Raw genomic sequence first — 247,873 nt, 5'->3', positions numbered from 1 at the left:
GTCGGTTAAGCGACTGCCTTCGGCTCAGGTCATGATCCTGGAGTCCCGGGATGGAGTCCCGCAATCGGGCTCCCTGCTCAGCGGGGAGTCTGCTTCTCCCTCTGACCCTCCTCCCTCTCATGCTCTCTGTCTCTCATTCTCTCTCTCTCAAATAAATAAATAAAATCTTAAAAAAAAATAAAATAAAAAACGTGCAGTCTAGCTCTGGGGGGACGTGACGCGCGTCCCCTCCTGCCCGGCAAGGGGCTGCCCCGCGCATCTGCGCGCCGGGCACTCGGGCCTCACCCTTGCTCATGTACTCCGTGACGATGTAGATGGGTTCCTCAGACACCACCGCGTACAGCTGCACCAGCTTCTCGTGCCGCAGCTTCTTCATGACCTGGGCCTCCTGCAGGAAGGCCTCCGGAGACATTGTGCCTGGCCTCAGGGTTTTGACGGCCACCCTGGTGGTTCCGTTCCAGGTCCCTGTGGGGGCAAGGGGTGCGGGCCGCCTCAGTGAAGGCCCTCCCCATCCCACAGGGACTCAGACCCGCCGGCCTGGAAGCCAGCTTCGTTTCTGGCCCGCCTAGCCAGAACGTGACAAGTCCAACCACGGCCCACGGGAGCCTCCACAGGAAGCTACGACAAGGGCTAAACGGGTCTCTGGCACACGCTCCAGAAACTGCAGCTGCTGAGCCGTTGTTCGTGCTGTCGTTAGCAGGAAGGTCCCCCAAAGCGGCACATTGACCTAAGAGATGGAGGATCATGGCTCCAACTCAACCGCTCTCTCCTGAGGGACCACGTTCCTTCCGAGCAGCACACGGAGGGTGAGTCAGCAGTTAGCAAACTAACGGGGCTGGGGAGGGGAGGCAGAGCGGGCCTCAGAACAAAGCCACCGCAACGAGAGGCCGTCCCGAGCCATGCTCTCTAAAAAGTAAGGCCCAGACCAGGCACACGAGGGCGTGGAGGTCAGACTGGCCAGGGTCAGACTCCCAGCTCTGCCTCCTGACAGCAGTGAGACCGTGGGGCGGTCAGTTCCCTCCTCCGGGCCTGTTTTCTCACCTGGAAAATGCAGATGCTGTCGTGTCTCCCTGTGGGGCTGTTTGAGAATTAAGTGAGATTTTAAGCACTGGGCCCAGCCCACTGTGAGGGCTCCGTAAATAATAGCTACACTTGTCATTTGATTATTATCTGAGGCCTTGGGGGAAGCCGTAGGCTAGGCCAGCGTGTTGAATCCAAGTTGTTGTGCCAGGTCCTTTGATGAGTGGCCTGGGACCCATTCCTCCCAGTCTCTGGGCCTCCACCTGAGGGCCAGGGCCCAGGCCTATGTCTAGGGCCCTCGCAGCACAGGACGTCTGGGGATGTGTATCTGGCACTTCCTGAGAGCAGGAATGAGCCCCTGGAACATCCCTCTCCCCTCTCCCCAGCTCAAAGCCAGCACCGCCCCTTTCCTGACTTGGTCTGACCTCCAGCCTGCAGGCCTTTGTCCCTGCACGGCCTTCCACCCAGCAGCCCTCTCTGTTCTCCCCCGAAGGGAGGAACATGGGGACAGTGATGCCGAGTGCACGCCATGTCCTACGTGACGGCACATGGTGACTCCCGGCGGAAGCCACGGGCTTCCACCCGTCATGCCTACCTCACACCAGCCTCCCCGATCCCTCCGCATCAGCAGGAACCAGGCAGCAGAAGGGGGCCTGGGTTTTGTCAGGGCCGCATGGTGTTTGTTTTCAAAGACAGTCTGCCGTTTCTCCAGGGTTAGACAGGAGATCGTTAACAGGCCCAGAACTTGCCAGACCCTGTGCTTCCAAGCACTCCCTCTGTGAGCTAAGGCTTCTCTTCCCAGGACTGAGCGCTAACGTGTGGATGCACGCTGGGCCAGCATTCTCTCACACCCCACGGCGGGGGGGTCCTCTTATCCCCACCCCCATTTTACACTGAGGAAGACAGACTCAGAGTGGAGCCACCTGGCCCAGACCACACAGCATCTTCAGGGAATCGTGATGCCCAGCCCCGAGCAGTTCTTGGCAAACAAATGCCATGGTCTGCAGAGGTGTGGGGGAGCTCCACATTTAAAATAGAGCCCACTGTTCAGCAGAGGCGATTGAGGCTCATGGTGGTGAAGCGGCGGGGGCGGGGGGGGGGGGCAGGCCACGAGGGCCCCGAGCTGTCCCATGGGATGGACATCTGTCTGGTTTTCAGATAGGGACACCAAAATCCCCCCAAGGGGACCATGGTTTCCTCTGGGGGGCAGGGGCAGGGGCAAGGCCTTACCCATCCACACCTCTCCGAAACAGCCCTGGCCCAGCTTGACCTCCAGCCGCAGGGACTCCCGAGGGATCTCCCAGGCATCCTTGGCCAGGCCCTGAGTCTGGGGCTTGGACGTGGGGCACACAGTAGTGAGGCGGTGGCACAAGCCGTCGGCATGTTCTGAAGACAGAGGCGGGGAGGCAGAGTTCAGGCAGGGCGTCTGCCCTGGGGCCTCCCTGTGCCACGGTATGACATACGCATGGTATGCACGCAGGCTCCGGGGACACAGGGGATGCCCTCGAGGCCAGGTATCCACACCTGAGTGTCACACACCCTCATCCCACACAGGCCACGCTGCCTCACGCATCTGCTCACGGAGTTATTCACTCATTCATTCATCAGACTTTAAAGGGCGGTCACCTCGGTGAGTTCAGTGGAATCCTGCCCTCAGGGAGCTCCCAGGGCAGGGGGAGCCCAGCCTCCCTTCATCACCTCCCAGGGCCATGAGTGTGACGGAGGAGAGCAGTGTGTGCAACAGCAGATGGGCTGGATGGAGTCTTGGAAGGCTTCCCGGAGGAAGTGGTACCTGAGCTTGGCCCTACAGGAGAGGAAGTGGTTGACTAGGGACCACCACTCCAAGCAGAGGGCACACTGCCTCATGCACGTGCAAAGGCAGAGAGAACAAGCCTCTGGGTTGCACGAACGGAAAGGAGGCCAGAGGGGCTGCAGGAGAGTGAATGGGGGGCAAGGGGCCCCTGGTAAGGCAGGGAAGCCAGCCAGGCTTAGACCAGCCAAGGCCTCAGAGGCCACGTGGGGGTCTTTATCTTGTGATTCCCAGGTAATCTCTGGAGGGTTTTGCTGTCGGGGAACAGTGTTCAGCATGAACCGCGCAATGACAGCCAAGGGGGCAGAGGGGTGGCAGGGGGTAGAGGGATGGGGAAGCCCAGCTGACAAAGAAGGAGGTGGCACAGGATGGGGAGTAACTGGCGCTCTCAAGCTAGGCCACACCTGCACACAGAGGCCACAGCCACAGCCACGCGGGCACCCACAGAGACCCACGCACATGAAGACACACAGACCCTTGACCCTCGGGTGCCCCCAGGGAAGCCCTGAAGGGTCCATATACTGCACGCATGCCCGCCCCCAGGACCTGCGCCCCTGTGTGTCCTGGGAGCCCTCGCCCTGGCTCCCAGCACCCCCCACACACTCCCTCCCTCTGCTGCAGCCGGGTCTAGCCGCCCCCTCCTCTCCCAGTAACCGGTTCAGACCGGTCCTAGGGCTGCAGAGACAAACCGGCCTAAGCCCCCTCCCTTCCCTGCTCCCCAACCAGCTGCAGAGGAGCAAAGAGGAGGGTGGGCATGGTGGGGGGAGGGGACAGGAGGAGGGAAAAGACGGGGAGGGAGGAGCGGAGCGGGGAGGGAGAAAGAAAAAGGAGGGGCGGTGGGGGGAGAAGGAGCCCCACACTCTCAGGATCACAGAAGCCCCAGCCCGTGTTGGCCCCAATGCTCCCCCCGACCAAGGGCCCTGGGAGGAGGGCAGAGCCCCTGCCCCGCGCGTGCCCGGCCCTCACTGGAGTAGTAGGCCACCAGCTGCTGCAGGCTGTTGAACTGGGTGCGGGAGGTGATGTAGAAGCCGCCGCTGTCCAGCTTGCGGATCTTGTAGTGCTTCACGTTGAGGCCCTTGGCGTTGTCGAAATCGGACACGGAGAGGCAGTAGGCACCTGCAAGGCGGGCCCAGAGAGGAGCAGTGACCCCCATGCCCGTCACCCCCCCCCCACCCCTCCAGGCCCCAGTGCTGAGTGCCCTTCTGTGCCTGCCCAATGAAGGAGGACAGGGAGCCCCAGCCCAGGGCAGAACCAGGTCCGGTCAGCCCGGTCTCTGAGCACCCAGCCCTGGGGTGGCCATCAAGGTGGGGCCCAGTGAGCCAAGGGGTCCCTCATCAGAGACCCTCCGCATGCACTCTCGGCCCTGGCAAGACCTCCGAGGCTGAGTGTATATCCCAACTGGGTGACCCGGACAAGTCGCCTGCCCACTCTGGGCCTCAGTTTCCTCTTCTGCACAACAGGCCGACTCCCAGGGATGCCAGGAAGGTCTGAGACCACATGTAAGAGGGCCTGGCACATAGTAGGTGCTCAACAAATGTTTGCCAGGAGCCGGGAATGGCCCTAGTGGGTTGTGTGTCCCTGGCTTACCTGCTTCCACTCTCATGGGAGCACTCTCTGTGCCCCACACCTTCCTGCACACCCCGGGCTCATGCAGGAGCGGGTGGTCAGCTGAGGCTGCGGCATGGGCAGAAGGCCACGCGCTGGGCGTGGCCTACAGGCCGCCAAGCGTAAGAGGAGCCAGCCCTGGTGGCCTCCTCCCTCCCTCTCTTGAGCCTACAAAAGCTTTTGGCTGGAAAAGTTTCCTCCTGCCTAGCAGGCCTGGCTAGGAGCCCCTGTTAACCTGAGCCCAAGAGATCGGAGCCTGGGATCGAGGCTTCAACAGCCAGAGAAAGCCCATTTCAGAAGGTAGGGTACAGCGCCCACAGCCCATGGCCCTCCGGGCAGGGCTCAGGTACGGGTTACCATCTCCAGTGTAAAGAAGGGGAAAATGAGACCCAGAGAGGGAAAGCGGCTAGCCTCAGGTCACCCAGCAAGTCAGGCACACAGGACTGTAACCAGGTCTCTAGAGCCTGCATCGAGCAACCACGACTAACAGGTGGCCCAGGCCACGTACACGCAGACATCTGCGGCCTGAGCCGAAAGCCAGGCCCAGCCCACATGTGTCCGTGCACATGTGTCCCATGCTCACACAGGGACACACTCCCCAGGCCCCCAGGCACGATCCACTCGCACACAGCAACACCCAGACAACTCCCACTCCACGTGCACACACACGCCTGGACTCACACATGGCCTGCATGGCCACACACCTGCTCACCAATGCAGACACCCACGACACGGACGCTCTGCTTCCCATCTCCCGCTGAACCCCAGGCCCACAGGACATAGCCCAGCTTCATTTCCACTTGCAGAGGGGCTAGAGAGAACGGGGGTGACCCGTGTTCTCCAGCTGGGGGAGGAATAGAAGGAGAACAGGGACCAGGACTGCTGGGAAAGGGCAAAGCCAGCTCCTCGCACCTAGCCCCGCTCTAGAAGCCCCCGGAGAGGGAGACGGAGAGGGGCCTACTTCATCAGCACCCACCCTGGGAACAAGGCATTTGCCGTGTGACCCTCAGGCCTCCTGACAGCCTGTGCCCACACGTCATCTGAGGAAACTGAGGCCAGAGAGGCTAAGTGTCATTGCTTGCTGCGTCTCTGGCCACCCCAGCTAGCTCAGTGTTCCTCAGATGTAGCTCCCTGCCTCCGATCCTGCCATTGTCTCTACCTGGAGGGCTCTTCCTATCCCACTCCAGGTACCAAACTCCTATTTATTCCACAATACCCAACTCAAACAACCCACAAAAGACTCTGTTCCCACTGGCCAGCAGGAGTGCTCCTACCTTTCGTGGTCTCGCTTTCTCGCACTAGAAAGGTCCCTCTCGGGTTCTCTGCATTGAGCAGTAACCGCTCTGACTCCCGTCTGGTGATCTTGCCAAAGTACCACCTGGGGCAGGAGGAAGGAGAGTGGTGTTGGTGATCTAGGCTTCTGTCCACCCGCTGTGCCTCTCTCTCTAGGATGTGGCTGGGGCCCTAGGCAGCCAGACCACCCACTCCAGCCCAGGAGACAAGCTCCCAACCAGCAGGGTGGGGGACAGGCAGGAGACCAGGTTGCGTACTCACTCCTCGGCCTGGATAGAATCGGAGGGCGCCACATAGTTGCTCGGGATGTAACCCGTCTGTCCCGTGCTGAGCGAGTGGGCCAGCCACCAGTCACCCTCTCTAAGGAGGAGGAGAGGGAAGGAGCAAAGGAGAAGGAGCCATCAGCGGTGGGCCCCGATGCTGCCATCTTCACAGGTGCTGTGCTGGGGGTCCCCAAGGCCAAGTGAGGCGCTGGGAGCTGTGGGGCCAGCTTGCGTCTCGTGCTGCCAGGCCACGCTGGCCTGGGATTCTTTCTCACCCCAGCCCAGATGCGTCTTGGCCCAAGCTGACTCAGACGGACTTTGTCCAGGACTGTGGCAGGACTGAACTTGGTCAGCCTTGAGGCCTAAATTCACAGGGGCAGAGTCCTGGGATGGGAAGTAATCTGCTTCCCTTCAGATAGACCAAGCCATCTCCAGATGCCAAGAGCTGTCTCGGGAATGAGGGAGGGAGCTCCCTGTCTCTGGGAAGCAAGCAAGTTGTAACAGGAGAGATGATTCCTGCCTAGGATAGATGTCAAGTCAGATCTTCAAAGCTTCCCCAAGCCCTGAGATTTGGAAGCAGGTGAGACCTGGGTGGAGGTAGGGGGTGGTCCTTTGGGGGCTTGGTGACAATCCAGGCACTAGCCCTGCCAACCAGAGCAATGCTTCCCTTGGTCACAAACCACTGGCCAGCCCTGAGGGAGTCCTCGGCTGAAAACTACAGGCCTCCTCCTGCAGCCTACCCATCTACAGGGGAAACTGAGGCCAAAGGGGCTGGGACTTGCCCAGAGTCACACAGAGTCATGTCAGAGGGGCTGAGGTGGCAGAGCCCCAATGCCCAGGGCACTTCTACACTAATTGCCCCATGAGGAGATGGGGACAGGGGCAGAGGAGCTCCCCGCATGGTCGGGTCCCCTGGGCCTGGGTGGGAACGGGGAGGGGGCGAAGTACCTTTGCAGCCATCTGAATGTGAACCAGGTCTGGCTGGAGCGGGGGTCCAGAGACACAGAGGAGAGAGGAGAAAGCGAGAGCCCAACAGGAAAGAAGAGGCAGAGATGGGGGTGGTGAGAGAGAGAGGCAGAAAGAGCAAGGAAGAGAGCAGGAGAGCAGGCGGTGCTGGGGACCGGGGACAAGCCACAGAGGCCTCACATCCAAAGCAACCAAAGGGGACAGGGACGGGTCCAGGGGGAGTGAGGGGAGGCCAATGGGAAAGGCTGCCTGGGAAATAGGGCTCAGCCCCCTTCCATTCCCACCGTGCAGATGGGAAGATGGGCCAGAGAAGAAAAGGCCTCTGCTCAAGGTCACACAGCCAGGCCCAGGATCCTGACTCCCAGATCAGAAGGAATCTTCCCCTACAGGGTACGGTGGGGCCTGAGAGCTCGCGGAGCTTCTCGCTCCAAGGCTGCCTTTGGACCTCACCACGACCACGACCCTGAGAAGACACATAGCAAGCAGGATGTGCTCCCCCTTCCTCACTGCCAGGGCCCGGAGAAAGAGGCCCTTGCCCACAGTTGCACAGTCTGGACTTGAACCTGGATTCCTGGCTCCTGGTTCTTCTGAGCTGCCTCTGACATATTCTTCAGCCCATTTGGAAGACAGAGAAGTTGAGGCAAGGGGAAAGCAGGCTGGGAGAACTCTCCAAAGACTGGTGAGAGTACAGGTGAGCACCCAGACCTGGGGGCTCAGTGGGGTGGCTCGAGGCTGAAGCAGAGGGTAGAGAGTGCCTTCCGGAGAGCAAAGGGAGCGTGCGTGGGGCTGTGAGGAATACCCGGCCGTGCAATTGCTGCACGCCCGCTCAGGCAGGGCCACGAGCTCACATGGTGGTCTCTGCTGGAGAGGGAAGGCTCTGGAGTAAGGCAGCAAGGCCAACCTCAGGGAAGGCCCTTGGAAGCCCAGGACCACCATCCATCTCCCTGTCGTGCAAACACCCGGGGGTGTCCACATCTGTCTGTCCCATGTGATCCTCAAGGCCACCCTGTGAGGAAGGCAGGCCTCAGCCCCCAGATGAGGAAACTGTGGGCTCAGAGATGTTGAGGGACCAGCCCAAAGCCACACAGCACCCAGGCTGGAATAACCTAGTACTTTCTTTGTAGGGAAACTGGGGCAGAGAGTTGGGCAAAGACTTGCCCAAAGCTACAAAGCAAGAACTCAAGTCACAGGGAACAGCTGAGATCTTCCAGTCAAAGCCTTCATTTCACCAGTAGGAAAATAAGGCACAGAGAGGGGCAGTGATTTGCCAAAAGCCACACAGCAAATCAATGGCAGGGTAAGGGTGAGAACCAGGGCCCGAGTGCCCACAGCCAGACACAGCAGGTCCCCCCGGGACCCCTGCAGCTTCCCCAGGCCACTCAGAGGCTCAGAGACCCTCAGGAGAGCCAGGGGAACCTAGAGGAGGCAGCAGGGCTGGGGGCAGGAGACTGGGCCAAGATCTAGGTCAGAGGCTACAAAACTAGACAGACTGACAAAGCCACAGTCTGCAAACTGGCCGGCCTCTGGGGAGCCTCCATCCATGCACTCAGGGGGGAAGGCCAGCAAGGAGCAATGTGCCCAGAGGCCAGCCAAGCAGGGCCCCAGAATCAAGGTGGGGGGGTGCGGTTCAGCCCTGCTGACATTACCCAGACTTCAGCCAGCAGATCCTCCGGCTCCCTGACATGTGAGTTTGGGGTTTCAAGTCCAGGTTTGGGGTTTTATTTAGTTCACAAGGCAGGGATGAGGTGTACCACAATCTCACAATGGACCCAAAGTCCAACTCTGACCTGGCCCCAGCGTGAGAGGTGTCTAAGAGCTTGAGCTCCAAGAGTCAGACGACCTGGACACCATCCCGCTCACCACCTGCAGGCTACGTGACCTTGGCCCTGCCTCCGTTTCCCCACCTGTAGGATGGGGATATTCACGCCTCCCTCCAAGGATATAAAATACCAGCACAGGGCCTGGCACAGAGTCGGGGCTCAATGTGCATGAGCTGTTAGTACCTTGATTTGGCTTAAAAAAGAAAAACAATGAAATCTGTGTCTCTATGGTGCCCCTCCCCACTCTCCAAATGTTTTTAAAAACCAAAGCAACAAAATTAAATAAATAAATAATTAAATAAAAACCAAAGCAGCTCAGTCCCAGTCTCCAATAAGGATTTGCTGTGTGACTTTGGGCAAGTACCCTACCTTCTCTGGGGCTTAATTTCCTCGTCTATAAAAAGGAAATAATAGTCGCAGACTCTCCCTTGCAGGCAAAGTGTATAAATCAGTCAGCAGCAAGGCTTAGGGTCAATGAAGATAATCAGTGTGGCCATCATCTAGGCCCACCTGTGGAATGGGGCTGTCAAGCCACATCATCCTAGGTCATTGGCCTGGGAGGCTCAAACCCACCTTGGGTAGCTGCCAAGGGTGGGGGCTGGTCCCCCATGAGGGGCCCCATAGCTTCCATGATGGGTCCAGTCCAGCAGGGACACCAATCTAAGCCCAGACTTGGAAGTAATCTATCCGGCTGAGCCGATTTACTACATCTAGCACCTGCCGGGGCGGGGGTGGGGCGGGGTGCAGCTGGTCCTTATCAGATGGACAGGAAGAAGAGAAGGACGGAAGGGAATGACACACATTCCCTGCCCCATCCCTTGCCCTCCCACGTGTGGCCAGCGGAAAAGCACTGGACGGGGAGTCCTCCAGCTACAATTTTATAGCCCAACTGCTGTTCACTAACTATGTGACCTCATCCTCTTTGGGGACCTTAATCCTCGAGCTGGCCAGGCTGGCCTGTGGATCAGGGTATGGCAGCTTCAGAACCCGGGAAGTTATTCTGGTTTGGTCACTTGGGTTGTTGGGACTGGTCACATAAGCACTTTGGGGACCGCAGGCAAGCCCTGAGGCCTAGGGACATGGTCAGTGGGGAGGCGGCAGACTGAGGCCTGCCAGGGGAGGTTGTGTGAGGAAGGTAAAAAGGTATCCCTTGCGCCGTGGTGGGAAGTGGAACTGGAGTACCCAGAACGAGGGGGGAGACATCAGTGCCTGCTGGATGGCTCCCCCAAAGAAGTTGCTGGAATCCGGGTAGGAGGAAAGGGCAGTTTGGGGAACAACCCAGAGTCAGACCCAGAAGGGCCCTGACTCCTAGAGACTCAGACACCAGGGCTGGGGGCTCAGGACAGTCAGACGTCAGACCCCAGTGGGCTTCCTCAGACCCAGGCCACATAGCACCTGGGATGCTGGGACCCAGGGCCAGTTGGCATGAAGATCCAGGGAGCAGGGTCTCCAGGCCGGCTCCAGGCCCAGTAAGCCCTGGCCAAACCCTAACGACAGACAGGCTAGTCCTTAAGCTCTCCCCCTCCCCAATGCCCAGCCCAGCCACCGGCTAGCCTCAGGACGTCCCTCACTCCGGCCGGGCTGGGCCGGGGCTGGTGGCAGGGGTGGGAGTAAATCATTGGCCCTAAGCAATAATGGGGGTAGGACATGCACGGTAGTCCCTGGGTGGCTATGAGGAACACCTCAAATATGGGTGACTCATCTGTTACTAAGTGCCCCCAGCCCCTCTATCCCTCCCCTTGCTCTGGTGCCCCACCTCCACCACCACCGGACTTCTCAGGCAAAGGGGTGGCTGAGCATTGTGATGGGGACAGGGCTCCCGGTGCCCCTCTCAGTCATGGCGCCTCACTGCTACCCAAGGGCTTCCCATGGACAGGACTCGACCACTTGCGGCCCCAGGCCTGGCCCAACACCCTCAGCCCTACTTGGAAAGCAGGAAGAAGGGAGGGGAGGGGCCAGACAAAGGACAGGGCAGGACAGCCCTCCAGCTCTAGGTGGAAGAGGCAGAACCAAAGCTTCCAGAGCCTTCCCTCCCACCACACCCTGTTTGCTCAAGCTGTGGCCCCAGCCTGAGGTGCCCTTCCCATCACCTCCGGTAGAGATTCCCCTGAAACTGGGGCCCTTCCCTCTCCCTGGCTCCTCTGGCCGTGGGTAGGAGGGCCTGCCCGCCCCTCCCAGCTCTGCCACCACCAGCTGTGTGACCTCGAACAAGTCACCTCACCTCCCGGGGCCTCAGTTTCCTCCTGTGCAAAGTAAAGCAAATCAGAGTTTCCACCTGCCGGGGCTGTGGTGCACCCACACGACACCAGGCGTGCTCGGCAACACCAGGGACGCGGCCCGCGCTGTGATATGGGGATCCACGAAGGTGGCAGACCCGAGAGCAGCCCCCCGGGAGCTCCCAGTCTGGGGGAGGCAGATGCAAACCGCTGGGACCGCCCGGGCGCTGAGCAGCACTAGCCCTCTGACACGCAAGGGGCGGAAAGATGGGGAGAGATCTGCTGCCCGAGTTCCCATCCCGGCTTTGCCACCTGCTAGCTGTGTGACCTTGGTCAAGGGCCTTCACATCTCTGAGCCTCAGTTTCCTCACCTGCAAAAGGGAGACAGCCCCTCCCCCGTCACCCTGGCAGGATTGCATCGAGGAGTAAATACAAGGACATGGGTAGAAACGCCTGGCACAGCACCTGGCACCTCTTTTCCCTTTTGCCTCACAGAGAAGGCCGTCCTGAGCTGGATCTTGAGGGATGAATAGGAGTTTGCCAGGCAGAGACGGGAGAAAGGTGTTTCAGGCAGAGGGAACAGCATGCACAAGGGTAGGGAGGCATGAACGAGCAAGACACACTTGGAGTTGCTGATGTCCAACCTCCTTAGCCAGGCCTTTGAGGACGCTCAAGGACCAATTCTACTCTATCCTCAGCACCTTCTGGCCTTTCCACAGCCCTGAGGCCATCCCGCCCCCTCCAGCCCTGCACCCTCCCGCAAGCTGCCCCTCTCAGGGGACTGCCTTCCGCCACTTCCACCGGCCACAGACCATCACTGTCCTTCCTTCCAGGACTTGCTTGAAACTTCCGGTCCCTGCAGTCCCCACCAGCGGGGGGCACACAGCAGGGACCACACACCCGAGCCGACCCTGGCCCTGCCCTCTGCCTGTCACTGGGTCTGGACTGGAGCCGGGCCCCCGGCCACGCTGGCTCCGGGAAGGCCCGTCCTCCACCCAGGCCTCACCGGGCCAGCACTGGACCCTGCATACAGCTGGCACTCAGCGGAGGCCGACCGGTCAGGACGGAGAGCGGCCGGGTTAGCAGGAAGGTGCGTGGGGAGGAGGCATGATATGGCGAGTGAGAGGGGGATGACGAGACCCTCCCCAACCACAGCCCAGGGTTAAAGTCAGGACCTGGTCACACTGGTTGGGGGCAGGGCCTCAGCTGGGGAAGCTGGAGGGGGGCAGCCAGGGGAGCCAGGATCCACAGGCAGGGACATGCAGTGGAGGCACATGCAGACAGCAGCCCCACCCCCCCTTTAACCAGCGAAGCCCCCCGACCCCGGCCCGCCACCTACGGAGTGTATACACACCTGACATCCACCTTCCTCCTAAGGGCCAGCGAGAGAGAAGCAGAGAGAGGGAGAAGCTGAGAGGGGGCTGGAGGGAGCAAGCAGGAGCCAGGAATTGGGGGGGGTCCGACTGAGGATGAGGGGGTACAGCAGGCCCCGCCAAGGGCAGCAATGCAGCAGGTGCTGAGCTCTGCCCCGCCCTCTGTTGGCAGTGCCTGCAGGAACAACCCCCTGCCCCACTGTGACGCTCCCCACCCTTCACCCCTGGGCCTACGGCCCAAAGCCTGCACCCACCACCCCCACGACAGGCATTGCACCCCACCCCCGGTACACTCCTGACAGGGAAAGGAGAGGAGGAAAGAGGAGAGGAAGGACCCCCACCCCATGGCTAGAGCCCTCCCCACCCCTCACTAGTTCATTCCCGCCAGTCCCTGCTCCCCTGCCCACAGGGGCCCCAGAGCCAGCTTGGCCCTAGGATGCCCCACCCCAAGGCTGGAGTCTCTGGAGGTGAACCAGACGTCCACACCCCATCCCTGTTATAACCCCCTCACACTGAACGCCCAGTATGGGTCCTCTGTCCCCTCCCAATTTGGGCCCCACCCCCTGCAGCTAGAGACTCTGGCTCAACCAGCTGCCCCAGGCCCTCCAACCCCAGGTCCCTAAAGAGGGCACCTCCGCGGGCAGAGCCTTCAGCTTTAGGCCCTGTTTTCTGCAGTCCTGCGTCCCAGGCCCAGTCCTACCCTGACCATATGCCCCTCTGTGAGGTCTAGGATGCTGTGTTCTATTGAGTTACTGAGCCAGGATCCCTGCCCTGGGAGCCCTGACCACCACCACCAGTCTCATCTCCCACAGGCCCAGGACGGTTCCCTGGACCCCGGCCAGCCTTAACACTAGCCATGTCAGCTACCCATCGCGCTGTCCCTGGCTCTGGGATGCTCAGAAGTGGCTCTGGCCCAAGGCCAGGTCCAGGGGATAGGGTCCCAAGGGAAGATGGGGAAGGGATTCACTCACGTGTTGTTGACAATCTGGAGGCGCTCCCCTTTCTTGAAGGACAGGTCGGTCTCTGTCCGAGACTCATAGTCATAGAGGGCCACAAAGGTGGTCACTCCACCTGCAGAGAGGGGTGGGATGTGTCAGAATGGCCAGGGCCACAGCCCCAAAGAGGGGTGGACAGGAGGGTTTCCCACAACCGTCACAGCCCAGCCCAGAGGCGAGGTCACCTTTCCAGGGGTGGGCCTGCAGCGTGTCCACCTGCGTGCGCGTGTCTGGGCAGCCCCGTGAGGGTGTATGGGAGGCGTATGCATCTCTTCACATGTGAATGTGCCCACTGGGCTCTAGGCGATCCTGACTGTCGGCTTCGGTTGAGTGCCCATCTTCCCCACGGACCCAGAAGCCCCCAGTAACAGGCATCTTTGTGTCGTTCCCAGAGTCTGGCACATAGTAGGTGCTCAAGAAGCAACCGTGGGTGAATGAACCAGTGAATGAAGGACTCTGCGCCTGACTCGGTTGTCCTGGTTCTCTCTGTGTGACTAGGTGCCTCGATGTATCTGGGGAGATCTTGGCTCCTGGTACTGTCCCCTCAAAGAGGCCCTCTCTGTCCCACAACCTTCACCCCACACACACCCCAGGGCCCCTCCCTGCCCTTTTGTTCCTTCCCGGCAGCCCCACCTTCGAACACCCTACACATTTTATAAGCCTTGCTCTGTTTTTCTCCCCCATGCTCTGCATACTGCCATGTCCCCAGCACACAGAAGGGGCACCACGAATGAATGGGTGTGGGTCTGTTCCTCTCACCTGGGGATATTATGTCTGTGTCTGAGGCATCCACGAGTGTCCCCGTGTCTCTGTGTGTCTGTGTGTTCTCACTGCACGTGTGTGCATCTGTGGGCCTCTGGGTATCGGTGATGGTGTTGCTAGCTGAGCCTGTGTCTGTACCCCGTGTGTCTCTTTGAGGGGCTTCTGACTGCCCGCCTGTCTTAATCTGGGAGTATGAGGTTATTTGTGCAGGTATGTTTGTATTTGCGTCCATCTGCGTAGTTGTGTGTCTGTGCCCATCCATGTGTCCCTAAGTGGGTCTCTATGTACATGGTGTGTCTGTGAGTATCTGATGGTGTCTCCAGCTCAGCTTGTTTAAGTGCCTGCATAGGTATCTCAGGAGCTGCTGACTGTGTGTGGCTCTTTGTTCGGCTCTGGGACCACACCGGCATCTTTCTCTAAGCATCCCTTGCCTGGGGCCGCCATACCCCCGGACGCCAGCAGAGGGCGCAAGGGCGCATCGCGGCGCTGGGCCGGCCCCGAGGAGCAGAGAACTCCCTCCTCACCTCCCTTGCCCCCTCTGCCACCCAAGGCCGCCTGACCTGACCCATCTCTGGGCTGACGAGAGCCCCCACGCTGCCCTGAGCAAACAGCCCCCTGACCCTCTGGGCCTCAGCTCCCCACTACAGTCCCTTATCTCTAGACCCCTTTATACTCCAGATTCACCCTCAAAGACAATGGATGTGCACCACACTTTCCAGTTTATAAAGCCCTTCCCCACCCACCGCCTCCAGGAAACTCCCACAGTCCCCAAACCAAAGAAACCCACAGACCCTTCCCCTTCAGCGAGAGAAGCAGCGGCAGAGAGAGGCCCGGCCCACAGGCACCCACACTCCCAAGGCGCACTGACCAGCCAGCGGCCCCGCCCTCTGCGGGGAGGTGACTGTGTCCGAGGAGTTGAAGCCCCCGAACAGCTTGGGCTCAGCAGCTGCGGAGGGGAAGGCCGTACTGGGGCCTCGGTGGCCATCGGCGGAGGCTGGCTTGCTGGGCGTCTGTGAGGTGGGAAAGGCACCCCCGCCGCCTCCGTGGGTATTCTCGGCGGGCTCCAGGCTGCGGCGCCGTTGGCTGGCATCCTTGGGCTTGCTCTTGTTGCTGCCCATGGTCCTGGCTGGAGAGGAGAAAGCACCCTGGGGTGAAGGACTGCTGGGCCTGGGCCCTTTAGACAGTCTCCACTCCCCCACCCATTCTACAGATGAGGACACTGAGGCCCAAAGAAGGGTACTAGCCTCTTTGGGTAAGTTCGACTTTCAGAGCCTCAGTTTCTTAATCTGTAAAGTGGGGATAATGATGGAATCCATAAATGGTTTCCTTGGTATGGGGCCAAGCACAGAAAAAAAATGACTCATAATCAGTAGGCCTAACCTCCCCCACCTTCCCCTGAGTCACTTTCTGTCTCTCATGGGCAGGGACAGTATCTGAGTCATGTCTATATCCCAGGCACACAACACATGGGAGAGGGCTCGCTGAGGATTCACTGAGCAAATACATGACTAACTGAAATGGTCTCACACCAGGGTGAAAGGTGCTAAAAACTGCAACCAAGGCAGGGATACAGCAGGAGGATGGAAGAAGGAGAGATGTCTGGGAGCTCACCCCAGCCACAGGGCCTTCGCACATGCTGTTCCCTCTGCCTGAATGCTGTTCCCCGACCACTTCACCAGAATAACTCATGCCTCTGGTTCTCAGCTCAAAAGTCACCTCCTTGGGAAGTGTTCCCCAAATCCTTTCTGGTCTAAGCCCCCCTGACTTTTGTACCTCTCCTTGATAACACGTGGCTCAGAAAAAAAAGCAAATTGAAAGCTCTCCAGTGATGCCCACCACCCTGCCACCCCCTTTTGCCTCCTACCTCCCAATCCACAGATCCTGGTTGGCCCCAACTCCCAGTGAGCCTGGCTAGGGTCGTCCCACCCATCATGGCCACCCTTCCCCACTCCCTCATCTTGGCAGCCCTGATGGGTCGTCACCTCACCTGGTGGAAGGCAGGGGCTGTCCCAGAGGATCTGGGAAGCAGCCTGAGGTCTCAGCACGAACACCAGGTGTGGAGTCAGGGGTCTTGGACTAGAGGCCCTATTCCACTTCTCCCGGCTATGTGACCCTAAGCAACTCACTTCCCCTCTTTGGGCCTCAATGTCTTCATCTGCAAAACAAGGATAAAGCAGACTTCTCAGGGCTGTTGTATGGATATGATTAGAAAGAGACATCGCCATGGCTCTGACTCTTGGGTCACAATTTATCAGGCTCTGCCTCTGAAAGTTCCAATGCTAAGAGCTTCTCAGACCGTCCCTTCCTTCAACCCTCCCAAAGCATGCTATGAGCATGAGCAAGGCAAGGTACGACACGGTGGTTAAGGGTGGGCTCTGGAGCCAGACTCCCCAAACTCAGATCCCACCTTTACCCCTAATCAGCTGTGTGACCTCAGGCAAATGACTTAACCTCTCTGTGCCTTATTTCTTAATCTGGAAATGATGGGGTCACCGGGGTCCCTTGTAAGTGAACAAGGCAAGTACCCTACCACATCAGCTATGATTACTACTGTGTGGTTCTGGACATATCGGCAAGATGGGTTTGGAATATTCTCCAGGGAATGCTGGAGGCTCTGGAATCAGTCCAGAATTTCCTCTGGGAACCCATGGATGGGGAAAAGTGCTCTTGACTGGTTGAGGCCTTAGGCAAGACTATCGGCCCTGAGCAACAAGCCCAGCTCTGCAAGCTCTCCTCCCTACGGGAACCTCATCCAGTTCCTGTACCCCCTGGGCCTCAGGCTGACAGGCTGCACAATGTGGGCACGGCCTGCATGCTCCCTGGGGACCATCCAGCTCAGAGAATGTGGGGCTGGGAAGGCCCTGAGGGGACCTGCTCAACAGCCCAAGGGATCACCAGGGCCTCCTGAGGGACAGGCCAGGAGGCCTGGGGACAAAGAGGACCAATTTCTATGCAATCCCATCTACTGGGGTCATATCAGCACTCATATAGTCAGTGTCCCGTGGGTCCCACTGACCCAGTTACCCGCAGCCCCAGGCTTGATGGAGGCTGGGCCCCAGCCACTGTATTCCCTACACAATGGCTCCCTGGTACAGCTTTCACAGCACTGACTGTGCAGCAGGTGATATGCTAGTCCACAGAGGGATACAGAGAGGAACTGGCCAGGCCTTGTGTCCGAGGACACACGTGCTAGCAGGATACCTGTTTGTGGGACTTTCAGAGGAAATAAAATATATGATATTTTTTAAGTATAATTTTTTAAAATTTTTAAATGGAGAACTCCCTAGGAGCCTGAACTTTCTTTAGAATAAACTAAATGATGGAGGGTGAGCCCCCTGTCACTGGAGGTAATCAAGGAGAGGAGAAAGAGTCACTGGTTGGTGTGCTGTGGAGAAAGAGGGAGAGCCAGGCCTGGACCTTAAGCACCGCCCCCCCCCACCCCCAGCATCTAGAAAATGCTCGTGCCCTCTTGGGAGGGGGCGAGGGAAAAAAGATAGCTCCTGGCCCCAAACTCTTACACTGACCAAGACCACTCTTAGTAGGGCACTCAGAAAAAATACGAGAGCCTTCAAGACCCAAGTAAGATGGCCTGGTCTCCGGTTGCAAAGCTTGTCGGTTTGTGGGGTTTCTGTTCTGTTTGTTTTGTTGGTCTTTGTGGTTAAATCTGATTATATACAAGTAACACGTGTTTGTGGTGAGGCAGGTGTGTGGAGGTTAAGAGCTAAAGTACTAGAGTGTTTGAATCCCAGCCCTGCCACCCCAGCATGGGACCCTGTGCCTCAGTTTCCTCCTCTGTCAGTCGGGGAGAACAGCAGTGCGCATGTCACGGGCCTGTTGGGAGAATCAACGAGGAAGGCACACGGAACATGCTCGGGACAGAGCGGCACATTGCTGGCCCTGCCCCGGGAAGACAAGCAGCTGGGCATCATGGGAAGGTATGACCATAAACAAAACGGGGATCCATCTAGTGCCCTTGACCAAGCTCCCTGCAGGCAGGCCTGGGTCACATCCACCTCCGCCTCCCCAGTGGCCAGGACAGGCCTGGCATCTACTAATTGCTCTGGAAATATCTGCAGAATAGACAAAAGACTAAATGAACACAGACATGATTTGCATCCTTTGTTCCTACAACGCCATGCTGTGGAGACCAAGCGTCATTCCTGGATATTCGAAAACTCCCAGGGCCTGGACCTTGTCGAGGCCCTGCTCCAGGCAGTGTGCAAATACTCACTTGTCAAATTCTCACGATAATCTAGAAGGTAGATACCAGTAGTGTTCCGGTTTTACCGATGAGGAAACTAAGGCACAGGGAGGTTGAGGAACTTGTGTGAGGTCACACAGCGAGGGTGAGCGGGGACAGGGAACCACAGTGGGCAGGCAGGAATCAGGGGCTGCTCATGGGGTCTGCTGGGGGAACTTGTGGCCCCACCCCCTGCCCTCAGGACAGCTCCCACGTGGAACAGCCAGATGCCCTTGGCGGATGGGGCATGGGCAGATAAGGCAGCCCAGGCCCCTCTCCTAGAGAAAGCCAGAGGTTTCCGGCTTCGACCAAGCAGAGTGTGCTCAAGGCACATTTAGGGTGGGGTCTGGTGTGCTGTGTGACCTCGGGAGCGACCACCCTGCCAGACCCCAGGCTCCTTTCCTGAGGCAGGACCCTGTCTCCCGGCCTTTTGGTTCTGGGGCCCAAACGCCAAGTCACCATGAGTTGCCCACTTGAGAGGAACCAATCCCACATCTCTTCCGCCACTTGCACACTCTGAGGCACAGATAGACCCTTGGGGGGCCCAGGGGAAGTGGTGAGGCCTCCGCACTGGGGGTGCCTGAGGTTCCCAGAGGAAGGAGGCCCCTTTCCTCTGGGGAGCCGCTCCTAACCTCAGGCTCCCGACTGAGGGCTTGTGCACGAGAGGCACCAGGAAGGATGCTCACCGCCCCAGCCCTTCATGCTCGGGGGGTCCCCGACTGACTTGGCATCTCGCCCCCAGGCTGTAGCCCCGGCCCCGCGTCATGTGTCACCGTCTCGGCACTGGTTCTCCCGCGTCCCCAAATCCTCCTCAACTGGAGCACTCTCCCACCCCTGGGGCCGTTCCCTCGGGGGGTGCCTGCCTTCCGGGGCCCGGACGCCGGGGTCTGGGGTGCACCCTCCTCCCTGCAGCCAGAGGCGTCTCTGTAAACCACGCGGGCAATGGGGGCCTCGGCTGCTTCGCGCTCCCCACGCAAGACTGGAAACGACCTCCGTGTTCGTGGGGGGGGGGGGGCGGATGAATAAATGACGGTCGGTGCCCCGCAGGACGGCCACGCAGCTAAGCAGCCCAAGCAGACGCACCGGTAGGCCCAGGGAGGGCACGGCCAGGGCAGACTGTCCTCTGGGCCTCTCGGGACCTCAGTTTCCTCAACTGGAGAAGGGGGGCAATGACGCTCCCTAAGTCCCGGGGTTGGTGAGCGGGGTAAATGAGCCAGCGCTCGCCAGGGGCCTGGTGCGGCATCGGCGGGAGTGCGCGTGAGCTACGGTGGTTCCCTAAAGGAAGCTGGCGTGTGCGTGTGCATGTGCGTCTACGAGAGCACGCACGTGGGCTGTCGAGGTGCAGAGAAAGTTCTGGAAGGATTCCAAGTTCTTCATGATGTTTCATCCAAAAGGTGTGAGAGGAAAATCCCTTTTTTACTTTATGTGCTATATCACTTGACATTTAGAAATTACTTTGTCAAGAATTGTTTTTTAATGAGACTTAAAAGAACACACACACACACACACACACTGAAGAGCTTCCCATGACTCCCCTCTGGATGAGGCCTAAACCCCTCTCCCGGGTCCACCGGGCCCTGCACAGTTGGTGCTGTTGCCCTCTCCCATGGCCCCTCTGCTGGAGGGCACCAGGCTCTCCCGCACCTCCTGACCTGGCCATGCCCCCTCCCCAGGCCCACAATCGCTCACAACACCCAGAAGAGTCTGGGGAATAAACTGCTGTTCAGTCACAGCACACGCCCCTTCCTTCCCTACTCTGAAGAGTGTCCCCTCCACTCCTTCTAAGGGCAGAGGGAGGCCAGGGGATTAGGATCTGAGAGTGAGGAATCCAGTCAGGCCTGTGTTCAAATCCTGCCTCCACGACTTACGAGCTAAATCTTCTTGGGCAAGTCACTTTGTGTCTCAGCTTCCTTATCTCTAAAATGGGGATAATAATAAACCTAACATCTGAGGATCAAACGAGAGAGGCCATGTGTCAGGCACAGAACAAGTACTCGAGAAACAGCACACAATGGTGTTTGCTGGCATTATTAACTGCTGGGGATAAGAGGAACAATGCAAGAGGAGGCGGGCATTAGGTGTCAAGGCCTTGAATGCCGAGCACAGAGCTGAGAATTTTACATGCAGTTGATACTCAACTGTCCGGACAGCACAAGGAAGTAGGGACTATAACTGCCCATTAACAGATGGGACCACGGTTCAGAGAAGCCAAACCTTGCCTGAGGCCACACAGCAAGTGAGTGCACCAGGGCTGGGATGCTCGCGGTCTAGGAGAGTGGCATGAGAAAGCACCTCTGGTGTACCGCCCACTTGTGCAGACAGCCCCCACTGCTCCAGGTGCATCCACACTCCACCACCTCCGCCTGCCTGACACAGAGGCAACACCGGGGTCAGAGGCCAACCTCTGACATCACCGACCATAACTCTGGACCTTCCAGGGAAACAGAAGCATCATAAAAATACAGGCCTAGAGCTAGAACGCCAGGTTCAGAGGCCAGCTTGCCACTTCCTAGTCATGCAGCCCCAAGGGGGCCTCAGTCTACCCCTTATCAAAAATGGGAATCAGCATAATCATTCCCACATAACTAGTCTTGTTGTAAGAAAACATGAAGTAATACTTAGAGAGAGCCTAGCAGCTAGGAAGTGCTCAATAAATATTAGCTATCATCATCATTACTGTGAAAGACCTTTTTTAGATCCTTGTTCTTTCTTTTTTAAGGTTTTATTTATGTATGTATTTGAGAGAGAGAGAGTGTGTGCGAGCAAGGGGAGGAGAGAGGGAGAGGGACAAGCAGACTCCACGCTGAGCACGAAGTCCCAGATGGGGCTCAGTCTCACAACCTTGAGATCATGCCCTGAGCCAAAATTAAGAGTCGGATGCTTAACCAACTCAGCCCCCAGGTGCCCCAGATCCTTGCTCTTTTGTAATCACTCTTACAATGAGGGAAAGGCTTCCCAGATTACTACCATGTGCCAACCTCTGTGCATGGCCGTGGAGGGACTGTCTGGTGGAGTTCATTAGGAGCCCAGGCCTAGAAAAGCTAATTCACAGGGAAAGAGTGCAGAAAAGACAAGCATGTCCACTAGTTAACCTTGCTCTGAGATCCTTGCCAATCCAGTGAGCTAAGAATAAGAAATGGAAGTAATAAAATGAAATTAGAAAAGAGAAGACAAGTGTCATCTGCAGATGCATTCAGCACATACCTGGGAAATCCAAGAGAATCTGCCACAAAACCTTTAATCAAAAAGAAAATTAACTAAAGTGGAAGGAAATTAAAAGTTACTACCCCCAAATCAATTATGTATCTATATACCAACAGCAATCAGAAAATAAAATCAGGAGCTCCTGGGGGCCTCAGTCGGTTAAGCAACTGATTCTTGATTTCAGCTCAGGTCATGATCTCAGGGTTGTGAGATCAAGCCTCGCATCAGGCTCTGTGCAGAATCTGCTTGAGGATTCTCTCTCTCCCTCTCCCACTGCCCTTCCCCCTGCTCACGCTCATGCTCTCTCTCTCAAATAAATAAATAAATAAAATCTCTTTAAAAAAGAAAATCAAAGAAAGCATTATGAAAATATCAATTCTTCCTAAATTAATCTGAAAATTGAATGTGACCCCAATAAAACCCCAACAGGATTTTTTTTAAATCTAGGTATATCAATTTTAAAGTTACAAGTAAACGTAAATGTATGTGAGTAGCCAGAAAAACCCTAAAAAGAGTAATGAGGGGGAAATAGCCCGACCAGATAGTGAAAATTACTATAATTAAAACTGTGTCATATCAGCACAAAAACAGGCAAATCAGTGCAGAGGGAGAAGCAGGCTTCCCACCGAGCAGGGAGCCCAGTGCAGGGCTCGAAACCAGGACCCTGGGATCATGACCTGAGCCGAAGGCAGACGCTTAATGACTGAGCCACCCAAGCGCCCCAAAGGTAGATTATTTTTAAGATAGAGCTGAGATCAATGACCTGCCATCAGGAAACAAAGTTGGGTTTCAAACCTACTCCATATGCCTATAGATTCCAGATCCATCAGATTTAAAACACATAAAAATAAAACCAAAAAGCTTAAAAGGGGGAGCAGAGAATAAATTCTCTAATCTCGAAATGGGAAAAACATTTCTTAACACAGGACAAAACCTAAAAGTCATTCTTAAAATGATAAATCTGTCAACATAAAAATCTAAAATGTCTGCATGGCTCAATAAATATCATAAACAAATTCAAAAGGCAAACAACAAACTAAGAAAAATATTTGTAACTCATATGAGAGACAAGGGTTTTACCCTTCATATAGAATGAACTCCCACAAAATAAGAAAAATAATCACAGATAGTTTACAGCAAACCAAATGGCTCTTCAACATATGACAAGATGCTCACCTCACTTATAAGATTATGCAAATTAAACGTACACAATTTCTCCAACCACAGCAGAATACACATTCTTCTCAAGGGCACATGGCACATGGAACATTCTCTGGGATAGACCATATTCTAAGCCATAAAACAAGCCTCAATAAATTTAAAAGGAGTGAAATCATAAAAAGCATATTTCCAACCACAATTTAATGATTTAAGAAATCAATAAGAGAAATTACAAATATGTAAAAATTAATACACTCCTCAATAACCAATGAGTCAAAGAAATCATCAAAACAATAGAAAATACTTTGAGGTGAATGAAGATGAAGACACAACATATCAAAATGTATGGGATGCAGTAAAAGTAGAACTTAAAGGTTAATTTATAGCTGTAAATGCCTATATTAAAGAAGAAGAAAGAAAAAAGAAATAAAAAAGAGGAAAGATCGCAAACCAATAACGTAACCTTCCACCTTAACACATTAGCAAAAGAGAAGCAAATTAACCCTAAAGCAAGTAAAGGAAGGGAAATAAAGATTAGGGCAGAAATTAATGGCATAGAAAATAAAAAAACAACAGAGAAAATCAATAAAACCAAAAGTTGCTTCTTTAAAAAAGATCGACAAAATTGACAAAACTTTAGCTTCACTGAACACATCAGAGAAGACTCAAATTACTAAAATCAGGAATGAAAGACAGAACAATACTACAAACCTTACAGAAATAAAGAAGGTTATAAGGAATGCTATAAACAATCCTACTCCAACAAATAAGATACTCTGATGAAATGGACAAACTCCTAAAAAAATACAAACTACCAAAAGTGAGAAGAAATAGGAAATCTGAATAAAGCTAAAACAAGTAAAGATATTGAATGAGTAATTTTAAAACATCTTACAAATAAAGACCCAGGCCCAGATGGCTTCACTAGTGAATTCTACCAAACATTTAAAGAATTAATACCAAGTCTTCACTAGGAACACCATCCAACTTGTTCAAAGAAGCCAGCATTACCCTAATACCAAGACCAGAGAAAGACATCATTTAAAAAAATAATAATAAATAAGGAGAAAACTACAGACTGCTATCTCTTATGAATATAAGATATAAAAATCTTCAACAAAATACTAGCAAACTGGATTCAACAACATATAAAAAAAATTATACATCATGACCAGGTGAATACAAGGTTGGCTTAACTTCCTGAAAACTGATTAATGTAATATACCATACCAAATAGAATAAAGGACAAAAAACACACAGTAATCTCAATAGATGCAGAAAAGGTATTTAACAAAATCCAACACTCTTTCATGGTAAAAACATTCAACAAATTCCCTGGAAGTGAATTTCCTCAATCTGATAAAGGGCACCTGTGAAAAACTCTATCTAACATCATACTTAAAGGTGACTAGCTGAATGCCTTCCCCCTAAGATCAGGAATAACACAAGGATGTCCACTCTTACAACTTCTATTTAACATTGTACTGAAGGTTCCAAGCAGGGCAACAGAGAAGAAGATGAAATAAAAGGCAATCAGATTAGAAAGGAAGAAGTAAAGCTATCTCTGTTTGCAGATGACATGATCTTATATACAGAAATTCCTAAGGATTCCACTAAAAAATTATCAGAACTAATAAACAAGTTCAGCAAGACTGCAAGGTATAAGATCAATATATAAAAATTAAATTATATTTCTAAACACTAGCAATGAATAATCCAAAAATAAAGAAATAATTTACAATATCAAAGGAATACTTAGGAATAAGAGTAACCAAAAAAGTGCAAAATTTACACTCTAAAAAACTTCAAAAATTGTTAAAAGAAATTAAAGAAAATCTAAATAAATGGGAAGACACCCCACGTTCATGGATTGGAAGACTAAACATGGCTAGGATGGCAATATTCCCCAAATTCATCTACAGACTCAATATAATCCCTATCAAAATCCCAGCTATCTCCTTGGCAAAAATTGACAAACTGATCCTAAAATTCACATGGAAGGTCAAGGGACCCAGAATAGCCAAAACAATCTTGAAAAAGAGAAACAAAGCTTGAGGGCTCACTCCTCTCAATTTCAAAACTTGGGGAAAAGCTCCGGTAATCAAGTCACCATGGGGGCACCTGGCTGGCTCAGATTTGGTAGAGCACACAACTCTTGACATTGGGATGGTGAGTTAGAGCCCCAGTTGGGAGTAGAGATTACTTTAAATGAATGAATGAATAAATGAATGAATGAATGACACCATGGTACTAGCATGAAGACAGAGGTATAAATCAATGGGACAGAATTGAGGGACAGAAATAAACCCTCACATTTACATACAGTCAATTGAGTTTTGACAAGACTGCCAACACCACACAATGGAGAAAATACAGTCTTTTCAACAAATGGTGCATACACTGGATATACACACGCAAAAGAAGGAAGCTAGATACCTTCCTCAAGCCCTACACCAAAAATTAACTCAAAATGGATCATGAACCTAAGTATGCAGAGTAAAGCTGAAAAAATTCTTATAAGAAAATATACATATAAATTTCACCACCTTGGTTTCTTAGACATGACACTCAGGGCATTAGCAACAAAAGAAAAAAAAATGGATAAATTGGATGCCATCAAAATTAAAAACCTTTCTGTCCAAAGGACACCATCAAGGAGTAAAAAGTATTCACAGAATGGGAGAAAATATTTGCAAATCATATAGATGATAAAGGGCTCTATACCTAGGATATATAAAGAACTCTTACAACTCAACAACAAAAAGACAAACAGCCCAATTGAAAAATGGGCAAAGTATTTGAATAGACATTTCTCCAGAGAAGAACTACAAATGGCCAATAACTTCATAAAAAGATGCTCAACCTCATTAGTCATTAAGGAGATGCAAATCAAAACCACAATGAGCCACCCCTTCACGCCCACTAGGAAGGCTATAATTAAAAAGACAGATAACAGCAAGTTGTTGGAAACCTCATACATTGCTGGTGGGAACGTACAGTGGTGTTGCTGCTTTGGAAAACAGCCTGGCATTTCTTCAAAAGATTAAACATAGAGTTTCCATATCATCCAGAAGGTCTGCTCTAGGTATGTACCCAAGAAAAAAGAAAACATTCACATAAAAACTTGTATGTGAATAGTCATAACAGCGTCATTCATAATAGCCAAAAAATGGAAACCACCATATGTCCAGCAATTGATGAATGGACAAATAGAATATAGTTACTATATCCAGACAATGGAATATTATTTGGCAAGAAAAAGGAATGATGTACTGATGACATGCTATAACATGGATGAACCCTGAAAACATGAGGCTGAGTGAAAGAAGCCAGACACAAAAGACCGCATTCTGTATGATTCCTTTATATAAAAGGTCCAGAATAGGCAAATCTATAGAAACAAAGATTGGTTGTTGCCTAGAGCTAGAGGAAGAACATCTGAGGGGGAGTGGAGTGACTAATGGGTACACAGCTTCTTTCTGGGGGTGATAAAAATGTTCTAAAATTGATTGTGGTGACAGTTACACAGCTCTGTGAATATACTAAAAACCATTAAATAGTACATTTTAAATGGCTGAATTGTTTGGTATGTGAACTATATCTCAGTAAAGCTGTGATATTTTAAAAAAACAAAACACTACAGCAGAGGGCCACTGTTCAACTATTAGATTGGCAAAGACCCCGAAATTCTATAGCAACCCGCACTGGGGAGAGCGAGGGGAGCCAGGGGCTATGGCGCGAGGTCGCATCCACACAACCTGCAGGGAGGACAATCGGACAGTCGCCATCGAAATTACAACCGCATACACCCTCTGACCCCGGAGTTTGGGATTAATCCTAGAGGAATCCTCCCATGTGAATACTAAGTGTATGACTGAGGATCTCCATCACAGAACTGCCTGCGAGAAGCAACAGACAGGAAACAACCAAAGTATTCTTCACTAATGAAATAAGGCATGGTCTCCATCCACACAATGAATACTATGCAACCATGAAAAAGAAAGCAGTGACAGCAACTGATCCCCAACGTATCCTGTCAAGAAAACACAGTCAGGTGTAGAACAGGGTACGCCACATGCTATCGTGTGTGTGTGTGTGTGTGTGTGTGTTACATGTCCCTCCATCTCCCTGGAAGGACACACCAGAACCCGCCCCCCCAAGGGTTGCCTCTGGCAAGGAGACCTGGGTCCAAGAAAGGCTTTTCCCTGTCTTCCTTTGTACTTTGAATTTTTTTTTTTACTGTGGTGTGTGTTAATGCTTTTTCTTTTCCTTTTAAGAAAAAATACAGGCTTACCTGGTCTCAAATCCTGGTGCTCTCTCTCTCATACCTGGGAAAGTCACTTCACTTCTCTGAGCTTCTGGGTTCTGCAAAGAGAGGGATAATAATCATATCTACCTTCAAGGTTGTTGTGGAGGGGTAAATAAAGACAGCCTGTGCACAGGGCTCCCCGCTGTGCCTGGTGCCCACTCAGGGCACGGTCCTTGTTGTTTATCAGTAGGTCACCCTGTACACCAAGTTGGATCGTAACAGGTGGCAGCAGAGAGCCTCAGACCAAGTGTGCAGAGAACCAGCAATCCTCTCTGACCGGGAGAAGCTGGGAAAGGCTTGCTGGGAGAGGCGGCATTTGAGAAGGACTTCAAGGATGCGAAGGAGTTCCACAAGCAGAGATGACTGGGGACGGTGCTCCTGGCAAAGGGAGCCATGCACGCAAAGACCTGGAAATAGGAAAGCCCTGGGTATGCTCTCAGTTGCTGTGCATTCGTTGGATCCTTCCACTAAGCTTAGCTGAGCACCTGCTATACGCCAGGCACTGTGGTGGGAAAGAGGCAAAAGCCAGGTGGCTACACCAGCCAAGGGAGGACTTACAGACAGTACAGTGATGGGGACAAGGAGGGACTGGGCAGAACCTCACATCCAACTGCTCAGAGAGCAGACCAGGAAAAGGAGGCTCAGAGAAGGACAGGGGTGGCCTAAGGTCACACAGCAGGTTCTCGACTTCTGAAAAGAGCTCCACTCTCTCCCTCACCCCACAGGCCCGGAGAAGAAAAAGCCCACGGGGGCCCTCCTGATGTGTACCCCTCAGAAGGTGGACACACACCATCTAAACTGGGGGCCCCACAGAAAGGAGGGACAATTGGTTCTCAGATGATAACGGCTGGTTGATGGGTTGATGCACTCCATGCATGAATCCCAATGAACCCACTGCAGCCCTATGTGGTCAGCCTGTTTTGCAGATGAGAAAACTGAGGCATACGGAGGTCATAGTGCTTGCCTAAGGTCACAGAGCTCATAAGAGGCAGCAACCGCAAGGGGACTTGAACTGTCTGGGCTCTGTGGCCTCGTGTGCCAGGGCCCCACCCCCAAGGGAGCCACCAACAGGACCTACATCAGCAGTCACAACCCCCCTCAGAAGGACCCAAGGTGGGAGCTCTTCAGCCAGTCCAGGATTGTCTCCTGATAACAGAGACCCAACCAGGGTTGGGGAAGAATGGGCGGCAGGTGAAGGTTGTATCAGGAATGTGTTGGGGTGGAGGAGGGAGGAGGTGGTGGGGAGGGAAACAGCCCATCGGTAGCCATCAGTCCTGCCTCTGGAGAGAGGGACTGGAAAGGTCCCATCAGGCACCTGCCTGAGCCAGGTGGGCTACAGCATGGTGGTTAGGGGGTCCCCCGCCGCGGCCCATGGGAGGACCCTGGGTAAATGGACCAAAGCCTCCTCCAGTACCATGGAGGAGTACCAGCCCATGGTCACCCCCAGTACCAGCCCATGGTCACCCCCAGGCAGCAAAAGGCAAATGAGCTAACCGATGCAGAGCCCTGAATGCAAGGGCCACGCTTCATAAATGGGGTCCTTACTACTGTGAACGTGATTGTTCCCATTATTGCTTAGCTCTCTGGTTCTCACCAGGACCCAGCTATGCGGGGACGATCAGCCCCGTCTTGCAGAGGAGGGGACAGAGGGAGGCTCAGAGAAGCCAAGTCAGCTGCCCCGGCCACCATCCAAGACAGAAGCAGGCCCGCTGGGGCTCCGGGGGCTCCGGGCCTGGGCCACCGTCAGCCCTTCTCTCCAAGGCCACTGGTCCCAGCTGGTCTCTGTCAGGTAGTCCGCACATCAGGGACTAAGCAGGGCTCCGTGGCCAGTCCGCTGGCCATATGGGGAAATAGAGGCCAGGACAGGCAGCGTGGCCGACCTAAGGCCACATAGGGAGTGAACATGGGACCCTTCCGAACCTCCAAGGCTGGGGCCCCAACTGCCGCCCCCTCCCTCCTCACAACAGCCCTGTGGGGCAGGACCACCAGCGCCGCCCTGTCCACGGAGGAGGCCGGAGGAGCGTGGCGAGGGTGTCAGTCCAACGCTCCCATTTCACAGACGGGGGCTGCATCCCTTTCCTGCTTCCCCTACAGCCTCCCACACTCGAATGGAAGCAGGGGTCTTCACCTGAGTCCTTCTTTCCTTTCACACTCTCAGAAGAATTACCTGTCAAAGTGGGGTGTTTTCCTACAAGTGGTTCGGAATATGGAAAAGACTCTGGCTCCAGAGTAGGGGAATATGAACAATGACAGTAGGATTAGCTAGTATGTATTTAGGATCTACTACGTGCCGTTCTCAGTACCCCATTTACAGATGAGGAAACTGACACACACTGATTAAATGATGGGACTAAAATCTCACCTCTTAGCAGCTAATTGGCAAGTCCCTCCCTCTCGGAGCTTCCGCCTACAGGGAAGGGCCCAAGGAAGGAGCCCTGGCTGGGCTCTTCTTGGTAGGGTCTAAGGCCACCTCAGCTCCCTCTGTAGGACTCAGTTCTATCGGCAGCTCCAAAGCAAGCTGGTGGCATGGACTGGGGCATGCTGATGGCCACACTTTCCCCCCTCACTTCCTCCCACCTCGGGTTCACACTACCCCTTCAAATGCTCCCAACAGCCCTGAAGTGAGCCACGGCCACAGTCGGGTCACACATGAGGACATAAAGTCTCCAGGAAGCTGCCCAGCCAGGAAGTGAAGACCCAGATGCCAACACAGATCCGAGTGATACCAAAGCCCATCCTGTCTCCCCTGGACCTATTAGGAGGCATGGGAAGGGCAGTCTAGGAGGTTGGCACAGCATGTACAAAGGTCCTGAGGCAGGAAGGTCAGATGGGCAGGGGGGTATCGAGTGAGAGGTCTGGACTGTGTGGGTCCCAGCTTAACTAGGTCACTGCTGGTCTTTGGCCCAGGCCTGAAGAGGTCTGAAGGAGGCCCTAGAGGGATGTCTGGCAATTTAGATCAGAAAGCCTTGAAAAACTGAGAGGGGAGGCCATGAAGGTTTTCTCAGGCCCCTGAGGGTGTGGGGTGGGGCAGGGTAAAGTTACTGAGCCTTCACCCACAGCGATCCTGTCAGAGCACAGTAACCTCCAGCTCTCATGGGCTGGAGGGGCAACAAGGGTCCTAAGCCATGGTGGACTTCCCAGAGGAGGGGGCATCGCAGCTGAGGTCCAAAGACTGGGCAGTGTGTGAAACGAGGGAGGGGAAGTATGATCCAGGCAGAAGCGATGGCTTGGGCAAAGGCCTAAAGGTAGGATCATTAAGAGAAAGGAAGGGAGCTGGTCAGTGTTAAGTCCTGCAGCCTCAGTCTCCCCAGCAGAAAATTGGGGAAAAAGACAGGCACACAGTGGGTGGCTCCAGCTTCCCCACACCTACTTCCCACCATCCCCCACCCCAAGGCCCAAGAGGTCAGTCACTGGAAGGGAGTTGCCAGGTCCTCTCGCCCATGGGAGCATCCTGGGGCCAGTGAGGTCAGCGGGCCTGGGAGGTTTCACCCACCCTACTCTGGCCTCTACCCCAGAGCCTAGACCAGGCAGCCCGGCCAGTGGGTGAGCAGGACGGCTCACAGGCCAGGAGGTCACAGGCCAGGAGGTCACAGCCCCAGGGTCAGGGAGCCTTCGTGAGACATCATCCCCCTTCACAGACCAAGAGCTGAGGCTCAGAGGTGGGGGCGCCCAGGCCCGGGGTCACACAGCGAGGCAAGTCTGGCCCCTGAATGAGGGTGTGGGCATCGAGACTGAAGAGAAGATTCTCAAAAGGCACTAGGCCCAGGACAGGCAGGTTTCAGGGACCCAACCAGGTCCCACCTGGCTGAATGGAAGGCCTCCATCAGAATCGCTGTGTGATCTCAGGCAAGTCACGCCGCATCTCGGGGCTCAGAGGCCCTGGCTTGCCAAGGGTTCCTCAGCAGACACCACTCCCGATCCCACCCCCCACCCCTGGGGCCACTGAGGTGACAGTTTTGCTTTCTCCAGGCCTCTCCAAGGTCGTGTCTCTCGGGGCTCCCAGCTGCCCCACCCCCACTGGCTGATGGCTGATGGGCCTTGGGGGGACAACTGCCAGCCAGAGGCCTCTGCCCACCGCACTCAGGGGCTCACAGTGTTCGCTGCTCCCTGCCAGCAGGTCTGCCCCTCAGCTCTGGGAACACAGAGTGCCCCCTCCTCCCCACCCACACCCAGGCAGGGACTCCCTCTAGAGACCCTGGTGGGCAGGCGCACCTGGTGGCCCAGGGCCCTCCACACAGTCAGCCCTGAGCTCCACCCCCTCCCCCAACCGCGAAGCCCACGCACAGGTGGCCCACCCTGGATGTGTGGCCTCGGGCATGCAGCCCTCCCTTCACTTAACCCATGAAAGGATGCCTCTGCCAGACCCGAGAGAGGGGGCATCTGAGCCTGAGGTTGGGGACAGCGGGTCGGTTGGCAAGATGGCCTGAAATCTCCTGCTGCTCACAGGATGGAGGCCCGCTGCTTTCTCCTTCCTCCCTCCCCCTCGGCCCTCCCTTCAACTTGTAATCACCCTCTAGCCTTCAGACTTGGCACATACTGTCCCCGCCCCCAAAGCTTCCCCACCTGCCCCCCTTGACCCTTCATAAACTCCAGGGCAAGGAGGGAGGGATGGAGGGAAGGAGGGAGGAAGAGATAGGGGGAGGGAGCGAAGGAGGGACGAAGAGATGGGGGAGGGAGCGAAGGAGGGCAGAAGAGATGGGGGAATGGAGGGAAGGAGGGAGGAAGAGATGCGGGAGGGAGGGAAGGAGGGAGGAAGAGATGGGGGGAGGGGGGAAGGATGACGGGATCCCACCAGGGCCCAGACAATGAAGAGGTACAGGCCTGGTGCTGGGTCTATCCACCCCCAGAGGCTACACCCCGACCACCCCTGTCCCCGGCCACTGCCTGACGCATCCCCGGGGCAGAGCTTCTGACCTCCCTGACATACACAGGGCAGTGTGCAAGTTGGACACAACTCCAGGCCCCAAGCCCCACCCGGCACGGGCCCGGGCACAGAACGGGGACCGGGGGATGTTTGCTGAGTGAGCAAGGAGGGAAGAGTGAGCCAGGGGCCATCCACAGGCCAGGGCCGCCGCAACATGTCTGGGCCCGAGTTCCTGGAGCAAACACACTCAGGGCGGACAGGCCTCAAACCGGCTCTGCCAGTGTGGCAGGGGCGGGGCAGGGCACTGCGGCTCGGGGGCTCGGGCTGCGGGGATGCCGCGGGGGACAGGACCCACAGCCCGGGGGACAGGACCCGCAGCCCGGGGAAGGCAGAGGCCAAGTGGACCCCGGAGCTCCCACTAATCCCCGCCCCATAGAGACAGAACCATTCCAGCCCCTCTCAGGTTTCTTCCTGGGCAGGAAAGGGACACCCCTTCCAGACTCCAGGCCCTGCCCTGCCCTGTAGAGTGCAGGCTCCCTTCCCGCTAGGACCTGTCTCCGCCTGTCCCCAGCCTAGAAGCCCTAGAGGGAAGGAGAAGGGCCTAGCCCGGAAGTGAGTGGCGCAGGCCTCAGGCCACCCGGTGTAAAACCCCGCTCTGTCCCTATGGCTGCTTCGTGGCCAGCTTCCCCACGTGGAAAGTGGACTAGGCATGGATTCCAGGGACCTTCAGGCCCCTGGTGTGGAATTATCTAGAAGAGACCACTTGGCACCTGCAGCCCTGCCCCAAAGCCCAGCGCTGTGAGTGGACATAGCCAGAGGCCAGACTTACACACAGGTCCTTACTCCCCACAGAAACAGCAATCCTAAAACTACCTGCTGATCACTTAATGTTCACTGTATGCCTGGCATCAGGCATGACACTTTACATGCATCACTTTACCTGTCCTCCCAACGTGCTGTGAGCTAGGGACCCCCCGCAGAGGAAACTGAGGTCCAGGTCACATGGCAAGTGAGAGTCCAGGCTCCTGACCCCACCCCTGAGGTCACACTGAGCAGCCTCCATCTCCCCAGGATAGCTCAGGGCAGGACAGAAATCTCAGGTACACCCAGAAATCTTTAGCTGGAACTGGGGAGGCAGGGTCCATATTCCTCAAATCCACAGATCCTCTGAGTCCTGAGAAGCCAAGCCCCAATCCTGTCCCACTGTGTAACCCAGGCTGTGGGTGTAGCACTCTTAGCCTCGGTTTTCTCATCTGTAAAATGGGCAGGGTCCTGCCACTTTCACCTCATGTGTGCAGCTGGAAGGCTCAGTCCAGCCCTCAGGACAAGGTGAAGAAGGCACTGGGAATTTGTGCCTCCAGATGGACTGGGGGGAGGAAACGAACATAAACCAGAAGCCACGGTGGTCTGTGGCGGGGACTCAGCCCCTCATCACCAGCAGCGCAAGAAGGAAAGATGATTCCTCCTCCTGCCAGTTCCAAGTCCTGTCAGTCCCACCTCCAAACACATCCTGAAGCCACTTCCCCTCACCACGGCCACCCCCTAATCCAGGCCCAGCCTCCTCCTCCAAGCTGGCCAACTGGGGGCAGAGAGCCTTTCTGGAATGTCAGTCTTAACCATCGCTCCAGCTTCAAGGCCCCTACAACACAAAGGACAAAGTCCTCACGGGGGCCTCCCAAGCCCTACAGAGGACTCTCCCAGCCCCACCCCTCCACTTCTGATCTGCTCGCACTGTCCACTGTTTCCCCTTTCCCTGAGAACCCAGTGCACACACTCGCCCAGGCCTTTGTCCCTGCTGCTCCCTCTGCCCAGAGCACATTGTCCCCAGACTGTCCCTCCTTCACTTCCTTCGTCATGGGCTCAGAGGGCCTTTCCTGGCCACCTGTTCAAATGGCAACACACCCAGCCAGCTCTGTCCTCTCTCTGAGTCTCCTTTCAAAAGCTACCTCCTCGCAGAAGGCCTCTCTTACCTCCCCCAGCCCAAGCGGGGACCTCCAACTTCTCCTTCCTAGCACGGCCCACAGCTCTGCAGACACATGCGTCTGAGGCGGACAGGGACCACTCCTGTCTCACTCACAGCTGAATGCCCTGCGGTGGTGTGATATTCAAAACAGTTAACAGCTGGGATGCTCGGCTACTATCCGGTCAGAGTGGACACTGGCCGAAAGCACAAGACCTAGCATGGAGCGGATACCTGGTAATTACTGAACGGATGGACGGACAAACGGATGGGAGGATGGCTGGACGGATGGATAAGTGAACAGTGGGCTTGGGACTTGGGACTTGCCAGGGATGCCCAGGGCCCTGAGAAGGTGGCCCAGAGAAGGGACAGATCCGCCCAAGCTCACAGCCAGGCTCTGGCCTCCACGGCTGCAGCCAGCCCAGCTCTCCCCCTGCACAACCCGACTTTCATTTCCCATCTCCTCTGTCTGAGGAAGCTCCTTCCCCCGCCCGGGGAAGTGGGTGAGGAGGAGGGGCAGGCGGCCCTCTGCTCCCCCAAGAGGGGGGCACCCAGGCTCCATCTGTCCCGCCACAAAGGGGCTTTGTCCTCGGTGTCTGTGCTGAGCCTGGGGCAGACCGGAAGCCACCCCTCAGCTGCCCAGCAGGTCCCACCACCCCGGTCAGCCGGGCCAACAGCTCCAAAGCCAGACCCCAGGGGCTGGCATGGTGTTGGGCACAGCCCTCTGAAATCTCATTAAGCCCTAGAAGACTCTAGGGTGACCCTCATTTTGCAGATGGGGAAACTGAGGCTCAGAATGACAAAGGTACTTGGCCGAGGTCTCCCGGCCCACAGAGAACAAAGCTGGGTTTCAAACCCCTGTCCATCTGGCACCAGAGTCTTTAGCCATGGTTCTCAACCAACCTTGCCTGGAGTACAGACCGTCTGGGTTCAAGAGGGTCGAGTGGCCTTTCTGGAGACACAAATGGACAACGATGTCTAGCCCTGCACCCAAGCAGGGAGACCTTTGCCCTGGCAAGGTTTACCCAACAAGGCAGGGAGGCCAGGCCCTGAACCCAGAGCACTTGCCCCATGCCCAGCCCATGTCCCAGGCGCCTTCGGAATCGGCCAGCCAGGCCCCAACACGTCTCCACCACTTCCTTCCAGGCGGGCTTCCACAGGGTAAGGATGTCCAGGCAGGCAGAACGGGGCCGAGGCCCCCACCCCTCACCTTGCCGCTCCCACATCAATCCCAGACCTGCCATTTGTCTGCCATTTGCCGGCGCCCACCTTCTCTCCAGGGCCACCTCACCAAAGCCACAATGCTGAATGAGTCAGTCCTGCCCAGCAGTCTCTCCTCAGCCCCGGGGACAGCATGTAGACTCCCTGAGCAGGTGCTCAGGGCTCTCCACGGATGGGCACCAGCACCTCTCAAGTCAAAACTCTACCACTCCTTGGGGCTCCATCAAGAGGAGCTGGTCATACCACACCTTCAGGCTCTGGTTCAAGCTCCACCTCCCTACAGAGAACTATGCCATCCTTTCAGGAATGTCATGTACCGCTTCCTCCAGGAAGTCCTCCCTGGTCTGCTCCCTCCAAGGCCCCAGACCAGGCCCTACCTTCTGCCCCAGATAGGGGTTCTTGATCCCCATCTGGAACCCCAGCCTCCCTGGGCTACCTTCACTTGACAATACTAATTGAGCACTGGAGAGCCAGGTCTGACCCTTCTCTATGTCTTCCCTTCACACCTTTAGCAGAAGGCCTCAGCAAAGCCTGGCAAGGTACTGAGGCCTTGCCTGGTCAACCTAGTCACCTTCTAACTACCTTGTACCTGAGCTGACACTCCCCACCTCCCCAGGCTATGCCTGCACCCACCAGGTGAGTTCCCACCTCCAGATCTTCACCCAGGCTCTCCCTTCTTCCTGGCATGCCCTCACCATTCTTTTTTCCTTGTGAGCTCCTGCTCATCCTTTAAGACCCAAGCCAGGTGTCACCTCCTCTAGGAAGCCCTTCTGGCCTTGTAATGGGCTGCCACAGTTCCTACAGTGCCTACCCTGTGGTAGGGCAACAATCAGGCTCTGTGTCCGCCTCCACCGGAGTGCAGGCTGGTCCCAGGGTGCATCCCTTGGGGTCCAGCAGCAGGTAATCAAGAGTCCAGCTGCCAACTCTCTACCCAGAGAATCCAGGGACAGAGGCCAGGAACAACTCCCAGAGGCAATAATGAGTCCTATTTTGCCCATGCTGCCCACAGATCTAAGGTATGGGCGGAATGGTGGTTGGGGGGGTGCTTTCTGCAAATGGCCAACTGGTAACCAAACCCACGTCGTTTCTAAAACTAGGGCACAGGAGAGAAATGGGAACAGCAGAATTGTCCCCAAATAGAACTGTGGCTCATCTGGTTCCAGGGCCTTCGGGAACACCTGGCAGGGAGGGGGGTGGGGAGCACAGGTGGCTGCTCGTAAGGCTCTGAAAGGAAATCTGAAGTTCGGAGGGCAGGAAGGTCAACATCACCGCAGCCACGCTGACCCCTGCCCCCTCCCCTCAGGGTCAGTCTAAATCCTAGAAGGTGGCAGTCCACACCCACTTACCCCCACCTAACTACAGGGTGCTCCCTAAACTGTCCTACCTCTGAGCCTTTGCTCACGTGGGTCCTCTGCCTGGAATGCTGTTCCCCCTTCTTGCCAGGCAGAATCCTGCCCATCTTCATCACCGTAACCACCAGCTGGGGCCTTTCTCTAAGCCTGGCGTGGGCAGGCATCTGGGGGGAAATGAGCTTATCCAGTCCTCCCAACAGCCCAGTGAAGAGAAACGCTTGCCCCCATCTCATAGATGAGAAACTGAGGCTCAATAAGAGAAGCGGACTGTCCAGGGCACACAGCAGAGGCGGCGGGTGAACCAGGTGATGTGGTGGGACCTGCGCGCCGGTAGCTGCAGGGCACCCAGAAGGCCTGGCCAGGCCTGGTTCAGCCTCCTAGACAGGCCCAGGCTTGAGAACTTGGCATAATTCAGGGACAAAGTGCACAGGGCACAGCCCCTGCCAGCCTAGACAGGAGCCCCTACCTCCCCCAACCCCCACCCTAAGGTGGCTGCTGACTGAGGAACCACATTGGTTTGATGTGATAGAACTATTTCCCCACAATATGCACAAACCCACTGCACAGATGAGAAAACTGAGTCCTGGGAGGGGACAGTTTCCCCATCTGGAAAGTGGGATGAGCCCCCAGGAACCTGTGACATCCCTCTGTGGCCTGGTGGATGCTATTTCCTTTCTCTGAGTCTCAGTTTTCCTATCTGGAGCATGGGATTGTCAATCCTTTCCTCTTCAAGTTGATACAAATTATAACAAAATGGCGGCTAACATTTACTGAGTGCCCACGACATGCTGGCTTTGCTGAAAGCATGGTGCACCTCACTTGATCCTTAGAACAAGCCCATGACGTGGATACTGTCATTAGGCCCATTTTTCAGGTAGAAAAGCAGACGTACAGAGAGGTGAACTGACTCACCAAAGTCACACAGCTTTGTGGGTGACAGCAGTCAGAGGTGGAGGAGAAGCCCTGGGGCTGGGGCTGGGGGCTGGGGGCTGGGGGGCTTCCCAGAGCAGTCTCCTGGCCTCACCGCCCTGAGAGGAATGCCGCGGAGGGGCTGGAGGAGGGCCAGGGGTCAGACAGGAGGCAAAGAAGGGCTCGGCCTGGACGAGACAGGACAGGCCTGTAGAGTTCACGGGGCCCTGGGTCCAAATTTATGCACTGGGTGACCTTGGGCAAGTCTCTTTGCTTGTCTGAGGTGAAATGGGGCCGGAACCGCTGCCCTGCAGGATGCTGGGAGGACCCGACCCAGGGCCCAACGATGTGCTGAGGGAGCCAGGGGACTTCTGAAGGAACCCCAGGGGCTGGTCACCACCGTTCCCTCAGGATCACGGTTGCATCTGGGTCTCCACTCAGAAGGGGTGGGAACATGGGCACAACCTGCCCCTTCTCTGAGTCCTAGAAGGAACCCTCCCAGCTCTGCCCGCTTTGCAGGCCACGTGGCCTCAGACAAGTCACTTCACCTCTCTGAACCTCCAAATCCTTTCATGGGGCTCTGAGAGAGGGGTTCCTGTCTCAGGAGACTGGGGGCTCGTGGGGGTGGGGTTTGGTCCCATCCGCGCAAGCAGAGAGAGCAGCTGGGGTGACCCTGACTTGGGGCCTTGTTTCCTCATCTGCCAAATGAAGATGATTATGACGGTTCTGCCTCCCTCCTGGCCCTGCCGGGGATGCCCAGAGGGGGCTGTGGAAAGCGCTTTGTAAACTGTCAAGTGTGGCACCCGTGGAGTGACGGTCACCGCCGTACTGCCTACGAGGCGAAAAGAATCCTATGACTTGCCATCTGGGGCAGAACGTGCCAGCGCCATGAGGGAAGGCAGAGAAGGGGCAGCGGGGTGCAGAGGAGGGAAAAATGGACTCAGGCTGGGGCACAGAGGGTGGTCCCTATGAGCCTTCTGGAGGCAGAGGCTTCTTAGCCACTGAGACAAGTACTGAGAGCGAGGGCCCACGGAGGCTGGACAACCCAGGCTCACAGGGAGACAGGTGGCTAAAGCGCCGCCTGGGTACAGGAGAAACGGGGGTGCGGCCAGGGTGCGGCAGAGGAAGAGCTCACCTCCAGGAGTCCTTGCTGCGGAGCCCCGGGCCCACCTGGCCCCTCTCTGAGCCTCAGCGACCTCCCCAAAAGCGCCAGGCAGGCCAAGATGCAAAGCCCCCATGGCTCCATCAGTGGTCACCTTCGGACAGATGGACCCATTCGGTGAGGAGGCCACGAGTGCCGGGGATTAGGGCACCGGGAGGCCTTGACAAGTCGCAGGTGGGCAAGTCACAGGTGGGCGGAGGCGGGAGCTGGGCTCAGGGAGGCTGGAGAGCATTGGTGGTCTCCAGTCCACCCAGTCACGAGCACTGTCTCTGGTTAACCTTCCCCTCGGCCACGTCCCGTAGGACAAGGCTGCCCCAGGCACAGGCATCCAGTCTCAGCCCCGGGGAGTCCCCAGTCAATTGGCCCGCAATTCCGGTCCCGAATCCCCGCCTTGTCAGGGAACTGCCTTCATAATCACAGGCCCCAGAACCAGGAAGCACCTGCTGTGGGCGGACTCTGCCAAAGCAGCCCTACAGTAGCCCCTCTGGCCCTCACATCACCTTGGCAACGCTGGTCCTGGCACTGTCCTCCCCGTATCAAGGACAGGGATACTAGGGCCCCAGGCGACTGTTCTCCCACAATCCTACACAGCAGATGGCAGAGTCAAGATTTGAACCCAGAACCAATGGGCCCCAAAAGCCTTGCTACGTCCACTCCCTTAATGCCATGAGTATCCACTGAGCACCCGTGAGATGCCAATCCGTGGAGCTGGGGGCTCCCTGCAAGATCCAATACTCCAGATCCGAATGGAGATCCAGCCAGAAGCAGAAGCCCGGAAAGTCGGGACCACTTGCCCCCAGCAACACACCAACCCTATTCCTTGGGAAAGATTTCAGGCAAGCTGGGTGCACACTCAGTGGGAATCGGATGCTACAAATCAGCCAGAAGCCAGAAGTCTGGGCTCACACTTTACTGTGCTGGGAGACGGTGGCCCCAGCCCTTGTCCCCTCTGAGCCTCAGTTTCCTTTCCTGTGTAGTGGGAACAAAAGTTCTGCCCACCCCATGCCGGGGCAAAGGATGGAATGGGCCACCTTGCAGTGACCTGGCTGGAGAGGGCATGACGTGAGGACATCCACATCAGACAGAGTCAAAGGCAAGGTAGCAAATCTGGGTGGGCCGAGAGAAGGTAATCAGGCCTGGACAGGGGAGCTGAGTTTCCTGACACCATCCCAACCCCAACTTCCGCCCCCCGGCACCAGGAGTCGGCCTGTGCTGGCCTCGCAGCCCAGCAGGTCTGGGGACTCAGAGGACTCGTTCCCACAGTCTCTAACAGCCCCACATGGGCTGTTTCCATCTTCACAAGGGAGGTGTGCAGAGGCCGAGGCTCCTTTGGACCTACAGTGGGAACGGGGCCTTGAACACAGGGGAAGCAGGCAGTGGGCCTACCTTTCCCAAAACTGTGATGCAGAGCCAGCCACCAGGTAAAGGCAGGTACAACCTCCTCCCACTCTCCCTTTGGCCCTACTAAGGGTAAGCCCCAGGCCCATTTTACAGCTTCAGAAACTGATTCCGCTGCCAGAGGAGGAAGGACTTGAGTCGGGTCTGGGTCTTCCCCACCCCGATTTATCGGGTTAATGTGTGCTAAATGCTTTATTTCAGTCCTCTTGGGCATCCTAGGAGCATGACTCCTATTATCCCACTTCACAGATGAGAAAACTGAGGTGCCCCCAGAGGAAGTACCCCCCCCGCCCCGCCCAGTGGCTTTAGTGGAAACCAGAGTGGTTTACCGTGGAGATAAGGGGGTAAGAGCAGTTGGGGGGGGAAGTAAAGGGCTGTAGGGACCCAAGGGGAGAGAGGGTGTAGGAGCCACACGACCCAGGCAGGAAGTGGCTTCTCCTCTCTGGGTCTTAGTATTTACATCTGGAAAATGGATCAATCTCACATAAGGCAGGCTTTCGAGAAGCTGGGCTGAGCTAGTCCAGTAGTGCTCTCCCCAGTTGAGCCTCCTTGTACAGCAAGGGCAGAGCAGGACTCAAATCACCCAGCACACGGGAGGCCTTTCCCAGGCCATTCCTGCCCAGACCAGCACCTTCGGGCTCCGTGAGTTCATCCACTTAAAGCCTTCGCGACACAGCCGACAAAGTCACCCAGTGGAACACGGCTCAAGGCAGGTCCCCTTCCCTAAGCAGCTGCCTGATAGGGAGATATTTATTGTCTCCATTTTCTTTTTTTTTTTTTTTTTAAGATTTTATTTATTTATTTGACAGAGAGAGACACGGCTAGAGAGGGAACACAAGCAAGGGGAGTGGGAGAGGGAGAAGCAGGCTCCCCGTAGAGCAGGGAGCCCGATGTGGGGCTCGATCCCAGGACCCTGGGATCTCGACCTGAGCCGAAAGCAGACGCCTAACGACTGAGCCACCCAGGTGCCCCTATTGTTTCCATTTTCAAGACAAAGAAAAAAAGTCTCAGAAAGATACAGTGAATGACCCAAAGCTACATAACAAGTGCAGACGGTCAGAACTCAAACACAGACCTCTCTGACTCCTGAGCCCTTATCATACCTCTGGTCTCCAGCTGACCCCTGCCTGCTCCCCACCCCACTTCCAGACTCCAGCCGCCCTGCATGCACTTCCCCAACTGCTGGCTCCCCCCTTTTCCTGCCTTCCTGCCAGTGAACTCCTACTCCACTTTCAAAGCCCAGACTCAAATGCCTCCTCCTCTTGACTCCTGATCTAGGCCCTCACAGAATACTTGGGAGTCCAGCCCACAGATCTATTTCTACCAGGTGCCTTGAACAGCTCTGTACCCCTGGCCTCCAGCATGAGGCTGTTCACACAGGGGACACCGATTAGCCCTTTGTGTGAAGATGAAGGTCGAACTCCTCCCCAAGGCCTACATACGGTCCAGCCCTGCTGATAACAACCCCCAAAACACCACCCATTTCACCTCTCACCCACTTTCCTTAATTCTCCACACTCTAGACTCAGAGGCTTTCCCATTGTTTCGCCATAACAACACACACTCCCCCACCTCAGGGCCTTTGCACATGCAGTTCCCTCTGGCTGGCAAGCCCTTCCCCTAGCTCCATGCCTGGCCAACTCCTACATACTTCCTTCAAGATTCCTCTGCAACCCACGCCTCTCTCTCTGAGCCCTTATCGCATCTGTGATTATATATTAATTTATTTGGCAACTTGTTTGCTACTTGGCTCACCATCTAGATTCAAATATCTGGGAGGCCAGGGACCTGTTCACAATTCCGCAGCAAGGACCTACCCAGGCTGACCACGCTCCACAACCCCAGGGGCCCTGGGAAGTGTCTGAATAGAAGGGAAGAAAGAGCACCCTCCCTCCTTCTTTGTTGAGCAAACTTCTTGCTCTCCCTCAGCACCACCTCCTAGAAGCCTCCTGATTGATGCCCCCTATAACTCCCACTACTAACCCCATCACCACACTGCTCAGCCTGAGTCTGAAGCTCCTAGTATAGAGCAGATGCTCATACAGGTTCATGGATGTTTGCATCTAGGCAGGTTTGGGAAAATGGGGTCAACTGAGGACCAGGGGGTTGGCGGGAGGTAGCTGTCACCAGGTCACTGAACCATCTCCTCCCTGGCTCCTGGGGCTTAGGGAAGCCAGACACCCCACCCACAGGTCATAATCAGGGAAGAAGCCAAAGCAGGCACGGTGCTGTGAGCTGGAGAGAGTTCGTGCTTCAGGAAGAGGCTGGGGAGAGGAGGCAGAGCCGGGCAGCCTTCCTGGAAGAGGTGGGCCTGAAGCTAAGCCTTCAAGAACAAGAACAGATAAGCAGCTCACAGAGGACAGGGCAATGCTGGCAGGCACCTTCAGGATAAAAGCCCGGGGGCCGCCCAGGAGGGCCGAGGCAGGCAGTCAGCTGAGAGAGGTGACACATTGTAAATCACTTCCCTGGGTGGAAAGACCACATCACCAAGGCACACCACATAAGCACACCACCAAAAGGGCCTCGTGGCTTCCATGCAATCACTCATCAATCAGTATAGTCTTTTCCGACACTGTTGTGTGCCTGGTCCCAGACTGGGAAACCCCTGCTCTCCCCCAACACTGGAGAGGGGTGCAAGGCAGCCAGACTGGGGTCTCTGAAGTGTAGGTTCTAATTCCAGCTTCAAACTGCGCGGGCTTAGTCAACTCACTCCCCTCCCTGAGCCTCAGTTTCTCCATGCGGCCTATTTTATACTTAAGACTGACTAAGGCCCAAGGAAGCAGTGCGTGGCTTAAGGCCACACAGCTGCTGGATGGCAGGACTATGCTCGAGCTGTCTCCTTCTCAAGGGGTGATGAGGTGGCTTTTCGGACACCAATCCATCCTCCTCTGGACACAGGCCCACTAGGACCAGCACCCTCAGCCCCCACCCATTTTAGGCAATTCATCCAGTGAAGCGCCCATTTATTGAACACCTACTACACACCAAGCTCCTTCATGGAGATTCCCCCATTCCACACGTGGGGGCTCGGAGGGGCCGTCCCTTGGCCCAGGTCACCCAGTGAGACAAGAAATCTTGGTGTCTTGTCTGCCCAGCCAGGAGGTTGAGAAGGGGGTCAGTAACAGGACCAGCCTGGCCTCTTGAAACAAGTCTGATATCAGGGGCACTGTGGCTGGGCCTGGACTTCCCCCAGGTAACCCAGGGACCACTGCCCCCCTGGTGGAGGTCCTGAAGCTCTGGGACCCCACCTGGACAAGGCTCACTTGTTCTGCCCACTGTCCAGTCAGAAGGCCCCAGAGGCGGACCTGATACCCCATAGGTGAGCCTCTTCTGTTCACCCCCAGCCTTCCACCAGCCCAGGAGTCCCAGCCAGACCCACTTGCCGCTGATCAGAACCCCCAGATCAGAGAGGGTAGGCAGTCATCTGACCACACAGCGCAAGGCAAGTAGTTGGCCCCGCTGGCACTCAAACTCACCCCCAGCTGAAGCCCAGGCAGGGAGATTGACCCGGTCTGGTGGAGAAAACCCAAAACTTTTGCCAACTTCTGAGCAGGCAGGCGGCTGGGCCTGCCAGGGGCGAGGCTGGGGGCTGGGGGCAGTGGGGACCAACAGTGTGGCCCAGTCCCTTCCAGACCGGCGGCACCAGGCCCTACCCGAAGCCCCAGGAGGAGAGGGAGGTCCTGGTGCCCGGGCCCAGCGCCCCTGGCTCGGCGCCCCCAGGCCCACCCTGCCCGCCCCCTCTCCACCTCCCATCCCCGGCTGGGGGGCGCCAGGCCCGGCAGCCGCGGCCAGAGGCGGCGCCGACAGGCTCAGATTTCAGATTTGGCCTAGACCTGGCCCGGGGGCTCGGCCCGGCTCCTGCTCCCAGGGGGCTCGTAGGGGAAGGGTGAGCCGGAGGGGGTCCCCGCGCCGACAGGACCCCCCGGAGCCCCCCGCCCAGCCCCCTCCCCCCGCGGCATCACAACAAAAGGCCGCGCCGGGCAGGTCCCCGTGCGCCCGCCCGGCGCTCGGGGATCGCGGCCCCGACCCGGCGGTGGAGGTTGGAGGGGTGGACAGGAGCCCCCCGCGGCCCGGCGATCCGACGTCACGGTGGTCCCGGGCGGGGGCTCCCCCATGCCGGCCGGGACCGGGGGCCCGCGGAGGGGCGGGGGGCGCTCACCTGGGCCGGTCGGCAGGCGGGCGCACCGGCAGACAGACGCACGGGAGGACAGATCGCCGCACGGCCAGGGGGTCGGGCAGACGGCGGCCTGGCCGCTCCGGCTCCCAGGCCGGAATGGATTCCGGGCCGGGAGAGACAGATCGAGAGAGAAAGGGAGGAGGAGGAGGAGGAGGAGGCGGCCCGGGGAGGGGAAGAGGAGGGAGGGAGGGAGCGCGCGAGCAGGGAGGAGGGGCCCGGCAGGCCGCCGGGAGGAGGAGGAACGAGGAAGCGTGCGGGGACGGATTCCCCGCCGGTGACCTAGGAGAGACCCACACGCGGGCCCCCCACCCCACTGGAGCCGGGGGTCCGGGCGGGGCAGGGCAGGGGGCGGAGGCACAGAAACCCTGCCCCCACCCCGCCCCGTGAGAGCGCCCCACCCTGTGGGACCCCAAAATACTCTCAAGCCAAAATGCCCTCCCTAACCGCCCGCAGCCCACCCACCCTATTTACCCCCAATTCACCTCTTTCTCAATGACCGATGATGATGATGATGATGATGATAATAATAATAATAATAATAATAATAATAATAATAATAATGTCAGCACTCATGAAGCCCTCACTCTTTGCCAGGCACCATACTAATGACTCAGGTAGACTTTAGGATCTACAACACCTAGGCTGGGCAGACTGATGATTATCCCCATTTTACAGATGAAGAAACTGAGGCACAGAGAAGGAAGGTCCAAGGCCCTGGACCCTGGCCTTGACCTGAGTTTCCCAAAGTAAGGACTGGGGCAGGGGGAACAGTGTGGAGAGGAGCAACATTTATTTTAATAGATATGTGTTCATTTTATTTTGTTATTTTTTTAGATTTTATTTATTTGAAAGAGAGAGAGCATGAGCAGGGAGAGGGGGAGGAGCAGAGGGAGAGGGACAAGCAGACTCACTGCTGAGCGGGGAGCCAGATTCGGGGCTCAATCCCAGGACCCTGAGATCATGACTGGAGCTGATGTCAGATGCTTAGCCAACTGAGCCACCCGGGCACCCCGATATGTGTTCATTTTAATGTGCATTTAAAAAACAAAACAGTAACTAAGGCAGCTCATCAGAAGTCATTGAGTTCTAGATATTCCTGCTTATGAGGGGGCTGAAGTCAGTATTTAGTGGCAATCACACTTCCAAGTAAATAAAGAGGCAAATTACATCTGGATGCAGGGGGCAAGGAGTTTAGCAGAGAAAGGGGACAATAAGGAAGCGCTGCTTTATGCCACAAAGACTCCCTCAAACACTAGGCCAACAATGTTACCGCCACCACCTCCCAGCCCATGCTCCAGAACTGCACCCCAACTGTGGCTCTTGTCCTCCGGGAATCATGGCATAGGGAAGGGTGGGTCTGAAACCAGCTTTAAATACCACCACCTGCTTCCTCTCTCCTTCTCTGAAAGTTCTGCCATTTCACAGATGGGAAACTAAGGCCCAGCCAGGTCCAACAGTACTAGGCCTAGGCTTCTCCTCCTGAGAGGAGCTGGGAGGCGAACCCTAGAGTATAGGAGGCAAAGGCCTCAGAGCACAAGAGAGCCTCCAAGGGACCAGGAATGAGCAAGGCCTAGGGGCAGCCCGATCTGGGTTCAAATCTAGACTAGTTGCCCTCCTGGCGAACGTTGTACAAGCCCACCGACTTCCCCAGCCCCCTCGCGTCGCCTGTAAAACAGAAGTGAACGTGGCCACAGAGGACTCCTGAGAAGGTCAGAACGGACAAGGGTGAGGGTGGCTACACTCAGCTAATGGTATCAGTTAATGGTAGCTCTTATGGTCGGTAAACTGAGGCCTGAGGAGGCAGAAGCTGCTTGAAGTCCCAGAGCAAGTCAGCTGCAGAGTCGGCACCAGAAGCCAGCCTGGGCTGGTTGAATAGCTGTGCTTGTTTGGGAGGCTGACTTAAAGATTAACTGCAGCTTCCTGGGATTCTGGGCGGGCCCCTGGCTGGAGGAGCAAGTTTCTCAGTTTCTCTTACTTGCTCCTGAAGGCCTTCACTGGCCACACTTAGCCGGAATAGGATAGTCACCCAGTGAGTGCTGGAACTGACTCTTACCATTTATAGGAGCTAATTGTGCTCATCTCTTTCCAACTCCAAGGTCAATGATGTCACACTGGTAGCTTGATATTAGCCATAGTTGGTGGGAATAGTTACACCTTGGTAATAAGGGGGGGAAAAGGGTTTTTTTTCCTTCCAGTGTGCTAAATATTTACAAGCTCAGCACACTCATCCCTAGGACTTCACTGGAAAATTCTGGGCTTCTTCTGGACCTGGGAGGACAGAGGAATTTAAAAGAACCGACTTTGGATCCATGGACCTGGGTTCAAGTCCCAACTCTGCCACTTCTTGTACATGTGACGGTTAGCATGCTGTTTCTCTAAGCCTCAGTGTGCCAATCTGCAATATGGGCTAAAGATCGTGCTCTCGGAAGGCTCTCCTGAAGATGAAACACATACTACACTTAGTATGTGTGAACCCCCAGGATTCATACCCCTACACGCTCTCTTGAAGGAGGTGGGGGCGACTGGGACAAGTCTTGGCTCTGTAAGCACAGATGAGGCCTTCCACCTGGAGCCACCACGGGTTCTGAGGGTTGGCTCCGAGGCTGAGGTTCTCAGGAGGCCCGCCCTTCAGGAGGATGTGGCCGATACGATGGTTTCATTATTGAGTGGTGGAAGTGTTTGTTATTTTCAAACCAACCCCCCTGGGCCTTTGCTCAGGCTGTAAGCCAGCCAGGAATGCTTGCCCCATATTTCTAGCTTCCCAACCCCCCCCCCCCCCCCCCCCCCCCCCCCCGCTCATCAAGGTCCTGAATAAATGCCACCCCTTCCAGGACATGCTTCCTGACAGACCCCTAATGGAGGCACACTGCAAGTCTGTCCCCACCCTGAGGGCAGGGACTATGGTCTGACCCATACCCAACACAGAGCAGAAACCACCCAGTTGGCTGGAGAGATCACACAGACTAGGGACGTCCACATACAAAAGTTCAAATTCCAACTCTTCCAGTCATTGACTATATGACCCTGCCCTCTCTGAGCCTCCATTTACTCATCAATAAAGTGGGGGCAACAACTGTACCAGCTTCCGTGATTATACAGATACAAGAGTCCCTGGTCTGGTGGATAAGCAACCGTTTGTGCTTTATTCTGTTTAAAGCCTTGTTAGTAAAACCGCCACTCATTGCTTAATACCCGCAAATTATTCATCATCGTTAATGGACAGCAAACATCTATGGACCACCAATGGGATACAAAGCCCTGGGCCAGGCCTGGAATACTACAAGGACAATCTCCCAACCCAAAGCACCCAGCAAATGACAGTACTGATGTCAACTTGTTATATCTCTGGAAACTTCCTCCTCCCTCTGACACCCAACCTGGGTCAAAGCTACACGGAGGACAGGATGTCAGGGAGGCCTGGACCCACACAACGGGCAGCAGTCCCCTGGGTGAGCGCTTTCCCATCACATGGATCTGAGGCCCCATCTGTACTTCACCCAAGGCACTGGTGGCTCTGGTTCAATGGTGGCCTAGTGGCCACGCCCATCCGGAGCCCAGCTCACCCTTGAAGCAGGGACTAGGAAGCTGACCCATCACAGACTCTCAGCGGGAAATTCCAGACCAGCCCTGTCATTCCCCAGAAGGGGGACTGCAAGTTGTCTGTTCGAAGCCACGGGGCTCAGGGTGGAAGAGAGGGCAGGCTCTGGCTTGAGGCTGTGGAAGGGGCGTGGCCCGTTCCTTGGGACTGCTCTTTACAGTGACACAGAGATGCCCAGTTCTTCAGTGCATCAGCCTGATCTGGCCCTTGCCAACCACTCAGGCCTCCCACACGGGCCCTGATCGCCCTCCCTCCTTGTCAAGCCAGCCTCTCTGCAGTCATTCCATCATAGCAGATCATTCCACCTGGAGGCCTTACACCTGCTGGGCCCTCTGCCTGCAAGGCTAAGCCTTACTCTTCCCTCCTCTGGCCAGTCAGTATTTACTGAGCATCTACTAGGTACTAGGGTCTGTGCCAGGGGCTAGGGATGCAGCAGTGAAGAAAGCAAGTCTGGTCTCTGCCTTGGAGTTGCTCATAGCCTCGAGGAGAGGGAAGTTTCAACCAGTGCACCAGGCACAGTGGTGGGGGCAAGCACGGGGGGCCGGAGGGGCCCAGAGGGGCCCCCAACTCCCACCCAGTGTGTGTGATGGAGTAGGAGGCTGGTGAAAAAAGAAGGTCCTCTCTGGAGAGGGTAGAAGCCTGAGGAGAGCGCTGCAGGTGAAAACAGGACAGAGATGATGTTCCAGGCAAAGGGAACAGCGTGAGCAAAGACACAGAGACCCAAACCACCGCTGTGTTTGCAACTATGACCGTGGTAGTGCCGATGGAGCACATGATGGGCAGGCTGGAGTGGGGGAGGTGAAGTGGGAGGGTGGCTGGGGTGAGCCCTGAGGATCCCTGAATGCCAGGCTTGGCTTCTGTCCCGGCGGCCTTGGGGAGCCATGAAGGGTCGTAAGCAGAGGAGGGCCTGGGGAGATATGCTATTACTGAGTGGGAGACAGACTGAAGGGCAGGGAGGAGCAGTCTGGAGGCCTCTGTGCTGATGGCAGCCAAGCTGAGGACCAGCTGAAGCCAAGCCCCCGGCCTACATGGTGTGTATGCACACGGGAGTTTCAGGGAGTGAGGCCAAACTAGCCCAAGGACACTAGAGAAGCATCCTGAGCCTCATGAGAGTCAGAAGGAGCCCGGAGCAGATGAGCATGTTCTCCCTCAGAGGCCAGCTACCAGGAGGGTGGCCAGCCTCCAGCAGGTTCCTCCAGTATGCACCCACCTTCCAGGGAAGGGATGGTGACAGTGGGCACCTGAAGCAGGCAGAGCTCAAGCCAATCACGACATTAACCATCAAAATCCTCACAGTCCCTCCTTCTGGGTATGCATGGCCAATTCACAGATGGGAAGACTGAGGTTCAAATGCTTCTCTGTCCAGCTCAGGCTCTAGTGACAAAACAGGGGATGTCACAGGCAGAAAAGACCTGCCCAGGTGAAGGGAAGGGAGACACCTTCCACCACCCCACCCCCCGCCCGTGGTTCGTGTGAAGGCCGAGAGCCAAGAAACTCAGCCATTCATCATCCCACCACTCCCCTCAGGCCACAGTAGAGCCCAGAGAAGGACAGACACTCTCCCAAGGTCACGGGGGAGAGGGGTCCTCTGGCAGGCAGAGCCAGCCCCCCTCCAGCCCAGGCCTCCTTCCACCATGTCTCTGACTGTGCGGAAAGATGAAAGGAGCCAGGGCCCTTGATCCGCCTGGCCTGGCGGGAGGGCAGAGGGCAGGGCGGAAATCTGCAGCCAGAGCGGTGACCCCCCAGATCAGAGGGGGTTAGGAACCTGCTGAGCAGACAGGAGACAGCCAGCAAAAGGAGGACTTCAAAGAACACTTGTAAAAATAATCATCACAGCCCCAGCTCCCGGTCACTGTGCCCGCCGCTTCCTGGGCAGTGCCCCGTTGTGGGGCTCTGTGTGTGTAATAGCTCGTGCTCTTCACGGCACTGTGAGGTAGGGGCTATTTCATCCCCATGGTACGGATGAGGAAACTGAGGCTCAGGGAGGCGACACGCCACAGTAAGGGAGTGCAGGACCTCACATTCAAACCCAGGCCGAATTCAAGTCCCCCTGAGAGTGATACCCTGGCGGTTCTATCCTGCCCAGGCCTTCTGTGAGCCGAGCTCGGCCTTCCCGGCCTTCACCTCTTTCACGTCCAAGAGGGAGAGGCAGGACCCACAGAGCCTGACCCAACCGCTGACCCCCACCCCACGCCCCTCCCTGAGCCTCCGCTTCCCCCTCATGAAATGTCTCCATCTCCACCGGTTCCCAGGCTTGTTGGAAAGACAGACTGTAGCAGTGTTTTGTGGGAGGGCTTTGAAAAGTAGATACTCAAGAAGAAAAAATGCTAGTACTCTACTCTGCCCTCGAGGAGGGGAGCGTAACTCCTTAGTGACTTCTTTCCTTCCAAGGAGAACAGCGTGGAAGCAGGGGCAGGGAGGTAACTTTGCAGTGGAGAAACCTGACAAACACCACCTCGGCCAGGTGGTCAAGGTCGACATCAACAGGGGTTAAGTCATGGTAATAATATGTACCCTTGATATGATGTGATGAGAGCAGCATTTCATCTCTATGGTCTTCCTCCCCAGAACCCGTAATCCCAATGTAATCATGAGAAAAACATCAGACAAATTCCAGTAGAGCGATATTCTACAAATATTAGCTGACCGGTTCTCCTTAAAACTGTCAAGGTCGGGGCAGCTGGGTGGCTCCGTCAGTTAAGCATCTGCCTTCAGCTCGGGTCATGATCCCAGGGTCCTGGGATCGAGCCCCACAGCGGGCTCCCTGCCCAGTAGGGAGTCTGCTTCTGCCTCTCCCTCTGCCCCTCCCCACCTCTCGTGCTCGCTTTCTCTGCCAAATAAATAAATAAAATCTAAAAAAAAAAACCAAAAACCTGTCAAGGTCATCAAAAACAAGGGAAGTCTGAGAAATTGTCACAGCCAAGAGGAGCCTAAGGAGACACGATGATGAAACGTAGTGTGGCATCCTGGATGGCATCCTGGAACAGAAAAGGGACATTGGAGGGGAAAACTAAGGAACTCTGAGTAAAGCGTGGACGTTAGTTAATAATCATACACCAATACTGTTTCATTAGTTGTCATGAATGTACCATATACTAATGCAAGATGTTACTAATAGGGGAAACTGGTTGCGGTATAGGGCCATGTTAGGTTCTAGAGCAAAGGAGAGGTATTAGGACAGGCAGGAAGCCAAGAGAGCTGTCTCTAAACATTTCCTTCTAACGCTGGGGAAACTGAGGACAGAAGAACGGAAGTGACTTGCCCAAGGTCATACCACAAGTTGAGGACAGCCTGGACTAGGATCAAAGCTTCTTGATATCACGAGAACATATTAAATGCCTATCGTATACAAGGCACCAGCCTATGTCCTCGTCATGGTGAAGGCAGGTTAAGAAGTTCAAAGATTTGTCCATGGCTAAGCACCTCCTTTGGGCCAGGTGTCCAAGGACGCAGACCCTGCCCCTTGGGGCTCTCAGGCCAGAAGGGGAAGACAGATGCTGACGCATCCCAAGCTGGAGGGCCAGGAGCCATGAACTTCCCCGTCAGAAGACGCAGCCCCACCGTGTGCAGCCCGTGTGACCTCGCCCAGCCTCCCTCTGCTGCCAGTGACATCAAGCACCTGGTGACTATGCCAACTCCCAGCACTGCTGAGCGAGGAGCCAGTAAGGTGTCAAGGCCAAGAGCCAGCTAGCATGGTGCCTTGTGCGCCGCACATACTCCATGAACAGGGATTCTTTCCATCGACTTTTTTTTTTTTTTAAGATTTTATTTATTTATTTGACAGAGACACAGTGAGAGAGGGAACACAAGCAGGGGGAGTAGGAGAGGGAGAAGCAGGCTTCCCGCCGAGCAGGGAGCCCGATGCGGGGCTCGATCCCAGGACCCTGGGACCATGACCTGAGCCGAAGGCAGACGCTTAACGACTGAGCCACCCAGGCGCCCCCTTTCCATCGACTTGTAAGGGCAGTCTGAGGGCTGGAGAGTCGGAGGAGGTGGCACTTCTCAGCATGCCTAGGTTTCTCCAGCAGCCGCCCAGATGAGGGCCATCCAGGTTGGGTCTTGAAGGACAGGAAAGGGTTTGCCAGGCAGGGAGGAAGTGGAAACGGCAGCCCAGGCCTCCAGAGTTCACTGTCCGCTCTGGCAGAGAAAGAGGCATCAGGCCTCTCTCTCGGGGCATTTCCACGTGACAGGACTTCCCCATTTCCTGGCCTTGATGCCTCCTTCGTGGCCTCCCTGGGCTATGGGGTTCACCACGGCCTGAGCCAAGGGCAGAGGCAGCAGGGGATGGGCCAGGGTGGGGATGGGCTCTAGAGCCACGCAAGTCCAGGCCTCAGTCTGGAAATGAAACCAAGCCGCGCCTCCCAGTCACCAGCTGAGTGTCGCTTATACAACTTCCTCCTTCGGTTCCCGGCCAGGAATTACCCGGGCGGGCTCTGCGGTGGTTAGGGGATTGCCCCAAAGGCTGGGCCAGGGGCCTCTGGGTCTTCTCTGGCCCCTGAAAGACCCCCAGACCCTTCGTCGGGTCATTCTCCTTGTCCCGTTCCTGCCTCCACACATCTGGCCGCGTGGTGTGGTCCGCCGTCTCCTCTCTCTCGGCTTGTCCGAACCCTACCGAGCCCCCCACCCCGGGCCCCTCCTGGAAGCCTTCCACAGACACTCCTCGTGGTCCTGGCCTCGGTAACCGTTCACAGGTCGCCTATGGTGGCTCTTGTGTCAGGGTTGGGGGCTGATGCCACAGGGATGGTCCTTTGGAGCTTGGGCCTCTGACCTCGATGTCCCCGTGCATCCCACATGCTTTGTCCACCCTCAGGGGAGAGAATCGGAAAGCAGGACCCCAGTCCAGTGCAGTCTCTGCACAGTGTGGCCTTAGGCAAGTCCCTTCCCCTCTCGGGTCAGCGTTGTTTCCACAGCTGCTGAGGGAAGAGGTTCAGCGACACGTCCAGGGAACCTTAAGAGAACGGGCAGGAGGGACAGTGAGGACTACCCTGACCCCACCCTGCCAACCCCAATATAAGGCTTCCCTCCAAGGGGAACTGGTGAAATGCATACAACAGGGCTCCAATTCATCCAAATTTCTGGGTGGAAACAAATATAGGGGCCCAAGGAGGGGGACCCACCAGGCGGCCGAACATCATTATCAAGAGCAGCTATGGAGGGGCGCCTGGGTGGCTCAGCCAGTTGAGCCTCCGACTCTTGGTTTTGGTTCAGGCCATGATCTCATGGGCTATGGGATGGAGCCCCGCATGGGGCTCCTCGCTCAGTGGGGAGTCTGCTTGAAGGTTCTCTTCCTCTTCCCCTCCCCCCCACACTCTCTCTCTAAAATAAATCTTAAAAAAAAAAAAAAGAGCAGCTACAGAGACCTGGCTTTGAATCCTGCCTCAATAGCCAGGTGGCCTTAAACCAGTCACTTGACTCCTCGCACCCTCACTTCTCTCATCTATAAATTGGAGATAACAGGACATACGGCTATTCAGTGACTAGCATGACACACGCAGGCTAAGTGCTCCGACAACGGATATATTGTTGTTGTTACTATTATTTCTAGTGCAGCCAGCTTAAGAGTCCACGAATAAAGTGGACATCAATGGCAGCCTTAAAATTAACAATGTAGATCTATATATTTTGCCATGGAGAGAGTTCATGCTATATTAGTAAATTAAAATGTTGTAACATTTTATTTATATTATATTATATTAATATATTATATTAATAATATAATCCCAGGGTGCCTGGGTGGCTCAGTCAGTGAAGAATCCAACTCCTGATTTCAGCTCAGGTCATGATCTCAGGGTCATGAGATCAAGCCCCATGTCAAGCTCCATGCCCAGTGGGGAGTCTGCTTGAGATCCTCTCTCTCCCTCTTCCTCTGCCCCTCCCCCTGCTCGCGCTCTCTCTAAATAAGTAAATAAATAAAACCTTTAAAAAAATAAGAAGAAATAATATAATCCCATCTCTGTTTAAAAAAAAGTGGGCATAGGAGAAAGAGATAAACACTAGCATGTTTTTAGCGGTTGTCCTAAGAGTGGGGGAGAATAAATGAGCTGAATTACTTTTTTCCTTTGTGCTTGTCTTTTCTTTTGCAGTTTTCTACCATAAGCTCATGTTACTGGGGCAATAAGAAGTAATATAGGTTATTTGTGACTCTGATCACCATCTTTGCTCCCTGACTGATCTGAACACCCAATACAAGGCCTGGTCCCAGAGCTCCACAGCTCAGGGCTCCTGGGAGCCAAAGTCCTCAAGGGTGAGCTGGTCATGCACTTGACCTCTCTCTACCTGATCTGGGCTGGCCCCTGGACGTACATCTGCCTGGGATCCTGGTGCTCATTTCGCTCCTGGCCCCATCTGATGAGGAAGACCGAAACTCCCAGGGGAAGTGCCCAGTTCTCTCCCTGATGTCCCAGGACCCTGCTCTTCTCCTTCCCCTCAGCCTTGGCTCACCCTGTTTACTTCCACAAACCCTCTACAGAGGCGGAAATGGCAGAGCGGGGGTGTGCTCTTGGGCCCTGGGCCTGGGTTTAAGGCCAAGGACACAGCCCCCGCTAGCCCAAGAGGAGCCCACAGTCCCATGGCTTCAACCAGACTTTATCTTAGGCCCTCCCGAAGCCAACCCTGAGACAAGTGTTCACTTGGGAAGGGATCCGAGAAGCTGCAGAGCCAGGGAAGGAGGAAAGCCAATAGAAGAAATGTTATCCAGGTCACTGCTATAGGCAACGGGAGCCCCAGTCCTCTGAGACCTCCAATAGGTTTCCACATGCCTTCCAGAAACGTTTCCCCCCAACACTTCCTAACCAAGCCTGCTCCCTGCCTCCAAGAAGCCGGAGGGAGATCTGAGAAGGAAGGGACTACCACCCAGCTTTAACAACACCCCCACTTGCCTGCCTCCCCACAGAGCTCTGCATGCATCCATCCATCATCCCGCAGACCCTTCCCCAGGACAGTCCCCCAGTGCCCATCCTGGGCTCCAGGATATCCCTCTTTTCCTAAGCAGAACACATCCTCCGTTCCCTGAAACTGGCCCCCTCCTGGTCTCCCACTTAGGGGCAGCTGCTCCATCCTCTCAGGCCCTTCGGCCAGAAACCAGGCATTCCAGCCTCCCACCCCCACCCCCACCCCCAAGACCTACTGCCTCTACCACCCTAACCACCCCTCCTCTGGTCCCTTGCACCCAGGTGGGGCCTGGCTCATCCAGACACCATCCTGCCGTCTGATCTCCTGTCCCCGATTCATTCTGTGACGGCCCTCGTGTTCCTCTTTCCAAACCACAGCTCTGGACCTTCACTGACTCCCTGTGGCCTCCAGCCAGAGTCCATACTTAGGAGGCCACACGGGGCCCTGAAAGCCCCTCTAGTCCCATCTTCATCTTGGTCACCCCCCTACCCCATGCCACTGTCTCCCCTCCGGGCTTTTGCTCTTGCTTTCCCTCCACTTGGGATGTCCTTCTCCCTGCCTCTCTTCCCTGGTTAATCCTGTGCATTCTTGGTGCCTCCAGCCTAGGCCAAAGCTTAACAGACCCCATCGGCACTTCTCACAAGGAAGGCTCATTTTAACCCTTGCACTCCGCACCCCCACCCCCACCCATAGACCAAGAGCTCCAGGGATTAGAGGTTGGGTCTGGGTCATGCCCAGACCAGGGCTTGACCCTGAATGGGCCCCATGCTTGTTGGGACAGGAACCTCAGGCCTGGGTCGCCCAGGTCCCCTGGAGCAGTGCCAGGCCTATTCCAGCCCCTGCCTGAGGCTAGCACATTAGCTCAGGCTTCCAGCCCAGGAACTGAGCCAGCCACCCTGCCCCAAGTCACGCCCTGAGTCTGGCCTCACCTTCTTCCCGTACCCATTCCAGCTCAGTGGGGTTGGGATCTCCTGAGGAGCCAGGAAGGATCCCAGCCCCCGTCTTGGCCCAGGCCTCAGCTCCCTGGGGCCACAGTCCCTGGCTGAGACCTCTCCCACCCAGATGGTTGGATGGGGGAGGCCCAGAGTTGGCAGGGAGGCTTCTCCCCACAACACGAATTTGAACCAGGCCTCTTGCCACTTGTGGTCTATGTTCAACTTCCCACCACAGTTACCTCCCAATAATTAAACATATTTAATCATCCAATAGTTAAATTAGCTCCCTGGGCCTTGAACTAGCTCCCCTTTCCCATTCCTAGAGATGCGGGTATAGGTGTTTCCAGGGCCTTGGGGCAGGGCTATTTGATTTGATTCAGCTCCGCAAACACAGAGTACTCTCTGTGTCAACAGGAGGCAATGTGCCCCGGGAAATATACAGCAGGTGAAAGGGCCAAGCTCGGAGGCATCCCCTCCCTGCTGCACCTTGCGCCATCACCAGCCGGACCCCTCTACCTGCCAGGCATTAGAAACTCAAGGCCCAGAGAGGGTGAGTAACTTCCCCAAGGTCCCAGAGCCCAGGTCTGGAGATCTGGCTGAGGCCTTAAGAGTTGATGAAATATTTCCTGTCTGGTGGTCACCCTGGTTCATAAAATCCACAGAGCACCTGCCTTCAAATCACAGGGTGAGATCTTGAGAGAAATGAGAAGTGGTCAATAAGCCAGAGAACAAACCTATTGATGCAGAAATCCAGGCTGTGCTACATGCTAGAGTGGGAGTCAGTGGGGGACAGGGTGGGGAGGGGGTGGAGAGCAAGAGGACGGGAGGACAGGGAGGGCTTCTCAAAGGAGATGAATTTCAGCTAAAGCTTGAAGGATGAAAAGAATGGCCATATAAAGATTTGGGGGGTGAGCGTTCAGGCAAAGGCCCTGGGGTGGGTCTGGGTGGAGCAGTGCGGGGGAGGAGGGCAATGAGAGATGAAGCTGGAGCCCAGAGCCTCATGGGCTGTGGGGAGGGACAAGGAGGGGATCAGCACATCAGCATATGTTTTTGGAAGATCCCGCTAGCAGCTGCATGGAGGGGGATTGAGGGGGGCAGAGAGAGGCGGGCAGCCCTTTGGGAGGGGGTGAGGTGGCTCAGCCCTGGCAGGGAGGTAGCCAGAAGCTCCTGACTTGAGTGCATGGGGGAAGCAGCCACAGTCCTCGCTTGGATCGGGAGTGTGGGCGCACAGAGAGACGGAATCGAGACCGATCCCCAGGCTTCTAGTTTGGGTGGATGGAGTTGCCATTTACTGAGATGGGGAAGCCTGGGTAGGAGCCCGCTGAGGGGAAAAAGTCAAGAGTTCAGTTTTGGCCAAATTATGTTGGAGAAGCCCTTTAGGTATCCATGGAGATTTTGAAAAATCAGTAATACTTCAGCCAACACTTACTGAACACACTGCATCAGGCACTAACTGCCTTATTCGTGTTAACTCATTTAATCCCTTCACCAGCCCCTTGGAAAAGGTGCTTTGCTTATGCCCATTTCTCTGACAAGGAAACTGAGGCTCGGGGTAGGACGTTGCGTATAGGATAAGAAAGCAGGCAGCGTCCCAAGGAGCCCTCGTGTCTAAAAGCCTGCAGCAAGAGGCCTCCGAAGGGGCTCTGGGCTTCCCGGAAGGGGCTTCGCCTGGGTCAGACATTGCCCGGAGGCCACATGAGTGAAGACAGGAACACAGGGTGCCCAGGGGACAGAGCCATAGGGCAACTGTAGCTGCCCCCAGGCCTGCAGGGTCAGGGGAGTGGGGGGCCCAGAGGGAGAGGGAGGAAGGGTGGAGAGAGCAAGTGGGCCTCACACTTTCCAGGGGCTCAGCCTGGCAGGGGTGAGACAGAGCAGCTGACAGGACTGAGGACCCCGGGACACTGCCCTGCCCACCTGGGGTCAGGGACTCCAGCGATGTGCCAGAGGGATGGACACTTCTGAATAATAATTTCCCTTTTGATATCATCCAGCCGCTGTGCGCCTAAGCCCTTTGTCAGCCCAGAGAGCGCTCCCCCGCCTGCCCTGTGGCAGTTCTCCAGGGGCCTGAGGACGGGGCGCGGGGTCAGGGGAGGGAAGGATGACTCACTCTCACCTCTCTCAGCCCGGGCTATTCCCACACCAACTGGGACTTACTTGGTCAGAGCTGAGAGGGTGGTAGGCGCCCCTGTGCTCTCTGAGGACTATGGGCCTAGGAGTCAAGGAGGGCCAGGCCTTGAATGCCAGGATAAGCAAGCGTCTCCTGGCTGCTGAACCAGGCACCCTCCAAGCTCAACAAAAATCATCGACACTTTCCCCACCTGAGCAGTCCAGAGTGGGGAGACCGCGGCCATCCGCTGAGTCGGCTATCTTCCATGAGTGTATTCTAGGGAGGCTTAGGCCCCGAGTGGGGAAGGGGCTTGCCCAAGGTCTCATTCCATCCCGTCCTTTCATCAGTGCCACCCGATGCTAATCCTCTGTCACCTCCCCCTGGAAACTTTCCCGAACTCTCCTCCCAACTGAGTCAGGGCCTTCTTCTGCATCCCCAAAACTCCTCAGGAATGATATCAGCAGGCTTGCCACAGTCTATTGTAATCGTCTGTGTGTCCACCTGGTCCCACAAATTTTAGGCAGGAGCCACGGCTAATCCACTTTGGTGTCCCCGGGGCCCAGCTCAGGGTCTGGAGAGAGCTGGGCCTTGGGTGTGTTCGTTGAACCATCCTCCACTGAACTAAACCACTTGGTGCCTTGTGAGGGGCCACAGGCCTTGATCCTTCTCTGGCTTAGGAGGCAGGTGCCGTATTTCAGGTTCAGCGCTTCCGCGAAGCGGCCATGGAGTTGTGGAGGGCCCCTGGATGATAGAAAACTAAAAGGGCTATCAGCTTTCTGCCCTCATTTTCCAGAGGAGGAAGCTGAACCTCAAAGCAATGAAGTCCATGGGCCCACCAGCAGTGGGGATGAATCATATACTCAGACGGCCGGGGCCCTGCTCTGCCGCTCCCCTTCCGTAAATGTGAAAACCCAGGGTTCCTCAACTCCAAAAGCTCAGCTTCCTTCAGTCCTGTGAGCTCACAGGCCTCAGGCCCTGCAGTGAGGGGAGGAGAGATCATTCAAGAGGCTGTTTATCATCTTGTTGTACACCCCCCCGCCCCCCGAGCTCTTGCAGCAAAACATTCCCAAGAAACAGGGTGATTCATTCACAGCACCACTTGCCAGTTCCAGAGAAAAGGCAGACCATAAATACATTCTGCAACTTTTGAAGAGGAGACAAAGAAATCTCCAGACGAAGTTTCTCTTTAGTGGACACAGGCTGCGGGAACATATATATTTTACATATTTAAGTATTATAAACATTTATGTATTTCTATTATATGTTTTTCCTCTCCGAGAGCCAAGCTCTGGGGAAAAGAAGCTGCCATGGTTTAAGCCAAATTCCCCCAAAATACAAGGTAGTGCCTTCTAAAAACACCAAAGACTGCATTGCTTTTAGAACAACTTGATGGGGGACGCCTGGGTGGCTCAGTCGGTTAAGTGTGTGCCTTCGCTTCAGGTCATAATCCCAGAGTCCTGGGATCAAGCCCCACATTGGGCTCCTTGCTCAGTGGGGAGCCTGCCTCTCCCTCTGCTTGACCCTCCCCCTGCTTGTGCTCTCTCTCTCTCCCCCTCTGACAAATAAATAAAGTATTTTTTTTAACGTGAAGGTTTTTTTTATTATGTTAATCACCATACATTACATCATTAGTTTTAGATGAGGTGTTCCATGATTCATTGTTTGCGTATAACACCCAGTGCTCCATGCAGAACGTGCCCTCTTTAATACCCATCACCAGGCTAACCCATCCTCCCACCCCCCTCCCCTCTAGAACCCTCAGTTTGTTTTTCAGAGTCCATCATCTCTCATGGTTCGTCTCCCCCTCCAATTCCCCTGCTTCATTCTTCCCCTCCTGCTATCTTCTTCTTCTTTTTTTTTTCTTAACATATATTGCATTATTTGTTTCAGAGGTATAGATCTGTGATTCAACAGTCTTGCACAATTCACAGTGCTCACCATAGCACATACCCTCCCCAACGTCTATCTCCCAGTCACCCCATCCCTCCCACCCCAACCACTCCAGCAACCCTCAGTTTGTTTCCTGAGATTAAGAATTCCTCATATCAGTGAGGTCATATGATACATGTCTTTCTCTGATTGACCAAATAAATAAAATCTTAAAAACAACAACAACAACTTGACGGGCTCAACCCGACAACAACCACTCCTAATGTTGACTGATTGGATGTGAGTTAAAACCAAATTAGATGGGCTGTTTTTGTTGTTCTTGATGTTAATCCCTCTAGAACTCTTGATTGTCAACGAGAGGGTGAGAAACTCATGCATGTTCCTCTTTTTTTTTTTTTTTTAAGATTTTATTTATTTATTTGACAGACAGAGACACAGCAAGAGAGGGAATACAAGCAGGGGGAGTGGGAGAGGGAGAAGCAGGCTTCCCGCAGAGCAGGGAGCCCGATGCGGGGCTCGATCCCAGGACCTGGAATCATGACCTGAGCTGAAGGCAGACGCTTAACGACTGAGCCACCCAGGCGCCCCTCATGCATGTTCCTCTTAAGTAGAGGGAAGCTTGCTTAATGTGCTGGAGGCTTTGGACATCTTGCAACTAGAAAGACATGGAGGGAAGTAACAGGTGAGTGTGGTGTGTGTGGGGGGGAGGGACAGTGCTTGGGGGTAGCATGGCTTAATTTCGGGGAGAGTGAATGGTGAACCTCCACAACTCACGGAAAACCTTTGGAACTACTCTAGCAGTACAAAGACAGATGGAAGATTCAGTCTCTCATTTTGAAGTCTCATTATCTATGCTCTAGGTTTGGGTCTCTTATAATATGAATGTTAGACTCAACTCTTTAAAAATTGTACTTTTAGCTCCCAACCCTGAGCTGGGTAGAAGTAGGAGTGAGCTTGACTTCTTTGCCCAAGTGAAGATGTGTGATACAGAAGGAAAGGCTCCAGAGATCTGGGTTCTAGTTCAATTCTGACTCCAAAGAGCATAGGTGGCATTGAACATGTCTCTGGTGCTATTTGAGACACAATTTCCCCATCTGTAAAATCTTAGAAAAGAAAATGGGTTGAGGGAGAAGAGAGAACCTTTGAGGCATGGGCTTTGGAGTCATACTGCCTGAGTTCTAATCTAATTTTTCTAGCTGTGTGTCCCGAGGTAAGTTGCTTAACCTTTCTGAGCCTTGTTTTTTTTATTTGTAAAGCACAGACAATAATATCTACCTCATGGGATTTGCTGACAAGTTAAGCAACGTAATGTTTACAAAGCACATAGCTTAGTGCCTGGCCCACAGGAAGGTTTTGTTTTGTTTTGTTTTTTTAAAGATTTTATTTATTTGACAGAGAGAGAGACAGTGAGAGAGGGAACACAAGCAGGGGGAGTGGGAGAGGGAGAAGCAGGCTTCCCGTGGAGCAGGGAGCCCGATGCGGGGCTCGATCCCAGGATCCTGGGACCATGACCTGAGCCAAAGGCAGACGCTTAACGACTGAGCCACCCAGGCGCCCTAGGAAGATGTTTTATTAAGGTGTAATTGATACATAATGAAATGCTCTGATCTTAAGCATTCAATTTTGGCAACTGCATATCAATCAAGATACAGAACATTTCCATCAACCCAGAAAATTTTTCTCGTGCGCCTTCCTAGTCAATCCTTCTGGGAACGACCACTGATCTGATTTCTATCACCACAGTTTAGTCTATTTTAGAATTCCATATGAATACAGCCAGTGTTTATTGTATTTGTGTGTTTGTGAGTATATTGGCTTCTTTCATTCTACATTATAGTTTTGAGAGTCATTCATATTATTGCATGTATAGTAGATCATTTATTTATGGTGTGTAGTATTTTGCTGTATAATATGCTACAGTTTATCCAGTCTACGGAAGATGAGCATCTGGGTTATTTCCAGTCTTTGCCTTTTAGGAATAATGCAGCTATGAATATTCTAGCTAGAATTTAGTGCAAGACTTTCATGGACAAATATTTTCTTTTCTCTTGGGTAAACACCTAGGAGTGGAGTGCTGGATCATAGAGTAGACGTATGTTGAACTTTTTAAGACACTCTCCGGTGGTCTTCTAAAGTGGTTGTACTATTTGACATGTCCATCAGTGAGGTATGAGAGTTCCAGTCCCTCCGTGTCCCCCCCCAACATTCGGTGTGGTCAGTCTTTTCTGTTTTAGTCATTCTGGCATCACACTGTGGTCTTAATTTGCATTCCCCTGATGACTAATGAACTCCTTCTGTGTGCTTATTTAGAATTTCCTTAAAGGTAGCTCCTCCCCCCCCTTCAGAGCCCGGTGGCTTTCCACCTCCATTATTTGAAAAACTGTTGAATAAATGTGCAAGGGAAACACTGATAACAAAACCTACTAGAAATATAAAGAGCTCTGTAAGTACAAAAGCAAGCATGAGCTCAGCCTCAGAACCCCTCCCTTAACTTTCATTTCCCAGGACTCAGCAGCTAAGGACATGCTTGTCTTCCGAAGAAGCTAAGATCACGGCTGACCTGAGATCAGAATGTTTGCCAGGGGGAGCGTCTGGGTGGCTCAGTCGTTAAGCGTCTGCCTTCAGCTCAGGTCATGATCCCAGGGTCCTGGGATCGAGCCCCACATCGGGCTCCCTGCTCCGCGGAAAGCCTGCTTCTCCCTCTCCCACTCCCCCTGCTGTGTTCCCTCTCTCGCTGTGTCGCTCTCTGTCAAATAAATAAAATATTAAAAAAAAAAAAAGAATGTTTGCCAGGGAAGGGGGAAAGGGGGAGTATGTTATTTATCTATTTATTTAAAGTAGGCTCCATGCGTGATGTGGGACTCAAACTCACAACCCTGAGATCAAGAGTCTGAGTCAGCCAGGCACTCCGAGGTCAGAATGTTTTAATGATAAATTTATCTGGTTGAATAATCGTTTTCACTGCTACCATTTATAAACTACCCACTATGCTCCAAGCACCTCATATACACAAAACATGTCTAATTTTTTTTTTTAAGATTTTTATTTTTAGGGGCGCCTGGGTGGCTCAGTCGTTAAGCGTCTGCCTTCGGCTCAGGTCATGATTCCAGGGTCCTGGGATCGAGCCCCACATCGGGCTCCCTGCTCAGCGGGAAGCCGGCTTCTCCCTCTCCCCCTCCCCCTGCTTGTGTTCCCTCTCTCGCTGTGTCTCTGTCAAATAAATAAAATCTTAAAAAAAAAAAAAATTTTTAAGTAATCTCTACATCCAGTGTGGAGCTCGAACTCACAACCCCGAGATCAAGAGTTGTATGCTCCACTGACTGAGCTAGCCAGGTTCCCCCAGTATGTCTAATTTTTTTTAAGGTTTTTTGGGGGTTTTTTTTGAGAGAGAGCGTGCCCGCGCCGTGCGTGCATGAGTAGGGACAGGGGCAGAGGGAGATGCAGACTCCCCACTGAGCAGGCAGCCCGATGTGGGGCTCAATGCCAGGACCCTGAGATCATGACCTGAGTCGAAGACAGACGTTTAACCGACTGAGCCACCCAGGTGCCCGGCATGCCTAATTTTTACAATTGCCCTACAAGGTTATTGTATGAGCTCCATTTGGTGGACTCTGAAAATCAGAGATGTAAATTCCTTTGATAACACCACACAGCTACATCTCCACACGCATGCGCACAATGGGATAGCATTTAGCCCTAAAGAGGATGAATGCTACACTTTGCTACAACATGGAAGAACCTCAGAAACTCATACTAAGAGAAAGAAACCAGACATACAAAGGTCACAAACTGTGTGGTTCCATTTGTTTAATTTTTTTTTTTTTTTTTTAAGATTATTTGACAGAGAGAGACACGGGAGAGAGGGAACACAAGCAGGGGGAGTGGGAGAGGGAGAAGCAGGCTTCCCATGGAGCAGGGAGCCCGATGTGGGGCTCGATCCCAGGACCCTGGGATCATGACCTGAGCTGAAGGCAGACGCTTAACGACTGAGTCACCCAGGCGCCCCTGTGTGGTTCCGTTTGTATGAAATATCCAGAATGGGTACCTCACACCTACAGAGAGCCGACTGGTGGTTGCCAGGGGCTGGCGGAAAGGTGAATGGGGAGAAACTGTTAAACGGGTATGAGGTTTTCTTTTGGGGTGACAAAAATGATTTGGAACTAGATGGAGGTGGGCGTTGCACATCATAAACTTATTCTTTTTCATTAATTTTTTTTTAAGATTTTATTTATTCATTTATTTGAGAGAGAGCATGTGCGCACAAGCTTGAGCTGGGGAGGGGCAGAGGGAGATGGACTGGAGCCTGACACTGGGCTCAATCTCAGGACCCAGAGATCATGACCTGAGCTGAAACCAAGAGTCAGATGCTTAACCGACTGAGCCACCCAGGTGCCATGGTAAATGTAATCAATGCCACTGAGTTGTACATTTTAAAATGGCTAATTTTATGTTATGTGAATTTTACCTCAGTAAGATTAAAACAGCAACAACTCTTCACCCTAGAGTCTCTTCCTCATTGATGAGCATAATTTTGCCATTAGTGATTTAGTCCTTTGGATAGTGAAGCCTCCAGCACCTGGGCCCAATCTTTTCTCCCCCAGAGAAACCCCCATGAGAATTCCAGGGCAGAAAGGGAGGAAACAGCATCATGGCTCAGAGGGCAGGCACTGGAGTCAGGCTGCCTGAGTACAATCCCAGGCACCTCCATACCCTCATCTGTAAAATGGGGATGATAATGTTACCAACCTCATGGGGTTGCTCTGAGGATAGGACAAATTCATTCATGTAAACTATCTGGGCAGGTGTCATGTTTATTCACTAAGTTGTATTGTCAGGGCAGGCCACCTTCCCCTACTATACTACACACCCAATAAATAAATATTTATTGAGTACCTACTATGCGCCCAGCACTCTTCTAGGCCCTGGGGATTCAACTAGGAGCAAGGAAAACAATAAAGTTCCTTTCTTCTTGGTGCTCACATTCCAATTGGGGTATAAGACAACAGACGAAGTGTAATACCTAGTATGTTAGCTGGTAATATGTAAGCTAAGGAGAGAAAAATAAGTGATGAGGGACAGGAAGCTTGGGGGAGATTTGAAACTGGTTGGCTGGAGAAGGCTTCCCTCTGTGATGACCCGAGGGAAGTGAGGTGTATCCATTTCCTACAGCCGTTCTAACAAACCTCGTGGCTTACACAACACAAACGTCATTCTTTACAGTTCTTGAGGTCAGGAGTCCAAAATGGGGCTCACAGGGCTGAAACCTAGGTGTTAGCAGAGCTGTGTTCCTTCTGGGGGCTCCAGGGGAGAATCCATCCTCTTGCCTTTTCTGGCTTCTAGAGGCCCCACCTTCCTTGGTTTGTGATCCCACATTATTCTACCTTCTTCTGTCATCACATAGCCTTCTCTTTGACTTTCCTCCCTCCCTCTTCTCCTTATAAGGCTGTTTGTGATGACATAGGGCCCACCTCAACCATCCAGAATAATCTTCCCATCTCAAGATCCTTAATCACATCTACAAAGTCACTTTGCCGTGAAAGGTAACAGGGTTACAGGTTCTGGGGATTAGGATATGGACATCTTTGGGCAGCCCATTATTGCCTACCATATGAGACATGGTACCTAGAAGAAGTGGGAATAGCAAGTTCAAAGGCCCTGAGGCAGGGCTCTTCTGGCATGCCTGAAGAAGCTGGAGACCAGTGAGGATGCAGTGGAGTGGGCAAGGGCAGCATGACCTCTCACAAGGGCAGAAAGGTGAAAGAGGTGGAGTGGTTCTTGCAGGCCCTTGTGGGTCCCAGTGGGGACTCTGACTTTTCCATGAGTGAAGTGGGAGAATGTGAGGGACATGATCCTACAGGTTTTACCAGGACCCCTTGGGCAGCTATGTGGACAAAGGACTACCCATGAAGAGGCTGCAGCAGCATCCATGTGAGAGGCTGGGGGCTGGGCTGAGGCAACAGAGGGAAGTGGATTTTGAAGGTCGAGTCAAGGAATCACTTAAGGGTCAGAAGTGGAAAAGCGCTGCAAAAGGGGAATCAGGGATGAGTCCAAGGTTTTTGGCGGGAGCAACTGTAAGAATCAAGATGCTCTTTAAGATGGGGACCACCACAAAAAGCTGACTTGGGACTGCTGACGAGAAATCAGGAATTTGCTCTGACATGTGTGTTGGGAACCCAGACAGAGAGAGGAGCAGGAAGTCGGATATGGGAGTCTGGAATTCAGGACGGGGGTCTGGAGGGATTTGTTTGGGACACTTCAGCAGGTTATGTAGGTGGAATTTAAAGCCAAGAGCCTGGATGACATAAATCTCTGAGGGATGTGTGCAGAGATGAGAGGACGGAGGACGGAGACCTGGGGCCCCTCTGGTGAGGAGGAGCCAGTGATGCGGAGGAAAAGCACGTGAAGGTGGGGTCCTGGCAGTCAAGAGAGCCAAAGGCTGCAAACTTTGCCCACAGTAAGCATGGCATGAGAGGTTGGTGGAGCAGAGGATGACCCTCTTGCTTCTGAGGGCTGTTCTCTGGCAAACAGCCTCCAAGGGAGACAATTTAAGGGAGTTGGACCTACTGAGGCAGCCTTGTTCCTGGGAGCCAGAGGTTGTCTCCCCTGCAGGAGGCTGGAGTACGTCCGCTCCAGAGGTTGCCCCCCCGCCACTCTCCCAGCATGATTTCCCTCTGGTCTCACCTCCAGCCAGGCCTTAAGACTCCGTTCAGTCACCTCCCCTCTGCCAGGTGGCTGTGCTGACCACCTAGATGGAGCTGGGTATCCCTCTGCTCAGCTCCCACAGGATCTGCTGCTCCCCTATTGGACAACTCCCCACCCCAAGTCTCCTTCCATGTCTGAGTCTCCCACTGGGCTAGGCAAGCTTCCTCCTTTCTGCATCCTGGGCGCCTAGCAGGTGCGAGGCATCTAATGGGCTCTCAGTAAACATCTGGCCACGCCTGGTCCTGCTCCACCGAAGCTCCAGCCCCTAGACGTCCCAGACCTTAGTGGGGCCCCTTACACACTGCGCCTACAGACACTCCCTGAGTATTTGTTAAATACCAAGGAAAGGGCCATGGACTTGGACCCAAGCCCGACTTCTGGCACTTTCAAGTACTTTGGACTTCAGTCTCCCATCTCTAAAATGGAAGTGATACACCTCCTCACTGGTTGTGACGACATTTGGGAAAGTGTCTGGCAAACTGGAAAGCAGCCCGGCAAATCAGAGTTACCAGAGCTCGAGGCTTTTCCTTGGCAGCTGATGCAGGGCATGTGACTGGACCTGCGTGACCCACCCCACGCCACGTGAGGCCTTCTAGTTGGTTTTTGTCAAGCTGCTTGGAGGACAAGCAGCATCTTCCTCTGGCAATGGGAACTGGGGAATGAGTGGGACGCAGCCCCTGTGGAAACTCTCACACACGCATGGACGTTCACGAGTGTCTCCAATGACTAAGGGCCACATGAAGCAGTTGGCTGGACCCTTCCTGAAACCTGTCCCGGAATGGCTCAGCCTGCAGCGCTGCTCTGACCATCCTCAGCCCTACTCTCCCACTTCTCTGGGGCTGAGCCCCTTCCCCACACCCAAGGCAGGGCCCCAGACTCCCCTTCTCCCTCAGCAGCAGGTAGTGCACAGAAGGTTCAGCATGTGAGGCAGTTTATTGACGTTTACTTGCCCAGATGAACTTTTCCTCGCTGTTCTGGGGCTAAAGGAACTGGTGGGGAGAGGGGAGGTGTACGGATGGAAGCCAAAAGGCTGAATGTGTCATGGTGGGCTGAAAAGTGGTTGGTCTGAGACGGACAAGCCCCCCATTTCAGAGGCTAAGAAAGTCTGGGCCCAAGAACATGCAGTCATACAGCCAAATCCCTTCCATCTGCCAGAGGAGAACCAGGCATGACCCTGGCCGGCTCTCCCACAGACTCTCCCACCAGCATCGGGCCTGGCCGTTGTGCCTGAGGGACCACCTACAGCACAGTGGCCATGGCGTCTTGACCTAAACACACAGGGCAGGCCTGGCCTGGCTCCATCCGTACAGCAGGGACAAAGGTGGCTGATGAGCAGGTCTGCGGTGCTCGCGGAACGGGAGGGGCGGTGCTCGTCAGCCTGAGATCACGACTCTAAAATGTAGTGTGAATCCACAAGTGGGGGCCTGAAGGCTGGACACAATGATGAAGTATGGAAATGTCACTCTGAGCTGACCCAACTTCTGAACAAACAGACTTCTTACCCAGCCTCTGCATACAGGGTGTTTTAGTCCCCTTGGCTCTGCACGGTCACGGGAGCAGAAGGAAGAGGAAGTGGTGGGCTGCCCAGCTGGGGCCTGGGGACTGTCATGATTGTCCAGATCTCTGTGGTCAGAGAGCGGCCCAGCCACTTCAGCCCTGACCCTGGGACGACTGAGGGAACAGGACGTTGAGTCCCAGGAGGGCTGCCCCGGAAGGCTGCTGTCCCGGCCGCCTAGCTCTGCAGGCCTCTTCTACCGCTTCTTCTTGGACTCCTTCTTGGGCCTCTTGCTGGCGGAAAGAGCAACAGCCTTGGGTTTCCTCGTCACCTCCGCGCTTCTGGGCTCAGAGGGCTCTGCCTCCTGCATGGCAATAGAAAGGAGAGTCCTGTTTAGACGAGTCCAGCCTGACACCAGCAAAAACGAGATCGTTATCTGAAGGGGGCTTTGCAAACTAAAGCACAGGGAACCACTACTGCTGGGACCCGGGAGCCTCAGGTGGGCGGGGCTGCCGGGGGGGTGGGGGAAGGCCAGTTCTCAGTGAAGAAAGAAAGAGGCCCCAAGGGACCCAAGGGAGGCGGCAACCTTTGGCGGGGGGGGGGGGGGGGGGGAGTGGATGGATGGATGAATGGATGGATGGATGGATGGATTTAGGCCCCTCCACATGCCAGCCAAGTGACCGGTGGGCAACTCACTTCCCCCTCCTGCGTCTTGGTTTACCCACCTGTGAAATGGAAACAGTGATGCGCGCTGGGGCAAGTGTGGCATGGAAAGTGCCCAGAGGCTGTGGCCGCACCGTGGCGGGCTGCTCGCCCTGCGCAGGTACCGGGCAGAGCGCAGGCAAGGAGCCGGCTGTGGGGCAGACCCACCATGGCTTGCTCCCCCTCCGGCCCTGCTGTCCTCCTTCTCCCATTCAACCCACAGCATGCCAGGGCTGGGAGTGGTGGAGAGCGCTGGCCCGCAGCTGGGCAACCACTGCCCTGTGTTCTGTGGGGCCCGGCGGAGGCGCCCCGTGGGGGAGGGCAGAGGGCAGCCTTGAGGCAGAACTCCAGACTCTCCCTACAAGCTGGGCAGCCCTGGTTTTTCTATGTGTCCTATTCCCTGTAAGATTTGGTTTATGCAAAGGCTCTGCTGTTTTAAAAACAGGTTTAAAACCACAGACCCAGGCTCACATCAGAGAAGAATCTGGAGGGGACTCAGTCTGGTCAAGTGTTCCCTGACCCCAGGGAGTAAGTCCCACCATGCCTTGGTCAGGCAGGATGTTAGTGAGGCATGTCCGGCCTGGAGAACACTGACTACGGTCCCCGGGCCTCCTCCAGCCCTCAGGTGGACTTCACTTGGCCTGAAGTGTTTATTTTTAAAAATCTGAGCTCACTGGTAGATTTCCCATTCAATCGAGACTCCCAGCTTTTCTTGAAAACGTGAAACGCCTGGCAACAGCAGCCCTTTTATTCAGGTGCCCACACTCCCACGGCCCCAGCACTAGGGTCAGGAAATGTGTCTCGGTACCTGTGTTCTTTTATTAAACGTGGGAAAATAAAAAGCAGACGAAGAATACTAAGAAGGAGCATACTTCCGGAAGAGAAAAATACTTCCTCGGTTGAACTGGCCAACTCCCAGCTTCCCGCTTGCTTTGCTCTCTCTCCTTCCCTGGCCCTGCACCTCAAGCCCTCGGGCTGACAGGAGGTGCGACCGTGGCTGGGGAGGGGCAGTCCACACCTATGTGGGGCCTACTCCAGACGTCTGTCAGCTCCCTCTTATCAGCCATCCTTCCCTCCACCGCCCCCCCCTCCGCCAGCCCGCCTGCTGAGACCTCAGGAAAGGCCCAGCCCAGTCCCAGGTACCCACGTGTGAGCTTCCCAAGATAACAAGGGGGCCGGCCCCTCCCCTAGCCCGGTCTCCATGGCAGCACTGGACTCCCCCAGCCTGTCAACTTGGGCCGACACTTTAATGTAACTTAGCCAAAAAAAAAAAAAAAAGAAAAAGAAAGTTAGCCCATTAGAAAGACAAACAAACAAAACAGAACCTCAGAGGAGCCAGCGTGTCAAGCGCACAGGCTGAGCCCCGCCCCCACCCCGGGGCACAGCGGGCGGCGGCGGGGGGGGGGGGGGGGCGGGCAGGGAACGGCTACTGTTTAAGGAAAACCCCACAGGGCACAGTCTCTGGAGACCTTGGGAGCTGGAAACTGTCCCCAGTCGGTGACTATGAGGCCGGTGCAAACCGCTCGGTCCCTGAGTGCCCGAGACAAACAGGCACTGACGAGATGAATGGTTTCCGCACAGGGAACACGCCAAGCCTGCCAGGATCTCCGGAGCTCCCGACCCTCTAAACTCAAAGCTGGGTGCCCCCTCTGGTTTCAGTGGGGCCCAGGTCAGAATCCACAGGGACGGTGACACCCGCCGGCCAGCCCCAGAGCCTCCCTCATCCCACAGACCCCCTCTCTTAGGGGCCTCATCCACTCTGGTGCCTCCCCGACCTCTCTCCTGAGCAAACGTTTTCCTGACCCAGCTATCTGTGTGATGGTTGGGACTGGCGCCCCCCCGGGGGACGTCCAACTGCACTGTCCCAGACCCAGCACAGCCCCTTCTCCAGCAGGCCAGGTCCTCCTCCCCGCCTGAAGGCAGAGCCACCACAGCCCCAGTGACCCCACCCGTCTCTCCTCCTAACGGGCCAATCAGTCACCCGTCCTGGGGATTCAACCCCCTCTAACTCTTCACTTGGTCACTCTCTCCAGCACCGAAGTCCCTACACCAGTTCCTCCACTGCTAACTGACCTCCCTGCACTACGCCACGCCTCGTGCAGACCCCCCACCTTAAACCTTTCCATCTCCCACAGCCTCATGCCCCACATTCAGGAAGGCATCGAAGGAGGCCACATCTCCAGCTTCTTCTGGGCTCTTCTCCAGACCCCACGCTGGTCAGCTGCCAGGGCTTCTGCTGGTCACCCCTAACAAGAGGAGCACCCTTCCTGGCCGTGCGGCAAACCCCTCCCTGTGGTCTGGCCCAGCTAAGAATGCACTCCTACTCACTGTCTAGCCTTCCTCTTCTGCTCCTCTACCTCCAGCAAGGCACATCCCTTCCTCCACCCCTACCCCCTGGTACTGAGGAACCACATGGTGCCACATCACACGTTACCACAGGTACACGTTCTCCTGTTGGTTTCCCCTACTAGCTTGTGAACTCCTTGAGACAGCTTCAATTGTGAATGAATGAATGAATGAACGAATATGGAAGATCAGGCAAGATCTCCCATAACCATGGAAACTTCACTCTTATCATCATGAAAATAGAACACTTAAGGGCGCCTGGCTGGCACAGTTGGTGGATCATGTATTCTGATCTTGGGGTCATGAGTTCGAGCCCCACGGTGGGTGTACAGATGACTTAAATAAATATTTACAGTATATACATAACACTTAGGACCAGGTCTCCCCTTTCCCATGGGCACAGAGGACACAAGCAGGTGTCAAACCCAATACACATTCCCTAAAGTCAGGCTAGGCATAACCACCAGTAAGGAGCCACGACGGCTGCACTTACAGTGTGCCGGGCCCTGGGCTATGCGGTGTGGACACATCTTATTTTAGCCTCGCAGAGTGCCACGCTGAGTCCCACCGGAAAGACAAAAGAAGAAACACTCGGAGAGATTATGTGACTTGCCTAAGGTGTCCACAGTCGGTGAGCAGCCGCGCCAGGACGGGAACGGCGGCTCTTACAGTCTGTCCCAGGTGTCCTGGGGACCTCAGGGCTGCAGACCGAGAACCCGAGTTCACTGCGAAACCCACCCTCTAGCAGCACCTGGAACCACAGGCTGCACGGGTGACGGGGGAACGACAAGAAGGGTCCGTTCCAGATTCTGCCGATGGGTCATTCGGACCGCTTGTTTGTAACTGCAGTTCCGGCGGGAGTCAGGGCAGCGGGCTGGTGCTCCCCGTGCCGGGCTTTGTTTTTCACAGCTGAAGGCAGCTCTCCGTGGGTGCGTGTTCATATTACAGTCATCGAGTCCTCTGAGCGTGCTGTCTCCTCCTCACCGCAGACCTCCTCCTCCCTTCCCCACCTCAGTTTCTGGCATCGTCACTCGCTCAGTTACCCAAGCTCGAAACCTCCAAGTCATTTTTGAGTTCTCGCCATTCCCTCGTGCCCCCACATCCCATGTGCCCCAGGTCCTGCGCATTCTCCTCTCCAAGGGGCTCTCGACTCCGCCCGGCCCCTCTGGACACCCACTGCTGCACCAGGCCAGACGCCATGGCCCCCTGCCTGCCCCCTCGCTGGGTCAGCCTCCCCCACGTTCTCCTCGCCGCCCGCCCCACTGCTTTCGGTCTATTCTAGAACAATAGTCCGGACCATGTCTGTCTGCTGCTTTAAATGTGTTTCTGGTCCCCCCTTTGTAGGAGACAAATTTCTAAGAGCTTCCCTGTGGCCTCCAGGGCCACTCCACTCCGGCGCTGGCCCTGCCTCCCGGCTTGCCCCCCACCCCGCCCCATGCAGCCCACTGCCCTGCCAGGCTACCGGCCCCCCAGTACTACCCACACGCTCTGTTCCCTTTCCTGTTCTGCCGAGGTTCCCAGCCCTCCCACCTATCTGCGTGTGCCCAGGGGATGCAGTTCTGTGCCAGATGCCACGGGGTAATGAAGAGAAGACACGCTTAGCGATGTGCACCAAACATCCACTCACCGAGCCTGCATCACCCTAACGAGCCAGCCACTGTGAGCCCAATTTAGAAGCAAGGAAACTGAGTCTCAGTGACGGGTCCAATGGGGCACAGCCGAGCTTCCAAGCTACAGGGAAGCAAAAGCAGCTCTCATGCACATGATTCAGATGCTGGGGTCCTAGCCACGAAGAGCTATAGCTCCAAATTCTTAGCCAGCAAGAACGACTCCGAACGAATGGCTGACTTTTAATTTCTCCTCAAATGCGCGCTGCGGGGACAAGCTAGGCAGACTCCAAGCACGACAGCCCCACCTTCGAATCTGGGAACTCCGAGCCTCCTCTGAAGCAAGTTTTAAGTTTCCTCGGCAATCACGCCGTCGGGAGTAAAAGAAAACCTCCCCCGCCAGGTGGCTGCTGGCTCTGCGGAGGCACCAGTCCTCGGTGGACACAGGCCTCATCAATAATGAAGCAGTTCCACAGCTGCTTACGAGGCCAGAAAATTGCTGCTATTCATCAGATTCAAATAATCGAATCTGTGCCACAATGCAGCGAGTCCCTTCACGCAGGGAAAGCACTCAGAATTTTATGATTTCCACTATACAGTTCAGTGTGGATTCAGTCCGATAAATCAGAATAAAGTATCATTCCACACAGACCGAAAACCATTCTTTCCTCTCAAGCGGTCCAGGGAAAGAAAACCACTGTGCTACATGCGTGCATCCTCACGTACCCGCTGCTCTCACTTGATCCCCAGGAACTCTGGGCTGGGAATGCATGCCGTCCCTCTACAGCTCAGGACACAGGCTTAGGGACATGAAGGGTGGGCCACACTCAGACCAGGTGTGCCCAATACGGATGCTCCCGCTCGTCCTACTGCGCACTCTTGGCCCGGGCCCTGAGCAGGGTGGGGGCTGAGAAGACCTTGCAGGGGTAGAGCCAGCAGTGCCCTTGAGAGGTGGCTAGGACTAACTGGAACAGGGAGTTGGGGAGGCCGCCCATGGGGGCTCAGTGAGGCGAACGAAGACACAGTGTCCAGGATGCGCCTGGCAGGCCAGGAGAACGGTGATTACAGAGAACAGCCTGGGAGCTTATTCCAGACAATTCAGCACGACTGCAGGCCCTTCCCACTGGCTGGTCTGTGGCTCTTTGTGTGTCCAGCTGTCCCTCCCATGAGACGGTACACATCTCAAAACCATGTTTATGCCGTCACCCTGCCCACCACACAGCAATCTCTCCAGAAGGGCTCGTTAAGTAAAAAACACCCTGTCGCCCAATTCAGCTGCAAACTGCTCCCAAGCTTAAAAAAATACAGGGCAGAAACTGCAAAGTTAGTTCTCCGAGCCTGTCTCCTAAGGTGTTGAGAATTGGTATAATATACACTTGCCTGAGTAATTACTTACTCTGGCAGCCTCAGACAGAATTTTGCAACAGGGTCCTGAACTTCTAGGCCACTGCCGGGAAGGCTCCATCCTTTTCAGGGTTCCCAAACTGCAGAGCTTTCTAGCGGACAGTGAAGCCTACGTGGGCATCACACTGAAAGCCACCATTCTTGCTGTCAATTCTGGTGAGTTCTCCACTGGACCACAATGCTGCACGTCAGTTGTCTCTGTCTGCCCAACCCCCCTTTCCATGGGGGCTCTGCCCTTTCTCGATCCATGTGGTTCTAGGGGGGACTCTCAGTCCCTGTGGCCACAGGCATGGCCAATTAAATGTGGCCTGGCCAGAAATGGTACCCACTGCCCCTGCCCACCTATGAGGCAAGGTGCAAGCAAGTGGCCAAGCCAGAGCCAAGGACAGACTTTCCATGAGACCTGGAAAGTGAGCCCAGGCAGAGAGATGGCTTCTCGCTTGTAAATCATGAGTGGTAAGGCAGCAGATGGGGGCGGCTGCGGCCATCTCCCAGCCACGTGGCGAGGGCCTACAAATGGGGCCCATACTCGCAGGAAAGCCAGGAGACAGAGACAGAGCCCTGAAGACCTTTGGAGCCTCTGAGCCCAGCTGCACCTTGAAATTCCCAGTTCTAAGAACCAACGCAGTTTCTTTCCAGAGAAACTGCTGGAGGTGAGTTTCTCGGAACTTTCAACAGAAAGAGTCCCCATTACTGCAAGAAGAGACTGTGGCGGCCCACACAGAGACAGCAGAGTGCAAGCAAAGGTACCGGCCTAGGGGCTGGCAGCAGCCGCGGAGATGTGACATATACATGTGAAGAGATGGGGACAGTTAGCACCCGAGCTCTAGGACAGTCTGTGAGTCACTGCCAGATGAACCACTACTATCTGCTTCGTGAGTCGCCGAACTAAAAGTCAACACCCATTTGCTTAGCGTTAACTGGATCAACGTTCTGTGTAGAAACATCCAAAAGAGGCTGGGAGTCAGCTCCAGCGAGCTTTTGGGAGACGGGGAGAGGGGCTCCCTACCTGTATTTCCTCATTACCCACTCCTTAAACTCCTGGAATTTGGCTCCCACCTCATTAAAGCACCACACCCCACTCTCAGAACAGCTATAGCCTATCTTCCCAGAAAATATGCCTGAGCATAAAAACCACATTTTGTTCACAGTTTCGGGGAGCTTGCAGACTTCTGGAGCCTATCCAGGGACCCCCTAGGGATCCAGGAACTCTATGGAAGCCAAACTCTGGAGGGGAGCAGTCTTTCCTCGGTTGCTCTGTAGCTCTTGTTGCCCCATCTCTGGGGGGACCGTGATGGACAGGTGCTCTCCTCGAACGACGGCGGTTTTCTGGGAGACCGCAGGCCCCTCTGCCCGCTGCTCTGCCCTGTCTTCTGCGAGAGCCACCGGAATGGAGACCCCAGCTCTGTCTGCATAGCACTCCCGCTCCTTTGGGACGTGGCCTGCCCCTCCCGCCACACGGGCCCTAGCTGTCCCAAGCTGGGTCAGCTACAGTTCCTTCCCTGGGGATTCTGGAATTGGACCAAGCAAGACGGCAGCCTCCAGACGCTGCAGCTGAAAGACATAAACTCCAGAAGCTGTCAGTGGCCATGTTTCATCTCACCACAGGGACAGCGAGCAGAGGAAGCAGGGCCCTGGTGACAGAAGTGAAAGACAGGAGACAGACAGGGAGGGGAGACCGAGGGGATGCAGATGGTGAATGACAGGGTCCTGGTTCCCCCCCCTTCCAGAGGCCCAGCTGCAACCCTGCTCTGGGATGGCACCTGCGCCTTTTCAGTATATCCACACTGCACAGAAACTGCTTCAAGCAGGTCGGGGGAGCCCCAAGGTCAGGCCTTTCCTGAATCTTAATTTCCCTTAAAAAGCTCAGCAACTCACTCTTGAAACTCTAGGGTTTCGAGTAGTAATGCCATGTGGATAAAATACCCCCCAGGTCTCTATCCCCAGCTTCTCACTGGCTCTTTCTTTCCCACTTGGATGTCTTGCTAGGATTTCAAACTTAACATGTAGAACTGAACACCTCCTACCCTCCCAAAATTGGTCTGTACCTCAGGGAACGAGTCTAAGACTAGACCAGTGGCTGCATAACAGAATCACCTGGGCACTTCGAGTAAATACCGATGTGGGCTACAGTGAACAACAGAATCAGAATCCCTGTGGGTGCAGCCCAGGCCTTTGAAAACCGCCCCCAGGCAGGTGCAGACAGATGGAGAATGGTGGACCAGCCCAAGGACTCCCCAGGCCCTTGCTCACAGCAGACATCAATGATCACTCACTTTACCTGGAGCCTAGAAGCAGGCCCAGAATCCATCCATGATGGCCACCCCACAATCCATCAGACTTGACATGAGAGATGACATGTATGTGCCCTCTTGGACTAGAGAGAAATGGTGTAGGATCTACTCTCTTATTTTAGAATCCAGCCTATGAGAAAATGCTTGGAGTAAGTGCGGCCCAGGCCTCAATCAGGCTCACACAAATGTTTGTTTTCTCAGGTCTTGGTTTAATGAGGTGTTGACGAGAACACGTTCTCATTTGGCTTAAGACTGGAAGGACTTTAGTTTTGATTTTGCAAACTGGCTCTTGCTCCCACTATGAAAAGAAGGGGGTGGGGTGGGAAGCATTTGTATGTGTTCCTTTTTTCTTCCCTGATTACCCCCAAAAGAGCTTTCAAATAATCTGCTAAGTATTGAAGTACTGAAGTCATAAACTAGTTGCAAAAAATCGGCTTACTGGAACAACAGGAAAGACATTCTTTTGCTTTTCAAAGGCTTTCCCATCATCTAGAGCCAAAAATATTATCTTCTGACCCAAAAAGCCACTAATAAACCTTGTTTCTATAGGCCAAGCAAGAGGGATGATTTTGCCCTAAGCAAAACGGCAAAGAGAGCAAGACTGTTCTCTGGGTCCTCCCACCCCCAATTCTACCCTCTCCCACCTCCTGGCACCCTCCACTTCCAGTGGCACCTTCCACTTCCCTCCTGCCCTCGGGCTTCCCCAGGGTCCCCACCAGCTATCCCCACAGGCACCCTTCCTCCCTAAGAGCTCCCTGGCCCCAAGTAAAATCCCCTTCTTTTCTCCATCCCCATCCAAATTCCAAATCCCAGCTAGCTGCAGGCTCAACCTCTGAGCACAGTCTCAGCACTCACCCTCCCTTTGTGAGACGGTTTGTGCACAGAGTACTGTGCTCCCTTCCATCTATTTAGGAGTGTGAGGGGCAAGAGAAGGCTGCCTTCTGGGGGCACACTGAGGAAAGCCTGCAGTAGAACCCCTCCATAATTGGGGGCCATTTGTTGGCCTGATGCACCAATAAAGTTTAATTACCGGTACTATATTTTTTGTTACTGATCCACTGAAAAACTTAAAAAAAAAAAAAAGGCTAGGGGCACCTGGGTGGCTCAGTCGTTAAGCGTCTGCCTTCGGCTCAGGTCATGATCCCAGGGTCCTGGGATCGAGTCCCGCATCGGGCTTCCTGCTCAGCAGGGAGCCTCCTTCTCCTTCTCCCCTGCTCGTGCTCTTTCTCTCCCACAAAAATAAATAAAATCTTAAAAAAAAAAAAGAACCTCAAAGAGATGAGTAAAAGGCACCCCCTTTTCCTTGTTTGCTAAACTGACCCAGGCCTCTGGGACCAGCTAGAAGGGTTAAGAACACTAGAGGAGGTGAGGAGCAGCTCTCCAAAAGGCCACATACCTCTGACTATACATCTCTGCCTATAAAATAAAAACATTCATCACCTCCCTCCCTCCCTCCCTGACTCCTAGCAGGCTTCATCAGTGGCCAATGGCAGTAAAAATGTTTGTTATTTATAATACCCAATAGCATGCCGTGTCTGCGAGGACAGAGCCCCAGAGCACAGGGATTACGTTTTTAGAGTGTGATACAATTGTGGGTGGAAAAACTCCAATCGTGACCTCCTTCTCAAAACACCAGAATAAGAAACGGAGATGGACAGGACCCTCAGAGGCCATGAGTCCGTCCATGTTCACCAAGGCTTCCCATGCCCTCAGTGGCTGTGCCTTCCCCCCGCCCTGACCCCTAAATGCTGGAGCTCCTCGGGGCTGCAGCCCAGGTCCTCTGCTTATCTCAGCCCATGTTCTCGCCCCGAAGACCTAGTCCCAATTGCCTGGCTTCAATTACATCTCAGCTCCCTCATGTTGATCAGCATTCAGCCCAGACCCTCGTCCTGCTAGAGACCTGTGGATCCAACTGCTTACTTGGCAGAACCACCTGCATATCTCAAAGGCACCTGTTAAAAACTGAACTCAGCACACTTCTTCCCCAGCCCCACCCCAAGCTGGTCCTTCGGCAGGGCTCTCCATTGCATCAGTAAATGGCCATGATCCTCCCAGCTACATGAGCAGGATTTCTGGGACACAGTCATCTCCAAGGAAAATGGATCTCCAGAATATACTATATGCTGTTAAGTGAAAAAAGAAACAATGTGAAACTGTATTTAATAGTGTGCCATCTTTTATGTATCAAAGGGGAGAATATTTATATATATACATATGTATGTGTATCCACACCACACACATATGCATTTGCTTATGTTTTTTTTTTTAATTTTTAAAAAAATTTATTTATTTGACACAGAGAGAGAGAGAGCACAATCAGGGAGAGCAGCAGAGAGGGACAGGGAGAGGCAAAGCGGGGCTCGATCCCAGGACCGTGGGATCATACCTGAGCTGAAGGCAGACGCTTAACCAACGAGCCACGCAGGTGCCCCTGCTTACGTTTTCAAAAAGAAACAAAAGAAGAATAAATCAAAATAATAAAAATTATTACCTGTGGAGGAAGGAAGGGAATAGACTGGAGAATATTGAGGTTAAAGGAGACTTTCTTTCTTTTTTTTTTTTTTATTATTTTTAAAGATTTTTATTTATTTATTTGAGAGAGAGAATGAGAGACAGACAGCACGAGAGGGAAGAGGGTCAGAGGGAGAAGCAGACCCCACGCTGAGCAGGGAGCCCGACATGGGACTCGATCCCGGGACTCCAGGATCAGGACCTGAGCCGAAGGCAGTCGCTTAACCGACTGAGCCACCCAGGCGCCCCTAAAGGAGACTTTCAATTGTATCTTGTATCATTTTGACTTTGGGAGAAATATTGTACATAAACATTTAATGTAATTTTTTAATTAAATTAAAATGGAAAAAAAAATCCCTAAAATTTCAAAACAAGTTGAAACAAATTAGCCTAACTGTATATCACAACGGGAGTATAACTATATGAAGAGAAGAATTACTAAACCCAGTACTCTGACCATACATCCCTACTGGGATATATTCTAAAGCCAGAAAGAACCACAAAGAAATCTTATATTTCATTCTGAGTCTTAATGTTAGTAGTAAAAAACAATGTAGTTATTTTTAAATTATAATAAATATATTGTAAGTGTGTGCAAGAGTCAACATAAAAAAAAAACTGCTATCTTTAGAAAGCCTGGCTGGCACCTGGGAAATTGGATTTTGGGTGGTTCCCACAATTCCCAGAACTGATAAGAGTGACTCACTGTACCTAAACCAAACAATATGGTTTATGCCGAATACCTATGTTCCTTCCGGAAGTCTGGAATTCTGGTCCTTAAGCAGAGGGTGTTTATGTAACCCGTCTCCAAGAGAAGTCCTAGGCAATGAGTCTTAAATGAACTTCCCCGGTAACAATATTTCACACAATGTGATGAGGCTCCCCTTGAAACCATCTGAGCATAAAAAAAACTAAAAACTTACAAATATATACAAATGTATGTTCAAGGGGTGCCTGGGTGGCGCAGTCGGTTAAGCATCGCACTCTTGGTTTCAGCTCAGGTCATGATCTCAGGGTGGTGAGATCGAGCCCTGTGTCACGCTCTGTGTTCACGGTGGATTCTGCTTAAGACTCTCTCTCCCTCTGCCCCTCCCTCCCATCTCTCTCAAATAAATAAATCTTAAAAAAAATATATATATAGGGGCGCCTGGGTGGCTCAGTCGTTAAGCGTCTGCCTTCGGCTCAGGTCATGATCCCAGGGTCCTGGGATTGAGTCCCACATCGGGCTCCCTGCTCGGCAAGAAGCCTGCTTCTCCCTCTCCCATTCCCCCTGCTTGTGTTCCTGCTCTCGCTATCTCTCTCTCTGTCAAATAAATAAATAAAATCTTTTAAAAATATATATTATAAATAAAAATACAAATATAATGTTCAAAATGATGTGAAAATCAAAGCTTCATTGGCCGAGATTGGAGGTTGCTAGAGTCCAAACTCACTGCTCTGAAAATTAATAAAGGGAAAGAACCAAGCATTCATCCAGCCTTTACTATGAACAGCATTTCAGAATAACCATACAGGTAATGAGGAAAAGGTCTTCTTCATCGAAGAATTCCAGCTAATAAATGCACAAGGAAATAATGGAGCTCAGCAATGGATTCTGAAAACACTTAGGTGAAAGACTGGTGGGGATTTTTCAATAGAAGGATCAGCTACCACCACCTGAACCCACTGATCAATCGGAATCTCTAAATGTGTGACAAGCAGACACCACATGCTCATTGATGACATGTAACAGGAAGTCCACAGCACCAGCTAGGAGGTGTTCTCACCAAATAACCTGATCTGAGTTCACTCAAGCATCTAGATTGAACTTCCTATTCATAGGAAATACAGGAAACAGAGAAACAGGTTAAATGACGCCGCACAGAGGCAATCAGCTAAATCCTGGAGGTGGATACTGTAGATGACAATGACCTGCTTTCTCCAACAAATCAGTGTCATGAGAAAAGGGAGGGTGGGGGAGAGAGGGAGTACGCTACAGAATAAAAAGACCTACAGAATAAAGTCAATACAACAAAAAGCCAATCTGATCCTGTCAGTGTCTTACATAAAACCCTCCGGGCCCCACCCACTCCTCTGGTTGTGCCTCTCATCATGTCCCTCTGTGCTCTGGCCACAGTCATCGTCATTCAGTGACTTAAACTAGACTAGAGTCCTTGCAAATGCAATTCCCCTGCCCCAGGGAAGACCAGGTCCTCCCCCTGGATATGCACCCTCACAGTGCTCTGGGCTTCTCATGGAAACATCCCTAAGTTTCATGTCTGCCCCCCTCTCAAGGACTACTGACAGGTAGTAGGCAGTAAATAAAAATCTGCTTGACACGTGTGAACAAATAAAGTACTGGTCACGTGGTTCAAAGCCACTAGGCGGGAATCTGGCATAGTCCTAACTGATCTTCTCTGCCATGGTATCTGTTTTTAGTACCTAGAACCCAGTCTGAGGAGCAGAGGCTCGCAGGGAAGGACTCACCACCTCGTGGGACTTGGGAACAGGTACGATGATAGCCAGCACACAGATGAGCTGGAAGATGGCCCCCAGGAAGAGTCCGTACCGTAGCAGGTTCTCCAGGAAAGTAGGCTCAGGCACCTCGGGAGGTGAGAAGTCCAGGTCAGAGGCCATGGCCTCGGCCACCTGCTGCCTGTGGTCTCCTCTGATTCACCACTCTCCAGAGCCAACTTCTAAACACAAAGGTTAAGCGTCATGTTTCTACAACTGACTTTTATCCACTTGCACAAACACATATATACTTGCGAGAATATATAAAGTGATCGTGGTGAGGTATTAGCAGTACTTGAACCTAAGTGGAAGATATATGGACAGTCATTGAACTATTCTTTCAACTTTTTTGAATATTTGTTATTTTTTCCAAATACAAAGCTAGGGAAAATAGGTAAAGGCAAAGACTTCGACAAAAATCTCTAATCAACATACATTTGAAGGCCTGATACGTTTCAGGTTTTGTTCATTTATTCATCCAGTTATTCATTCAACAAATGCCTGCTGAACACCAAGCACTGTAGAGAGAGCAAAAGAGACAAATCCCTGCTCTCTTGGGGCCTACATCTCGGGGCAGAGGCCGACAACACAGCCAGACGTGCTGTACCAGCTGGTGACAACTGTTTTGAACAAAACTTACGAAGGGCACTGTTTTATTTTGTACAGGGTGACAGACAGGAGGGGCTCGCTGAAGAGAGGGGAATTGAGTGGCAGAGATATGAAGTGTGAGAGTGAGCCATTGGAACATCTGAGAGAGGCATATCCAGGCAGAGAGAAAAGCAAGCGTAGAGGCCCTGGGGCAGGGAAATGAGGCCAAAATGGCCAGAGAAGAGTGCTCAAGAAGGAGGGATGACCAGGGAGAAGTGCAGGTTGACCCCACTAGGACCCTGACATTTCTGGATTGACTGAAGCCACTGAGGATTTTGAGCAGAGAAGTGACATTACCTGACTTACATTCTGATTGGTGGGGAGAGGGGCTGCAGGGTAGACAAAGGGAGGCCGGTGAGGAGGCCACTGCCAGTAACCCAAATAAGAGATGCTGGGGAATCCAAATAAGAGATGCTGGGGGCAGTGGTAGCCAGTGGTGGCAGGTCCAGCTTCAGCCAGCCTGTCCTTTCACCAGGGCCCCCACTCCTAATACCCTGGTCAAGCTGAAAGGACTGCCTGCAGTTCTCCAAGAGCATGGGCTCTCTCAAAATCCTGGGCCTCTGCCCAGGCTGCACACTCTGCCAAGAATGCCCTTTTCCATTCTGACCACTTGGTGAAGCCCCCACTCTACCTCCGAGGCTGAGCTCAAGTGTCACCTCCCCAGCATGCCTTCCTCATTGCTGTCTCCTACCCTGGTATGACTGAACCGCTTCCCCTCTACCACAGCACCCACAAGGGGCTTCCTTCTGCCCACCGCAACAAGAAAGGGGCAAACTGACTTTGGAACCAGGCCCACCTGACTTCAAAGCCCTCTGTGTTTTCAGAGATCTGTGCCACAATGCAATTTCCTGCTAAATCTGAGCTGTCCAATATGGTGGCCATGAGCCACATGCGGTTCTCGAGAGTTGAAATACAGCTGGTCCAAACTGAGGTGGATGTTAAGTCAAATACACACTCAAGTTAGGACACAGCAGGAACATAAACACGTAAAGTATCTCATTAATGATGTTTTTATATCGATTACATGTTGAAATGATATGCTGGATTAAATTGTGTTATTAATTTCACCTGATCTTAAAAAAGAACAAAACTGGAGGATTTACTTTTTTTTTTTTTTAAAGATTTTATTTATTTATTTGAGACAGAGAGAATGAGAGAGACAGAGAGCACATGAGAGGGGGGGTAGGGTCAGAGGGAGAAGCAGACTCCCTGCCGAGCAGGGAGCCCGATGCGGGACTCGATCCTGGAACTCCAGGATCATGACCCAAGCCGAAGGCAGTCGCTTAACCAACTGAGCCACCCAGGTGCCCAGGATTTACTTTCTGATTTCAAAATTTACTAGAAAGCTACAGTAAGCAAAACAGTGTGGTACTGGGATAAGGATACAGACGAGTGGAATAGAGAGCTCAGAAATAAATCCTCACATAGGTAGTCAACTGATTTTCAAACAAGGGTGCCAGCATCATTCAATGGGGAAGAACAGTCTTTTCAACATACGGTGCTGGGAAAACCTGCAGATCTACATGCAAAATAATGAGGCTGGAACCTAACACCACATGCAAAAATGAACTCAAAAATGAGTCAAAGCTCTAAACTGAAGACCAAACTATAAAACTCCTAGAAGAAAACATAGGAGAAAATCTTCATGAAATTGGATTTGGCAATGATTTCTTAGATGTGACACCAAAAGCAAAAGCAACCAAATAAAAAATAAATTGGACATCAGGACGAATTTAAAAACTGGTACATCAAAAGACACTATCAAGAGAATAAAAATAGGGTGCCTGGGTGGTTCAGTCGGTTAAGCGACTGCCTTCGGCTCAGGTCATGATCCCAGGGTCCTGGGATCGAGCCCCGCATCGGGCTCCCTGCTCCGCGGGAAGCCTGCTTCTCCCTCTCCCACTCCCCCTGCTTGTGTTCCCTCTCTCACTGTGTCTCTGTCAAATAAATAAATAAAATCTTTAAAAAAAAAGAGAATAAAAATACAAAAGTTAAACACAAAATTACCATATGATCCAGCAAGTGCACTCCTAGGATATACCCCAAATAACTAAAAGCAGAGGCTCAGACAGATACCGGTATACCAGTGTTCACAGGTGCATTCACAGCAGCCAAAAGATGGCAACAACCAAGAGCCCATCAACAGATGAACGGATCAACAAAATGTGGTACATACGTTCAAAGGAATACTATTCAGCTATCAAAAGGAGTGAAATTCTGACACCTGCTACAACATGGACGAACCTTGAAGACATGATGCTAAGTGAAATAAGCCAGACACAAAAGGGCAAATGTTGTATGCTCCCACTTGCAAGACGCACCTATACTAGGCAAATTCACAGAGCCAGAAACTTGATATAGGTTAGCAGGGGCTGCGGGAGGGGACTGGGGACTTAGTGTTTAATGGGGGAGTTTCAGTTTGGGATGCTGAGAGACTTCTAGAAATAGACAGTAATGGTGGTTAGACACCACTGTGAATGCCACTGAACTATACACTTAAAACATGGTTAAAATGAAAGAAAAAAAATGGTTAAAATGGTAAATTTTATGTTATGTATATTTTACAATTTAAAAAATTTACCTTTTTCTTTTGACTTTTTAAATGTGGCTACTAGAGAATGTAAAATTACACACTTTATTTTTATTTATTTTTTATTCTTATGTTAATCCCCATACATTACATCATTAGTTTTAGGTGTAGTGTTCCATGATTCATTGTTTGTGCATAACACCCAGTGCTCCATGCAGAATGTGCCCTCCTCAATACCCATTACCAGGCTAACCCATCCTCCCACCCTCTTTTTACTTTTTAAATGTGGCTACTAGAGAATGTAAAATTACACACTTGGCCTGCATCGTATTCCTACAGCATAGCCTTGGGCCAAAGAGAAGGTTCGAAGCCTTTCCTCCATGGCAGCACTGCAGTTTCATTGCTTTGCACCATTGTCAGAAGAGGGACTAAAGGGTAGCAAAACCACCTTCTCAGTAAACAGAGTGGGACTTATGCAAAGGTGTACTGTGTCCCTTCTGACCTGGACACTTGGGAAGGTCACACGCCCGTGCTGGCAGGCTGTCCACTTTCACGTAGCTTCTGCTTTCTCTGGGAGCCACCTTCAAAGCCTGGGGCCCCTTTTGGGGAAAAAAAAAAAAAAACAACTCAGAGCTGGCAGATCTTCATCCTCCCAGGAAGGATTTGACTTCTGGAAAGAACCCAACATCCTCTGAATCCAAGTGTGGTGAATCAGGTGGGGCCACGAGCTCAGGAATACCATTTTTGGTCAAATACAAGGTATGACGATGCTCAGACACAGGCAGATTGTTTGGGGTGGCTCATGAACTGGCCCCGAAGTGAATTCCAGGGCGGCCATGGGAACAGCTTCTCTGGAGGAAACGTGCCGCCCTGCCAGGGCACCAGCATGTGAACACCAAGGTGGAAGCAAGCGTTCTCGGTTCTTCACAGTGGCAGCTCACAATGTATACATTTTTATTTAATTCTTTTTAAGATTTTATTTATTTGAGAGAGAGCATGAGCAGGGGAAGGAGCAGAGGGAGAGGGACAGGCAGACTCTGCACTGAGTGCGGAGCCCAACGCGGGGCTAGATCCCACGGCCCCAAGATCACTACCTGAGCTAAAATCAAGAGTAACCGACTGAGCCACGCTGGCGCCCCTAAGTCTACATTTTTAAAAATGCCCTTGGTCCCAAGCTTTATGCTTAAGACTGTAACAAGCCTACTGAACTTACCAATACTTAGATTAACTAGTGTTACCAATAGCAACACTGTTATGAATACTTGGAATACAATAAAAAGACGGGGCCTGAGGGTGGGGGCAAAAAGCCTGATTCTATCAGCAATTAGCTACACTTTGGGCCCATCTCTTGACCTCCTGGAGACTTGATGTTCTCATGAACCAAACAACAATAATATTTATTCGAAGCTATAATGCATTTAGGCTTTTTTTTTTTTAATGGCCATAAGGCCATATATAACAAGAGCCATAAAAGTGATTATATCCTTTGACCAAATAACTCACTTCCTAGAATTTACAGTAAGGAAACAATTCAAAACAAGAAAAAAGGCTTCAGGTACAAAAAAGTTCACGGTGGTGCTATTCATGATACTGAAAAACAGGAAGCAACTAAAGTATCCAACAATAAAGAAGCAGTTAACCCAATTATGGCACATCATGGCATATTCCCCCTTCCCTAAAATGGCAAATATAAACAATGCATATCAGGTCAGTGGAAAGTCTTCGCAAAGTAACGTTCGCTGAAAAGAGACAACAATTATATGAACACTGTGACTGCAACCATGTATAAACTTGATGTCATTGGCCAAAGAGCCAAACAGGCTAGGAAGACGTGAATCGTCACCATAATCATCACCGTTCAAGCGAGGACTTCCGTATTAGACAGCACGGGTGTAACAGGAGAGTGGTTGTGCAAAGGTTCTGGAAAATGCCCTACAGATTGTGTATGCTTTACAACTCTTATCTAGTTTTCTCTGCACCCCTGCGCTTGACTTCCCAGCCTTCCTGCCAGTGTTTCTGGGTCTTCCATTCCTGAGTACAGAAGTCACATGAGTCCTACTCATCCTCCAGATCTCAAGTAGGAGGCAGTTGCCCTCAGACTCCCTGTGCGAGGCTGTGCCTCCCCACCCCTCACCGTGGCTGCAGCAGCAGCAGCAAGGAATGTATCATTTGCCAGATGTGCACCACACTTCACAGTGAGCATCTCATTCACTTCGCAACTACCTGGGGAGACAGGTATTACCAATGAGGAGGAAGAAACTGAGGCCTGGAGAGGTTACGTGGCCTGCCCAGGGACTACGTGGCTGATGAGAGGAAAAGACAGGCTTCAAACCGGCTGGCTCCTCCACAGCCTGAGCTCTTTCCCACTAGGTCAATGGTTTTCAAAGTGCAGGCTGTGACCCATCAGTGAGCCATGGAAACCACTTAGGGGGCTGCAAGCAGCAGTTTTTCCTTTTAACTTCATTAGCCAACACTTGATTTAATTAAATAAATGACAATAGAAAATATTACATTAGTGGGGCACCTGGATGGCTCAGTCGGTTAAGCATCTGACTTCTGATTTCAGTTCAGGTCATGAGCTCAGGGAAGTGAGATGGAGCCCCGCATCGGGCTCCGAGCTCTGAGCGCAGAGCCTGCTTAAGGATTCTCTCTCCCCCTCTCTCTGCCCCTGCCCTCCCCCCCACCCACTTGCTCACAAAGCTCACTCTCTCTCTTAAAAAAGAGAGGGAGGGAGGGAGGGAGAAAGGGAGGAAGGAAGGAAGGAAGGAAAAATAACACATTAGTAAGGGTCAGTATTGTATCCTGAAGCTTTTTTTCAGTTACATCCATTTACATCCAACTATGTGTGTTCTGGGCCAAAATTCAAAACGAATTTCTTATTATTTTGAGAAATAAGGAGTCTGGAGTCTAATGTTTTTTACTTGCTCCGCTATAAGGCCCTGGACAGCAGGGGCCCTGGGCCCACCCTGAGTCTGTTCCAGGGCCTGACTCAGACATGTGGTGAATGATGAAGCCTATGCCTGTTTCCCACCCGGAAAGCAAGAGCAGATGCCTCAACCAACTGGCTCATTTAACAATGAGGGGTAGGAGTGGAGAAGCACGGGGCTTGCTTAGGCTTCCCAGTGAGTCAGGGCAGAGCTGACTCTCCTGCGGTGTCTCTAGCCCTGCGGTGGGCCTGACTCGCTTTAAGAGCAGGAGCAGAGGTTTTTATATGTTGGGGAAATCTCATACCCCTACCAGAATTTAGTAAAAACCACTTACTCATCTATTACCAAACATGACAAATAATTTCATAAGGTTACTAAAACCCCTGAGGCTCATCCCTGAATGCCAGACACTAGTGGTCTGAGACATTCATTCATGGGACACATATTGAGCACCTACTGTGTGTCAAGTATTATTCTAACTCCCACCATTGGAGTTTTCATTCAAATGGAGGCACTCACACACATACAAATGGAATATAATGTCAGAGCTGAGTATTATGAGAAAATATAAAGAGGGAGTATGATTTTATATGAGGTGGTGAGAGGAGGGCCTCTCTGAGAAGGTGACATTTCAGCAGAGGCAAAACGAAAGCACAGGAACATCATTTAAATATAGGCTGGAGTACCCCAGAAACGTCGGGGATAAGGTCCTGAGGCAGGAATGAGCTTTATGATCAAGGAGAACAGGAGAGTGAGCAAGCTGTGTAGGGCCAGTAGGCCATTATAAGGCCTTTGGCTTCTCCCCTAAGTAAAAGGGGAGCCACTTGAAGGTACTTAGCAAAGATGGCAGGGTCTGACTCATTTTAAAATGGTCCCTCTGGGGTGCCTGGGTGGCTCAGTCGTTAAGCATCTGCCTTCCGCTCAGGTCATGGTCCCAGGGTCCTGGGATCGAGTCCCGCATCAGGCTCCCTGCTCTGCGGGCCTGCTTCTCCCTCTGCCTGCCACTCCCCTTGCTTGTGCTCCCGCTTTCTCTCAAATAAATGAATAAAATCTTTAAAAAGTAAAAAAATAGTCCCTCTGGCTGCCACTGTGTTGAGAACAGACTGCCGGGGGACAGGAGTGGGAACGCTGATACCAGTCGGGAGGCTGCTGTGAAACAGGCCAAAAGCCATGCCTCCACTGCCGCAGTGGGGGTGATAAGCTCCGGGGTTACGGATATAGTTTGCAGAAGAGCCAATGGCATTGCTGACGTAAAATCTGAAAGAAGTAAGTTAAAAATAATCCCTGAAGGTGAAACTACTCTGTATGATACTGGAATGGTGAAAAACAAGACATTAAGGATTTGTTAAAACCCACAGAACTTCCCAGCACAAAGAGCAAACTTTAATGCATGCAAATGTTTAAAAAAAATCATTTAAGAGGTCAGGATATCCCAGAATGGAACACAGAATGTGATATTCTGAATCTGAATGTATTACAAATGTATTAAACAACTTTACAGCAAGGGCAGGGGGAATCAGGTGCAGACCTCAGTAACTTTGGAAATGAGTGGAGTCTGTAGGACTTAAGGTAAAAGGAACTGCATGTGTACAGTATTCTCTAGTTGATAGTTACTTCCCACAGGCGGCAGACGTCAACAATTCTGAAACCACTATATATGTATCCTGAAATTGAACAGCTGAGTACATTGATGGTAGATGGTGGGAGCTAGATTAGTCACAGAAGGAGTGGAAGGTTACAGATAAGCCAGAGGAGACTAGAAAGATCCATGTGGAACTGATGAGAGTTGCAGATACGAACTCAGATTTAGCTTAATATAGATACACGTAGCTACACAAAGAAATATTTACAGATGTGTGTATATATACACATTAGTATACACACATCTGTCTCTTACACTGAGGGTCTAGAAACATGGGCATCCCCGTAGCAATGATCACACCTACCAACCAAGTCTTGGCATTTAGTACATTCTCCAATAAAAGGAAGCAAGTCTCCATGGAGAAATGTTTAATTCTAGGACTGAGGCATGAAATATACAGGATGAGCCTGGAACAGAAAGTGTTAAAACACACACACACACACACACACACACACTCTCTCTCTCTCTCTCGCTCTCTCGCTCGCTCTCTCTCTCTCGCTGGTGCATGTCAGAGGGATAGAGGAGTGCCCAATGGCCAAAGCTGGAGCACTCTGAGCAATAAAACATAGAATTACTGGATTAAAACCCAAAGTATGAAAATAAATATCTGAGCCCATACTGATATAAATAATTGAATAGGTAAATAAATAAATGGGCGAGAGTTAACAAATTTCCCATGGAGAATTCCACATAATTTATGCAGATACTCAACCTTTAAATGTGAAGCATGATTCCACACTCTTAAGTGTGGGCTGTATGTAATGACTTTATTCCAAGACTACAATATGGAAAAGGGGAGGAAGGGAAGTAATTTTACAGTGGAAAAGCTGGACTATTTCAAGCTAGTGATCCAAGTTAACATCAAGGGACAACTTATATTGACAGTATGTGCCCTTGATGTGATGTGATGAGAATGGCACTTTACCTCTGTGGTTTTCCTCCCCAAAACCCCTAACTCCCATCTAATCATGCGAAAAAAACATCAGACAAATCTCAATTGAGGATCATTTTACAAAATATTGTACCAGTAATACTCAAAACTGTCAAGTTGATGTAACAAGTCTGGGAAACTAGCAGACCCAAGAGGAACCTAAGGAGACATGACGACTAAAGGTAATACAGTATCCTGGACAGGATCCTGGAACAGAAAAAGGACACTGGGAGAAACTGAGCCAAATGCGAATAAAGCGTGGACTTTGGCTAATATTATCAATATTGGTTCATTACGACAAACACGCCCTGTGCACTTAACTAAGCGCTTTGCACACACCATCTCATTTAATCCTTAGATCAAGCCTATGTGCCCATTTTACAGAGGAGGAAACTGAGAACCAGGGAGGTAACCAGAGAAGGCCCACCTACGATTACACAGTACTATGGGGCCCACTCAGGAGTCGAACTCCGGCCGGAATGACCCCGGAGCCCGGGCTCCTCCTAACGCTCCGCCGGTGGGAGGAAAGGCCAGATCCCGCCAGCGAGCGCAGGGTGCAGGCCCGGGCTCCGAGCGAACACACTGGACGGCACCGGGCGAGGCCCTCCACCTCCCAGGGACTCGAATTCCCCTCTGCAAGTAACTTCCTGACGAGCGCCCCGGGAAGTTATTCTCGTCCCGCGCAGGGCGTCCCGGGGCCGGCCGCGCAGCGCCGCCCGGAGCACCCGGGCCGCGGCGCCCGAGCCCAACCCCTCTCCGTTCCCACCGCCCGGGCCACTCCGCCCCGCCCCGCCCCGAAGCCCGAGCCCGGCCGCCCCGCCGCCGCACTCACCTCCCGCGCCGCCCGGCCGCTCCCCCGGAAGTGGTTCCGCGTGGCGGATCCCGGAAGTGACGCCCTCAGCGACCAGCGGGCTCCGCCCCGCGCACGCTGCTAGGGTTCCGGCCTTTGTCCCAACTTTGTGGGTTTGAGGCGGAGGGGGCGCCGTGGGCAAGCGGGATCCAGACCTCCCCGGCTCCTCTAAGCCCCTTTGTCTCTCAGCTCCTTTCAGCAGACGTCTATAGACGTCTATAGGCGCTTTAATTCTATGCTAGACCCTGAACTGGGAACCTACAAAGAGGGGAGAGGAACAAGAATTCTTAGCAAACAGAAGCACGTTATTAGAATTCTTTAAAAACTTTGACCGAGGGCCACCTGGCTGGCTCAGTCGGTAGAGCATGCGGCTCTTGATCTCGGAGTCCTGAGTTGGGGAGCCCCACCTTGGGCATAGAATCTACTTGGAAAAAAAGAAAAAATTCACTGAGTACATCTTCTATTTCCTGTGCTGGTTACTGGAGATACAGTGAAATTGTGAAATAATAAATGTTACTGCTTTCAGCCCCTACTTTCAGTGTCATTTGTTATATAGCATAGATAACTAATACATAGACGATCAGGACCTAATCTTACCCTCAAAGAGCTCACTCTTAGAGGACACTAAAATAATTACAACTGAGGGGCACCTGCGTGGCTCAGTGGGTTCAACATTGGCCTTTGGCTCGGGTGGTGGTCTTGGGGTCCTAGGTTCCCGGCTCAGTGGGGAGTCTGTTTCTCCCTCTCCCTCTGCTCCTCCTGCTTGTGATCTATCTCTCTCAAATAAAGTATTTTTTAAAAATTAATTAAATTTAATAATAGAGGGGGTGGGAGGATGGGTTAGCCTGGTGGTGGGTATTTAGGAGGGCACATTCTGCATGGAGCACTGGGTGTTGTGCACAAACAATGAATCATGGAACACTTCATCTAAAACTAATGTTGTAATGTAAGGGGATTAACATAAGAATAAAAAAATTAAAAAAAAAAAATTTAATAATAGAATTCAGACAACAACGTCCACTAACTCCATACTACGTGAGGTGGAATGGAAGATACAAGAATGTAGCATTCCTGCATTCATTCAACAGATACTTATGGAGTTTCTGCTCTGGGTTTCCATGTACTATGGAACTGGGAGGACAATGGCAGGTAGATGGGTCTCCACCCTCACTGTGCTCACAGAGTAGGGGTTAATGTCTGGGCCTCCATTAATCAATCACACAGAGAAATGTATATGAATCCGGAGATGTCTTGGGAAGAAGGGGAAACCATGAGAGAATAAGTAACATGGGAGATACAATCAAGACAGGGTGATCAGGGAAGGCCTCTCTGTGGAGGTAACACTTAAGCTAAGAAATGAAGAATGAGTAGGATTTTGCCAGGCAAAGAGAGGGAGGAAAGAGCATGGTGGGAGGTGGAAAGGCTGTGGGAAAGGTTTGGAGCATAAGAAGGGGGCAGAAGCTGAAGCCTGAAGGGTACACATATGTAGGACAAGAGTCTGTACTTGCCCTTAAAGGGGCTCACTGTGGGGTGTGGATGAGGAGGGTCATAGGAAACAGAGATGTTTTATGTGTTGAATTGTGTCCCCTCCCAAAAAAGCTATGTTGGAGGCCCAACCCCCTGTACCTCAGAATGTAATCATATGTGGAAGTAGGGTCTTTACAGAGGTAATCACGTTAAAATGAGCTGACTAAGACAGGCACTAATCTAATAAGACTGGTGTTCTTATTTAAGGGGGAAATTTGGACACAGATCTACACCCAGGGAGCATGCCATGTGAAGATAAAGGGAGAGATCAGGATGATGCTTCTACAAGCCAAGGAATGACAAAGATTGCCAGCAAACCACTGGAAGTTAGGGGAAAGCCACGACACTGATTCTTCCTCCCAGCCCTCAGCTTTGATTCCAGATTCCTAGCCTCCAGAGCTGTGAGAAAATAAATATCTGTTGTTTAAGCCACCCAGTTTGTGGTACTTTTTTTATGGCAGCCTTAGCAAACTAATACAGATGTGTAGGTGCCTTGAAACCTGTTACTCGGTATCCAAAGGTAAAAGATCCCCAGTGTGGCTGCTGCAGGCATATTACTTGCTCACTCTCTGGAAGCTCCCGGAAGGCTCCAGCTGAGTCTTGCTCATCTCTGTGCCCTGCATGGTTCCATTAGCACCACAGCAAGGGGAAGAGCTCTGTGCCATGCTTGCTCCGATCCATAATATCTCTGCAAGGCGCACTGCTTGCACCATGAAAGAAAACGTTGAAAACGATATGGTTTCTGCTCTGAAAAAAAAATTTCTAAACCAGATGAACACATGACAGTATAAACTGGTTTGTAATTATTAATTATAGCTGCCATTTATTGCATATTCACTAAGTGCCAAGCACTTGACATGTATCAGTATTCTCCTGCCAGCCACCCTATAAGGCAGCTGTAATTATTCTCATTTACAAGGGAAGACACCTAGGGCTGGAGAAGTTAAGCAACTTCCCAAAGGCTCACAGAGACTACATGCATAACCAGTGCACAGACTACATGCATAACATTCCTGGCCCACAAAATCATGAGCTAAATAAATGAGTACTTTAAGCCACTAATTTTGGAGGTATAGATAACAGAAACTCTCCAAGCAGACCTCTCTTACTTTCTATCACAGCTGCCTGCCCGTTTCTATCGCATTACCACAGTCTGCGATTGCCTTGTTTGCTTGCTTTTTCATCATCAGTCTCTCCCCCAGTAGAGTGTAGCTTCTGTTTCCTTTGCCCTCTCCTCCAAGGACCTAGTACACTGCCTGGTCCATGGAGGTATAAGTCAATGTTTGTTGAGTGACTAACTGAGCCCAAGAGATGGAGCCCTTCTGAAGAGTAACAGGAGAGAATACAGAATTCGTGGAGTCGGGGGGAAGCTGGCATTTGTCAGTTGGGCTACCCAACCTCCATTTGTCAGAATCTCAAGAAACGGGAAGAGGTAGCCCCCTCTCCCACTATGGCAGTTGGAAGAGGTAAACACACCCTCACCTCAGTTCTTGTTAAAGCATAGAGGCTGGATGTACTCATGACCTGTCAGAATCCACCCCCCACCCCCCGCCCCGCCCAGACTGAATCTGGAGGCAGAAATTCCAGCTGTAAAGGTCAGTCAGAGGCAGTAGTGAGTCCAGAGTTGGGGGCCTTGTTCAGAGCAGGCAGTTCTAGGGGCAGGATGTTAGCCACCTGGCTTTGGGGGGTTCTTGCCTGAGCCCAGTTCTGCAGTGTTCCATCACCTCCTTCTGCCTTAGGTTCAGCTCAGGTGTGAAACCAAGAAGCTAAATAAATGAATGCTGAGTGTGGCAGATCCTGATAAATCCAGGACATGGGACTGAAACAAGGGTCCTCTTTCCTCCAGGTGATCTAGGTATCTTCTATGTGCCAGAAAGGCCTGGGACATGTTTCCCTCAGAGGCAGCAGGGCCCAAACAGCCGTGGAGACTCATCACATCCTCGACTCTTTCTCTGGGCCTCCAGGGGCCTCATAACAGTAACCAACTTTGATTGCCAAGACCTGTTCTTCTCTTGCTTTTTACAAAGTATGACCTCAGGACTAGATTCCACTCTCAGGTGCCCGAGTCCTATTCCTATGCTCTAGGATCTTCCAAGAGCAGGTCTGCTACAAGGAGGAGAGGATCATATTCCAATGCTGGGCTCATTAGAGAGGTCAGCAAAGAGAATTTCCATCAGGAGATAGATTACATGTCAATACCAACCTGCCCTTTCCAGGAAGATCCAAACACTCTCACCTGTTCTTGAGACCCAAGATCTCCCACAGTCTTGAAACCTGAAAAGCTTTATTCAGCAGACGTTCATTGAGTGCCAGCTGTATGTCAGGTAGACACTGGGGACAAGATCTTAGGCTCCAGTGGGGGAGAGACATAGAAACAAACTAATACAATAGGATATTTTGAGTTCTACAAAAGAAGAACGAACCCAGAAGCATCGGACTCCGCCTTTGGCAATCATGGAAGGCTTCCCAGAGTAGGTGACATTCACTTTCCAGAAGGAGATTACAGCAGAAGCAAAGGTCCAGGCACTTCCAGCTCCCCCCCCCCCCCCAGGAGGGAGTCCAGAACTTCCCATCTCTCTGAAATGCCTCAGTCATACAAGCAGCACGAACTTCACAGGCATCTAGCATCTGGATGATATTAATTGCCTCCATGTTTATTAAGAGCCCCATTAAACTTGACTCTAACCAACAGCACAGTTGGCTCCCTGGGTTAAATCCACACTCAATATTCAATTACACACAGCACAAGCAGAATCATGTTTGGCAGGGATTAGTTCACTTGTCCTGTGAAGGCACTTTTTCCAGCTGAATAATAATGGTGGTTTTTAATTGTGTGGTATCTTCCTCTTGAGAGACTTTAAGCCAGAACATCTCCTCAGAGGGAGACAGAAACTGGGTGTCATCATCTCCATTTTGTAGCTGGATGAACTCAGTAAAGAGATCTGGCGCTCGCCACAGAAGCTGGAATCCTACTTCTATTTCAGAGCCCAGCTCAAATGCCCCCCTCTTTGAAGATTTTTCAGTTCCCTCCTCACAATTTCCCTGCAGGACGTGACACTGAAAGAAGCTGAGAGAAACGGCGGAGCGCTCTCTGTGTACAGAGAACCCTGTGAGGGATGCTTGGCCTGTATTCACTCGATCTCCCCCAGCACACCCGAGGGAGTGTTTCCATTTCACAGCCGAGAAAACTGAGACAGAGAGAAGTTGAGGGATGGGTCTTGGATTGCACAACTAATAAGTATCAGGGTGAGGATTCAAACCCAGACCTCTGAGCCCATTGTCATAACCACACACAATCCTGGCCCATTTGATCTTTCGTTCAACAAGTATTTATTGAGCACCTACTATATACCCACGGCTTGCTAGGAGTATAGTACTTGCTAGGGATGCAGTAGTGAGGAAAACATCGTCTGCCCCTGTCTAGCAGGGAAGACAATTTTAAAATCCTTCCACAAACAATTAATTAATTACACATCGGTCGGGTGCCTGGGTGGCTCAGTTGGTTAAGCGACTGCCTTCGGCTCAGGTCATGATCCTGGAGTCCCAGGATCGAGTCCCACATCGGGCTCCCTGCTCGGCAGGGAGTCTGCTTCTCCCTCTGACCCTCCTCCCTCTCATGCTCTCTGTCTCTCATTCTCTCTCTCAAATAAATAAATAAAATCTTTAAAAAAATAAAATAAATAAAAATAATTACACATCAGTCATCAGGCAATGTTAGCAGAACGTAACTCAACCAGATAAGACGCTTTGCAGGGTGAGAAAAGGAATCCGGTGCCTGCATGGCTCCTTCTTTTCTATAATTCAGGGATCGATCAACTCTTCCTTTTTTTTTTTTTTTTCAGATTCTGTAGCTGAGCAATGCCTACAGACGCCCACAACTACTTTGGGAATATCCACAAATCACTTCCCTCTCTGAATCACAGCTTTCCCAGCTGTAAAATGGGAATGAAAAATAACAAACGACTGGAAGCAACCCAAATACCCATCAACAGGGGACTGTTTACATAAATGATGGGACATTTATACCATGGAATATACAGCTATTAAGAAGCATGAGACAACTGGAAATGCTAGAGATGGATCGCTAAGACATCATTGAGTGAAAGAACAAGGTACAGGATGGTGGGTTTGGAATGCTGCCAATTGTGTAAATAAAAAAGGAGATAAAGGAACATGCTTATTTGTGCATGGGCTATCCCAGCAAAGATGCACAAGAAACAGGTAATGGGACGCGCTCCCCCCTCTACCCGCCAGGCAGGGGACCCGGACACCAGGGGTCATGGGGAGACTTCCTCTTAATGTGAGCTATTTTTATCTTTTGAATTCTGCACTCTGCATGTAACTTCTTGAAAGCTAAATGAATCAATTAGAAAAAATCAATACAACATTTTGATGGGAACACAAACGCAGTCAAATAGCCCTGCTCACATCCACCCACCTTGCAGTGCTCTTGGTGTCAAAGCCAAGGTCAGATTTGGCAGCCCTTGAAAGATCTAAAACAATTAGAACACATGTTGCTCCTAATGAGACCAGGTAGGAATAAGGGCCAAACAGAGAAGCAAAGAGGAGAATGAAGGAGGAAAAGAGGAGAGAAACAAAGAGGCCATGCTTGAAGAGAATGACCCCAGCAGAGAGAAACTCACAATTACTCTAGTGCCACTGAGACCCCAAGGCAGTCGTGCTACCTGCTTCTTTCTAGCCAGCTGCCAGGTTGCCATGGTAATGTCATAGTCTGTGAAAAGCTTATTTATGATTCTGAAAACATTAAAAAAAAACACACACACACAGCAGGCTGCAGATAGGCAGCAAGGAGCAGCGAAGGGTCCTGTGTGAAAGGAGGCATGGGGTGACCCTCCCCGGGCTTGAGGCCCCCCCTTGAAAACTGGTGAGGTTGGCCCAGAGCCGAGGGTTGCAAACTGGACCATGCATCCAAATCACCTGGAGGGCTAGTTAAAACACAGATTGCTGTGCCCATCCCCAGAGATTCTAATTCAATAGGTCTGGGGTGGGGCATTTCTAACAAGTTCCCAGGACGTGTGAATACTGTGGTTTGGGGACCATACTTACAGAACCACTGTCCTAAAAGATCTCTGAAGACCTTTCCAGGGGCGCCTGGGTGGCTCAGTTGGTTAAGTATCTGCCTTCGGCTCAGGTCATGCTCCCAGGATTCTGGGATCGAGTCCCACGTCGGGCTCCCTGCTCAGTGGGGAGTCTGCTTCTCCCTCTGCTCCTACCCCTGCTTGTGCTTTCTCTCTATATATGTCAAATAATTAAAATAAAATCTTAAAGAAAAAAAAAAAGACCTCTCCACCTCAGGATTCCAGGAGCTATGGGCTCCAGCTCCCACTTGCCCTGAGCACATCCGTCCCCTCCATCGGCTCCTCGGTTAACGAAGCAGCTACAACATCCCAAAGGATGGCCCAACACAGGTTGCAAGGTAGTTCAAAGCACCTAGTGGGCCAAGAGCTTACAGGGCAGTTTCCAGGGCAGAGGCCAACACCTCATACAAGCAATTGCATGGAAAGATTGGCTGGCATTCCAGCTGTCTTTGCCAGAACTCTCTCGTGGGGCTAATTAACTGGGTGCGATAGCCAACAGGTGCTGCTGGGCCAGAGGAAAGGCGGCTGCCACTCAAGACAGAGGCTGAGCAAGGGCCAGGGCTGGTTGGAGAGGATTTGAAAATGACAGAAGCCAAATCTCCAGGCACAATAATTTACCACAGTGGGATTCTGATTCCCCACAGAAATGGGGACAGGCAGACAAATCCAAACACCCAACCCCATCCAACACCCAGAGCATGCTGAGCGAGAATGCTCACGGCTAGGGTAGAAGGCAGCATTGACGACAAGTCCTTCCTGCTTCAGGATTTCTTATACATTCAACAAGTATTTGTAGAGCGCCAACGATGCGCCAGACATCATGCTGGATGACCCACACACGGGCGGTGAGCCAGAGTAGCCCCTGACCTCATGGAGTCTACATTTAAGTGAAAAGAGACAGACATTACTCAAAGAATCATCTGATCTAATTGTGCTGTGGTTGTGTAAGTGAATGATCTTGTTCTTAGGAAATAATCCTTAAATATTTAGGGATAAAGGGCAAGATGTCTCAACTTTTTCTCAAGTGGTTAAAAAATAACGATCATATATATAATAGATTAGCTATACACATAGTTTGTATATATAACCTATATAATCTATCATACACACAGAGAAAGAGAAAATAATAAAGCAAATGTGACAAAATGTTAACAATTGTTGACTCTGGACCAAGAGTATATGGGAGTTCTTTGTATTACTCCTGCAACTTTTCTGAAAGCATGAAGTTATTTCAAGAAATTTTTAAAAGGATCACAAAACTATTTGGAAATTGTAACAGTGATGAGTGCTATTGTTGTTTTTTTTTTAAGTACATAATGGTGGGGGTGCCTGAGTGGCTCAGTCGTTTGGGCATCTAGATGCCTTTGGCTCCGGTCATGATCTCGGGGTCCTGGGATCGAGCCCTGTATCGGGCTCCCTGCTCAGCAGGGAGTCTGCTTCTTCCTCTCCCTCTGTGATCTTTCTCGCTCTCACTCTCTCTCAAATAAATAAATCTTAAAAAAAACAAATCTCTCAAAAATCTTTAAAAATATATATTAAGTACATAATCATGTAAGGACCTAAAAATGGAATGATTTGTCTTAGGTAGGGAGGTCAGGGAGGGCTTCATGAAAGCGTCAGGTTTGAGCTGCAGTCTGAGCAGAAGTTGACCAGGAGAAGAGCCGCCTTCCAGGCAGAGGACAGGGCTCCAGCAGGAAGCCTGTTAGGGAAAGAGAGAGCACCCTGGAGGAACTGAGAAAATGGGACCCAGCCCGCTGGAGCGGAGCGCTGCCACACCCTCTCCTTCCCAGCCCGGCTCACCCTGGAGAGGAGCTGGGGCAGGAGGAAGGGGGCAGGCTTTCAGAAAAGGGGCTGCTCTTCTGGCCCAGGGAGGACCCCTCCCCCACCCATTTTGGTTTATGTTCCCGGGTGTCTTCCTCTGCCTCCCCTCCAACCTCGGTTCTTACAACTCTGCTCCAACATTTCCCCAGGCCAAGGCCCAGAATGCCAGTAACAGGTGGCTCCATGATCTGACAGCTTCTCACCACCGCTTGCCTTTAGCGCCATCTCAGCCCCCAATCCCTGGTTGCCATTCATCAGCCCCTTTACCTGCCATAGAAAGAACCCTGGGCTGTCCCTTAAACTTATTTCTACCATTTGCTTCTTGGGCCTCAGGCAGCGGGCTCCACCTGCAGATGGCTCTGTACGGTTTCCATCTGTGCTTCACCCACCACTGGTTTCTGGAGAGCGCCCACGGAACCACCTCTCGGATATCCTTCCGGGGGGGTGGGTCAACCAAGTGCAACCCTGGGTGATTGGGAAGCACGGACCTGCATAATAAACACGGGGTGTCTCCATGGCATCGTTCAACTAAGTCATCCAAGCGTTTTGCTGGTACCGGGTAACATCACCCCAAATCCAAAACCCCAGGAGATGAGGGACATTTCATTAGGTGTTCGTGGGGTCAGAGAATTCAGAACTTGAAGGGAATGTTGAGATCTTGTGGTCTCACACCCTCATGTTCGGTGCAGAGCAGCTCAGAGAAGTGAAATAACTTGTCCAAGTTCATAGAGCGACTTTGTGGAGGAGCTGGACCCAGAATCCAGGTTTCCTGATGCCAAGCAGAAGGGCAGAGTCCAGTTAGTAAGCCAGTAAATAAACAATCTACAGGACCTCCCAGGAGGCTAGCATTCTGAACGCAGCCGAGGAGTGGTCCTTAGCTCTGAAGTGAGCAGTCGGGAGAGCCTTGGTGGGAAGCGAGCCCCAGAACTCTGTCTTGTTGCATTTAGCAACTACTCATTGTGTTATTTTTAATCTATTTGGTTTCACTTTAGACCCGGTTCCTATTTCACATTTATGACTAAAGGCCTTTGGGCGAGGAAAAGGGAAGTCAGAAAGAAGATTCTTTTCTTTTGTACTCTGCAAATCTTTCCAGACTTTTTTCCTCCCCCTTTATAACATTTCCTTCCCAGGGCCCTGACAAGCTTCTCAAATCTGCATTTCCAATCCCCTGTTCGCCTTCTCTGTAATTATCTTGGGAAAATTTAAATTCCTTATCATGGCTCTGTGACAATACCAGCTAAAGATAAGCAAGCCAGGCTTCTGTTCTGAGGTCTTGTCAAATTGCCCTCAGTAGGTTCACTTAATAGGAATGATTGTTAGATTTTTTTTTAGTGTGATAATGCTATTGTGACTATGTTCAAGAAAGAGCCCTTATCTTTTTGAGATTACATACTTAAATATTTATGGGTGCAATGATAAGAGGTCTAGGATTTGCTTCAAAATATGCTAGTGGGGAAAGGTAAAGAAAAATACAGCTCCCTTAATATACTGTTTCCTACCACCTTTCTCTTGCAAGTTCTTTTTGCTGCATCTTTCCCACCCTCCCATCCCCAATCTATGAATCCATTTATTTTGTCTCCAGGGATGTGCTTTTCTTCCTGGAGTCTCAGCAGAGAAGACAGTATGGATGCTGGAGCCAAAGAGGCTCAGGTTCAGGGCGCCTGGGTGGCTCAGTAGGTTAAGCATCTGCCTTCGGCTCAGGTCATGGTCCTGGGATCGAGCCCCACGTTGGGCTCCTTGCTCAGCGGGGAGCCTGCTTCTCCCTCTGCCCCCCCCCCCAATTCGTGGTCTCTCTCTTTCTCGCTCTGAAAAATAAATAAAACCTTAAAAAAAAAAAACAAAAAAACCCAAAGAGGTTCAGGTTCAAAGTCCTGAGGCTCCACCCTGATGAGCACAGTGACCAAAGACAAGACATTTATGTGTCTCAGTCCTGGTTTTCCCATCCGCGACACGGAAGTCGTAAATTGACAACAGTGTCCTTTTCTAATTATTTTCTTGACCCCTGTTTCTGCTTCTGCTGCCACCTGCCCTGAAGTGTGCATTCTTGATCCCACCCATGCTCCACAGCTTTAGCTACCTTCTCCTCGCTGGCCCCTGGCCCAGCTCCAAGCTCCAGACCAGATCAAACCGCCTGTTACCGGCTTCCTTCTGGAGGTCCCTTGAGTCCTAAAAACTCACCGCATATAAATCAGAGCTCATTGCTCCTCCCCACAACCAGCTCCCCCAGAGTACCCAACCACCCCTCAGGCCTGCAGCTGGAAACCTCAGCTCATTCTCAACATCTCCCCCTCCTTCACCTCCTTTGTCCTTTCTACCCCAGGCCCAGTGGTTCCATCTTCCAGAGCCCTCTCAAATCCAGCCCCATGTGCTCCCCACCACCTCCTTGGTGGGTCTTGGCTCAGGCCCTCAGAACCACAGGCCTGGACAGCTGTAAAAGCTTCCTAGCCAGGCTCCCTCCCTGTGGCCACTCAGCTTTTCAGTACCCCCTCCAGGCTGCTGGCTTGAAAGCCTCCCATGGGGCTCTCTCCACTGAGAAGAGAAAAGGCCCACATTCCTAAGCATGGCATTTGACACCCTGCACAGCTGGGCCTTCACACATTGTTCCAGAATCCCTTTCTGTATTTCCTGCCAGTGAAGCTGTAGGCCTGGGTTTCTCAGACTGTGGTCTCTCACACCTGCATCAGAATCACCTGGGGCCTTGGTTAAACATGCAGAATCCGTGGGGCCCCTGGGTGGCTCAGTCAGTTAAGTGTCCTACTCTTGATCTCGGCTCAGGTCTTGAGCTCAAGGTCATGAATTCGAGCCCCGCGTTGGGCTCCGTGCTCAGTGTGCGTGGAGCCTACTTAAAAAAAAAAAAAAAAAAAGCAGAACCCTGAGCCCTACCCCCAGACAACTGAATGTGGGGGTCCAAGTGCAATGCACGCAAAGGCCCGAGGACCCTCCCTCTAACCACACCAGACAAATCGTCACGCACTGATCATGCCTCCCGGCCTCTGCTCATGCTGTAGTAAGGTTTCCTTCCCTTCACTTCAAGGCCCAGCTTCAATGTCATCTCCGCTGCAGCCTTTGCTGTGCCCCTAGCAGAGCCGATCCCCCACCCACTCTGCTCCTTTAGCACGTGGCACACACACTGTTACAGACCATGGGTACCTCGCCGTAACTAATCATCTGTTTGCCCGCCTGCCTTCCCAGCTAGAATGAAATCTCCACCAGAGTGAGTCCACAGAACGCCGGGAGCCCCCAACGTGGTGAATGGCCCACAGCAAGCACGGGAGAAAATATCTATTGATCTGAATTGTATCTTACCTTTTCTTGGTTCCTGGCTACCAAACGTAATGCTTAGCACCCAGCGAACATAATTACATTGATGTCTGATGGATGAATTATTATCAAAGGATGGATGAAAGCCTGAATGAATGATGAAATATGCAAATAAGTTAATGATGGATTTTCATCACTGATTAATATTCTGAAACGTTCGTGGCGTGCCTGAGTCTATTTCTAACCTGAAGGATGTGTGAATTGGGTCAGATGTGAGTGAGCCTGGGACTTTTGGTTCCAAGCTCACTGGTGAAACCACCAAAGCTCTGATGTTAGTAAGAAATGTCACTATCGGGGCGCCTGGGTGGCTCAGTTGGTTAAGCGACTGCCTTCGGCTCAGGTCATGATCCTGGAGTCCCAGGATCGAGTCCCACATCGGGCTCCCTGCTCGGCAGGGGGTCTGCTTCTCCCTCTGACCCTCCCCCCTCTCATGTGTTCTCTCTCTCTCTCTCTTATTCTCTCTGTCTCAAATAAATAAATAAAATCTTTTAAAAAAAGAAAAAAAAAAAGAAGAAATGTCACTATCCCCATGACAAGTGCATGTGAAAAGTGCAATGCTACCTTTGTCGTTGCCATGGGAAATCCTCACTTATTACACTTATCACTCCCTCACAGGGTCCACAAAGACCCTACTGATACTGCTCAAAGGGAAATCTGATACCTGTTGTGAGGGGCTGGAAGAGCTCAGTCTTAAGATGCTGAGGCTGAGGTGGGGGTAGCACTGCTCCAGGGCATGAGGGCCCCCGGCTCCCCCTGTTTACTAGCTGAGTGAGATCAGAGAGTTACCCAATGTCTCCAACACTCAGCTTCTTCCACCGTGAAATGCAGCCACTTCGTGCTCCTAACCCTTAAGGTTATCAAATGAGATCATGTATGTTACATGACTAGCACATAGGAAGCCTCGAGAGATATTATGGCCATACTGTCACAATCCAGGACAGCTGGATTCCTATAACGGATCCGGTGCGGGTGAATGGGGCTGACCCAGGGGCTGGAGTGACAGGAGTTAGGCAGGAAGGCAGGCGTTGGCCATGGATTAGGGGTCGATTCTGGGGTTTAGAGGAGAGTTCCACCTCCAAGGGTGGGGCCGGGTGTGGAAGCTGATCCACATTCTGCCCTGTGGCCTCAGCGTTCAGGGACCAGAGGACACGGGGTGGGGAAAGGTCAGGCAGACGTGGCCAGACTGGAAACTTCAACCCTGGAGAGAAACCAATGGCTCTGCTCCCGATCTTTGGCCCTGCCTCTGGAGCCCAGGTTTGCTGCGTCCGCAGCTCATGGAGCTCCGTTAGCTGCGCTATAACCACGGAGGGGCAGTGACGCCATAACCTGGCCCTGACACCGGGCACCCAGTTCAGATGGGAAACTGGAAACCGGAGTGCCAGACAGGCTGTGGGTTTTTTCCTGTAGACAGTCAAATAATGGGAACTTCCTCTGCTGTGTCTGCAGGCCCTACTGTCACTAAGATCCTCCAACTCTGATTCCAAAGGAGAAGGGCCCTCCCACCAGAGAGATGCCCCCTCCTCTGCCAGGCCATGTCGTTGCCTGATGAGCCAGGCTGGAAGAAGCCTCCATATGGTGGGTTTTCTCCTCTGGGCTTTCTCCCGGGGATCCTGGGCAGGGGCTGAGCTTGGCGGAACATATAGCCTCCCCTAACTGGAAACATAGCTGAGAACCCAGGGCAGGAACTGGGCAGAGAAAGACTGGCGGCCCGGGTGGCTGAGGAGGGGATGGCCTGACAGACATAATTGACCCGGACCCCTCGGTGCTCCGGGATTTCACAGCAAACAAAACCGGGCACGTGGTGGAGGGGGGGGCCTCTGGCTTTTGTAGGGAAATGTGACATCCCCAAAGACTGGGGAACAGCGACACCTCCCGGCTGCCTGCGATCATGGCCCTCCTCCCTGTTTAGAGAACCACGGGGACTTCAGGGACCATCTTAGGAGCCTGACGCCTTTAGAAGCCTGGAACAAAGAGGATTTGGCTTCTGATTCAGTCAGTCTGGGGTGGAGCCCGAGTTTCTGCATTTCTAACAAGCTCCTGGGAGAGACTGATCCTGCTGGTCTTAGGAACTGCACATTGATTGGAAAGCTTTATATACTTCAGTTATATCTCAATAAAGCTGGGAAAAGAAAGCTTTAGGGGGCTCAAAAACTCATCAGGTCTGGTTGCAGACATCCAAGTGTCTCAGGAAAGGAGACACTTCCACGTATGAAATCCGTCGACCTCAAGGCAAGGCCAGAAGGGAGGAGCAGGATGTGGGAATGCTTCTTGGAGAACTGGGATCCATCGAGGTCTTTAAAGGCTGGTCAGGAGCACCTGGGTGGCTCAGTTGATTAATCATCTGCCATCGGCTCAGGTCATGATTCCCGGGTCCTGGGATGGAGCTCCCCTCCATACCCTCCGATCGGGCTCCCTGCTCAGCGGGGAATCTGCTTCTCCCTCTCCCACTGCCCCTCCCCCTGCTTGTGCTCTCTCAAATGAATAAATAAGATCTTTAAAAAATAAAATAAAATAAAGGCTGGTCAGATCTCCACCAGGGAGAGCTTGCCTCCAGGATCAGCTGGGGCCAGCCTTCCTGTGCCATGGTGCCTGACACCCACATGGCATCCAGCAACCCAGAAAACCAACCTGGTTAACATTCATAACTGCCTCGGGGCAGTCCCAAAGATTCCAAGCAAGGTGAACATTGAAAATACTTAAGGGAGTGACATTTCCAAGCAGCCCAGAATGGCTTAATTGATTTGCTAAATACAATCCACTTCACCTCTCTAAAAAAGCTCTCCTAATGACCTTCCCAAATGCAGACTTTTCCAGAAAGAGATGCATTTCTGATGGTTATTGGATCACCAACCAATCACAGGCACTTCTGCTTGGGTAAGCTACGAAGCGGGAGAAAGGACCCCACTAGCCCCATTTTACAGAAGAGGAAACTGAGGCTCAGGGAAGTGAGATGACTTTGTCTGAGGCCACCCAACAAGGCCAGCCACTTGAACCCTGGTCCTTCACCCTGACACAGCACTCATAAACCCTCCTGTGACATCTGCTGCTGATGATTCCATAAAAACAGGCCTAGAAGGCACACTGGGTGGGGAGTGTCAAGGGAATCTGGGAGTCTGGGGTCCAGACTGGCCTCCCCTTCCCTTCACACTGGCCTCAGGCTGGGAACACTGCCATCATCCAGGGAGGGCGATGAAAGCAGCTTTTACAAAGCAGGGTCTGAGGCCCTCAGACAGGCCCCCTTTGTCAACTTCCTCTGCCCTTCCCCCCCCCACCCCCCCCCCCCCCCCCCCCCCCCCCCCCCGGGGCCCACTGCCTTTAGCATCACCCTCCTTGAATGGCTGGCTCCAACACACTGGAAATTTGCAACACAAATGCACGGCTTGTCTCTCTCCCGGTGGAGCCCCTCTGCCCCAGCCTTTTGGGGCCTTTTAGAGCCTGCCTTTCTCTGGGGCACTTTCTTTCCACAGCTCAAGTCCCCAGCCCCTAGCGCAGGCACGATCACTAATTAGCTCTGGGTTAAAGCCCATCCTGGGAAGAAAGCCGGGCTGCAAGCGAGGCGTTCCCACCGCCTCTCAGAGGATAAGGACGAGGTGGCTGGCTGCGGGAGTTGGGGGAGGGGGCTGGGCGCTCACTCTCAAGGCTCTTTCTGGTTTCCTCCCTCATCCTCTGCCTCAAGGGGCTTGAGAATACACTGCAAATGAAGCCCACCCTCCCAGATGGCTCCCAGCTCTCCTTGCCACCACCCTGCGTAGCTTTCGGAGCTCTGATCATTAAGAACTCCCGTAACAGCTTCCTCTTGCCACGTGCATCCAACACTTTACAAGCATATTTCTGGATCCTCACAACAAGCTGCCCAGGTAGATAATATCACCCCCATTGTACAGATGCGATAACCGAGGCCCAGAGAGATTAAACCCCTCACCCAGAATCACACAGTTTGCAAGTGGCAGAGCTGAGTTTCCAAGCCAAATCCATTTGCCTCCCAAGCTCATGCTTCTCTCTGCTTTAGGCTTTAGGCTTCTCTCTGCTCCTGTGTGATGCTCAGCCAGCTTTGCCATGACTTTTCCCTTCTCTCCATTCTGGGAACATTTAACGGTGTGTCTGTCTCCGGATCTCCCTGCCCGACGTAATTACTCAGCCCCTCACGCGCCTGCCCCCTGCAGCTCTCAGAAGACAAGCGCATGCCACTTTGCTCTGAGCATCCAAGAACAGGTCGTGCAGGGGGAAAGGCCCATCCTACTCCCCTGAGGTTGGAAATAGGACCAGACCTCCGGAGACGGATGAACACCAAGCCCAGTGAGCTCTGTGGGGGCCTAATTCCAGTGCCTCAGAGGTGTTTGTGGGACAAAGAAATGCTCCTTTCAGAACCGCCTCGGGAGCCCTCCATCGAAGGGCGCAGGAATGTAAATGGCACGGCCACTTTGGGAAAGAGTTTGGCAGTTTCTTAAGCTAACCATTCACTTACCACATGACCCAGCAGTTCCACTCCTGGATAACCACCCAAGAGCAACAAAAGCACACGTTCGTACAAAGTCTTGCACCCGAGTGTTCATAGCGGCATTTTTTCATAATAGCCCCTGAATAAACGGAAATCGACCTGAATGTCCATCACGGTGGATGCGTAAACAAGCTGTCAGACGTCCATACAACGGAATGCTACTCAGCCATAAAGTGGAACGGGCCGTGGACACTTGGATCAACACCAACAAATCTCAAAAACAAGAGGGTGAGTGGAAGAAGCCTGACACCAAAGAGTACATATTATGTGACGCCACAGTTCAGATGAACTTTCTAGCAAACGAAAAACCTATAGAAGCAAAAAGCAGATCAGTGGTTGTCTGAGGCTGGGGTTGGAGTCGGAATTGATAGCAAACAGGCTGAAGGAAACTTGTGGGGTGACAGAGGTATTCTAAACGGGGTTGTGTGATAGTGACATCATTTTACAAACTTACGAAAATTTGTCGAACCATAGATGTCAAACAAGTGCCTTTCATGGTGTGTGAATTATACTTCAATAAAACTGTTAAAGTCCTTTTTTATTAAAAAAAAAGATTTTATTTATTTATTTGACAGAGAGAGACAGCGAGAGAGAGAACACAAGCAGGGGGAGTGGGAGAGGGAGAAGCAGGCTTCCTGCTGAGCAGGGAGCCCGATGTGGGACTCGATCCCAGGACCCTGGGATCCTGACCTGAGCCGAAGGCAGACGCTTAATGACTGAGCCACCCAAGCACCCCAAAACTGTTAAAGTTCTTTAAAAAAGAGTAGAAGAAGTGGTAGGCCAAGGAAGGACCTTAGGAGAACATTCGCCTGGTGCAGGGCACTGAATTTGGAAGTGACAAACCTCTTTTCACATCCTGGCTCTCCCCCGTCCAGCTGTGTGACCGTGGATAAGTGGGTCACCTCTCTGTGTCTCTGTTTTCTCACTTTGTTACAATTACAATAATAACAATGGTCAGAGCTCATTCTTGAGGCTTACTCTAGAGCAGGCCCCGTAGCTGATGCACTGGCACATTTAATCCTCACCCAAAAGCCTTATCAGTTGAGCCCTATCATTCTCCTGTTACAGATGAGAAAACTGAGAACAGGCCTGGATCCCTTAGCACAAAGCCTGGCAAGCAGAAGAGCTCCAGCTAAGGTTGAATTCTGATCCCCATGGCTTCTCCAGCCTACTCCCTGTGCCCGACATCTGCTCTCTGGCCTGGTGTCTATTCTAGGTACGTGCCACTCAGTCCCTGCTTCTGTGGGAAACATCCTATGTGTGCTCTGTGCCAAGAACACGGCTCAGTGCAGGCTAAGAAGAAGGATCACAAAAATACTGCTAGGAGACTCCTTCAGAAACTACAGATTTCCCCCCAAGGGGCAGCTGAAAGGAGTCTTCACTTCCCCTTCAACCAGAGCAGTCTCATGTTTTAAATCTGCTTTATATACTGCACTTCCATAGAGGATTTCCAAAAAGGGGCACCTGGGTGGCTCAGTGGGTCAAGCATCCGACTCTGGATTTCCGGTCAGGTCATGATCTCAGGGTCCTGCTTGTCTCTGTCCCTCCCCCCACTCGCAAGCTGGAGAGCACACACTCACACACTCTCTCTCTCAAATAAATAAATAAATCTTTTTAAAAAAAAGAAGAAGAGGGGCGCCTGGGTAGCTCAGATGGTTAAGCGTCTGCCTTCAGCTCAGGTCATGATCCCAGGGTCCTGGGATCGAGTCCCGCATCGGGCTCCTTGCTCAGCGGGGAGCCTGCTTCTCCCTCTGCCTCTCTCTCTCTCTGTCTCTTATGAATAAATAAATAAAATCTTAAAAAAAAAAAAAAAAAAAGAAGAAGAAGAAGATTTCCGAAGAAAGGTTTATGCCACCTTTTTTTTTTTTTTAAGTTTGAAAGCTGCTCTTCTCTAGCAGTCCTCGTGGTTCGGAGGCCTGGGTGCGGAAGTAACTTGCTGAGGGTCAGAGAGGTCATGACTGACAGACCCAGGAGGAGCAGTGGGTGAAGCTGAGAGCTCCTTCCACTCCTCAACAGCCACGTGGGAGACCCGTGCCTCTGCCTCACGCTTTTCTGCCATTCTTGAGGATTCTTTAGCTCCGGGCTCACAAAAATCTGGAAACACAAGAACCCTCCCAAGGTTTGCCAACTCTTTCCTCTCACTTCACACATTCTGAGGCAACTACCCATGATCGGCTGCCTTGACACATGACAACGGGTACTCCCCAGGCTAGCTGCCTCTGCTGGGCGGTGGCTGCAGCAGGTGTAAATCAAATAGGGGGAAATCGTGCTCACTGGAGGAGAGAGAGAGCAAACAGTGCTCCTCGCTGAGAGGCTAAGGAGAGAAAAACACTTCTCTGTAACGTTGACCACCCTAAAGTGAACTAAAGTTGCACGCAGACAAAACAAAATTATATCAACTTTTTAAAAAGGCACATTTAACTCGGAGAGTAAATGAACCCTTGGTGTTTCCCTGTTATGATTACTCCAATTACCAGAGAAGCAGTATTAAACTCTCCATTCACGTTAGAATAATATCATAACTTGGTGCTCTGTCCATTCCCTCCATGATAAAGGGAAAGTTCCATACGAGCCTTCATTTGCAATGGGGAAAACCTCTTTCCCCTATTAGGGTTTGTCAGTGTGATGCTAAAAACGGTCCTTTGGTTGACTTGTGGGTAATTGATTCTCTGACGCTGACGACGCTTAGGAAAATGAAGGTATAAATGACGAGAGCGCCACTCAGCCACCGAGCAAACACCGATCCCGAGGTCCGGGGAGCTGGAGCAGCGCCTCATAGCAGAGGGACACCTGCCACATCGGAGGTGAGAGAGGGTGGCCCTGGGGGCTGGGCTGGATGGGGCGAGAAGGTTGACCTTCTCACCAACTCAGAGACACCAAGTCAAAGAGGGCCACCACCATCCTCTTTGCCTGTGGACTAGTGAGCACATTCAGCCCCCTCTGGTTAGGGGATCTGGAACATGCTTTTGATGAGAGGAGCCATGTTGAGGTTGTCTCGGATCCGTGGCATCTCAGCCATGGAGAAGTGGCTGGCAGGCATACAGACAAGTTCCAGGTGTTTGTCAGGGGCGGATGAGGTCTTGGTTCCCCTTCACGGGTGTGCAGGCAGGCGTCTGGGGCAAGACATGAGCTGGCTAGAGTCGCCCGTCAACGATGGGGTTCTGCCATGGATCGGAAAGGAGCCAAGTGGCTGTGCAAATCAATACCGCCCATCTATCGCTCAGAACCCATTCAACATAATTGCCTGGAAATTGATAACATTTTGCTTTCTTGCTCAACTGCAGCTGCGCTCCTTACTCAAGGTTTCAGATGCAGTTACCTGCCCTTGGAGCGCTTCGTTACCCCCACGCTTGTCTCTTGATCCATGCTTTGACGGTCCGATGTATTTGTGTCTTTCACCATAAGCCACTTCAAACCCTTTCTGGAAGGAGGTGGGGGGGGGTCCCTCTTTTAAGTGATGATTCAAGATGCTTCCTCATTAAAAACTTACATCTCCTTCCATTTGGAACTCTATTGCTGAAACACTTTATAAACTGGATCAGGAGGTCAGTGCTTCAGCGTTCTTAAATTACAAAGCAGAATGTTTAGGAAAGGGAAAAGATTTTCTTCCTCAGTGTTCAAAAGTGGGCACTTGAGACCTGACCTCTGTCGTTAGCTGAAGATACACCTGCAGGATTCTCGTGGCATTCTTGGCATAGAGGCTGGCAAGAGGTGCCAGCAAATGTAGATCAAGTGCCCGTTTTTCCTGAATCCAGATGACCTCAAATAGATCTAACCACAGAATTCATTTGTAAACACTGCGGAAAGCTCATACTCATAATGATAGATGATAAACCTTAAAATGCCTTTGGAGCTATCAAGGAGTCATTGATTCTCTTGGATTTGTGCTACACTTAATTCCCTGGAATTCTATCTCTGTGGACTGCTTGTGTGGAATATGTCTGCCAATGGCTATTTTATCCTTGGGGATACAAGCACCATTCTTACGGACCTATAAGAGAGGTAATTCTTGTTTCCCAACTCTGTCCAGTGGAATTTTGCAACGCCGTGGATTAGGTTCTCCTAGCCCGAGGTTGCAGTGGTGTCCTGACCCATCCCTTAACCAACTGAGCCACCCAGGCGCCCCTGACCCATCCCTGGGGCTCACGGTTTGTGGCAAATGTTGGGCCTCTTGATTGTCCAGACTGTACGGTTGCTCAGCCGCATTCCGAATAAGCTGGGGGTTACAGAATTTACTATGACTTGCCCCAAAAAGTCTGCCCTCCTATCAGGTTATTTTCAACTCACTGAAACCCCTGGATGTGCATAGGAAAGGCATCGACCAAGCAGGTGTTCCTGTTTGTCTCCCTCTTTTCTTCCCTAGAGATCCAATGACAAAGAGCAAAAGCTTTCAGTTTTTTTTTTTTTTCAGAACCGCTTCCCATGTGCAGGTGATGAATTCTGAAGCGCCCATGAATAGGGAGCGCTGTGAATAGGGTATTGTATCTGGAGCGGGAGGAAGTCTGCTGGCCTGGGAACTGTGAGGCCCATTCTGAAGTGCCCACTCCGAAACTAATTTGATGGAGGACCATGGAAAAAGGCCCTTTTCCTCTCTTGGGCTCGTTTCCTCAGCAGTAAAATGAAGACCGTGATACCTGCTGCAGAGGGCAAGTGTGAGGGTGGACCGTGCGGGCCAGGGGGGCCCCAGGGGCTGGGGAGCACAGGAGACGGTGCAGGAGGTGGGGAGGCCAAGCGAGAGCTTAGGCCAAGAGCAGAGGTTTGGTCTTTGCTCTGGAGGGAGTGGACAACCAAGGGCTTCTGAGCAGGAGAATGAAGTGATTAGGGGCCTGGATATGCCCAGGTCTTTAAAAGATCAGCAGCAAAGAAGGCAAGAAAGTCCAGGCTACAGCCGGGAGACAGAAAAAGTAGAGCTCTTGTCAAGGGGCCCTCCTCACCTCCAAAGATCTCCGTGCTTAGGAAGAAAGTTCATTGCTAGAGAGGCAACCTGGACAAGGCCAGGAGAAGGGGGCCAGATGTGATATGAAATGATGAGGAGGACTGAAGACTGAGATCCTCCGTCTGGGGAGCAAAGGCCTAAGTCAGATGCAAAACTCATCTAAAGGGCTCTGTCATGTGGATGAAGGTGCAGAAGCTGTGGGTGGCCCAGCAGGTGGATGTGCGCAAGGGGTGGGGGGCAGATGCCATGTTCTCATCCTTTCTCTAGCCCCAGTCCTTACCAGAAGAGTAGAAGCTTAACACATCTTTGCAGGACAAGGGGGTTTGCACTTGACACGATGAGAAAAACTTCCTAACAAGAGTTGGCTGGGAATAGCACACCTTGGTTTGGAGGTAGTGAGCTCCCTGTCACTCACTGGCAGAGAGCATTTGAGCAGGAACTGGAGGATTGCCGGTGGCAGGAGGGAGTGGAGGGGGTGCCCACCAAGGAGGTGCTGCTCCCTCCAGTTCTGGGTCTCAAGGCATGCCTGGGTTAGTCAAGACCCTGGTGTCTGGTAGAAGGGAGGTGATGCCCCAGGAGGGCAGGCGAGCCCAGAAAAGAAAAGGTAATCCCGCCAGTGCTGGCCCTGCCTGCTAGAAATCACTCTTCAACAGGACAGGAGAGAAGATGAAAGGCATGGGGTGATGTTGGGAAAGGAGGGATTCCTGCCCCTCTCTGGGCTGGCAGGGCCCCTCCATGGGCCTGTGGATATCCTGCTGAGGAGGGGGCATGGGGAGTGGGGAGACCCAATTCCTAGGTAGCTGAGTCACCCCAGCTTCCCTGCGGGCAGGTCTGAGTTGCCAGGGGAGACTCGGCCCCCCGCTGAGGCAGGCGCTTCCTGTTCTGCCCCCCGATTGCAGAGCACGGTGTCAGCAGGCCCCAGTTAAGGGTAATTACATGATCTCTTAGATGACTCGGCCGCACTGGTCCCCAGGCTCCCTGGTCTCTTCCAAGACCCTTCTAAATCCCTTTGGTGGAATCGAAACGTCTGGAGCAAGATGTATTGCTTTGCCTTCCCTCTGACTTCCCACATAACAAAACGGGACGGGAGCCTGCCCCCTGAGTGGGTCTGATATGAGGTCATAGCTTCAAGTGTTTCAGAGAATTCCTTATGTGCCAGGCCACTCTCATCTCATCAAACCCTGACAAGGACGCCATGTATGTAGTCAGTATTACAGACTCCATTTTATGGATGGGGAAACTGAGGCCCAGAGAGGAGAAGCCACTTGTCCTGGGACACACAGCTAGTGATGGTGGAACCCAGATATGAACTGATTTGTCGGACGCAGAGCCTGAGCTGTGGGCCCTGCTCACTGCTGTCAGTGCCACCGTGGGTGGGGATGACTTAGGCGACCAGGGGAAGGTACCCCCTATCCCTTGCTGAGGCCTGAATTCCACATATAATGCCTTACAGCAAGGGGCAGTTTCCCTAATATCATTACTTTTCCATTCAACCCTGTGGGGTCAGCAGGGTAACTTAACATGCCCATTTTACAGATGCAGAAAATGAGGTCAGAGCTTGTGACTGGCAAAAACAGGACTTGAACCCAGACCTGTCTGACTTCCAGAGTCTGGGTTCTTTTTCCTACCTCACAGCCTCTAAAGGACAAGGACTAAGGTTTGCATAGAGCCAAGCCCGGGGCTGGGCCCCACCAGCAAAGGGCATCCCTGTGGCTATGGCTACACTTGATCTTCTCCTTCTGTCATTTTCCAGGAGCCGCCACAGGGGTGAAGGATGCTGCTTTGGGTGTTCTTCCTGGTGATCCTCACCCTCAGCAGTGGCTCTCACTCTTTCCCACCATCCCTGCCCCTCAGGTAAGTAGTCCTGCCACCAGGGCCTAGTTTCCCAATGTTCCCAAACCATCCCTGCAACCCAGTGGGGGATGACTTAGGGGCTGCAGAATAGAGCCCTAAGCTGGCCCCCAGCCATCTCCTCAGCAACCCCCACGGCTCATCTCGGGGAGAGGGGTGGACTCTGAGCTCCAGAGAAGCCTCCCGGCCTGGGTCCTACCCTCTCTGGGGATGAACAGGGCAACGGGCAGAAGGACCTTACAGGGACATGAGGACAGCTCCCCGTTTCCTTGCCTGACCCTGCCACCCCGCCCTTTGACCTCTGACTCCTTCCATATAGAATCCCTCGGTATGCAGACGCCATCTTCACCAACAGCTACCGGAAGGTGCTGGCCCAGCTGTCTGCCCGCAAGCTACTTCAGGACATTATGAGCCGCCAGCAAGGGTAAGCTGAAGTCCTAGTGCTTTTTTCCCACATTTCAACGCATCAGAGTGTGGAGGGACTTTTGGTCCCTCCCCTTGGACAGCATCTGTCACTTCCCGATTTGCCATAGCAGAAGGGCCCTAATGTGAAGACCCAGCTTACCTCTAACTACGAAATGATCGTTGAACACCAACTCTGTGCTTCTCCCCATGCGAGGCTCCCAATAGTCATAATACCGATGGTAGTTACCATCAGATCATAATTCTGTACTGGAAACAAAGGCTCTGCGCTGGGATATTTCCGTGCACACAGGACAGTGCTGGGCTCACAAGTATTAGCCATTTACTCTTAGTTTCCTACCTGTAACAACCCTACGAAGTAGGTGCTGTTTACTCTCATCTCGTAGCGAAGTTAATAGCTTCTGAAGGACACACACCAAAGAGTGGCAGGGCTAGGATCCAAAGAGCCCGACATCACAGCCTGTACATTTTTTTATTTTGAAGAAGTTCCACACTTACAGAAGAGTTGCAGCAATAATACTACAATGGACTTCCACATCCCCTCCCCCATCTTCAACAATTACTACTGTTTTACCATATTTGCTGCCACATACACACACAAACACGTGTGCACGCTGTTATTATTTTGCTGAACCATTTGAGAGTAAACTGCAGTCATCACAACCCTTTACTCTAAAATCCTCCTGCATGGTGCCTCCTAACAGCTAACAAAAGGACATTCTCAGACATAATCACAGAATAATTAGCACTTAAGTGTGCGTCTACACATGTCACCAGTTTTCCCAGAATGTACTTTGTAGTAATTTTTAATGTTCCTGATCCAGGATCCTATCCAGGATCATGGGTTGCCCGTAATTGTCAGGTCTCTTTAGTTTCTTTTACTCTGGACAGTTCTTCAGTCTTTCGTGGACATTGACCTTTTTTTTATTAGTAAAGGCCAATTATTCTTTATAGAATAGAAGGTCCCTCGTGTTGGATTTGCCTGATGTTTCGTCATGATTAGATTCAGGTTATGTGTTCACAGCAGTGATATTGTGTCCTTCCTGGTGCCCCATATCAGGAGGCACATGATGTCCATTTGTCCCATTATTGGTGAGGGTAACTTTAGTGGCTTAGTTAACATGACGTCTGCCAGATTTCTCCTCTGTAAAGTTAATATTTCCCCTTTATAATTAGTAAGAAATCTGTGGGGAGATATTTTGCAAATATGTATTTCACAGGCTGTACTCTTCAGTACTAAGTGCCTTCCTCAATGTTGCTGAATCTAATTCCCTGGGTGGAAGAGTCCACACCGGATTTTGGAATAGGCATAGGGACCCACCGTGTTGCTTACTTTGCCCTGGCCTTTCCCAGGCTTCTCCACATCCTACCCAAATAGCAAGCTCAACTGTTGCTCTTTTTCTAATGTACTAGAATGAGAAGCCAGGAGCAAGGAGCAGAGGTACGGCTTGGCCGTCAGGTGGACGGTGTGTGGGCAGGCCCAAAGCAGACGGCACTGGAGAGCGTCCTGGCAGCCCTGTTGCAGAAGCACAGGTAGGAGTATGCGTGGGCTCACACGTGTGTGTGGTTAGGGACCTCAGAGGCTTCCTTCCCCGTGGGTTGCCAGGAAAAGGAAAGAATCTCCACCTCTCTAAAGGCCTGGAGCTCTGCCAAGCAAACTGGGAATGAGGTCCCTCCTTACGCACGTCAAGTACTGGAGGAAGGGAAGAAAATGCGTGCTGGAGACAGGATCTTATCTACTGCTCTATCTCCAGCATGAAGCAAGAGGCCAGGCTCACCGTCTGTGTAGGTTACTTACTCAGTAGTCCTGGGCTAGGACCCAGGAACCTGAATTTTAACAAATGTCCCAGGGGATTCTGATGCGGATGATCTGACAGGCATACCCTGGATCCCTCGGCAAGTTCCAAAAACTATAAAGCCAAGGAAAGGCCAGCCCCTCCCAAAACTCTCAGGCAGACTAGCATGGGCAGCACGCAGGAGAGGGAAAGATGAGGATGGCGGATGACGGTCATTCCTCCTGTCAGTGACCCTCATGTTCCCACTGGGTGTCAGGGAAGATCAGGAATGAGTGCTCTTGTTTTACAGAGGAGGGAAACTGAGGCAAAGAAAGGGCAGCAGCTGGCCCCAAGTCACAAGACCCGTTTGCTTCCCTTCTTCACACGGAGCTCTACTTCACAAAGTTTCCCAGGGACGACATGACCGTTTGTGGGGAAACTCTGGTATATTTTTGAGCCTGATTTTAAACTGTGAGCACAAACAAGTCCCAGCATGGCTCTGCCAGTCACTTCTGCACCAGCCTATTAAGCAAATCCCGTTCCCAGCAGAGCTCTCCACGTGCTCCCTCACCTTCCTCCCAACCTAATTAGACACCAAGAGCCCAGAGATCTCACCAACTACAGTCCTGTGGAGACACGAGCAGCAGACAGATGGGCGGGCTGCAGGAGGGGCGAGAACCAGGCTGGGAGGCACACAGCAAGCCGGCTTCCTTGTTTCCCCCTTTGTGGAGGGACGAGGAGGAGCTCGAATCACCTCTAAGGTCCCTAAGACTAGAATTCTAAGAATAATGCCTCCCCCCAGCCGCTCACGCTGGGATTAGGTCATCATTCACCTGCTTTATGGCTCCTGCCAGGCCCCAGTGGGGTAGGGTGCAGAGGCCCCAGGGAGGACCAGGTCCTAAGAATGCAGGCTTTGTTCCTGCAGGTTAAAAGCCAGAGACTTCACAGAGCAGGCAGGAAGGGGCCTGGAGGCTGCTCCAGCCATTGTTCCCCCTCTAGCGTAAGGGCTGCAAATCCCAGGATCTCCTGGGGGGGCCTCAGGAAACAACGGAAGAATGAGTTCTTATACCTTGATAGTCAGAGGAGAGTGATCTGGAAGATGGCACATTTGTACCCCCACCACACTTTGTGTCCACCTAATGGCCCTGTGAGGAAACTGAGCTTCAGAATTATGTGTCCTTCCCTCCCTGGAAAAGTCGGCCGATGGCTACTGCATGCCAGGCTCTGGGCTGAGGGTACGGCAGTGGCTAGGACAACAGGGGGCCCTGCTCTCATGGAATTCATTGCTGCACCACCACACTGAAGCAGGCAGAAATTAAGCAAGTACCTGAACGGTGGATTATTTAATCTGTGATAAATGGTAAAAGATGTAAGGGGTGTGGTTGAACATATGTACGGGAAGGAATAACCTAATCCAACCCTGTCTGGGGATTAGAGGTGGCTTCTGCAAGGGGGGGCAACGGGCCCAGGATCTCAGCAGGAGTGGGTTGGCAGAGCTGGGGCTAGGACTGAGGTTCGCTGTGCTGGACTGCACGAGACCCTTCCCTTCTCCCCACATTGCCTCTTCTGGAGCCCAGACCGCTCATCCTGACCCTGGAGTACCTATCACCCCAGTTCCAGGTGTCTTGGCCAAACTCACCCATAGCTTCAGTCTCTCCAATTGAGTTTTATCTTTCTTTCTGCAACAGGTATTCCCAAGGATGAAGATACCACCTGTGTTTTTTGCTACCTGCAGCTAAAACACAACCGTATCCAGTTAATTCTATCAAATTTCTGACCTACTTTTTCCATCATAAATACAATAAAATTCCCCCATGCTGGTCTGCATCTCAATTTCCTTTTCTCTCCAGCCTAATTTTTTTTTAATGTGTTTTACAGAGTTACATTTCCCAAAGAGGTATTACAAGGTATACTACAAAAATAGCTAAGACGAACCATGAGAGACGATGGACTCTGAAAAACAAACTGAGGGTTCTAGAGGGGAGGAGGGTGGGAGGATGGGTTAGCCTGGTGATGGGTATTGGGGACGGCACGTTCTGCATGGAGCACTGGGTGTTATGCACAAACAATGAATCATGGAACACTACATCAAAAACTAATGATGTAATGTATGGTGATTAACATAACAATAAGAAAATTTTTAAAAATCACCCTTCCAGGGCGCCTGGGTGGCTCAGTCGTTAAGTGTCTGCCTTCGGCTCAGGTCATGATCCCGGGGTCCCGGGATCGAGTCCCACATCAGGCTCCCTGCTCGGCAGGAAGCCTGCTTCTCCCTCTCCCACTCCCCCTGCTTGTGTTCCTGCTCTCGCTATTTCTCTCTGTCAAAAAAAAAAATCTTAAAAAAAAAAAAAATCACCCTTCCAAAAAAAAAAAAAATAGCTAACATGTACCAAATAAGTACTTGGAGTGGTAGCAGCTTGATGCATAGAATCTCAGAGGCTCCTCACACGGCCTGATGGGAGGTATTGGTGTATTCACGTCACAGACAAAGCAATGAGGCACAGGAAATGTAACTGAACTGCCAAGGTCACTGCTGACAAGTGAGAGAACTGGGATTCAAACCCAGGCAGGCCAGCTCAGAACCAGGCTCTTTACCGTATCTGTCCACTCTGGGCCAAAGTCATCCTTCCTCCACTAGTGACTTGTTCATCTATGAGTGGTATCATTTATTCATTCAACAAATATTTATAGAGTACCCCCTAGGCGCCAGGCACTGTTCTAGGCACTGGGAATACAACTGTGAGCAAACAGGCAAAGCCCCTGATCTCATAGACCTTATATTCTAATGAGGGGGAAGAAAAATAAAAACAAGTAAGTATAGAATATGTTAGGTGGTGGCGGTCGCCAAGGAGAAACATTTAAGGGACTGGAGAGTGCAGGAGGGCATTTTTGTAGCTATCATCCATACATGTGCTGTGCTGTGGTCAGGGAAGGCCTCAATGAGAGGGGGACATTTGACTAAAGGCCTGAAGGAAGAGAGGGGGTTGGCTATGTATGGGGTAAAAAACATTCCAAGCAGAGTGAAAACCCAACATAAAGGCCCTGAGGCAAAAACACAGAAGGAGCAAGAGCAAGGAGGCCAACGTGGCTAGCTAGAACATTGTGAGGGTACAAGCAGAAGGTGGCTGAGGGGAAGCTGGAGGCCAGCTTGTGGGGATCCTCAGAGGCCATGGGTGAGGATTCGGGATCTTGCTCTTGGCAGGACAGGAGCTGTCACAGAGTTTAAGTGGAAGAATGACATGAACTGATTTGCATTTTAAGTCACTCTTAGAAAGAGTCGAATTCTGGATACTTTCGTAGAGGAGAACTAACTTGCTGATGGATAGTATGTGGGGATTGGAATGAAGTCAAGAATGATTCCAGAGTTTTTAGCCTGAGCGACTGGAAGAATGGAGTAGCCATTTAGGAGCTTTGGGGAGGATAATTAGGAGTTGAGCGCAGAATTAGGAGTTTGGGTTTGGATGTTGAGTCTGAGATGCCACTTAAGTGTCCAAGTGAGGATGTTGTGGAGGCACCTGTGTATATACGTCTGGAGTCTGGAGGGAGATCCCGGCAGCCAGTTTGGTTCGGCAGCCACCAACTCTGAAAGTTGGGAGAGTAGGTTAGATCACCAAGGAAGAACAGAGAGCATAGAGAAGAGGTCCAAGGACTTATCCCAGGGAATCCCTATATTTAAAGTTCTGCAGAAAGATGAGGAACCAGTGAAAGAGACTAAGAATGAGCAGGCAGTGAGATGGCAGGAAAACTACAAAAGAGAGGAATTCCAGAAGCCAACCGAAGACAGTGTTTCAAGAAGGGAGTGCCCTAGTGTACCAAATGCTGCTGATGGGTCAAGACAGTTGAGAACTGACCAATGAAGTGACCATGGGAGCCCTGCTGACTTGGCAAGAACAAATTGGGTAGAGTGGTGGAGGCATAAGTCTGACTACAGTGGATTCGAGAGCAGATGATAGGAGAGGAACCAGAACTGGTGGGTATAGACCTGGCTCTCCAATATGGTGGCCACCAGCCACATGCGGCTATTGAACACTTGAAATATGTCTAGGACAAGCTGGGATGCGCTTTAAGTACAAAACAGACACTGATCTCAAAGACAGTATGAAAAAAGAATACAAAATACCAGTGTTTTTTATATTGATTATATATTAAAATAGATATATTAGGTTAAATAAAAGACATGAAAATTAATTTCATCTTTTTATTTTTTTCTAAATGTCTTTCCTTTTCTAAATTTTTATTATTTTTTTTAAGATTTTATTTATTTACTTGTCAGAGAGATAGAGAGAGCACAAGCAGGGGGAACGGCAGGCAGAGGGGGAAGTAGGCTCCCCACTGAGCAAGGGGCCAGACATGGGACTCTATGCCAGGCCCCTGGGGTCATGACCTGAGCCAAAGGCAGATGCTTACCCAACTGAGCCACCTAGGCGTCCCAAATGTCTTTCTTTTTATTAAACAAACAAACAAACAAAACCCCAATAAACTTCTATTTTTATTTTTTAATATTGTTTATTTATCTCTACACCCAGCATGGGGCTTGAACTCACAACCCTAAGAGTCACATGCTCCTCTGACTGAGTGAGCCAGGTGCCCCTCTTTTTTTTTTACTTTTTTATGGTGGTTACTAGAAAGTTTTTTTTTTTTTAAGATTTTATTTATCTTGAGAGAGAGCAGGGGGAAGGGCAGAGGCAGAGGGAGAGAGAATCCTTAAGCAGGCTCCGCACTCAGCATGGAGCCCCACGTAGGGCTCCACCTCACTTCCCTGAGATCATGACCTGAGCTGAAATCAAGAGTCAGATGCTTAACCAACTGAGCCACCCAGGCGCCCCTGGTTCCTAGAAAATTTTAAATCATCTGTGTGGCTTGCATTATATCCCTATGAGACAATGCCGGGAGAGAGAATTCTTTTGAAGTTTCACCGTGACGGGAAGCAGAGAACGGGAAGCCACTGACCACAGGGTGTCTATGTCAGTGATTACTCAGCTTTTTCTATTCACGGACCATTTCACCTGGGCCAGATACCTCCGCACATCACCTACCCTACACACGCCTCTTAGAATACAAGAACGTTCGTGAGGGGGTGGTGGGGGAGATCAAATTGTTCTATATTTTGCTTCGAGTAATAGTTACACCAGTGTCATGAGATATAAAAATTCATTGAGCCATACACTTAAGATTTGTGCATTTTGCTATAACTAAATCAAAAAAAGAACTAGGAAAAGTCTGGATGATGAGATGTCTGTTTTGATAAAAAGTACAGCATGAATGGCAGCATTCTAGAGTTGCTGAGGACTCGGAGACAGCAGCCCCCGCCCTGGTCCTTCTGCAGCCAGGGACATCCAGCGCTGACCTCGGGCCTGGCAGGCAGGTCTCCAGTCCCCCTGCACCAGCGCTGTAAAGATGGCTCGATTCTTCACAGGCCGTAGACCACCTGCTCTCTCTGGGAGGCCCCAGTGTACCCTCCAAGAAAGAATGTCAAGCGTGGGAAAGGCTCTGCAGGGGGCCACTGTGGCCGGCTCCGGCGAGGAGGCCATACCAACAATGGGGGACAAAAGCCCCCTCCGGAGGAGAAGGCTGGCCTTTGAGGGCTGGCAGTCCACTTCAACCGAGAGAGGCGGGCAGGCCGAGAACCTGCCGAGGAAGGAGCACAAAGGAGGAAGCTGCTGGGTGGTGGACGGGCCACGGCCAGCCTCCCTCCCCCAGACCCACCTGCTCATCTCTTTCCTCCACCCCAACAAAAGCAAAAACTGAGGCCTCTCTCAACTTCCAATTAGTTTTCAAACGAAATAATGAATGCTGGGCCCTACAGCTACTTACGCTTTTCGAAGGGCATGCAATTATAAAGGAAAAAACCACGGTGGCAACAATTCCTGCGCTTTATCACCATTGACTACACCACCAGTGGTGTCGTGAAAGGCTTCACCCCTCCCCGCGGAGGGGCTGGGAGCTTCTTATTCCCGTGGGGGTCCTACTTAAGACCGAGTGCTATTTTTTTCCCCTAAAGATTTTATTTATTTATTTGAGACAGAGAGAATGAGAGAGAGCACATGAGACGGGGGAGGGCCAGAGGGAGAAGCAGACTCCCTGCCGAGCAGGGAGCCCGATGCGGGACTCGATCCCAGGACTCCAGGATCATGACCTGAGCCGAAGGCAGTCGCTTAACCAACTGAGCCACCCAGGCGCCCTTTTTTTCCCCTAAAGAAATGCTCTAGTCAATGGGGAACTTGTTGCTTTTAATGATAACCCCTTATGTTTGTATTAACTTCGAGTTCACAAAGAGGCTTCCCGACCATTGCTTCATTTGTTCCCTCCCACAGCCCCCTGGAGAAAGGCAGGGGTGGGAGGTCAGGTGCCCCCGTGGGGTCCCACTGCCCGGAGGGAGCAAAGCTGGGAACTGATTCCTGATTCCAGGGCAGTGCTCCGGTGTGGTTTTAAGACTCCAGGTCCCTCAGGAAATGCGAGCTGGGGAATCGGATGAATTAAACAATCAAACACATGGACTTGATGCAGACTGCTTTACTCTGCTCCTACCAACACACAGGAAAGAACGGTGACGACCCTATCTACGCTGATCAAACACTGAGTCAATGAGGAGGGCCGGGCACTTCGGTTAAGTGTTTTGGGCATGACCTCATTCAATCCTTACAAAGCCCTTAGACGTATTATTGCCATTTTTACTGATGGGAAACCAAGGCCCTGAGGGCTGAGGAGGGGCACAGCGGCTAATCAAGCAGGTCAACTGGACTCTAAACCACCATGGTTAATACTTCTTAGAGAAAGCCAGGCCCAGCACTCACTGTGGCGTCGAAGAAAAACCAGAGTCAAATGGTAGTTAAAGCAGTAAAAACAGGTTTCATTCAGGACTGCACTACGGGGAAAGAGACCTCAGTACAGAACCGGGCTCAATTCAGAACACAGCATGGGCAAGTGGGAATTTACAGCCAAGGGGCAGGGTGGGGATCAGTGGATGGAAGAAGGAGCTTCCGGCTAAATGGACCTAACAGGACCCTTGCTGAAGACCGGCCAGGGTGATCAGACATCACCTGAGGGGCAGTAGAGGATGTCCAGCTAAGTTGGAAAGCAATCTAATTAAAATCATATTTCCAACCCCCCCCAATTGAGTAAATACTGTTAGAATTACCTGTATTTCAAAAGTTATCTGAATGTATTTATGTTTCAACTAATAGACTTAGAGGCGATGAGCAGGAGTAGATGTGCGTAACCAGGGGCTAATTAGGAAGGTGCCACGCACTGAACCAAGCACTTCAGATGCACGACGCTCCTTTAGTTATACGACGTGGGCAGTTATTATCTCTCTTCCACAGAAGAGGAGGCTTAGAGAACTGCAGCCCCCAGCCCCACATCCCTCGGCCTCAACCACCCTAACAAGCGGTGACAGCAGGCTTGCCTGACACTCGATCTATCCACTGGACCATACCATTCACTATGACTTCTCTACAGATGCTATACACCCTCTGGGTGATGGTGGTCCCGGCACAACTTCAAAAGGGGCATCCCTGACATAAATGTGTCTGAGCCTAAGAATACTCATGGGTTCAGCCTCCTTTTAAGACAATTCCTCCCCTCCCCCACTGCACACCAAGCCAAACTGTCAAGGCAAAAGCAGAGGGGCCTTCAGACACCAACAGGGCTCCTTTGCAGACAGAAGGTGCCCACTGCTGGAGAAGAAAGGATGCTCGCTTTTCCAGGCAGTTCTCAGTCCTGTTAGGCAAGAGGCAAGAAGGAGTAATGGAAAAAGGCCTGGAGAAAGACCATGGCCACCGTGTCAACAGTACTTCCCAATTAAGTCCTCCTGTTATGTGCCCTGGGGATCCCAGAAGCCCGAACAAACTCTCAGTTAGACCTCTGTTCCTGTTATTATCTTTATTCCAAAACAGATTAGTTACAAATTTCAACTTTTCAAATGCAACACCTCGCAGCTAAGTTAGGAATATTCACAGCATCTGGCTAGGGCACCATGCCAAAGAAACGGAGTATCGGGGCTCACAGGTATCCACTCTGTGTTGGGGAAACAGGAAACAACAAGCAAAAGTATAACCACAATTCTGACTTTTTTCTGTTTAAATAAAGTTTCTTCATTCCTCTTTACAAACTGAATTGTTCTTGACTCCTTTTCTTGACACTCATTTCAGCTTTCTTCTTCCTTCCTTCTTCCGACACTAGTGTGCCGTTCTGAAAGAAAGTGGGGACAAACGGGATTACCGAGGTTTCAATTCACTGTTACAGTTCCTAACTGGTGACAACAGAGGGACCAAGGCCCTCTGCCATTGGTAAGATCCCACTTTATTTATTTATGGCCCAGCTCATTTCACAAGAGGTTGTGAGACAGCTAGTTCTAACCATAGCTGATGACAATGTAAATAAAAAACAATGACACAAACCTGACAACTAAGAAAGTGGCATATGGAGCTCTGAGGTGAGGGAATTCCAGGCACACCTCTCACAGTGCAAGGCCAAAAAGACAGTGCAAATTTCAACTAGGGGGAAGAAAAAGGAAAGCTTGAAGAATGTTCGTCTTCCATCTCCCAGACTCTGGATCTGCCAAGCAGCCCGGGGCCCTTAGGGAGCTTGGAAGACAACATTCTGCCATTCAGTACAGAAACCTGCACCATACTCCTGCCATGCAGGACTCCTGCCATGTTCCTGCCAATGGTCAGCCTCAGCATCTAAACCTAAGAATGAGTCTCAAAAATGGGACTCAGCTCACAGAAAAATTTTAAGAGGGGATAAAAACCTTTCAATCTCTTTATTCCTTCTTTCCCCATGGCTGTCCTTCCCTAGACTCAAAGAACTGATGGGGAAACACAGGAACGAAAATGACAACCCAGACGGCCACTGTGCAACCAGGAGGGTGAAACAGCAAACGAGTGTTTCGGCAGCTCCAGCAAGCGGAGCGCCGACACACACGCCGTCCCGAGCGGGCAGTTATACCCAGTGGTGAGGGCGGACATGATGGAGCTGCAGTCTCACAGGATGGCAGGCCCTAAGCCAATTAATCAGTAGTTCTGGGGGACATACACAGCACAGAACTAATCCTGAGGGCTGACGGGAGTGCTCCTAATTCCCTGCCAACATCCAGGTACACTAAAATGTGTTGTGCTCCGAAATGTCCGTGCAGAGAGGACAGCATGAGTACGAAGGAAGAAGAGCTGAAAGGCTAGTGGTTCACAAGCCACCATCTTGGCTAAGAAGTTATACCCTCTATCAAGCCTCATCAAATCAATGTCTGTCCTTGGATCAAAACCACTTAGCTACCAGGGACTTTCCTTTAAAATACTAGGTCCCAACCTCTGGAAGTCCCAAACGTCCACATGATCAAGCATTTTTCCTTTCTCTCAAGCAGTGTGATTTGGGGGTAGCAGCAGCGTGAGGGTAGACTATCTACATAGCAAGAAAAAAAAAATCAATCCAGAATTATTTCAAAGAATTAAAGAGCTCAATAATTAGCAGAAAGGACTAGTTCAAAAGTGAAATCCTAGAGCAACTCTAATTCAGGACAAAACCAGTTGGGTATGTCAGGGAATGGGGGTGGGGACAAGGGACTGACTACACAGGGGAACTCTCTCAAGTGTAGAAATAGTCTGTCTTGACTGAGGTGGTATTTACATGATCGAGTAAATTTGCCAAGATTCACAGATTGTACACAAAAATGGTGAATTTTACCAGATATAAATTATACCTCGATTAAACCTGAGAAAAACAAAACCAAGACAAATGCAGTCTTTCTGTGTTGAGGATTAGATGTACCAGCTTCTGCTCCCACGTCAGTGAAAAGGCTCTATGGTCTATGCTTTTGTCGATCCCTCTGATTTGCAGAGGATTAAACATTAGATGGCTCCGTTTTTTTGGCAGGGATCAGGGAACATAAATGAAAACTCAGATACCTCCCCCTTCTCTTTGTTGGCCTAGTACAGGGGTCAGAAAACACCAAATCCAGACCACCACCTGTTTTTGTAAATTAAAGTTGTAATGGGGGGCGCCCGGGTGGCTCAGTCAGGTAAGCGTCCGACTCTTGGTTTCGGCTCAGGTCACGATCTCAGGGTCATGGGATTGAGCCCCGCATCGGGCTCCCCGCTCATCTTGGGGTTGCATGTCCCTCTCTCTCTCTCTCAAATAAATAAAATCTTTTTAAAAAGTAAAGTTTTATTGGAACACAGCCATGCTCATCTGTTCACAGTCTACTCCTGCTTTCACATACCAGTGGCAGAGTTGAGCAGCTGCGACAGAGGCCATTCGGTCTGCAAAGCCTAAAACACTATCTTTCCGGAATACTTTTGCTGATCCCAAGTCTAGAGGAGTTGATCAATGAAGCAGACACTCCCTCTCCTTCCTTCCCTTCACCCTGCCTCCACTTCCGTCCTCATCCCAGGATTAATACCTAGAGAATGGGTGATCTTTCACGTGACATTTTAGCCACACAGGGAGCAGCCCTGAACTACACCCTTTGTTTTAGGAACCAGGGTTCTGATGCTGGCTTTGAGCTATGGCCAATAGTCCTTCATAATTGAGTCTCACTAAACCATACTGCTTGGCCCAACCAAAGATTAGTGTTATAAAAAGGCCTACAAACAGTGACAAGGTGTGCCAGGATTTGCCATGGGACCATCGTTTTGTCAACTTAGATGTTCTGAATGGGGTCCCCATTCAAGGAGTCCAAGGTTGCCTGTCTTATCCTCAACTCCACTCTCCTATAAACACAGAGAAAGGGGCTGCTGTCTATAAGGTACCCCATGGACATAAGGGAGGATGGAGTCTAATGTAGTCAAAGCCAGGTCAGAGTTACCCCATCAGTTGGGCTAACTCAGGGAGCTTTGATTTTTGCCCTGGTCCAGTCATAACCTGGTCCAGGAAGTTGGAACATGGCCCCAGATTTCAGCTTTGGCTTGGGGAAGGTGGGAAGGAACGAGTGGGCTGAAAATCAGATAAACAACTGACATGCACGAGGTGGGCAAGATGGGAAAGGGGCCCTGCTTCTGGGATGAGTCCACCCTTCATCTTTACCGTAGTGTCCTATATTTTGCCAATCTACTGCTCTGCTCTGCAGCGATCCTGCCAAAGGAAAGAGGGTTTGAGAATCAAGAAAGGACAGTGGGAAGAGAAATAAGCTTGAGAAAAGAAATGGCAGCAAACACCCAACCAGAGCTTCCGTTAGGGTCAATGATTTCCCCAGTGGCAGAGTTTGTTCTAGGACTCACAAAGACAGAAACAGAAGAGTGGGCTTTAACTTTCTGTATAAGGGGTGTGTGTGTGTGCGCGAGTGTGCGTGCGCATGCTGGAGAGGGGTGAGAACCATGGTCTCTCTCCTCAGAAAATGTACACAGTTTTAGGATTCCAGATTAGGACCTCCTGCTAAGCAGGATCTAAATCTACCTCACCTTCCCCTTGATTTTGTTCATCTCGTGCGGGCAACTTCCAGAAAAGAGAGAACTCCACAGAGTGCAGCCCTTTGGCTCCCTGGGGCCTGGACTGGCTGCTGCCAGGGAACAGGCCCCTGCTTAGAAAAAACAGCTGAATCCCTGGCTCTTTCTCAGATGCAATGCACAGCTGCCAAGTGAAGGCTCTAGGAGGGGCAGAGAAATGAAGCAGCTGCCCCGGCCGGCGCTCAGGGACGCTCTGGCGGAACGTGGATTACTAAAGGGAAGTGAGGGAGCACGTCGGGACCAGTCTCCAAGGCGAGGCTCTCAGAAAGCTCACAATGGAGACTCGAGCAGGCTGAGACACGTAGCTCTCGTGCCTACCGACAGTCTCCGAGAAAGCCTCTGATCTGACCCAGTGAACTGGAGCCGTGCTGGAGGGCACACTCTTGAGTTCGATTCTTACAGCAAACGTCTTGGAGGAGAAAGCAGGGCACATCTGAAACTGTTAACTTCCAAAGGTGAAAGCAACTCTGACCTTTTCCTATTGACCTTTACGCCCCAAGTTCTCATAAAGTCCAATCAATGAGAAACACCTATGTGACATTTAAATGTGCCTCTCATCCAGGTGCGGAAGTCAAGCTGCCGGCGAGCTGCCGCCGCCACGCTGACATCCGACTGCTTGTGCGAACCTAAGGTGGTCTGGTTGTCAGGGCCGTGGTGGAGGCTACTGGGCAGGGCTCCCTGTTGGGGGCCTCTTAGAACCTGCGGCAATTTCGGGGTGGCGGAGGGACTGGGAAGCGCACGGACCTCATGTCCGTGAGTCCATCAGGGGTTGCAGAGGAGGAATTCTCTGGGGCCTGGGAGGAGGGCAGCATAGGATTCTCTGTGGCAGTAGTGAACATTTTTATACCAGCCAGCACATTACCGACAATCTTCGGTCACACGTGTTCTAATCCACTCTAATCTTCATAAAGAAATTTTCTTCTCTTATTCTAATGTGTCAGGGCGTAAATCCCTGTGGTTTTAATACACTGAAAGCTGATCACCAAGGCCCTTTTCTGACTTAAAAGGCTGGATTAAGGTGTCACACTTGCCCCCAAGGATCCGAATCATTCTACCACAAACCCTTGTTCAAAGAGCTGGGTGAGCAGAGCTGACAAAAATATTTCTAATCCCCCTGTGAGTCCCTGGCCCATCCCCCAAGCCTCACCTCTTGATTGCCTGCTGGGCCAGCATCCGATTGCCAGCCAGAAACGTCACACTGCCCAAGACAGCCAGGTACTTCAGGGTCTGGAACATGTTGAGCTGAGTCCAATAGACATACATGAGCCCCAGCATCGCTGCACGGACAGATGTCATGATAGCCAATTAAGTGAGACAGTGACAGTGGCTTCGGACAGAGGACAGTTAGGAACAGTAACTGCTGGATTCTGAAGAAGTCTCCATTTCTAGACCAGTTGGTTTTATTCCTTTTATCCGATGCCAGAAAATAAATAACTCAATATACTTACTTTGGCTACCAAAAAATCCAGACATAAAAATCAGACCTCAGCATCTCAGCTACTTTAACTATCTTGTTCCATGTTCCAGCTCACATCTGTTTTATTGTAGGTTTTATTTTTAGTCTTGTTGTTGTTTTTTAAACATGACTATCCTATTATATTTAGGATTCATTTTATTTTTCAAATTCTGAACAAAAGCATGCAGGATTAAATAAATGAATAATTTCCTTTCCATTACAAAAAATGATTAAGGGTATTTTGCCAGTGTGACTAGGAAGGAAGCAAGGAGCACTAGGCAGGAAGGGTTAGTGAAAAGGGCTCAGGTCTGGGCACTGGGAGCCCTGGGTTCTGGTCCAGGCTCTGCCCTTTCCAGCCACTTCCATTTCTCTGAGCCGCCATTCTCTCACTTGTCAAACGGGGATCATAATTCCTGCCCTGGGCACCCCCAACAGGGTTGTGATGAAAATCAAATGAGGGAATGTGCACAAAAAGCACTCTGGCAAGGAAAGTCATGGCTCTAAACAAATTTATATTCAGGTTTTGTTCTCAGCCTGACTCGGGAGGGCTATCATTCAAATCCAGTAACTGGGCTGGAGAGAAAGGTCATCTGGTCAATTTTGCCCAGAAGAATGACGGATGAACTACAGCAGGGGTTCTTAACCATTTCTGAGGTCACGGACCACTGTGAGAATCTGATCAAAGTGATGGACTCCCTCTTTCCCCAGAAAAACACAGACACACATTTGCCTAGAATTTCAAGTGATTCATCTGTGGAGCCCCACAGACTCCGCACACTATGGACACACAGAGGGTTACTCCTGAAAGAGTCAACGAAATCAGAAAAGACTATTGAAGTCTCGGGCCACCTGGGTGGCTCCGTTGGTTAAGCCTCTGCCTTTGGCTCAGGTCGTGATCCCAGGGTTCTGGGATTGAGCCACGCGTTGGGCTCCCTGCTCAGTGGGGAGTCTGCTTCTCCCTCTCCCTCTGCCCCTACTTGTGTGCATTCTCTCTTTCTCTTACTCACTCTCTCTCAAATAAATAAAATCTAAATAAATAAATAAATAAAATCTTAAAAAGAAAAAAAAGAATACTGAAGTCTCAGTAAAATGCAAGGCACCACAGATGCAACAGGGTCAAACGTCTCTGAAATGCTTAGCTGATTTGTGAATTTACTGTCTTGTTATGTTTAGGTACGGAGTTCTCAAGAGAACAATGCAGAACAGTGTGTCCAATTGTGGAAGAAACTGTTTTCTACTACTGTCCAGACACAGCCGCCAGCAAACATGAAGATCGATATACAGTGGGGAAAGATAACCTTTGGAAATTGCATTAATGCTCTTCATCCAGGAAGATGGCTCAATGTAAAACTACGATAAGTGAGTAATCTCTGGAAATGAACAAGGCTATTGAGTAGGGGTAAATGGCAAGCCACCAGCAGCCTAGCACAATGAAACCCAAAATAATGACAGCTGTTCTAAGCTGATGGACCAAACAGGTTTATCATCATATTAACTGTCCTAAAAGGCCGGGAGGAAGCGGGAAATGTTATGCTATTAAGTCATTATATAGTTAATAGGTTGTGGGTCTACTTAACAGGGCTTTCGCGTGGGCGGGCCAAATGTCAGAGGAGGTTAAATGGAATTAGCAGCCTGGGGTGCTTACCAGCATGTCCCAGGTGAAAGATGATCGTGCTTGGAGCAAAAGTGAAGTTGGAGACATTGGCACCAATCCGGATCCACTGAACGATGGGGAGAAATAAATTAAAAAGACATTAGAACTTGAAAGGGAAGACAACACATGCCACGTCAATGCTAATCCAATGAACAGCCACAAGGGCTTAAAACTTCATGCACACTTGAAGGACAGGAAATTTTTCCAAGTGACAACCACCCTATTATAAGTACTCGGGAAAAAAATTGTTCCCTTTCCTCTTTAGAAAGGCATTCCGACACATGCTTGGGTACGTGTGCTTGGGTAACTCAAATGTGCTTGGGTAGCTCAAACCTGAACATCCTTTTTAATGACAGCAAACTTTTCTATTTTAAAGCAGGTGAAACCACGAAGCCGAAAGGTCAGAGACCACATTTATGATGAAGTCACTGGCACTCCGCCTAATTCCTCTAAGTACGGGTAAGATAAGCCGGCAGGGTGCGCGCTCTTGCTCCGGGTTCTGTGCCTTTTGGAATTCTGATCACTCAAATATGAGAACAGGTGCACCTACTCAACACTGGGTTGCTGAAAGATCATGCCGTGCCTTCCAGATTTAGACTGACCAATAATTACTTTACTGAAATCAATGAACGAATTAGGAACACAGGCAACTAACCTCCCAAAAGTAAGAGCTACTGAGTTTTCCATGCAGTTCTCAAAGTTCTCTGAACTTTGAGGATATGCATCTCATAATTTTTAAAGAGAGACAAAGAAAAAAATTGGTTAAAAAAAAATTCAAATAGTATATTAAAGTATAAAAATTTCCTTCCTTTGTACTGCCTAAAAGGTCCTCTCTTGGGAGGTGACCGACACTAACCGATAATGCCTTTTTAACGTTTTTACACAAAGAGGATCATACAAACATACTATCCTACCCCTGCCCTGCTTCACTCAGTAAGACATCATGGCAATCTTGTCATATCAGCATATAAATCTATCCATTCTTTTCTTTTTTTTTTTAAAGATTTTATTTATTTATTTGACAGAGAGAGACACAGCGAGAGAGGGAACACAAGCAGGGGGAGTGGGAGAGGGAGAAGCAGGCTTCCCGCTGAGCAGGGGAGCCAGATGCGGGGCTCGATCCCAGGACCCTGGGATCATGACCTGAGCCGAAGGCAGACGCTTAACGACTGAGCCACCCAGGCGCCCTTATCCATTCTTTTAATAAACTTGCCTATTATCCCATTATATGATGTGCCATAATTTATTTAACACTAGCTTTTATGAGGACTTTAGGTTGTTTACAGTTTTAGGCTCCAAATGCTGAAATGCACTGCCTCTGTACCCTGCTTTTATAGAGCTATCAGCACTGGGCCTTGCTTTTTCCACACTTGACCTCATGTGAACACTCTTACAGAGCATCCGAATCCATGTACTTTTATCGTTTTTAGTGGCTGTTAGGGACTTTCTCATGCCCTTCATTAATGGATCAGTTTACTTGGCTGCTCCCTCGGAGTGGGGAATTTTAGTTATTCTAAAATTTTTTGACCATCGGTTCAGGTCACAGCTGCTGGACCCCTCTGGAGCTGTGCTGAGGCAAGAGCACAAAGCCTCCTTTAGAACAGCTACATCTGCTGAGTCTGGCGCCAGACACACGCTGCCCATGCTAATTACAGCTACTCACCAGAGCAAAGAGCAGGAGCAAGGGCGAGAGGATCAGGGCGGTGAATGTATTGGACACCACCGTGGGGGGTCTCTTCTCAGGCTCTCGGAACAGGTGCTGCCGAAAGAAGACATACCAAGAGTGTTGAAGAATGTGCCCTTCCCAGCAGGGGCTGCCATGGACACCAGGGACCAAAATGCCAATGACAGTCAAGAAGAAATGCTTCCCAGGGGCTACACCCTCCTGGCAGAGTGGACACTTGGCCTTTTGCCTCTTCTCAGTGCTGGCTTCTAATCCCAGAGGTCTTCTTCCAAAGACACCAGTGCCAGCTCACTACTTGGTCAACCCTCTTTTTCCCTCAAAGACTCATTGCCATTTAGAAGTTAGAAAATACAACCCATCCAATGGCATCTGCCTACTGTCAAAGAGGGTGCCTGCGGGGGAGGTGGGGGGACCTGGGTGGCTCAGTTAAACATTTGACTTTGGCTTAGGTCCTGATCACAGGGTCCTGGGATCTAGCCCTGCATTGGGCTCCTCACTCAGCACATCCCTCTGCCCTTTGCCGCACTCATCATCTCTCTCTCTTTCTCAAATAAATAAATAAAAATCTTAAAACAAAAAGAAGGTGCCCAGGTATATGGATGGTTTAGGTGACAGACATCCAAGGCAGGACTCTGAATTTCATAATGCTTCTGGGTTCCTAGGGTGGTAGTATCATATGCTGCTGCCCGACTTAAGTTAGGTAACTGGGGTAACCTCACTCTCCTTTACAATTTAAAAAAGCCTCACTATGGATGGTTCCAACCATAACTCACCCCTTCTGCATCCAGCCCATGGCTCTAAGGAAGCCCTAAATAAACTTTCTCCCTTCCTTGTTCTGCCCGATTTCTGGAATTGAACCAGAAAGCTGGGCAAGCATTGCTCTGGTATTTCTTTGTTTTATTTGTTTTTTTTTCTGAGAAACTCTACATGAAGATCTTTGGGAAGCTCATCTAGATAGTGTCATCGAGCAAAAGCAGGGATGGACTGGGAGTCCAGAGACTTCTATCTGGGCCCAAGTAAAGGGGCAAGTTGCTTTACCAATCTTTGCCTCAATTTCTAGCTGGAAAGTTGGGGGCGATGACCATCCTATTAGGCCTGTAAGGAGGCTGTAAGACCAAATGTAATAGGGCATCTGACTATGCTTTGTAAGCTCTGACACATGCAAATTTAACTTTTTTACAGACTTTCTTCCAATGCATAAACTTGTAACTGTCGTTCCTTGCCAATGTCCAGCCAACCCAGCTCCATGATGAGGCGGCCCCACCTGGGAGTCCTGTTCCCAAATTTTCGCCTCAGATCGTCTTTGCTGCCGCTGCCATTAAGGGATCTCTAACACTGTCCTGGCAGTTGCTGCCGCCTAGTCCACCCTACAACTCAGGCAGCACCCCTCATCATCACGGTCGTACCTTCTACAATTTCACTGCATTTGACAATCTTAAACAATGCTATATCAACATTAGGAGGATTTCAAAAAGAATCCTATTACAACACCCTTTGGGCCCTTGTCCTTTTTTTTATTAGTGAAAAAGGAGTAAGTAGTCTGCCTGAAACATTTCAACATTAATTCATATGTGGTCTGAATAGTTTCCACGTTACTACAGTATGATTATTTCTCATGACTGCAAAACAGCCCACTGAGTGCGTCCACCTCCATTTCCTTAACCAGTGGCTCAAACTGCTTAACAATTACTAGGTTTATTTCATTTTGTTTATGTTTATTTTGTAAAATGTTTTAGAAACTTTTCAAAGTCTTTCTTTCCTTTTTGGTTACCTACTTTTTTTTCCTTTTTTAAAAGATTTTATTTATTTATTTGACAGAGAGACACAGCGAGAGAGGGAACACAAGCAGGGGGAGTGGGAGAGGGAGAAGCAGGCTTCCCCACAGGGCAGGGAGCCCAATGCGGGGCTCAATCCCAACCTGAGCCGAAGGCAGACACTTAATGACTGAGCCACCCAGGGGCCCCTGGTTACCTATTTTGATGCTCACCACAGTCTCATGAGCTGAGCTGGGCAGAGACTGCTAACTGTATGCACAGAAGGTGAATCTTTGCAGAGAGGATTGCCTGGGGGAGGAAAGCCCTGTCCTCCTGCCCAGGTGAGTTTTCCACCTAGAGGTCCCAACAGCCCTGATTTCTTTAGGAGCAGAGAGGAAGAAAGCCAAACCGACCCGTGCTGTAGCTCTCAAGCAGCCAGCTTAAGGCTGAATCTCCTGGATGCTTAGGAAAAACAGCCTCTTATTTTGTGTCTAACTATCTACTTTCAGGAAGCTGGACACTGGGCTCTGAATCTGTTTCTTCAAGCTCTAGGATGGGACTGATATTTGTCCTAATTCACAGGGTGGTGAAGCCCACACTATAAAATACTGTATGAATGGGCTAAAGAAGAAGCCAGAACTGCAGCCCAGGCGTTTACTGCCCGTTTCATGTTTCCCCTCCATGTTTAGTGCAGGAGCCCCTAGGCTTCTGATACCTGAATTTCCTGTTTGGGGGTGAAAAGGTTCTTGGACAGGACAGTCGAGGGAGCATCTTCTTCAGGGAACTTGATGACCACATCAGCCTAAAAAAATAAAGGCAGTTTTTAAAGGCAAGGGCAGAGAAGGGGTTGAAACTCATCAGCAGGGTAGCCTCCTCTAACTCACATCCAGGACCATAACTGAAAATAGCTCCAAGCAGTCCAATCACTTCTGATCCATTAGCTGACAAATTGGGGCAGTAAAAATTTCAAGAACAAAACAAGTATTTGTTGAAAATGCTTTTCAGAGCAAGAGTTCCAATTTTCTACTGGTCTGGTGAGCCCCACAGAGCTGCTTAATACAAAAATCCCAGCTGGTATTCAGGCTGTTACAGTTGCAATCAGAAACTGCTTGGTGTCCCTGGGAAGTGTGATTTAGTCACAGAAAAAAAAAAAAAAAAAAAAGAAAGAAAAGAAAATGTGCTCTTGTACAGAAAAGAGCCCAAAGTCCAGGAGAAGAAAAAAAGCTTTGCCTACAACGCAAAGAAATACAGCTGCCCCTTCGTCTTGCAGAGGGAGCGGCCACCGTTCAAGGCCTGCACTTTGGCCTCTGCTAGCTTTCCAACCACCTCCTGCTCTTGACCAGACTCAGGTACTCCAGCAAAATGGACCCATTTAGGTCTCACCGAAAGCACCTTCTGCAGGCTCTTCCCTAACGATCATTCCACGGCCCCCAGATACTACTCTGATAAACCTTGCAATTCTTCAACCCCTAGCTCGAATGTGATCTTTCGAGTTTGTCTCTCATCACACCAATCAAAGGTGAGATATATAGGTGAGAAGCACTATGTAAACTATAACACAGTAGGCAAATGTTGGTTAATAGTTTATGAGCATCTTGCATATTCTACAACTCACTATCCCAAACCATCCTGAATTATCACAACTCAACTCTTACCCTCTCCCACCCCACCCTAAGGCTGTACCGCGTCTCAAAGACCGGGGCCTTTATCTCTTACATCTATGGATTCCCTATAGCATTTTGCTCTAAAATGAAAACCTCCTTCAAGTGTAACTTTTCTAGAAACTCGCTAGGAACCACGAGGGCAAATTTAGGCTCCATTCACTCACTCAATTACTACTTATCAAGCACTAGGTGCCGGGCCATGTGCATACCCCTAAGACTTCTAGTGGAAAAGAGCACAGCCCCTCACCTCACCAGGCCTATTTACTGTCCTGCACAGGCGAGGCTAGGGGGAAAAAAAGCTGTCTCTGTGGGTGGCACAGCCACTCTTGCCTTGGTCAAGGCGCATCTGGGTACATACCACATTCCAAAGGATTGGGTTCTTCAAAGTGGCATCCCCGATGATCAGATAGAGAGTGTAGGTGCCGGACGCAGAATCAAATTCGATCTTTCTCTCGGAGGTATCCAGTTCAAACTTGTACACATTCTTGCTGTCCGGCTCAGCAACGAACACCACTTCCTGGCCCGTCTTCTGGTTATGGAGTCGGACAAATGTCTGGATGGAACAGTACTACAGTCTTTAATCTGATCATTTCAAAACTCCCTCTACGCCCAGCACCGAATCAACAAGGCAGCAGACTGTTGGCTCTTTTGTCGCAGTGGGAGCTCTGGGATCCGCCAGACTTGCCCAAGCAAGAGGAAGGGGTGAGCGTCCCACTCTCGGCTCCAGCCCCGAGAGCAGGGCTCACTTTTTGTTAGTATAAGAAATTTAACTTAGGGGTCCAGCTAATTCTCAACTACTTGGAGGCTGAATGCCCAGTTTGGGGATGATTTAAGCTCTTTGCTGCCGCTGCAATTTCTTCTTCCTGCCAGCCTTTTGGCCACTTTGCTGCCCAATTAACTTCTTCACCAGAGGGTGAAAAGAAGGGAAATGAGGTGGAACTGTAAGAGGCCCATTTTCAATTTCCTAGTGCCTCCAGCTAAAGATTTAGTGGAAGAGGCTTGGGGATTGATAGCAAGGCAGAGTTCTAACTGAGCAGAGCAGCCTGGTGTCACAGAGAGAGCCCAGGCTCTGAAGACAGGCAGATTTACATGTTATGTAACCTCCTCGGGCCTTGAGCCCTTCATCTTTACGAGAGAAAGATGGTGGTGCATCTGTGTCAAGATTCACAATGATGAATGCAAAGCATTTAGTGCTGGGCCTGGTATGATGCTAGCCAGTCAACAAACAGTAGCTGAGATTCTCATCAGCGCGATGGTTCAAGCCTAATCACCTTACCCCGGCCAGTGGCACGAGAAACTAAGGCTTCTGCATATTAGAATTGCAGCAAAATTTAACATCCACGCAGAGTTTTTCTCTCAGGTGTTTCAAAATAAAGAATTGAACAAGACAGGTAGATTGGTTCCATTTAACAGATCATAAGGCATGAGGATTAAATGAGTTGCCATGGTCACACAATTCAGCGCTGGATCCATGGGAAAAAATGTAAATCTCATTTGTTACTTTACACCTGGGCAACAAAGAACAACCATCAAAGTATTCAGGGAAAGGGCCCAAAGATGTGAAGCATCCTGACTATGGCAGTCTTGGCCAAGAATGGGATTTAGGAGCCCGGATGCTGCCTGATCTTCCTCCTGCCATAGCCAAGGGCAGGTGGCAGCCAGGCTCACCTGCAGAATGCAGGCTCTACCTGTGAGGTCTCTATGCCATGGTTCTGAGGTATGATCTTGGGTGAGACAAGTATTCAGTTAAAGTCACACTTCCTCACTAACTCTCCCTGTCCTAGCCCTAATCCCACCAATTTAGTCTCGTGATTTCTTCTCTTCACATTCTTTCCTCCCTTGTGCTGTTTTGTTGGCAAATGTCATTCTGAAAAGGAGCTGGGAAATGCTAACAGGTTGAAGTGCTTTGAGCCAGTGAGCCATGGCTAAATGCCCTGACTGAGCTCTCTGGAGCTCTCTGGAGCTGGGGGTGGAGGGGAGAGGAGCAGAGAAGTGCCAGGGTGGTGGTTCTGGGAGCAGCCACTCTGGGGCCCCGGCACATGTGTAGCAGTTGGAGCTAGAAGAGACAGAAAGCAAAAGGCTTCCAAGTGAATCCACTCACCTCAGTCATCTGCTCTGAACCTATCTCTCGGCACGAACTCGAGTCTGCTATAGCTCTTGCTCAAGTATCCCTACAAAGCACCTAAACCAAGGCCACCAGGTCCCATGCTCTTTCCCGTCTTCCAGCAAAGTATTTACCTAAATTTCCCTTCATAATACTGCCATGGATGGGGAAGGGCTGAGAGCAGTTATTCTCAATCAAGGGGGATGACAGAGGTGGGGTAGAAGGTGTCATAAAAGACAAGGGGCCATATCAGATTCTCTGGGGAAAGGGTATGATTTGAAAATCTTTTAAATAATAATTATCATTATTTTATATATGGAAAACAAAAACGAAAGCTGTTTCTTTCATAATACAAAGCAGACACAAGTTAAAAAGGGCTATTCTTCCGATTCCCACAAACTCTGCTGTGGTCAGAACTAAACGCTTTGGGCCTACTGCCTAGGTTTTCCTTTTTCAAAATTATTTCAATCTGTTTTGTTTTTTTCCTCAGAAAGAAAAAAGCCTCAATTAAGTGCTAATCTGCCTTAAATATATCTTCTCGATACCGGCTGATCTTTTAAAAAGAACGGTGTCTTCCACGTTCAGGGTTACCACCAGTATATGAGGGGACAGTGTCATGTGGGAGAATGTGATGGACCATCAGGGTCCAGAGTGAAGACCCAGAAGCAGGAATTAGGACTGTATACACCACACCAACAACCCTGACGTGCGTTAATGTTGCAGACGAAGAGAAGCACCTGGGCCTTCTCCTGACCTGGTGAGGGGTGAGTTCAGCACCAGTGTTCACATCTACCAGCTGGAAGAACAAAGCAAAGTTCTGGTGGCTGTCTGCGATGAATGTGCCCTTGGCTTTCGCTGGGTAGGTCACCCTGAAAGAGACATGTATACAGCAAGTCTTCAGAGAGGATCTGCAGATCTCTGAGAACGGAATAAAAAAGACAAACGGCACTTCACTGCCTAATCCTCCCTCTCCCACTGGAACACTTTCCTGCTGTGGACAGACAGGAGGAGAGAAGCTGTCTGTGGCTGGAGGGCAAACTGCACTGAGGGAGCCAGGATGAGAAAAGTACAGAATAAACTCCTCGGGGTCTGGGGAAATGCTACATACAATCGCTCCAGGCTTTCCCTTCAAGGACCTAAGGGTAAGGATGTCAGCTCCACCACGTCAGGCACCAGTGGGGCGCACGCACGCAGGTGGAGTGGAGAGCCGGGCGGGCGAGACCTCCAGGGGAAATCATCATGGCGTTGATGTTGGCAGTTACGTGTGAGCGAGGTTGGGAGATGAGGGGGTAGGAGACGCAAAGCAAAGAAGAGCACTCATCCCTTTTTCTTTTTTTTTATGCTGTATTTTTTTTCCTGGACACAGTTTCAATGTATTTTTCTGCCTGAAATTGGGTTTTAAAAAGTCATTTTCTCAAAAGGCAGACTTGATGAAAAAACTGTTCTTTCCACAGCCATCTCCTGGGATGGAAGGGTAAGATGGCCTGGGGAAAAACCAAGCCAAATGGCTCTAGAGCCCACACCTGGCTATATTTTATACTTGGGCTTTATATTTACTTGTGAGCAATACCAACTCTTCATTTGTATAGAGGATTAAACTTTGCAAAGCATCCTCACAACATTACTTCCGTGGATTCTCGACAGTGCTCTCATCTCCAATGTCACTGAAGGTAACTAAGCCAGAGGCAGAAAGCCCAGCCCTTTCAGAGGACTTAAAAGGAGTGAATGCTTAGCTTCTAGGCTCTGGCTAACATCTTCTGTCTTCATAATGGCCTTGAGGGTTCACCTTCCTTCTCTGGCAGCTAGAGCCACCTAGGTGAGTAAAGCTGGGGTCCGAACTATACCAGGGGTCTAGATGGGCTCCCCAAAAACAAGGATCTGGGAGAGGGCTGACAAATAGACTTCACACAGTGCTCTGGCCCCCCTCTAATCAACTGCCAACGGTTATCTAGAAGTTGGTGTTAAAAAAAGATTCTGAGTACAGCAGGAGCAAATGCTTTGACTGACGAACGTGAGAAAGGAATTCACAGCCCCAGTACTAAGTATCTGCCATCTCAACTCTAAGGGCCTCTGAGGCCTCCAACCAATTTCAGACCCACTGTGGGCCAAAGTGAGTTGTCATGAGGCCACTAAAAGCAGATTCAGGACTATGAAGATAAAGAGATTATACCAAAATATAAACACACTGCTTCCTTCATTGACAAAGTCTTGTCTTTAAAAAAAAAAAGAACAAAGTCATAAGAACTAAATAACGTGCTTGGTAGCATAGCTGATTTGGACTCAGATGTTGCCTATTCCATTGTGGACGGACCACCCATATAGACAAGCCCCAAATCTGCCGGGATGCTACTTGGCGCAGTGCCAGCAAAACTGGAACCTCTTTAATTGCGGGTGCAAGCTGGGTCGCTGCTGACACAGAAACGGGGCTCAGTGCCTGGGCGTGCTCCTCTCAGAGCAAGCCTGGGCTCCCCCTGCGCCGAGAAGGCACCCCACCTACCGGGTGGTTTTGGGTGCAATGCTCTGATCCTTATCCACAGTGGAGAGATCAACATTCGTGATGCCAACTTCAGTGGAGATCTTGACTCGGAGCTAGAGTGAGACATATGAGAAAATCACCAGGGTCTGCCCGTGGACACTGCCGAGTAATAATCGTTAGTCTCCCCTCCTACCACCGTCATTTCTAAGTCAGAGTCTCCCAAAGAGCCTGAACAGCTGCGGAAGCCCTTCATTGGAGGTTTGAGCTTTGAAACAACCGATGAGTCTGAGGAGCCATTCTGAGCAACGGGGAATGCTTACGGACTGTGTGGTAATGAGAGATCCAAACACCAAGCGCTCCAGAGTCTTTGGGTTTGTCATGTATGCCACTGTGGAGGAGGTGGATGCAACCATGAATGCAAGGCCACACAAGATGGGTGGAAGAGTTGTGGAACCAAAGAGGGCTATCTCAAGAGAAGATTCTCAAAGACCTGGTGCCCACTTAACCGTGAAAAGGATTTTTACACTGCAGAACATCATCTAAGAGATTATTTTGAACAGTATGGGAAAACTGAAGTGATCAAGATCATGACTGACGGAGGCAGTGGCAAAAAGAGAGGTTTTGCTTTTGTAACATTTGATGACCATGACTCTGTAGACAAGACTGCCATTCAAGAATACCATACTGTGAATGGCCACAACTGTGAAGTAAGGAAAGCCCTATCTAAGCAAGAGATGGCTAGTGCTTCATCCAGCCAAAGAGGTCGAGGTGGTTCTGGAGACTTTGGTGGTGGTCGTGGGGGTAGTTTTGGTGGAAATGACAACTTTGGTCGTGGAGGGAACTTCAGTGGTCGAGGTGGCTTTGGTGGCAGTTGAGGTGGTGGTGGATATGGTGGCAGTGGGGATGGCTATAACGGATTTGGTAATGATGGAAGCAACTTTGGAGGTGGCGGAAGCTATAATGATTTTGACAATTACAACAACCAATCCTCCAATTTTGGACCCATGAAAGGAGGAAATTTTGGAGGCAGAAGCTCTGGCCCCTATGGTGGTGGAGGCCAATACTTTGCCAAACCACGAAACCAAGGTGGCTATGGTGGTTCCAGCAGCAGCAGTAGCTATGGCAGCGGCAAAAGGTTTTCATTACTTCCAGGAAACAAAGCTTAGCAGGAGAGGAGAGCCCGAGAAGTGACAGGGAAGCTACAGGTTACAACAGATTTGTAAACTCAGCCAAGCACAGTGGTGGCAGGGCCGAGCTGCTACAAAGAAGACATGTTTTAGACAATACTCATGTGTATGGGCAAAAAACTCAAGGACTGTATTTGTGACTAATTGTGTAACAGGTTATTTTAGTTTCTGTTCTGTGGAAAGTGTAAAGCACTCCAACAAAGGGTTTTAATGTAGATTTTTTTTTTTTCACCCATGCTGTTGATTGCTAAACGTAATAGTCTGACCATGACGCTGAATCAATGTGTCTTTAAAAAAAAAAAGAAAGAAAATCACCAGGAATTAATAGGCATATCCAAATTTTCCTCACAAAGATGATCCTAGGATGGGAGTCTTCAATGATTTTAGTAAAACCGACTCAGCCAGGTAGGATGTCCACCTCTCCTATCAACAAGGCTTAAAAGCAACTCCTTGACTCTTATCCCTTCTTTGGCTTTGGTTGGATGGTATGTACTAAAAGGGGAAAACAAAATAGATTTTGTTTGTCCACCTCTCCTATCAACAAGGCTTAAAAGCAACTCCTTGACTCTTATCCCTTCTTTGGCTTTGGTTGGATGGTATGTACTAAAAGGGGGAAAACCTGTGAGCAGTAACCTTCAAATAACTCAAATTAACAAGCACTCAATTCTAAGGACGGCTATTGTTTGCCACGTGAAAGACTTTACACAACGAACTTTATAACAATGATTTCATTTAATCCTCACAACTCTCTAAACGAATGCTATTTCAGGTGAGGAAAATTAAAGATTAAAAAGATAAAGCCGCTCGCTCAGGTTTAACTGGCTAGTAAGCGACAGTGCCAGCATTCAAGTCCAGGCACTCTGACTCAGTGTCCATGCCCTCAGGCACCTTGCTATCCAGCTTCCCAGCAACACTTAACTCTAGGCCAGCAGTACTGTAGGTCTGCCCACGAAGACATAAGACGCCACGGCTATATCATTTGCACCATTCACCAGGTACTTCTGGTTTTCCCTCTGAGCACCGTCTAGTTGTACTTCCCTGACCCCTGGAGTCAGGTGTGACCACGTGACTTGCTTTGGCCAATGAAATGTGAGCCCCCTCAATGGAAGCTTTAAGAGTCAGTGTGTGATTCTCTCCTTTCCTCTGACATGGACATAGACAATGTGCAGAGAGAGGTCTGCTCCTTCAGCCAGGGTCCTGGAGTAAGGACAGCATGAAGCTGAGCCTCCAGCTGACACACTAAGATACCTAGCATGGGTAAAAAAGAAACTTCTGCTGTTCTAAGCTACTGAGACTTGGGGTTTGATAGAAGCACAGACCAGTCCATCCTGACTCTTAGTGTTTGAATTCTATGCGTGCCTTATAAATATTTTCACAAAGAGGAGCTAGCCAACACAATAAACAAGAACTTTTTAAAAATTAGATTAAAATAAGTATAAAATTCCAAGAGGCAGAAAACATTCTAAAAGTCTATTCATGGGACATTTTAAATCTAGAATCTAAGTTTTAATGTGCAAATTATTAAAACCCAAGGCACTTCTTATGTGCAAACATATCCATAAGACTTCCAAATATTTGATAAGCTTGAATGTAATGCTTAAGGAAATCCTTGCCAAATCCACTGGTTTATAGTCTAAATCAGGATCCAGGAATAGAGGGAGAGGGCTGGGCAAATAATTGAAGGACGGCTTTGGCATTTTGCTAAAATGCACTATCAAGGTGTGACAGCCTCAAACCAAGGGCAAAGAAGAAAAATTAAAAAGGGATAAAGACAGCTATCAAGTAATTTCTTTTAACAGCCTTCTCTCCCACCTCCATAATTAACTATTTTGTGATAATGGCCTCAATTATCATATTGAATGGGGTATTCTGTTTTACCTAAAAAAACAACAACAACAAAAACCTAAAATGTAAAAGATTTATTACCAGAGGCTGTAAGGATATAATTACCCCCTACTTTTGAATATACAGCCACCTATTGGCAGAATTATATTCAGCAGCACTGCCTGTCACAGAGTCTAGGCAACCGGGTGAATCATGGTGGTAGGGAAGGGAAATAGATGGTCTTCAAGTTGAATAAAGTCCCAAGGAAAGAGCTTGGGGTGGGGGGGGGCGGACTCTCCTTCGGCTCTTTGGGCTCTGTGCTGAGCAAACAGCTTCACAACTCATAGAGGGCTGAGAACCAGAGCAAACTCTGCTATATAAAACCCAGTGTGGAGAGGCACTGACACCCTTTGAAGAAAAACTAGAGTGGAAGGCTCAAGCAAAGAAGCAGTTGTGATTAGGCTACTGATGTTTAGCAAGACACCCCACTAAGATCACTTTCTCTATATCCCCCTTGAGCATCTGGAACACCCAGGTGCAGGGGATATACAGAGATGGTAACATGCACTTCTCGTCCTACAGGGAAGCACAGGTGCAAAGCTAAATTTTAACAAACCAGGCTGCTGCTTTAATGGAGGGATGTTCCAAGCGCTACAGAAGCACAGGAGAAGGAACTGTGACCTAAGTCGGCCTGGGGATAGCCCTTGGTCAGGGAATGAGAAATTTGTAGCAGGAAGGTTCAGCAGTCCTTCAGTTTGGGGAGAGGTAGGAGTTTAGCAATATTCCATGCTATCGAAACAATCTGTCTTCACAGTTAACTACTCTGCAATCTTCACCAACATTAACCAGATAATTCCTTCTTCACTTCTTTGACTCATTCTCTTAATGGCTCACTCATTTAATTTGTAAATGTGATCTTAAAATCACTGTCCCACCTAAATGTCCATAAACAGGACACTAGTTACATGAATACACTATGAATTACCATGGAATAATTTAAAAAGACAAGGTAGATGTCTATGGACAGATACAGAGATATTATCACCTACTTTTGAATACACAGCCATCCATGGACAGAATTATATTTAACAGCACTGTCTGTCACGGAGTCTAGGCAACTGGGTGAATTATGGCAGGGGAATGGCAGAGGGTTGTGGGGGGGAGGCCATCAAGTTGAAAAGATCCCAGAGGGGAAAGCTGGGAGCCTCTACTTTGTGACAAGAGCAAAGAATACAGCTGTTTATAGAATAATCCCTTTTGTGTAAACAAGAAAGGATATGCATACATTCATTAATATACACATCCTTCTTTTTCTTAAAATGAACACAGTTAACTGTCAGATTCTTCTGAGGAGAGGAGCTGGATTGAAGGGATGAGAGAAGGTTCTTACATTTTATTACATACCCTTTTGCACTTTGAATTTTTTTAAACTACATGCATATTTTACTCCTTTTTTGAAAAAAATAGGGATTATCTGAGCAATGAGACTGTGTGCCATATACTTTCTTCTTTATAAACATTTTGTATTAAAAAGCACCACTCAATAAATATGATTTGAAAAATAATACTCTTCCTTTCTGCAGATGGGTATATACAGACAGATGTTTAAAGATTTGTGTAAGGCTCCGCAATGTATCCTCATTATAATGACAGAAAAGCCATCAACTTTCTGGGTTTTTACTTAGAATCCTGAGTATAAACTTTCAACAATAACATGGTCACGAAGGTCTGCTAATCAAGATTCAACTGTGTGTTTGTTCTAAAGACATCATAAGCATTCCCAGACAATACACACATGGATGACAAAAGGGCAAATTGCAGTGAACTCAAGTCATTCTGGGCTTGCTCTCAGCACTAATTCTAAAAGGCTCCCTAAGTTAAAGGTTTCTTTGCTGCGAGAAACACTGTAGGGCTGTTCTTGAACAGCGAACAGTTTAAAAACAAGTCTTTCTGCTCCTAAAATCTTACTACAAATGAGTCTCTAGAAACACTGAAAAGAAAAGCATTTTTTTTTAAAGATTTTATTTATTTATTTATTTATTTGAGAGAGAGAGAATGAGAGCAAGCACATGAGAGGAGGGAGGGTCAGAGGGAGAAGCAGACTCCCTGCCGAGCAGGGAGCCCAATGTGGGACTCGATCCAGGGACTTAAGGATCATGACCTGAGCCGAAGGCAGTCGCTTAACCAACTGAGCCACCCAGGTGCCCAAGAAAAGCATTTTTATGCTACTCTTTTAAAGCAAATTGAGAAATAAAAATTATTGTAACTTTTTTCAAAGCTGCATTGTGAAGAATTCAGAGTAGGATCCCTGTGGGTTAGCTGCTTCTTCCTTCATACTAACACTTCAGGATTAATTTTTATAATAGGAAAGGGACCTATTTAGCCACTTTAAATGCAGCTAAGCCTGCTTTACACTGAATCATACTAGTCCTTTCCTTGCCTGTGCTGCGTACCACATATACCTCAAAAAATGTTTTAACACCAGGAAATGCAGTCTTTCTGCTGAGAGTAATAACCTCCCTGTTTAGCTCATTACTGTCAAAAATAATGGTGCATTAGGGGCAATTAATGCTAATGACAGCTTTGAAAACCCATGTTTCCCCTGACAGCAAGTTCAATGTCAATGAGTGCTATTACAGGCCTTCCACACCAAACCACCGTTAATGCACTCTGACCAATGTCAAGCATCTCTCAGGAGAGTAAACAGGACCTGCTGACCCGGGGTCGCTCTGAGGCTCTGAGTGTGACTATCACTGAAATTACAAAGTAAAGCTGCGTATGTGACAGAGGTCAGAACACACACGCGCACGCACACGCGCACACACACACACACACGCATAAAGCTATAACATAATGAAGGAGAGATTTTGTAATGCTCACTTCATCACTGGGAAGGAGAAGGACAGCAATGGCCTCAGTTGGGGCTTATTATCATTGCATGAATAATAGTTATTAGCCATTTCTGCTATTTTGCACTTAGATAATTTTTCCAACAATCACAGAAACACTTGGACAAACACCAGACTTGAAGTTATAAAAAGCCAAGATGTTACAGTAACCAAGACAGCATAGCATTGGTATAAGGAAAAACCACAGACTAATGGAATACAACTGCAAGCCTAGAAATTAACCCTTGCCTTTATGGTCAACTGATTTTTGATGCCAAGACAATTCAATAGGAAAAGAATGGTCTTCAACAAAAGGTGCTGGGATTTCCACATGCAACAACTGGATTTCCACATGCATAAGAAGGAAGTTGGACCCCTCCCTCACACCACATATAAAAACTAACTCAAAATGAATCAGAAACCTTAATGTTAGAGCTAAAGCTATAAGAGGAGTAAATCTTCATAACCTTGGATTAGGCAACGGTTTCTTAGACACGGCACTTAAAGCAGAAGCAATGAAAGAAAAATAAAGAAACTGAACCTCATCAAAATGAAACCCTTTATGCTTCAAAAACCAACATCAACAAAGGGAAAAGACAATCTACAGACTGTGAAAAAATATATGCAAATCATGTATCTGATAAGAGACTTGTATCCAGAATATATTAAGAAAGTGTAAAACTCAATAACATAAAAAGACAAATAGCATAACAAAAAAAGGAAAGGAGATAGATTGGAAAGGAAGAAATAAAAAGAAAAAAAATTTTAATGGGCAAAGGATCATCTGTATAGACATTTCTCCAAAGATAAACAAATAAGCACATGAAAAGATACTCAGTATCATTAGCCATCAGGGAAATGCAAATCAAAATCTCAGTGAAAGACCACTTCACACCCATTTAGGATGGCCAGAATGAAAAGACAGATAACAAGAGTTGGTTAGGATGTAGAGAAATTGGGCCCTTAAATATCACTAGTAGAAATGTAAAATGGTGCAACTTCTTTGCAAAACAGTTTGTCAGTTCCTCAAAAAGTTAAATATAGAGTTTATCATATAACCCAGCATTCCATTCCTAGGCATACACCTCATATAACCGAAAACAGATGTTCAAACAAAAATGTATACATGAATGTTCACAGCAGCATTATGTGTAATACCCAAAAAAAGTGGAAAAACTCCAAAAGTTCATCAACTGATGAACTGATAAACAAATGTGGTATGTCCACACAATAGAATATTACTCAGCCCTAAAAGGAATAAAGTACTCATACATGCTACAACATGAATTAACCTGAAAAATATGCTAATTAGAAAGGCCAGACACAAAATGCTACATATTATATGATCCCACTTTTACGAAATATTCCAAGTAGGCAAACCATAAAGACAAAAAGTAGATTAGTAATTGTCAATACTGGAAAGAGGATATATTCCTATAGAATAAGGGATGTTTACTATAGACACAGGATTGTTTTCTGGGGTGATAGAAGTGTTCTGGAATTCGACAGTGGTGATGGTTGCAAAACTCTGTAAATATACTAAAAAAACACTGGGGCCCTGGTGGCTCAGTCAGTTAAGTGGCCGACTCTTGGTTTCAGCTCAGGTCATGATCTCAGGGTGGTGGGATCAAGCTGTGCTTCGGGCTTGGCATTCAGCCCGGAGTCTGCTTGAGATTCTCTCTCCCATAACCTCTGCCCCTTATCTCGTGTGCATGCATGTACTCCTCTCCCTCTCTCTAAAATAAATAAATAGGGGCGCCTGGGTGGCTCAGTTGGTTGGGCGACTGCCTTCGGCTCAGGTCATGATCCTGGAGTCCCGGGATCGAGTCCCGCATCGGGCTCCCTGCTCGGCAGGGAGTCTGCTTCTCCCTCTGACCCTCCTCCCTCTCATGCTCTCTGTCTCTCATTCTCTCTCTCTCAAATAAATAAATAAAATCTTTTAAAAAAATAAATAAATTAATTAATTAATTAAATAAACTTTAAAAAATATATATACTAAAAACACTGAATTATATATACTTTAATGGGTTTGTGAATTATATCCTCAATAAAGTTGTTATTAAAAAAAAAAAAAGCCAAGATACTTTGTGTAGGATAAAAAGCTCACCCTTCAAAGATGAGTTACCATAGTTCTAACAGCCCAGGAATGTAGGGAAACATCTTTATACATTCCATCCTTTTCTTCTAAAATGGTTTGAGATGGAGACTAAGCACTGAAAAAATAAGGCTTGGTCTCTACTCACAGGGAGTTCCCATTCCCAGTCAAAAGAAAAAGCAACACATATAAGCAAACAATGGTAATACAATACAATAAGAAAAATTATCAACAGGATATAAAATACTATAGCAACAAAAGTAAACTTTAAGTATATTGAAGCCCTAAACATAAATATAGGGGGAAAAAACCTTAAAAACCGTTAGAAGAAAATACTGGAGATTATCTTTATCACCCTGGAGTAGTATAGGACTTTTTAAAAACACAAAAAGCACAATCTAGGCAAAGACACTTTTTTTGTGTGTGTAAAGATTTTATTTATTTATTTAACAGAGAGAGACAGGGACAGAGTGAACACAAGCAGGAGGAGTGGGAGAGGGAGAAGCAGGCTTCCTGAGCAGGAAGCCTGATGTGGGGCTCGATCCCAGGACCCTGGGATCATTACCTGAGCCGAAGGCAGATGCTTAACGACTGAGCCACCCAGACACCCCAAGGCAAAGACACTTTTAAATTAGGCTTCACTGAAAATAACTTTTGTGCATCAAAAGATGCCATAAAGCGGGGCGCCTGGGTGGCTCAGTTGGTTAAACGACTGCCTTCGGCTCAGGTCACGATCCTGGAGTCCCGGGATCGAGTCCCGCATCGGGCTCTCTGCTCAGCAAAGGGTCTGCTTCTCCCTCTGACCCTCTTCCCTCTCGTGCTCTCTCTCTCATTCTCTCTCTCTCAAATAAATAAATAAAATCTTAAAAAAAAAGAAAAAGATGCCATAAAGCAACACTGGGGGAAGATATCTGATGCTTATAACTAAGGGTTAGTTTCCAGAACATAAACAGCTCCTAAAATTCAATAATAAAAAGACTAACAGACAAAAGAGACAACAATTCACAGAAAAGGAAAACTAAAAGGCCAATAAACAAGAAAAAATGCTCACTCTCACTAGGAAAAACAGTAAAACAAGACATCATTTTGGAGTGCCCCACTGGCTCAGTTTGTGGAATGTTGGACTCTTGATCGCAGGGTCATGAGTTCAAGCCCCACATTGGGGGCAGACATTACTAAAAAAATAAAACTTTAAAAGAAAAAATAGACACCACTTCATATCCATCAAATTATCAAAAATTCTTAATACCACATACTGGTAAGAATACGAAGAGAAGAGCAATTTGGCAATACCTAATAAACCTGGAAGCTAAGTGCAACCTATGATCTCACAACTTCACTCTAGATAAACAAACAAAATGTACACAAGGAAACATGTGCTAAGATGTTCACAGCTGCATTGTTTGTAATAGTGGAAATCTAAATGTCCACCAACAGGAAAATAAATTAATAAAAATCTGATTCATTCATAAAAGGAAGACAATTTCATGACAATTACCCGTAGAATGCATATAGTTCTAGTTCTACAGACATAAACGGGACTGTCATAAAATTAATATTGAATGAGATCAAGCAAACTGCAAAAGGATGCATACAATATACAAATTTTAAGAAGATGCAAATCAATGCACTATATTGTTTAAAAATACGTATATGTGTAACAGAAATACAGAAATATCTTACCAAAAAAGGTGGGGTGGGGGTAGGACAAATACATCAAAATATTAGGGTATGAAGGAGTTGAATGGCTGGTGGGTACATGAGGATTCATTAAATTACTTTCTGTTCTTTTCTGTATATTTGAAATAGTCCAGACTAAAAAAAAATAAAATAAAATAAAGTTCTGTGGGAGCACAGATGAAGGAAAAACATTTGAACTAGACCTTCCAGCATGAGTAGTTGAGTGTATGAGCAAAGGAGGGGAAGAGCCTTTCTTATGGAGGGAAGCAAGAGCTGAGATCCAAAGACATGTGCACATCAAGCATATCTGAGAACCAGTATGCAGTCAAGAGCAGCTAGCACTGAGGGGATGGGGACGGACCCACACTGAAGCATGTGCACATGCCTTGTGGAGGACCTTCTAAACCATTCTAAGGTGTGTAGACCTCAGTTACAGGCAATAGGAAATCAAAGAAATGTTTAACCTGGGAAACAATGTGATTTTATCATTCTAGCAGCACTTAGGGAAAATTAAATGGAAGGGGCAGAAATTGAAGACAATAGAGGGTGGGGAGCACCGACTCCCACCCAGTGCAGCTGAAAATCCATGTATAACTTTTGACTCCCCCAAACCTTAACTACTAATAGCTTACTGTTGACCAGAAGCCTTACTGATAACATAGTCGATAAACACTTATTTTGTACATTATATATATCGTGTACTATATTCTTACAATAAAGCTAGAGATAAGAAAATGTCATTAAGAAAACCATTAAGAGGGGCGTCTGGGGGCGCCTGGATGGCTCAGTTGGTTAAGCGACTACCTTCGGCTCAGGTCATGATCCTAGAGTCCCTGGATCGAGTCCCGCATTGGGCTCCCTGCTCGGCAGGGAGTCTGCTTCTCCCTCTGACCCTAACCCCTCTCATGTGCTCTCTCTCATTCTCTCTCTCTCAAATAAATAAATAAAATCTTCAAAAAAAAAAAAAAGAGGGGTGTCTGGGTGGCTTAGCTGGTTAAGCATCTGCTTTTGGCTCAGGTCATGATTCCAGGGTCCTGTGATGGAGCCCTGCATTGGGTTCCCTGCTCAGCAGGGAGCCTACTTCTCCCTCTCCTTCTGCTTGCGTGTGCTCTCTGTCAAATAAATAAATAAAATCTTAAAAAAAAGAAAACCATAAGAAAGAGAAAATACATTTACACTACTGTACTGTATTTGTCAAAAAATCCACATGTAAGTGGACCTATGCAACCCTTGTTGTTCAAGGGCCAGCTGTAGTTAGAAACTCCCTTACCCATCTTGATAGAGAATATAGGGTTCTACCCAACTGGGAACACAGGGACTGAAGAACAAAGGGCTCATGCAAAAGCCATTCAAACATGGAATCAACAGGACTTGGTGACTGACTGGAAGTCAGAAATGGAAAGAAAGAAGAGGTTAAGAACAACTGTGTCCTGGGATGTCTGAGTGGCTCACTTGGTTAAGCGTCTGCCTTCAGCTCAGGTCATGATCCTAGGGTCCTAGGATTGAGCCCCGCATCAGGCACCCTGCTCACTGGGGAGCCTGCCTTTCTGTCTCCCTCTGCCCCAATCCCCCCACCCCCTGCTCATGCTCTAATAAATAAATAAAACCTTAAAAAAAAAAAAAAAAAAGAACAACTGTGTCCTATGGGTATGGCACTTAAACTGGATATGTTGTTATTCAGACTGTGAAGATAGAAGGAAGAAAAGGTTTCAGGCAAAAAAAAAAATTTTTTTTTTTAAGGAGAAAGAATGAAAGAAAGAAAAGTCTGCCTTTTAACGTGTTCGGCTGCAAATAAGGACCCTTAATGAGACAAGCTAAAATTCAAAGGATCTAGATTTTAAAGGTTCAAGGTGCACACTACAATAGTTTCTACCCAAATTTTGTGTTAGTGAATGGACTAGGATCAGATGTCTCATGCCCAAAAAGGTCAGACATGAGGTAGAGAAAAGGCAGAGATGAGAGTTCCAGAAAATATCTTCCTTTCTGACAAACTTTAAATATAAGTGTTTAATCTACCTACGTTAAGTAATGCCCCACTTTTGAAAAGGTCAAACTTTCCAGCTGCCTTGTCCTTTCATTAAAAAAAAGTGAGTGTCATAGGAGCCAACTTGAGGAGCTTCCTAAAGGTCAAACCTGGGATAATGTGAGCAACAATATAAATGATGATAGGAAAGGATCATAACCTACAGAGTAAAATAAATTTCCATGAGCCCAAAGTGTTATAAATTGAGTAAATAAATAAATGAAGACAGGGTCGGGAGAGGGATAGCTTTTTCTTAGAGTAGAATTCTATTATTCTAGTAGAATTCTAGTATCGCAAACAGTGTAAACTTCCTGGGTCTGATAATTATATAACAGTTACAAGACATTAACATTTGGGGAAGCTGGGTAAGGAGCATTCTTTATACTACTATACTTGGTTAAGTCCATTCCCACAAAGCATCAGATAAATGAGGTATAGTTTTCCATCCTTAAAACCTGAAAACTTGGGGCGCCTTGTGGCTCAGTTGGTTAAGCCTCTGCCTTCGGCTCAGGTCATGGTCTCAGGGTCCTGGGATTGAGCCCCGTGTCGGGCTCTCTGCTCAGTGGGGAGTCTGCTTCTCCCTCTCCCTCTGTATGCTTGCTCTCTCTCTCAAAAATAAATAAATGAAAAATCTTTTTTAAAAAAGTTTAAAAACATAAAAAAACCCTAAAAATTTCATTACTTTACATGGAAATTCTTCATACCATTTTTGCAACTTAAGATCAAAATTATTTCTAAATGAAAAAAATGAAACATTTTATTAAAAAAAGAAAAACGAGGGTGCCTGGGTGGCTCAGTTGGTTAAGCATCTGCCTTTGGCTCAGGTCATGATCCCAGGATCCTGGGCTCCCTGCTCAGCGGGAAGCCTGCTTCTCTCTCTCCCTCTCCTCCTGCTTGTGTTCCCTCTCTCGCTGTGTCTCCCTCTGTCAAATAAATAAAATCTTAAAAAAAAAAAAGAAAAACGATGGGCACCTGGCTGACTCAGTCAGTGGAGCATGTGACTCGATCTCGGGGTCATGAGTTTGAGCCCCATGTTGGGCATAGGATTTACTTAAAAAAATAAAGATTAAAATAAATTTTTAAAAATGGAAAAAAGTGAGTGGAAAATGACACCTGAAAAGTGAAGAAAAGAGTTCCAGAAAATATCTTCCCTTCTGGCGAACTGTAAATATTAGTGTTTAACCTACCTGTGTTAAGTAACGCCCCACTTTTGAAACAGGATATCTTATCTATTCAGGAAAGGCGCAGGACCACTCCAAGTCCCCCTCATCCGACAGAAGGCACAACAATTAACCAAGCAGATGCAGCGAAGACACGGTGGCAAAAGCACTGAGAAATGACAGCTGAAGGGAAGGCCGGCTGGTGGGGCTGCACACAGCCCCGCAGCCACTATGCAGGCTGAAGACTCTGCAGGGCACGCTGACTAAACTGATCCTGGGCAGGGAATCCACCCAAGCACAGGCTGCATGACCTGAACAAGTTACTCGACCCGTCTGAGCCTCTTCTGTGCAACGATCTGTGCGTGTCTTAGGGTTGTTGTAAGACAAAAATAACGTAAGCAAAAGCACACACAACTAGGCTTCTTATGTCATAGGCCTTCAATAAAGGGTGCATACTGATGATCCTAATTCAGAATAAGAAGTGGTTAAACCATATCCATATCTTTCAACCAAACCATAAGTTTAAGAAAGTAGGAAAACATGTAGTTCATCTTCAATAAACTTCTATGAAAAAGGTTAAAATGAAAGCCACGGTGACTGAAGGGGTATACTCCAATTAGCTGGGAAAACCACTAATGTGTAATACCTCACTCCTCAAGCATCAGATAAATGAGGCACAGTTTGCCATCCTTAAAACCACTTTGGATCTTCAACACAAGTAGAGTTAGCTAAACATGAAACATGAAACACAATTCATTATGAAACTTACTGATTTTCGGGTAACCCTCTTTAGGTCCCCTCCCCCCATGGGAGCTTTGTACTAGAACTTTGCTATCTCTCAATAAACTTTGCTTTGCTGCCCCCCACCCCTAACACACAAAAAAGGAAAGAAACTTACTGATTTTCTTTTGTACTTTACCCAGAGAGCCTCACTACAGTATGTCACTGGATGCTTTTCGTCACCTACTTAGTATCAGGCACTTTTCTAAATCTATCAAGACCTACCACACAAAACATCATAATAAGAATACTTATGTCTCAGTGAAATTATAGGTGATTTTTATTTTTTCTACTTCCTAAATTTTATGAGATACTAATACTAAATCATAATAGAAAATGAATAATTTATAAATAAAACTATGATCAAGTTCTTGGAAAAGCGTAGTTTAAACCTATGCTTCTCTTAACATATTCACATTAACTTGGTTGTAAAATGAAGGCAATATACCATACGATTAATGCTGTGTGCCTACTTGGTCATTTCTGTGGATTTAATGGGGATGACAAGAAAAGCACTTACCTCGACACTATTTGCAATATAACGGTTGTCACCTTCAACTTTGACAGAGAAGTCATAATAACCACTGGAAAATTTGACATTCATGAAGTTTAGTTCAAAAACATCCCTGTTAAGAATGACAGCAGGGTTAGCAAGCATTTACATAGCAAAGTCATGAATGTAACAAATGGGCTGCGCGTGACCCTCCTTGAGACAAGCCAGGGCTACACCACATCTTCACCTTTCAACTTCCCACCCAGCTGGGCAACCTCCTGCTCAATCACAGATTATGGTGTGGGCAAAACTTCAGAGAGATCTAAAATGACCTCCTCTTCAAGTCTCTAAAGTCTTCTTTCCTTTGTTTTCTCCTCTCAGCTCCTAAAATCCTAAAATCCCACCCCCCTCGGGTAGACTTCTACAATTAAATGCAAAACAGTCTACAGTATGATCCCTATTATGTTTTAAAAAAAAGAGAGTAGAAATGTTCAAAAAGGTTGGTGTAGAGCAGCATAATTGCAGGCAATTTTTTGTATTATTTCTATTTTCCTGTGTTTTGTGAATTTCTTAAAAATGACATACCTTACTTCTATGAAAATATCAGTAACTTATTTTAAAGGGGGGAAAGGGTAGAAAATTAACTCTAACTACACAGCAAAATCCCAAATGTCTTTTACCATTCCACTCAGCATTCCTAAAAATGATTTTGCTTTTTAATTTGACATATTGCCTGTGTATCTTTATCGTTGTCTAAGAAATGCATATTCTTGGTGCACCTGGCTGGCTCAGCCAGTAGAACAGGCAACACTTTTTTTTTTTTTTAGCATGCGACTCTTGATCTCATGGTCTAGAGTTCCAGCCCCATGTTGCACCTAGAGCTTACTTAAAAAAAAAAACAAAAAACACATATTCTCTCTAAAATTCAGAGTTCCCAGTCTTATTAGCTTACCAATTTAACACTTACCAAAGTCTCATATAAAAATTCATCCTTAATTCTTTTAAAATGTCCGTAACAATATATAACCATTAAAAATAAGACTGAAGGGGCATCTGGGTGGCTCAGTCGGTTAAGTGTCTGCCTTTTTCTCAGGTCATGATCCTGGGATCCTGGGATCAAACCCCACGTTGGGCTCCCTCTTTGCCACCAGCCACCCACCACCCCGCCCCATCCCTGCCCGTTCTGTTCTCTCTCAAATAAATAAATAAAAATCTTAAAAAAAAAAAAAAAAAAAGACTGAAGAAGATTTAATCCTATGGGGGAGATAGAATCCTATCTATCTCCAGGTGGTAAAATTATGGGTGATCTGTATTTTTTGTGTTTTTCTGTATTTCTTCTACAATAAACTTGTATTACTCATACATCAGAAAAAAACAGTATTAAATTTAAAACTGGCTACTTACATCACAATGACAGAGACAACTAGAAATAGATAGGGAAGGAAAGAGTAAAACTAAAACAAAATTCTTCTAGCTTAATTTTTTTTTAAGTTTATTTATTTATTTTTCTTAGTAATCTCTACACCCAACATGGGCTTGAACTCACAACCCCGAAATTAAGATTCCCATGCTCTACCAACTAAGTCAGCCGGATGCCCCTCTTTTAGCTTTAAAAATCCTTTTCTTATATAACTATAGAATTTTGATATTAGTAAGTCAAATTTACCTAACCAAAGTTTAGGTAAATTTGGTTTGGGGGTATTTCATAATATCCATATTAATTCGGGTTATACTGGCTACAGGCAAAACAAGTCTATTGATACCCTTCAAAAATAAGCTCAAGACTTACCCTACAGGGGTAAAAGATGTCTTCTGGAGGACAATGGCTCTGGAAGCAACAGATTTAGCATGTTCTAGTTTAACAGTGGCCTGAGTCAGAGGCTGAGACAGAACATTGGTGACCTGCAACTAGAAATAAATTTTAAAATAATCTGTAGCAACAAAGGCCAAAGGAGTATAAAATTTTGTTTCTGCGGTGCTTTATCCACAGGGAGCCAGCTCTTCCGGGGTTAGAACCTTATTTCAAGACACCTTCACTGACTTTGGTCTACGTTCTATCAGAAATCAGACACAGAATACAAGGAAATGGGTAATGGGATAGATTATAGAATGTTAGAGGTAGGGAGGATCTTAAAGATGATCTTGTCCAACACTCTCATTCTTCAGTCAAGGATAGGCATTTTACACACATGCTCCTTTATCAATCATCTGAGATAGATGAAGAAACTGAGGCTACGTGGCCAGTTCAGTTGGTCTAGGACTCAAACCCCAGCCTGTCTAGCTACAAAGCCAATACTTCTACTTTGCTCTCTTAGCTGCCCCCTCCTGACTCATGGTGAACTATGTTAATCAGGTGATTTCTCACCCCAGCCTTTGCTGAGGGGGTGTGAGTGTAATCAGGGAGAGGAGAGGCAATTTTGAAAGACAGGGCACACTTCTTCAAGAGAATATGTGAAAAGGCCACTAAAGTAGAACCGATGGAACTCTCCTGTGTGGAACCCCAATGTTTAGACATAAATAAAATGCTAATTGGGCACCTGGGTGGCTCAGATGGTTAAGCATCTGCCTTCGGCTCAGGTCATGATCCCGGGGTCCTGGGATCGAGTCCTGCATCGGGCTCTCTGCTCCTTGGGAGCCTGCTTCTCCCTCTGCCTCTCTCTCTCTCTCTCTCTCATGAATAAATAAATAAAATCTTTAAAATAAAATAAAATAAAATGCTAATTTCTTATGAAGATGTTGGCTTATCACTGATTTCCAAACAACAGCAACAAATGCCTCATTTGAGATGAAAACTCCAAGCGTATTCAAGATCTGTGCATTTTCTCTGTTCAGAGAGTCGCCATAAAAAAGCAGTGTCTGCGGGGTGCCTGGGTGGCTCAGTCGTTAAATGGCTGCCTTCGGCTCAGGTCATGATCCCAGGGTCCTGGGATTGAGCCCCCGCATCGGGTTCTCTGCTCCGCGGGAAGCCTGCTTCTCCCTCTCCCACTCCCCCTGCTTGTGTTCCCTCTCTCGCTGTGTCTCTGTCAAATAAATAAATAAAATCTTTAAAAAAAAAAAAAATTAAAAAAAAAAAAAGCAGTCTCTGCTTCCTGCTGAGCGAGAGGGAGGGACAAGCTATGAAGAGGTAGAAAGACAAACCGCCAACAGCAGGAGAAAGAGACCTGGTGTTAAAAACTGTAAGCACCAGAATTACTGGGGAATTTAAAAAGCGGTCTTTAAATACCGTATTTAGAAAGTTCTGGTACTGGAAAATGCCTTTTAGAAGCAAGACTTCTCTATACATTTAGTGTTACGACTCCGGAAATACAATTCTCTTGCATTTAATTTCTCGAAAGACTGACGATAAAAAATCTTCCAGGAAAAAAAAACCTTTTCTGGATTGATCTGAAGGGTTCTGTGACTAGTTCACCCAGGGGCCATATCCCCAATTCCAAGCTAAGGGAAATGAGCCTTGCTCTACATTTAATGGGTATGTCCTCGGGGGGGTTACAATCAGGTTTCCACCAGTCCTTAGATTTCTGAGAGCCTTCCACTGGAAACAGCGATCAGGGCCGCACAGCGTGGACACAGAAGTCATACCCGAAGGCTAGCCTGTTCGTGAGTGTCGGAAGGAGAGCCCTCGGGCACAACCACAACTGGCACGTGATAGCGATTCTGAGAGAGCGCAGCGGCCGCAGAGGCCACGCTGAAGGCTTCTGAGAGTGACTCAAAGTTCTTCTTGCTGAAGATGGCATTCATGAGTTGGATGACCTGATCCTGAAAGAAAAGGGAAATGCAGCTTGAGATCCTCCTCTGGCAGGAAGGCGGGAGAGCCACCCCTCGCTCCCCACTGGCTCAAGTCATTCCTTACCTGTTTCTAGGTGTTTGCATGGAGGATCTTTCCGCCATTAATCAAAATTGGTAAGAGGGGGGTGGAAAGCAAATATTCTGCATTTAAGATTAAAACCTGGATTTGGTGTTTTCTCTATCCTCTGGTTCAAACTGAAATTCACGCATTTATCTGTCAACTGTTTACTGAATGCTTCCTGTACAAATACAAGGTACCTTTGGAGAACTACAGAGATATGAAAGAATATTCCAAAAAATATATAACAGTCAATTATGTTCCAGATTACTATATGTGTCACATACCATGACAGGTGCTTTACATGCATGAACTCAAATCCTGACAAAAACCCTGAAAAGATTGATATTACCAATGTTTTCCAAAGGAGAAAACTGAGGTTAAAAGGTTAACTCCTACAAGTTATAACAGGAAAAGAAAAAAAAAAAAAAGCAAGATCAAAATTCACATGTAAATCTATTTGTCTCCTTCCAGAATAAAATATATTCTTTCTTAATTCCTCTCACCCTCCCACCTAAGCTAACTTCCCTCCCAACCCCCCTCTGAGCAGTACACTGGAGTTAAGTTTGAATTCACAAGATGAAACCTTATAGCCAAAATGTACGTTAGAAAGAAACTAAAATAACTTTCCATTAAGAACTAATGGACTGTTTGGAGAAGAAAACTAAAAGCAGTTTTTTTTTTTTTTTTTAAATGGAACCTAAAAGGCATTATTAAAATTCTGGAGGTTGTTTGCTTAAGAGGAAACATTTTCCACTTCAATCAGTTTTGTTTTTTAAAACCTCCAATCTAACAAAAGAGCTCCCTTGTTCCCGACAGTGTTATTCACAGTCGACATGAAATAATTTTCTTTAATTGTACCAATTACATTTTTCCATCACTAGGCTGTTGACATGTTAAAATGGGTGACTGTTCACCAGAATGGTTATGTCAAAAGCAGTGACAGCAAAATTACTCCAGCCAAATACCTGGTTAGTAGAAGCTTGGGAATAAAGCAAGAAAAAGTTTAAGTTGTGTATGTAGAATATCACCAATTCATCTACTGTGCCGTGTATAGGAGAGTTCCTAAATGATTCGTACTGTAAGACCCACATTCCTGCACTTCACCCATCATAGAAATTAAGAGAATATGGTATCTCCAGATCTTCTACACTTAGGATGAACCAAAGACAACAGAAGAATGCTAATACATGAATAAATGATTAGGTCATATCCTCCAGAGAAAATATAAAATCAATTCAAATTACCCAAGACAGATCATTAATTACTATTTACTTGAAGAAACTCAGCACAGAACTCAAAATGCATAAAAGAAATCAAAGTTCTAACTTGGAACCCAAATCTCTCCTCCTAAAATTAAAACAACAGCAGCTTGTATTTTAAATCCTTTAGCTCAAGGGTTGGTAACCTTCTCACGCACAAGGGGTACAAAGAGGGTCCAACTCAAAGAGACTTCCCACACACATTTCAACCAAAGGTTCTTTCAGGTTAACAAGCTCCTCTTGAGGGCGAAAAAAAAAAACACAAAGAGAAAAGAAAAAAAGAATTAACTCTTGATAGATGTCTGGTAGATACACACGCCTCTCAGAGAACTATGTCAGTCAGCAAAGATTCATTCAGATTTAGCCATTGCCAAGGATGAGGTGGAAGGGAGGAGAACAGCGTACTTCTCAAGAGGAGGAGGGTTTGCCTGAGCCACCGACATGGAAATCACTCAAGAGACAAGCAGTAAGGAGTACCAGGAAGAAAAGAGAGGTGACACTAGTGTAATACATGTGCCCTTCTTGTCACCACGTCATGACGTACCCTCCCCCATTTAAAGCAAATGTAACAAGGCTGGAGGTCTACTACACAACACGCAGGAAGGAGAGAGCCTGCAGCATGGGAGACCTGGTTTAGGGACATCGCTACCACCTATTATCTGTGTGTCCCCCCACACATGTCACGCTGCCACTCTACAGAGGGACCAAGTCTGACTGGGCATATTACTCAGATTTCCTATGGCGATCAAATGAGCCACACAAAAGAATGCTTTTAAACTGTAAAGTGTTCTAAGACAAAAATGATAAAACACTAAAATAATGCAAATGTGACACTTTGCTTACCTGTCCATTCCACAGACAACCAGTTTCTTGAGGATAGGCATTACATCTGTTTCTCGTTTTCAATGCCTAACCCAAGACACTACATGACTACACCCCAAGCCTAACTCAATACCCCCTTTGAAGAAAGCTGTTCTTAGCAGATAAAGTCAACAACCCCTTTGGGTTTCACGCCTGAGCATGGTTAGGTACCTCCTTAATGGATGGCTCAGTCCCCACGTGGTCCATGAGCTTGTAGCTGGCAGCCACAAACAAGGCTGTCGTTTCCAGTCCTTCTTCAAACTGGAGATATACACCTCCCAGTTCATCGAGGCGAGCAACAAGATCCTGTCACGACAAAATGAAAGCACGTTGGAAGTCAAGTGATAACAGAATGAGATACGCAAACCACCGTCACCTCAGGCAGTTTTGAGAAATCTCACTCTAAATCTGGAGAACCCCTCAGTCATTTAGTACTTTGTCAAATAAGATGCTGAGGCAGAAATAAAGTATATCCCACAGGCATCCGAAGAGAACAGTGTCTTCCGCAGCCCTGGGAGCACTCCTTCCCTGACCCCTGGTACTCAAACCCAAGCGCCGGAGTCAGGGCACTGAAGACACCAGGCTGCAGGGCACCCAGGAAGCATCGGGACACAGATGGATTCCACGGCCATCCACCTGGATACAACCTACAGAGCAGAGCATTTCTCTTTCTCGTTCAATGCTCTAAAGGATGGAGAGAGACATGCTCCTCTCCTGGGCAACACAAGGCAGTGAACGTGCCTGTGGGGCACCCAGTGAGGACACTGGGTGGACTGCCTGACATCACAGACTATGTAGTCCTTGAGAGCAGTCTCTGAGCAGCAGGAGGTCCCAGGCAAAGGAAAGGATCAAGTCATAATAAAAACACAGTGACCACTTGCTGAGCACTTATTATATACCAGGTACTTTAAAACTTCACTTGTTCCTACAACACCATTTAAGGATTTGAGGCTCAGACATTAAATAATTTGTCTGAGATTACAAAGAAATAAGTAGCGGAAAAAATACCTGAATTTCAGGTTTGTTAGGCTCTAAAATCTGTGGACTATGAACCTATACCTACAAAAGGCTAGAAAAGTAATTTGTCGCCTAAGTGATAGTGTAACTATCCTACCCTAACGAATATCCCCCAGGACATATTGCTCTGATACAAAGAACGTAAGTGTGCTATGGATATGAAAAGAAATGTAACTGGCCAGAATAAGCCATGCATGTCTATCTGCAAGACTCTTCTAAAAGGTTTCAAAGACAGGAGCTGGGAAATTAATTTGGCGAAATAAATTCACACCTCAATCTCCTCCACGATGCTCCTCAAGTCAGCCTGCTGGGACAGGTGGGATGCCGTCTGCAGAGCCTGGACCGTTCTGGAAGATAAAGGGTAGAACCCCAGTGAATGTCAAGTCTCATCTCCTTTCATCTGCTCACTCCTTCCTCTATTGGGACGCTTTCAGGAATATCCCTGTCCTGTTCTTTAGAAGTATAAGACAGCCTCAGTCATTAAGGAGCTTAATTACAATCCAGTTGGGAAAGGACGTTACAAAGACCCTAACAGCAGGAGAAGGCAATCCAGGCAACGTGACCTGAAGTAAGTACTGTGGGCACAGAGAAGAGACGGAGCACAACTTCACCCTCCTCTAGAAATCTGTTTTGTTCTTAGTGGCATCACATACAGAACACTGAGTAAGACTCACTTAGGTTTAGAAGAGAAAAGCTCTTCGGGAGAACAGAATTCGATTCAGCCCAGGGTATTTGGCATCCCCGTGTTGCACAACACACCACGCTAGGCAGAACTTAGCTGCCTATGAACTTTCTACTAGAGTGAGAAACTCGAGGACCAAAGAAATATTACGGAATCTACATTTGCAGACTGTTGGGTAGAATTTGGAGCAACTTTTCTGAAACCAGATCCGTGTGCTATGAACAGGAAGCCTTCATTAGACACGTGCCGACTGTTTGATACTCGTGCGATCCTCACGCTGCTGCGAGACCTGAAAGTCACTCACCCTTCAGACATCAAATAAGATAAAAGGAATTAATTTATTCTCCTTTTCTTTCCCTACCATTTATTTCTAATTATAAAAGCACGTAGTTGTCCAAAATTCAAGCAATACATTTTTTTTTTAAAGATTTTATTTAGGGGCACCTGGGTGGCTCAGTCAGTTGAGCGGCTGCCTTCGGCTCAGGTCATGATCCCAGGGTCCTGGGATCGAGCCCCGCGTCGGGCTCCCTGCTCAGTGGAGAGTCTGCTTCTCCCTCTCTCTCTGCCTACTTGTGCTCTCTCTCTCGCTGTCAAATAAATAAATAAAATCTTTAAAAAAAAGATTTTATTTATTTATTTGACAGCGAGAGAGAGAGACAGCGAGAGAGGGAACACAAGCAGGGGGAGTGGGAGAGGGAGAAGCAGGCTTCCTGCTGAGCAGGGAGCCCGACGCGGGACTCGATCCCAGGACCCTGGGATCATGACCTGAGCCAAAGGCAGACGCTTAATGACTAAGCCACCCAGGCGCCCCTAAGCAATACATTATTAAAGAGGAAAGTTAAAATTCCTTTAACACCTACCCCTAAAAGATAATTGTTTTCCAACTTCCTAACTTAATAGCATAATGTATATGTCTTTCTGTATGAGTACATGTAAACGTACTTCACGCTTATGAACCATGACATAGTACTATACTGCTTGGATGTACCACAATTTACTCACTGACTCTCCAGTTGATACACCTTTACGTTGTACTAGGTCATAGAGTTCTGTTAACAGGCCTCATTTATAGCTCTATTTTTAAATTGAAATTTACATAAGAAAATTAACAATTTGAAAAATGAACAATTCAGTGGTATGTAGTATGTATCTCACCACCTCTATGTAGTTCCAAAATGTTCCCATCAGTCCAAAAGAAAACCCTGTGGCCATTGAGCAACTTCTTCCCAGCTTAATGGGTACAGTCCCTGGAATCCCCAATCTGCATCTGTGTCTATGGATTTATCTACTCTGGATATCTCCTATAAATGGGATCATACACTATGTAACTTGTGTCTGGCTCCTTCCATTTTGCATCACGTTTCAAGGCTCACTTAGGTTGAGGCGTGTGTCAGTACCTCATTCTTTTTATGGCTTGTTCATGTATTTGCATCCACTGATGAATGTATTTCTGTAAGATAGACTTTGAGGGTAGAACATGGTAGGTATGCACACATAAGATTTTTTCTTATTAGATTCTATTAGTGCAGATAACTTGGAAAATAGAAATGGTGCTTTTTCTGGGTGGAATGGAGAAAGTACTGCTGCTCAACCCCAGAATGGTCCCCTATTTCCCAAAAGGTGACGGGGCCTTTGTGTAAAACCACCACTTGTCCATCAAGTCAACATGCTGGGGAGTGGACAGAGAATCTGTCTGCTTCCGTTGAGATCATAACCATTTAGATTCCCTCTGTGAAAAACTAATCCTGTTAAGATGACAAGCTAGAAAACAGAGCAGTTACAGTTCATGGGCAGGGAAGCCCCAAGCATTCAAAGACTCCTCGGGGATGCTTGTTGTTAAAATGCACTAGAGAAAATGAAACCTGAACTTCCAAACAAGATAAAAATCCCACATCTGCCCGTGATAAATGCTGAGCCCAGAAAAGGCTGCTAAGATAGCCAAGAAAGAACTTTTCAATTAAGATATCATTTTTCTCTTTAGAACGAGTGAATGTCATTCTGGTAACAACTTCAGAAGTTTTTAAGAATGAAATTAATCCACTTAGCTTTTGAAAAGTTTTGTCACTGGCTTTAATTACTTACTCTCCAGTTGGCAATTTCTTTCCCTCTGGAGTACTTTATTCAAACACTAAGAAAGCCGATCTTGTCTTGCTAACATACAACAGACGCTTTAAAGAAATTGGGTTATGAGGGACCACAATGGCATCTTTTCAGATGGTTCATTCAAACCTAGAAATTTTTTTCTCCATTCTAGACAAGTTTATGAACATTCATATCCTAGAATAAATCCACTTAAATGTAGAAGGCCCATTTAGAAGTCCTAATTTATATCAGATTTCCTTAAACAGGGCAAGGACAAGTTGGTAGTAATGTTTACAAGGCATCCTGCTTGTTTGATCTTCACAATAATCCTGTGAGACAAATATCACTGTACCCGTTTTACATATGAATACACTGAGGTATAGAGGGATTACATAGCCTGCTCGTGGTCACAGACGTATTAAGTAGAAGGGTCTGGATCTGAACACAGTTCTTTCCGATCCCAAGCATGTGCTCTTTCTACCAGCCAGCTTTCTTCAAGAGAATAGAAACGTCAAAGTATAGTTTCAGCCTTTATTAACTCTTTGTGGGGCACCTACCATGCATCACACTGTGTGAGCACCACAAATAAAGATGCTTACAATCTAATATAGAAATGACTACAGTGGGCGCCTGGGTGGCTCAGTTGGTTAAGCGACTGCCTTCGGCTCAGGTCATGATCCTGGAGTCCCTGGATCGAGTCCCGCATCGGGCTCCCTGCTCGGCAGGGAGCCTGCTTCTCCCTCTGACCCTCCCCCCTCTCATGTGCTCTCTGTCTCTCTCTTTCTCTCTGTCTCAAATAAATAAATAAAATCTTAAAAAAAAAAAAAAAAAAAAAGAAATGACTACAGTACAACCAAGGAAGTAACCAGCTTCCTAAGAAAGGGACCTAGGAAGGAAGTGCTCTAGAGGAGGAGGAGCTTTTGTTGCACGTCCACTAAGACCCAGACACTGCGTTAGATTCTTCTCATGCATTATCTCATTTAATCCTGACATTTGTTCTGTGATGTAAGGATTATTGGTCTCCTTTTATAGATGAGGCTCGGGGAGGTTAGTGACTAACCCAAAGTCACACAGCAAGGAAGAAATAAGGCTGGTGTTCAAACCCAAGTCTAACTCCAAAATGGATACGGATATACTTCCTTTGCACTTTTTCCTGTTCTGGGATTTTGAGGAAGGAGACTTTTTTTTTTTTTTTGCTTGGAGGGAAATGGAAAGATTCTGTTGTAGAAGGTGGCATCAGATTGAGGCACTGACAGTGGAGACTAGGGATCTCACTGGGGATCCTTGGAGATCTCCCCCAAGAGATTATGAGAGGAGATCAAAATAACGTGATCTAAAACCGAAGAACAGCAGTACTTGACTAGGCAAAGTGTATATAAAACATCAGCCCCAGGAAAGACAGCCCCAAAGTTACTGATGACTGACCATGTGACAATGAGCAGGGTGTAAGTGACAGAGAGAATGCAATTGACTATGAGCCCTGCCCTTAACAAAGCTTCCAGTTTAGAAACATTTTGATCTTCCTTAGCCAAAACAAAACAACACCCCCACCCCCCCTCAAAAAAACTCTGGGAAACTGAACTATTCTGCAACAGGGAATTGGTGTCACCAACCTATTGCTAAACAATTAACAGGAGGCCAGGCGCTCTACCCTCTTTCAGGGGTTGCAACTGAATGGGGGGACACAAACAAAACAAAAAATACGTATGCCATTTTAAATGAGGAGTTTCAGTGTTACAGAAAAAAAAAACTACATATACTATCACTTTAAAGTTTAGTCAACGTCCTCAAGTCAATTACAACATTTAAATTTATAACAAAGAGGAAAATTGCTCAGAGTTCCTTTCCTGTAAGGTGCTTCTCCTTCCCCTAAGCCTTTTGCAGAGTAGTACAGTCTGGTTGCTAGAATGCTCTCCCCTCTGAGCATGCACTTCTCCCACCAGATGCTGTCTCTCACAACTTCAAGGGATCCTGTAAGCCCTCCTCCAGGGCAGAGTCCCCACTGCCAACAGCTCACTGTGCCCTGGCCAATGCTCAACAAAAGATGCACGCAGCTTGCTGGCCTCACTTTCCCTCGGTTATCTCCTAACCCTTGCTGCAGCCTCTCACCTCAAAAGCAATTCTGTCTTTATGGGGCAGTGTGTCTATGTCCGGACTCAGTGTCGTGAGGACCACGGTGTCCAAGTGAGCCCATCAGGACAGGGACCTTGCTTGCCTCGGTTCAATACTGCGTCTGCAGCGCCTGGAAGAGCACACAGCACATAGCAGGTGCCCAGAAAAGATTCGCTGAACCAGTGGATGAACCCTCTTCAGGACAGTCTCTGCCACCGAAGAAGCCGGAGAAGCGCTCGACACGATGACTTACGCTAACACAGTCTCCTCCTTGCTGAGGCGAGCAGTAAGGGCACCGAGTGCTTCTTGGGAAGCCAAGGGAAGGCCAAAGCCACTGAGGGCGGCCACGGCGTGGTAGATCTGGGTTACGGATGAGTCTTCGCTGACAGCTGCCAGGAGCAGATCTTTGGTCTCATTTGAAACAGAGATCTAAGAAAGGATTGGCAGACACAGAGTTTTAGAACAGGTGCTGGCAGTGGGTGACCAACAACATGCAGAGTAACCGCCAAAGTCACACCACCCAGCGGCGCACCATCGTTGCCCCTCAGCTCCTCAGACACCAGAATTCAGTGTCTGTAAGAATGCAGCACAACGCTTTTGAAAAGATTCTGGCAAGTCACATGCCTGCTTATATGGCTCCCCTATGTTCAATAAAATGGATTTCCAGAAATCTGGTATGAGGGGCATTCTTCCTTTACTTTGAACATTTTTAAAACGTCAAAGGGAGATGGAAAGAAAAATCAAGGCTTCCCAGAAGAGAGGCAACTATAGGAAAAAGTTATTTAAAAGCCCCAAAAAGTGAAAACTCGGGGGCTAAAAATAAACTCCATTTTCTTAAGAAAAACAAAATCATAAGAATGGAATTTCCACCCACACTAATGGATTCTCATTGTTAAAAAAAAAAAAATTAATCTGACACAACCCTCCCTCTTTAAAAAAAAAACACTTTATAGTTCAAAAGTAAATATAAATGTAGAAGTTAGACTCACCTCGCACCCTGAGAGGGCCTGGCTGGACTGGGCTGCATAGAAAAGGGAGTCCACATTGGCCGGATCAAGGTTTGACTTAATGAAGGTGCACGCTTTCTAAACAGGGGTGGAAAGTCAGTGATAAGTGGTGATATACACAGAGACTGGGAAAGTGTACATGCTTTTTTTTTTTTTTTAAGATTTTATTTATTTGACAGAGAAAGACACAGCGAGAGAGGGAACACAAATGGGGAGTGGGAGAGGGAGAAGCAGACTCCCTGCCAAGCAGGGAGCCCGATGCGGGACTCGATCCCGGGACTCCAGGATCATGACCTGAGCTGAAGGCAGTCGCTTAACCAACTGAGCCACCCAGGCGCCCCTGGGAAAGTGTACATGCTTTTTGATGACAAAATTCTAAGCAATCTGTGATGGCTTAAAGTATGAGCTATACAAGATTTCACGTTTTAAGCAGGTATTTTCCTTAGGACACTGTATCACACAAAATTGCTGAGTTCATGCCAAGAGCAACAAACCTCAAGTACTTTAGTCCTTCTGAACCCTAGAAAAAAAGGAAAGAAACCGCTTCCACTGACCACCTGCTCTGGCCATAACCTGTGCTGTTTATGATGCTCTTCCTCTTAATGAACACATAAAGACCCTGTGGTAGATATTATCATTCCCATTTAACAGAAAAAGAAACTGAGGCTTGGAGTAGTAAGTTACCTGGTAAAGGTGACAAAGCTAAGTGTCTCCTCTGATTCTAACTGTACTGGGGTCTCCACTTAGATGTCTCCAAAGCTAAGTCAGGTTCAGCACATCTAAAATGAGCTTGAAACCTTCTGTTTCTGCTCCTGGACTTTCTAGCTCCTGTATAGGCACCACCACCTACCCAGCTACCGGAAGCAGAAACCTAGGAATCACTCTTGACTTCTCCCTTACCCTACAGGACTAGTGAACTTATCTCCCTTCTCGTTTTTCAAACCCAATCCCCATCCTCTGGTTTCTCTCATTGCCTTATTTCAGGCACTTGCCATTTCTCACCTAGATTGTTATAATCATCTCTTAACTGGTCTCAAGCCACGTAGTCCATTCTGCATACTGACTGCTCAAGGTGATCTTTACAAAATACAAATGCAACCACATATCAGAACCCTTGGGTAGTTCCTTACTATCCTCAGAACAAGAGTCCAAGTTTCTGATACAGCATAAAATGCCCTCATGACTGACATTCACTTTCAGGGCCAGCTTCATCACCACACCACCTCCAACTCCCAAATCTTACCCTCCATTGTACTCTGGCGACCCAAAGACACTATGATCTCGCCTTGGTATGTATGTGACCCTGCTATTCCTGCCGCTGGGAGCACCTGTCCTTTGCCCCTCCTGTCTGCCAAACCAGATCCTATCTTCATCTCTGCTCAGGTGTCTCCTCTTCCAAAAAACCTTCACTGACATTCATCCCAAGTTAGGCCAGGTGCCTTCCCCCCCAGAGTGCTCCCCCAAAGCACTTACCATACGGTACTAACTACCTCCCTCCATGACCAGTTACGTAAGAGCAAAGACTCTGGATGAACCCCAATCACAGGGCCTGCCACAAAGCAGGCACATTATAAAATCCACACTATTCTTATTGTATCAAACTCCAAGAAATATTATTTAATAGTTCTATCACTAAATATTTTGATTGAGGTAACATAAAAGTCACCTATTCATAATTAAATGGCAATAAAATAGTTACTGGTGGGTGCTTCTGAGGAGTAGGACAGAGTGTAGGGCAAGGGGGGCCACATAACAGGTTGCTGCTTTCCACTAACAGCTGTGCTGTATTATCTGATGTTTTACTGTGTGCATGTGCTACTTTAACCAAAAATCTATTTTTTAATTTTATGAATAAAATTTAAGTGGCAGTCTCAAAACAAATGAGTTTCAAACAGAAGTTCGAAAGAAACCAAAGAAAGAAATACTTCACCCTGCACAAATTAGGGATCTGAAGAGGACAATCTAGTTAAGGAATCCTTCAGCAGACTGTAGGTAAGCTTAAGACACGTGCTTTGTCGCCATCTGGTGCTTTAACAATAGAACAACAGCATCCAAGACCCCTAAACAAGGATTATGGTCATTGCTGCCATAATGTGTCAACACTGTTCTAAGTGCTTGATGTGCATTTCTCACTATGCATTAGGCTCTCCTATTATCTTACGTTTACAGACAAGAAAACTGAGGCATCAGAGAGGCAAAGTTACTTATCCAAGGTCACTCAGCTCTTAATGGAGGAGCTAGAATTCAAACCCAGGCAGCCTAGCTCCACAGTCTGAGCTGTACAACCTCTGATTTGTCCTGGAAGAAGACCAGCAACGTGCCAATTCTAATTCTTTGCCCAGACAAATCAAGGTAAACAGTACGAGCAGTCAGTGGCCTCAAAGCTCCCAGTGTCAACTTGGTTTTAACAGCAGCAGCAGAAGTGAGAGAAGAACCCGGGAGACACACCCTGGACGCTCAGTAAGCCCACCCACTGCTGAGGCCTCAGCTGGCTACTTCCAGCAGTTTTTAACTCTGACTTCAGCTGTCCTTATTCCAGACTCATCTTCCCAACTGAAGGCTGCAAATCACCCCCTAAATGTCCATTCCCTATCTGCTCCTCTCCAACTTTCTGAGCCCTCTATTAATACTCCAATTATCTAAACATCCTCCTGAGCGAAGAACATCAGTGCTTTTCTCAACCCATTCTTCCCTACAGTTCCCCGAACAGAATCAGGAGCCAAAAGACAGCTAAATCTCTCTCATCTGCCCTTACCTCTCCCTTATTTCATCCATGAACGTCTCCCAACTACTCTTAACCCCTCTCACACCACGCTCTGTAATCTCGCCAGACTTTTGTTGCCTTGTCGTGCTATGGAGGCATACCCAGGCGAGAACCCCCGCACCAGGTCCTTTGTAACCAGGCCCACCTTTTTTCTTATGCACGTCTTACCACACTTCCCCCCACGCCTCTGCTCCAGCTGCCCTGGACAACCCACCCACTGCCCCCAACACCCAACAAGCACCTTTAAGCCTCCAGGCTTAGTACAGGCTCTTCTCTCCATCTGGAAGCCCATCCACCTTGTCAGTTCAACTTCTCCCTCTCAACTGGTAACTCCTGACATATTAACAAAACTCGAGACTTCTTTTTTTTTTTTAAGACTTTTATTTATTTATTTGACAGAAAGAAAGAGAGTGAGAAAGAGAACAAGCAGGGGGAGCAGCAGGCAGAGGGAGAAGCAGGCCCCCGGCTGAGCAGGGAGCCTGACATGGGACTCAATCCCAGGACCCTGGGATCATGACCGGAGCTGAAGGCAGACACTCAACTGATTGAGCTACCCAGGCATCCCTTCAAGACTACTTTTAAGATTTTATTTATTTGCGAGAGAGAGAATGAGAGACAGAGAGCATGAGAGGGAAGAGGGTCAGAGGGAGAAGCAGACTCCCTGCTGAGCAGGGAGCCCGATGTGGGACTCGATCCCGGGACTCCAGGATCATGACCTGAGCCGAAGGCAGTCGCTTAACCAACTGAGCCACCCAGGAGCCCCAAGACTTCTTTTAAAATAAACTTTCCTTGATCCTTCTACCTACTCCCACCCCCCATCTGCTACCTTCTTTCTCTTTCTACCAGCAAATCTCCAATTGGAAAAGCCAAAGCATACTTCCCAGTACTCCCTCCCTCAACACTGGACAGAACTGATCACTTCCTCATTCTGAAATATTCCCTTCCTTCCCTTCGAGGAATCCCCTGCACTCTTCTGGCTCTTCTTCTACTCTCAGCTGCTCCTTAGTTTCATCCTCTTCTACCTGATCATTCAACAGTGGAGTTTTTCAACTCCTTAGCCCACTTCTCATCCATCTTCTCTCTCTCTAGGCAATCTCATTCATGCCCACAGCTTCGTCCAGAACCTCTATGCAGACAGTCTCAGATTTGTACCCCCAGCCCAGACTTCTCTCAATGGCACTTATATGACTCAAAGGCACTTCAAGGTCAACATATTTAAGACCAAATTCATGGTCTTGCCCACACAAACCTCATTCTCTTTCCGTGTTCCCGTCTTATGGAATGGCCCAACCATCCACCTGTGCAGCAGAAGTTGGAAGTCTGGGTGTTACCTTTTGCACCCTTTCTGCATTCAGTCCTGCCCCATAATCCCCTGCCAAAGTCTGTCCTCTACAGAACAGGAGAAACCTTTCCAAAATGAAAATGGATCCTGATACTTGCTGCTTAAAATCAACTGCTCTTTAGAGAAAAAGCAAACATTTTCCTGTGGCTACCGAGGCACTGAGACTTAGCCACTACCTTCCCCTCAGGCTCCACTCCTCTCTCTCCCATTATCTGGAGCTCCACATGTGGCCTCCTCTCAGTCTCTCAAATGTAACCTACTCCTTGCCTGCACAGGACTCTTGCCCCTGCCATTCCCCCTGCCTGAAGTTCCTTCCCTCCCTAGTCTCCCAGTTAACTCCTACTTTCCCTTTAGAATTCAGATCAATCATCCCTTCCTTCACTTAGTAAACAACTACTGAGTGCCTACCACATGCCAGGTGCTACTCTAGGCACTGGAGATGCACAACAAATAAAATGAACAAAGTCCCTGGGCTCAAGGAGCTGTAATTTAGGGGGCTACAGAGTGAGATTTAAGCTCAGAGATTTCCTCGGAAAAGCCTTCCCTGACCAAGTCAAAGTCCCCTATTTATAACACCATATATCTCACCTTCATAAAACTTACCATTGTTATAAATATTCATATATCTACTTGATTATATGACCAATGCCTATCTCCACTATTAGAGTGTACATTCCAAGAGGGCAGAGGCTCTCTCTCTCTCATTGTTCAACACTGAATCCCCAGCGCCTAGCACATAGCAGAACTCACTAAGTATCTGCTGAATGACTAAATTGTGCAGCAGCCAGTCCCCTGTACAAGGTCGGGGCTTAGAGTAAGCTTTCCCAGCAGACAGGGTGAGCAAGCTGCTCCCTCTACTGGACTCTCACACTACCTGTGTCTGGGACCTTCCACACACTAGGAGTCCCTTTGCACTCAGCACCTGGTCTTGCTATCATGGTCCCTGTCTTTCACTAGATAATGAGCTGTTGTCTTCTCTGCACTTAGCATAATGCCTGGCACATAGCAGACGCTGCATAAGTAAATTACTGCCCGAAGGAATGTCTGACTGTCTGCTCTCCCCAGCAATCAGCTGAGTACCTGGCCTTCAGCAAGCACTCAGTACTTGTTGGAACAGTACAAATATATTGACCTTCATAAGTGCTCACCATGTACCAGACACTGAACTAAGCACTTTATACTTTATCATCTCATTTAATCCCCATAACAACCCTGTAAGATAGTTATCACCATCCCCTTTTACAGATAGGGAAAGTGTATGATTGACAACCTGTATACACTGCCTAATGTTCACTGATTTCAGTCACTCGAATACTACATCACAATTTTTGCCGTAGTATATATCCTATTTACTTCATATTTTCAGTATAATGAATACAAAACTCCCACCATTGTTCTTAAATCTTATAGAAAGCTAAGCAATAATATCTATAAAATCATCATTCTCAGGTGCTTATGGTTTTTAAATACACATGTACAGGGGCGCCTGGGTGGCTCAGTCGTTAAGCGTCTGCCTTCGGCTCGGGTCATGATCCCGGGGTCCTGGGATCGAGCCCCGCATTGGGCTCCCTGCTCGGCGGGAAGCCTGCTTCTCCCTCTCCCACTCCCCCTGCTTGTGTTCCCCCTCTCGCTGTGTCTCTCTCTGTCAAATAAATAAAATATTAAAAAAAAAATACATGTACAGTACCTGACTATTAAAATGAAAGATGTTCACTCTTCATAACACCTAAAATCAACTCTCATTTCACACTCTGCTGTTCCTAGAACTGCTTTCTATTCTCAACTTCTTAGTAAGCCCCATTCCTCTTGGTTTTGCTGCTAAAATCCCTTGTGACAAAATAACCAAAATCTCCCCTAAGGATCTATCTCTGAGAGCAACCAGTTCAATGCATCTAGCAGGACCGAAGGAGTTCTCTCCGCTCAGCTGAAAGCAACAATAATGGAGCAGGACACGCATCACCACATGGAAGTAGCAGTAATGGAGACTGTCCTCAATGGATTTATCTAGTGTGACAACCAATAAGACAATTCAATAGCCTGAAACTTGCATTCAACTCCCTTCCTTCCATTGCTTATAACGCACACATTACACAATCAACACAGCACCCTCCGTAAGCGACTCAAAGAGTGAAGTATGTGATTAACCCATTTATTTTCTGATCAACAGGCACATTTGAGAGCTTCCATTTCTAATAAGCTAACATTTACAATTCATTCAACATTATTTGTTCAACAACCTGTGTGTATTAGACATCAAGCAATAGGGATGACAGTGGAGAAAAAATGTCAATCAATGTACATTAACCCCACTACTATATAATAGAGCTAAGAGCTAATATTTAGTACATACTCAACACATGCCAGCACCATGCTAACTTCCCTAACATACATCACCTGCAAGCTATTATTTTTATTATTATCTCTATCTTACAGATGAGAAAACAGATTCTGAAAGGTTCAGTAAGCTGCACAGGTCACTCGGTTGTATAGTTCTGAAGTCAAGATCTTGAAACCAAGCAGTCTGACTTTAGAGTCTGTTTTATAAACATAAAGCCATAGCTGGCCCAACCATGCAATTACCCCCAATCACACTGCACTGCAGCTGTCTGGATAGCTTCAGTCTGTATCTTCAGCCCTGACCAACATCCCTTCAAACTCAGGACATCAGCAGGGAACACCTCTAGGAGTATGTGTTCAACCTAAATCCATGTGGAACTCTCAATCATGAGACAGAGAAAAAGGCACTGCTCTAGCTAATGTGAGAGTGGCTCACTCCTCCAGGATCCCCCTAGACTGAATCCTACAGTTCCACAGAAGTTTGAAAATGACCAGTAGAAACCACTCTCCTGCATTCAAATCCACCAAAATTCAACCTTAACCTAATATTCCAATTTTATCTCCTATACCTCACAATACAAAACCTCTACGAGTCAAGACTGCTCCACTCTGCGTCTCCCAGTTTGCTCTCTCTTGTCCCCAGCCGTCCCCCCTCTACAGACACTGCAGCCTTCTGTACATTGCAGTATCTGCACCAGGCACTGTCTGAACTCACCTTAATAGATTATAAATAGAAGCAAAACTTTTTAAATATTGATGATGACAATAATAATAACTACCACTTGAAGGGCCTTTTGTGGACCAATCACTTACTTGGCATAATATGATTTCACTTTATCTTTACAATGATCCAGTGAGGAAGGCATCATAACTCCCCTTTTACAGAGAGGTGGAACCAGAATCAAAAACTTGGGCAAGGGGCACCTGGGTGGTTCAGTCGGTTAAGCCTCTGCCTTCTGCTCAGGTCATGATTCCATGGGCCTGGGATCGAGCCCCATATCAGGCTCCCCGCTAAGCAGGGAGTCTGCTTCTCCCTCTCCCTCTGACCCTCCCCCCCACTCATGCTCTCTCCCTCTCTCACTAGCTCACTCGCTCTGCACTCTCTCTCCCCAATAAATAAATAAAATCTTAAAAAAAACAAAAACAAAAAAAACTTGGGCTAACTAGCGCTGATGCCTGTACTCTTTCTTTGGAGAGAAACTAATTTTACTCAGGAGGATTCACCTACAGGATTTATAACAGGGTAATCACAAGGAAAAGTCTGTTTCCTTAATACAGTCATGCATAGGAAGGAAATACTAGGCAGAAACAAGAGACAGCTGTCAGGAAGAAACCTGAATAAGTGTGGACCTCATACAGCAGGGATTAGCAAATTTTTTGCAAAGGACCACAGAGTAAATATTTTAGGCTTTTTGGGCCAGATAGTCTCTTTAGTAACTACTCAACTCTATTGCTAAAGTGCAAAAGCAACCACAGTCAATATATAAATGAGTGGGTGTGGCTGTGTTCCAATAAAACTTTATTTACAAAAAACAGGCTTCAAGCTGGATTTGACTCTGGGGGCCATAGTTTGTCAAAAGTTCCGCCCTATGGTATTAAGATGATGGCTGGCAGGGGCGCCTGGGTGGCTCAGTTGGTTAAGCGACTGCCTTGGGCTCAGGTCATGATCCCGGAGTCCTGGGATCAAGTCCCGCAACAGCAGGAAGCCTGCTTCTCCCTTTGGCCCTCTCCACTCTCATGCTGTTTCTCTCTCTCAAATAAATAAATAAATAAAATCTTAAAAAAAAAAAAAAAGATGATGGCTGGCAGACATCGGCCAAATTACTTAACCCCTCTGAACTTCCATTTCCTTCTCTATTACAGGATAATATTTCTGACCACTTAGAATTAAGACAATTAACTCGAGATAATATATCCACTGTACCCAGCATATATAAGGCATTCAATAAATCAATTGCGATTACTGATTCTAGTCTGGAGCAGGAAATGTGAAAATAAGCCTAAGACATCAGAAACTCTCAGACTGGTGGATCGCATAAAATCGAACAAAAAACACACAAAGACATTCTGAGCATCAAAAAGAATAACAACTGTTATTGCATGTCAACTATACTTCAGAAAAGAAAAAGAAAAAAAAAAAAAAAAGAATAACAACTACCATGGATTGCAAAACATTAACTGGGACTACCAGTTCTGGCCATGGCAGAATTAAAGGTATTGAACTTACCCTCCTGCCATAAATAACTATAAAACTGAAAAAATATACGAAGTTGAGACACTGGACAACAGACAGTATAAGGCTGTGATACTTAAAAGAAAGTAAAAAGTGTGAAAATGATAGTACAAATGATGGGAGTTTAAATAGAAATATGTTGTTATAAGGTTCTTTCATTATTCGTGACACAGCAAAATAATAATTCAAAGTAGACTGTGATAAGTTCAAATGCATATTATAATCTCTAGAGCAACTACTAAAAAAAATAAGTAGAGCTAAAAAACCAACAGAAGAGATCAAATGGAATAATCAAAATTTATTCAATCTGAGACAGGAAAGAAGGAGGAAAAAAAATAGCTAGACTAGTAAAAAACAAATAACAAGATGGTAAACTTAAACCCAACAGTATAGTTACATTAAATATAAATTGACTAAACTCCCCAACTAAAAGACAGAGATTGTCAGACTGGATTAAAACAACAACAACAACAACAAAACAAGTCCCTACTACATACCGTTTACAAGAGATAGGTTAATCTGACAATACCCAAATCCAATGATCCAACTTTATCATAGCTAAAAGTGAAACAACCAGGTATTATGCACCAATGACAGGAAGTACATAGCACCACCTATGAAATATTTCTGCCAAGAAAACTGACCTGAATATAATTAAGCCTCAAGAGCTAACTATCCGCTTATATGAATAAAAAATATAGGAAGTAGGGTGCCTGGGTGGCTCAGTTGTTAAGCGTCTGCCTTCGGCTCTGGTCATGACCCCAGGGTCCTGGGATCGAGCCCCACATCCGGCTCCCTGCTCCACAGGAAGCCTGCTTCTCTCTCCCACTGCCCCTGCTTGTGTTCCCTCTCTCGCTGTGTTTCTGTCAAATAAACAAATAAAATCTTAAAAAAAAAAAAGATAAGAACTATGTTCAAAAACAGCATGAGGGGGCGCCTGGGCGGCTCAGTTGGCTAAGTGTCTGTCTTCGGCTCAGGTCATGATCCCAGGGTCCTGGGATGAGCCCCACATTGGGCTCCCTGTTCAGCGGGGAGTCTGCTTCTCCCTGCCCTCTGCCCCTCCCCCCAGCTGATGCTCTTTCTCTCTCTTAAAAAACCTTAAAAAAAAAAAAAAAACTACAAACAAACAGCATGAGGATGCTATTAATCAAAGGCAAAATGTGGAAACTTTTCCAGGATAAGTGATCTGGCTTGTTCTACAAATAAAAGGTACTGGGGGAGGGGGAGACGGAAACTACTGTAGATGAAAAGGATCTTTAAAAGCAGAGTTCTCCGGCTGGTAGCAGAAGAGGTCAGAGATTTGAAGAGTAAGAACTTAACATGCCATTACTGATTTAAATGGGGAAGGGACAGCATAAGAAAAAATGTGGGTGGCCTTGAGAAACAGAGAGCAGCCTTTGGCTGATAGCCCACAAGAAAATGGAGATCTCAGACTTACAACCACAGGGAACTGCATGCATTCTGTTAACCATCTGGAGGAGAGACTGAGCAGATTCTTCCCCAGAACCGGCAGAAAAGAGCCCAGCCTGGCCAACACCATCATTTTGACCTTCTGAGACACTAACTAGAGAGCCCTGCCAAGCCTGCCTGGACTTCTGACCACAGAACTATCAGCTAATAAATGAGTGCTATTTTAAATAACTAAATGTGTGGTCATTTGTTATGCAGCCATAGAAAACTAATACACAGGGGCACCTGCGTGGCTCAGTCAGTTAAGTGGCCAACTCCTGATTTTGGCTCAGGTCATGATCTCAGGGTCGTGAGACTGAGCCATGCGACAGGCTCTGCACTTAGTGGGAGTCTACTTGAGATTCTATCCCTCTGCCCCTTCCCCCACTCGAGTTCTCTTTCTCTAAAATGAGTAAATAAATCTTTAAAAAAAGAAAACTAATACACAAGGCTTATATGAGAAACCTGGTCTTAACCTCTTTGCCCTAGCTGTCCATGCTACTGTAATGAATAAAATGTAAATTCACGGGGCGCCTGGGTGGTTCAGTCACTAAGCGTCTGCCTTCGGCTCAGGTCACGATTCCAGGGTCCTGGGCTCGAGCCCCGCAATGGGCTCCCTGCTCTGTGGGAAGCCTGCTTCTCCCTCTCCCACTCCCCCTGCTTGTGTTTGCTCTCTCATTGTGTCTCTCTCCGTCAAATAAATAAATAAAATCTTTAAAATAAATAAAATTAAATTAAATTCACTTAAGACTGAACATTCTCCCGGGCGCCTGGGTGGCTCAGTCGGTTAAGCGTCTGCCTTCAGCTCAGGTCATGACCCCATGGTCCTGGGATCAAGCCCCACATCATCCCTCTCCCTCTGCCCTCCTCCCTGCTTTTGTGCGCTCACACTCTCTTTCTCTCTCAAATAAATAGATAAAATTGCTAAAAAAAAAAAAAAAAGAAGAAAAGACTGAACCTTTTCCTAAATCCAGGAAGTTTTAGTTGTGATGCATTTTCCTCATCAAAGGTCCAAAAAGTATATCAAAACTGCCTGATGTGGTGACTGGCAGTGTTTAATAAAAATGAATGCCCCCATCTTAAACTCCTTTATTTGTCACACATACAGGGCACTTAATAAGTACATGTGGTACTATACAGTCTCACTCAGAACTACAGCAATAGTTTCTAGAGGCAAAATTTAAGCTTAAAATAAAAAGTAAAGTTTCTAAGACTTGCTCTTCTTTATATTCTACTAAAACACCTGGCATGGTCCTAAACATACATTAGGCATTAAGAGAAAAAAAATCTGTCAGATTGAAGTAAGTATTTATTATATTGAATTAGCCTTGGTCATCCTCAAAGGAGCAAGAGTTCTGAAGTACACACAAGGAACACAGTTAAGGGATGAGGCCCAGACAAAAGTAGCCTTACCTTTACATCTGGCACCTGGGCACCAAGGCTGTTGAGTCCCACGATGGAATAGTAAGCAGATTCCAAACTTGTGAAAGGGCGGTCCAGTGAGGCTTTCAGTCTCTCAACATCCGGCTTGGTGAGGTAGTGAGTGGGCGTCAGAGCCTGGGTGCCGGCTATGATTGTCAGGGCCAATAGGAGGACAGTGCTTGAACCTTGGGGGGAAATGACTATTAAATACAATCCAAACAATTCCCAAGTTCTATATACAGTTCCAATGACGGTGTGCACTAAGGTCTGGGAACCAAATCATGTGAGGAAGGGGGAGGGAACTGGGAGAAGTCCTGGGAAAGTGGTGGGCACTGTCTTCATCCATCTGACATGTCCTCCCAGTAGCCTCTGTGTCGCTGAAGCACAGGACGCATCATGCCATTCCCATTTCAAGTACGTTTGTAACTCCTATGCCTCTAAGACAGGCCTAATCCTGAATCCTCACCATGGCCTCGCCTGCCTCTCACCGGTTCTCTTCCCTCATTCTTCTTTCCATCTGTGGCTCTCTGGACCCCTCTCTGTTCCTCTAACAAGTCATGTTCTACCCTACCCAGCACTTTTTCATGCTTTCCCTTACTTCAACTTTCAACTTTTTTTTACTCTCCGATTTCAGTTCAAGTATCTCTTCCTCAAGAAGTCTCCCCAACTGCCCTTCCTCAGGTTAGGTCCCCAGTACTATAAAATACTGAAGAATGTGACCTCTGAGGCCAGGTTTAAATCCTAGCTTTGCCCAGGTGCCCAGGTGGCTCAGTCAGTCAGTTAAACGTCGGACTCTTGGTTTTGAATCAGGTCATGATCTCAAGGTTGTGAGACTGAGCCCCCCATCACATTCTGCACTGGATATGGAACCTGCTTGGGATTCTCTCTCAACCTCTCCCTCTGCCCCTCCCCTGCTTGTGCACTCTCTAATAAATACACACATACATACTTTGAAAATAAGTAAATAAATAAATCCTAGTTCTGCCATTTATTAGCAATATGGCTGTGGCAGTTACAATGTAGCCAGTCCGTCCTCAGTTTCCTCAAGCGTAAAGTGGGATAATAACAGTACCTACCGCAGGAGTGTAATGAGGATTACATGAGTTAACATAGAAAGATCTTATAATGGTGACTGGCTTATAACAAGAGCTACATAAATGTTCGCTACTTCTATTACCATCACTATTGTTGCTGCTCTATCCATGCATATAGCAACCTGTACTTCTTCTATGTAGTCTTTTTCACAACTATAATTAATAGGGTAATGTCTGATTCCTCTGCTAAACTGTAAGTTCCATGAGGATAGACAGTTTCTTCTGTACATCCCAGTATTTCCAAGTATTAAACACTGCTTGGCAGGTATTAGTACTGAATTAATATTTGCTAAATAAATGAAAAGAAAAATTAATCCTTGTCTATTATGCTCCAGGAGACAGGAAGCAGTTATGAGTGGTACATTCTATGGGCTGCTTCATGAATTGACTGCCATATAATTAACAGAACAGTATCCACCACCCCCCGCCCCACCACCACCTTATCCATACGCTCCACGGTTTCAGTTACCCACGTTCAACCACGGTCCAGTACTGTCGGGTCAGTAGTAGCCTAATGCTACATCACAATGCCTACATCAGTCACCTTACTTCATCTCATCAGGCAGACATTTTATCACATAAGCATCTGTATCAAGAAGGGTGAGTACAGTACAAGATATTTTGAGAGACCACATTCACATGACTTTTGTTACAGTATATTGTTATAATTGTTTTTATTGTTATCGTTGTTAATCTCTTACTGTGCCTAATTTATAAATTAAACTTTATCATAGGTAGGCATGTATAGAAAAAAACACAGTATATATACGTGTTCAGTACTATCTGCAGTTTTAAGCATCCACTGGGGATCTTGGGAAATAAGCCCTGCAGATAAGGGAGCTCTACTGTAATCACAAGGCTAATGGTAGTAGTCCTAAATCCTCTGCCCATGGTGTCAAATTTAGTTTGAACTAGATTCCCTTAAGAAAGGCATTATTAGAGGGCTCCTGGCTGGCTCAGTCAGTGGAGTCTGTGACTCTTGATCCCAGGGTGTGAATTCGAGCCCCACACTGGGCAGAGAGATTAAAAAAAAAAAAAAGGCATCATTATATCTATTTTACAAATAAGAAAACTGAGACTGAGAGTACCTTGCAGACAATCTTGGATTCACTCAAATCTAACAGTTTACACTCTGGAGATTGTTTTAGAAACGATGCCTACATTAGCGGTAACTCAGAATTGTTCTTCTATGAGTGCTAGTTCTATTTAAATCCTTCTTCGTGTGTTAAATAAGCTAAAGAATGTGGAAGTTCTTTTTAAAACACTAGAAAGAGGGGGCGGGGCGCCTGGGTGGTTCAGTCATTAAGCGTCTGCCTTCAGCTCAGGTCAGGATCCCAGGGTCCTGGGATCAAGCCCTGCGTCAGGCTCCCTGCTCAGCAGAAAGCCTGCTTCTCCCTCTCCCACTCCCCCTGCTTGTGTTCCCTCTCTCACTGTCTCTCTTTGTCAAATAAAGAAAATCTTTAAAAAATTAATTAATTAATTAAACACTATACTGTTAATAGGAATCTATAGTGTGGAGTATTCAATTATAAAATATTTATTGAATACTTACCAAGCACTATTTTTGGTATTAAACATAAAGCAGAAAACAGAATTAAAAAAAAAAAAAACCCAAACCTCATAAAGCCTACATTCTAGTCGGAAAAGAAAGGTATCACACAACACAATTAAGAAACATTATTTATGGGGCGTCTGGGTGGCTTGGTCGGTTAGGCATCTGCCTTCAGCTCAGGTCATGATCTTAGGGTCCTGGGATCAAGCCCTGCATCGGGCTCCCTGCTCAGCAGGAGCCTGCTTCTCCCTCTCCTTCTGCCCCTCATCCTGCTCATGCTATCTCTCTCGTGCTCTCAAATAAATAAAATCTTAAAAAAAAAAGAAAGAAACATTATTTATCACATTAGAAGGTGAAAAGTACTATGGAGAAAAATAAAGCACAGAACAGATATGAGAAGAATTACGATTTTATTATTTTTTTTAAGATTTTATTTATTTATTTGACACAGAGAGAGAGAACACACACAAGCAGGGGGAGCAGCAGAGGGAGAGGGAGAAGCAGGCTCTCCACCGAGCAGGGAGCCCAACACGGGGCTCAATCCCAGGACCCTGGGATCATGACCTAAGCTGAAGGCAGATGCCTAACCGACTGAGCCACCCAGATGCCCCAGAGTTATGATTTTAAATATGGTAGTCTATGAAGGTCTAACTAAGAAATAAAGCTATTGTGTATAGACCTGAAGGAAAAGATGGAGCATCACAAAGATATTTTGGGGTAAACTATCCCAAGAAGAAAAGCAAGTGCAAAGACCCTGTATATGTGGTATTCTTTGACATTAGCAAAGAGGAAAGTATAGTTAGAGTGGCATAAGCAAAGGGTGAAAAGTATGGAAGAGGTGAAAGAGGTAGCAGAGGCCAAATCTGAAGGACCTTTTAAACGTCTGTAGGGACTCTGGCTTATTATACTGAGAGATGGGAGCCACTAGAAAGTTTTGAGAAGAGGAATGATTTGACTTAGCATTTAACAGGATCATTGTGTTGAGAATAAACAAAACTGTGTTGAGACTAGGCAGGAGAAAGAACCTAAAGAGGGACACCAGTTAGTAATAATCCAAGTAAAAAAATGATGGTGGTCACAGCCAGGGTGACAGCAGTAGAGGTGAGAAGTGGTCAGAGTCCAGCTAGAATTCAAGGTCAAAGCCAGAACTGCTAAAGGATAGAAAAATGTAAGAAAAAGAGTCAAAATGCTGAATCCCCAGTGCCTTGTGTACATGCAATATATTACATGCTTAATATAGCACTTAATATATTAAGATCTAGTAAATGACAACTGGCATTTTCCCAGCTAGACTATAAATTCCCCTAACACAGCATCTATGTCAGAATTCTAATCTTCCCACCTCGAAGTAATAGTGACACCATTTTTGGCTAAAATTTGAGCACTTTAACACGTGTGGGGTATGTCCATACTATGCTAAGTACTTGGCATGCATTGAGTCATTAAATCTTCACAACATCCAAGTGAGTGCGGTTTACAGATGAAGAAATTGAGACTCACTAGGAGTTACCTGCCCTAAGACACATAACTGAGAATCAGAATGCAGGCAGTTTGAATCCAAAGTTTGTTTTTTAACCACTCTATTACCCTCAACTTTTCAAAAAATGGAGCAATGACCCACTGTCTTATTCACTGTTATCTTGGGCAAGTTACTTTTCTTCTCTGAAATTTTGTCTATCTGTCAAACGTACATAATAGTACACATTCCCCACGCCGCCGTGAGACTACATGCTCTCATCGTGCACAGTGCCCGCCCAATAACTAGCAATGCAGTTAACTTTATTGATGCTTGCTTAGTGCCATGCACTATTCTAAACTATGCACGGGGCTCAGCTCACTTAATACAGCAATTTACGCGGCGGATAATGTGACTAACCTAGTTTACAGATCAGAAACTGAGGTGCAGAGGGGTTAAGGAACCTGGACTGGGTCACATTAACGAATACTTGACAAACTACACGTTTGCACCAGGAAAATCTAACTTCAGAATTTATACTCGAAGCTCCCAGAGAGAGAGTGATTTCCTTGCTCCTTTTCACTACAAAGGAAGCCACGGTCCAAAGGACGACTTGGCCAAAAGCTCACTCTTAGGCCACCCGGCTCGGGAGCCGGCGCGAATCCAATGAATGAGGGAAGTCAGACCTGGGGTTAACCGCGGCCCCCGGCTGGGCCTCGGGGGCACCCGTAGCTCCGCGCCGCACTGGCACCCACCCCACCACCTCCATTCGCCCGCAGTCCCACCCGCTCGCCAGCCCTGCGTCACACACTCGACCCCAAAAGAGCCCGAGCCCGAGTCCATGCCCCTGCCCCTGCCCCACAGGGGAAGAAACTCCCGCGTGGCTGGCTCCCGAGTAGCGAGCACTAGCCTCCCGCGGGCCACGGCCCACCCGCCAAGGCGTGCCGGCCGCGGGGCCCCGTCGTCGAGCCATGCACAACGCCTCACCCGGCGACGCCATTCCTCCGAGCAGGTCCCACCAGGGCCCGAGCCGGAGGCTGACTTCCGCTCGGGAAAGTGGCTCCAAGAGCGCGCCGGAGGGGACACCAGGGACTCGCGGCAGGCTGCGCGTGCTGGGATGGGATCTAGGCACAGGTCAGTCCCCGCCGTCCCGCCGGGTCGGCCCGGTCCCAGCAACCGCGGCCCAAATGCCAGTTCCCGCGCGGAAAGGGCGCGCCGTCCTCGTGTACAGGCCGGCCTCTCCCCCCCGCGACCTGGGCCACTTGGAACCGGCCGCCTCTCAACGGTCCTAATCCGGGTGCTACCAGTACGCGGTTGGACTAGGCTTCGGGGTGGGCCCGAAACGGGGCCTCCGCTGATTGGCCGATCGCGTTGATTGGCCGATAGCGCCGTCACTCAGTCGTCTCTCTGCAGCCCGGCCAATTTTAAAGGAACGGGAAGGGTCCCGTGAGGGAGGGCTTTCTTTTTCGTTCGTTCTTTTTTTTTTTTTTCTCTCTTTAGGAAATTACGGCAATTTCCTCCAAAGATTGTTTCGCTTGTCAGTATCTGACCTAGTGAGTGATGTTTTCTTTGATTTGCAAAGCATTTCTGTGGACTTAGTACTCTTCGCAATAACTTTGAGGAGCATATTAGCCCAGTTTTACAGAAGTAGCAGGTCTCTCTCAAATAAATAAATCTTTAGAAAAAACAACTCTAACAACTCAATAATAAGACAGCCACTGATGTGCTGAAGCCATTTCGTACTGGCTTGCAAGAGTCACTTACGAAATTTAGCAAGGGGGGACGTCTGGGTGGCTCAGTCGTTGAGCATCTTGGTGTTGGCTCAGGTCATCATGATCTTGGGGTCATGGTATCCAGCCCCACGTAGGACTCCAGGCTCAGAGTGGAGCCTGCTTGGGATTCTTTCCCTCATCCTCTCGCTCCCCCTCTGCTCCTCCCTCTGCTCACACTCTCCCTCTCTAAAAATAAATAAAATTTTTAAATTTAGCAAGAATTTTGAAAATAGGTTGTTAAATTTAGAAAAATTAAATTATACAAACTTACAATGAAATAAATAAAAGTCTATTGAAAACCACTCATCATGGGGCGCCTGGGTGGCTCGGTTGGTTGGGCGACTGCCTTCGGCTCAGGTCATGATCCTGGAGTCCCTGGATCGAGTCCCGCATCGGGATCCCTGCTCGGCAGGGAGTCTGCTTCTCCCTCTGACCCTCCTCCCTCTCATGCTCTCTGTCTCTCATTCTCTCTCTCTCAAATAAATAAATAAAAATCTTTAAAAAAAAAAAAAACCACTCATCATTTTGTTATTATTTTACTACATTTTCCCATTTTGTATGCTTTTGTGGTTGCTTATATCTATTGCATCTATATGGTGGGAATATTATATGGTGATGTGCACATCTTTTTCCAAAGTAATATCAGTAGCTTGATTTTGGCCACAATGGGAATATTTACACCATAGAATCAGCAAATGCTACACACCAGGGCTTGATTTTCTGCTTTGTTATGTCTGAACTTAATGATGGAGAAATGTTAATAGAGATTAAATTTAGAAGTGTGTCGTGTCTATAGGCTTTACATTGCGAATAGCTCAAAAACTTGAGGGAGTATCATTCTAGTGTTTGAAAAGTATTATCCAACTCAGAGAAGTCACTTCTGAAGTTTCAGTTACATCGTACTCATTAATGTCAATGAAAATATCAACCAGCATTCACTTAAAAACTACACTTAGAAAGTCTGTTTTACACATTTACCAACATACCACTGCAAGCAACCCAGTAAAAAACACAGGCAAAAGACTTGAACAGGCACTTCATCAAGATATACATAGAGCAGAGGGGGCCTGGGTGGCTCAGTTGTTAAGCGTCTGCCTTCGGCTCAGGTGGTGATCCCAGGGTCCTGGGATGGGGCTCCCTGCTTGGCAGGGGGCCTGCTTCTTCCTCTCCCACTCCCCCTGCTTGTGTTCCTGCTCTCGCTATCTCTCCCTGTCAAATAAATAAATAAAATCTTTAAAAAAAAAGATATACATAGAGCAGATAAACACATGAAAAGATAATCAACACCATTACACATTGATTGCATTGTATATTAAGTCACCAAGAGATATTGCTATATATCCGCTGAAATAGTTAATATAAAAAAGATCAATAATACCAAATGCTGGCAAGGATGTGGAACAACTGGAACTTGCGTATACTGCTGGTGGAAATGGAAAATGGTGCAGTCATATTAGAAAAGAGATTTGTAGCTTTTTAAAAAGCCAGTTATATGACCTACTGCATGACCCAGCCATTCTACTCTTAGAGGGTTGGTTTGTCTGTTTTAAAGGTTTTATTTATTTATTTATTTATTTGAGAGGGAGAGGGAGCATGAGCATGAGCAGGGGGAGGGGCAGAGGGAGAAGCAGACTCCTTGTTGAACATGGAGCCTGATGCAAGGCCCCATCGCACGCTCTGGGATCATGACCTGAGCCAAAGGCAGACGCTTAACTGACTGAACCACCCAGGCGCCCTGGTTTCTTTGTTTTTAATTAACTGGGGTTTTTTTAATTATTAAATATAAGTACACAGGAAGAAGCTCAAACTTTATTGGTTTGGGGTTTTTTCCCAAAATTGTTTTATTTACGATTGACTAAATGAAAAAACAATATTTATAAACATACATAAAGAAAAAAGAATGATACAGTGAAATTGTGTACTTGCCATCCCATTAAAAAACAGGGGCGCCTGGGTGGCTCAGTCAGGTAAGCATCTGGACTTTTGATTTCAGCTCAGATCTTGCTCTCAGGGTCGTGAATTCAAGCCTCACATTGGGCTCCACCCTGGGAGTAGAGCCTACTTTAAAAAAAAATAAAATAGTGGCGCCTGGGTGGCTCAGTCGTTAAGCGTCTGCCTTTGGCTCAGGTCATGATCCCCGGGTCCTGGGATCGAGCCCCGCATCGGGCTCTCTGCTCTACGGGAGGCCTGCTTCTCCCTCTCCCATTCTCCTTGCTTGTGTTGTGTCTCTCTCTGCCAAGTAAATAAGTTCTTTAAAAAAAATAAATAAATAAAATAAAATAACCATAACTTTTACACTTGATCTTAGCCAAAAGGCAGAGAAGCGATATAACCATAACTTTTACGTTCTCTTTCTAGTCTTACCCATTCCATCCCCTTTCTCTCTGCTCGGAGATCCCCCTCCTGCAGGTTATAGGTTATATTGTTTCCTTGCTTTTCTTCACAGTTTTACTGTATATGTTTATAACTCCAAACAGTATTTGTTTACTTTTGCATATTTCTTAATTTTATATAAATGGAATTTACTATGTATTTTTTCTGTGACTTTCTTTTTTTTCTCAACATGGTAAGATTTATCTGCATTGCTGTGCATAGCTAGAACTCATTCTAGTATATAGTACTTTATTGGATGAATTACCATAGTTTATTCTACTGTTGGTAGGCCATTGGGTGTCTAGTTTTTTGCTATGATGACTACTGCTGTGCTGATTCTTGCATATATTCCTAATGCACATGGGTAAGAGTTTCATTGGAATACATTCCTAGGAGTGAAATAGTGAGTCATAGTATAGACACATTTGCGACTTTACTAGATAATGCCAAATTATTTCCAAAATGGTTGTACCAGTTTACACTGTAACTGTGACTTATGAGTTCTGTGCTCCACATCTTTGTCAATATATGCTATTCATGCCAATGTAAAAAAAATTCAGGCAGTATAAAAGTTTAAAAACTAATTTTTTCTCTCAAAAGTTCCACTCCACAGATGTTTGATTTGAATACCAAAAGTTTTTCTACACGTACCCCAACATTTGTGTGTGTTTATGTGTCTGTATGCACACACACAGTTTACACAGATTGTTTGACAACTTGCTTTTTCATTCATTAATACATGCTAAACATTCGGCAAATAGAGATTCACCCACTCAACCAATATTTATTGAGCATTTCCATGTGCCAGGCATTCTAGTCTCTTAGAATACATTCATGAACAAAGCAGCCACAGATCTTTGCCTTCATGGAGCTTACATTTTAGCAGGAGGAAATAGATGATAAACAATATCATAAATACGTGAATGATATATTAGAAGGGATTGTGTGCTATAGGAACAGAAGAAGTAGGAAAAGGTAAGGGGAATTGGGGGGTGTTCTACCTCAGTTTCTTTTTTTTTTTTTAATTTTTTATTCTTATATTATCCCCATACATTGCATCATTAGTTTTAGATGTAGTGGTCCATGATTCATTGTTTGTGCATAACACCCAATGCTCCATGCAGAACGTGCCCTCTTTAATACCCATCACCAGGCTAACCCATCCTCCCGCCCCCCTCCCCTCTAGAACCCTCAGTTTGTTTTTCAGAGTCCATCGTCTCTCATGGTTCGTCTACCCCTCCGATTTCCCCCCCTTCATTCTTCCCCTCCTGCTACCTTCTTCTTCTTTTTTTTTTTTTCTTAACATATATTGCATTTTTTGTTTCAGAGGTACAGATCTGAGATTCAAAAGTCTTGCACAATTTACAGCGCTTACCAGAGCACATACCCTCCCCAGTGTCTATCACCCAGTCACCCCATCCCTCCCACCCCACCTCCCACTCCAGCAACCCTCAGTTTGTTTCCTGCGATTAAGAATTCCTCATATCAGTGAGGTCATATGATACATGTCTTTCTCTGTTTGACTTATTTCGCTCAACATAATACCCTCCAGTTCCATCCACGTCGTTGCAAATGGCAAGATCTCATTCCTTTTGATGGCTGCATAATATTCCATTGTATATATATACCACATCTTCTTTATCCATTCATCTGTCGATGGACATCTTGGCTCTTTCCACAGTTTGGCTATTGTGGACATTGCTGCTATAAACATCGGGGTGCATGTACCCTTTCGGATCCCTACTTTTGTATCTTTGGGGTAAATACCCAGTAGTGCAATTGCTGGATCATATACCTCAGTTTCTTTTAACAGCAGCATAGTATTTCTTACCTATCCATTCATGCCCCATGAGGCTGACAATATGCTAGGTGCTGGCAATTCAACCATGACTATGTAGACAAGGTTTCCCCCTTCATGGAGCTTCTAGTCTGATGGGAAACAGTCAACAAACACAAATGAACTTGATAATTGTAGGGAATGGTTAAATACTATGGGAAAAAATAAGAAAAGAACTGTGGGACTGGGGTGGGGAGAGGCTACCTAACCTAGACTGGTGATCAATAAATGCTTCTCTGAGAATGTGACATTTAAGCTTTCTCCCAAGTGATGAGACAGAAGCGGTCCTAAAATACTAATATTTCTTGACAAACCATAAGAGACTCAACTATAGGAAACAAACTGAGGTTCAATGGAGGGGAGGTGGGTGGGGAGAAGGGGTAATTGGGTGATGGGCATGAGGAGGGCACTTGATGTAATGAGCACTGGATGTTATATGCATCTGATGAATCACTAAATTCTACTTCTGAAACTAATAATATACTGTATGTTAATTAATTGATTTTAAATAAAATTAAATAAATAAATAAATAAAATGCTAATATTTCTGATCCCCTCTTCATTCCTAGGATCTGTAGTCGGGAAGAAGTAGTGATCCCGTGTGCTTCTGACAATGATTCAGGGAGTGTGGATTTGCAGCTGAGCAACTTAGAGAATATTGAAAAAGATCCAAGTAGCCTTGAACTTACAGGTAAAGGGGGGAAAGGATTTTTTTCTTTTCTTTTCTTTTTTTTATGGAAGGAAGGGAAGTGGAGAAAAGGGCTTCTCTCTTTGAGTCAAGCTGCTGGATGAGAGCCCTCAACTAGACTTTGACAATGAATTTTGGTCCCTGAATTTAAGACCTTGGAATATGGTTGGCACAATGAGATAAAATATATTAGTCTAGACATACAGGAAACTGAGATAGTTAATCCTACAGACTTGCACAGAGTCTAAGTGCTAGAATGATTCTGAGAAGGGAAAGGTGGTTGTGGGTGGACCCTTGATTGGGCTATAGAATATATCTTTCCATGTATTCTACAAGCATTTACTGAGTACCAGTTGTTGAATATACAGCAATGAACAAGACCGACATGGTCCCTGCCCTCACAGAATTTGCTGAAAAGGACCAAAATAAGTAAACAGATATTAAATAAAGTAATTACAAATTGTAGTTAATACTATGAAAGAATTATACAAGGGGCTGAGACAAAAAATAAGGGAGATGGGAACCTATTTTAAGCCATGGTTCGCAGAGAACACCTATCTAAGATGGTGCTGTTTAAACCTAAAGGAGGCCTCAAGGATATCAAAGAGCAACCCATGTGAGAAGTAGAGGAAAGAACATTCCAGATAGATATAATAGCATGTGCATGAGACAAGAAAGACTATTTGAGGAACACATTTCTCCATTTCTGCACTCATTCAGCAAGCATTTATTGAAGTCCTACTATGCCGTAAACACGGATCTAGCTGCTGGAGATTTAGTAATGAACAGAGTAGACACAGTGTACTTGTAGATAAGTGATTGGAACTCAATTCAGTATGGGTGATTGGGAGTGTAGGTAGGGAGCAAATATAAAGAGGTTTTTTAGGAGTTAGGTGGATACTTGATCAAAATGGGCAAAGAGGAGATTCAAGAAAGGCATCCTGGAGCAGAGCCCTGAAGGATGAGTGGCAGTTAGCTAGGCAAAGGAGGTAGGAGGTAGGGAAGGTAGAGAAGAAGAAGGAGAAACGTGTAGAGAGAAGCATGAGAGCTGAATGAGATAGGGCTTCTATTGCATGAGAAGAATGTGACAGTGGGTGGCAGGAATTTGCAGAGAGGTTGTAATTCAGGAGAGCAAAAAGTGTACAGAAGTGGAGAGGTAGAAACCCTGATGATGGATGTGTTAAGAGGGAAATAGTAAGACTATTTCCCCAATAGGAATAAAGAACTTGGTTTTGGAAAACAGAGGAGGTAAGAATGTAAAGCTATATGAAGGGGGAAATGATACCACCATAATCACTGTCACCAGTAAAGGAATAATATTTGCCACCACCTCCTTGGTGCTAGCTCTGTATCAACCAAACGAGGCAGGTTCTATTATCATCCCCATTTTGGAAATGAAGAAACAGACCCAGAAAAAGTAAGATCACACAAGGTCAGAATGCTAGAAAGAGGTAGAGCAAGGATCCAAGCCTAGGCAGACCAACTCCGGAGGCTGTGCTCTTAAGTATATCCCAGGTCTGGAAGGAGGTCCCTCAAACACCTACTGCAGCCTGGTCCAGTAGGAGGAGACCAACAAGGGGCTGCTACTGTATTTTAAGCTCTTGCCATCACAGAGTCATAGTCATTTTGAATTTAATAATAATACCGACCATTAGGGCTTACTATGGACCACATACTGAGATAAATCTTTTGTATTCATTACCTCACTTAATCCTCGTGATAACCCTGTTTTGCAGGTGAAGAAACTAAGATTCCAAGAGGCAAACTAACTTGATAAAGGTCATACAACTAATAAGGGGTAGAGCAAGGATTCAAATTAGTCTCAGACTGAGATGTAAAGTCCATGCTCTTAACCACTCTGCTATAGCTCACTCTTAAAGGTTTTTGTAGCTTAGGAGTCCCTTAGAAAACACTGAATTTGTAATTGGGAAGACAGACTTGGACAGCAGAAGAGACTTGGTCAAGGTTGCAGAGCAGATAGTAAGGGTGAGACCAGGTCACGTCTATCCTGACATCCGGTGGATCTCCCCATTATGACTGTATAACTCTACGTAGTACAGATATGTAATCTGCTGTGTTTCTTTCGGTATTAGACTCCAACATCTCTGACATCGTTGAACTCTCTCGGGAACCGCTCACAGATAGCTTCAGACGCCTGACCCAAAAGGACCCCCTCAGTGAGGCCATTGTTGAGAGGCTGATCCAGTCTATCCAGGAGGTTTTTGATGGTGAGCTACAGGTATGCACAAGCAATCATACTGAGTCATCCAACTTATTCCTCCATTTTAACAAATATTTTAAACATTTATGATTTCTTTATCATACAAATAATTGGTATTATAGACTATAAAATATGTTTATATTTGTGTTTTTATAATAAACATTTATATACATTTATAAATTGTATTTATATTTATGCTTCTGTTTACAAAAACTATAAAATCCCTATTAAAAGAAAGAAAAGGAGAAAAATGAATCTTCCTTAATCCACTCTCCCAAGATAACTAATGTTAACATTTTTGTATATATATTTTCAGACTTTTTCTTCTGTACATACAAATGCATGTAATTATAGAAAAATAAACATCAGAGATGGTGGGATGAAAGAAGTTTTCTAGGTGAATAGCTATGGATCTATATTACCCTGCTTAATACAGTATTCTGTTGTTTAGCAGAACATTCATTCATTCATTTATTCTGTGAGAGCACATAACAGAAGAATTTATCTTAACCTGGGGGCAAGGGAAGGCATTTCTGAGGAAGGAACCCTGGAGATCAGATATGAGGAATGAATAGGAGAAACCAAGAGAAGTTAGAATTGGAGGAAGTATTCCAGAAATAGGGCATCGTATATATAACAACCTTGAGGCAGAAAGGAGCAGAGCATGTTTGATGAACTCGCAGAAGGCTGGTATGTTTAAATGATAGTGATGAAGGTGTTTGTCAACAGACACTTAGGTTATTTCCATATCTCCACTATTGTGAATAATGGTGCATTGAACTTGGGAGTGCAGAGATCTCTTTCAGATCCAGATTTCACTTCCTTTGACTATATACACAGATGTTTCTAGTTTGGGAAAATTCATCAAACTTTACATTTTCTCTATGTATAATGCTAATAAAAAGTTTTTGGGAAAAAAGCACTTAGAGCCAGAATGTTGGTCTTCACTTCCAACTCGGACTTTTCTTTACACTTCATGTTAGCAGGGCTTTATAAAGCATTTCTTTGTAATTAATAAAGGGCTGGGATTGCTGCAGTGAACTGGAAGAAAAGAAAATCCATTCCCTGCCTTGACCTGAATCCACAACCAGGCAGGAAAATAGATGAATAAGACAAAATAAGTTTTTGTCAGAGTATCACAAATACCATGATAGCAATATATACATATGCTTTATGGATACTCTTAGGAAGGGCACCGAATGCTGCTTCAGGAGAAAATGCATTTTCCTAGTCTTAAAGGATAATATAGATTTTAGTAAGCAAAATAAGTATAGAGAATTCAGAAGACTCAAAGGCCCAGAACCAGAAAAGGGCAGCATAAAAGTTAATCTGTCTAAAGCTCAGAATGCTGCAGGGCAAGGAGATGAATTTGAAGAGGTTAGCTGGGGTCACATTGGGAGGGCCTTGACCTCCATGGGTGCCACTGAAAGATATTTTAATAGGGAGCTACCTGATCAAGTTTGCACTTAGTGAAGATGAATCTGGTGACAGCTAGGGGAATAGATTGGAGGGGAGCAAAACTGGAGCAGGGAAACTCAGTGTTGATTGTTATACTAATGTAGATGAGAAAGAATTAGGCCATGAAGTCAGCTTCTGGCTGTATATATTGCTACTTGCTATCCAGAAAGCTTATACCAGTTTATACTATCTATAGGCTGTGAGGGAAGATGAGAAGAAATTTTCCCAAGATTGTGGAATTATTGATGTCTTTTATTGTCTTCTTCACACTTTATTTTTTCAAAGTTTCTATGATAAATAGGTAACTGCTTTTATAATCAGAAAAAGAATAATACAAAAGATTTTACTCTTCAAATAAGAACCTGCATTGTAATAGGGAATCTTAAAGACTCAAAATCATCTTTAATGACATCAAGAGAGCTAGAAGTAACAGTCAAAGAAGATAACCTTTAGTGAGTTTAATCAGACAGTAATATATAGACAGGATGGGTAGGTGGGGAAGCAAAGACTAAAGGTGAGGAGCGCCATCATGGAGCAGTTAGTAATCTAGCATTTAATCTAGCTGAGAGGGAAAACAAAGTCCCAAACCCAGACAGGGCAAGTCGACAAGGAATTCCACATCTCTGTAATTTATTCATTCCTTATAATAAAAGACCTGAGACTAGATTGAATGAGATGTCAGATGTTTAGAACATTACAAGAAACTTCTCAAAAGCCCTCTACAATCATCAAATGAGATTATAATATATAATTGTGTTTTTATCATTTTTCCACAAATTCAGAGTGAACTTGAGAAGCTGACATTCCTACGATCTTTGTCTTCTCTCAGCCGAACTTTACCCTATGATGACACCACAGAATCATTCATTCACAGCCACATAGAAGACATTGTGTGTATCCTAAATGTAAGTATTGTGACCTTATCACAAATTATCAGGACCAAATTCGATGACTTGACTAACAAATGTTTTAGTGGCTTCACATATATTACCAATTTCCTTGACCTCTTCTCATACCAGTATCTTTGCATGGAGGAGAAATACTCAGGAGTACTCCACAAATACAATTACCCTTGAAAACCAACTAAAAGATGGGTAGAGGGGTGCCTGGGTGGCTTAGTCGTTAAGCGTCTGCCTTTGGCTCGGGTCGTGATCCCGGGGTCCTGGGATCAAGCCCCGCATTGGGCTCCCTGCTCGTTGGGAAGCCTGCTTCTCCCTCTCCCTCTCCCCCTGCTGGTGTTCCCTCTCTCACTGTGTCTCTCTCTGTCAAATAAATAAAAATCTTTAAAAAAATAAAATAAAAGATGAGGAGAAATGAGACAGCATTTAAATTTCTCAGTAAGGACAATGCTGCATTCTCATTAATGAAGTCATAGTTGTGAGGCAAACTCTATAATCCAATGCCCAGGTTCAGGTGCCAGTTCTGCCTCTTTTCAGCTGTTTGACTTTGGGAAGCTGTGTAACTTCTCAGTGCTGCAGCTTCCTCATCTACAAAATAAAAATAGCTGTATCTTTCACAGAGCTATTGAAAGTATTAAATAAGAAATAAACATAAGCCATGTAGTGTGATACCTAACACATAATTTACATTTGAGAAATATGGTTATATTCTTTTTATTGTATTTATACCTAACTCCAGCCGCAGTCTATCGCTGTCTCATTCATTTATTGCCTTTTTAAGTGCCTGACTGTTCCAGGCAGTGTCTGGGCTGCAAATTGAGGTTACAAAGATAAGACAGGATCCCTGTTCCTGAAGCCAAGCAAGGTGTAATCAAGTGTCACAGGGACTGTGACAAAAGTTTAAACAGGTATAGTAAGGGTATAGAGGAGTGAGTGAGAGTTTGATTCCATGTCAAAAGATCCAGAAGGGCTTTACAAAGGAAGTGATGCACTTAAGCAAGTGTTTAATTTTTTGATGCTTTATTTTTCTCGTCTGTGAAATGTCCCCTTCAGTTTCTCTGAAGCTTTAGAATTCTGAATCTGAGATTTCAGGAAAATGAGCAGTTTTTTTCCCAACCCACAGATCTATAAGGCTGATTAGACTGATGATTAGTTTTCAGAATTGAAGGCTAACCAGCCAACAGGTTTGTTAAGCAATAGACAATTATCAAGGATCTTCTATATCTAGAACACTGTGGTGCTTCAATAAAGAATACAAATTTCCTGGAAGTCTTAATCCTTGCCCTCCAAGAGTTTACAGTCCATTTGGAAATGACCACCTCATAAATAGGTTGAAAACTATTCCAAATAATACATCAAAAAGAACAGAATGAGGGGCTCCTGGTTGGCTCAGTCGGTTAAGCATCTGACTCTTGGTCTTGGCTCAGGTCATGATCTCGAGGTCATGAGATCGAGCCCTGCGTCAGGCTCCGCTCTCAGTGAGGAGTCTGCTTGGGATTGTCTTTCTCCCTCTCCCTCTGACTCTCTCTCTCAAATAAGTCTTTAAAAAAAAATAACACTGCTTAAATCTAGCAAAAATTTTTAAAGAAGAAGAACAGAATGATATTTTGCAGATTTAAGGATGAATACAGCTCTCTACTTGGCTACACTCCATGGAAAGAAGGTTATAGGCAGCCATAGGAGCCAACCAAATGTCATGATTCCAAAATCTCAGTTCCACAAGGATTGGCAGCAGTGAGTTGCCACCTGGTTCAACCAGCCAGCTCAGAAGATCCACAAATACAAGTCCCAGACAGCAAAAGTAAACTGAATTTCCCCATACTCTGCATCTAGATCTGTCCAACCATTGGTAAAATACCCACTTCAGGTATCAACCAAAATTTGAGCTAGCAGGTACAGCCTAGAAGAGTTAAAGTAGTTGGTGTCCGTGAGAGAATTGCATGGGTCATTGCATCATTGGACAAGTCTACAAAGTCCCTGCAAGGTCATGTGCAGGGACTAGAAGAGTACAGCTCCCAACAACCAGGAGGAGATGTACTTCTGCTGAGTAATCCACAAGGAGAGGAAAGCCAGGGCCATTATAAAGAAGAATGGTAAGGCATTTGCCAGTCTTCTCATGACCCATGCCAATGCATGCCTCCTCAGTATCCAAATAAAAAAACCCAAAGAAGCTGTGAACAGAATATGGAAAGGAAGGGGAAAAGATCTGTTATGACACTCCACCAAAGAAGATTTATAAATAAGCATATGAGAAGATGCTCCATCATTGTGATTAGGGAAAAGCAAATTAAAACCACAATGAGATTGAACTATACACCCACTAGAACACTTTCCATATGACCCTGCAGTTCTACTCCTAGGTAAAATGAAGCATATGTCAAACAAAAACATGTACACAAATGTCCATAGAAGCTCTATATGTAACAGCTAAAACACCCAAATGTCCATCAACAGATGAATGGATAAATAAATTGTGGTATATCCTTATAATGGAATACTACCCAGCAGTAAAAAGGAATGAACACGGGTGCCTGGGTGGCTCAGTCGGTTAAGTGTCTGACTTGTTTCAGCTCAGGTCATGATCTCAGGGTCATGAGATCAAACCCCGTGTTGGGCTCTGCACTGATTGTGGAGCTTGCTTAAGATTCTCTTTCCCTCTGCCCCTCCACACTCCCGCCCTGCTTGCGCATATGTACGTGCACATGCACACTCTCTCTCTTAAAAATCAAACAAAAAAGAATGAGCTATTGATACATGCTACAACTTGAATGAATCTCAACATAATCATGCTGTGTGAAAGAAGCCAGACAAAGAAGATATAGATCATATGATTCTATTTAAATAAAATTCCAGAAAATACAAACTTGTATAAAGTGACATCAGATCAGTGGTTACCTGAAAATAGTAGTAGAATGGGGAGGAACAGGAGTGAGAAATTACAAAGTTTACACAAACAAACTTTTTGGAGTGATTCATATGTTCATTATCTTGTGGTGAATGTATACCTAAGTCAAAAATCTTCAAACTATACACTTTAAATATGTACAGTTTGTTGTGTGTCTTACCTCAAAGTCAAAAAAGCTATAAAAATTCTGTTGAGAACTTCAATAGAAAAGAAGAAATGCAATGGCAACTAGGATATGGAGTAAAGATGACAAGATTGGCATGAAATTAATCCAGATAGATCTCCTGATCTAAGCCTGGAAGGATGTGCTGGATTGGGTAGACAGAAGGGACCAGGGGGTAGGGGTTTGATCGGCAAATGACTACCTGGCTATGTCAAGGCAGAATGGCAGTGGAGGTGCTTTTTAGATGCTCTTGGTACTCCACAGCAGACATGAGCACTACGACCTGCGATACTAGAATCTTAATGATGTCAGACTTGCGCTTGGGGGTCCACCCTAATTCTGCACCTGGGGTCCTCCACAAAATCCTATTACTACTGTGTCGTTTGGTAAATAAAGTTACACTCAGCATTGAACAGGCACTGGATCACTTGAGCCATGAGGCAGGCAGTAGATGAGAATGTTTCAGGAAGACTCTTCAGTGTTATGGATAATAAATGCTGAAGGATTTCGGAGGATGGATAGTTCACAGTAGACTGAACTAACATGAGAAGACTGCCCAGTTGTGCTGGTGAGAGTGTGAGCTCCCTGAAGCAGAACGGTGAAGAAGAAAGGGAGCTATTTTAGGAATTAGAAGACACAGTTTCTAGTACCAGAGCTGTCAAGCACAACCTGTGTGATCTGAGACAAATCGCTTAGCTTCTCTGAACCTCTAGCTCCACCTGGAAAATGGAGATAGTAATATCTGTCTGGCTTTCATTAAGGCCTTTGAGACAAAATGTCTCATTTTGTTTTTGTTTTGTTTTGTTTTTTAAAGATTTTATTTATTTATTTGAGAGAGAGAGAATGAGAGAGAACACATGAGAGGGGGGAGGGTCAGAGGGAGAAGCAGACTCCCCGCCGAGCAGGGAGCCCGATGCGGGACTCGATCCCGGGACTCCAGGATCATGACCTGAGCCGAAGGCAGTCGCTTAAACAACTGAGCCACCCAGGCGCCCAACATGTCTCATTTTGTTAAGATTGGTTAAGATTCTTCTTGGAGAGAGCAATAAAAATCAACTCTGGCTCACTTAGTTAAAAAAGAAAAAACAGCATGCTGGGATATCTCCCTTAGAATCTAAGCCTTTTAACAATCAAGCCTCCAGAAGAGGATGTTCCAGGACAACTCCTGGGGTCGCAAAGGCGGTGTTTGTTCTCCTCTCACAATGACCAGACCTTCAGCCGCTCCCAATCTGTGTCTGTCATTCAAAAATTCCAGATTCTGGAAGAAAGAATCTGATTGGCCCAGACTGGGTCTGTTCTCCACTCCTTCATCAGCTAGGCATGTTTGGGGGCAGCATCATATAGTAAGGGCATGACTTCTGGTCATCCCTCTCTGTGTATTGGAGGCCATTCCCAGAGAAGGGATGATTGCTGTAATCTGGATAGTCACCCCAAGAGGTTCCTACTACACAAATACTTGACAAACAAAAAATAGCCTCTCACTTCTGAATTCCCCGTTGCAGTTAGCATAATTGTGAATAAATAATAAGCCTTTCATACCTAACTGATTGAAAAAAGGAATTGCAGGCCTGGTGGCTTAGCTAAGAGACACTGCCTTCATCCACATGTGAGGCGAGTGGCTGTAGGGATGGGGAGTCCGGAACTGTGCAGCGCAGACAGTGGCCATCATCATGGTTGATTGGATGCGGGAAATGAATAAAGGAGAAAAAGAAATTGTAAGTCACCTCTTTTATGAGCCCTGGGAAAGAGCACCACTGACAACAACTGAAGGCTGGGAAGGTGTGTCCTTTGGAGGAGGAAGATAATGAACTCACTTTTTCACACCAAATTGCCAGGATGTAGCTATGCTCTTAGTGGTGATGCCTGTGAGATAGCTAGATTTGGGGGAGTAGAGCCAGATTTGGGGGAGTAGAGCCCTGGGAGGCTGAAGGGAGAGTCTTGTGCTTTGTCCCTTCCAGACTATACAGCCGTAAAATTAAGTGAGTTCCTTGAGGAAACAAGAAAGAGCATCAGGCCACCAGCAAGATCTGAGCAGAGTTGGAAAGTGAGAAAGAAAAGAGAAAAGTCAGGAAGGGGCAAGAGAGAGAACACAGTAATATTTATTGAGCGCTGCCTCCTGGACACTAAGTTCCTGGTGAGTCTTTTTGGTGGCAGGAAAGAGAAATCTACAAGAGGCAGCTGAAACACTAAAGGGGAGATTTGTTCTTAGGATAACTGAGCGTTCCCAGAATCTTGTAACCGGAAGAGCAACATGCTCCAAGAAGAGAATGAAGCCAGAAAAAAAAAGCAAAAAACAAAAAAACTGTCACATACTCAGAACTTTCTCTCCATCTTTCATCTTTGCTCCTTTGTATATACTTTCATTTCTCTCTCTCTCCCTCACCTCTCTTCCCAAAATTGGCTCTCTCTGTTACCTTGTCCACAGGGCACAGTGCTCCCAAATTTTAAATTTTCTCTTTTTAGTAGGCCAGCCAGAAATAAGATTGAGGCTCTTGGTCTCAGTTCCAGAGTGCTGAGAAAAAGAATCTACTCCTGTCTGGATAAGGTGTGGTTAGTGGGACAGAATGATTTAGCGGAAGCATGGCTGTGAGGTGCCCATTCTGGGACCCAGGGGCATTTTCCAGAGAGGCTGGGTAGACAGCCCAGGAAGGCTTCCACTACAACCATTTACGTTTGCTCTTTTTATTAACTCCCTGAGACGTTTCTCTTTTCCCCCATACAGATCAGGAAACTGGGGCCCGGGGAAGTTAAATGCTACATTCTGGGTCACACGGGGAGAGAGAGGCAGAGCCAGTGTGCAAACCCAGGTGCTGTCTAGCTCCAGAGCCTCTTTTTTCCTCTCTGTCACTCTACAGATTTTTCCAGCAAAGCAAGGCAGCTTTCCAAACTCTGCCAATTTGGAATTTGGAAAGCTATTCCTTTTCTAGGACAAGTCACATAGTAATATTAGACACTATAGTAGAGATTGCTGTTTGGTAGAAAGAGGAGTTAGGATGCCTAAACTGGAAAAAATCACAAGTAGTAAAAATAATGAGTAACAGATGCTAAGAGTTCTCAAGGGCTACTAGGAATTATGAATTAGCTCATTAGTGTTCACAACCGCCTTGGGATGGTAAAGAGTACAGTTGCCTCACTTTACAAAGAGGAAACTGAGGTACGGGGGGGGGAGGGGCAGGGTAAATCACTTGTGTCCACTCAAACAGCTAATAAGAGGCAGCGCCAGGCCTCAGGCTCTGGCTCCAGAGCATAAACTCCTGGCCTGGCCACTGTCCTGCTGCCGGTCCTGTGGAGCCAAGAGCAGGATGAAGTCCCTGCTGTGGTTCTTGCAGGCCATCTACATCTTTGATCGTCTAGCCCAAGGACTTGGCAAGTTCTTGACTCTGTTTTAAAGTTCTTGCCCTCGGGGCGCCTGGGTGGCTCAGTCGTTATGCGTCTGCCTCCGGCTCAGGTCATGATCCCAGGATCCTGGGATCGAGCCCCGCATCGGGCTCCCTGCTCCGCGGGAACCTGCCTCTCCCTCTCCCACTCCCCCTGCTTGTATTCCCTCTCTCGCTGTGTCTCTCTCTGTCAAATAAATAAATAAAATCTTTAAAAATAATAATAAAAAAGTTCTTGCCCTCTCATTGCAGATGCTGGTAGAAGAGGAGCCTGTGCATTCTCTCTTGAGCTCTGTGCTGCAGGAGGTCTTTGTCACCATCGCTGACCTCAGGTGACACCCACATGCTGCCCCCTGCCCCTTACACATGTCCTGCTTTCTCGGTCAGGGCCAAGACCAGAGCCAACTGACACGTTCCATACTTTTAACTTTTGCAAACTATTTATATAGGGAAGGGGAAGCCAAATCCATGTTTTCTGTGTAAGAAATTTGATTTCATATATGCCACCATCATATCTGAAAGACCTTATTGGAACCTCTTTGGAGTTCAGTTTTGTCCAAAGTATATTCAGTGGAAAGTTACTCTCGTGTGTGCTTCATGACAGTAGAGTTCCACAGTCCAAGAAATTTGGAAGGGCTGCCTGCTGTTTATCTTTCTTGGAGATTTGTATGGCACACTAACTTATTAAAGGCCCCAAGAAATCCTATAGTTAAAACGATTTTTAACTTGGTTCCATCCACCATTCCTCCAACAAACATTCAGCAGAACATCCTTTGGAAAATCATGGTTTACATGTTAGACTATAGCAGGCTTTCCTCCGTAGTTAAACTGGAGGAAAGCCTGGAAGGATATCATTCCAGTACCCTCTTGGGAAGGCGGGGAGGGACAGGGAACAAGGATGGAGGCTCTGAGCCCTGAAACTCTTCCTTCAGCCTTTTGTAAGATTTGTCTAAACAGGCTAACAAGTATGCCCTTTGTCTCTTCCACCAGAATTATACACCAGCTAGTCCACTCATTCCTCCTGGGTTACTTCGACCCCTGCTTACCACTGTCAAATCAAAGTCTTCCCAGCTTACTATTCCTAAACTGTCTTTTCTTAGCTACCAAGGTGTCCACTTGCTATTTGGCTCTGAAGATGGAGCTGATTTGTTCAGTCTTATTACAAAAAGTATAATCACTCTGCCCTCCGTAACGACTCTTATCCAGCTGCAGGAAATCATGCCAAGTGGGTCCTACAACACAGAGGTAACTCCTGCTTTGGTTTAATAACTTGCCATCCATAGGTCAGCTGATCATGGCTCTTTGAGAGTGCATTTGATTTTTTGAAACTAGCCAAAAATCATTTCAGCCAAGTCTGGTGAATAAAATAAGCAGTTAAATTAAATAGCTTTTCCCCCCTCTTTATTTTTTCTTTTTCTTTCTTTCCTTCCTTCTTTCCTTTCTTCCTTCCTTCCTTCCTTCCTTCCTTCCTTCCTTTCTTTCTTTTAGAGAGAGAGAGCACAAGAGGGAGAGGGAGAGAGAATCTCAAGCTGACTCTGCACTGAGCATGGAGCCCAGTGTGGGGCTCAATCTCATGACCATGAGATCACAACCTGAGCTGAAACCAAACTGCACCACCCAGGTGCCCCTCTCTCTTTTTTTTTTTTTTTTAAGATTTTTACCTATTTATTTGAGAGAGAGAACATGCACACGCAAAAGTGGGGGGAGGGGCAGAAGAAGAGGGACAAGCAGACTGTATACTGAGCCTGACATGGGGCTCCATCCCATGACCCTGTGATCATGACCTGAGCCCAAATCAAGAGTCAGATGCTTAACCGACTGAGCCACCGCCAGGTACCCCCCTCTTTATTTTGTCTTCTTTCTTTTTCCCTTCATTCCTTCCTTCCTTGCTTTTGGCTTTAAAATAAGATGAGAGTGTTCATATACGTAGCAGATTTTAGAGTTACCATATGCTAAGCATCATGAGAGGCAACAGAAATACAGCAGTACACTCTCTCATCTGGGGAGCTTATATCCTAGTGTAGAGATAAAACTGCTGATAAATGTATCAGGTGGTAATAAGTGCTATGAAAAAAATAGAACAGGGGTGCCTGGGTGGCTCAGTTGGTTAAGCGTCTGACTCTTGATTTTGGCTCAGGTCATGATCTCAGGGTCCTGGGATCCAGCCCTGTGTCAGGCTCCTGCTCATCATGGATATTCTCTCTCTCTGCCTCCCTCTGCCCCTCCCCCTGCTCACACGCACGCTTTCTCTCTCTCTCTCAAATAAAAAAATCTTTAAAAAAATATTGAACAGGGAAAGAGGAGGATAAAGAGTACTGTGGTTGGGAGGCACAGGGGCTTTTTTACGTAGGGTGGTCAGGGAAAGTCTTCCTGATGAAGTGACAGTTGCAAAGAGGAGCTGGATATCTCTGGAGGAGAAGCTTTCAAGCAGAGAGAAGAGGAAATGCAAAGGCCTTGATTTTCTCCTGCAGCTAGTAAGCTGGTTGGTAAAGCAGTTTCCAAAGGGGACTTTATTCCCTTCTGTTTCAAGATGTCAGAAAGAGTCACAAGTCAAATTTTGAAGCTATCTTGATGATCCTAACTAATTTCCCAAATGCAGTTCCCAGTAATGCTGAGATGTCCATTTAAAATGAATGTATTGTAGGGCACCTGGCTGGCTCAGTGGGTGGCACATGTGACTCTTGATCTGTGGGTTGTAAGCTTGAGTCCCACGGTGGGTGTAGAGATTACTTAAAAATAAAACCTGAAAGAAAAAAAAAAGAAAATGAATATATTGTTTCACCTCAGCTCACAAACCGCCTACCAGTACTTTACACTGGTTCCGTGCCTTTGAGTAAAGTCTCAAGATAAGAGCCTTAAAAGTGTATATTGTACTTGGTGGAGATGCAAGCTGGTGCAACCACTCTGGAAAACAGTATGGAGGTTCCTCAAAAGGTTAAAAACTGAGCTACCCTATGATCCAGGAATTGCACTACTGGGTATTTACCCAAAGGAAACAAAAATACTAAATCAAAGGGATACATGCACCCTGATGTTTACAGCCTCACTATCATCAGTGGCCAAATTATTGGGAAGAGCCCACACGTTCGTTGACTGATGAATGGATAAAGAAGATGTGGTGTGGGGCGCCGGGGTGGCTCAGTCGTTAAGCGTCTGCCTTCGCCTCAGGTCATGATCCCAGGGTCCTGGGATCGAGCCCCGCATCGGGCTCTCTGCTCGGTGGGAAGTCTGCTTCTCCCTCTCCCTCTGACTGCTCCCCCTGCTTGTACTCTCTGTCAAATAAATAAACAAAATCTTAAATAAAAAAAAAAAGAAGATGGGGTGCATATATATACACAATGGAATATTACTCAGCCATAAAAAGGATGACATCTTGCCATTTGCAAAGACGTGGATCGAGCTAGAGAGTATTATGCTAAGTGAAATAAGCCAGGCAGAGAAAGACAAATACCATATGATTTCACTCTTATGTGGAATTTAAGAAACAAAACAAATGAACATGGTGGGGAGAGAGAGGAAAACCAAGAAACAGACGCTTAACTATAGAGCCCCAGGTGTTGTACGTAAGTGATGAATCACTAAATTCTACACCTTAAAGTAGTATTACACTCTTAACTAACAGGAATTTATTTTTTAAACACCTTATTTTTTGTTTGTTTTTAATTGTTTTAATGATTTTACTTATTTATTTGACAGAAAGAGAGAGAGAGCACAAGCAGGGGGAGCAGCAGAGGGAGAGGGAGAAGCAGGCTCCCCGCTGAGCAGGGAGCCTGATGTGGGGCTTGATCCCAGGACCCTGAGATCATGACCTGAGCCGAAGGCAGACGCTTAACCGACTGAGCCACCCAGGCGCCCCTAACTAACAGGAATTTAAATAAAAACTTGGAAAGAAGAAAAAATAAACTTCTGTGTAGAAGCAAAAAAAAAAAGTGTACAGTGTTGGGGAACTTCATGGTGGGGGTGGGGGCATCACTGATCCTGAGCCTTTTCAGTGTCTCTACAGGCAGACGTTTCAAGCATTCTCTGAGATGCTCCAGAGTTTGGTAGTAGAAGACCCACATTTGGAAAATCTTGACACCATTTTTAAGGTAAATTGGATATCAGAGAGAAGGAGAAACTATTTCTATTAACTGGTGAAAGTGGAAGAAGAAAATGTGGAAGGATTAAGTTTTAAGAGATAGCAGAGGGGCGCCTGGGTGGCAGAGTTGGTTAAGTGTCTGACTCTTGATTTCAGCTCAGGTCATGATCTCGGGGTTGTGAGATCGAGCCCCTGGTCAGGCTCCATGCTCAGCAGGGAGTCTGCTTGAGATTCTCTCCCTCTCCCTCTGCCCCTCCCCCCACTTGCACACACTTCTCTCTCTCTCTAAAATAAATAAATATATCTTTAAAAAAAGAATAGCAAAGTAGTTGAGAGTATCAGCTGTCAATTTTGCATCAGACTTGGCTTCAAATTCTGACTCTGTGCCATTCATGGGTTATAAATTCAGCAAAGAATGTAATCTCTCAGAGTCTTATTTCTTCACTTTTAAATTGAGGTAATAATTATGGTGAATATTGAATAAATGGCCTTCAGTTAGTGGTTTAATGGTTACTATTATTATTCCTTAAATTGCTATTGCTTACTACCATAGAATGGTTTCAATCAGTGACCAGAGAACAGAGGCACCTCATGAGTGAGTAAATAGCAGGTGCCTACCAGGCAGGATTCAAGGTCATTAATAACCGCCTGTCCCCACCTGTACCCATTCCAGCATATGCCATTCTATCATTAGGGATTTGTTCATTGGAGTGCATTCACTGCAGTTCAAGCGTCTTACTTTCTTGCCCCTTTTTAAGATGCAGATATCCCAGAAAGGAATAACCCTTTAAACTATTATTAATCATCTGTGCCTAAGTGTAGATGGACATTTATCTTTGCCACAACTGACCTTAACATTATTTCTCATTCCTCTTCTATTTGTACATCAACACTCCAGCCAGACTGGGTTTCTCCCCTTTATCCAGTTGTGCCTTGTACTTTCCTGTGTTGGCAGCTTAATTCAAGTTGTTTCTTCTACTGAAAATCCCACCTCTTTTTTTTTTTTTTTTTGGCCACATGGGGCCATAAAATGTCACCTTTTTTATGAAGCTCCTACTGGTGAATGTTATCTTCTCCAGGAATCCCTCCCTGACTGTTACAGGCAGATGCAATTTCTCCATCCTCAGAGTTTTTTAATAGTATGACATTGATTTTCTTTCCTTCCAACGGAAGAGAATAGGATAAATAATTGAAGAAAGTGGGATGAAGGGAAAATAAATCTAGAAAGTAAGCCTCTTTGGAAGCCAGCCCACCTGATCCCAAATCTTTATGCCTTATTTGCCTTCCCACCACTTTCATTTCCTACCCAAACTGGCTTATCATTTAGGAAGACGTTTTCGATATAGTAGTGACCTGTGAACCTTCTCTCTCCACGTTTTGTTCAAAGCAGAATAAAGGTGTTATCCCAAATCTTCCTGGTAAACCATTTAGGCTTCCTTTATTTTTCACAGCAAATGGACCCCTGGTTACAATCAACCAAAGACCATGAGCGGGAACGGGCCACAGCCAGCATGGCTCAAGTACTAAAGTGCTTATCCAGACATCTCAGCCTGAAGGTAAGCAGCCCTTCAGTCACACAGGAAGAAGGATCCAAAGCCATCCTATTACTGCCTATTTCCCCTCCAGTGTATGACCCTGAACTGATGATTCAGTTGATGCCCCATGTAATACCATAGCACTTAGCATTATTCACATGTCTGCCCCTCTAAAATTTGAGCAGTTTGAGGCTAGGTACTATGTTTATTAATCTTGCATCCCTGTTGCTTAACACAACAGCTGGAACATAACAATACAGTAAATCTTTTTGAATGAAGGAAGGAAGGAATAAGTGTGACCTGAAAATATCTGATGGTCCACAGTGACTTAGACTCTCTGCAGTGTTATATTTCAAGTAATAAAGTCCAGCAGCAAATGTAAATAAATCAATTTAAATATCTCCCAGCATCTCACAGAGAAAGGTTCTGTGGCTTCTCTTTTAAGTCCTCTCATTTGGGGGCGCGTGGGTGGCTCAGTCATTAAGCATCTGCCTTCGGCTCAGGTCATGATCCCGGGGTTCTGGGATCGAGCCCCACATCGGGCTCCCTGCTCTGCGGGAAGCCTGCTTCTCCCTCTCCCACTCCCCCTGCTCATGGTCCCTCTCTCGCTGTGTCTCTGTCTGTCAAATAAATAAATAAAATCTTTAAAAAACAAACAAACAAATAAATAAATAAATCCTCTCATTTGTCTCTTTCACTCTCTCACTTCTCAGTTCTTCTGAATGCTCCTGCATACGTTCTGAAAGGAGTTCCTCAAAACCAAGGTCCTCCTTCCTCTATCTACTCCTTTCTTCATCTGTGAATCTCTTTCCTCTTTCCTAGTAGATCTTCCAGGCACTAGAGCTTCTCCTGTTTTCCAGCCATCATTTCTCCAGTCTGCATAATAAGGCAGAATTGGAAGAAAAGTTTGTGGGGTAGGAATTCTAGGTCCTAATGCTAATTTTCCTTAAGGGAATTTGTCCTTGATATGAATATTCTAACAGTCATGCTTATTAAAAGGATGACATCAGGGCGCCTGGGTGGCTCAGTCAGTTAAGCGTCTGCCTTCGGCTCAGGTCATGATCCGAGGTCCTGGGATCAAGCCCCGCATCGGGCTTCCTGCTCAGCGGGGAGTCTGCTTCTCCCTCTCCCCCTGCTTGTGTTCCCTCTCTCACTGTCTCTCTCTCTGTCAAATAAATAAATAAAATCTTTAAAAAAATAAATAAATAAAAAATTAAAATTAAAAAAAAGGATGGCATCCCACTAACTTTCTCATTTCTCCCATTGGAAGTACATCTAAACTTTCCACCTCCTTACTGAAGTAAATTCAGTCCCTCAAACTATGCTACTTCCTTTTTTCTCTCTTTAGTCAATGAAAACAAGTAACTTCTAGCCATCACTGACTACCCTATTATTCCATCATCACATTGTTCTTCCTTCTACATTCTTCCACCTCTAATGTTGGCTGCAGACTAAAGAAGAGTTTCACATGACTCCCTCTTATACACAATCTCTCTCTAGGCCCTGAAGATCTTTCTTAGAGTTTTCTTCCTAGGGAGAACTGATAATATAAGGGTGCTAAACCTAGGTGCCATTGGAGTCTGTGAACATCTGGAAAGCAGTAGGCAGAATTTTGTGTGATGTAGTCTTCTGGAGCTTTCTGGAAGGCCCATAGCTTTTCTTAAATCAACTTAATTGAGTTGTTCTTATCATCCAGAGATAGTCAGTATTCACAATTTTATTTATTCCTTCTGAGAACGTTTGTGCATGAGTGTGCACTTTAGTTCCTTTTAGTTCTCCACATGTGGCCAGAGTTATCATCTTGAAACCCATGTCACTCTTTTGCTCCAATGATTTCCAGCGGTTCCTAGAATACAAGATCTTGTATGATCTAGTTCCTGCCTTCCTCCTTGCACTCCCTGACGTACTCCAGCGACACTGGCCTCCTTTCTATTCCTTACCATATAAAGCTCTTCCTGCCTCATGGCCTTTGCACTTACTACTTCCTCTGCTTGGAATGACCTTCCCCAACTCTTCACATAGCTAACTCCTCCTCATTCTTTAGTGCTTAGTTCAAATGCTTCCACCTCAAAAAGGCCTTTGCTTACAAATAGATCTATGCTTACGCTCTCTTATCACTCTCTTTCCTTCCTAGGGCTTCTTAGGATGAGGTTATCTTGTTTGATTGTTTCTTTATTGACTTATTGTCTGTTTTTCTCTTAGAGATTGTAAATTCCATGGGTGGTTATGCTTGTCTTGTTCACCATAACATCCCCGGTGCCTAGCACAGAATATGTCACATAGGAGATTCAATAAATGTGAGTCAGCTCATGTCCCTTCTCTGTTCAAAACTCTCTAATGGCTTCCCATTTCACACAGAAAAAATCCAAAATCCTTACAATATTCTCTAAGTTGCTGTACCATCTACCTCATCTACCTCCTATTTCTTTTGCTCTTATTTGCTATTCTCTCTGCCTGGGAATGCTTGTCTCCCAGATCTCTATGTGGCTCCATCCCTCATTTCAACATTAGTGAGGTCTTCCCTCGTCATTCTAAAACAGCAATTCCTGTCTTTTTTCTGTGCATTCTTTTCTCACCACAGCGTTTTTGACCATTTAGTATATAATACGTTTTATTTCTTTGCTATTTTGTGTTCCTGCAACTAGAATATCACCTCCATGACCAGGGATGTTGTCTTTTGTCCACAGCTTGTATCCCCCATGTCAGTCACAGTGCTGTGGCCAGAAGTGTCGTTCTCATAACCGTTCCCAGTTCATAAGTGACGCTCAGTCCTCTTGATGGGATGAATGGTTATGTCAGTGAATGGAAGACATGGCACAGCTTTGTGCAGGTGTTGCTGTGTTGACTGTAAAGAGGTGAAACAGGCTGCTCTTCACAATATCTCAGTCCATTTTTCTAAAGAGCCGCAGAAGAAATTTCTCTTTGCTTCAGTGAATCCCAGGAACAGTTGTGCTTCCTCTGCATGGGTATTTGCTGCTGATCTTAAGGGCAGTGTGAATCATATTATATGGGACATAGTGTGTACCTCCACATTAGCCCTGAGAAAGTTCCGAGCCTAGCTCTGTGGCCTACCTTGAGCAAATGATTATGCATTCTGCATACTAACCAAATTCATAACATTTATTTTTGCTACTTTCATTTTCTAACTTGTCTTTGTTGATTTACTTTTTACTTTTTTAATTTACTTTTTTCATTATTTATTTTAAATTATATTTTTTCCATAATAAGGCAAAATATCAATAAATTTTTTTAAAAGATTTTTATTTATTTATCCGACAGAGAGAGACACAGGGAGAGCAGGATCACAAGCAGGGGGAGAGGGAGAGGGAGAAGCAGGCTTCCCACTGAGCAGGGAGCCCGACGTGGGGCTCGATCCCAGGATCCTGGGATCATGACCTGAGCCAAAGGCAGACGCTTAACGACTGAGCCACCCAGGCGCCCCTAAACAAATTTTTTTAATTGTATTAAATTGTGCACCTCAACTTCGCATCCAGCTTTTTCACTTAGCAGACTAGCACATTTTCCCACCTTTTTATAAATTCCTAGGATACTTGATTCCTAATGGTTTATTCATAGAGTGGTTGTACCATAGTTCTCTTTACTATTGGGCAATGATTTCCAATATGTGGCCTTTAAAAACAGTACTAGAAAGAACATCTTTTTTTTTTTCTTCATTTTTTTAAAAGATTTTATTTACTTATTTGACAGAGAGGCAGAGCACAAGCAGGGGGAGCAGCGCAGAGGGAGAGGGAGAAGCAGGCTCCCTGCTATGCACAGTGTCCTATGTGGAGCTTGATCCCAGGACACTGGGATCATGACCTGAGTAGAAGGCAGACACTTAACTGACTGAGCCACCTAGGCACCCCTATTTATTTTTCATTTTTATAAAAATGTGTTTTATTTTAAAACACGTCTATAAAAGTAGAAATCACATAAAAATACAGATTACTCTGGCATGTTAGCAAAATAGCTTCTGGCTGGACTTGAGCATAGAAGTACTCTATGTTTGAGGGCATCTAGAAATCACAGCCCAACTGGATCCTATCATCAGCCCTTGTCACTAATCTGTAAACAATAATTTCATGTAGTTAAATTTAGCACTTTTTAACTAGTACAAAATCGAAACATAATCATTTCCTATATAACACCACTTTAAAATGTTCTTTCTTAGGTCTGAGCAGATAAGGGCACCATTGTTTCTAACATTTGAAAAACCTGATTTAAAAACAATGTTGGGCGCCTAGGTGGCTTAGTTGGTTAAGCGACTGCCTTCGGCTCAGGTCATGATCCTGGAGTCCCGGGATTGAGTCCCACATCAGGCTCCCTGCTCAGCAGGGAGTCTGCTTCTCCCTCTGACCCTCTTCCCTCTCATGCTCTCTCTCATTCTCTCTCTCTCAAATAAATAAATAAAATCTTTAAAAAAAAACAATTAATAGAAATAACAGGTTTTAGCTTTTTTGTTCCATTTGGAACATATGGGAAGGTCATCAATTTATTTTTATTTTTTTTAAGATTTTATTTATTTATTTATTTGACAGAGAGACAAACAGTGAGAACAGGACCACAAGCAGTGGGAGAGGGAGAAGCAGGCTTCCCATGGAGAAGGGAGCCCAATGCGGGGCTCGATCCCAGGACTCTGGGATCATGACCTGAGCCAAAGGCAGACACTTAACGACTGAGCCACACAGGCACCCCAGAAGGTCATCAATTTAAACAAGAAATTAGTGTTTCGCGTGTTTTTTTTAAAGTAGAATTTAATCCTTTTAGAATGAACATCTTTTTCATTTTTCAGATTGCTGATTTAGGTTAGACTTTGTCCTATTTAATACCATCTGATGGACATAGTGTATCTACACCTGTTAAATGTTTACCCTAAAGAGATCCAAGGGCTGAATGTGACTCTTGCACTTTCCTGAGTAGGGGGTAGAAATGGAATTACTTCTCAAGAATTCAAATCTAAGGCATAAAATGCACCTGTATGCTAATGGCATTTTTTCTTTTTCTTCCTAACTAGCTTCCACTGCGATTCCAAAGGCTTGGGCACCGAGTGGCTCTGCTGGCGCTACTGTGTGGGGACCCAGTGAAGGAGGTAGCGGAGGAGGCGGCGGCGGGCACGCACTACCTGCTGCATGTCACCCTAAGGCTGAAGTGTAAGGTGCTGCTGAAGGCAGCGAGGCCCCGAGTCAGTCCTAGCGCAGTGCAAGCACCAGCCCTCTTTGTGCCCTCATTCCCCACCTTCTAGAAAGACTTCTTACGGTGGTTTATAAAAAGAAAGGTACATAGTCCGCAGGCAGAGATGAAGCAACACTGACTTAATAATCAAAATCAGGAACTGGATCACGCCCATCAGTGTCGGCCATCTGCATGGCCATGGAGTTGGAGCAGCTAAACACGTGGCCCTGTGGACAAACTGGAGTGATTAGTTTGGTCAGAAGTGGAAGAAGTTCTTGCCATCATTTGGGCCTTCATTTATTTATTTATCCCATAAATGTTTTCTGAGTGCTTACTCAGGATCTAAGAGTAACCAGAACACAAGTGGTCCAATCCTTACATACCATGTAGTCTAGTGGGGGAAACAAACAATCAAAGAATCAGCAAATAACTCTGTTATTATAAACCAAGATAAGTGCTAAAGGGGAATTGCAGGGGCCATGAGGAAGAATCCCATCTAGTTGTGGGGTTCAGAAAAGGCCTCTCTGAAGATAACCTGAAAAATAAGAAACATTAGCCAGGTAAAGATGTAAGAAGAGCATATTGAGCAGAGGGAGAAGGAGGTATGAACTTGAGGAGTTTGCAAAATAGAAAGAGGGCCAGTGTGGTCAAAGAATGAACCATTGCCCCCCCCCACCTAAGAGAGACTTTAGAAGATATCTAGCCCAGTGTCCCGCCAGCGTTTGCATCTCAGTCTAATCTACCCCCACCAAGTAGTTGCCCTGCCTGGGCTTCTTCATCCCAAGGAAGCTCTGTGCTTCCCAAAATGGCCATCGCATCTCTGGGCAGCTCTGAGTATGAGGACTGTCTACCAAGACATATAGCCAAGGAAATACAACTGATAATTCATTCAACAAATATTTATGAAGCACTTACTGTCCTAGGGGTACCTTGGTGAACAAGAAAGATGAAGTCCTGGAACACTTCATCTAAAACTAATGATGTAATGTATGGGGATTAACATAAGAATAAAAAAAAAGAGAGAAAAAAAAGCAAACAACACAACACAATATGAAACAAAATAAAAACACATAAGCAGCAAAAAAAAAAAAAAAAAAAAAAGACGAAGTCCCTTCCCCCAGGTTTATTTTCCAGTTGGAGAGACAGTATCCTCAACCAAGCACTCAAAGACTTCCCATAAATAAATTTCCAACAAACATGAGTCACACGCAACATGAAAACAAAGCACTGTGAGGGAGTATTGACAGACTCATTAATCAGCAAAACTAGACACAGAGAGTTCTGACATCAGAATTATCAGACACTGCAAAACTGTATGATTTTTTATGGGGACCTAAGCTTCATAACGAAACCCCTCAAAAGTCCTCACCAGTGGCAGAATGGTTTGGCATGGTTATACTTCCAAATCACTCAAAAGTTCTGTTCTTACAAAAAGCGCTTTTCTTTTTCTTTCAGACTTTTTAATATATTGTCCAACAACAGAGGGGGAAAAAATCTGCCTTCAGATTAACACATACTCCATACCCCAGGCATTTTTATCCAAGTAAGAAAGATAAGAGGAATGAGATCTTAGGATTCACTTCAACCTCGGGATTGACCAGACTTGCAAAATCAAGAAAAAAGAAATAAGCCAGAAAGTAATATTTCATGTTTCCTTCTCAGGTATCAGTTATGACAAAAATCACCCAAGCTTGAGAAGAGCAATGAAAAAGTGTCGAGAACTCCTAGAACTCTACAATATTAAACGGTTCTACAGTTGTCCCTTCAAAATTGCCCAGGTAATCAGAATGACTAAAATTATAAAGACAACTTGAAATGCTGGAGAGGATGGGAAATCACCGGAAGTCTCATACATTTTGTCATGAGAATGTAAATTGGTAAAACCGCTTTGGGAAAAGTTCTTGCAATTTCTTATAAAACTAAACATAAGATTGCCCAGAGAATTTGCTCCCTAAACATTCTATAGTTTGGAGACGAGGCACCATGGTTGTGACTCTTGTACACCTTGTTCTATTAGTGTAATGGTTTAGATCAATCTGTCAGTGGGCCCAGTATCACTGTTTGAATATCTCTTCAGACAAGCTCTGCTCCCATTGATTGCTCTCCTAACCTTAGCTAGCCTCTTGCAAGTGTAAACTCTTGTCCAAAAAGGAACTGCTAAAAAACAAACAAACAAACAAACAAGCAAAACAAAAAAAGGAGCTTTTAGAGGCTGGTAGTTGATCTGACAAACCATACGCTTTTTAATTAATATATGTATTCATTATTCAACAAATATTTAAGCATCTACTAGCTACCCAGCATTCTGTTAGGGGATGGGGGAAAAAAAGAAAACCTACAAATTTTACTCAAGTAGGGTCTAAGGTGTCAGGCAGTTTAAATTCTCTGTGTGTCTGTTTCCTTATCTGTACAGAGGATCTGTAAAAATTGGGTTGTAAGGGTTAAACGAGATATTGTATGAAAATGCTTTGCTTAGTGCCTGTCATACAGTAAGTGCCCAGTAAATTATACCTGTTATAATCATGTGAAGGACCTTATACACTGCCAAGTACAATGAGAAGCAGAATGAAACATTCTTTTAATGTATTTTCTCCAGCCAAGGTATTTTAGCTATGGCTGGGACCCTTTGAGCTATAGAGCACTAAGGCCTTTCCTTTAGTCCTGTTCCTATAAAAAAAAAGTGTGACTCTTTCTGAGGATCTCAGTAATGAAACCTCTTTCTAAAAATCAGAACTGTAAAAAGCCATGCACAGACCCTAGTTGGCATTTGGGTTGCTTCTAGTTCTTTACTTTTGTAAACAAGACAGAAATAACAGCCTTGTACATATTTGTATGCCTCTCTGATTAACATAACAAAATTAAGATAATATCCCTTATTCAGGGTTCTATCATACTAAGTCTTTTGAGAATTCATCTTCAGGGCGCCTGGGTGGCTCAGTCATTTAAGTGTCTGCCTTCAGCTCAGGTCATGATCCCAGGGTCCTGGGATCGAGCCCTGCATCAGGCTCCCTGCTCAGCCAGGAGCCTGCTTCTCCCTCTCCCACTCCCCCTGCTTGTGTTCCCTCTCTAGCTGTCTCTCTCACTGTGTCAAATAAATAAATAAAATCTTTAAAAAAAAAAAAAGAAAGAAAGAAAGAAAATTCATCTTCTCTGAATTATTTTCAGGTCTTCGAAGTTTTTCTCAATTCAAATGAGCTTTGCCAGTTTGTAATGACTATATTGGATAGCCTGGAAAATCTGAAACATCCCTCCACCCAGCAATCAGCAGGAGAATTGCTGCTAACATTGGTGAAAAATGCAGAGTCCCGATTTGAGAAGGTAAAAAGTTCAGTAGCCATTTGCTGGGTTTGAAATATTGGCAAAACCTCTCCCCTCCTGCAGCTGCTGAGGTCTCTTCGGCTGCTCCCGTTTAGCAGAGAGTAACAACTGAACGGGTCCAGGGTCCATGGGTCAGTCGACTTCCATTCAACAAGCATGTAATAAACAGCCACTGTGTGTGCAACTAGGGATGGATAGTTTTTAAAATCCAAGGTGTGCTCCATATTTTCCAGAACGGTATAGTTTTGGGGGAAGATATAATTAGCACTTATGAGAAGGTAACTTCAAATTTAGATCCTCATCCAAGCTAATTAAAGGTGTTAAACTTTAAAAAATCAAGCCATGGGGCACCTGGGTGGCTCAGTCGTTAAGCGTCTGCCTTCGGCTCAGGTCATGGTCCCAGGGTCCTGGGATCGAGCCCCCGCATCGGGCTCCCTGCTCAGCGGGAAGCCTGCTTCTCCCTCTCCCACTCCCCCTGCTTGTTCCCTCTCTCGCTGTGTCTCTCTCTGTCAAAGAAATAAATAAAATCTTAAAAAATAAATAAATAAATAATCAAGCCATAATCAATCCTAGGAGGAGGCCAACTTAGTAAGCTAAAATCAACAGATTTTATTTAAATGTATCTGAAGTTGACACAGCAAGAAATAACAATATAATTATATCATTTAGAAATGTGAGAGGAGGGGCACCTGGGCGCTCATTTGGTTAAGTGTCTGCCTTTGGCTCAGGTCATGATCTCGGGGTCCTGGGATCAAGCCCAGCATTGGGCTCCCTGCTCGCTGCCTGCTCAGCAAGGAGCTTCCTTCTCCCTCTCCTGCTCCCCCTGCTTGTGTACTCACACGCACTCTGTCAAATAAATAAATAAAATCTTTAAAAAAAATATGAAAGGACATACTGAAAGAGATAAAAGGGATAAAAATAGTAGTCTCTAGAAAGCATACCTGGGAAATAGGCAGGAGAGAGCCTTGAAGTACCACTGGACTTTTTAAATTGATACGTGTTGCACTTTGATAAAAATGAAAATTAATTTTAAAATGATGAAAACCCACTTTTTAACCTATTAAAATAGCAAAGATGCAAAAAGAATAATGTGATGAGAACATGGTGAGATGGGCCATTGTATCAGTTGTGTACTTTCAGCTGTAAAAAAGACCAACTCTGAGAAGCTTACACACAATTTAAGTTTAAAGGGTTTATCTTTGGGGCACCGTGGCACAGTAGGTTAAACATCTGACTCTTGGTTTCAGCTCAGGTCATGATCTCAGGGTCATGAGATGGAGCCCCACATCAGGCTCTGCACTCAGCGGGAAGTCTGCTTGAGACTCTCTCCCCCTCCACCTCTGCCCCTACCCCAACCCCGCGCATGCGCCTCTTTCTTTCTCTTTCTCTCTCAAATAAATAAATAAATCTTTAAAAATAAATAAAGGTTTATCTTCTTCTATAATAAGAAGTCTGGAAGTATTTTCTAGGCTTGGTTCAGCAACTCAGCAGTGTTACCAAAGAGGCAGGGGCTTTTCCATCTGCCATGTTGCCCGTTCATGCAGTCATAAGGTGATCACAGCAGTTTCAGACTTTATGAGCAAATAAGGCTGTATCCAGCCAAGAAGAGAGATGTTGCCTTCCTTTTGTCCCTGTAATCAGGGAGAAAATTGTTTCCCAAAAGCCACTAACACATTTTTTCCCATATTTCATTGGCCAGAATTGCATCGCATGCCAGCTTAAACCAGCTTCTGGCAACTGGGCATAAGGAGGGCCATTTTATTACAAGGGTGGTGAGGACTGCCTCTCTGAGAGGCTGACATTTCCACAGAGACTTGAAGCCATGAGTCTGGGAGTGGGCAGAGTAGGTCAAGCAGAAAAATGGACCAAAGCCCAATGGCTCCTGTTTCCTGAGTATGGTGGACATCTCTGGGTGAAAGGCAAGTATGGTTTCCTCTGGCATTCTCAGAGCAGAGTGGAAAAAAATTCCAACTTCCTTGCAGCACTTTTACTAGTTTGGTTTATTATAAAATCAATATATAGTCATCAAGGAGAAATTTAAAAATATGCAAGCAAAAAAATAAATATCCCATCATTCAAAGTCACATTATTAATATCCTTGTAAGTTCTTCTAAATCATTTTTATATGTATACATACATACAGATCTATTTTAAGTAGTTTTTTTTTAAAGATTTATTTATTGGGGCACCTGGGTGGCTCAGGCGGTTAAGCGTCTGCCTTAGCTCAGGTCATGATCCCAGAGTCCTGGGATTGAGCCCCATGTCAGTCTCCCTGCTCAATGGGGAATTGGCTTCTCCCTCTGCCCCCTCCCTCTTGCTTGTGCGCTCTCTTGCTCTCTCTCTCTCAAATAAATAGATAAAATATTTTTTTAAAAAGATTTATTTACTTGAGGAGGGAGAGCGAGAGCGAGAGAGTGGGGGAAGAAGGACAAAGGGAGAATCTTTAGCAGACTCTGGCTGAGCATGGAACCTGATGTGGGGTTCATTCGTACAACCCATGAGATCAGGACCCACGAGATCACAACCACAGCCGAAACCAAGAGTGGGACGCTCAACCAACTGCCCACCCAGGTGCCCCTTAAGTATTTCTGATAATACTCTTTTAAATACTAAAAATTCTTGACACCTCCAGGACCTTTCAGAAATAGCTACAGTATCCTCGGTAACCGTCATTGTCCCACGGGATTAAGGTCTTAGTGATTTGTTTTCCTTCTTCAGGTACCAGAAATTATGGGAGTTATCTGTGCCCGGCTATGCATAATCAGCCAGCCTAGAGTCCGACGACAAATCATAAATACTGTGAGTTTGTTTATCTCCAGGCCCAAGTACACAGATATAGTGATCAACCACCTTCTGTGTCATCCAGTACCATATGACAGGTAACAGAACCTGGTACAGCCTCTGAATTAACCTGGGGTGTGAGACACAGCCCCCGGTATTGTGGAACGTGGATGCTCTCAAAAATCTAATGATATTCTTTTTTTTTTTAAAGATTTTATTTAGGGGCGCCTGGGTGGCTCAGACGGTTGAGCGTCTGCCTTCGGCTCAGGTCATGATCCCAGGGTCCTGGGATCGAGTCCCGCATCGGGCTCCCTGCTCCTTGGGAGCCTGCTTCTCCCTCTGCCTCTCTCTGTCTCTCATGAATAAATAAATAAAATCTTTTAAAAAAAATAAAATAAAGATTTTATTTATTTATTTGAGAGAGAGAATGAGACAGAGAGCATGAGAGGGAGGAGGGTCAGAGGGAGAAGCAGACTCCCCGTCGAGCAGGGAGCCTGATGCGGGACTCGATCCCGGGACTCCAGAATCATGACCTGAGCCGAAGGCAGTCGCTTAAGCAACTGAGCCACCCAGGTGCCCCTGCCTTTTCAACTCTTTCGATCTGGACTACACACTCGATCCCAGATCGATCACACTGGGAGTTTTGGGGGTGAGGCGCTGGCATTGGTATTTTAAAAAAATCTTCCAGGTGATCTGAGTGGGTGTCCAGGGCTGAGAACCACCAGATGGATCCCTGTGATTCCAGCTTCAGAGGAAGAAGGGAATCCTTGGTCCTCTGCCTATTTCAAGAGAAGCAGAATTCTCCTTGATCTTCCCTCTTCTGTCTTAGGGATTGGAGCAGATTCTAGATACCCGACTGCCTCTTGTATGCAGGGGACAGAGTTACTGTGTGTTAAAACCCCTTTTTCCTCATGGACTTGGCATTCCTCCCTCTTGCCTCCATGGAACTGGGGTAGAACGATGGTAGGGTTTTCTTTCTTTCTTTCTTTCTTTTTTTTTTTTTTTAAGATTTTAGTTGTTTGAGAGAGAGTGAGAGAGAGAGCACGAGTGGGGGAGAGGGGCAGAGGGAGAGGCAGAAGCAGACTCCCGGCTGAGCAGGGAGCCTATACGGGGCTCAATCCCAGAACCCCGGGATCATGGCCTGAGCCGAAGGCAGACACTTAACCGACTGAGCCACCCAGGCGCCCCTGCTCTAATGATATTCTTGTAGAAGAGATAAGATATAGACAGATACCTGCAATGTAAGTCAGAATATAATGCATAAATATAAGGAAACAATCCAACAAATCCAGAATGAAGAACATTTTATAAGACAGCTGGACTGAACTCTTCAAAAAAGTTAATGACATGAAATAAAAAATGTGCTGGTGCAGTATTCTAAATAAAAAGACACTAAAGAGACATAACCACATGCAATATGTGAACTTGATTGGATCCTGGATGAAAATAAAAGCTATAAAAAGAAAATTCTGGGAAAATTAAATATAGACTCTGTAATAGATTACTGAATTAATGTAACTTTCTTGGGTATGAAATGGTAATGTGGTTATACAGAAAAATGTTCTTATTCCTAGGAGATCAATTTACTGAAGTGATTTAGAGGTAAATATCATGATGTCTGCAATGTACTTGAGATTTAGCCAAAAACATAAACACAAATAAGAAAATAAAAATATACCCATAAATAAGAATAAATCATATAGAGGAACAAACAAGATGCTTTTTTTTAGACTTGTGGCTGTCAGAGGTGGAGACACCCTGGAAGTTCCAGGAGATCCTTTCCAGGGAAGGCAATGAGGCATTAGGAGAAGGTTCTGGGCTCCCACCCCCTTCAAACAGAGCGTCATCTGTCTCTTATTTTTCTTTTTTTTAAATATAAGCTCTATGCCCAACGTGGGGTTCAAACTCATGACCCCAAGATTGAGTTGCATGCTCTACCGACTGAGCCAGCCAGTTGCCCCAGAGGGGCATCTCTTTTTGTCTGCTTTATATATTGTGATGCTGGGTAATTACTGTATTTGAAGAAAAGATTTCTTAGCTTTAAACTGTTTGAAAACCACTTTCAGTGAATGGTTCTCATAGTGTCTTGGTGTAGTGCTGATTTTTTTAGTGATTTTTTTTGCTGATTTTGATTGGTTTAAGCTAAACATAAGACGCTCTACCACTAAATCAAATAAAGGAAGATTTTTACCCATCCAAAGAAAAAATGAATTAATATATATCTATTTTTTAAATATTCTTTTGGGGCACCTGGCTGAATCAGTTGGTAGAGCATGTGACTCTTGATCTCAGGGTGGTAAGTTCAAGCCCCATATTGGGTGTAGAGATTACCTAAAACTAAAATCTTTAAAATAAATTAAAATAAAATAGAATATTCTTTTATATATTTCTCTAATACATTATTGTTAAATCTTTACTACTTGCTTCAGCTTATCTACACTAGATCCTTTCATGAAACATATGATGTAGTACAAAATATTAAATATACTTAGTTATTTTAAAGTGTAACTTCAGCATTATTTTATTGTTTGTATTTTTTCTAGCTCTTGGATGAATTTGAGAACCTACTGCTTTAGATCATATGAGAATTGTGGAATCTGCTAGAAATGAAAATGGCATAGTCAGGGAACTTCATTCTTACTATGTTTTTGATCATTTACCTAAAGTCTGTTAGTTGATTACATGCAGATTGGGGTGATTGTTTTTAGGAGTCTGTTCAAAGCATCTGCTATGTGCAAAGTACTGTTTGGCCTGGAGAGATAAGGAACAGGACACGCACCCTGCCCTCAGGCAGCACACGGTCTGGGAGTAGACACAGACTAATAATAGGATCCCAAAGCAAAATAAGAGAGTTCTGTGGAAGCTCATAGGAGGTGACTTAACTAGATGAAAGACTGGGGAAGAATTTCTAAAAGGAGGGCTGTCCCAAGCTGAGTGTTTAGTGTAAATTAGCCAAGTAGAAGGTGGGACAGGGCAGTGGAAAAGGCATTCCAGACAGAAGGGATGGCAAAATGAAACACAAGGAAGGTATGAAACAGCTTGATGAATGCCCATTCCCAAAGGGATGATGGGCAAATAAAAACCATGTCACATCTACGGGATCAGTATCACTGGAGGCGAAACCTGTCCCATATTTTTAGCAGACTCTCCAGATGATTTTTTTCACACTAAAATATCTAAACCATTGCCTTATAGGCTAACATGTGTGTTTTCCTAATTCAGATGCAGTCCCAGCACACTTACAACTATGCAGCAGACCAAAAGCATTTTTGAAACACTTCTTTCACAATAAATAGCTTTTCAAATTCATTTACTCCCTCAGGAATTCAGAGAGAAAAAAAAAACAAGGATAAGTAAGTATAGGAATTTCTTAATTTCATCCCAAGAATGAATGTTCATTTTCTATTGTCCAGTTCACCAGCTATGAAACTTTTCAGTCTTTCACATTGCCTTAATGGCCTTCTCTTTAGGACCTTCTTACTTCGTTTTATTCACAGATTAGAATTATCAGAGTAGGGAGTGAAATGTTGGAATAGTTCTTAAGCCTCTCAATTTTTAGAGTGATTCTGATACATAGACAACTAGAAGACCACACTTGCTCTAGCACACAAAGATACCTAGGTAGATTCCGAAAATAAGACAATGGAGTAAAACCATGAGTAATTCCCGATCTTCCCCCTGCCCCCATAATGCTCCTTTACAGTGTTTATATACTGTGTGTGTGTGTGTGTGTGTATGACATATATATATATATATATGACTCAGGCCCTACCTTCGAGTCAACGATAGAAAAAAGTTATTACACACTGTCTTTCTTCAAGAAGAGATCTCTTCTGGGCACCTGGGTGGCTCATTCGGTTAAGCATCTGCCTTTGGCTCAGGTCATGATCCCAGAGTCCTGGGATCGAGCCCCACATCGAGCTCCCTGCTCAGCGGAGAGCCTGCTTCTCCCTCTCCCTCTGCAGCTCCCCCTGCTGTGTGCCCACTCTCTCTCTGTCTCTCTGTCAAATAAATAAAATCTTAAAAAAAGAGAGAGAGAAAGAAGAGATCTTTTCTAAAGAGAATCAAAGCTTTATTTCTGGGCCTGGACTTGTCCAAAACTTGAGGACCATAGACTGGGTTGAGTAAATCTATCTTGAATGCCTTCTGTGGGCCTGGCATTGTGCTAGACCTTGAGGGATTCATGGAAGAAAAGCCAGGCATAACCCCTGCCTTCAGAGGGAACAGATAGACACGTTCAGAGAACTGAAAATAGCACATTTAAGATTGAGGCAACCTCTATACAGGAGAAATTTTGAAAAAAATAAAATTAAAAAAAAATTGAAAGTATTATGAGAACCCTCATGTGAGACATGGTAAAGAAGCCGCAAAAGCTTCACAGAAGAGACGACATTGTGGTTGGACCTGGAAGGTTTTGATGGACAGGGGAGAGTTTTGGAAAGGGCCTTCCAGTTTAAGGAAATGAGATGAGCAGAGAGAGCGCTGTCAAAGTCCATTGTTAGTTTGGTAAATGTGAATGGTCTGGGGTAGCCAGAGCACAGGTATGTATATGACAGGGAAGTTGTGAGGCTGAAAAGGTAAATTAGGACCACTTTGTCCTGAAGTCCATGATGAGGCATAGGAACTTGAGATTATAAAACCCTGAGAGTGGGATGCCTCAGTCAGCCACTCGGTAGCTCAGTCGGTTAAGCATCTGTCTGTCTTTAGCTCAGATCATGATCCCAGGGTCCTGGGATTGAGTCCCACATCAGGCTCCTTGCTCAGCAGGGAGCCTGCTTCTCCCTCTGCCTGCCATTCCCCATGCTTGTTCACTCTCTCTCTCTCTCTCTCTTTTTTTTTAAGATTTTATTTATTCATTCATTCATTCATTTATTTGAGAGAGAGGGAAAGAGAGAGAGAGCGAGAGAGCACAAGCAGGGCCAGGGCAGAGGGAGAAGCAGACTCCCCACTGCTTCGGGGAGCCAGACATGGGGCTCGATCCCAGGACACTGGGATCATGACCCAGCCAAAGGTAGACGCTCAACTGCTGAGCCACCCAGGTGCCCCCACCCCCAACAAATAAATAAAATCTTAACAAAAAAAAAACCAACCCTAAGAGTAACTGTAATGAAATCAGATAGTCTTTTGATACCCTGAAGAACTGAGCAGAAAGGAAAACCACTTCTAGATTGGATTCCAGATTCTAGGAAGGTTGTGATCATGGTGGGCTTAGGATAAGGCATTCTCCTGAACCCTCCTTTTCTTCGGGATTTCTAGGCATCTGGCTGAGTTGTGGAGAACTCTGGAGGTGGAACTGCCCAGCACCACCTGGATTCTGTGGAGACTTCTGAGGAAGCTGCAGAAATGCCATAATGCGCCCACCCAAGAGAAGATGGCCTATGTGGCTGTTGCTGTAAGCCATTGAGCTTTGCCCCTCCCAACTTCAGCACAACATGCTCCCTCTCTTGGGATGACTGGTCCAACACTCCATCTGGAGAGTGTCTCTCTTCATCCCTCTCAAAGTTTGCTTCTGTCATCCATTTATAAATCTATAATGTCTCCACCAAGGGATTGACATGGACGGGGCTTGGGAGAGTGAAGGTATCAGTATAGTTTAATGAAGTTTGGTTTAATCAATGTGGTTAAATATTCCCTTATCCTTTTTTTTTCTAATTTTATTTATTTATTTGACAGAGAGAGACACAGCAAGAGAGGGAACAAGCAGGGGGAGCGGGAGAGGGAGAAGCAGGCTTCCCACAGAGCAGGGAGCCTGATGTGGGGCTCGATCCCAGGACCCTGGGACCATGACCTGAGCTGAAGGCAGACGCTTAACGACTGAGCCACCCAGGCACCCCAAATATTCTCTTATCTTTTAAAATATATGTATCATCTGGGACACCAGTGTGGCTCAGCTGGTTAACTGTCTGGCTCTTGATCTCAGGGTTGTGAGTTCAAGCCCCACACTGGGTTCCACTTCGGGCATGGAGCCTACTTAATAAAATAAAATGATAAATAAAATAAAATAAAATAGGGGCACCTGGGTGGCTCAGTTGGTTAAGCGACTGCCTTCGGCTCAGGTCATGATCCTGGGGTCCCAGGATTGAGTCCCTCATCGGGCTCCCTGCTCGGCAGGGAGTCTGCTTCTCCCTCTGACCCTCCCCCCCTCTCATGTGCTCTCTGTCTCTCTCATTCTCTCTGTCTCAAATAAATAAATAAAATCTTTAAAAAAATAAAAAAATAAAATAAAATATAAAACAAAATATAAAATAAAAAAATAAAATGATTCATCATAGTTAAAGAATAATACACAACTCATAAAGAAAAAAGTCAAATAATACAGAAGAATATAACATAGAAAGAAAAGGTCCTCCTTGAGCAGAGGCTGGCAAACTTCTTCTGTAAAGGACCAGAAGGCAAATATTTTAGGTTTTCAGGCCCCGTATAGTCTCCATAACATATTCTTTGGATTTTTTTTAAAAAACAATCTTCCAAAAATCTAAAGACCATTCTTAGCCTAGCTGTATCATCTCCCTAAAAATGAACCTTTTAGAAGGGTTTATACATATATAAATTTTTTGTGTATGTATTTATTTGGTATACTTTTTTCCCCCATTTTTTCCTTTTAAGTAGACTTTTTTAGAGTAGAGCAGTTTTAGGTTTACAAGAAAATTGAGCAGAAAGTACAAAGTTTCTACTCTCTGTCCCCTACATGCACAGCCTCCCCCACTATCAATATATGTTTTTTATTTTCTTTTCTTCCCTACCAGCTTATGGTTCAGCTTTCCCTGACCTAAGTTATTATATAGGTTTTCTTTAGCTTCCAAAATTATTCTGACATCTCTAATCTGCCATTGTCTCCTCTCCTATTCTCTCTGTTCTTGTGGATTTATACCTTTTTTTTTAAATCTCTATGTTATCTTAGTTTTAAGAGTTAGGTCAGGTAAAGGTATATATTTAATCATGTTAGCCTATAAAATTGTATGTATATATTAGTAGAATCAAATTACACATACTGCTTGATGACCTGCTTTTTTAATTTAACAATATATGAACGACTTTCCATGTCAAAATATAAGACTCTCTGTTATCCTTTTCATGGCTGCATAGTAATTTATTTATTTTTTATTACCTTCTTAAAAATAGATAATATGTGGGCGCCTGGGTGGCTCAGTTGGTTAAGCGACTGCCTTCGGCTCAGGTCATGATCCTGGAGTTCCGGGATCGAGTCCCGCATCGGGCTACCTGCTCGGCGGGGAGTCTGCTTCTCCCTCTCCTGCTCCCCCCTCTTGTGCTCTCTCTCTCACTCTCTCTCTCAAATAAATAAATAAAATCTTTAAAAAAAAAAAAAGATAATATGTAACATAGTACAGAACCATTTATTTCATTTCCAAGTTTCCTCTTAGTGAACATTTTGACAATTTCTGAACTTTCGCCATTAAAACAGTGCTACAGTAAACTTAATCATGCATATGTAAATTTTGTTATACATACCCAATTATTATTACTTTTTTAATTAGGCTCCACACACAGTGTGGGGCCTAATGTGGGGCTTGAACTCATAACCATGAGATCAAGACCTGATCTGAGATCAAGAGTTGGATGCTTGGAGCGCCTGGGTGGCTGAGTCAGTTAAGCACCTGACTCTTGGTTTCGACTCAGGTTTTAAGATCGGGCCCTACCCTGGGCTCCCCACGTAGTGCGGAGTCTCCTTAAGACTCTCTCTTCCTTGTCCCTCTGCCCCTACCTGCAGTGCTCTCTCTCTCTAAAATAAGTAAATAAATCTTTTTTTAAAAAAAGAGTTGGACGCTTAACCCAAATGAGCCACCCAGGCACCCCCTAATTATTTTCTTAGGATAAAGGGTATTGTAGGGGAATTTCTAGCTCAAGGGGTAGGCTTATCTAAACTTCTGGAGAATTCCCAGTTGGTCCTCTAAAACATTGCCTTCTCCCAGTCATATATGAGAATGCCCATTTACCCACCCCCCTTACCACCCTGAGCATTCCTAGCCTTTTCATTGCTGCCTAGCTGATAGGTGAAAAAGGAATATTATTTTAATTGTACTATTGTTATTGGTGAGATTGAACATTTGTATATGTTTTTTAATTGGCCGTTATATTTTGTGACTTGTCTGCTCATGTTCTGTACACCAGAGCTTCTCATATTTAATATGTACACAAGCCACGGTGAGCTGAGGATCTTACTAAAATGCAGATTCCAATGCAGAAGATCTGGGGTGGGGCTTGAGTGTCTCCATTTCTAACCTGCTCCCACGTGCTGCAGTGCTGCTGCTGTGTGGGCCCCACTTGGAGTAACCTTTACATTTTTTTCTTACCAACATATAAAAGGAGGTTATATATTAGAAATATCACATCGGGGCGCCCGGGTGGCTCAGTCAGTTAACGGTCGGGCACAAGCAGAAGTAAAGCAAAAGTAAGGAGTAGTGCCAGCCGAGTTCAGCTCTATGATGTGTCTTTTCTACCGCAGGCAACAGATGCCCTTTATGAGGTGTTTGTGGGCAACAGGCTCCGAGCAGCTACATTCAGACTCTTTCCTCAGCTTCTCATGACACTGCTCATCCAGATACACCACAGCATCGGTCTCACCATGTCTGATGTCGCCATCCCAAGTGGCCTGTACACAGAACAGGAAATGTCTTCAGAGGTCACCCCTTTGTGGTAATGCCTGTTGTGATTTCACTGACCTTAACTAACACTGAGCTCTAGGCGCCGTGGTAGACACATGGATAGCCAAGATGTGGTTCCAACCATGGGAGAGCTTACAGTCTGCTATCATGGGACGTCAGGATGAAATGCCCAGGAATCATTCTGGGCTCTCACTGGTTGGTTGTCTGATGGTTTTATTGGCGCCAAGATAAACTCATTAGAAATTTATTAGTGTCACGGTGGCACATGACGTTCTTTCAGAGGAAGTGCTGTAATGTGGATTATTTAAGAACACCTGACTAGGGGTGCCTGGGTGGCTGAGGCGTTGAGTGTCTGCCTTCGGCTCAGGTCATGATCCCAGGGTTCTGGGATCAAGCCCCACGTTGGGCTCTCCGCTCTACGGGAAGCCTGCTTCTCCCTCTCCCACTCCCCCTGCTTGTGTTCCTGCTGTCGCTATGTCTCTCTATCAAATAAATAAAATCTTAAAAAAAAAAAAAAGGACACCTGACTAAAAGTCAGGAGAACTGAGTTCTAATTCTCATTCATTTAACAAGTTACGTACCTTGGGCAAATCTTCCTGTTGTTCTGTGCCTTGGTTTCCCTATCTGTAAATTAGGTCAGGCTAGGTATTCTCCAAGGACCCTCTAGTTCTAGGATTCTCTGGTGTTATATCAAGCATACTAGTTCAGCAAGTAATAGAGAGATTTTATTTTATTTTTTTAAGTAATCTCTCCACCCGATGTGGGGCTCGAACTCATGAACTGGAGATCAAGAGTCACATGCTCTACTGGCCCCAGTTGTGGGGGTAGTTTAAAAAACAGTGTGGGGGGCACCTGGGTGGCTCAGTCAATTAAGCATCAGACTCTTGATCTCAGGGTCATGAGTTCAGGCACCTCATTGAACTCATGATGGTGTAGAGCCCACTTTAAAAATAAATAAAATAGAAAAAAAAAACTGTGGGTAATTTTTTGAGGGGGGTATAAATTATATCTAAATAATGCTTTTTTTAAAAAGCAGTGGGTATGGGTTTAGCATCCCATATCATTTGTTTTATCATAGATTTCTTTTCACACTCCCAGGGAACCAAAATCTAGTTAGATTTCTTTACGCTAAAAATTTGTGTGAAGGGCCTTTCAAGTTATTAGAACATTAAGAGTCTTTGGGGGAAATCTAGAAAGAAGAGAAGTACCATCCAGAGCTATCAATGCATGCCCTCCTCAGTGAGAAAGCAGGGTAATTGTGTGCTGATAAGTTGAAGGGACCTGTTCTATTCACTTGTACTGGTTTGGTTTGATTTAGCTTCGCCATACAGGCTACAAAGACTCTCCTCCTCAGAACATTGTGCTGGCAGGAATTCAACATCATGGAAAAGAATAAAGGATGGACCCTCCTGGAAGGAAAAGAGTGCCATCTTCAGGGAGTATCTCTCCTTGCCAAGTAAGACTTCCTTGCCATGCTCTAAATCAGCATTGCTTTAGGTATTTTTCTCCCTTCTAGTTAAAACAGCAACCACGGTTGAATAACATCACAGGTTAGGGAAATACCCATAATGCCAGGCAGATTTTCAGAGGTCCTGCCACCGCCATACCGTCCTATGCACCTAAAGCTGGGCAAAATCCTCAGAGGGCCCCTAGCCCTAGGAAGAATGCAGTCTGGATAGGAGCATTTCTAAGAGGTGTCCTGTTGGGTGTTGTGTTTTGCAGTGCGTTGCTGGAAAGAAATCGCCTCCTTGCACATAAAGTCATGTACTTGTTGGTCCCTCTTCTTAACCGAGGGAATGATAAACATAAACTCACATCTGCAGGATTTTTCGTGGAGGTAAGATTCGTTAGAAGCTGGGTTCAGGAGGCCTGTAAAGCCGCAGTACCTGCCTTCCTGGGCCCTGTCCAACTTCATGGCAGGCCAGGATCCACCTCAGATGTGGGACAGAAATAGTTTCAGATTCAAGCCTACTGACATTCTTCTTGCCATATATTCATTAGTCGGCATTCCTTAGATACCCACTGTGTAAGCATCACCCTGTAACGTAGTAGAGGTTTCAGAGGAAAAATACACATTTTGGAATTGGTGGGAAGGTGGCTCCCCTCATGAAAAAGGGCTTAAAGGTAACTTCTTTGGCTGATTTCTGGGTTCTTTTAGCTTCTCCAGAGTCCAGTGGCTAGGAGACTGCCCAGCATATACTCTGTTGTCCGCTTGAAAGACTGGCTACATCATGGAAATAGTGTCTTCAAATTTCTTGCCCTAAAGGGACTGCGCTATCTTATCAAACACCAGGAGATGGTAGGAGGGGCCCCCAGACCACTGATTCGTAAGTCACAAATCAAACATACCCCAGAAAGATACCCAAGAAACTGGTAACAGCCAACAAGGAAATTGGGTAGCCTGGGAATGGGAGCAAGTAGGAATACATCCCTTTGTACCTTTTAAATTTTATGCCTAGGAAATATGTAAGTACTGACTTAAGTATTTCATGAAATCATAAGAAATAAGTCCAAGTCACGTATATTCATAATATTTGAAACCTATAATTTGTGTAAGGAGGTACCCTCCCATCACAGCCTGGGTGACATTCGGGTGTCCTTTTATGTCTTGTACCATGTTGCCCTAAGAGTACATTGGATAGACCATGATATCTGCTCCCAAGATGCATATCTTCTAAACAAGGATTACTGACATTCATGTTGAAAGAGAGCTCATTTCCTGTAGGCCTAGCTAGAAACTAGGCCTGGGTCAGAAGGAAAGATCAATCCCTGGGCCTTCAATTTTATCACTTGAGTTCTATTTTTTTTTAAATATTTAAATATGTATGTATATCTGAAACAAAGATGACAGATGCTAGCATGTTAATTCTGGTTGTTTGGATACACAAATACTTGTTGCCTTATTCTATTTACTTTTTACATGTATGTTTTAAACGTTAAAACTCTGAGAGTGCTTCCTTTTGGGAGTTTCAGAAGAACAGAATCCCAATTCAGAATGGGAAGGACCCTTAAGGGTCCTCAGTCCATTTCTGCTTGAATTCCTGCAAGGAATCTTACTGCCTCTGGATACATTCCATGTTGGAGAATTCACTGACCTGAGCTAGCCATTCCACTTTCTCTCATTGTGAGCAATTTCTTACATTAATCCTAAGTCTCTGTTACTGGACCGTCCCACCTGGTCCCACTTCTGCCATTATGAGGCAACTTACAACACCTCTGCCCCCCCCATCTACGTATCAGCCCTGCCAATACTGAGAGGGCAGTCATGCCCTCTTTACTTCTCTGTTCTCAACTAGCCAGCACTACCAAACATTCAACAAGCACCAGGTACTGAGTAAAGTTGGGAAGACCTACTTTGGTACCAGATGAAGTGCTGTCCGGAGGGTGATGGTGCACTCCCTTTGGGCACACAGAGGGAAGGCATCAAGAGCCTGTTGCCGTGCATCTTAGACCTCTTATGTGAAACCGACGAGAAGATTGTTTTGTTGGCCATCCAGATACTCTTGCAACTTGTTGGGACAATGGATTTCACCACCCTGACAGCCATGATGAAGACCCTGTTCTCCCTATTTGGTGATGTAAGACAATGAGAGAGGAGAGACTTTCCTAGGGGAGGGTAATGGGCATAACAGCAAATAGAAATTGGGATAGTAATAAATATACTCTATTTTATATAGTTCTTTTTATGTTCACAGCACTTTGAAATCTCCTCTCTTAAGACCCTTCCAGGTAACTTGTGATGTTAGTAGGACTGGTGTTACTATTTTTCAGATAAAAAAAAAAAAAACTGAGATGTAGAGACTTGCCAGGGTACCACCCTGAGCATGGGTTGGGGAAGGAGTTTGTATAAGAAAAGATGTCTTTCAAGAAACAATCAGGACTGGGTCAAGGTGGTGGACTATACATATGTCCCCATTTCAAATCCCAAAGATTAAAAAAAAAATACATGGAGCACAATGAACCACGTCCTCGGAAGAGTCAAGCATGGCAAGGCTGGGATTCTGAACTTCAGCAAAACAGCTTGTGTGAATAGTTAATACTAGCATCAGGCATGAGCTGTGCTGACTACATTTCTCATTTGCAGAGTGAGAGAACAACCATGCTACAAAGCAGCAGGTCTTGCTATCTTTACATATATTTGGCTTCTTGCCCTCAGCCACCTATAGCTAAATAGCCTCATATTAGGACTGCCATTTCAACCAATCTAGCGCTTATAAGTTAAGCATGAACGCTGTCAGTGACTTGCTTGCCTTTGGATGCTCCCTTTGTAGGTGAGACCTGCTGTTCATCGTCTCTCCATGACCCTCTTTGGAGCCTCCATAAAGTCTGTGAAACACACAGATAAGAAGGGTGTAGAGAATCAAGTCCTGGACAGCCTGGTCCCACTACTTCTGTATTCTCAGGATGAAAATGATGCAGTAGCTGAGGTAATGCCTCTGTTAACTGCTTTCATGCCCAAATAACTTCTAATCCAGAGCCAAATCTGCAAATAAGCGTTCCATCTTTGAGGGCAGGGACTTTTTTCACCATTTCCGATAGCACAGACTACATTTCAATTATTTTGCCTAAGTGAATTGTGTGAAAAATCTTACTCCTTCTGTTTGTAGCCCACCCCAATATGTAGCCTAGCACAGAGCCTGAATACAGTGCCAAATTCAACAAACTCTTTTTTTGTTGACGATGACAATATTCCGTTATCTTTTTCTTTTATTCAAGAACTGCCTGCTGGCCTTTAGACAAATAGACTTGTGTTGAGGCTAAGTCAGAAATAGGAGCTTCTCTGACAATCTAGAGAAACCTCTACATCTCCTTAATCTTCCAAGAGTTTCTGCCATGGAGTTGTGGGTAGGATATCATCATCTTTAGTACTGTCTCATACCTCAGGAGCCTGTCCATTCCAATGTGCTAACTATGACCACCAGTTACAACAGTCCAGAGGTGTATTTAAGCTGCAAGGATTCTGGAAAAATGCTGGAGCTTTCCCCTACCCATGCTCCCCATTACAGAAATAAAAGCAGGATCAAAAATAAGATTATGGTGGGCCCTGGTACCTTAATCTGGGGGAAATATTATGGTCTTGTAACCAGAAATATGGAATATTTCAGGGTCGCCTGGGTGCCTCAGTCGTTTGGGCATCTGCCTTTGGCTCAGGTCATGATCCTGGAGTCCTGGGATCGAGAGCCCCATGTCAGGCTCCCTGCTCAGCAGGGAATCTGCTCCTCCCCCTCCCTCTGCTCCTCCCTTGCTCATGCTCACTCTCTGTCTCTCTCTCACTTGATCACTCTCTCAAATAAATAAATAAAAATATTTTTTAAAAAAAGAAATATGAACTATTTCAGACCCCAATAAAGTATAGAATAGAGCTTCCCAACCAACTGATGGAAAAGTTTGCCCTGTAGGAGTCACGGATATGTGGATGCATTGATCCCCATCTCACCTTCCCCCTCTCCCCCCTACAACCCCTGTCAGCCCTTGGTAATCAGGCAAGGCATAGAGCAGCCAAGGCTCTGGGCTTACTTTCTTTCAAACCTTAAACGATCCCTAGCCTTATCTTCAGGATTCTTCAGAGGGTAGCCTAAGCAGAGAGGTGAAATCCAATATTAAACAGGTTAGGAATCACTAACACAGAGAACATAGTCTACCACCCACTGTAAGAAATAAAACAGGAATAAATCATGCACCTATCCCCAGTTGAATTCCCCCAAGAACTATCATCCTGAATTTTATTGTTATCACTTCTGTGGTAATATTTTTTTCATGTCCTAAAATGTTACATGTAGAAAAAAACTTTGTATGTTGTATCATTTATAAATCTCTTAGCAACTTGCTCTTTTTTGCTTATTTAGCGTTGTAAGATTTGCCCACATTGTGGGCTCCAGTTCATTTATTCTCACTGCTATATAGAATTCCATCTTGAGGATATCCTCACACTTCTCCAGTGCTCCTATTCTTGGACATTTAGATTGTCTCCAGTTTTTCATTATTACAGTGCTGCAGTGAGCATTCTTTTACCTATTTTTATTTATGTATTACAGCATTCTTTTACATATTTCTTTGTGTACCTGTGTGAGAATTTCTTGAGGGCATAAACCCAGAAGTAGAATATCTGGGTATCTTTAACTTAACTTTACTAGATATTTACAAATAATAAAAGTAACTGAACTAACTTGTATTCCCATGAGTCCCCAAAAGAATTTTAATGGCCCAAATCTAGTGGACCTGGGACAAGATACTTGCTTGAAAATACTTATAAGAGGTGGTGTGTGGTACATGGGAGGCATTCTGAGAGTTGTGAATACAGAAGAAGCCCACTTGCTAAATTTTGCTCAAGCATCTGGATCGGGATGGGATCAGTACTGTCCAGAATTCCTTCCAAGCCAGAGATTGCACAAGGACTGTGAGAAAAGGAGCTACACTTCCCTGTGTACAGTGACAGAAGAATGACTCAGAGCAGCAAGCGGGTGGAGGAGCCCTGTGTCTCGCGCATGGGGTAGCAGTAACCCAGCGCCAGTCCCTGCTCTGGTATTACACCAAAGAGCTCTCGTTCTTGTCTCAGAGCAGTGCCTTCTACATCCTCCCCACAACTCTGCAGGCTTCATGGCCCCCGCTAGGGGGACTGTTCGGGGAAACTGAAGGAGGGCAGGTCTCTGGTTCCTTTCCATCCCTGCCCTCACTTTAGCCAGTTTTATTTGAAGAAAGGTTACCTCAGCTAAAAAATGTCTGAAGATGCTGATCTTTGATAATCCTTTTCCCAGGAGAGCAGGCAAGTCCTAACCATATGTGCCCAGTTCCTGAAGTGGAAGCTGCCCCAAGAAGTGTACTGCAAAGATCCCTGGTACATCAGCCCTCGGGAAGCTGGAGCAGTCTGCAGATTCTTTGTATGTGAGCAATAATGGCTTGTTCACTCCTTTATATGCTAGCAGGCTTATTTTTTCTGATGTTGTTTTTAATGGAGGAACATGACATAAAGGAAATATCTCCCATCCCTTTCCACATCAGCAGCTGATATCCATGAACTGTCTTGTATTGGGAATCTATTTCTCTAGTTTCCACCCAACTGAGTCACAGACTCCACTTTCTATTACCACCTTTCCTCATATAAAAGACTCTCTTTTGAATTCTTGGGAGCCCCCCTAACCTGGGTCAGAGGCTATGGGGTCAGGCTGATAATAGTATGTGCTCAAAAAACTATTCATGGAGTGAATTAAACTGGAGTTGTGTATTGCCTTTACAATAATCTCTCATCCTTTTCTTGGATATAGTGGATTGTTTTACCCTCCATCAGAGCATGTTTAGGCAGCCCCAAGCAAGGGTTGCCATGCTGTTGTAGGCCATGGAGCATGATGACAGCATGCCACTGGCTCTGCTAGGACCCAGATGGCATCCTTCTTGTCACAAACTTGACAAAGACTACTGGGGCCGATCTCAGGGGCAGGCTGGAGCCAGGGCAGCTTCAGGGGGCCCATCCATGGTTTTCTGGACATCTGACTCTAGGACTGCTGGGATCCTACTATGAAGACACGAGGACTGACTATTCCCAGGAGTCTTCCATATGTGAAACCTGTTTAGGATCCAGTGCAGGCTCCTCTGATCAGACTTATGGGGTTAGGAAGCCCCACAGTACCATTGTGTCAGGCTTGCCACTAAGGATTATCTCTCTGACCTATACCCGAGGCACTGATGACAGTATTTACAGCAGAAATTCAGGGCTCTCAATGCGTAAGATTAGAGATTATCCATGTGACATTATAAGATCTATGGGAATAGAGTCTGTTGGTCCTCTTCCTATCCCTGAGCTGCCTGTCTTTGTAACAGAACCACTGAGAGGTGCATTTATTCATCCAGTAAGCATCCAATATGCAACAGGCTGTGGAGAACCCAGAAACATGGCAAAGTTATAAACTTCCTAAGGGAGCTTGCTAGCCAGTAAGGGCAATAAAACCTCTGTGGAAAATTAAATAGAAACTCAAGATGGAAAATGATATGTGAAGAGAGGGGTACTTGCAGAAATGCTCAGAGCCGAGTGAGGTCAGGAAGGCAAGAGTGATCTGGGAATAGCCGATAGGGAGGCAGAGCTCAAGGCAGAGCTGAGGGAACAGAGAAGACTTAGATACAGAGAAGTAGAGATGGACTTAGGGGCATCATGGGCACAATCTGGGGCATGAGGGGGTGTGAGCACGGTGTATCCAGAGGATGTAACTTTGTCTAGGGACTTGTTACTGTGGCATCACATTCATTAAGCAACTGCAGTTATTATTTCAAGTGCCATATTCTATGTGTCTAATGTCTGGCATCGTCCCTGGCTCTGGAAACTACAGTGGGGCTGACAAAAACAGTGGTGTACTTCACTCCTTTCTACTCTTTTTTTCCCCACTTAGGGAAAAAAATGCCAGGGGACAGTTAACCTCCTCGCCCAAACATTGATGTTCTCCAAGAACGCAAAGCTTCCTATCAGGAGAGCAGCAGTCTTATTCGTAGGTATAAACACTCCTTTTATTTCTACAATCACTTTATCCTAGATCTTCCCAAACTGTGTTGTTGAGTATTCCCGTTCTTTATGAACGTGACCTTGAAAACACTTCCTTGGAGAAAAGGGCTGTTATCTCTAGCTAACTATAAGGCACTTGAAAGTCAAGTTTTTGGAATCTAATTATCAAAAGGCCAATTCTGCCAACTGCTTAGAGCCAAAGCCAGACTACAGCCTCACTGACTTTATCCTGCATTTAGGACTCTTATTAAAGTACGTGGATCACAGTGAGCTCAGGATGAAGGGCACTGACTGGATAGAGAACGGTGAGTGATCACACACTTGGGTTTGGTTTGGGGTGCCTCACGTTTCGAGAGAGATCTGAGGTGGTGACTATGGGCAGGCTCTCTTCTCTGACAGATCTGAGACCCTGGGAACCGGAGAGCCTGACTTTTGCAGTAATAAAGACCTTGGAGATCTCATCCCAGTCCAATTCCCCCCCATTAGGACACGACCCTATTTGTCTGGAAACCAGCTTTGATGAGTGTCTCAGGAACAATTCCTGATTCCACCTAGAAATACCATCTTACTAAATTATGGCAATAGCTCACAAGTACCCACAGAGATGACTGCAGCCCTATTTTCTATAAGCAGTTGTCCTGTGAGGTGGCAGAACTTAGTAATACAGAGGCTTATAGTCATATAAGGCAACCATCATGTAAATGGTTTCCTGAATTGTCAGTGAGTGGAAATTTTCAATAACTGTACAGCTTTGAGGATTTAGCACTCAAAGAATTATTTATTCCCACTTAAGAAGTAGTCCTACAATTAGAAAATGCCATGAAATGCCAAGCCTCATGACCCCAAAGTATGTACTATGAGAACCAAATTAAAATCCTGGGGGGCGTCTGGCTGGCTCAGTCGATAGAGCATGATACTCTTGAACTCGGATGGTGAGTTCAAGCCCCACGTTGGGTGTAAAGATTACTTTTTTTTTTTTTAAGATTTTATTTATTTGTCAGAGAGATAGAGAAAGAGAGAGCACAAGCAGGGGGAGAGGCAGGCAGAGGGAGAGGGAGAAGCAGGCTCCCCACCGAGCTGGGAGCCCGATGCAGGACTCAATCCCAGGACCCTGAGATCATGACCTGAGCCAAAGGCAGACACTTAACCATCTGAGCCACCCAGGCGTCCTGGGTGTAAAGATTACTTAAAAATAAAATCTTTAAGAGATGCCTGGGTGGCTGAGTTGGTTAAGTGTCCGACTCTTCATTTCGGCTCAGGTTGTGATCTCATGGTCGTGGGATTGAGTCCCACTTCAGGCTCCATGCTCAGCGGGGAGTCTGCTTTCCTTCTCCCTCTGCCCCTCCCCCCCAAATAAATAAATAAATCTTGAGGGGGGGGAAAAAGTCTTAAAAAAAATAAAATAGAATCCTGAACAATTCACTACTTTTAAAATAAAAATATGTAACTGGTAAAATAGGCAGAAGCTGGACCTTATTTAAGAAAGATTATGAGAGGGGCGCCTGGGTGGCTCAGTTGTTAAGTGTCCGCCTTCGGCTCCGGTCATGATCTCAAGGTCCTGGGATCGAGCCCCACATCGAGCCCCACATCGAGCCCCACATCAAGTCCCACATCAGGCCCCACATCGGGCTCCCTGCTCAGCGGGAAGCCTGCTTCTCCCTCCCCCACTCCCCCTGCTTGTGTTCCCTCTCTCACTGTGTCTCTCTCTGTCAAATAAATAAATAAAATCTTTAAAAAAAAAAAAAAAAGAAAGAAAGATTATGAGAGGGGCACCTGGGTGGCTCAGTCAATTAAGCATCTGCCTTTGGCTCAGGTCACGATCCCAAGGTCTTGGGACAAGCCCTGCATGGAGCTCCCTGCTCAATGGGAAGCCTGCTTCTCCCTCTCCCTCTGCCTGCCACTCCCCCTGCTTGTGCTCTCTCTTTCTCTGTCAATAAATAAATAAAATCTTTAAAAAGAAAAAAGAAAAAGAAAGATTATTCGAGGGACACCTGACTGGCTCAGTCAGTAGAGTATGCAACTCTTGATCTCAGAGTCGTAAGTTTGAGCCCCACATCAGGGGTAGAGTTCACTTAAAATAAATTAATTAAATTAAAAAGAAAAAAATTATTTGTATAAAAAGATTATGAGAGAGATTAACTAGATTTGTTGTAGTGATCATTCTGCAATATACAGATATCAAATCATTATGTTGTACACCTGAAACTAACATAATGTTTTATGTTACATGTCAATTATACCTCAACAATAACAAAAAAAGCAAAAAAGAAGTTTTAAAAAAAGAAGACCATGCCACTTTTCTCTAACTTCTACATCCCTACAGAGATCAGAAGCAAAAAAAGGAAAAGTCACATAGATACATAGATTCTTTTATTCTATGAGGCAGGATTCTACATGGTTGATTCTGTTCAATTAAAAGGACATTATTTTCTAATCTAAAACAATGGGGAACCAAAGTTCCTTTTCCATTCTAAAGTCATTTATGTAGGAGATCTATATATGAGCCATAAGAAATTGCCAATCTGTAGGGCAAAATCAAATCAAATAACATTCTCATGTGGTTCAACCTAATGGAATAATCCTACCCTCTTCCTTCCCTAACAGTGGCTTATCTGTCTTAGAATAGGGTGTTCTAGCACTCTTTTTTGAACAAATTTATGTCACTTAATGCAGGTAATTTTTAAGCTAAATTTAAACAAAAATAACAAAATTTTAAATATGAATTTAAACTGCCTTCATGACAAAATAAGTTTCCATTCCTGTAGATTCCAAAACTGGTATTTGCTCCTTCATGTATTCTGTGAAACAGATAGATCTTAATGCAAGAACTGAAAGAAATTAAAATAGCATTCCATTTTGGAAATAAACATGAATTTACAGGTTAAAATGCTACTTAAGAATTAAAAAGCTTCAGGGGCACCTGGTTGGCTCAGTTGATGAAGCATGCAACCATTGATTTCAGGGTTGTGAGTTCGAGCCCCATATTGGGTGTAGAGATTACTTAAAAATATAATCTTTAGGGGCGCCTGGCTGGCTCAGTCAGTTGTGTCTGCCTTTGGCTCAGGTCATGATTTCAGGGTTCTGGGATCAAGCCCCTACATCAGGTTCCCTGCTCAGCGGGGAATCTGCTTGTCCCTCTCCCTCTACCCCACCCCCGCTTGTGCTCAATTGCTCTCTCTCTCAAATAGATAAAATCTTTTTAAAAATTAAAAATAAGGGGCACCTGGGTGGCTCAGTCGTTAAGCGTCTGCCTTTGGCTCAGGTCATGATCTCAGGGTCCTGGGATCGAGCCCCGCATCGGGCTCCCTGCTCCGCGGGAAGCCTGCTTCTCCCTTTCCCACTCCCCCTGCTTGTGTTCCCTCTCTTGCTGTGTCTTTCTCTGTCAAATAAATAAATAAAATCTTTTTAAAAAAACAAAATTTTACAAAAGAAATAAAAAGCTTTAAACTATAAAGAGGCCCTGAGCATTTTCGAGACCTTGGAAAATTGGAAATTAAAAACAAAGCCTTACCTAGGGGCACCTGGCTGCCTCAGTGGGTAAAGCATATGACTCTTGATCTTGGGGTCATGAGTTTGAGCCCCACACTGGGTATACAGATTACTTAAATAAATAAAACTTTTAAAAAAGGAGAGGGGCGCCTGGGTGGCTCAGTCATTAAGCGTCTGCCTTCAGCTCAGGTCAAGATCCCAGGGTCCTGGGATTGAGCCCCGCATTGGGCTCCCTGCTCAGCGGGGAGCCTGCTTCTCCCTCTCCCACTCCCCCTGCTTGTGTTCCCTCTCTCGCTGTCTCTCTCTCTCTGTCAAATAAATAAGTAAAATCTTAAAAAAATAAATAAAAATTTTAAAAAATTAAAAAAGGAGAGCTTTATCTAAGTATGATACCAAAGACAGATCCATAAAGTAAAAGAATGATAGATTATCTATCTAAAAATTTTTTAAATCAACTTTGAAAAAAAACAGACAAAACTGAAAACTAAACAAAAATTTGGGGGATATATGGGCGCCTGGGTGGCTCAGTTGGTTAAGCAACTGCCTTCGGCTCAGGTCATGATCCTGGAGTCTCGGGATTGAGTCCCGCATCGGGCTCCCTGCTCAGCGGGGAGTCTGGTTCTCCCTCTGACCCTCCCCCTCTCATGCTCTCTCTATCTCATTCTCTCTCTCAAATAAATAAATTAAATCTTTAAAAAAAAAAATTGGGGGGATATATTTGCAATATGATAAAGGGTTCGTATGCTTTAAACAAATCAATAGATCTCAAAAGAAAAGTGGCAAACAGTATAAGCAGTTCATAGAAGATGAATGGCCAATAAATATATGAAAAAATATTCATATTACTAGTAATCAAAAGTTTGTGCAACAGGGGCATCTGGGTAGCTTAGTCAGTTGGGCATCTAACTCTTGGTTTCTGCTCAGGTTGTGATCTTGGGGTTGTGAGATGGAACCCCACATGGGGCTCTGTGCTTGGCACAGAGTCTGCTTGAGATTCTCTCCCTCTCCCTCCACATCTGCCCCTCCCCCGAATTGTGCACGCACATGCACTCTCTCTCTCTCTCTCAAATAAATAAATAAAATCTTAAAAAAAATGTTTGGGGGTGTCTGGGTGGCTCGGTCAGTTAAGCATCTGCCTTCGGCTCAGGTCATGATCCCAGGGTCCTGGGATCGAGTTCCGCATCGGTCTCCCTGCTCAGTGGGGAAGTCCACTTCTCCCTCTGCTCCTCCTCCTGTTCACATTCTCTCTCTCTCTCAAATAAATAAAATCTTTTAAAAATAAAATAAAAATAATTTTATAAAGCTTATAAAACAATGCAATGATGAGATACCAGTATGACCTTTTTCTGTCAAAATGGCAAAGACTTCTAATTAATCAACATAAATATGTTAAGGGAAAGCTGACATTATCTTTTTTTTTAAGTTTATTTATTATTAAAAAATAAAAAATAAAGTTTATTTATTTTTTCTAGTAATCTCTACATCCAGTGTGGGCTTGAACTCACAACCCTGAGATCAAGAGTCACATGCTCTTCTGACTCAGCCAGCCAGGCACCTGAAAACTGACATTATCATACATTGTGCTGGTATGAGCATAGATTGATACACCATTTTTATAGGGAAGTTTGGCAATATGTATCAAACCCTTTAAGTAAATATATACTTTGACTTATCAATCTCACTGCTAAGAATTTATCCTATGAAAATAAGCAGAAATAGGGCGCCTGGGTGGCTCAGTTGGTTAAGCAACTGCCTTCGGCTCAGGTCATGATCCTGGAGTCCCAGGATCGAGTCCCGCATCGGGCTCCCTGCTTGGCAGGGAGTCTGCTTCTCCCTCTGACCCTCCCCCGTCTCATGCTCTCTCTCTCTATCTCATTCTCTCTCTCAAATAAATAAATAAAATCTTTAAAAAAAAAAAAGAAAAGAAGCAGAAATAGATACAGGAATGTTCATTCCAGCATTATTTAAAATAGCAAAAATGGAAAACATCCAAGATTAGAAATACTAAGCAATTAGTTTCATAAATTATTGCATATCCGTATTATAGAATCATAGGAAGCCATGAAAAATATTTTTTTAAAAGTATAACCTTGGGGCGCCTGGGTGGCTCAGTTGGTTAAGCAACTGCCTTCGGCGCAGGTCATGATCGCAGGGTCCTGGGATCGAGCACCACATCGGGCTCTCTGCTCAGCGGGAAGCCTGCTTTTCCCTCTTCCTCTCCCTCTCCCCCTGCTTGTGTTCCCTCTCTCGCTGTCTCTCTCTCTCTCTGTGTCAATTAAATAAATAAAATCTTTTAAAAAAATAAAATAGGGGCGCCTGGGTGGCTCGGTCGTTAGGTGTCTGCCTTCGGTTCAGGTCATGATCCCAGGGTCCTGGGATCGTGCCCCATGTTGGGCTCTGTGCTCAGCGGGGAGTCTGCTTCTCCCTCTCCCTCTCCCCTTGCTTGTGTTCCCTCTCTCGTTGTGTCTCTCTCTGTCAAATAAATAAATAAAATCTTTTTAAAAAATAAATAAATAAATAAAATAAAATAAAAGTATAATCTCTATGCCCAACGTGGGGCTCGAACTCACAACCCCAAGATGAAGAGTTGCATGCTCTACTGACTAAGCCAGCCAGGCACCCCAAAGCTATGAAATATATTACAGAAAAAAATTTTAATGACTTGGATAAGTGATGATGCAATATTAAATAAAAAATTATTAGATAATATGTATAATGTGGTTCCACTTGAACAAAAAGGCACACATGTGTAACTGAATATAAAAAAGAAACAGAAACGTAACAGTGGTTTTCTCTGGTGGTCGAATTATGGGTAACTGATTTTCTTCTAGTGCTTATATGTTATCTAAATTTTCTACACAATGAACGTGTATTTATTTTGCACAAAGAAACATAAAAACTAAAAAAATTTAAGAAAAAGCTTAAAAGGAATAACAACTTAAGAGTAGCCTCTAGGACCAACACAGGAACTTAGAAATCAGCAGTCTTAGACATGGCTTGACAAGTACAGATAATTTGACTTTAGGGGGACTACTTGGCAGTGTGGTTATTGTAAAGGAGTAAACTATTTGGCAATTCAAAAATGAATAAGTTTCACAGGTCAAAATTGGAATTGATCTACAAATGTATAACTTTCAGATAGAGTCTTAGAAGAAGTTAGTCCTTTATCACAGCTGCTGCAGGCTTGTTGGCTTTTTGGTGTGTGGACCAGTGATCATTTTCATAGACCTTCAGCTCCAACCTGGGTTTTCTGGCCATTTAGATCTGAGAGATCTGCTGGGTGATCCTGAGCCCTCTCTGCGCATCATCGCCTCTCGGGCTCTCTTCCGAGTGCAGAAGGTGGGGGCTGAACCAGATCCCAGGCAGTCCGTTTGTGGGCTGAGGAACCTCATCAGATGTCTTCCTACTTAGAAATGCAAGGCAAGTAACATCGAGTAAAAACTAATTCTTTCAGAAACCACAAAAACAATAGTGCCCCCTTTTTTTTTTCAGACTTAAAGCAATGCCAGCCTGAAGCTACCTCCACCCATTTAATTACCTCAGAACATAATTTTTGCTGTCAAAACCTTTAAGGAATTAGAATATAGGGGAACCAGGGAAGCTCAGTTGGTTAAGTGTCTGCCTTTGGCTCAGGTCATGATCCCAGGGTCCTGGGATCGAGCCCCACGTCGGGCTCCCTGCTCAGTAGAGAGTCTGCTTCTCCCTCTGCCTGGCGCTCCCCCTGCTTGTTCTCTCCCTCTCTCTCTCTGACAAATAAAATCTTTAAAAAAAGGAATTAGAATATATAAGGGAAGGCAGCTCTTTAAATTTGCAGAAATAGCAAAATTCTGCTGAGTTTTTGAGGCATGCCAGAACTTCCATGAAGTTACAGTCTTGATAAACAGGTCTGGCACAGCTTCAAAAGAGATTCTAAATAAATGTTAATATTGCAATGTTAGTACTGTTGGGTCTTTCGTCAAAGCCCCATCTACTTGTCAACAATCTTAGGAATAAGGTAACAACCAATTCTTAGTTTGATATTACTGGTGTATTTTTATAAAATCCTTGTGACCTTTCTCCTCCTTTCTCTTTCCCTTAAAAACCTTCAAGCAAGAAAAAATTTCTGAAGTAATATAATACTGAATCTACCCCAGTTATGCAAGATTTCCACTCCTTCCTTCCCCTTTTCATTTTCCTGATGGTCTCTCCTACAACTACTGTCAGATGCTCAAGTGGCTCCCGGATGGGAGCTATTGTTTGTTGAGCACCCACCATCTGCTTTAAGCATAAATGGAGAAAATTTTCAAGAAGTGTCCCAAAAAAGAGATTAGTTTGTGTTGGGTGAATAATTTGATAAGCTGCATGTAGAAGGGTGGGAACCCCCAAGAGGTGTACCAGATTAATTAGAAATGGTCACTATTGGTCTACTTCCCAGGCTCTTGTTTGCTTGAGGAACGTAAGTGGAGAACCACAGCTGAACTGTCTAGAGCAATGGAGAGGCCTCTGGGAGGTAGTATGAGAAAAGAGAGGAAATGAGTCAACTGGCACGTGAAAAATAGACACATCCAATGGTGAATTGCGTGAAGTTTTTGTTGTAAAGTGAGCAACATGAATCCTTACCACCCTGCCCCCCAGATTTTCACCTTTCACCCCCAGCCCTCTGCCAAGACATCTTTACAAATTTCTTTATGATTAATGGTGAGTTGGGTTTGTTTTAGGGGTTGTCACAGCATGCTATGTGTGACCTCAAGAGGAACCCTGCCCAAGAGAGGCGTTCATATTTGAGGCTAGCAGTCAGGAGTTTTGAGCTACTTGCAGGCTGAATTAAATCTTCACCCTTGAGCAGAGCCAAAAGGACACCTGGAGGATGGCCGCTGGATGCTAAACTTCAGTGCACTGAGCACATTTGAGTTACCCACAGCACTTGTTTCTCCTTGGTCTCGCTGCATTAAACCACCTTCACTCTCCACTTTTGAACTATCCATTTTGTGGATTATTCAGTAAGAATGACTAACACTGAATGTTTACAATGAGCCAGACTCTAAGTACATTATATGATTAACTCTTTTAATCCTCAACCACTCCATGTATGATTCTCTCCATTTTACACATGGGAAAGCTGAGGGACGGAAGATGAAAGTGACTTGCCCGAAGTCACATAACTAGTAAATGCCAGGATTCAAACTCGAGAGTCTGGATGCAAAGTCTACACCCTTGGCTCGTCTGCTCTGCCCTTTTTTCATCTGCTCTGTTCCTCTACTGTCAATAAATGCAGAACTACTCTACCATGAATCCCAGTTGCTGAACTCGTACCCCAAATTCATGTACCCCCCAAAAAAATGGTGTAAAGTGATATTGAGCCTCAAATAATAAACACTAAGTTAGCATACTTCATTTTTCAAAAGGATAGAATGTGCATCGAACACTGTAGAGGAGTGGACTTAAGACAAAAGCTGGTGGTTATTCTTGAGGAATATTGTTTGAATCCTGGGTTTGATCTCATGTACTACCCTGTCTCACAGCAATGAACAGACCTCTAGGTTTAGGATGTGGTTTAGATCACCAGAGACATGTTAGAGTTTGAAAGAATCCTTTCTCTTCACTCATATTTATGCCAGAGTCCCTTTCCTTCCAGGCAGATTTTTATTTTCTGAGTAATACCACCAACAGGGAGGGGCAAGTACAATACTTATTTTATTTATGTTTCATTGGGTTAAAATTCACAGAGAGAAGCATCCATTAAGAAACAGAGGTCTGGGGCGCCTGGCTGGGCCAGTTGGTGGAACATCCAATTCGATCTCGGAGTCATAAGTTCAAGCCTAATGTTGGACATAGAGATTACTTAAAAAAAAAGAAGAAGAAGAAGAAGCAGAGGTCTGCTTTTTACTACCTCAGCAGTTTGGGAAAGGCTGAAGAAGTACTTAATGCTGATTACATTAACAAGTCCTTTAATTCCGAATATCTCCATTATTTTCTTACAAGGCTCTCCTCAGACATAAGTTTGTGTTTTTATAGAATTTTTAAAATATACACAACAAAAATTTCTGGACTTAATTTGTGTTATAATATGTTAAAAGTTCAATATAATTGAATATCATTTCAGTTTTATTTTCATCATATACTATTAAAAGGTATTATTCATTATCGATTACTGGCCCAGCCATGTCTTTATTATTTTAGATTCTTACTTTTTTTTACTCTGAATTTTTTTTTTTTTAAAGATTTTATTTATTTATTTGACAGAGAGAGAGACAGAGAGAGAGGGAACACAAGCAGGGAGAGTGGGAGAGGGAGAAGCAGGCTTCCCGCTGAGCAGGGAGCCCGATGTGGGGCTCGATCCCAGGACCCTGGGATCATGACCTGAGCTGAAGGCAGACGCTTAACGACTGAGCCACCCAGGCGCCACCTTTACTCTGAATATTGCTTTACTTCGTTATACTGAAATACATACTTATAAGAAATTACTTTTTTGGGGGGGGCGCCTGGGTGGCTCAGTCGTTAAGCATCTGCCTTTGGCTCAGGTCATGATCCCAGGGTCCTGGGATCAAGCCCCGCTTCGGGCTCCCTGCTTTGTGGGAAGCCTGCTTCTCCTTCTCTCACTCCCCCTGCTTGTTTTCCCTCTCTCATTGTGTCTCTCTCTGTTAAATAAATAAATAAAATCTTAAAAAAAAATTACTTTTTTTTTCTTATTGAAAGATTAAACTATCATGTAAGTAAAAGGTGGGATTGGGGGAAGGGCAGGATCTCCCAGACATCAACCCAGGCAAGTAAACATGCACTAGATAAAATTGTAAAATCTCTCTCCCCTCACAGCTTCCCCCTCCTTCCTGTCTCCAAGCTCCTTTTCTATCCTTTTTCTATCCCTCTCAGGAAAGGATCTAATGAACTGGTTGTTATGGTGGAAATGATTAATAATGCAAGTTTTAATGATCTTAACTCTTCCAGGGATGTTTGCTTTTTAACAAGGTAGAGCTCTCTCTCCTTTTTTTTTAAGATTTTATTTATTTATTTTTTAAAGATTTTATTTATTTATCATAGAGAGAGAGCGCGCACAAGCAGGGGGAGCAGTAGGGAGAGGGAGAAGCATGCTCCCTGCTGAGCAAGGAGCCCAATTCAGGACTGGATCCCAGGACCCCGATTCGGGACTGGATCCCAGGACCCTGGGATCATGACCTGAGCCGAAGGCAGATGCTTAACCGACTGAGCCACCCAGGTGTCCTAAGATTTTATTTATTTATTTGAGAGAGAGAGAGCAAGAGAGTACAAGCAGAGGGAGGGATAGAGGGAGAGGGAGAAGGAGACTCCCCACTGAGCAGGGAGCCCAACGTGGGACTCAATCCCAGGACCCCAAGATCAGGACCTGAGCCAAAGGCAGACGCTTAACCAACCAAGCCACCCAAGCACCCAAAAAGGTAGAGCTCTTAAGCCAAATTCATGAATCTCTAATTGAGAAATGTTAGGCATTACTGAGCAGAATGGAGAGAGGAGATATTTGGAAATGAGGCTGGAGGTGATGGTGGGGAACAGAGACTTTCTTGTCATCCCAGAAACCATATCATATCAATTGCTTTCCCTACCTCTTCCCAAACCCTTGTCAGAAAACAGCAGAGGAAAAGGATTAGAAAGGGTAATTAACAACTGCCTTCTGTTACACAAAACACAGAGGAAGTGATGGATTCTATTCTTCCTGAACAATAGTGATGACTTCCCACCACAGAACATGACTGAGTGCCAGTTACTGAATGATTTAGTGATGTCTTCTATACTTTCTCTCACCCTGTAGAGTTTATAGTCTGATGTCCAAGGAAGATGTCACTGGTTTAAAATGGTTCCTATGGATACCAAAGAATCTTTATGAGGGAGCTGTCACTCCCTCCTTCCCCCCCCCTTTTCTTTTAACAGAGATGGTGGTGTGAATATAGCAAGGGACATTTTTAAAGGGAGTAGAGATATGGGAGGAGGTTACAAAGGAGATGGAGCCGAGAATCTAGAAAGGATGCCAACCTGTGAATGAGACAAAAGGTAGAAAGTTGAGACGGTGTAGAAGATATATCAAACATAGAGTCCAGTCTTATTGGCCCCTCAGACACTGGTTTTCAGTGAAATCTTGCCCCAGACCACTTCAGAAGACCACAGTCAAAGAATCTGTCTCTCCAGTCACTCAAGTATATACAAGAGGTCACAGTTCTACTTACTCCATACAAGAGTGTATCTCCCAAACTTTTGTCTTTCTTTCTTTTTTTTTTTTTTAAAGATTTTATTTATTTTACAGAGAGAGATATAGCGAGAGAGGGAACACAAGCAGGGGGAGTGAGAGAGGGAGAAGCAGGCTTCCTGCTGAGCAGGGAGCCCGATGTGGGGCTCGATCCCAGGACCCTGGGATCATGACCTGAGCTGAAGGCAGATGCTTAACAACTGAGCCACCCAGGCGCCCCAAACTTTTGTCTTTCAACCACCCACCAACCAAATCAAACCTACTAAATCCTGCTGACTTAAACTCTTGGTTGTGTATCAGATGATCTTAGGAAATCACTTTTGTGGCAAAAAGGGCAGGACACTAAAAAGGAAAAGAATTTGTAGGCAGTTCAAGTATTCTGACCTTAAAATAAAGAAATTTATTTTTCTAGGAAAGACAGGCTTTTCCTCTGCAATAAGCCTTGGTGATTTCAAAAAAAAAATTTTGTGTTCTATTACTGCCCAGATTATCATTTCAGTTTAAGAGCCCACAGAATTATAAAGTCTGGCTAACCAATCCCACTGCATTAAAAAAAAATTTTTTTCCTCAAATAGGCATTGAGCCAAACATATTTCTACAACTTCCTTTGTGGTACCCTGTTTTAGAGCTTTAAATAATCTTGTTAGAATTTTTTTCTTTTTTCAGATTTCTAAGCTAAAAGTCCTTTGCAAAACTATTTTCATCAACTGAATTATTAAAATAATTAAAAATGGCATTTAAAAAGTTATAAAGGGGTCTTTTAATTCAGAACTTAAGAACTTTTTGCTACTTAACAATTAATGAAATTGTTATAGCGTTCTGGTCGTTGAAAGAACCTCTTAAGATGTTTGAAATATTAATATCATAATACCGCCCAGGCCTTGTCACCACCAAAAGTGAAATAAAAACATGAAATAGATTGGGGTCCCTGGCTGGCTCAGTCTGTAGAGCATCTGACTCTTGATCTGAGGGTCGTGAGTTCAAGCCCAATGTTGGGTGGTGGAGCCTACTTAAAACACACATACACACAAAGGAGCACCTAAGTTCAGTTGGTTGAGTCCCTGCCTTTGGCTCAGGTCATGATCCCGGGGTCCTGGGATCAAGCCCTGCATTGGGCTCCCTGCTCAGCGGGGAGCCTGCTCCTCCCTTTCCTTCTGCCCCTCCCCCTGCTTGTGCTCTCTCGCTCACTCACTCTCTCAAATAAATAAATAAAATTTTTAAAACACACACACACACATGAAATAGACATAAGTTAAGTGGTTTTGCCTTGAAACAGAATCAGTAAGTGACCACATCTGAAAATAATCTCAAGATACTTCTGCATGATTCCTTATGTGAAAACCCTGTACCTCAACACTTTAATAATCAGAATATTAAATCAGGATTTATTTGGAATTAAAATAGTGTGTACAAAGAGAGACGTTCAGAAAACATTTTGGGGGGCACCTGGATGGCTCAGTCTTTAAGTGTCTGCCTTCGGCCCAGGTCATGATCCCAGGATCCTGGGATCCAGCCCCACCATCGGGCTTCCTGCTCCTTGGGAAGCCTGCTTCTCCCTCTCCCACTCCCCCTGCTTGTGTTCCCTCTCTCGCTGTGTCTCTCTCTGTCAAATAAATAAATAAAATCTTAAAAAAAAAGAAAAAACATTTTTGTTTTTCTTGGTTTATTATAGATTTATTAAAGTGGTAATGCATATGTGTTCAAAATTCAAAAGTTACAAAATATTCCCAGCCATCCACTTCACCTCCCTGAAGGTACCATGCTACCAGTTTCTTTTATTTCCAAGATATA

At 47.4% G+C, this 247,873-nt stretch overlaps 5 protein-coding genes and 1 pseudogene across 10 annotated transcripts in view; 3 read left to right on the top strand and 3 right to left on the bottom strand.

Moving 5' to 3' along the window:
- SRC (SRC proto-oncogene, non-receptor tyrosine kinase) overlaps positions 1 to 44,226 on the bottom strand; it is a 48,748-nt gene extending 4,522 nt beyond the window's left edge. Inside the window, exons 1-10 of the mRNA XM_035006286.1 lie at positions 44,063 to 44,226; positions 27,023 to 27,093; positions 16,111 to 16,278; positions 14,992 to 15,249; positions 13,338 to 13,437; positions 5,990 to 6,088; positions 5,710 to 5,813; positions 3,797 to 3,946; positions 2,251 to 2,406; positions 286 to 465 (exon numbers count right to left, since the gene is read on the bottom strand). Of these exons, the coding sequence (XP_034862177.1) occupies positions 286 to 465; positions 2,251 to 2,406; positions 3,797 to 3,946; positions 5,710 to 5,813; positions 5,990 to 6,088; positions 13,338 to 13,437; positions 14,992 to 15,241 (1,039 nt within the window). The 5' untranslated portion in view covers positions 15,242 to 15,249; positions 16,111 to 16,278; positions 27,023 to 27,093; positions 44,063 to 44,226. The remainder of the gene's footprint in view (positions 1 to 285; positions 466 to 2,250; positions 2,407 to 3,796; positions 3,947 to 5,709; positions 5,814 to 5,989; positions 6,089 to 13,337; positions 13,438 to 14,991; positions 15,250 to 16,110; positions 16,279 to 27,022; positions 27,094 to 44,062) is intronic.
- Positions 44,227 to 64,953: 20,727 nt separating this feature from the next.
- Positions 64,954 to 96,567, bottom strand: MANBAL (mannosidase beta like). 5 transcript variants are annotated; one of them, XM_035006282.1, is made up of 4 exons: positions 96,549 to 96,567; positions 84,736 to 84,832; positions 81,029 to 81,237; positions 64,954 to 68,062 (listed from the first exon to the last, which is right to left on the bottom strand). In XM_035006282.1, exons 3-4 carry the CDS (start codon positions 81,176 to 81,178, stop codon positions 67,955 to 67,957), a joined length of 258 nt encoding a protein of 85 aa, XP_034862173.1. In that variant the 5' UTR covers positions 81,179 to 81,237; positions 84,736 to 84,832; positions 96,549 to 96,567; the 3' UTR covers positions 64,954 to 67,954. The 5 variants fall into 5 exon arrangements, with proteins under 5 accessions (XP_034862173.1, XP_034862174.1, XP_034862172.1 ...); XM_035006283.1 differs by lacking the exon at positions 96,549 to 96,567 and adding an exon at positions 90,566 to 90,621 and having other exon boundaries at positions 81,029 to 81,234; XM_035006281.1 differs by lacking the exon at positions 96,549 to 96,567 and adding an exon at positions 90,566 to 90,620.
- A 16,992-nt stretch (positions 96,568 to 113,559) lies between these two features.
- On the top strand, positions 113,560 to 117,666 carry GHRH (growth hormone releasing hormone). Its single transcript, XM_035005694.1, has 4 exons — positions 113,560 to 113,639; positions 113,956 to 114,060; positions 115,473 to 115,592; positions 117,523 to 117,666. The coding sequence occupies exons 1-4, from the start codon at positions 113,560 to 113,562 to the stop codon at positions 117,536 to 117,538; spliced, it is 321 nt and encodes a 106-aa protein (XP_034861585.1). The 3' UTR covers positions 117,539 to 117,666.
- A 6,034-nt stretch (positions 117,667 to 123,700) lies between these two features.
- RPN2 (ribophorin II) lies at positions 123,701 to 184,002 on the bottom strand. 2 transcript variants are annotated; one of them, XM_035006279.1, is made up of 18 exons: positions 183,698 to 184,002; positions 178,600 to 178,793; positions 167,044 to 167,139; positions 166,308 to 166,483; positions 161,450 to 161,525; positions 160,333 to 160,467; positions 157,774 to 157,950; positions 155,984 to 156,102; positions 154,222 to 154,327; positions 140,086 to 140,177; positions 138,343 to 138,457; positions 135,843 to 136,037; positions 134,536 to 134,622; positions 132,046 to 132,141; positions 130,374 to 130,449; positions 128,420 to 128,549; positions 126,854 to 126,901; positions 123,701 to 124,024 (listed from the first exon to the last, which is right to left on the bottom strand). In XM_035006279.1, exons 1-18 carry the CDS (start codon positions 183,708 to 183,710, stop codon positions 124,012 to 124,014), a joined length of 1,944 nt encoding a protein of 647 aa, XP_034862170.1. In that variant the 5' UTR covers positions 183,711 to 184,002; the 3' UTR covers positions 123,701 to 124,011. The 2 variants fall into 2 exon arrangements, with proteins under 2 accessions (XP_034862170.1, XP_034862171.1); XM_035006280.1 differs by lacking the exon at positions 126,854 to 126,901.
- On the top strand, positions 140,253 to 141,245 carry LOC118011573 (annotated as a pseudogene).
- Positions 183,489 to 243,934, top strand: MROH8 (maestro heat like repeat family member 8). Its single transcript, XM_035006278.1, has 24 exons — positions 183,489 to 183,844; positions 189,262 to 189,383; positions 191,474 to 191,619; positions 193,842 to 193,964; positions 200,656 to 200,735; positions 201,504 to 201,648; positions 204,396 to 204,491; positions 205,933 to 206,037; positions 211,031 to 211,166; positions 212,851 to 212,966; positions 214,354 to 214,506; positions 217,225 to 217,385; positions 222,544 to 222,679; positions 225,752 to 225,942; positions 227,230 to 227,367; positions 227,634 to 227,748; positions 228,070 to 228,210; positions 229,325 to 229,489; positions 230,183 to 230,338; positions 232,667 to 232,789; positions 234,290 to 234,389; positions 234,639 to 234,704; positions 241,151 to 241,308; positions 243,594 to 243,934. The coding sequence occupies exons 1-23, from the start codon at positions 183,552 to 183,554 to the stop codon at positions 241,297 to 241,299; spliced, it is 3,156 nt and encodes a 1,051-aa protein (XP_034862169.1). The 5' UTR covers positions 183,489 to 183,551; the 3' UTR covers positions 241,300 to 241,308; positions 243,594 to 243,934.
- Positions 243,935 to 247,873: the final 3,939 nt, after the last annotated feature.

This window comes from Mirounga leonina, unplaced genomic scaffold, assembly GCF_011800145.1.
Source record: "Mirounga leonina isolate KUSES-001 unplaced genomic scaffold, KU_Mleo_1.0 Mir_150, whole genome shotgun sequence".
In the NCBI taxonomy this organism is placed as follows: Eukaryota; Metazoa; Chordata; class Mammalia; order Carnivora; family Phocidae; genus Mirounga; species Mirounga leonina.
This window is presented reverse-complemented; position numbering and strand designations above follow the sequence as displayed.

Coding starts and splice junctions, on each gene's coding strand:
- RPN2 (XM_035006279.1), bottom strand. Junction 161,526..166,307: donor AAGGAGGAGACTGTGTTAGC/GTAAGTCATCGT, acceptor TTTATCTTCCAG/AACGGTCCAGGCTCTGCAGA. Junction 154,328..155,983: donor ACATCTTTTACCCCTGTAGG/GTAAGTCTTGAG, acceptor CATTCTTAACAG/GGATGTTTTTGAACTAAACT.
- MANBAL (XM_035006282.1), bottom strand. CDS start 81,178: ATGGCCTCTGACCTGGACTTCTCACCTCCCGAGGTGCCTGAGCCTACT. Junction 68,063..81,028: donor TTCCCAAGTCCCACGAGGTG/GTGAGTCCTTCC, acceptor ATTGCCATGCAG/GAGGCAGAGCCCTCTGAGCC.
- GHRH (XM_035005694.1), top strand. CDS start 113,560: ATGCTGCTTTGGGTGTTCTTCCTGGTGATCCTCACCCTCAGCAGTGGC. Junction 113,640..113,955: donor CCACCATCCCTGCCCCTCAG/GTAAGTAGTCCT, acceptor CCTTCCATATAG/AATCCCTCGGTATGCAGACG. Junction 114,061..115,472: donor ATTATGAGCCGCCAGCAAGG/GTAAGCTGAAGT, acceptor CTAATGTACTAG/AATGAGAAGCCAGGAGCAAG.
- MROH8 (XM_035006278.1), top strand. CDS start 183,552: ATGCCCCTGCCCCTGCCCCACAGGGGAAGAAACTCCCGCGTGGCTGGC. Junction 211,167..212,850: donor TGTCACCCTAAGGCTGAAGT/GTAAGGTGCTGC, acceptor TTTCCTTCTCAG/GTATCAGTTATGACAAAAAT. Junction 234,705..241,150: donor CACTGACTGGATAGAGAACG/GTGAGTGATCAC, acceptor CTGGCCATTTAG/ATCTGAGAGATCTGCTGGGT.